The following is a 243,494-nucleotide window of genomic DNA, read 5'->3' as shown; positions in this document are numbered from 1 at the left end:
TACAAATAAAGATACATAGCGGGTTCCAGTAAATGTTCAACCAAGCCTCTTTCTTTACTCCTCACTAAGATATTAACAGTAGTGAAGGAGAAACTTCAAGAGTACTGTGCAACAATATATTCGAGAAATGGTGTAAATCAGATGTGGATACTTAAAAATTCCAAGGAACTTTATGAAAATTTGAAATCACAAGAATTTACCAAAATCAACAGCTTAAAAACTTTTAAACTTCATACACAACCATTCCCCACGATAAATTAAGCTGTATGCTTTCGGATATAAGTCAATGAGTAAGACAATGTATTTTGTCAAAGACAATTAATATTCTCTATGTTGCGAGCTTACAGCTATTAGCTCGTCTTATTTTGTTGTACAAGATGGAATTCCCATGGGTACCAATTGCGCCCCGTTATTAGCAGACCTTTTTTATATTCATATGAAGCAGAATTTGTCCAAAATCTTATACATGAAAAGGAGAGAACACTTGACGTGGCCTTCAACTCGACATTTAGATATATCGACGACGTATTGTCAATTAACAATGGTTATTTCCATTCTTATGTCGATACGATATATCCCAGTGAGCTTGAGATAAAAGATACCACAGAGTCTGACACATCTGTTTCATATTTGGATATTTTACTTGAAAAAGACGTTAATGGTAATCTAACAACCAAGCTTTCTGATAAACGTGATGACTTTAACTTTTCAATCGTCAACCTCCCTTACTTATGCAGCAATATACCTTCATCACCTGCATACGGGGTTTATATCTCTCACTTGATTCGATACGCAAGAGCATGATCTACGTATATACAATTTCTAAAACGAGGTAAATTACTGACAAACAAGTTGATGTAACAAGAATATCAGCAGTCTCGTTTAAAGTCATTATTTCCCAAGCTCTATGGTCGATACAATGACCTTGTCAGCAAATACAATTTATCACTGAGTCAAATACTGACTGACGTTTTTCATACTAATTGTTAGGCCATTATTTACACACTGAATTGTCGACGGATTTTTCCGTTATTTCCCGATCATGACAAGGAGCACACGGCGGGTGTGACCAGTCGGCAGGGGATGCTCACTCCTCCATGCACCTGATCCCACCTCTGATGTTTTGGAGGTACGTGTTTGCTCTGCTCCTATTTTGTAATGTTTAATGGACTTTTGAGCTTGAATACTGTTCGTTGTCTCCATATATTTCATTTAGAAAGTGTGGGTATAAAAAATGAATTTTATTAAGTATTCGATTGTTTTCTAGTGTACAGTCTCATAAATCCAATATGAAAGTGCAAATTATAGAGATTTTAAATGTCATAAGATTTGATCAAATTCGTTGTGCAAATGCTTCAATATTTTGTGTGACTACCAAGCGCTAATACAACAGCATGACAATACCTCAGAGAACTCCGAATAAGAGTTCTAATCATTTACAATGGGATCTTGCTTAGTTCTTCACAGAGAGCATTTTCCAATTCCTGTACATTTGTTGGAGGCACATCAGTCGTACACATCGCTGAAGGACATCCCCAGTTTGTTCTACTGGGTTTAAGTCTGGCAAACATGAAGGTCATTGCATTCGTTCAATTGTTTCATTAGAAATATATTGTTCAACAACTCGAGCCCTGTTTGGTATTGCGTTATTATCCATGAGATCAAAATCTTGACCAAAACTAGTAGCAGCTGTAAAAGGACAAACAATGTTGTGGAAAATCTCATCCTGTATTTAAGACCAGTTAACGGACCATTCCGAATGAAATACTGTTCCGTAATCTATCGGAACATAACCCACTCCAAACCATGACAGAAAGCGGTTGTGCTTAGCAACACAATAGTTATGGTACTGTTAATTCTTTTGGCGCCGCACACAGAGACGACCATATGGAAGTCCACACAAAACTTGGATTCATATGTGAACAGAATCGGTCTCGTAATTGCCAATGTTCATGGTTATTACTAACTCAAGACAAGCATTGCGAGATATTACAGTCAAACATGGACGGATATGCTGGCTTGTAAATATGCAAAGAGCCAGAGCCACTTAGGGCCCTTTTTAGCCCTGAGAATTTCTAAAAAATAGAAATTGCTCAGTTTTGGTTTTGAAATGCAGTATTTATAACTTGGATCCTTGACTGTGTATCTATTGAACATGACGTAATTTTCTCTCTAGTCAATGCATTATGACGTCATAAAATGCGTCATGTTTCCCATATTCAGTAAAAAAAAAACCCATAAAAATGGCCAAAAATTTAGGTATTATTTCAATATTTCATATAGAGCACAACCTCTGATCCAAAATATGCAATTACATAATGAACGATCGGTTTCTGAAGATCACAAAACATGTTTTAATTTTTGGATCGTGAGCTGTGCTCATATTCTAATTCTTTGCTGAAGGTAGTCAAATACGCATGTTTTCTGCAAAATTCAAGAACATTGCATTTTCTCAAAGCCTGTTTACCAGTACCTGAATTCTCAAAAAGAAATTTTATTATAGGAAATGAAAGCACTAAGTCTCTACTCTATTTTGATATATGAAATGGGACAGAAGGTGATAGTCAATTAATTGATATAAGGACAGGGCCATTTTATGCAAAAAATGAAACTAGCTCTTTGCTGCAGGTATCCTATTTCTTAACGTCTGAGTGGGTTTTTGCAACCCATGATCATTCCTATACTTTCTATTCAAGATTTCGGCAGACATGAACCGATGCGTTTTGCCAAGAGCAAATTTCACACTGCTGACGGGCTGTCGTACTTTTTGGCCTGTCACTTCAGTCTTTGTTGCACCCCCCCCTCTCCTGTGTTCTGGGACCTTTCCCTTTACCTCCTTGATACGCTTTGGCTGACGTTTAACTGTCGAACCAGTTGACGTTAAGCATACCCAATTGCAACATGCCTTTGGCACAACCGTTGTGCTGTACATCCATATGTCGCCTCTGCGGTATGCTGTCATTAGTTAAGGTCAGCAATTGTCAAATTTCAAAGTCTAAAGTAATTTTTAGCTCACCTGAGCTGAAAGCTCAAGTGAGCTTTTCGGATCACCCGTTGTCCGTCGTCCGTCCGTCTGTAAACTTTTCACATTTTCAATTTCTTCTCAAGAACCACTGGGCCAATTTTAGCCAAACCTGGTACAAAGAATCCTTGGGTTAGGGGAGTTTAAAATGTTAAAATGAAGGGCCAAGTCCCCTTCAAAGGGGAGATAATCAAGAAAAGACAAAAATTGGGTGGGGTGATTAAAAAATCTTTTTCTCAAGAACCACTGGGCCAGAAAAGCTGAAATTTATGTGGAAGCATCCTGGGAAAGTGTAGATTCTAATTGTTTAAATCATGACCCCTGGGGGTAGGGCGGGGCCACAATAGGGAATCCAAGTTTTACATTGAAATATGCAGAAAAAAAACTTTAAAAATCTTCTTCTCAAGAACGACTGGGCCAGAAAAGCTGAAAAAATATGTGGAAGCATCCTGGGGTAGTGTAGATTCTAATTGTTCAAATCATGACCCCTGGGGGTAGGGCGAGGTCACAATAAGTACTACGGGGGATTGGGGATCAGGTGAAAAACAGCAAGGCCAAAGTTACTCAGGTGAGCGTTGTGGCCCATGGGCCTCTTGTTGAAAATTAAAGTCTTGCACAAAATTTCTTTCACTTGACCTTTGACAGCGTTTCTCATTTTGGGAGGGGGATATTGTAAATGTGCACATGGTTTCGGTTACTCGGTAATCGAACCTGTGCAAATAAAAAGCAGTATGTACGACAGCCACATAAATATTATTCCTAAAAACAAAACTCTTGTATTAAAAAATAATTGTGGACTTAATTCCATGACCCGTTACTTTTTTGTTGAGTATACATTAATTTTTTTTTTTTTTATTTTTATTGATCTATCAATTTCAGTATTTACAGTGATTAATTATCATAACTGAATAAACAAAAGAAACTGACTTCTATCAGTTTACTCATAAGATCAATGGTACCCTGCTCAAAACCAGAACACTTGATCCATTGGACCAGTTTCAGAATTTTGGAAAGGTCACCCTTCCTTGTTTCTTTTCATAACCATGCACTTAGTTTGTCTGCTCAATACACAGGAACAGAGAAGATTTTCAAAGAATTGAAGCAATTTCACTATACATGTATGACCAATAAAGCCCCACCTTAACAAAATAACCATGACCAAGAGGCCTTAATTCAAAATTTTGGAAGAGGCACACTTGCTTATCATTTCTGTGCATTTAGTTTGTCTCCTAAATATACAGCTGAGAGAAGAAGACTTTAAAGAATATTACTTTACCTATATGATCTATAAAGCCCAACTCTTACATCAAAACTCCAAATCTAAGGACCAAGAATTTCACAGTTTGCTTTTGAGGTATCATTGCTTATTGGAAAAAAAATAAGCAAGCATTTAACGAATAAGTTGATTATACAAGGATATAAAGAATCTCGTTTACACACAATATTTTGCAAATTCTATGGTTGAAACAAGGGTTATGATTGCAACTACAATCTCTCGTTAAGTCCGTTACTTTTACATTGAATTGTCTACTGAATTCTCCAGTTTCCCGATAATGACAAAGAGCAAACAACGGATGTGACCGGACAATAGGGGATGCTCACTCATTTAAGGTACCTGGTCCCTCCTCTGTTTTCAGAGGTCCTTGTGGCTCTGCTAACAATTTTGTATTGTTTGCTTTGACTGTTCGCAATTCTCATATCTTATAAATGCTTAAAGTCTGACTGCTTGATGTCTAGGAGTAAATAAGACTTTCAAAAGTTACATTAAATTTGATAGTTTGAACCCCACCCCTCAGGTTCCAACAAATTCTATGTCGATATCGACAATATAACATCGATATTGTAATGCTATCGATCCTGATCATTACTATGGAATTGGAAATACTGGATAAATATTAAACTTAGTTTTATTTCGACACCGTTGCTATCGACAATATCACCGATATCGATACAGATCTGTAAAATTTATTTCCAAATTGAGGAAGAAACATATTTATAGAAGGTCGCAAGTATGATGTCAATGTGCATTCATTATTTGGTATAAATTAGCTGCAATAATGTAGCCCTCTCCGATTTTTTTTAACATGATATTCTCAGGAGAGGGCTACAATTCCACTGCATCTCCATAATGGTGCAAATTTATATTTTTGATACGGGCGTCTGCAGGCAAAATAAACTGTTTTTGCATTTAACTTACTTCCAATAAGAATTTTTATTCACTATCAACAACATAGCCCATTATACGCGAAAACCAAGTAAAGTAAATCTGCGTGTTTACCAGTCGTTCTCTTCAGCAGCCATGACAGTTCTCGCGTGATGTACTGAGACTTGCGCTTTATATTTAGAATCACTTGATAAAGTAAATGTCGGTGTTGATAAATGTTTGTGTTGTTTGGTATCACTAAACATCGATAAATAAAAGCATTCCATGTGATATTTTTTCATAAACCGTAATATTTATGCTTAAAATAAGGGAAATCCAATATAGATCCGCTCCCGTAGATCCAGAATTCTCATTGGTTGTTCCAAAATAAAATCGATCAAAGTCAGTAAACATGGCGGACAAATTCAAGTTATGATGTTGACATACACGAAAAATAACCGATCTACGAATTGTTCGTTATATTTTTGGACCAATTCATGTCTTGCATACCTACATTTTATGAGTTCTGTTAATGAAATACCCACTTTCTGATAATTTGAACCAAAAACTGTGCGGTAGTGAATTACTCCCGCACTTGCACCATTACGGAGATCCTAAGGAGTTGTAGCCGTCTCCCCCAAAAAAAATCGGAGAGGGTTACATTATTGCAGCTAGGTATAAATATCTAAATAAAATTAAGGATGACAAATAAAGGGCAAGGGTTGTTTTTATTTTTAAGGAGGTTGGGGTTAGGGTAAGGTTTTGTGTAAGGGTGAGCGTTGGTAAAAATATTATGGTTTGCGGAATCATAGTTCAATATCGGTACGAGATCGACATTAGGACAAACTTAATAATCAGAAAGAACGTACTCATAACTGTTGCATAAAGAAATACAGCCACAAGAATGATGTCGAAAATGATTTGATATCCATACGATATCGTCGATATCGACAATATCGATAGCAAGTACAATCTTCCTAAATTTAAAGTATTTAAACAAAGACATACATGCACAATGGCAAGGACAGCAGTTTGAAATGCTTGAGCAGACATGAATCGACATCGAAATGATATCGACACTATGAAAATGATAGCATTCAGGTAATATAACATTGAGGGAGGTAACCAACATCCATTGAATAATCATGATTCAATATCAATGCGATATCGTGGATACGTACAGTAAGAAAAACTTTGTAAATATTGAGTATTGTAACATACGAACAAGAAAAAAGAAATATTGTAGCAAACTATGAAAAAATAATCTGTCGATATCGTAACTACATCTTGTCTTTGGCATAACTCGGCTCAAAAGAGCCAGGAACATGAAATTCACAACTTTCCTCTCCTTTTACTCACAGATGCTATATACGAAAATTGATTAAAATTGATAAAAAGGTCACATAGAAAAAGCTGAATATGTTTAAATATAACATACGATGGACGACAATGACAACAGACGAAAACATATAGCAATAAGTCACCTGAGTAAATGAACAACCTCATCTGAAAATGTAATGTTAAAATGTGACAATGTTTGGATGAGATGATTGTCTCAAAGACTCTCTTAAAACATAACAAGGGGCACTTTCTATGATCCCTTTCCCTTGCCTAGTGTTGGTTTGTTACATTATTCAAAGATGGCGAAGAAAAAAACGCTTGAAACAACCCACTTGGCGGAACCCCTACAGTGAAAATGATAAGCCAGCCTCCCCCCCCCCCCCATTCTGCCACAAAAGTGCTTTCATACACACTTCAAAAATAATGGGATAATAGACGAATCCTAAATTTTCTTAAAAACTGAACAAGAAAAAAATAAAGTTTCTATCAGAATATTGGCAATGTCCAATCTAAAAGACCCTCCAAAAACTGAAAAGGAATACTCCCTATGATCCCTTAACTTTCCCTTGTGTTGGTTTCTTATGGTGTTCAAATATTGCGAAAAATAAATACTTCAAAAAGGGCTTTCAACCAAAGCACAACTAGGTGGTTCCCCTAAAGTCTTAATCTGAGATCGGCAAATGATAGCCCGATACGCCACCTCCTTTACCCTACTAAGGTATGATGCATATCCACTTTCAAAAAATAATAACTGATCTTTATCCGTGTTTCAATATTCAATGTAAATAAACGACAAAGTTGAACTGGCCCCCATCAAGTCCGAGAGAACCCGAAAGTTTCCAATGATCCTCAACCAGTATTAGTTTCTTCTAGGGGCCTAAGGTGATTTGAAAATGAAAGTTTGAATTACGCCCCCACCCATGGCACCACTTGGTGGTACCACTACAGCGACATTCTGATAGCGGGAAATGATAGTCCTAGGGGCCCTCTACCTTGCCCCAGTTATGATGTGGTACCACTACAGCAACATTCTGATAGCGGGGAATGATAGTCCAAGGGACCCTCTACCTTGCCCCAATAATGATTTGAAGCACACTTCAAAGATAAGGTGTATAATAGCTGACCTTTAACCCGTATATTAAAACACAAAGTGAAAAACAACAAAGTTCAGGTTAGCTTACTGGCCCTTTTTCTTCAACACGACACTTTGAAAACCTGGAAAGTGGTTCTCCCAAAGGTCCTTAACCTTTCACTAGTGTTACTCTGTTCTGGTAGCCAAAGATGATTTTAATACGAATGCTTCAAATACGTGCCCCACCCTTGGCACCACTTGGTGGTACCACTACAGCAACATTCTGATAGCGGGAAATGATAGTCCAAGGGACCCTTTACCTTGCCCCAATAATGATTTGAAGCACACTTCAAAGATAAGAGGTATAATAGCTGACCTTTAACCCGTATATTAAAACAAAAAGTGAAAAACAACAAAGTTCAGGTTAGCTAACTGGCCCCTTCCTTTCCTAGGGACACTTCCAAAACCTGGCAAGTGGTTCTCCCTAAGGTCCTTAACCTTACACTAGTGTTACTTTGTTCTAGTAGGCAAAGATGCATTCAAAATGAATGCTTGAAATACGTGCTCCACCCATGGCACCACTTGGTGGTACCACTACAGCCCCATTCTGATAGCGGGAAATGATAGTCGTAGGGGCCCTCTACCTTGCCCCAGTAATGATTTGAAGCACACTTCAAAGATAAGGGGTATAATAGCTGACCTTTAACCCGTATATTAAAACACAAAGTGAAAAACAACAAAGTTCAGGTTAGCTTACTGGCCCCTTCTTTTCCAAGGGACTTTTGGAAAACCTGGCAAGTGGTTCTCCCTAAGGTCCTTAACCTTTCACTAGTGTTACTTTGTTCTAGTAGGCAAAGATGCATTCAAAATGAATTCTTGAAATACGTGCCCCACTCATGGCACCACTAGGTGGTACCACTACAGCCCCATTCTGATAGCGGGAAATGATAGTCCTAGGGGCCCTCTACCTTGCCCCAGTAATGATTTGAAGCACACTTCAAAGAAAAGGGGTATAATAGCTGACCTTTAACCCGTATATTAAAACACAAATGAAAAACAACAAAGTTCAGGTTAGCTTACTGGCCCTTTTACTTCCCCGGGACCCTTCCAAAACCTGGCAAGTGGTTCTCCCTAAGGTCCTCAACCTTTCACTAGTGTTACTTTGTTCTAGTAGCCAAAGATGATTTTAATACGAATGCTTCAAATACGTGCCCCACCCATGGCACCACTTGGTGGTACCACTACAGCCCCATTCTGATAGCGGGAAATGATAGTCCTAGGGGCCCTCTACCTTGCCCCAGTAATGACTTGAAGCACACTTCAAAGATAAGAGGTATAATTGCTGACCTTTAACCCGTATATTAAAACAAAAAGTGAAAAACAACAAAGTTCAGGTTAGCTAACTGGCCCCTTCTTTTCCAAAGGACTTTTGGAAAACCTGGCAAGTGGTTCTCCCTAAAGTCCTTAACCTTTCACTAGTGTTACTTTGTTCTAATAGGCAAAGATGCATTCAAAATGAATGCTTGAAATACGTGCCCCACCCATGGCACCACTTGGTGGTACCACTACAGCCCCATTCTGATAGCGGGAATTGATAGTCCTAGGGGCCCTCTACCTTGCCCCAGTAATGATTTGAAGCACACTTCAAAGAAAAGGGGTATAATAGCTGACCTTTAACCCGTATATTAAAACACAAATGAAAAACAACAAAGTTCAGGTTAGCTTACTGGCCCTTTTTCTTTTTCAGGACCCTTCAGAAACCTGGCAAGTGGTTCTCCCTAAGGTCCTCAACCTTTCACTAGTGTTACTTTGTTCTAGTAGTCAAAGATGCTTTCAAAATGAATGCTTGAAATACGTCCCCCACCCATGGCACCACTTGGTGGTACCACTACAGCAACATTCTGATAGCGGGAAATGATAGTCCTAGGGGCCCTCTACCTTGTCCCAGTAATGATTTGAAGCACACTTCAAAGATAAGAGGTATAATAGCTGACCTTTAACCCGTATATTAAAACACAATGTGAAAAACAACAAAGTTCAGGTTAGCTTACTGGCCCTTTTTCCTCAACACGACCCTTCGAAAACCTGGCAAGTGGTTCTCCCTAAGGTCCTTAACCTTTCACTAGTGTTACTTTGTTCTAGTAGCCAAAGATGCTTTCAATATGAATGCTTCAAATACGTGCCCCACCCTTGGCACCACTTGGTGGTACCACTACAGCAACATTCTGATAGCGGGGAATGATAGTCCAAGGGACCCTCTACCTTGCCCCAATAATGATTTGAAGCACACTTCAAAGATAAGAGGTATAATAGCTGACCTTTAACCCGTATATTAAAACACAAAGTGAAAAACAACAAATTTCAGGTTAGCTTACTGGCCCCTTCCTTTCCTAGGGACACTTCCAAAACCTGGCAAGTGGTTCTCCCTAAGGTCCTTAACCTTTCACTAGTGTTACTTTGTTCTAGTAGTCAAAGATGCTTTCAAAATGAATGCTTGAAATACGTCCCCCACCCATGGCACCACTTGGTGGTACCACTACAGCAACATTCTGATAGCGGGAAATGATAGTCCTAGGGGCCCTCTACCTTGTTCCAGTAATGATTTGAAGCACACTTCAAAGATAAGGGGTATAGCATCTGACTTTTAATCCGTATATCAATAGACAATGTGAAAAACAACAAAGTTCAGGTTACCTAACTGGCCTTTTCTAGTCATTGGAACCTGTCAAAAAGTTGACAAAGGATACTCCCTAAGGCCCTTAACTTTTTTCCAGTTTAGTGTTAGTTTGTTCTAGTGGTCAATGATGGTTGAAAAATGAAAGCATGAAAGATGTTCCCCACCGTTGGCACCACTTGGTGGTGCCGTTACAGCCTCAAACCGATTGCGGGAAAATAGTCCTAGAAATCTTCTATCTTGCACAGTAATGATTTAAAGCACACTTATAAGATAAGAGGTATAATAGCTGCTTGTAATACGTAAGCCGCCCTTGGCACCACTTGGTGGTACCACTTCAGCCTAAATTTTATGGCCGTATATAATAGCCCTGTGGACCCTTTTACCTTGAGCCAGTAATTGTTCGAAGCACACTTCAAGGATTATAACTTAAAATAGATTAAATTACCTTCAAACCCTTATCAATGTAAATATTAGGAGTAAGCAAATTTCAGGTTAGCCTTTTGGCACCATCATGTTCCTGAGACCCGTAAAAGAGCCTAAAAGGGATTCTCCCGGAAGTACTTAACCTATCCAATGCTGTTTTATTCTTAAGCGGTCAAAGATGGTGACATTTTCTTCTTTTTGTTTGTTTGTTTGTTTGTTTGTTTGTTGTGAAACCGCAGAATTTTCCTTATGCAGGTGAGCTTAACTGCCTCCAAGTGTTTGAATTATTAATTAATAATTAAGTGTTGCATTAATTATCTAATTATTAATTATAAATTGTCGAAAATGAGGCATTAAACAGTATTGCGTCAGAGTACTCTCAGTCCTTTGATGAATTTCCTTAGTGGCTGCTAGCTTCTACGGGCTTAATGGCTGCTGTTATTGGCTGCTAGCTTCAGTCTAGTAGTAATGTCTACATAAAAAGACTTACTCTACTTAGCAATATAGCATGTTTTTCACTGATGCACAAAAATGTACAAAATACGCAAGTAAAATAATAATCATTTTATTTACAATATAAACGAGTAATTAATACAGTTCTTGATCGATTTTACCTAGAGAATAGAAAACTACGTGTTACAAGTTTAAAGTCTGAGCTGCATATAGTCTCAACGTTTACCCTTATTTTTCTTTCATTGTTATGAATCATTTAGTATCTGATAAGTACACTACATTATTTGCTACACCAATTGTTTGTATTCTAGCTGTGTTCTACTGTATTATTATGCTTATTAATATGTTCTATATGGGCCTTTACCAATTACTGTAATTGTGTTTGTGCCAATAAAATATTTGTATATTTGTATTTGTAGAGCTCTGAATGCTAAAATTTATTTTTCATTAAACTTTACTCACAATAAATTAAAGAAAAATATCAATGTAATGCAATCATGCCACAAACAGCTGACAAACACTGCACTTCGAAAGTTCGGTAGGCACACCTCCATCACCGAGATCGTTGTCTTAACAATGTAAGCTGTCGCCAGTGTCTCCGTGTCAACATCATAATAATATGCCTTACTGAAATCGTAGATTTTATGTTTCTGATCAAATTTTATACTTGATTTCAAGTTAACTGGTCCGGACAAGTGTCTCCATCCATCCCTTTCCGACCGAAATTCCTCCAACTTTTTATTATCAAACATCGGACGTGTTTCTTGTGTTTTTTTTTTTTCATCGAATATGGGTTCTCGTGAATACAAAAAATCCCAGACATCTACATCTACATCTACATAATACAGCGTTCCATCAAACCTGATGATTATACGCTGGCCCTGCGCAAACGGACCTCTAAATTATAATTTAAAAAGTATAAATAAACTAAGTGCCATAGAAAGTATAAATAAACTAAGTGTTATGGAAAACAATTTACATTGTGCATGAAAAAGGTGTATATCTATATCTATCTATCTATCTATCTATCTATCTATCTATCTATCTATCTATCTATATATATATATATATATATATATATATATATATATATATATATATATATATATATATATATATATATTTACATTGTGTTCTATTTAGCTCTATAAATATAAGAGCTATGGAACATAGCTTTGGACCAGAATTCTGAACTGGTCCAAAGAGGCTGCTGCCACGACTGAGTGTGGAAGAGAATTCCACAAAGTCACTGTATGGGGAAAGAAGCTAAATTCGTGTACTGTAGGTCTGAAAATGAAGAGGACTGGTATTACGTGTGATGGTTGTTGTCTGAGGTACTAGATAAAGGTTTTGTCTATAGCCACTAATTTGTGTGTAATCTTTTATAACATTATCAGTCTACATATTTTCCTTCTATGATCTAATGCTGGCCAATTTAGATGGTGTAACATGTTGGAGACACTACTTGTATTATGGTATTTATGTGTGACATATCGTGCAGCTCGTCTTTGTACATTTTCTAGTTTATCTTAAAGTTTTTTTGTATGTGGTGCCCAGACTGAAGAACAGTATTCAAGGTTAGACCTGACCATTGATTTATATGCCAAAGATTTTGTTTCTTCATTTTTTATCTGCAAATTTCTTTTTAAGAAACCCAATATCTTATTCGCTTTAGAAGTTATATTATAGATATGTGGTTCCCAGGACATGTTGTAGGATAATATTATGCCTAAATATTTTGCTGTCTTTATAGATTCTAGTGTGTGTCCTTTTAAATTATAATTATATTTTACTGGTGTGCGAGATCTGGTGATACTGAGTGAACTACATTTTTGAGGATGAAATTGCATTCCCCAGACATGTTCCCAATTAGCTAAGGAGTCGAGATCTTTTTGAAGGATTACACAGTCATTTTGATTATGAATGGGTCGATAAAGGATGCAGTCATCGGCAAAGAGCCTTGTTTTAGATGTAACAGATGATGGTAAATCATTTATAAAAATTAAAAATAGGAGGGGCCCAAGGACTGACATTGGACTGGATACCTCACCATCAAGGACAACCTGTTGTACTCTGTTGCTGAGAAAAGCAGAGACCCACCTCCAGGTGTTACCACGTATCCCATAATTATCCAACTTCCTCAGCAACTTCTGGTGAGGCACCTTATCAAATGCCTTTGAGAAATCCAGAATGATCAGATCAGTCTGAGTGTTTGAATGTAAATTTTCCAGTAATTCATGACTAAGAGTAAGTAGCTCGATTATATTCCATTGTCCGTCTCAAATGTATATATAAGTAATAAATATCAAGTTTAAAAACTTCACTGGGAAATGAAGTGGGTCGGTACGTGATCAAATCTTCTGAGAAGGCCTTCGGCCTTCACAGGATTTGATCACGTGACCGACCCACTTCATTTCCCGGAGAAGTTTTTAAACTTGATATTTATTTCTTAATTAATTATCTCGTTATAACGAGATAAATATCTGGTAATAAGTAGATGATTAGCTGGTTATTACGAAATAATTAATTCGTTATAATGAGATACTACCTCAAACATCTCTTCATCGAATTTAAACAACATACAACTAGTTAAAGGTATCGACGCAGTGGTTAGAGCGTCTGCTCTAGAGTCGCGGAGTAAGGAGTTGATCCTTACGTCGCGGGTTCGAATCCCACTGTGGGACGTGGAGACCGGTCCTTCGGATGAGACCGTATAAACCGAGGTCCCGTGTCGCAGTAGGTGCTGGCACGAAAAAGATCCTTCACTGCTCAATGGCCGTAAGTGCCGAGTATAGGACAAAATTTGCAGCTCTCCACCGGCAAGTGGTGGCGTCTCCATATGAGTGAAAAATTCTCGAGAGGGACGTTAAACAACATACAAACAAAAGGTATCCATAATTGACTTTCTTTTAAAATAAATTGAATCTTTAAAAATAGCCTTGATATACAGTATATTAAATATACGCGACACATACAAATACCACTAGAGAATCTGACGAGTTTTACAGTTTTTTTTAAAAGTTAATGATTCGGGTTCAGACACCATGATATGAAATATATCTTTAGAAAGTTCATTCTATAATTTACTGAGTCGAAAACATTCATTTCTATTTCAAAATTAGTTTGTAATGTATATAAATGTTCACAAAAATATTGTTGCTGTGGTAAATATCGACTCTAAAACGAGGTGAGGGGGGATCCTTCTCTTGAAAGAAAGATGGGGGAATTTGGCTCTGATGTGAGATTATCCCAGAAGGAAAATCCTATTCTTGGTCCAGTTTCCCAGGGAAAAGGTGGCTATTGGGAGAATCCTACTCTACAATACCGGTATTGTTGTACATGTAACCCTTGCCCGTTCGCCTGTCCATTTGTCATACTTTCTTCTTCCTCGAACTCCTCTTTTATTTTGAGTAGTAACCAATTAATCTTTAGGATTATGATAGGTGGTGTCCTGTTTATAAGCAATAAGGTTTTGGAATTTTACGCTGGGGTCCAAATGTGGGTCAAAAATGACTTTTTTCTACAAAAACCCAATTCCCAAAACTCCTCTTACATTTTACGCAGTAGCTTAATCATCTTTTGGAAGATTATTGCTGGTGTCCTATAGATATGCGATAAGATTTTGGAAATATTATTTTCTCTCCCAGAACTACTCTTACTTTTTTACGCAGTAATCCTATTTTGCACATGATGATTATTGGTGTAATGTAGATGAGCAATAAGGTTTCGGAATTTTCATTTTCAACTTGGGGGCCACATATATAGGGTCAAATACGACTCTTTTTTTCTTAAAAAAAAAACCCTGGTCCCTAGAACTCTTACATTTTACGCAGTAGCCAAATCATTTTGATTGATGGTGTCCTGCAGATATGTAATGAAATTTTTGAATTTTCATTTTCACAATGTGGGGGTCAAATGGGGCGAAAACGACGTTTTTTCTACAAAGAAACCTTTTTCTCTGAACTCCTCTTACATTTAACGCTGTAGCCATCTCATATTTTGCTAGATGATTGAGGTGTCTGCAGCTGTGCAATAAGGTTTCGGAATTTTCATTTTCACTCTGGAGGTCATACTTGGGTCGAAAAAACCGTTTTAAATTCCAGTTTGGGTCGAATTTTTCTCTTTTTTCTTTTCAGAAAAACATTTTTTTTCTGAAACTCCCTCTTTTAAATTCAGAATTTACTTTTTTCAATCTTTTAGTTTAGATTTGAATTTATTATTTGAAATACTAATAAAGGCCCATGGTCATATGCTCACCTGTGCGTTGTGTTTTCAATTTAATACATGTATACATATTGTGTAAATTATAGAAAAACTTCTGCTTCAAAGGTACAAGGGTGCTAGCGTACATTTAGAGGCAAACACTTACATGCAAGTGCGGGGGAATGCCGAAATATGGCTGAAATATTGCTGACTCGGCGTTAAACAATATCAATCAATCAATCTTACGTGCGAATATTACTGTCTTATGACAGCTTCTAGTAATTGCATGTTACTGTCTTTTCCATTATTCTTTTGTTAGAAACTCAATACCTCAATTTTCATGAAACCTTCAGATCTATAGATCATAGGGAAATCTAGATATTTTTTTTCTTTTGATGACATCAGTTTTTGTTCTGAGATTTCCGCAATTTTGTGATTTTGAGGGTTTTTTTGTCCGTGCGTTTTCCAAAAAAAGGCTCAAGATGGAAACGTTAGATTTTCAGCGATGATAGGGCAATATGTGTAGATGTGACATACGAATTTCATTTTCAACGGAGTACTGCACGCTTACACTCGCTTTGACCCGTAAAAGGTATATCGAGAATTTCAAAAGCTTTTTTGACGTTTTCCACAATACTTCTTATTGGTAGTTTGTTATGACATGTAGAATAAGAGTTGTTCAATATCAAAAGTTCTTTTGATTGGTATCAGAAAGAAGGGACCAGCCCTTAAAATAAGGGATCTAGAGGGGCCGATATTTTTTTCTCAAAATATAAAAAACTATTGAGATATTTTTGTAAAAAATTATAAAGGCAAAGTTGTTTGAAATAAGTTGCAGCTAGTGAGATAATTAAATATCGTGGAATGACGTCACTGTCAGCAAAACCGGAAGTAGTCAAAAATTGCTTATTTTTACAGATATTGGCATGGAATTGAACTATAAATATCATAGAGGACGTTCGACATTATCCATCGAGTATCGTCTCTTTCGACCCCTTACATAATGACATAAAATTGAATGATTTTACCTGAATTGGCGTCGCTTCTCGTGACCGAAAGTAGTAAAAAATTGCTTAATTTCAAGTGAATAAGCCTAAATCTTAAAGATAAAAATGTACTAATGACAGATCGACATCATTTTTCGTCGAATGACCTTCTTTATAACGAATAACTTCTGAAACAATTGTTAGCAAAGTAAATGTAAAGTGGTATCGAAAGTTGTTTTTATGTGGTTACGGCGTCAGATTGACATTACAACGTTTTAAGTGTGCTCTGTGGTAACAAAACATGATAATTTTAAAATCAAGTAACATGAGTTCCATTTAATCAAATGGAAGAAACTTCGCACATCAACAAAATAAATAGTTGTGTTGATCTTGAATTCTTGAATTTCTTGATTATAATTCTGTTGTGGGATAATTCATTACCGTCTTTGATTAGCACATATTTCAGCTTGTCTGTAGATTTGTTACCGTTATCAAAGCTATTCTCGTCATTAAGATGGTACTAAGCTGAATTGATTTTACGCCACTTTAGATTTTATGTATTGTATAAATCTAAAAGAACTGCGAACTCGAGTATTATTCTGCCGCCTACCTCCAAGTCTAATTTCAAAAAAGTTAATACATTTGAATGATTTTTCATATCTATATATATATTTATGTGAATTTTCATAAAACATAACTTATTTGGGAAACTAAAAGAGATAACTCTTTAATTTTGGTTAAAATTGTGTTTTTCACTGTAGAAATCAACGGAAAATGTTTTAAAAACACCCCCCCCCCCGTGAAATAAAAATTCCTTTTTATGGGTTTTATGAATTGTCACAAATTCATACCAAAGCTTTTGTTGTTTTTACAGGGGGGGGGGGGGGCATATGTTTTCAGACGAAAAATTGCAAAAACGGTCATTTTATTATCAATTTCAAAGGAGATTACGAATAAAATAAGGTCTTTTATCAATCTTTTATGTGGAATTTTACATAAGTTAAACATATAGAATGTTTTAAGGGTCATTTTTAGCTCTACTGGTCAGAGACCAGTAGAGCTTATGCGATAGTAAGGTGTCCGTCGTCCGTCCGTCTGTCTGTCTGTCCGTCTGTAAACATTTTTTCAAAACACTACTCCTCCTACAGTTTTGGTCTGATTTCAACATATCTTGGCACATAAGTAGACTACACTAAGATACATAATTCTATGTATCGGTTTTTGATTTCAGTGAACGGTGTTGCAATGGTTACTAAAAATAGAAATATTTGGGAAATACTTTCAAAATGCTGATCCTCCTACAGTTTTGGTTTGATTTTAGGAATGACTCTAATTCTTGGCCAAATTATTCGAGTATAACCTGGTTTGGGTCAGTTTACGCTTTATAATCCGCGAAGCGGATTATAAAACAGCGTAAACTGACCCAAACCAGGTTATACTCGAATAATTTGGCCAAGAATTAGAGTCATTCCTTATAATTTAATTTTAAAATCATTAAATAAATATGGGTGTAAAATTTCGTTGCTTTTTATTACTTCAAATTTGCCGCTCAATAATACAACCGTAGTAACGGAAGTAACGGAAGTGATGGGAAGCGAGGGGAGGTAAAAACTGATACATAGGCCTAGCAGCTTGTTTACATGTGGTAAGATCGAATTATTGTTTGAAGTTAAAGGTATATTTATTAAATCTGGAATTTTCCATGAATCCCGAGGACTGGAAATGAGAGGATTGTATGCATACAGATGATTCAGCTGGTTGTCAGGGGGGTGTGTCCCCATACCAAACCAGGTTATACAGAAATAATTTGTGTTCCTTTTTGGATATTAACCAATCAGAGGCTAGAATACAAACAAAATTAAATTATATCAATATAACTTGGCACACAAGTAGACTATTCTAAGATACATAATTTTTTATATTGGTTTTTGATTTCAATGAAGGGTGTTGCCATGGTTACTTAAAATAAAAATTTCTGTGAAAAACTTTCAAAACACTACTCCTCCTACAGTTTTGATCTGATTTCAGTATAACTTGACACACAAGTAGACTATAATAAGATACATAATTTTTTATATTGGTTTTTGATTTCAATGAAGGGTGTTGCCATGGTTACTAAAAATAGAAATTTCTGTGAAATACTTTCAAAACGCAACTCCTCCTACAGTTTTGATCTGATTTCAATATAACTTGACACACAAGTAGACTACATTAAGATACATAATTCTGTATATTGGTTTTTGATTTCAATGAAGGGTGTTGCCATGGTTACTAAAAATAGAAATGTTTACCCGATATGTTCATGTGTCGATAGCATGATTGTGACAAAGCCAGCATGCTACTCGCCGTTACGGACGACACATAAAATGTTGTTGTAGGGTGAGCCCTCTTGTTTGGCGACCCCACAGTTGATGATTGTAATTGCTTTGATACTGACTAATGTGGCCAATATCTGCCATGCAGTAAACTTTTGCATTGTGTTTTAATTCTGAATATTGCATAAGTAATGTTACAAATACAAGAAAAGGGCTTGTATTTTATATAATGGGTATCTATTGTGGTACTGTCTTTAATAACAAAGATTGTCACTGTCCGTGAACTTTTCGAACAACCCTCGTACAATGCATGTGTATGCTCTACGGAAGAAATGATAAGAAAGAGAGAGTTCCGAGTCCTCTTATCACTTCAATGTTGCGTAACTTACTACTTGTGGAGTGCCCTTTTATATAATGCAACAGAGACGCTCATTGTCTTGCTCTTGTATAGTGAAACCGCGTCTCCGGTTGTCTACTCGGGTGTTTGAATAAATTACTGTATTTAATAACTGTAATCAAAAAACAACATTCTCGAATCATTTTTCAAGGAATTATAAAAAATTGTCACTGCAAAATTTTTAAGTGGATTTTATAATGGTTTGATACGCTAGATCAAACCTCATTGTGAATTTTTGACGAATTTTATAGTGTGCCTTGAGCTGTCTTAAACCTCTGACGGTAAAAGTTATTTATAAATTGAAAAAAGAAAATAAAAGTCATTATTAATAACCAGAGATCATGTATTTTATATAGAGTTAAAAAATAAATCACACAATGAAATAAGGATTGTAGATTCTATGTAGGCAAATACGCTTTAATTTTTACTTTTGATAATTTTAGTTCATTGACCACCTTTGCATCAAGTCTATGGCAAACCAAGTCCGAAATATCTGCCGTTTTCCAGGCGTTTTTTACGATTTGATATTTGACGTGCCAGGAAAACATCAGAACCGGCGCCATTAAGAAAAGTGGAAATTTCTCCGCCCTCAACTGAACTCGATTTTCGACACTTGCAAATCGAATTAAATGTCAAACTCATCACTACGTCACCGTAGCTCAGTCGGTAGAGAGCTCACTCCGCGATCGGAAGGTCGTGTGTTCGAATCACGGCCGCGACTGTCTTAAGTCGATAAGAAATAGGTATTAGCTGTTCTTCCGCCAAGCGCTCGGAACTTTGAAATGAAAGTTGTGGGTCCTTCGGATGAGACCTAAAAACCGAGGCCCCGTGTCACGGCAGGCGTTTGCACGATAAAGAACCCTTACTGCTCAGTGGCCCTGAGTGCCGAGTAAGGTCTAAATTTGAAGCCCTGTATATGGTAACGTCCCTATATGAGTGAAAAATACTCGACCGGGACGTAAAACAACATACAATCATTCAATCAGTATACTAGGACAATATACTCTTTTGCGATATAAATATTTACACAGAAAGAAGCAAGACAATTCAGTCAAAACTGAAAGGCGGCTTTCAGTGACTTTTAAGTGGCCATTCAGTCACTGAATGGCAGGTACATTTCAGTGACCTTTTAGCCACAATTCAGGTACCTTTCAGTCACCATTTAGCGGACACATTTCAGTAATCTTTCAGTGACTTTCTGTCGTCTTTCCGTCGCAATTCAGTGACCTTTCCGTCGTCTTTCAGTGACCTTTCAGTTGTAATTCAACTACCTTTTCATCGGTTTTTTCATTAGTTTATCAGTAGTTATTCCTTAAATTTTTTTTTCGATAAAATTAATTATTCACATTTTTAAATGTGTTTTCTTATTGAATATAAAATTCAGATAAGTAGAACTGGTAATGATTAGACGTTCAATCGTTTTTAAATTGTTTACTAGAATGTTAAATTGTGATTATTAACTATAACATTTATGTCTAGATATAATTTTATAAACATTAAAGATTACAATTCAACTGTGGACTCATAAAATTCAAAATTATTTTCGAATTTCTAATTTGTTTCATCAAAATTGATCTTGAAAAAGACAATTATTCAAATGATGAAAAATAATATTCGTATCAGAATTTAATTAACAGGAATAGAATTGTCTTATTTTTTCTTTCTGTAAAATCTCTAAATCTGTTATGAATATTTTCACAAGCTTATTCAATTTTATGAGTTGTTTTTTAAATGAATAAACAGACAGTCAATCTGAAAAAAAATCGAGGATATCGGTCAAAATGCTTTTAAAATAAACAAGAAAAAAGTTTTCTTATTTTTTCAACTCTAAAATAGTTTTTTAAAATTATTTTTATATCCACCTATCACAGTGTATAATGCGGATAGTTTTCGTGGAAATATCTGGTTATGAAAGACGAGACAGAATTATTTATTTATGCTTTTTCTGGAAAAAAAACTTTAATACTGTAAATTTTGTTTCTTAATTGTTAAAATTGCATAATATTTTAGCTTCTAAAGGATATCGTTTAAAATTATTTTAAATAAACAGAATTAATTATTTATGCCTCTTGTGGAAGAACCTTTATATTGTAAATTTTGTTTTTTGATTTATAAAATAGTACGATAATTCAGCATGTTAAAAGATATCGTTTTAAGAATTTACAACGTTTTCCGAGATGAAGATCCATCTTGAATCATTTCTTTGGAGAAAAAAAAAACAAACAAAAAAAAAAACAGGTGCCCGTCGCCGATAATTGTCATCATCCCGATAGGAGATGTGTAATTAATTAGTCAGCCCCAAAAATCCGCGCAATTAACATAGAATATACAAAATGTATACAAGATATATACACATTGCCCAGCTCCTCGATACAACATGTGAACTGGGTGTCCCAATTCGATTTCCACAAATTTATTGATTTTAAATCACGAATAAGTCAACAAGACGCCGTGGCGTAATGGATAATGTCACGGACTATCAAGCGGGGGGCCTCGGTTCGATCTCGGCATGAATTTTTTTTTCTTATAATTCACTTTTCAATTTTTGTTTGTATTCGAAAATAGATTAATTTAATACCATTATAATAAGAGAAGGTGAAATAAAATTTCTAAGTTAAAAAATAAACCGATTATTCAATAAAAGGATACAACTGAAAGATGACTGAAAGGCCACTGAAATGTATCAGCTATTCAGTCGACTGAATGGTAACTGAAAGACCACGAAAAAGTCCACAGGAAAGGAACGTTTCAGTGACCTTTCAGTGGCCATTCAGTTACCATTCCGTCGACTGAATGGTGTAATTTCATCCTGTGTTAGCTTAAAAGATAATTAAAGGATAATAATGGGTCATTTCAAATCATATATTACGTTGTCAAGGAAGGAAATGGCAACCACCCTAACCCCAATTCCCCCTTCCCACTTTGACCAACTCCTTTCACGTTTTCTTTCCGGAATGTTTATTTCTTCCTTATTTGATTCCTTCAGAAAATGATATTGAAAGGGTATACTACCCCTCACGAGTAAGGTATTTTAAGTTACGTTATTCTGCCTCCCGTCATCTCCTGTAATAATTGTACACAGGTAAATAATGTAAGCTCCAGTAACACCATAACTATAACCACTATTAAGGTTTTTTATCTATTATCAATTCCTTACCTTCATAGATAATGCAGGTTTAAATGCCAGAGTAAGCTGTCGACTGTAAAAGTCAGTGCTTCTCACAAAAGTCCTATATTACCATTTAGAATTTTGATTACCCTTGTGGCCAAATCCTACCTCCGGGGATTGTGATTTGAAGAAAAAAACTTAAATCTACACTTTTCCAGTTTTATCTTGTCTAGCCTTGTGGTCCTTGAGAAGATTTTTAATAACCCCAACTAATTTTCACTCTTTCCTAATTGTCTCCCCTTTGAAGAGGGTCTGAGCCTTCCTTTAAATAAATTTGAATCCTCTTTACTCAAGGATACTCTGTACAAAGTTTGATTGAAATTGGTTCATTGGTTCTGGAGAAGAGCTTGAAAAAGACAAATTTTGATCAGAAAGGCTCACTCGAGCCTTCGGCTCATTTGAGCCTAAAAATATTTTTCATATATTCCTGTTTGTAACTTTGAAACCCTTTTGTAGTCCCATCCTACCTTCAGGGATCATGATTTGAACAAACCCGAATCTACACGTTCTGAGGATGGAGGATGCTTCTGTATTACTATGACTAATCATGGTTTTTGAGAAGAAAATTTTTATTTTTTTTTCAAATTTTTAATGATAATTCCCTGATATATATTCTTGTGTATTACTTTGTTCCCCTGTTGTGGCTCCAGCCTGCCCCTTAAGGTCATGATTTGAACAAACTTTAATCTACAATATGTAATGAAGTTTTGGCATAAAGAACGAGGACATAATTGATTGGAATTCGGAAAGAGTATGGGCGCACTTGAAAAGTGAAAATTGCAATTGATCTGTCACATGAAATTTTAGCATTCCTTTGATGTATCGGGTTCTTGTGAGATAGGAAAGGGAAGTATTTTCCCGATGTTATGTTTTGATTTGCTAAAAAAAATTGGCTAGATGAGTCATTTGGTGCAAGAAGTTTTAAACGCGTTTTTCTAAAACATTTGCTATCTCTGGGTCATCTCTCCACGATTTTAAAACGTTATTCGTGTGCATTATATTTTAAAGAAACGAGAAATGATTTGTTAAAAAAATGGAGCAGATCCAGAGACCATAAAAAATGAACTTGTCTAATATAAATCCACATTGTGTGTGTAGTGATTATAGCTCAGTAGTATGCGTTACCCGCCCAGTGCAAATGGAATCAGTTTTTTGGCTCGATAATCGCATGGAGCGTTTATTATTTTTTATGCAAACAATTAATTTCTTTTACCAGTTTAATGAAATATGTGGAGATAACGAACAGTATTCGAGCTCAAAAGTCCATTAAACATTACAAAATAGGAGCAGAGCAAACATGGACCTCTAAAAAATCAGAGGTGGGAGCAGGTGCCATGGAGGAGTAAGCATCCCCTGCCGACCGGTCACACCCGCCGTGTTCACCTTGTCATGATCTAGAAATAACGGAAAAATCCGTCGACAATTCAGTGTGTAAATAATGGCCTAACAATTAGTATGAAAAATGTCAGTCAGCATTTGACTCAATGATAAATTGTATTTGCTGACAAGGTCATTGTATCGACCAAAGAACTTACGAAATGATGACTAAACGAGACTGCTGATATTCTTGTTTCATCAACTTGTTTGTCAATAACTTACCTCATTTTAGAAATTGTTCATACGTAGAGCATGCTCTGGCATATCGAACTAGTGCTAATTGTAACGGGAACCGTTACAGATGTTCCCCAAACGGCTCCCCAATCCCTTATGATGCCCCATTCCCTACAAGCTTCAATAAATTAGACAATACTTTTGTAATATAGATGGACACTTCATTTTTGAGGGTATTTCATTGGAAAACTACTCCGATATATCCATATGGGTATTAGCCAATCAAATTTCAGCACAATTTCAGCACACAGCTTGCACATGTTTTCTACATTTTTCACATTAATTTTCTTATAGTGTCTCACAATACATACATTTCTGTTAAATATTAAAGAATCTCACTGAAAAAATAAGAGAGATGTAACCCTTTAAGTATTAGCCAATCAGAATTCAATATACGCGCATGCATGGCCTTGCATACAATTTTGATAGTATCATAATGTATGAGCTCTATGTGCCTATCCATGTCGTAAATTTCATCCTGTTTTGTTGAAAACCAAGGGAGTTATAGACATTTAAAGTTTCAACCAATCAGATTGCAGCACACCTGCATGCGCGTTTTTCAAGAAATTTCCTATATAACATGTTGTAGCACCTTATAATGTATACTATATATTCTAAAAATCAAAGTATTTTGTCAAAAAACAAGGAAATAAGTGAGATTTTTGTATCAGCCAATCAGAGAAGAGCGCACTGCATGCGCGTGAGTTCACGCTAATTTGACCGTGTTATCTTGTCTAGCTTACTAATATATCTTTATATTTTGAGTTTCAAAGCAATTCATCAAGAAATATAAAAGTTACGGCTTCATCATGTATATCAGTCATTTCACTCACTGCACGCGCGCGCACGTGCATGCATGTGCGCGCAAAATGACCTTCGTTCCGAACACCTACACAACATGCCTATTAACCCTAAAAAGGTTTCATGTCAATCGGATGAGTGGTTCTATGAGAACACTCCCGGACAAAAAAGTACCGGAGAAGAAAGTAGAAAAAAAAATAATAACTAGAATTTATTTTGCGAGCAATGAGAGGTCTTCCGTCCGATTTTGAAAATGAAAACGTAAATTGAAGCTTAAAAGTGATTAAAAAAAAATCAGACACACTGGAGATTTAACCCTTGTCGTCAGCGTGAAAATCCAACGCGCTAACCATTTCGCCATTTGGATTCCCGCTTCAAAGTGAAAATGACGAATATCTAGAGTTTGGATTTATCATTTCGAAAACAAATTATATATTTAGTATTTTGAAAAGACGCTCTCTTAACCCTACAAATATTACATGAAAAATATTGAAGTAGAAAAAATCGATTTTTTAAATTCGCTTCAGGTAGCGACCGGAAGTAACGACGACGCATGAAAAGGTCCCCTCTCCAATCTAAAAATCATGTTCTATTATCTCTAACAAGTCTCCAGTTCATATCTTTAGCCATTCTTGAAAACACTCACAGACAAAGTTTCATTTTAAAATAAAAAAAAAATCCATAACTCGGCACTGGAACCGAATTTACCAAAAAAAGAATTTCATATAAAACTCATATAAAGATCTTTTATCTCTGAAAATTTCAAAGAAATTCATTGAATAGTTCTCGAGAATTTGCGTGCAGAAGATTTTGTCTAAAAAAAGAGAATAATAAAAATTCTCTCGAGTTAGGATTTATCAATTTTAAAACAAATTATATATTTATCATTCTTAAAAGAGTCTCTATTCACCCTACTCATATCATAGAAAAATATTGAAAAGCAGAAAAGTTGAAAAATTCGACTTTTTTAATTCGCTTCCGGTAGCGACTGGAAGTACTGATGACGAAAATCAAGGTCGATTTGCATATCTAGAAGTCATGTTCTATAATCTCTAACAAGTCTCCAGTTCATATCTTTAGTTGTTCTTTAGATATCCCGCGGAAACTATTTCATTTTCAAATCAGAAAAATGTCCATAACTTGGAACCGGAAGCGAATTTTTCCAAAATTCTTTTAAATGTAACAATGCCATTAACTGGCGCGTTATCCCTGAAAGAATGATGAAAAACCACTGAATAGTTCTCGAGATATTGCTTGGACAAAATTTGTCTAAAAAAAAGAAAAGAATAATAATAATAACTAGATGCGTTTCTTGTTGCTAGGGCAACAAGTGGTCTTCCGACCGAAATTTTCTCCAGAACGCTATGCTATCTCACTTTATTTAATACTTTTTGGAAGGTATTTTTCGTTTGCGTTTATGTAACACAGTCTTTCAACATAGATCATGATTATTAAAGGATTTCTGTAGAATCTCTGTTAACAAAGCTTAAAAAAATAAGCAAAAACTATCATACATATCTTCACGGAGAAAAATATTATTTACAACTGAAAAAAGAGAGAAACAATCTCCCGCCCCAGCAGGATTCGAACCCGCATCAAATTTAACATTTTTGAATTTACTTCCGTTCGTGACCGAAAGTCCGAACGACGAAAAATAAAGGTCGATCACCATATTTCCATTTGATGCTCTAGTGAGTCAGTGAGTTTCAATTTCATATCTTTAGCCGTTCTCGAGAAAATTAACGGACAAAATTCCATTTAAAAAAAACAAATTTCCCCAAAAATAGCGAACGGAAGTGATTTTTCAAAAAATGAAAACCACATCTGGAGATATTCTCACGATGCATCTTCCCTGAAAAAATCTTTGGGATCCGTCTACTCACAGCTGAGATATCGGCCGTACTATGAAAAAAGAATAATAATAATAACTAGATGCGTTTCTTGTTGCTAGGGCAACAAGTGGTCTTCCGACCGAACTTTTCTCCAGAACGCTATGCTATCTCACTTCATTTAATACTTTATTGCAAGTATTTTTCGTTTGCGTGTATGTAACACAGTCTTTCAACATAGATCATAATTATTAAAGGATTTCTTAGAAATCTGTGTTAACAAAGCTTTAAAAAATAAGCAAGAACTATCATACATGTCTTCACGGAGAAAAATATTATTTACAACTGAAAAAAGAGAGAAACAATCTCCCGCTCCAGCAGGATTCGAACCCGCATCATACGAGAAAGTTTGGATCGGTCATATCTTTGCAATAAATGCATCAATCAAAATGATGAAACCATACATAGAATTCTTGGAAGACTTTCTATTAACCCTGTAAATATCAAAGAAAAATATTGAAAAACAAAAAAGTTGCAAATTTAACATTTTTCAATTCACTTCCGTTCGTGACCGGAAGTACGAATGACGAAAAATAAAGGTCGATCACCATATCTCCATTTGATGTTCTATCACGTCAGTGAGTTTCAATTTCATATCTTAAGCCGTTCTCGAGAAAATTAACGGACAAAATTCCATTTAAAAAATACAATTTTCCCCAAAATTCGCGAACGGAAGTGAATTTTAAAAAAGTGAGGGACACCCCTGGAGATATATTCATGATGCATCTTCCCTGCAAAAATCTTTCAAATTGAACCACGCATAGCTGAGATATGGCCTGTACTATGAAAAAAAGAATAATAATAATAATAGAAAACAGACGGAAAACAATAAGGTCTTCCGAAGGAAGTCGGAAGACCTTAATAATAATAGAAAACAGACGGAAAACAATAAGGTCTTCCGAAGGAAGTCGGAAGACCTTAACTAGATGAGATCTCGTTGCGAGCAACGAGTAGGCCTTCCGTCCGATTTTTCGATGAGATGAGATGTGATTTTAATTAAGTTTTCGTTAAAAGATAATGATATAAAGATTTCCCTCCTTAGATTTCATTCTTTTGATTTATATAATATAATCTTGAACAATATTGCTTTTCAAAATGTTTCCCCTTTTCGAGATATGAAGCGTAAAGGACTTAACATTCTGACCACCTATGGCCCCTACTTCCGCAATAGAGAATCAAAGTTTTACAACATATTGTTGCATATTGAAGAGTTACATATTAGTCTTTTGGCCCCTCTGAGCCCCTAATTTGAAGGGTTAGCCCCTTTTATTTGATATTAAATAAAAAGACTTGTGATTTTAAACATTTTTTGCTCAACAACTATTCAGAAGTTTCTTCTCGTTTTCGAGATATGTAGAATAGAAATATTTAGGGGCCAACCCTTCAAGTCCTTAATGGGTCCGTTTTGCAAATATTGAAAGGATATATATTGTTCAGAACATTATTCTGAACATCTTTTGTTCAATATTGCTTATCAAAATATCTCCCCTTTTTGAGGTATAAAGCGTCAAAGATTTAGCATTCTGGCCCCTTTTGGCCCCTTATTACATAATATATGATCTTAATTTTATAATATATAGTGGCAAATCGTTAAGAGGAGCATTTTTGCTTCAGTAATTGATAATAAAATATTGATAGTTAACGAGTTATAGATGAAAGATTTTGGCCCCTCTGACTCCCTAATTTGAGGGGTCAGCCCCTTTTTCTTGATATCAAATGAAAGGTCTTGTAATTTTGAAGACTTTTTGTTCAATACCTATTCAGAGATTTCTTTTCGTTGTGGAGATATGCCGAATGGAAACATTTAGGGGCCACCCCTCCAAGTCCTTAATGGGGCCGTTTGACAAAAATTGAAAGGGTGCATATTGTTTAGAACATTATTCTAAACATCTTTTGTTCAGTATTGCTTATCAAAATATTCCCCCTTTTTGAGATATAAAGCGTCAAAGATTTGGTATTCTGGCCCCTTTTGGCCCCTTATTATGCAGTATAGGATCAAAATTTTATAACATATATTTCCAAATCGTTAAGATAAACATTTTTGTTTCAGTAACTTATAACAAAATATTGATCGTTCAAGAGTTATACTTGAAAGACTTTGGGCCCCTCTGACTCCCTAATTTGAGGGGTCAGCCCCTTTTTCTTGATATCAAATGAAAGGTCTTGTAATTTTGAAGACTTTTTGTTCAATACCTATTCAGAGATTTCTTTTCGTTGTGGAGATATGCCGAATGGAAACATTTAGGGGCCACCCCTCCAAGTCCTTAATGGGGCCGTTTGACAAAAATTGAAAGGGTGCATATTGTTTAGAACATTATTCTAAACATCTTTTGTTCAGTATTGCTTATCAAAATATTCCCCCTTTTTGAGATATAAAGCGTCAAAGATTTGGTATTCTGGCCCCTTTTGGCCCCTTATTATGCAGTATAGGATCAAAATTTTATAACATATATTTCCAAATCGTTAAGATAAACATTTTTGTTTCAGTAACTTATAACAAAATATTGATCGTTCAAGAGTTATACTTGAAAGACTTTGGGCCCCTCTGACTCCCTAATTTGAGGGGTCAGCCCCTTTTTCTTGATATCAAATGAAAGGTCTTGTGATTTTGAAGACTTTTTGTTCAATACCTATTCAGAGATTTCTTTTCGTTGTGGAGATCTGCCGAATGGAAATATTTAGGGGCCACCCCTCCAAGTCCTTATTGGGGCCGTTTTACAAAAATTGAAAGGGTGAATATTGTTTAGAGCCTTAATCTGACCATCTTTTGTTCAGTATTGCTTATCAAAATATTCCCCCTTTTTGAGATATAAAGCGTCAAAGATTTGGCATTCTGGCCCTTTTTGGCCCCTTATTATGCAATATAGGATCAAAACTTTATAACATATGTTTCCAAATCGTTAAGATAAACATTTTTGTTTCTATAATCTTTCCTCTATCTTCACTGAAAATCTTAACTCAATATCTTAAGTCGTTTAGGAGGAGTTTCCAGGACAAGTCGACCCTCTGAAAATCAGAAAATCCTTAATATCTCAAGATAGGAAGTGACGTCATCAATGAAAAAATTTCCAATAAGGTTCAGATCAATACCTATCAGATCTAAAAGTTTCATGAAAATCGGCCAAGTCGTTTACGAGAAATCGCGTGCCCTCAAAATCGGTAAGAATAATAATAAGAAAAATAACTAGACGAGCTTGTTGCAAAGCAACAAATAAGTCTTCCGTCTAAATTTCAAGGAGATGAGATCGAGTTCGGGAGACATCTACGGTCATATGAGCAAGAATGAGCCATTTACCATTACTTCCGGTGTGACCGGAAGTGACGTCATTTTGACGACTTTTGATGATCTCCTTAGCTGCTACTTGTCATTTTGAACAACTTTGCTTCTATGATGCAATACAAATTCTCAATACATTTTGAGATATCAGGAAAACACTTTTGGCCCTCTAGCTCCCTAATTTTAGGGGCCAGCCCCTTATTGTTGATATCTTTTGAAAGATCGTATCATTCTACACAACATTTGCTCTATATGTTTTAACAAAATATTTACAGGTAAAAAGATATTGTAGAAAAAGTGATAGAAATTTTAAAAGTCCCGATAGGACTTTTTTCGGGCCATAGCGAACGACGAAGTGCGGCACTTCCCGGGAAAGAGAAATGCGCATGTCACATCTACACATGTTGCTCTATCATCGCCGAAAAATGTCACGTTTCTGTCTAGAAGCGCTTTTGAAAAACTGCTGGACAAAGTGACCCTCCGAAAATCACTAAATGGCGGAAAGTTCGGAACCGGAAGTGACGTCATCAAAACAAAAAAATATGTATCTAGATTTTTTTATGTTCTATCAGACCTGTAAGTTTCATGAAAATCGAGCGAGCCGTTTCCGAGAACTCGTGTGCACAAAATCGGTAAGAAAAAAAAAAACAATAATAATAATAACTAGAAACTCATTGCGAGCAATGAGAGGTCTTCCGTCGGATTCTGTAAATAAAAACAAAAATTCACGCTGAAAAAGTGATAAAAGAAATTCAGCGTGAAAATCCAAGAAAGCTAACCATTAACCATTCACTTTTTTGCATCACTTCCTGTCACGACCGGAAGTAACGGCGATACAAGATTTTCTCACGATTCAAATAAACTGATGACTGACTATCAGACCTGAAAGTTTTAAACTTCAGTCGTTTACTGTTGCCGAGCAATATTGTGAGAACAAATTCTCATTTTGAGGACAGGTAAACACTCGACCGGAAGTAAATTTTATAAAAATCTCTGCAAACTTTTTCAATCAAAAAGATGAAAACATACATAAAACTCCTAGTAGACTCTCTATTGACCCTGTAAATCCCAGAGAAATATCTTGAAAAACAAAAAGTTGCAAATTTAACATTTTTGAATTCACTTCCGTTTGTGACCGGAAAAATAATGGTCGATCACCATATCTACGTTTGATGCTCTATTACCTCAGAAAGTTTCATATTCATATCTTTAGCCATTCTCTGATGATACTGTTTACTTTCTTTTATTCTTTATGTATTCAACTTTTTATTTCATGTAATTCCATATACAGGCATGTCCATGTAATCTTTTTCTGCACTTCTATATACTTCTGCATCAGACCATTTGTCTACTACGAAAGGTTGGACACGATACATTATTTCGCGCGAAACGTCACGGGTAAATATTCGCACATTTCCTTTGGAATGTATTTTCTATTGAATGGTGATAGCTTCAATGAAATTTCAAAATGTATGTTCTTATAACCTGAATATTGAGCTTGAGAAAGTATATTTATCATATTGTACTTATTATATATCGTATGGATAAGTAACACTAAAGCAGTGATTTAGGTAAGATTTTCTACAAGTTTTATTTTCCTGATTACCCCCAAAGTGGACTATCCCGATTAGTTACACATTCATGAAAAGACTGGAATGTTTCGCCCAAAAACATGTCTCGTCCTGCGACGGTCAAGGAATCTGATACCATTTATGTTCAATAACAACATCTTTTAGAATAAAAATATTTATATCAACTTCATTAAACAATCTTTAAAAAAAAATGGTTTTCTTATTTTTGTCTTTTCTGTTCATTTAATATGACACAAGCCTGCATGGGGAAAAACAATTGCCACGTAATAATTACTATATATTGATTGCTTTAGTCAGGCAAGTTTCTTGAAAAGCTATTACTTATAACCATGGTTTAGGATCAGTTTTTCCGTGGTGTAAAACAAAAGGTTGTAGTTATCGTATTTCCACTTGTAGTCATGTCGTTTTTCTACTTTGAGATACAGACAAGAACAATTATAGTAGACGTTTGAGGAAACCCCGGATTAAAACTCTAGTTCGAAACAGAATTGTAACGTAATTGTGATGTGACAATCCAACAATTCCTTCACATTTCTTTGATCCTTATGGTACTTTCATTCAAACAAACGCTCGGCTGACTCCGTAAATTCTGACCTACTTATCGGAGTTTACGGAGACAGCCGCCATTTTGGACCCGCTTCAAATTTAGAAATGCAAATATCTAGAGTTTGGATTGATCAATTCTAAAATAAATTATATATTAAGCATTTTCAGAACAGCCTCTATTAACCATATTAAAATAAAAGAAAAATATAGAAAAACAAAAAAGTTTAAAAATTCGACTTTTTTAAATTCGCATCCGGTAACGACCGGAAGTACTGACGACGCACAAAAAAGTGATTCCCCTCATCTAGAAGACATAACCTATCATCTCTAACAAGTCTCCAGTTCATATCTTAAACCATTTTTGAAAAAAAGGGGGGACAAAATTTCATTTTAAAATCAGAAAACTGTCAATTACTTGGCACCGGAAGCGAGTTTTCCAAATTTTCCCTCTGATGAACAAAGTCCATTTGACGACGCATAATTCCTGAAAGTTTCATTTAAAACCACTTAATAGTTTTTGAGAAATCGCCTGCACAAAATTTTGGGGAAAAAAATAATAATAATAATAAGAAACAGTAGAATCACTATAAGGTCTTCCGTGAAGACGGAAGACCTTAATAAAAATAGTGGAAAAGAAACCTAAGAATAACAAGAAGGTCTTCCGCTGAAGACGGAAGACCTTAATAATAATAGGGAAAAAGAAACAGAACGAAAACAATAAGGTCTTCCGTTGGAAACGGAAGACCTTAAAAATAATAAGAAACAGTAGAATCACTATAAGGTCTTCCGTGAAGACGGAAGACCTTAATAATAATAAGAAACAGTAGAATCACTATAAGGTCTTCCGTGAAGACAGAAGACCTTAACTAGAAAGTCTGCTATTGCAAGCAATAGCATATGTCGCCCCGAACTGGCGTGTGTGTGTGTGTGTGTAAGGGGGAAGGTAGTAAAAATATTGTACAAAAACTTTTTTGACTTTACATTATTAGTTAACAGAATTTTATTTGAAAACTGCATGCAAAAATAAAGCATTACTCAAGAACAAAAATTATCAGAGAAAAACGACACTTATCAAAAACATGCTGCATACACTATAAGGAATGTCAAAAATTGTTGTTTTAATATATTTTATGATAGTTGTGCAAGTTCATTTTATTTCTTAAAATAAGGTAGCAATGCTCAATAAATGTATAACTTGTATAATAATACTGTTAAAAGAAAGAAATATTGTTGTCTTATAATTTCATAAAATATTATAAGTTAATTGGATTTTAAAATACGTTGCATCATGTCATGAAATTGACATCAGAAATCAAACGGAAATTTAAATTTCTGTTTCTAAATAGACATTTCACTTTTTCATCACTAAAGTAATACCCATTAGCTAAGTTTGGACAACATCAACTCATATCAGTCCTTTCAGTACTTTGATTAACAGAAACGTCTGATAGCATACAATGGTCACGTGACCGCGACTTTTCTTGAATCATTTGTTTCTTACCTGGCTTCAGCAACAAACCTTGAAAAAATAAAATATCCTATGCAACTAGAGTTGGTGATTTTTATTTTTGTAAAGTTTCATGAAGATTTTGAAAGCCATCTACGAGAACGCTCGAGTACAAAACTAAGGTGAACCAAAATACGATTTCGTTCCGGTGGCTGAAGAGATGGGCCTGCTCCAATTTTTTGGCGGAAAACAATTCGATCTCGTAGTAGGAATAAACCTTTAAAGTTTCCAAAAGATTGCTTGCGTAGGTACTGAAAAAATAGTAATTAAAGAATTTTCACTTTTCGTCCGTTTCCATGGCAACGGTAAGAATTTAGAAAAAATTGAATGTTGACGTCACACCTAGAGTTTCTAATCATAATTTCTGTAAAGTTTCATCAAGACTGTCCAAGCTACCTCTGAGAACATATGTGAGCATAATACATTTTTTCTATTTTGTTTCTATGGTAACTGTGTGCGGCTAATTCCAGGTTTTTGAAAAAATAGAAATCACTTTGACACAATGCAAGGAATCATCCATTAAAGTTTCAAAATGATTGCTTGAGCAGTTACTGAGAAAATCGAAGTTAAAGAATTTTCACTTTTCCTCTGTTTCCATGGCAACAATTGACAATTTGAAAATTTTAAATGCGAATCGCACAACTACAATTACTGATCATTATTTCTGTAAAGTTTCATGATGAATGTTTAAGAGATCAGTGAGAACACTCCCGGACAAAATTTGTCACTTTTCGTACGTTTCCATGGCAACGGTAACCATTTTGAAACTGAAAGTCTGCACTGCACAAGTAAAACTAGTGATCGTCTTTTGTGGAAAGTTTCAGGAAGATTGTCCCAGCCATCTGCGAGAAAATTCCCGGACAAGGTTTTTAGGCGTACAATAGCAATATGTCGCCCGACTTCGTTCAGGGCAACATAATAAGAAGAAGAAACAGAGTAAAAACAATATGTTCCCAAACTTCGTTTGGGGAACATAATTAACTGAGAGATATAAACCCCGTATGCAGGTGATAAGGGTATATTGCTGCATAAGTAAGGGAAGATGACAATTGAAAAGTTAAAGTCATCACGTTTATCATAAAGCTTGGTTGTTAGATTACCATTAACGTCTTTTTCTAATAAAATATCCAAATATGAAACAGATGTGTCAAACTCTGTGGTATCTTTTATCTCAAGCTCACCGGGATATATCGTGTCGACATAAGAATGGAAATAACCATTTTAATTGACAATACGTCGTCGATATATCTAAATGTCGAGTTGAAGGTCCTTAGTCCTTTTGCTATAAAGCCAGCACCAACATTAGCTGCTCGAACAAGGACCAATGGGGAAAAACACACCATAATACTGTATAATTACTTATATTTTTTGCCTTCTTTGATATCTTAAGACACAGTACCTCTTTGCCATGTTTAAATCACAGTCACACTTTAAAAAACAACTTATCAAGCAAGTGTCATTTTCACAATGACTACACCCATGACTACGTTTACGTCTCTGTGTATGGTTGAAAAGTCCCATCTCATTGATATTGTTACACTGTGGACTGAGAAAGATTCCCAACACTAACGACATTATCATTGCATCCATAGGGAAAGGCCGTCCCTAACTTTTAAATCCAAAATTCTTCTCGTTGTCTACGAAAGGTGTACTCAGTGATGGACTGTTTGTATGATAGTAATTCTCTCCTAGAATTCTAACTTTCATTGACAAAATTGAATAATCAGGTAAATTAAAGAGCTTGTAGAGAAGCTGCTGGCCTCCGTTGTATAATTGAAATCTGTGACACGATATTCTTTTATGAAGTGAACCCTTGGTTTCCCCAACATAAATAAGTCCACAAAGATTACATTATATTCCGTAGACAACATTAAAAGATTTGAAGTACTTCACGTACTGATTTAATAAAATTTTAAAGTAAATAAATTTTGGTTCAGTTGCACTGAGAGCGAAAGAAATTCTTCCAACTTACTGAAACTTTAATAGACACACGTACTTGTAATTCCATTAAATATACCCTATTATCTTATGTGTGTTTATTATTTATATGAATCATAACTATATTATCGTAACTATTTTGATAAGCGGACTTCAATATCACAATTTGTCAAGGTATTTTAAAATATTAACATTCAGTATAATTTTTTTTTTTAATGAAATCCATTGGAAATCTACAATATTCAATACACTATAACACGCATGAAACCTTAATTGTCACTGCGCGGTAGAATACACAGTAGGAACTATATGCATTTTTAATATTCTAGGAACACCAAAATGGATTTTGTTTTTGCTCAATTTAATTAAAATTATATACTCCATTAAATCATTGTAAAAATATGTAAAAAATACTGTACATTTCAAATTTACTTGTCATTTTCCCTCTCAATATTCATTTGCGTTATTTAACTTTCCACGTCACAACGGATCTTGCTTCTATTGGACTTTTGCGAGAAGCTCTGACTTTAACAATCGACAGTTTACTTTTACGCTAGGACAATATATGGAAACTCTTTTGCGATATAAATATTAAGCTTGACAGTTAATTAAACGATAATAATGGGCCATTTCAAAGCACATATTACGTTGTCTAGGAAGAGAACAGCAACAGCCCTTCCGTCAACCCCCTCCCTTCTCACATTGATCAACTCTTGCTTAGTTTTCCTTCCGGAATGTGGTTTTTTCCTTATTTGATTCCTTCAGACAATGAGATTGAAAGGAGATACAACCCCTCACGAATAAGGAAATTTATGTAATTCTGAATCCTATCATCTCTTAATTGCGTTGATTGCATACCGGTAAATTATGTTAATGCCCTTAAAACCATACCTATAACCATTATTAAGGCTTTCTTGTTTATTGACAATTCCGTACCTCCGTACATAAGACAGGTTTAAATGTCAAAGGTGGTAGGGGATAGTATTTTTTTAATGCCAAACATGTGCCGAGAGGCTACACATATACATGCGGTCAATAAAAATAAATACCTAGGGACAGTTTCCTGGGGGCTAATTAATTACACTTCATATGCCCAAAGCTCACAAATTATGACAACATATAAATCGCAATCTACCTATAAGAGTGCACAGGTACCAAAAATGCACTCGGGAACTCCCCAAATTCTGGCTTGTTTTTCCAAGATTTGGGCCTCAGTCGTACCCATACAGCCCACCCCCAGTCCCGAGCGAGGAGGATAAAATACCCAGTATGCTGTAAATCAATGCATGCCCTAATGAAAATTCACCCATTGATCTGGGACCATTCACCTTCCCTCTGAGATGAACACCTTCTTCTAAGTCCTACTGCTTTCCAGCTGAATTGCCTCTGCAACTGACCACGTGTCTTAGTTTCGCACTTACAACTCTGTATATGCTAAGAATCATACAATCTACCCAGAGTTATCGGTGCAGTTTTAGGACCGACGACATGCAAAGATAAGAATCGCTTAATGAAACACTTTCTATGCGCCTAATTTTGTAAAGTCTGTCCAGCTGTGGTCAACCGACCAAATTCTGGACATTTGATTAAACTAACGAATGTTTCGTACACATCAACAGGATCTCCTTCAGGAAGAAAAACAACTTGGATAATTTAACGTTCCAACACAGAAAGCTCGCATGAAAAACTTTTCTGAATAAGTATGAATTCTTCATTGTATTTTTCTCAATTTTCATGCATCAATCAAACACCGTGTGCATTTTGCAGGCCCTAATTGCCCAATTGACGTGACTGGTTCTAGTAGGAGTTTCCAATAGCAGGATATGTAATCTCTCGCGTGCTATACAATTCGTTTTCGGCAGTTTACATGCACGGAGTATTTGAATGGGTCGTATTCATATCATATAATATGCAGAGAGGAATTTATAGCTTACTTACTTCGTTATTTGTAGCAGGTATTTTAGGTAAGTGAACTTAACTTGGTGCATTGCTTTTTGCAGCTATCATATACAATCCGAGTCAATACTAGTAAATGTCTATATGTTCAAAGGTTGTTAATGTACTGAACGTACGTATTGGTAAGAAATCAATCTGTTGAATTATTCTTTCAAGTGTTTACTTGAAAGATATGAAACGTAATGGTGAAGAATATATATATGTGAAAATTTTACATTGTCTTTCTTGCAATGCTGAGAAAATTCTCTTATATTGAAAGCATTTCTTTTGTGACACTTCCAGTTTTCAATTTCCTGGTGGAGTATGACGAAATAAGAATTGCATTAATGCTGAAAAACATAAATTTCAATATATATATATATATATATATATATATATATATATATATATATATATATATATATATATATATATATATATATATATATATATATATATATATATATATATATATATATAATCATTATTAAAAGATATCAAAATGTGCAGCTCAATCTAGGACCTAAGATTTACATTTTTAAGGCCGTTTAAAGGTTTTAGGTCTTTGCTACCTTTTAAATTGAATTTGCTATCAAATTAGGTTGGTATTGTGAGATTTACAGATGTCAAACATCGAAATCAACGCGTTAACATTGTGAAGAATGGATCAAGTCAGTTTAAGAATTTTTTTATCAGTTGCTTGTTGATTGTATACTTGACCGACTAAAGACTAAATCCAATATTGCCCTATGAGGTGTAATTAAAGTAGCGGTAGGGATTTATTTTGCAAGTATTAAATTGCAATGATTACTTCCCTTGTGTACTTATACTGTTGGTATGACACGTTTAAAATGCAGTGATTAGTTTGTTTAGATTTTCAGGTCTAAACTTGGTAGTATAGATTCAAGTTTGTTCAAATCATGGGCCTTAAGATTGCTTTATATTCTATTGAAGTGTAAGTTAAATGCTCGATTTGTCTCATTACTTCAAGAGATAAGGAAAGGGCTATTGCAGAAAGTCTCATTTTGTTCTTTGGTGAACTCTTTTTATATGAAAAAAATCATCCCTTTGCTCACTGGGAATCGATTGATGATACAATCATTATGATGTTCTATTGAAATAATATCGCGAATGTACTCCTTTGATGGCTTCCTTGCAAAGTGGAAATGTGTTGTGTTGTAAGATAGAAAGAGTGATAAAAATATTTTATATTTATTTTTAGCTCACCTGAGCTGAAAGCTCTAAATGAATAAAATGAAATAAAATGACTAAGCCCAGAAACATGTTTACTTTGATAAAAGTTCTCTCCAGGTTCTTAATATATCAGTCATTCTATGATAAATGGATCAATTCAGAGTATAAAACATGAAAAAAAAATTTCAAATAGCAAAATGAACATCATAATTCTCTAAAGGATATGTCAGTGAACTTAAAAAACAAAGCAATGTCCACAAATCTGATATCGTTAACTTTTTACAACAATTTGAAGATACCATTGATTTTAAGGTAATGTTACGGAAGTTAATGCTTGATCAAGCCTTTTTTTTTTAAAATAAAGCTGAATTTGACCAATTTTTCGTTTCTGACGTTCAGTAAAGAACGCTAAAGTATGATTCATGAAGTCTCCCATGAATCCGAATTTAATTAAAATTTTAGGGAAAAATATCGTTACGAAAGTTAATTCCCATCAATAAAAGTTAAAAGTCTCTTCAATAGTTAAAAGCAAAGTTTGTTTTAGGATATTAAACAAAAGTATGAAGCAGTTCGCTCCCAAAATAATAATTTTTTTATACCTTTAATGCAAAAACTTTCCGGAGTTACCGTTACGGAAGTTAAATTTTAAGAGAGACAACTGATTTTGTCTGATTAATTTTGTTTTGTCGAAAATGTAATCGTCTAAAATAGCTAACTCGCAACTAGAATCAATGATATAAGGTCACTTTCAGATAAGTTTAATTAATAAGTTCTTTTTGAAATCTGCATTCCATGCGTGAAATTTAAAACAAAATTGTTACGGATGTTAATCGGTTTTAAGCGACATGCTATTATTTCGCATGAAAGGAGATCCATGCATTTCTTTGCGATAAGTGGTTTGATTTCTTTTTATATAGGATAAACAACTTTTTTAACATTCATTGCAATCTATTCGGAACGATTTTATACGGCTGAAAATTGCATCTTGGAATTTGTAAATAAAATGAAGCGACATTAGGATTTGTTGTGGAATAGGTTTTCAACATTCCATTATGTTCATATCAAAACTTTAACTGCATATATATCGGTAAATATTTACAAAACCATGTGTGTATGTTAAGTCTCGAAGTTGAAATTTGTAAGCGACATAAAAAATTCTTAATTGGTCATGTTTTTGTAGAATGACTGATATATGTTCAAAAGGCAATGTAGAAATTCAATATGTAATCATGCAGTGCTTAACAATTTTACAAAATCTTTTTTTTTCAATATTTGGAGAGCAAACACGCAATTAGCCTCTTAAAATGAAAATTTAAATTTCTTTTCTGACAGACATAAAAAATTGAGATAATATACATTTATACTTAATTTTCGATGCACAAGTTAAATTCGGTAATAAAAATTGAAGATATGTTTTAAAATCTGAGCGAATATAGATGTATATACTATACGGACCGAGTGAGAAACTTAATCGAATTTTACCAGTTTATTAAACCTCATTGTATTCTAGTTGTCCGAAATTTTTCAGACGTTAGAAAACACAAAGTGTGGATTTTGTTAACTTTAATATGATGGTGTTTACCCCCTTTCTTTGGTAAGAAAAAAAACAGTCGTCCAGAATATATAGTTTATATGTACAGTATAGAGTAAAACATTGTTTACTTATTTATCTTAAAATACATGTACATGTATGTATGAGGAGCAGCGACATGTATCTTCATCAAACTCTTTAAATAAAAGACCCTTATAAGAATCACAAGAAACGAAAAGTCTTACCTTTCTCAGCCATATTTTTTTTTTCTTCAAATTTTCAAATAAATGTTCTTGGACCTGGACCTAATTTATTGTTTATGAAATTAAAGTTTTGTGTTCTAGTTTTAATTTCTCCTTTGAAAAAAAAAGTTTGATAAGTCGGAAAACACCTGCATAGGCTTAACATTGGACTAAGCCATTGTAAACTATACTTTTGAATCAAATTTGAAGAAAAAGACTCTTTTGTAAATAAAACGCCTATTCGCGAAAAAAAATATTTAAAAATTTAGCCAAAAATTAGTTATAACTATGTGTCAAGTTCTCTAGACGCTCATCTGAGTAAATATGGTCCTTCTTGTTCATCAGCATATTCTTCCTCACATACATTCATGTGTAAAACTATGATTGCCGATTGTGGCCCAACCCCACCATCCCTCCCCTGGGGGTCATGATTTGAACAAACATGAATCTACACTACCGAAGGATGCTTCCGTATAAATATGACCAATCATGGCTTTGCTTTTCTTGAGATGAAGATTTTTAAAAGATTTTTAAAGATTTTTCCTATGTATTCCTATGTAAATGTTTGATCATCCATTGTGGCCCTGCCCTACTCCCCCCCCCCTCCCCCCGGGGGATTTAAACAACTTGAATCTACACAACCTGAGGATGATTTCATATAATTTTCATCTTTCCTGACCCAGTGGTTCTGGAGAAGATTTTAAAAGATTTTATTTATATGAATTTTCATAAAACATTACTTCTTTTGGAAAAGAAAGAGAGATAACTCTATAATTTTGGTGAAACTTGTGTTTTTCACTATAGAAATCAACGGAAAACGGAAAATATTTTTAAAACATCCCCCAGGTACATTGTAATATGGACTGTCATTTCACAAATTCATACCCAAGCTTTTTGTGTTTCACGGGGGGGGGGGGGGGGGGATATGTTTACAGACAAAAAACTACAAATATGCTTATTATTTTACACCAATTTCAAAGGGGTTAACAACTAAAATATTGTATTTTATTAATAATATATGTTTAATTTTATATGAGTAAAACATCAGAAAAGATTTAAGTAACATTTATTCATATCCAAGAATTTTAAAAAATGTGTTGATGCTTTAAAGCCCGATTTCATTGAAAAATATCGTCTACCCCCCTTATTTAAAGAGCTGGAATTAGGGGTAATTAAGTATCTAACACTGGTATAAAAATTATCAGTCCATAGCCATTGAACTGTTCTTTGCATTCAACAAAGATTTTACGACCAAATTGCCATTAGAATTGAATTAAATTGGTGTAAAATGTAGGCGGGAATCGAGAGTTAGCGTGCGTAGTTCTTCTGTTTTACCCTTCATCACCTCAAATTGTATTTGCCGAAGCCATTATTTTTTAAATAAAATAGATATTTGAAAAATTCCTTTTTATGGCGAAGGATATATTACTTTTTTAGCGTCTAAGTTTGCAGCAATATCGAAGGCTTTTTATAGGTTCATTAAAAGTTCAGAAAATGTTCAACTTCTGAAAAAAGATACTGAGTGACGCTCTCAGATTAAATGTTTTTCCAATGCATTCAGTTTAGATAGATAGATATAGTATTGAAAATGCCACACAGATACCCCGTGCTTTGGCATTTTCAAGAGTTATTATTCAAACATTCACGTTCCCATGTCCTTGTCCTATGCATGTATCAATTGTTCTGTAATTTCAATGATTAATTAGCTTTTGATCCTAAAGTCATTTAATGTAATACACGCGTATAAATATATGTCAAAAAGGTAGACACTAGTCGCTCTGCAAGATGGATCGGTTGCTGCTTGTTTAACATTTGACGACGATTTTGATGGGCAAAATTGTCACGCAGGAGTTTGGAGTCCAGTAGAAGACGAGGTTGCATGTTCGTTGTCTGTCCCTACAAAATGTTCTTTAAAAGCCTTTACATAAGAACTCTAAATTAATGCCACTTCAGTAGAGCAATTTATACAAATGAATGTAAGATCTAATTAATTGAATTACGTTAAAACAATACCCCTTTTTTCTCGAGAGAGGGAGTAAACATTCACTGCACAGGATTAATACAATAAATTAGTCACAAATCTCCTTTGTTGTTTGTATGATTTCATTTTCATCATGTACTAAAGTAGAACTTAGTTGTTTGTCAGAAATTATGTCAAGATCAAAGTTCTTACAGAAAAAAGGATTAATGATCGTGCTTTGAGCATCAGATCGGTTGTCAGGTCTTTTCAACACGGAAAAATACTACAACTTGTATACATCTTAAATTTTATTTACAAAATCTATTATATGTAAGGTTATACTGATGTAAAGATGAATTACATATTAAAATTGAATTGGTAAGAGTTTTTAAAAAGTAGTAAGACTTTTAAAATCTCAATATACACATAGCATTCGCCGTTTATAATTTTCAGAGTCCTGTCCACAGAACTAAAGCTTGCAGTTTAAGAGAAAACTATTCAAGCTTTGAATGACACAATATGAAATGTTCTTTTTGTCTGGAAATGTGTCCTTTCAATTTGCCATCATTATTTCAAAGCATTGATTAAGAAAAAAAAGCCTTAATCTTTGCTTCAGCTACATAATCAGTACATATTTAAGCAGAAAAAAAACTGGGAAAAATTGTATCCAAATACATCCTTTACGAAGGATTCCTGATCAAAAAGGATTTTTGCACTTTGAAAAAAGTTCTCTTGTGCATGTTACATTGTTCTTTCATTATCTCTAATTGTTTTTCAAAAGTAAATTATTAATTTTGCCTTTTCATTACTTGTAGTCTTTTGTATTTTTTTTTATTTAACTGGTTTATTTTTCCCTAACCCTGTGTTGTAAGAAATAGAGATTAAAATAATTTAAACAGACATAAGCTTTAAAAAAACTGAAAATCAAACAAGGAGGCTTAGATAACACTTAACATATCTTCATATATTTTCTTTAACAATTATTATAAGCTTTCATTTACGATACCTTGCATAGTAAAATATTTACACCTTTTCAGGTACATTCTGTTTGATAAAGTATATTTGATTTTCCAAGCAAACATCAATTGTTGCATAACATGCTACAAGAAACAAAGACTATCTGACAAAGAAAATATATGTACCTGTGTGGCTATTATTAATTTACCCCTTGAATGAAGATAGCCTGATACTATTGATTGGATCATGCTCCCACTGGTTCATCAGCTCACTATCAATTACTGAAATGTGACATAATAATCATAAAAACCTTCTTTAATTAATCACAAACAACTTTTTTTAGTAAATATTATAAGTCGTGGATTATGTAATTATTTGCTAAGATCAATTCTTGGGCAGAACTATTTTGCCATGCTTATGCAACCTATAACTATCCTAATTTTTTTGTGAACCTTTAGAGAAGTTGTTTTCTTAGATGTATGAGTTTTTTGCTTTGATTCTTTTGGGGAAAAATAAATTGTAATACAAACATTTTGACTGACTGGCTTCCAGTGACTTACATTCACTGCATTTTTTATAACTGTCTTTTTTACAATAAACAGTCTTGCTTAAGGAAACCAAATTGTAAGTAAACAAACATTGTTTACCTTTTCGATAAATCACAGTTTGCCACTAAGCAATATACACGACTCTTCTTATCAATTATATTGTTTTTTTTTAAATAATATTTGCAAGATGTCGTCCAAATGTCCAGCGAAAAACTCCTGATTAAGAAGCTGCTCACTGAGTACAAGGAACGTGGCATTATGGGAAGACCGGTAGAGCGTCATCATGAGATTCTTACGGTCAAGTTCGGACTGAGTCTTATACAGATTCTGGATCTGGACGAGAAAAATCAAGTATTAACCACCAACGCATGGGTAACTCACGTAAGTAAGCAATAAATAACCGTGTTTCCAAGGCAAAACTTAAAATGACTTTGGATTGGAGGGTGTATTGTCAACATACATACACTTATCATGACTTTTTTAGCTCTACTGTTCAGAGACCAGAAGAGCTTATGCGATAGTAAGGTGTCCGTCGTTCGTCCGTCTGTCTGTATTCAATTTTTCAAAACGCTACTCCTTCTGCAATTTTGGTCCGATTTCAATATAACTTGGCACACAAGTAGGCCACACTTAGATGCACAATCAAAAGCATGTTTTTGATTTTGATGAACGGTGTTACCATGGTTACTAAAAATAGAAATTTCTCTGAAACTCCTTTAAAACGTTACTCCAACAGTTTTGTTCTGATTTCAATATAACTTAGCACAAAGTAGACTACACTCAGATACATAATTCTGTGCTTGGGTTTTTATTTATTTTTTTGAGCAGTGTTGCCATGGTTTCTAAAAATAGAAATTTCTATGAAATACTTCCAAAAGGCTACTCCTCCATTGGGTTTTATCTGATTGCAATGAATCTTGCCACAAAGAGACTAAACAAGAACCATTATTCTATTTATTGCTGTTCAAGTGCAAATGCTACTTTTCTCTTCCTTTAACATAAATTCAAACCAGTAGAGCTTCAGTCTCATCAGAGACTTCTGGTTGTCTTAATCAAAGGAATAACGACAAAACGCCTACAGAGAGTGGTTGTGTTAAATACTTTTTTTGCTAATTTACTTGCAAATTCCATCAACACTTACTTTGAAATCTGAGGTGTAAATGAAAGTTGCTGTTACTCCTTCCCAGACGCCATGCGTTAAAAGAACACTTTATGTTCTTATTCGTTTCACTCAAACGAACATAAAACATTTATGAAATAAACACAAACTCGTGAGGTAGGATGTGAAGCGCTCTGAAAGTGCAGTTTAATCATCAATACACATAACATTCATTTTTTCTTTTTCTACAATATGTCCGCATGCATGCATCTCCAAATTCTACAAAATAGAGAATAAAAAATTTACTACAAAGTATAAATCTACAATATTCAAAACGTAGCAATGGGCGGGTGGGTGGGGCTTATAAGACTGCACGAAACAGAGCCTTCGAATGGCTTTCTCTATACAAAATTTCTTTCATGGTCACTAATAGCCCGTGCTATGAATATTTATGTCACCTGACTAGGGGACAATATTAACAGCCAATAGATGACGAGAATAAACAAACACTTGTTTGGGTAACATTAATAAATACGTTTATGTTCTTACTCGTTTCACTCAAACGAACATAAAACAATTATGAAATAAACACAAACTCGTGAGGTAGGATGTGAAGCGCTCTGAAAGTGCAGTTTAATTATTTCGAAGACAAAGAAGATAGGAATACGAATATACTAAATACCCAAATTTTTTGTGACTGAAAGTTTTTCGGTTTGGTTTTCTTTAACATATCCATCTTTAGCATTATCTGACCTCCACCGCCCATGCTTCTTAAACAGTCTATCACAAACACCTGAGGCGGCTGCAGAGGTGGCGTCACCTGATCTCAAACTGTGTACACCAAATTTACGCTTGTCTAAACCAATCATTTCAAGTGCGTCCAATATGATTTCCCTTGCCCTTGTATAAGAAATCGGACGATTATCCGATCTAAGTTTATAAGTATTGGATTTTTTTACAAAACGACAGAGATCTAAACAAGTATTGAGAAGAATGCATGTCAGCTTTTGACAATTTTAAGAACTTTTCCAACATATTTACAGGACATGTGTCACAAAATGTTCTAGCAATACAAACTTTATGACCAGTTTTTTAAACATCTGTTTTACTTTTAACGATGTTAATTTCTACACAGTTAGTCTGTATACAAATATCTGAATAACGGATGTTGACTATTTCTGAGAATCTCAAGAATCCTGCAAAACCTAATAGACACATACACAATGTTCTTAAATTATATAAATTTTTATCCTCTTCAATTGTAGAAACCAGAGTTTTCAAATGTTCAGGCGTCACTGGCTCTTTTTTAATCACTGGCCTTGATGTCTCCCTAATTGCCCCTTCCTTAATAGTTTTTACAAGAGCAGAGTCATAAGGATCTATATAACCTGCTAGGTTATGTATGGCATGTCAAATGTTGCAATATTCGATCTTTTCCATTTGTATTGTATAATTTTCTATTTGTATTGTATAATTTTCCATTTGTATTGTAAGAGTTTCCATTTGTATTCTATAATTTTTCATTTGTATTCTATAATTTTTCATTTGTATTCTATAATTTTTCATTTGCATTGTAAAATTTTTATTTATATTCTATATTTTTCATTTGTATTCAATAATTCTTCGTTAGTATTGTATAATTTTTTATTTGTATTGTATAATTTTTTATTTGCATTGTATAATTTTTATTTGTATTGTATAATTTTCAATTTGTATTCTTTAATTTTTCCTTTGTATTTTATAATTTTTATTTGTATTGTATAATTTTCCATTTGTATTGTATAATTTTCCATTTGTATTGTATAATTTCTCATTTGTATTTTAAAATTATAGAATACAAATGGAAATTTATAGAATACAAATGGAAAATTATACAATACAAATGGAAAATTATAGAATACAAATGGAAAATTATAGAATACAAATAAAAATTATACAATACAAATGAAATATTATACAACATAAATGAAAACTTATTGAATACAAATGGAAAATTATACAATGCAAATAAAAATTATACAATACAAATGAAATATTATAGAATACAAATAAAAATTTTACAATACAAATGAAAAATTATACAATACAAATGGAAAATTAAAGAATACAAATAAACATTATACAATACAAATGGAAAATTATAGAATATAAATGGAGAATTATAGAATATAAATGGAAAATTATACAATACAAATGGAAAAGATCGAATATTGCAACGTTTGACATGCCATAGTTATGAGCCCAACTGATGGCATATATAGCTGAATGTATTTTGCCAGACGATTTATATTGCTCTTCTAAATAGATGATATACAGAGCAATGTTATTTTCCGAAGCAGGAAGAGATTGAATCCGAGGATTAAAACTGCTGCACCATTTACAAAAGGTGTTAAAAGCGTACCTGTTCTGTTTTGCTGTATTCTGGCCTTAGATGTTATACAATATCGGGGTAGTTCAGACGCAAGTTCCGCTAGACGATGATCCTGTAATCCACAATTAAGTCCTGTCCATCTGCCCACTTTAAAAATATCTGCAAAATGTGTTTATTAAAGCAAAAAATTAGCATCTTCTAAAATTCAAATTACATATTGTATGGTGTATCATGACCTTCATCATCTGCAATACACCCTCTCTGATGTACCAGGACCACTTTTCGTCTGCAATACATCAATTACATATGCCACAGCTAGGCAACAATCATTGCTCGAGGTGTACCAGGGCCTAAACCATCTGCAATACACCATCACAAATTAAAAATTTGTAGCATCTAAGCTTACCGCAAGTATTCCAGAGCCAAAATATATAGAATCAACAGAGAAAGGACCGAACATAGAACTAACAAATTCGAAAAATTCTATAGTACATGTAACTTCCCAATCATCGTGATCAATCATTTTACTGAAAAAATCCGCTTTTTCATTTTCTGATCTCGGAACCCATTGAACATCAAGAGAAATTTTATTTTCGGCGCACATTTTGAAAATATTATATGCTAAAACTTGTAAGTGATACTTCATGCTACCGGAATGTACTATTTTCGCACAACTTTGATTATCGGTAAACCACTTTACTGTCACATTTTTTAGTTCTTTTTTGAAAGAAGCTAACGCTAATTCTATAGCCTTCAACTCTCTCCACGTAGAACTCATACTTTTCTCATGTTCTTCACACATCAAATGAAACACCTTAGAATTAACCTCGACTGTGTATTCGCTTGATGCTGAGCTACTTGCATCTGAATAAATGATTACATTTTTTCTTTTAATAGAATGTAGAAATCTTGTACAATCACAACGAATACATTCTATCCAAAATTTTAGTTCTTCAAGCACTTGATCTTGATACTTGAAAAATAACTTAGAATCCCATGATTCTTTCATAGCAATTTCCCTAGAAGAAAACCTTGTCATTATATTGCATATGTTACCCATTACTGGAGTCAACGAAATGATCTTCCCCACTACTTTTGCAAGTTCCCTCGCTGTTACGTCGGGAAAACGAATGATAGTTTTCTGCAGACAACAGATAGTATCGTCTTTTCTTCTGTCCGGAAGTGAAATAGAATATAAATTTGAATTCCATGTTAAACCTAACCATTCAATGACTTGAGTTGGTATAAAATGTGATTTTTCAACATTAACCACCAGACCAGTTTCTGACAATGTTTTCTGAATAAATTGAGAATCTAAAGCACATTGACTCTCGGTTGAAGCAAACGCCAGACCATCATCTAAATATAATACAATCATAATGCCATTTTTTCTCAAGAATTTAACAATGGGTCTTAAACATTTAGTAAAAATGAATGGAGCTGACGAAAGACCGAAAAGAAGAACTGTATAGCAGTAATACTTGTTATCCCACTGGAATCCTAAATAAGTTTGAAAATTCTCAGCTATATCTATGTGATGATATCCTGATTTCAGATCGAATTTGATACAATAAAAACCCTTTTCGAAATATTCTAATGCCGTCTTCCAGTCTTCAAACTTTAATTTTTCATACTTTACATATTTATTTAGCCTACTGAGATCAAGGATCAACCTCTTTTTGTTTTTATTTTCTGCGACGCTCAGTGGACTACACACAAATGGCTGAAAAGGAACTTCTAAAATACGTTTGTTTTTCATCAGCTCTGAAATTTCTGAAGTAACAAATTCAACATTGTTAATAGCAGACTTATTATTTCGAAAACACATAGAAGAAGGATTTGTAACAAAAGGAATTTCATAGCCAGATTCAATAACTTTCAAAATAAATGGATTTGTGCCAATTTCTTTCCATTTACCAACATTTCTTTTCAAACTGTGCTTTATCAATGAGATTTGTTTTGATTCATTTTTCTGAAGGCATTTCACCTGGCCAGCAAGAGTAGAATAGCATGTATAAGCTGTATACTTATCATTGACTTTGTGACTTGTTTTTGGGGCAGTTGGTTTTCCAGTGCCCGGTGGAAAAGCAGTTGAAGAAAACATCACTGGGCTGTGGTTGACGCCTTGCAGGTTTGCCACGAAAGGGCTGTTGATGGTATGTAAATGGTTGAAGTGCAGCAGTAGAAGAAGACCCAGAAGAAGTAAGTTGGGCTGCCGAGCCTGCTGCTGCCGCCGCTGGAGAGGTTCTGTAGTTACCATACGGGTGAAAACGCTTGTTCTGCGCTTGCTTTTGCTGCCTGAGAGCGCGGTTTTCAGCGCTTCTAATTTTCTTCTCATCGACAGAATTGTCGGCAATTTCTCTGGATTGGTACTCATTTACTGTTTTCCACCCTGCGGGAGAGGAATCGGCAATTCGAATGTGTTTCTGGCGCGTTTTCAGTTTTTTCCGCAATTCGTCTATAATAGACACTGACTCACTATCTTTATTTTCGAAAGCTCTAACTTACAGTTTTTCTAGACCCTCGAGAATTTCAGCATTAAAATCGTACTGAGCACGATTCCCTTCAGATTTAATCTTTAGAATAGAGTTTTCTTTCAGTTTCTTAGCAATGGACTCTGACTTTCTGCTTTAAGCTGACCTGAAAGGTTTTGAAATTGAGACTGCAAAACTCCCGTAACAAGCTTTACCACGTCCGAAATATCCAACGGGGGGTTGCCAGCAGTGTCCTTTGGAACTGTTACTTTCGTTGGTTTCTAACAAAATTTCGTCTCCAGAATCGCCCATGACAAATTATTGAGAAAGACGAAAAAGGTGTGTGGACTGCACGAAACAGAGTCTTCGAATGGCTTTCTCTATACAAAATTTCTTTCATGGTCAATAATAGCCCGTGCTATGAATATTTATGTCACCTGACTAGGTGACAATATTAACAGCCAATAGATGACGAGAATAAACAAACACAAACACGTGTTTGAGTAACATTAATAAATACTTACCCCTTAATAATAAAACTTCAAATGCTCTATTTTAATATAAGGTCAGTCTTATTTCTGCAATACATAAACAACGCGCCTTTTCAGAGATTTGAACAATTTCGGTGGATCTGATTTTGATATTTTTATTTGATTTGAAACATTTTCTTAAGTAATGAGGCTATTAGCTGCAGAACTGTAGCGTTATGGTTTTATATTTTAGTCTTTGGCCATACCGCTAAAGATTCCGTAATGTAAATTAAGTGCAATTTACGGCGCAAGATTTTCTGCGCACTTTGGGGATGTATTTCGTCACTTTCCAGCATTGGTCAATCAACGACCTTTCAACCCCTAATTCTAGACATATTTTATAACCAACCTGTATATTTTATCTACTTCCTAACGCTTTATAGTTATTGTTGCCACAGATCAATATCCGCCCCTCCACTTGACGGGTCCTTTTTCGTTGATATCGCTGTATTTTTACCTCCGACACCATCTTCATCTGTAGCTTGATGTCCATTGCCTCTTTGTAAAGGACGGTGATGAGATGGTAAAATGGCACAGGTCCCCTGGTGTCCACACTAGTATTCAATCTATTGTGCCACCCCTCCACATCGTTGTTGGTCCAGATGGCTGTCATAAAGACACTCCAGTGATGGATTTCATAGATGGTGCTACTGATCCATGTTCTGTAAACGTAGTCCATCAATGGAGCAAGGACCTTTTGGAGCACGGCCATCCAGACGGTGGAAGGCATCTTCCAAGTGTTCCGGCGGGAGGAAGGGCAAGGCAAGTAGCTGGCGGACGAACTTGAATACTTTGTACTGTTTGTTGTACGCTGTCTATAAGAGTTAATGAATAAATTTTGCCGATAAAGTCTGAAATGCTTGCACTAGACTTATTACTAACATTTTTAACAATACAATATTGCATGGCATGTTAAATCAAGTTCGTTAACTACGTACGTATAACTGTTTTTTTTTCTATCTTGATATCGAGATTGACATCAGTTTAATTTACTGCACGGGTATTAGTTAGTAAAATATTTTTTTTTTCTAAATTAACATTTCTTACCTGTAAGCCATGCTCCTGGACCTTCCTGAACACGGCTTGTGTCCAGTGAAAGGCACAACCCTGGATTGGCACGCGGGGGAAACGCTCCTTAAGCGCCTGCCAAAGCGCAGCCTCAAAGTCAGCTACAACCCCTCCAACGAGATGTGTTTAGGTAGCCTTCTGTCTATGAACCTAAAAACCTAAAGTATACAATATACATATACATGTATATAAATTGAAAATGAAATTGATTTGTTTGTTTGTATATTGTTTAACGTCCCTCTCGAGAATTTTTCACTCATATGGAGACGCCACCACTTGCCGGTGGAGAACTGCAAATTTTGTTCTATGCTCGGCACTTACGGCCATTGATCAGTGAGGGATCTTTATCGTGCCAATACCTACTGCGACACGGGACCTCGGTTTATACGGTCTCATCCGAAGGACCTGTCTCCATGCCCCACAGTGAGATTCGAACCCTTGACGTAAATGAAATTGAATATTAAAAAAAAATTAGAATAAAAGAAAAAATATACTTGGAGTTTCGAGAATAATAGAATGAAGAATGGTTGAGAAATATTTGAGAAAGAAAATAAAAAACGAAAATAATAATAACCTGGTAGCAGTCTCTTTACTCTTTCCGGACATAATGACAAACGCAAAGGGGGTCTGCTTTATGTGGCTACGAAGCCATGGATAGAGAAAAGTTGCTTCCAGGGATTGTTGAGGCATCGAAATGACCCATCCATATACCACGTCTTTGCCTTAGTTGAAGCTGTCTTTCTGTATAGAATATCAGATGTCGCTTTTCTCCCACTATTAATCCCTGGGCAGAGCGTTCCAAGAAATCCAGGTCGAGCTGCAATAATCGCAAATAACGTAATATCACTGCATGTGTGTAATTGGTTGACATTTTGTGTCAGAATTCTTTAGACTTAGTTGAAAAACACACCTCATCTTGAAGGTCAGAAGGATCCTGTGAACGATCCAACTGGCGTATACAGTTGGCCGTCCTGATGAGGTATCCAGGGTTCGGCCTGCTGTCAGGTGGTGCTTCCGGGTCGGCATGGGCCCGGATAGCAGCATTGACAATAATTGAAGAGCGCTGACCAAATATGGCATCTTTAGCATGCTGTCTGACCTGCCATAAAAAGAGTTTATTTTAATATTTTAATCGGTATTATTGCCTGGTCCTAATGTTTTGAAGCACATATAAAAGTTGTACCTCAGCTTGGATTTTGACTGCGATTTGGGATCCTGGATTTCCAGGGTGAACATGCAGTTTCTGTCCAGATATGTATGTGATGGCATCCTGGATGACAGTTTACAGTCTTTGACTTTTGGTACACCGCCATGACACATGGTCATTCTTTTGTTTCTGTAATGGATGAAATATTATTTAATCAAGAATGTTATGGGTTGGAACATTAAAAATTTTAATCGCCTTAGATGTAAATATTAAAACAATAATTAGAAGAACTAATTAATTTTTGAAAATATTTTTACCTTCATGGTGTAACTAAAACCGATGCTGTAAACCAGCTTTCGTTTTCTATGTTCCGTCCCGGAGGCTGCAATGAAGTATTCAACTGTCAGGTCATCGATGGTTATTGTGGCATCGTGGAGGGACTTGTCTTGCATTGTACGTTCCACTGTTTCAACGGGCACATCAAACGAACGATCAATGACGATATCCTGGAAAAAGTATCAAAAACATTCAAAACTCACATAAATAAATATCTATATTTATAAATTTTGTTAAAGCATTTTTCTTTTTATTATCAAATTTGAAAATCTTTAAAATTCACATACTGTTGATCTGTCCTGAGCGGTGTCCATAGAAGCCAAAGACACATGGAAGGTGGCTTCAGCTTGAGGCTCATATTCAGTACTGTCGTCTTGCTCCGCAGCTTCCGCTGGAAGTGCGGGCTGTGCTGGGGGTGGAGATGCAGGAATTTCGGGTTGTGCTGGGGCAGGAGATGCAGGCATTTCGGGATGTGCCGGGGGTGGAGAAGCAGGTTCCTCTGGAGTTGCCAGTTGTGCAAGGAGTGGAAAAGCAGGCTCGGCATTTTTACACTTAGGACACATCCATTCAAATTCTCCCTTGCCTTTTAGAAGATTTCTATATTTGGGTCTACTAATTCCTGAAAATTACAATGAAACATCATAAAGAAAAACAGTTGATTTCATTAATTTTTTTACCACAGTTATTTTTTGACAAGTTTTGTTATTATGAATTGAATAAATTTCTAACCAGTGTTGCATGTCCTATGTTGCCGCTTGTGACATTGGTCACACTGAACAGCCTCCTGTCGTGGGCGAACAATTTGGTTGCACTGATTACATTTGTCTGTAAATATATAAATAATATAAGAACAAAGCTGATCTATTTGTACGAAATTTCTATACGTTTGATTCATCCCGTGGAAGATAAAACCTCCCAGTATTTCAACCCCTTAAATTTGAGGTGAGACTATACGTTCCTCATAATCTGTTTTGAATACCTTTGTTGAAATGCATGAAAAATATTCAAAATTTTAATTACCTTCTGGTTTCTAATTAAACCAGTTTCTTATTGTCTTGAAAAATCGAAACAAAAGAATTGATATTGACAAATTAAGTGTTTTTCCCCAAAAGGATTACTAGTAGATAAGAAACACCATCCTCTGGTACACCATTACACCATTAATGCCTGGTAAGGTACCTAAAAAATTTTTAATGTTAAAATAGCAATACTCCAATGACAAAATCTTGGGAAAAATTATATGTTATTGAGGAACATATCGTCTGTCTTTAAGCCCATTCCGATTATTTTTCAAATTTCCCGTGCTTGGAAAAAATTAACATTGATTTTTATTTGACTTTTGGGCATCATCAAACTTTATATAAATACTTGATTAGTCAATGTGAAAAGAAATGGACATTACAGCTTCAGTACAATAGAGATTCTTTTCAAAGCAGCGGGCTTGGTTGGAATCTGCATGAGGTCGCCTAAATTGGGTTGTACATATGATGCAACGCACGTGTTAAATGAGCAGGCACATTGTTATTAGATGATAAACTCTCTTACACTAATATGCTACAGCAGTAAAAAAAATGTAATATACATTTTAAGTTTGGTATTGGAGCGGTCGTTACGGAAGTTAATTTTCATTATGATATAACAATGTTGAATAGGTTTTAATACAAAACAAACAAATTAAGACAGCAACGAGAAATTTAAACTCTTCAGTAAAGATAATAATTATATATACTATATTCTTTAACTTAAACATTTTTGTACCCGCAGAAATATAGCGAGACTGAGAGAGATAACAGTATAACTGTATTCATTAATAATTCCATGATCATTTGTTAATAATTCAATGATGTTAATTGAACGTTTCAGTTCGAATTAGAGAATTATTTAAATTCTTCATTGAATAAAAGGACTTTAACTTACAGAATTCCTAGAGGTTTGAGACTCTGAAAAACATTTATAATTAGGAGAAACTGTATTTTTGTTTTTGGTTAGCGAAAAACTTCCATGTAAATTGTAGGAGCATTCTAAATGTAAACACTATTTAATTAAATGATGCGTAAAGAGAAACTAAAAAAGAGGTTTTCATTATTGTGCAAAACTTTTTTAACATACCTCTCATTGCTGGTTTTCTTTTGGCGATGCAGAACAAGTGACACATTGAAGCCTGCGTGGAATACCTCACGATATACCCTCCTCATTATCTGACATCCCACACTATACCTTGTGTATTGGGATAGTGACACTTTTAAACCTTGTGCTGTTGGAACCTTTTACTACCCCCTCATTATCTGACACCTCACCTTATACATTGTGTACGGGGGGGGGGGGGGGGGGGCGGAGGCACATCGTTTTAGCCCCCTTTTGACAATTACACAATGACATTTGACATTTAAAATCGAAATTTTAATGAATGCTAGAATTGAATTATATATATATATATATATATATATATATATATATATATATATATATATATATATATATATATATATATATATATATATATATATAAAGAGGGAAATGTGTGATTGTGCTGTGATATTAATTTTTGTTTGTAAACTTGCCTGAAATGCTTTATTAAAAATTTAATTTCGTGCTATTCTTTCTCAGAAGTAATTGCGAGGGTGTTTTGCTAATGTTCTTTCAGGTTGGAATCTTTATTGAAACAGAATGGTCGATTGTGACAAATGTGGTTCTTTACTATATTTAATATTTTAAAAAAAAATCTCGTTCAAAAAAATATCTTTAAAATTTGGCTCTTTATTGTAATTTAGGACATGAATGTACTTTGAAACAAAGACAAATGACAAATTTTAAATATGTTTCGAAGCAAATGGATTTCCAAATTTGTTTGTTTGTTTGTTTGTTTGTTTTTTTTTTGTTTTTTTTTTTTTGTTTTTTACAAAAGTGAAAATGAAGATTGCATTTATTGTCTTTAAACTTAATGTCTTTATCATTTTTACAGAAATGGAAGGATATTTATATGACCTGGAATGAATCTGAATATGACAACATTACAAAGATCAGAGTGCCGAAGGGCAGCATTTGGGAACCCGACATAAAACTGTACAACTAGTAAGTTTTCATTGCTAAACTGCAATGATAACTTTTCTGGTAAAAATCTGGTAATGGTTATATAATGTTACAACTGATGTCAGATTTATCATTTCCCAGTTGATTCTAAATTCTGTATTCACAACATTTTCTAATATAGTAGTTATTTTGCCCCCGTAATCGAAGATTCGGGGGCACATAGTTTTTGCCCTAGCCTGTCCGTCTGTCTATCTGTTTGTCCGCAAAACTTTAACCTTGCCCATAACTTTTGTGTGGTTGGGGCTATGAGTTTCATATTTCACAGGTGTATTTCTTGTGACAAGACCCTTCCTTGGGTACCAACTTATTTGACCTTGCAGGTTGACCCACTTCTGCAAACTTTTATCAAACTTTAATCTTGGGCATAACTTTTGAACGTTTGGATCTAGGGCTTTCATACTTCTTAAGTATATTCCTTGTGTTAAGAATTTTCTTATTGTTGGCCTTTCGACCTTAACCTTTGACATTGATATACTTTTAAAAAACCTTAACCATAACCATAACTTTTGAACAGTTAGTGCTATGGCTATTATATTTTAAAGTTGTTTTTCTCGTGACAAGGCCATTTCTTGGATACGAATAATGTTGACTCTTTGACCTTGACCTTTGCTTAATTTTTAAAACCTCTAACCTAGGCCATAAATTTGGAATGGTAAGTTCTAGGACATTTATATTTTACAGATGTATTTCTTGAGACAAGTCCTTCCCATGGGTTCCAATGATTTTAATCATTTTAACTCGACCTTCGACTTTGACCTTCTTTTGAAACTTTAAACCTTGCATCCTTTTGAATAATTGGTGCTAGGGCTTTTATATTTCACATATTGCTTGTATTCCTTGTGACAAGGCCATTCCTTAATTTTGACTTTGACCTTGCATGTTGACTTACTTTTAAAAAACTTTAACGTTGGCCACAACTTTTGAATAGTTGGAGCTAGGACCTTCTTATTTCACATTTGTCTTCCTTATGAGAAAATCTTTCTTTGGGTACCATTATTTTTTATTTCTTGACCTGGACCTTGGAGTTCGACTTGCATTTGAGAAATTTAAACCTTCGCCATGACCTGCCATACGAGGGCATCAATGTTTCAAAACACATCCTGTTTTATACATGAAATGGACCAGAGCATTTGATTTGTCGATAACATTTCTTGTTTAAACTTGGTTTAGAACTGGATGTAAATGTGGACGCCATTATACGAAGTTAATTTGATTTCCAATTTTTAGCGCTGATGAGAGGATGGAGGAGAGAAGAGACGCAAATATGGTTATCGGAAGCGATGGAACTGTGCTATGGATTCCTCAAGCGATCTTCAAAAGTGTCTGTAAAATAGACATTATGTACTTCCCTTTTGATATGCAGACTTGTAAACTAAAATTCAGTACATGGAGTTATGATGGCGGACAAATTGATTTAAAGGAGCTGTACGGAGTCGAGACTGGTTTTGAATTGTCCGACTACGTGGAAAGCAACGAATGGAATGTGCTCGGATCTAGCGTCGAAAAAGACACCATCATTTACTCTTGTTGCCCGGATGCTCCTTACGTTGCCATTACTTTCAATATTCGGATAAAACGAAAACCTGCATTTTATAATTACATTTTGATTCTTCCTTGTATTCTTCTGTCGTCTCTAACGTTGGTGCTGTTCTGGCTGCCACCAGAGTCATCTGATAAAATGCAGTTTGGTATAAGCAATAATGTATTTCAAATGCACGCATCGATCCTTAAATTTCTTCTTGGTGCTTTCAATACTAACATGAGCTTTGTATATTCAAGTTCTCTTTCTCTTACACACGGCTTTTGAGCTTGAATACTGTTCGTTATCTCCATATATTTCATTCATACCAAGCATTTTTTAAATCTCGCGTTGAGCGTTGGCTTTTTTTTAAGAGAACATGAAATATATGGAGAAATAGAAAATCTTGTTTCATTTAAAATGGAAAGCTTATTTGATTAAATTTAGAATAAGACAATTGTTTTTTTTTCTCTCTCTCTTTTTTTTAACCAACAATCAATTTTCATAGTGATAACGTTTTTGTTATATTTTCATGAAAATTTAAAAAAGAACATGAAAATATAACAAAAACGTTATCACTATGAAAATTGATTGTTGGTTGAAAAAGAGAGAGAGAAAAAAAAACAATTGTCTTATTCTAAATTTAATCAAATAAGCTTTCCATTTTAAATGAAACAAGATTTTCTATCTTGTCTTCACTTCTTTTTCCTAGGTACATTCCTTGTTTGTATGTATGTTTACAGTAACTAATTTGTATTTCCTGATACACACAAAGATAATATTAAGCTATAAATTTCCATAGCGATAAAAAAATTAAATCATAAATTCTATTCTTCACTTTAAACAAATATTTAAATATATCGGTATGGTGTACTGGAGGAAGAACTATAAAAGAATTGGATTAAAAATGGATAGAAAATGCAAAAACGTAAAGTGCAACATTGAACTTGATGGATATCGAACTCGATCGCGTGTGTTTGTGAGGAGAAGTGCGATTACGTTAAAAATCTTTTTCGTTGAGGACCTGTGGTATGGGGGATGGAGTGGGGGTGTTACACCCATTTTAAGGAATAGTCATTTGCTGTATATTTAATTTGTATTTAATGTATATATATATTTTTTTCTCCAAAGATCGTTGTCCCTTCCCCAATTTTGTATTGAAATATACTTTGGAGTTAAACCCTCACACGCCATTGTGCTTTTTTGCTATACAAAAAAATGAGGATGATCAGAATGATCCCCTCTTAATGAAAGAGGTTTTTACGAAATTAAGGTCAGAAGACACGATCCTCAATGATATACAATTTTCCCCCAAGAATTTGTCATTAAAGATTGCTATGTGTTTTAACAAGTTTACTAAAACAATTAGGGTATCATATTAGACATTTGTGCAAGATATCAGAGGATCCTGTTTCCTATATAATCCTATGGGAAATCACTTGAATTGCTAATATAATAATTTCTGCATATATCTTTTTAGGGCATTTAGATAAAAAGTTTTGATATCGCAAGATAATGATTATCAATAATTTTTGTATATATTATGAAGAGATACAGAACAGAAATTTGAGGAACGTGTCGTCTGACCTTAAGGCAGGTTTTGTTAAAAATGTGTTTTCTGTTATTATTGTTGTTTATTTTCTTTTTCTTCTTCTTTTTTTTTTTTTTTTTTTTTTTTTTTTTTTTTTTTCTTGGTTTAAAAGTTTTCACTAGAATGCGATTTATGCAAGCCACAATTACAGTTTAGATGTTCAAATAATTTAATTGTTTTTTTTAATTTCATAGTCCAGAAAAATAACACTTTCTGATACACATAATAGCATTTATTCAAAGGGAAAAATTCAGCAAAAAATATACCTACAGTTTATTTTTGTGTTAACTTGATTTGTATGTCATTATCAGAAGAAGTGCGATTTTCTTCGCAAAAATTTAAGCTGGACTTTCGGTCAGTATTATGGGAATTGTTTTTAAGATACCCTACACAAGGAAAGAAGGGTCATTTTTTTCTTCAATTAAAAAAAAATAATTGCAAAGTTTGTCTCAGAACAATTTCATTCATTGTTTGTGCTTTGTTATCAGTGGTTGTGTCCTCTAAAGATTTTCAGTGAATTTACTTTGCATTTTTCACTATTCTGGAAGAAAATGTCAGGTATGTCTACATGGGAAAAATCATCTGCTCAACCCTTTTACTGTTGTATTCATACGTCTTGGTAACAGAGCTGATTTTTTTTTAAAAGAATATCATTTAAAAATCTATGTAATATTAAGTTAATACGGAACAAATAGAAATAACTTTGGTAAAGAGATGAGAATTTAAGACGAAAGTTAACAAAAACACACCTTTGAACTAATTAATTTGATTATCTTTACATTATTTTTATCTCCGCGCGCGATATCTGCATATAGGTCTAAAGCAGTTCTAGAAAAATAAATCGAAAAAAGGATAAAATCGAAAACAGGAAATTGGACGACACAGAGAACAATACTTTATTTGTGCAAAAGTGCATGTGTTACTATACATGTATATACTAAATAATGAAAGATGATATCATATCACTTGTATTATACCCAACTCAGATTTTTTTTTCACGGACAAAAATATAAATAACAAGAAACATTGTTGCAATGTGTTACGTTGTGCATACCTTGTAACTCCTTCATGAAATAGGATAAAATATGGATATTGTGAAAAATAACTACATATAAAATCCGAATAGAATAGAATCCGAAAAAAAATATCAGATATCATTTTAAAGATAAAATCTTTATTTCAAACTGAAATAAAATGAGAAATCAAAAGCCTGAAAGGCTTCAATGGCGTCAAACAAGAAAAACAATTTCAAAAGATCTTTTTGAATTTGAAGATAGCAATAAATCAAGTGAGTGACTCAGATATATAATAAAAAAATAGTTTTAAACAAAATATCACAATTACAGTCTGGGGCCTAATGTCATGGTCCGAATGGAGCAGGGCTCGAATTGACCAGACACCGTCGAACATGTTCATGCAAAATTCTTTTCAGTCAATTGAACAACTATGAACGATTTCATGAATTTATATAATATTTTTTGCAATTGCCAATGTCAAAGCGTTGTATTAGTGATCTTGCATCTTATTTACAACCATGACTCTGCTCTGTTACAAGTACGATCGAGTTACGATAGGGAAATGGAGGAAATGGAGAAATACAGTAATACTGGACAATATCATCGGTTTTTATGATAAAGTTGGTTAGAAGATTGTATAAGTAAAGCTACAGGGATTTATCACCCTATTTTGGGAAACGCCATTTTTAGGGAATTGGGAAAATAGTATCGGCTATTTGCTGAGATTGGGAATTTTTTTTTAAAAAAATCTTGCTGACGTCATGTATCCAGGTGAAAGTCATTAAACATTTCGACATGAACTCTAATTTTGGGCAACCAACCAGACAATTAAATATGATCCAATTTCATCATACCAGATCAATTATCAATAATCACTGATAATAGACTAATAAAACTAAATTTGCATGACTTCAATGAGTATAAAGTATTTATACAACTTAGGGTAGTACATGTATGTATGATATTCCAATTTAGGTGATTAAAATCTGTTTCTGGCGATTATAGACCTCCTGCAAAAAATATACACATTTTCTCAAAGTCCCCTTTAATATCTTAATATGCATTGAAAATACCTTTTTCTATCTGATATATATGCCTGCAGTTCTTGCCATACACTCGTAGATCAATTGAATAAGTGGAAATAATTTAATAAATCTATATTATTACACAATATTACCATTTTCAGAAAAACGGAGGAAATTCGGATTAAAAGTCGGCGATGTTTACTAACAGTGTTTTTAAACGTGTTAATGGTGCTTAGACACAGATTTGAACTTGATATTTTCTCAAATTTTCTGTTTACTATCACGACTTATATATTGCAATAGCATTTCACACGAAAATATAATTAAATACTTATTTTATCTGGAAATTATTGGAACTACTAATTCCGGGACGCGTTTGATTAACATATCTTTGCACTTACACAAATCTTAACTTTATCCTTAATATTTAAGAAAAGAAGCGATTTTGTTGTGGTATTAATGAAAAATAATACATCTATAATCCAGACAATTCGGAGTAGAAATGTTCGAAAGCAAAACCAACTCACCAGTATTGTCAGTCCGTGCTCTGTGATGTGTACAGAGTTTAACAAATTGAACACACCCGTGAAACGTAAACTGTTTTTGTAAACAGGGCACGAGCTCAGTTATTGTTAATGTTTACGATTCACCGGGTGTGTTCAATTGTTAAACTCTGCACACACCACTGAGCACGGACTTACAATACTGTGGGTGGGTTTTGCTTTCGAACATTTCTACTCTGATTTTCTGGATTATAGTTTTATTATTTATCATTAATACTACAACAAAATTGCCACTTTTCTTAAGTACATGTATTAAGAATAAAATTAAAGTATGTGAAAGCGCAAGGATGTGTCAATCCAACGCGTCCAGAAATTCGAAGTTTTAATAACTTCGAGATGAAATAAGATTTTTATCATATTTTAGTATGAAATCTATAGCAACATATATATACAGAAAATTTGAGAAAATATTAACTTCAAATCTGTGTCTAAGCACCTTTAAGACTGTAGTTTTTTCCTACATGAAATAAATAGAGGAAAATTGCAGACAATCTAACAATTTTACTGAGTTTTTTCCCAAGATAATTAAATATAAAATCATTGTTCACCAATTGGGAAAAAATACTGCCAAACTAGGAAAAATTGAACTCATTTTCAATTGGGAATGGGGCCCCTGAGAAGGTACTGATAAATCCCTGCAGCTAAGATTTAGATTTAAATCTTTTTAGTCTTGTTGTATTCGTGTATATGTAATTTTGTGATCATTTTACCGCCTGTTGTGTTCTGTTACACAGTTACCGAAATGTTATTCGTGTCATTCGACGCACCCTTTCTGTAGAAATTCATCCGCAACAACCACCACGTTTTTATTGAGTGAAAATAAAACATAATATCGTTGTTTTGCAATAGAATTAATTGTAGATATAGTTGATGCAATTTTATTTTCAAGCTATTATTCATTGTGAGCGTTTTCAAAGAAATTGGTTTATAGTAGGGATGTCAACGAATATTCGAACATTCGAATATTCATTCGATGAGTTGATATTCGAATATAAATTTAAGATTCGAATATTCGGTGTTTTACAGATTTCATAAAAAGAAGTACTGTGATTAATAAATTTTGATTAAATGAAAACCTTCTTGGAATGTCTAAAAGACGTTAAGAGTATACTTATCAAAATATATTCAATTGATCATTGAATGAGTGTCTGAATTCGTCAGTAATTACATGTAATATCGTAAAGGGCTTAATTTCAGAATAAATGTGTATATTACTTGAGTATCTCGGATTGTACATAATTATGAATTTTATATTCATTATCGGTAAATTAATTAATTGTCTAGGAAAAATGTCCATGGAAATATTTTTGTTTATATTTTAAAAATATTCTTTCAAAGATTATAATTATATCTCTTATTAGGCTGATAATTGTAATTAATTACACATATTGAAAGCGAAACAGTATATATACGACTATCCTGCCTTTGGTAAGAAGACTAGTTCCTCAGTTGGAGCTACTATTATTTATTAAATTATTAAATTTGTTAAAATCATATTTTTCTACATTTAAATCAATTATTTATTTCAAACATTGACATATATCAAATGGAATTCCTTATTGTACACCTGCACACAATTTTACTTCCAGTATAAGAATACCTACGCTAAACCTTTCATGAAAGTAGGATGATGCATATTTAAAATACATCAGATTTATTTATTTTATCGAATATTCGAATATATTCGAATACTTTCATCGAATATTCGAATATGAATTATTGACAAAATTGACATCCCTAGTTTATTATTGCTATTTTCTATTGCGGACGCGATAAAAATTCGGACATTGTGGTGATTGAACTCTTTTAGCCAGTGTGAAAATTCGACATGCTAACCATTATGCTATCAGGACCAATACAAAAAACAAATTATATACATGTACATAGCATTCTAAGAAGACTGTCTTTTTACATTACATAAATCACAAAAAAGTATTGAAAAACAAAAAAAAACAAAAACAAAAAAACAAAAACAAAAAAAAAAAAAAAGAAGAAGAAGAAGAAAGAGAGAAAAAAAACTTTTGAAATTCGCTTCTGCTGGCGACCGGAGGTACTGCAACACCAAAAATGTTAACGTTGCATATCCACAACTCATGATCTATCATACTTGATATGCCTCAACACCATCTCTTTAGCCATTCTAGAGTAGTTGAGAAAACAAAAATCCATTTAAAATCAGAAAACTGGCTATAACATTGAACCGAATTTTCTAGAATTCTCTTCTGATGCACAAAATTCATATTATTGCCTCTTATCCCGAAAGAATCACTGAAAACCACTGAATAGCTTTCGAGAAAACGCCTGCACAAAATATCGGAGGAAATAACAGTTAACTCGGAACTTTCTCAAGGACTCCGTGGCTGGCACTCTACGCAACTATGTAGTCGGTCTAAAATCGGCCCTGTGGCACAGACGTGGTAAAATGTCTTCTTGGTGCTTTCAATACTAACATGTGCTTTGTATGTATTTAAGTTCTCCTCCATACCATGTGTTTCTTTTTAACTCACATTAAGATGAGTTATTATAACTAGAAAATGAGATAAAGGTTGATGAAGATTTAACATGAGGTCAAACAATCTTGTTTTATTTTCAGGAATGAATATATTTGTCGCCTTTTTTGTGTTACTTCTTCTCCTCAACGAATCTATTCCTCCAGCATCAGATTCGATACCTCTTATCGGTACTGACACCAAAAACATAAATCAAATAAAATTTGGTTGCTATGTGTCTTGGTTGCCATGGTAAAAGTCGAAAATGTGTGAAAAATTGAGATTTTCAGCTACTTTGAATCTTTACTGAGCCTTAAAAAGACTAAGAAATTTAAACAAACCATTCTCACAGAAACATTACTCCTTGTTGCCCCTTATGCAATAAAGAAACTATTTAGAATATATCTCTGAATTAATGGTTATAATGGGTACATTTTGAATACAATAAAAATGCTGAAAAACACGTAATATTCTCTAATGATATTTGTTACATGATCAAACTCAATCAACAACACGAGAAAAAACAATAAGATTAGTTGATTTCATTTCAAGTAATAAGCTATTGGCAATATTATTCTAAAAATAACTTTCACGATTGCCATGGTAACACAGTAGCCATATAAAATTTGTTGCTGAGTTTCGATTCATACTGCTATCTTGAGGAAAAAAACAGGGAAATTCAAGACTGGCAAATATACATCGTTAGGACCTTGTTACAAAGGTAACATAAGAAAAATTGAGATCAATTGCTTCTTTCCAGTGTAACCATGAAAACAACGTACATGTACATAACGTACATATACCAATATTTACATATGCTGTGTTTTTCTACTAAGGCAACTGTGAAATTGATTTGAATGACATTTTCGTGTATACTCACGAGACGTTAATAAAAATGTAACGATATAGGGCAGCGAATAATTCAAATATTTAGTATATTTTTGGTGCTTTTGAACATGTAAAATGTAAATGGGACTCTGAACATATTCAAAATGCCATTTTTCAAACTTTATGGCTTGTTGCCATGGTAATAATGACACATAACAACTTTTTTTGGCCTGATTTGAGTTAACGGTATAAAAGACTTTTATCAAAGATAATTTGAAGAAATCCTGAGACCACAGCTCCTGTATAAAAAAAATTCAAGTCATTACAGAGAACGGCTCTTAATCATCATGCATTTTAAATTTTTTTTTATGGTGGTAAATTATCATTATGAATTCATTGTTTGTTTAAAAAAGTCAGAAAAACAAATGTATTTTATTCTAAATGTCTATCAAGCTTTCAATTTTAAATGAAACAAGGTTTCTACATGTAATAAAGTACGGATATTGTTCTAGCTAGATAGTTATATAGAAATATAATAATTGTTACAGTCATTGACCTTACATTTAATTTTAGATGTTTGGAATATTGATGTCTGTAAATAACTGATATGTTCTTTTCCCAGGAGCTTTATACTGTCTGAACATGGTTTTGATTACTCTATCCACCTTCTTATCCGTCGCCATAGTAAATCTCTACTTCCGGGGATCGAAGTCACGTGTCCCAAGACCTATTAAAAAGGTAAGTTTCGCTACTAATATATACTGCCGAACGCTAAATATTTACAGTGTTACATTTTTAATTTAACTTCAGATTAAAAATGTAACACTGTAAATATTTAGTGTTTGGTAGTTTAGTAGTAGTGCTAGTTGTTTTTGTTTCTCTGTTTCCTTTGTTTTTATGACTTCTTAACTTTTTTCTTTGTCCTAAGGAAGGGACAGGTCGTCCCGAAAATTTGACAATTTTTATTGTTCGTGTCGTTGGTCATTTTTAGTGCTTTATATAAATTTCCATCCGTGACATTTCTAAGCACATATTGATTTTCAGTAGTTATAAATGAAATATCTGGAGATAACGATCAGTATTCGAGCTCAAAAAGTCCATTAAACATTACAAAATAGGAGCAGAGCAAACACGGACCTCTAAGACGTCAGAGGTGGGATCAATTGCCATGGAGGAGTGAGCACCCCCTGCCGACTGGTCACACCCGCCGTGTGCTCCTTGTCATGGTCGGAAAATAACGGAAAAATCCGTCGACAATTCAGTGTGTAAATAATGGCCTAATAATTAGTATGAGAAAAGAAAAATGCGAAACGAAGACCTTAAACGAGACTGCTGATATTCTTGTTTGATCAACTTGTTTGTCAATAACTTACCTCGTTTTAGAAATTATTCATACGTAGAGCATGCTCTAGCCTATCAACTGAGAGATATAAACCCTGTATGCAGGTGATAGGGGTATATTGCTGCATACGTAAGGGAAGTTGACGATTGGAAAGTTAAGGTCATCACGTTTATCATGAAGCTTTGTTGTTAGATTACCATTAACGTCTTTTCTAAAAAAAAAAATATCCAAATATCAAAGAGATGTGTCAGACTCTGTGGTATTTTTTTTTTATCTCAAGCTAAACGGAAGATTGGTCTCTCATTGCAGGTTCAGAGTTATAGCTTCATTTTCAATCAATATTTAGACTGTCAAAATTAAATAAGGTATTTGGCTGGTGAAAACTACAGGTAGGCAGGGGAAAACATCTGGGATCCGCGTAATAACTTCTTGTTAACTTAATCTTATGACTGTCAAAAGTGGATAAGGTCTTAGCTTGTATTGTTTAGGAGTCTTAGCAGGTACATTGTTGGTTGAGAGAAACACATCGATAGAATACATGTATGTGTTTTTACATGTAAAATTAATCTTGTAACTGTCAAAAGTAAGTTGGAAAATAGTGTGCATTGTATATGATTCTAAAAGTTTATACTTACTATAGTTAGGTAAAAATTATCCGAATCAGTGTTAAATGTACCTTTTCAAAAATAGAAGAATGTCGTGTACTGTTTAGAAATATACTAGTAAGTTAATAGAATTTACAAAATATTTTGGGTGTCAAAAGCAGTGTTGGAAACGTCCTGTATTGCGTTGGGATATGCCTCGGAACCATGAGTTTGTGAGAAAGTAAAGCTTGGTAGAACTAAGATGTTAGATGTTCAGGTAGAAAACAAATCCTTTGAAGTCAAAAGAAGTGAGAAAGCAGTGTGTTTTCTTTCTTAACGTAGGTATATTTTAGTAGTAATATACGTATGATTATTTTATCAAATTAGAGGGAAAAAATTCTAACTTACAACTTGAGTCGATTAAAATTGTTTCGTAATTAAAACATGGAATTACATCTGAAGCAGCTGTTTAAAAATATTTATATCTGAATTCATATCTTGATATATTTCTAAATAAGTCATATACATAGAACTAGGGCTTTTACAGAGCCATATTTTCCCGCTTTTTCATTCTGCCCACTTTACAGCTTAAAGTCCTCGGATGGCATATTCCCCGAAATTCAGCCAATAACCTTTAGATATTCTTAATTGCAACTTTCGTTACTACTCATACTGCGGTTTTGATACATGAAACTGCGGGACTGTTATTCGCTATTATCGCATGGAATCCTGGTAGTAAAGGGGTTCTGTGAAGGTTGCAAAGAAAAAATTGCTTGACGGATGTACAGATTACAAGTAGAGCTTTATCAAAAACTTGGCCGTCTTTAGCAACAATCGTAAACAGTAAACTGGCATACACCTATCAGGCCGAATTATTCTTGAGAATTTCTTCATCAACATTTTACTGACATCCTACCATATGGAAGTTCAAACAGACGCTCGGTTTTCTCCGTAAACTTCGACTCCGCTGCTGGTCGGAGTTTACGGAGAAAGCTGATGGATTAGAAACGCAATGCAAAACAAAGAAAAAGAAAAATAAAGCAAAAAGCAATATAGAATATTTCTGTTTACAATGAAAATATAGACACGCCTTTTAGTAATTGCTATAAAAAAATGTTATTTAGATTTATTTATGGCCATTTTAAACTGTTCGTTTCGTCATTTAAAATCTTGAAAAATTGTTAAGTCGTACGAAAATTAGATCACCAGAAAATTTTCTCCCTTGCTTTGAACGACATTTAAACCAATGAAATAATTAGAAATTTTCACATCATATAATTTCTACCAATCACAAAAGAGAGGAAGTGCATAGTCCGAAGACTGTAAAATACTGTAAAATACTTCAACTCTGTATACCGTCTTCCAAGGAAGACGGTAATAATTCGAATATTCTCTGTTCTTACACGTTAGTCCATTGAGCTCGCTTTGCAAGCGCCGCTCGTTTCGCTCGCTATAATTACCCATCTTAATTATAAGTTACATAATTAGTATCAAAAAATTTAACTTTGGTGATTTCTTTTGAATGACATATAAGAGGGCTTTTATATTTGACAAGTGCATTACCTGTGTCAAATGTTTCCGAATGTGCTATGATATTTGACACCGTGACCTTGACCTTCAAGTCTGAGCTATTTTTCAAACGTTTCATCAGTGCTGCTAAACTTTGAAGGAGTGAAGTTAAGACATTCATATTTGACACGTGCATTACCTGTGTCAAGCATTTCCAGATGTACTATGATTTTTAATCCCATGACCTTGACCTTGAAATTTGACCTACTTTTCAAAAATGTTAACACTGCAATTAGCTTTTGATTGAGAGAAGATATGGCATTTACATTTGACATGTACATTACCTGTTTCAAAACCATTCCTACTGTATACTCTGGTTTTTGATTTTTTTTTTCACATGTGCATTACTTGTGACAAGACCTTTCGGATTTTGTTATGATATTTGACCTCATGACCTCGATCATGAAGTTTGACGTAGTTTTGAAAAGCTATAATCTTTGTCATAACTGTTATTAATTCAATCATTCATGTCTTTTTTGTATAGTGCACAGACCAGACAGGACACACAACAAAGACAGTAACAATATTCCATAAATAATGGCAACCCATCTACAAAGACACCGAAGGCGGGGGACCACAATTCTTTGAATTTGCTTGTTTACATTAATTTCACAAAAACCATGATACATGAAATGCATGGTGATGTAGCAATACTGGTCATTGTGATATCTTGTTTATTTCTTTCTTGCGGATATTGATGAAAATTTCAATAACCCAGTTAAATAGGATTTTAGAATAGAAAAATGGGTAAAATAGAATGTAAGAATGGGTTATTTATATTCTAAATAAAGTACATAGGATTCGCTCATGGTTTGAACTATTTTTTTTTAGGTAATGGTTGATTGTATAGCAAGAATAATGTGTATGCACGAACAAGCAAAGACAAAAAAGAAAAATGCACAAGAAAGCAGTGGAATCGTACAGGGATCTAACCGAAAGGATGGGAATGGAATATTCGACCAAGTCAATTATTCTGCAATGCAAGCCGAAAATAGCTGGAAAGAGCAACCAAACGGCCAAAATGGACAACAGGACAAAACTGAGATGTCTATCAGCTCGTCTGGATACTTTGATACTATGTCCAGTGACGTGAAAGAAATCAAAACATATCTTAAGAAGGTGATTGATAAAATCACCGACAAGGATGCAGAAGAGGAGATTGCTAGAGAATGGAGAATAGTTGCCCTTGTTCTGGATAGACTGTTCTTCTTTTTATACTTTTTCACTATAGTTATCTCCTTCTATTCAGTGTATAATCAATATTTTGATTCTACCGACAATTTTAATCGGAAGAATAATCACTAACATCATAATATAGTAATTTTTCATGGCATATATATGTTATATATTATATTGAGAATACACAATGTACTCGTGCAGGTCATATTATGCTTGATGTATGGAATTGAATACATATGTACAACATATAAAATGTTGTTAATAAACAAATTGAAAGCCTTTGAAAAAAACTAAGTTGTAATAAGAGCTGTAGTAAAAAAAAATACGATTGACAGCTTAGAAAATATGGTTTCTATACATACTAATTAAAAACAGTCTGTAGGATTCATTTTAAAGCAATAATCTGTTAACCCTTTAACCCCCAGAGACGCATTTGGACGCATTTTCAGCATCACAGATATTTAACTGTTGGCGTTTTCTAAATATTCGGGTTACAACAAAACAATTGATATTTTCTGAAACTAGAGAAAAAAACTAAACATTTTTTCTACTCAAAATTTTTCTGTGCGATGTTGAGAAATTATCATAAACTTGAATTGAATATTGCATATCATTGCAGGAAGTTGATAAATCTACGCATAAATGACTGATTTTGTGCTATCTTCTGTTGGCTTTATCTAAATTACAAACACAATAAAATAAAAAATGAATGCCATAACCTAAAAGCCTGGAATATGCCCTACATTTTTTATTCCGCACATTATAAGGTACATACATCCGTTACAGAGATACTTGTTGTTGAATGTTGGAACTTTTACGAGTAAAATACACAAAATGCACTATGACGTCATTTGACGTTTTACATGCACAATGAAATCGTTCATGAGCTCAGTGTAAAACAAACTGGCTCTTTTGATATATGGAACAGATTTATTTTTCTTAAAAATGAATTATTTGTAAAGAAGAGTTAGTGTTCGACACGTTTTGAGCCATAAACATGTAATAAAAGGAATTTTCCATAGCTTTGGGAGATATATTATATGCATCTAGTAATAGTCTTTCACCCAACACCCCAATTGCGTGCACCCATTGTATCAGAAATCCCTGTCGAATTTTGTGTCAGTCCTTCATGTAGTAGAAATAATTAATCAGATAATTAAATATCATCCTTACCATTTTCTTAATCTTCAGATTTATTATTGAAAAATGAAAAAAAATTATAAATCTTTTTTTAGTATTTGGTGTACTTGAAAGGAAAGGTGCATTTTTATTAGAGCGACAGGATAGATAACACAGTTATCCTTTTTTAATGATTAAAAGATGAAAAAAAACTGTCACAATGAAAAAATATATCAAAAGTACTACGTCGTACGCCGTAAACATAGCCAAACAAACAGCTGATTTTAATCAGATTGCTATATATATATAGAAATAATTTCTGAATAAACACACAAAAAACTCAGGTTTCTTTGTTCGTGTTAAATTCATTTTGCAGTGTTCACAGAGTTAAGAACAAGTCTATATCAAACTGGATAAAAATGGAAAACTTGGGATAAACTAACAAATTCTCCCTCATTGCCTAATCCTTTACAGATTAGTCGGGATTACAAGTATGTGTATTGAAGAAACTGAAAAGTTGAATCTTCTGATACAACAAAAATAAAACGGAGCGAGTATGTAAAATATTTGCCAGAACATCGCGCGAAAATAGGAAAATGCGCTTTTGAATATAAAAACCGCCATTTTACTATCTTCTAAAAGCTGTGGAAAAATGTTAATGAAAGTACAATCAGAAGTATTTGGAAACTATGCCTACGCTCTATAAATTTGGAAAAACATGTTTTTCACTATAGAAATCAACGGAAGATATTTTCAAAACATCTCCCTTTCCTTTTTACAGCAATTTTGAATTATTATTTAACAAATTCATACCAAAGCTCTTGTTGTTCCTGAGGGTGGGGGTGGGGGGTATGTTTACAGATAAATTACATGAGTTAAACATATGGAAAAAATGAAGGATCATTTATCCATGTCTTTGAGTACTTTAAAATCTGAGTACTATTTGAAAATCTCTTGATGTTTTAAAGCCTGATTTCAATGGATATACATCTTCTAGAAACCTTATAAAAAGAGTTGTGATTAAGAGCAATGAACAGTTTAAAACTGGGATTAATAATGTCATATTGTAATTTTTGAATTTAGCGGGTGGTAGTAAATACAATAAGAGGCTGGGCCACATCGCTCACCTGAGCTCATTGGCTAGGAAGAAGCAGTAATCAGTTCAGTATTGAAGGGGGGGGGGGTGCAAACTTTAATCTAAACTACCCCAGGATGCTTCCATATCATTATCACTAATCATGGCTTTGCTGTTCTTAAACAGAAGAATTTTAAAGATTTTTTTCTTATGTTTTCCACTGTCATGGTATCTCATTCTGTAGAGCTCTCTCTCTGTGATCGGAAGGTAAGGGGTTCGAGCCCCGGCCGCGACTGACCTAATTCGATAAAAAAAAAAATATAGGTAGCAACTGTTTCTTCGCCAAGCGCTCGGCACTTTGAAGTGAAATTTGCGGGTCCTTCAGATGAGACCTTAATGACCGAGGCCCATGTCACGGCAGGCGTAAGCACGATAAAGATCCCCTACTGCTCAATGGCCATGAGTGCCGAGTAAAGGTCTAAATTTGAAGCCATTCACCGGTATATGGTGAAGTCTCTATATGAGTGAAAAATTCTTGTACGGAACGTAAAACAACATACAATCAATCAATCCTATGTTTTCCTATGTAAAACTCTGATCTCTCATTGTGGCCCAACACTACCCACCCTAAATTTGAACAAATTTTATTTAATCTACACTACCAAAGGATACTTCTATAATAATATGATTAATCATGGCTTTGCTATTCTTGAGCAGATTTTTTTCAAGATGATTCCTATATTTTTCCTTATGCAAAACTTAATTGACCCTCTGTTGTGCCCCCATGATTTGAACAAACTTGATTCTACAATACCTAAGGTTGCTTCTTTATAAATATGACTAATAATGGCTTAGTGGTTCTTGAGAAGAAGATCTTAAAGATATTTCCTATGTAAAAGCATTTTATAGTAGAAAAGGATTTATCAAAAGAAAGTTTCAAAAATGTAATTAACTAAGCAGTAATTAATCAACAAAAGATTGCACTGAAGTCTAAGGGGACAAGTGGTTTTTCTTTTAAAAATAAATATTCAAATAAAAAGAATATTAATAAATACTGTGGTGGAAAGATGTATAAAACATTAGAAATAGAATGACAATTGAAAACGATTTTTTTTTTACCAGATAAGTTTTTTTATAATTGAATTTTTGAATAAAAACAGATGGAGATAACCCTTACCAAAATTCAAGGCCATAAATTAGGACACATCCCACCCTTATATGCTAATAGTAATAAATGGGAATTATGTATAAATATACTGAGTATTAAACACCTACATATCTGTCGTGTATTCAATTTCATTGAATCTGTTGATATTAGGGATGGAATACCTTAACTTTTTTATTGCTGATTCAGCATCCAACTTCTGCTAGCTTCTGAATGCCTGACTTTCCCAAAGCTTTGGCTTATATATACCCTTTGGTTTGGCTAGTCCATTCCAAGGGTTGCCAGGTCATTCCATTATTTCAGGTCTTCAATGCATTTTACTTGAATGCCCCTTAACCATTACACCTATATATTTCTATGTAAAACTCTGACCCACTGTTGTGGCCCTGCTCTATCCGTGGGGGTCTTGATTTGAACAGACTTGAATCTACACTACCTGAGGATACTTCTATTATAATATGACTAATCATGGCTTTGCTGTTCTACAGAAGAAGATTTTTAAAGACATTTCCTATTTATTCCTATGTAAAACTTCGACCCCCTCTTGCTGCCCTGCCCTACCCCGGGGGTCATGATATGTCTTTGAACAAATTTGAATTTACAGTATGTCATGAAGCTTTCACACAAGTTTCATCTTTTCTTGCCCAGTTGTTCTTGAGAAGAAGATATTTAAAAGAAGCCACCAAATTTTCACGAATTCTTAATCATCTCCCCTTGAAAGAGGGCACGACACTTCCTGTGAACAAACTTAAATGCACCCAAGGATGCTTTGTGGCAAGTTTGGTTGAAATTAGCCCAGTGGCTCTTGAGAAGAAGTCGAAAATGTGAAAAGTTTACGGACTACAGACGACAGACGGACGCCGGACACTCTTTGATCAGAAAAGCTCACTTGAGCCTTCAGCTCAAGTGAACTAAAAATTACAATATGACAAGTTGTAATATTGTAATTTTGTATTTACTTCCATCCGGTAAATTCAAAAATTACAATATGACAGTTATATAATTCAATGACTAGTGAACTCTTGTTTGCAATAAAAAAAAAATAATAATGGCAAAATTGTCATTTTTATTGAATAAAGGGGTGTAAAATATAGGCTGGAATCAAGAGTTAGTGTGCCTTGTTCTTTGCCATACTCTCTCCATGGCCTTCTTTTAAAACTTAATGATGAACTAGTGATATTGTATGTTTGAGTACATATCAGGGTCTTGTGAATTCTCAGATGCAGGTCTCTGGAACTAGGCAAGTAATTTTATTCAGTGATAAAACTCTACTTAAAGTAAATGGGGGACCATTTGATGTCAAAAACGACTGGGCATTAATATTGTTTTTTCTAGAACACATGAGTTTTCCAAAAAGAAAAAAAAATCGGGTATTTAAGGCGAGATCTTTTCTCGCATGATTCCGCGGACATCAAATCAACATTTAACAAATGAATTAGATACAATGTTCAGCAATATCCCTCCTCCTCTCCCTTCTACCAACGTTTAATATATGTCAATTTTTGTAACGTTGATATTTGTAATTTTAATGTGTACGATGGCGTTGAATATAATATACCCATGTTTTGTTAGAAAGTTCCCTTTTCAAAATTGCTATTTTTGAAACCATGGCAACACTGTCCATTGAAATAAAAATACTAAAATATTGAATTTTGTATCTTAGTGTTCTTTACATGTGTACCAAATTTTATTGAAGTCAGGCAAAAACTGTAGGAAGGAAAACGATTTGAAAATTGCTGAATATAGTATACCCATGTTTTGTTAGGAAGTCCCGTTCTCAAAATTGCTATTTTGTAACCATGGCAACACTGTTCATTGAAATAAAAAACTAAATTAAAGAATTGTGTATCTTAGTACACTTTAAAAGTGTACCAAATTTTATTGAAGTCAGGTAAAAACTGTAGGAGGGAAAGCGATTTGTAAATTGCTTATAATTACGACAATCAGACAGCTGTATATAAAGCCAAAGTCTAATACACGGACATTGTGTAATTGTATAAACTCTTTCCATCAAATAAAATTGACCAGTATAACTAAAAACTAATTGTTTGCATGCTTTGTTTTAATAGTATCACTAAATCCTCTGTTATGGAAACATTATTTGTAAATTTGTTTGTATTTCTGTGATGTGAAAGGGGGGGGGGGGAAACACATATTTTGGCAATTATGGGTCTCATTCGTTGCCATGGCAACCACGACGTCAATTTATTTTGCATAATAAAATACTTTAAGATTTTACCTTTCAGAAAATGTATAGGTTGCTTTATGTAAAAGTGACTAGAAAATGTTAAAATTTCGATTTGAAATTTTTTGGCACTTTTGCAGAAAAAATGCAAAATCTCTGGTAGTTAAAGGGTTAAACATGTCATGTTTTGAGAAATTTTCAAGTAACAAAGAATATACAGAAAAATATGGAAAGAAGAGGAATGGTAAAACTTTGTCTTCATATACAACGGGGTCCAGGAATGTGTTTAGCTTTAAATTTTATATTTTTTTTAAAAAATGATAGTGTGCTTGTGAAATTAACATATACTATAAGGCTTAATTGTTTTCAAGTCAGAACCCGAATTACAACTTGAATACTATTTTAAAAATACGACTTAGACGACATCATCCAGATACCCATTGGATCATATATTTATTCAATTTGTAGCAATTCAAAATGTCAGGGGCGGGGGAGGAATGGATATATAAATTCAATTCAACACATATTTACTTACTGAGATTTTTTCGTTACCGATTGTGTTTGAAGTGGATACAAAACCCTTGTAATATTAAGATTAACGTATATATACAATTTACATCTTACTAAAACACCATGAAAATCCGTGAAAATGTCAAGTACACATGCAGGTATCATTTCAAATTCGAAAGGGCTTTGTACAAGAAATTTTGATTACTCAATTCTACAAACAAAACAAAGAAAATATTACAATAACATATGATTCCTGAACAACAACGTAAAAGAGCGAAAGGTTTCAAACATTCGAAAACTTAGTATTTAGTCATACTCCTGTGCGCCCGAAATCATCATGTTTTTTTTATATGAAGAGGTTCCACCATTGAAATACTTGGACAGATTGGAATGAAGGAAGAAATGTATATTGGATTGCAATCATGCAGAACTTGAACATATTGATTGTATGACTGAAACACTTATGCACAATAACTAAGACTATGCATATACTTAACAACACTTCACTACATTCTTAATTCAAATACTGAGTATACAGCTAATTCGTTCTCATTATTTAATTTTTGATTTATTAATAAGCTAATAAGAAACCATTCAAGAATTTCTGACTTTCTGATGCAAAGTTACTAACATAAGTAACAAAATTTAACTTGGATAGAATGATATTGTCTACTTTTATAAGAATTGTGCAACATAGTAGTTTAAAGGTGCTTGGACACAGATTTGAAGTTAATATTTTCTCAAATTTTTTGTATAATTCCATGACTTATATGTTGCTATAGCATTTCATACTAAAATATTATAAAAATCTTATTTCATCTCGAAGTTATTGAAACTTCAAATTTCTGGACGCGTTTGATTGACACATCCTTGCACTTTCACAAATTTTAATTTTGTTCTTAATACTCAAGAAAAGTGGCAATTTTGTTGTGTATTTGTGTATTAATGAAAAATATTAAAACTATAATCCAGAAAATTCAGAGTAGAAATGTTCGAAAGCAAAACCCACTCACAGTATTGTCAGTCCGTGCTCAGTGGTGTGTGCAGACTTTAACAATTGAACACAACCGGTGAATTGAAAACATTAACAATAACAGAGCTCGTGCCCTGTTTACAAAAACAGTTTACGTTTCACGGGTGTATTCAATTTGTTAAACTCTGTACTCAACACTGAGCACGGGCTGACGATATTAGTGAGGGGGTTTGCTTTCGCACATTTCTACTCTGTATTTTCTGGATTAAAGATGTAATGTTTTTCATTAATACACAACAAAATCGCTTCTTATCTTAAATATTAAGATAAAATTTGTGAAAGTGCAAGGATGTGTTAATCAAACGCGTCCAGGAATTCGTAGTTCAAATAATTTCCAGATAAAATAAGTTTTTAATTATATTTTCGTGTGAAATGCTATTGCAATATATAAGTCGTGATATTATATAGAAAATTTGAGAAAATATTAACTTCAAATCTGTGTCCAAGCACCTTTAATAGCCAGGTAAAGGTACGTGGCATGTATACTTGCTGAACATGTCCGACAGATGCATCCTCTGTGGTTGTAATACCAAGGAAAGTTCAGAAACATTTCGGAGTTTGATGTCATGTATATGGGGGAGGGTGTATAAATTTGGTTAATAAATGGTGTTTCTCATTTGAAACACATTGTATGTGCATGAAATATATTGACCATGATATGAATTTGCCTGATAATGTGATATCCTTAGAAAAAAAATTACAATATAAACTCCTTTGCATCCTTTTCATAATGCCATGAAAAATTCACTGTTTCATAGGTGATGGGTAGAGACATTCTGAAAAAAGTTCTTTTTTCTATATAAATTATGATGTTTTGGAACCAAAATTACAAGTTGTCTTTCTTTGCTTCATTTTAAAAACACAAATTACAATTATGGGGTCCTGGATACCCTTTTATTATTTTAAAAATGTAGGAATTCAGGTAACACCCCCTTCTACTGTATACAGAGTTATATTCGACCAATATTATTTTCGCCCTTTCAAATTTGCAAACAATTTTGCCCGTTTTAAATTTGCCCTGATACAGTTGTGTTAAAGGGATGATACTGTCTTTTTTGAATTCGCCCGTTTTAAATTTGCCCATTTGTGACGAGGGTGAAAGGTGTGAAAATAAAACAAGGGTCAAAAATTTACCTGTATACAGTAAGTGCCTTTTATATGCACTACGGATGGCAATGGAATACAGAACTTCCAATCTGTAAACAGTAGCATGTATCAAACCATTTATTCCATTTAATCATATCAAGTTTGACATTTTTTGACACCCCCCTCTCTCTCTCACCCACACACCCACACCCACACACACACACCCACCCACCCATATATATATATATATATATATATATATATATATATATATATATATATATATATATATATATATATATATATATATATATATATATATATATATATATATATTCATGTCATCTCTATTCGTATACCCGGTATACATAAAAAAAACTAGAAATGACAGTTGAGATATTCTGTTCATGTTTAATCAGAACCTACATGAATTTTGTTGCAGTTACATTACGCAAGAAAGAATAAAGAAAGCCATGAAACATATCTGAGTTTTCAGAGACATAATTTTGTTACAAGTTCATTCTATTATGTCATCATCTTCAAAACTATTAATTTATTAACAATTTTTCCTTAAGTATTCATAATTTGATTCACAATTGCAGTGGATAGAGAGCCTAACATACGCGTTGAAAGCAGTTACAAACAAGAACAGTACTCAACATATTGTTTTAATTTTGAATATCATTCACGTAATTAAAGAAATGCTAGACAGACTGAACAATGTCATAATGAGTAAATAACACTTCAATTTATCCAAACGATCTCAGTTAATGTTAGTTTTTTTTATTAAATTGAATCTGAACTTACTCACACCGTCTTGGAACACTCTGTATCAACTTCCGTATCTCAGCTCGAAGAATTGCGGACCACTCTTCTTGGAGAGCCTGGAACATGGCATCAACTGTGTGAGGTGGGGCATCACTCTGATGTTGTTCTGCGTCAGAAAACCCCTGCTGACGTGAGACGTGTGGGGTCGAGCATTGTCATGTTGAAACTCAAAATGTACGCCCACTCTACGGCGGAAAGGAAGAACAACAGGCCGCAACACTTCGTCTCGGTAGCGGACACCAGTTTCTTTTTAAGTTAAAGTAGGCTTCAACATTTTCAGTTTACAATAGCTACATACAGCCTCGAGCAAACGCAACATGCCAAACATTAGGTAACAGTAACTATGCGTTCCCTTATAAATTTCCATCATATTATTTTTAAGTTTGTTTAGTAGAAAGTATTCAGCATTGTTAAAGGTCATACTGAGAGAGAAATTTTAAACATTAATTTTGTCTATAATTTATCTATATATTTCTTTTTTCTGTTAATTCTAACATTACCACAGTTTATAAGATTCACATTTCTATAAATACAGTAACCTGTACAGCTTGTCTGCCTCGTGATTTACTGGAAAAGTGTAGGCTCTGACCTGCTCATTCACAAACCCCCAGCTCGATGGGGTACAGAGGATATCATGCATTGGTTATCTGACCTTGGGTCATGGACAGAGGGTTATCGGGAAACAGCTAAACTAAATGGAATAGGTAGATTTTTCTGATAAATTTCAAACTTGGAATATAAATACAGTCAAAACTTGTTCTCTCGAACTTGATAGGACCAAGTAAAAACTTCAAAGATATATACACGACTGAAGAGATATCCAGATTGAAATACATAAGAAAAAAAAGCTGGGACTTCCAAGTGACGTATTTCAACATATCCATCGTATTTGAGATACTAAAGTTTTGACTACTTTTCAGTGACCTTGCTGGCAGTCAATTTATAGCCAAGTTTACTAACAAAGCCCTTACGTGTGATTATCTTGTTATGTATGTTTTATTATGATTTATGTTATATAGACAAGTACAAATTTATCAGAATCTAAAAAAGAAAATTACTGTGAGTCATATTTTTTAAAGAAAATGCCATGTTGATTTATACTTCTTACTTCAATGCATATATCATATTCTAATTGCTAGGTTCCACCAGGGATACAGAATACATTTCTGTGGAAATATTTGAAGAATGGTGCCCCCTTTTACAATGGGTTGCTGACAAGTAATCACAAGCCGGGAGATTTTGTTTTTAAATATTCATTGCTTTCAGTCTGGTGTATCTTGTCAATGATTGAATCCAGGCCCACCCGACAAATATTGCATGCCACTTTATTGTCTTCCAAAGAATAAGAGAGCACAGTATTGAAAAATATACATGAAAAATTGAACTTTGCTTGCTGGATATTATTTTACAATGAAGTATTTCCTCATCACTTTTTTTGTATTTTATATGCCATTTTAAATATGTATGCTTTTGTGGGTGTTGATTGGTCTTAGTGGATATTTGCCATTTTGCCTGTCCTTTTAGAGTTATTTTCAATTAGGTTTTTATCTCTGCTCTTTTAAGTGATAGGCTGGTCATTTTAACCAATATAACTTTTCAAAAGGAAAAACGTATCTCTCTTTACTAAATCTTATAATAAATCACTGAAGGTTGTGCTGTGACTTTCATCTTGTTAAATTAAAGTGTAGCAGGCATGCATAAATATGACTGAGAAATATTTTAAGGTAGGCTGAAGACACTTCCTAGGCCTCAGGTTTTCCAAAGTATTTAAGTTTAGAAAGTTGGGCATTGTCTTAACCTTGGTACAACTTCAGACATACCTGTAATAGGTAGTATCTAAAGATGATCTTTGGAAAATAGCCACGTCCCATGTTTTAAATTGGCTTGACAAAATTAGACGTTTAAGGTAATTGATTATATTGTTGATGAATTAAGCCATTGTAAGAAGGTACAGATTATCAATATCCCTAATGTATAATTTTTGTCGACAGATTTCATAATTAATTCAAACATCCAATTACGAGATCTCATGCATTCCCTGTTACAGTGTACCACTATGAATCATAATTGCATTGAGATTTCATTTTACATGATTATTTTTTAATTTTTTTACAAGGAGTCCTAGGAATGTTTGCACACAAACCTGCAGATATCCCCATGTAATGTATCTTTAAGCATAATCAATGGAATTGGGGGGGGGGGGGGGTCAATGAAATGAAGTTACAGAATAATGGGTAAAAACATTAACTTCAATGATACTTCATGATTAATACATGTACATGTATTTAAGGTATATATTTGTATAATTTTTGACACATCATATTTGCTGTTCTTGACCTTTTAATGAAGCTGTACATATATTGAGAAAAAAATCAAGATTTATTGACAGATTAATTAATTTGTTATTAAGATATTAGCTTATGCTTCTTTAAAGTCAGCATCGAAAAAATAATTTCATCGGTAGACATTTCCTGGAGACACAGACAGCATTGTGACATTTTGTAAGAAATTGATTTCATTACTGAGCAATAATTGAATTCTGAGCCTCTTTCATATCCCTCATCTCTTTAAGTGGCTTTGTTGAGTTGTTTTCTTTCTAGATGAAGAAAGACATAAACCAAGCTTCAATCTTTCATGGAACTATTTCTTTCACTATCAGCAGACAGGTGAATAAATCCTTAGACCTTGTCAATCTCTTTATTGGTGTAAAAATGGATTGGGTTGCTGCTTAAGACATGTATATTATAATGTCACAATAATTGCTTAAGAAGTTTACTCAGTCATATAGTACATTTGACCTTTCCATTTGAAGGCTAGTAGTAGATGATAGAATGGATTAATATCAAGAAAAAAGATACTTAAGCACTACAAAAGGTCCATGTTTGCAATCATTTGGAGTCTTATCTACACAACATGGGGTCATAGTTCTCTCAAATAGATGCTTTAGTGATGCTGTTGTTTTATTTAAGTTTCTCAAATTAGTTTCAAGATACAGAGTTTAGTTAAAAGGCTGCCAAAGTTATATCAATAGTGTTAATGTTTATCTAATAATGATAACCATCAAACCAAAGTGGTTGGATGTGTACCAAGTAATACATGTATTGCCTGTTGATAAACACTTGGTTTAGTATATCAAATGCTGCAATGTTTATACTTGTCTGACATTTCATCTCTTCTAAATTGTCTGTCAACAGGTTTCATACACTTAATTAAATTAATCTTTCATAGGGCAAAGAGCACACACATGGAGGATCAAAACAAACAATGTTTGATTGCTAAATGAATCTTGTTAAATAAAAATTTAATGTTATGAAAATTTTCCTTTTTTTCAGATGGAAGGCTCCTGCTAGCTGTAGACCATGCAAGCCTGCAATCAAGTTTGAATGTAACTAATGATCTACATATTAAAGCTATTTCCACTGCAATTCAGCAGTTGAAGGATTTAATATGAAGCTGCCTGCTTCTCTTTGGGAATAGAATGTGAAAGTTGATTCTTTTAAGATTTTTAAATTAATATTTATAGTTTAAAATTATCATCCATTGTAAAAAAAAAATTATCATCAGTTCTAGCTGATATCATTGATACATGTTTTTATTTTAAAAAATATGATAAAACTAAAACTATGTCTATAGGACATTTGTGCTCTGCCCAGGATTCATTAGTAATGCAACATATAAAGAAATGTAGCTTGCTTCTTTGTCTACGATAAGCGTGAATGAGGAATAGTGAGGTTAAGGTCACAGAGAAGGTTAAGGTCAGAATATATGACACAGTTGAATAGCTCTCAACAGTGCATATTTAAGAAATAAACAATGTTATTCAGTGAACATGGCGTTATGAATAGCAATTGCTCTGCTGGCATATTCCATGATGCGCGATAACGCATCATGGAAAATATGCCAGCAGAGCTATTGCTATTTATGTTGTCAAGAATATCAGAGGAAATCCTGGCTTACATAACGGTACGGCTGCTTGTTCCCAGTAAAGAAAAAAAAACATGACAATAAAATGAGTAGACCTGATTAATCAACCTTTTCTCCAATAAATCACAAATAATATATATGGTATTTCCTTCTCAACTACAGTTATCTGGATCCAGATACAGATCTGGTACAGTTGTGACGTCTTCGTTCAACGTATTGAAACCCTCTGAGAAAAATTAACAATTTAATAGTATGATGACAAAAGAGAATGCTTTTATATTAATTTTAACTTAAGAATGTTTTATTATGCTTTTTAAGTTCTTAAAATTCATTTTAAGAGCTGAAATTGTTCTTAAAATAGATGTACTATTACAAAAACTTCGTATCCTCTGAACGTGAAACACCCTTGCGTGAAGAGTTGTCGTTCTTTGCCAAAATATGCGTAAATATGATCAGAAAAATTAAAGATATAGCAGTTCTTTTTAATTTGTAAAAACATTTTATTATACAATTAAATATATTGACCAAAATTTATTTTTTAAAGATATATATCAACAATTTTAATCATTCTGAATTTTCCGGAGAATATTATTAAAAACTAAGATTTATTCCTTTTGCACAACATTTGATATATATACTTCTGAACGGGTTTAAGTAATGGAGTAGCCTGTTCTGTGTGAGTGTGAGAAACGAATTGCACTCATAGCTGAACAAGTTGCGTCTATAGGCCTATGAACGCAACTGATGAGTGTAGGTTTATAATGTTTGAAAACAGAGAGAATGCAAATATGATTGTATGAAATATATGAAAAACAATAAATAGTTAAGTCAAAGGTCATAGGGAAGGTCAAGGTAAAAAAAATTGGACAAAATTGATATGTTCTCCCCAATATGTATCAGTGCATGTGTTAAAAAAAAAAATCTTTTAACAGTTTCTAAATGCAGAATAAAGAAAAAAAAGGTCAAGGTCATATATTTTTGGATACAGTTGAATAGTTCTCATTTTTATGTGTCAGTATATATTTGTTTAGATAAAAATATCTTGAATAGTTTCTTTAAAACTGAGCTAAACACAAATTGAAGACATTTTAAAGTGAGGTCAAATTGAAAGGGAAAGTATAGGTCAAAGATATTTTATGCAGTTGAATAATTTTCACCAATGTGTATCAGCGTTTGAAGTTTGATAAAAATATCTTGACCAATGAATAGTTTCTTTGAAACATCAAAGCTGAATGCAAAGTGTAGCTGATGGGTGGACTGACGACAGACACGACAAACACTATATGTCCCGGCCATTTTCGTGGCGGGGCATAAAACCTGGCCTTTCAAAAAAAATAATTAAATCTGATTTCCTGATTTATATTGTGTGAAATTTAATACTTATCTATTAAATTGGATATCCCACCAGTTGTATCTAAAAAAAAAAAATCCATTGTATAACACAACCAAAGATAGTCAATATCATAAAATATTTTGAAATAAATGGCAGATGAAATTTGCATTTGTATACAACTTTCCAATATTCTGTTTAGTTAATAAGAAATATGAGTCCATGATTTCAGTAGATCTGTGCAATTATTAGATGGTTTTATGTTACAAGGATTAATGTGCATGCAGCATACTTGATAGAAAGTAAAAAAAGGTAACTGCATATAGTAGAATCATCTGCTATTGTTGAAAACTTTAGATTATTGTCAGTCATAGAAAAAACTCATGTACAATAATATCAATGTTTTCAAACATACCATAAAAGCTAGATATATTTTTAATGATTAAAGGATAGGTTTTATAAATTATGACAAAAACATAAATTGTTTGAAACTGAAAGTATTGAATTACAATTATTAGAGTAAATTAAAGTACAAGTTGAATTATTGCATTAATCATTTTTGCTTACAATTGCATTGAGAAAACACCCACTGCATGTTAGTCAAAATGAAATTCCAAGCATTTTTTTTTATAAAAATAATTGAATCCCATCATACTTCTCTCTTGGGGAAAAAGTGTTTTGATCTCAGGTTTTTCCTGTCTGTTAAATGCTAGAAGTTTTTAAAAAAATAGATCACAATTTAACCCAGAATATCAAGTTCAGTGACTGAACGGTAAAAGTTAATTGAGCTTTTTTTCTTTTTTCGTGATTTCATTTTGATGATACAATGTGTTGATTATGCTCTGTTATGTAATGTGCAAATTAACGTACTCGTCAGCTGTAAAATGGCATCTTCATAATGGGTGGTGTTCTCATAGAGCATGTAAATCTCTTATAATGCATATTTTTCAAAAGCTATTCTGAAAAACCCAGTAAAGCAAATGCTGAATCCAAGATAATCTTATGTATCTCTCTTTTCCCCCCTTAACTTTAAGTTTACCAACATAACCTTATCAAAGTTATGATTGGTAACATCGTATTTCCTTTATCAATTAACATTACCAGACTGTGTTGTTATTATCTATTTCAATCTACAAGTCTTTTGTCTAGTGTTAAGATTCCAGTAGCTTTTTTTTGCACAATCTAAATAATTGTAAATATTTTTCATGAAGTTTTTTTATCACCTTCATTGATATTTAATGTCATGTAAATTTTGACAGGCTTTGAATCCTGGTCCTCTCTTTTCCTTGTTTATGGGATCTACTTCTATCTGTTTGAGTACAATGAAATATTTTTGCCATTCCTTCATTCTACATTCCCAAAGAACACAGATATACCGATTAATCACATTGTAAGCTAAATCATAATTTTCAGATTCAAGCCTTTGCCATTTGTACTGGAGTATGCAAAATGCATGGAGGATTCTTAATCTGTGACGAGCACAATGATCCTTAGAGTTTCAAGAGTCTTATAATTAATTCCTGAAAATCAAAGTTTTCACCTTAAAATGAAGAAAACTCTTATCTCTTTTCACAAAAAATATTTTCCATTGACTTAGTCACCATTGTGACTTCTTATAATCCTGCTAGTTAACTTGAAATTAACCTTTGTAGCATCACGTCAGGTCTCCCTATATCTCTGTATCTTGTTGAAATAACAAGGTCAAGGTTTGTTTCCTTTTGATTTTAATTTTAGCCTATTTTAATATATATTTGATGTAGACCTTTCTTGGGAAGTGCTGATGTGAACAAAGAAGGTTGTATTTTTTAAACTCAAGAGCGTGTATACATTATAGGTTCACCCAATGTAAATAAATTTGTGATGAAGTCTTCCTTTGAAATGTGTACAAACACACATAAATACAAGAACGTAACATTGACTTCTTAAAACAATTAGACCACTATCTTAGTTTGACTTTTTCTTTTGAGTAGGACTTTCAAAATGAAATGACACAGAATATCAACATTTTCTCAGTTTTCATGTAACTTTAATAATAATCGGTTTTAAAAGAAGCAGTGTGCTGTAGAAAAAAAAACAGAGTGTATGCTGGGCTATCCATCAAAATAACATGTTCCTGATTCTGAAAAAGGTAAGCGTGTGTGGTTTTTTTCTGCAACATCAAGTGTTTGAATGGACGTTTTGGCTTAATTTCATATTCCTTCAACCATAGAAATCAAATTTGGAAACTCAAATTTTGGATAAATGTACAGTATAAATAGTTTAGAGGAAATGAAAATTAATACAAAAAATTGAATAAAGAAGATGGATATTTAACAAACTATGGAGATCTTCCTTTGTTTAGTTCATAGATATTACATACCATTCACACAATTTTTTCAAAACATAGGGTCTGGGCAAACCTGGATTAGATATTCCCCAATCAAAATATTGACAAGAAATATCTTATTCTCTCTCAAAATCATTTGAGCATTGAATTCTTATTTTTGGATGTCGTCGGTCCTATAACACACCTGGCCGTGCCGACAAATTGAATACCGCGCGTTGCTTATACATGTGTACATGATGTATATACATTCTCTAATTTTCTCTTTTCATAATTGTTTATTTCGCTAATCTTTATTATGAATTTGGCGCCTTTCAGAACTGGTGTGCTGAATAGGCGTAAGAGCCCTTTGTGAGTTGGAAAGTTAAATAATGCAAATGAAGATTGTGAGAGAGAAAAAAAAATGACAAATTAATTTTAAACGCACAGTTGTTGTATTTTACGTTAATCTAACAGGGTAGTTTTTTTTTATTAAAGTGAGTCAAAACACTATACATTTTGGTGTTCCTAGATATTGAAAAAACATATAGTTCCTACTGTGTATTCTACCGCGCGGTGACAATGTTTCGCGTGATTTATTAGAGATTTGAACGTCGTCGATTTGTAATGGATTTCATAAAGAAAATTACACTGAATGTATATATTTAAAGTTGAAATGTACTAACTTGAGACAGGAACATTTATTGATTTTAAGTCTAAACATACTTCCGTCATTAGGAATATAATTACAGATTTTTTTCCATTGTGTATTAAATTTTGAGGCAGATTAAGACTATTTTCGCAAATATATCCTTTGATGAAAAAAAAAGCAAAAAAATTTGGGGGAAAATGTTTAATTGTTAGCCTTTTTTCTGGTCTCTATGTGTAGTCAAAATCAATGCATGTACAAGTGTGAATTCAATAGGCTTTTAATTTCAAATTGTTGCATTCTAATTTTCATTTCTTTTGTTGTGAAAATGACTGGTATAACAACGTAGGCTGGTAATTTTGATTGCACCTAATTAAAATCTTAACCTCATCTCATGATCTTGCATATTGCATTGTATTACTTTATTCTGGGCTTTTCCTGGGTGTTTTAATTGCATTGGGTTGGTGTATGATTCTCTTCAGCATAAAACTACAAAGATTGAAGTTAAATACCCATATAATTCCTATAAAAAGATTTAAATTGTGTCTGTATAAACTATAGCTTAAGTTTAAAAAGCATTGATGAATGCTTCTTTAGTTTTGTAATCCCAATCTGAACTATTAATGTTATCTAAATGCTGAAAACACTATAAAGCAATAATATGCAACTTGAATAGATTTTGTAATGTAGCAGGTTTGAACATCGACCGAATAATTTGTCATGTACTTAGCAGTGCTAGCTTAGCATGATAAAGTTACATGACTAGAAGCTTTGTTCACAAGATGTGACCAAATGACGAGTCAACATTGCAAGACACTTAAGCTTTAAGATTTTAATATAACAACTCGTACACATTATCTTGACTGTCTAAAAAGAGTGATCAACATACGGTAGTTCAGAAGAAGAATGTTGCTTTATTTCACACAAGATCAATAGCTATACGTAGGTACATGTACCAGTGTACCATGTCTTAGTCTGTCTGTTTTGAAATAATTAAAAACGGTTGAAGCAGATTATAGTTAGAGAACACATCAGAATTGTGGAATTCTGGCTTATTTCTCTCTTGCATTTCTATATTTATCCAAGAGTCCATGTGTTTAATGTTGATAAAACTTTGATGAATACTTCTTTTGAAGTATGCAATATACTTAGGATGTGGCCTTGACATAAAAATACTGTCATATATTCTAATGTAAGTACACATACAAGAAAGTAACCATTAAGTGTGAATAACTTAGACCAGTTTCTTAGTTTGACTTAGAAGGAATCATATTTTTAATTTGAAAAAAGATAAAAAGAAACGAAAATAAGTGGGTATTTTGTCTCTACAACTTAACAATTGGAGTTTTACCTTTTTTCTTTTAGATAGAGAACAGTTTTACCTTTTTTCTTTTAAATAGAGGACAGTATGCACAAAATTTGTTTAATTTATACTATAGAATCCATACAGCATAAGCTTATCCATATATATGATAGATATTACCATTCTACACATTTTATCAAAAGATAAGGTCTGAACAGACCTGAACTTTTTGTTCTCTGTAATCAAACTATTGGCATGAAATATCCAATTTTCTCTCAAGAGTCATGTAACGTTTGAGTTTACAACACTATCTAACTAATTGATTAAGTGATTTAACGTCTAAACATATTCTTCTGGTTAGGAACATAATAATTGATTTCTCTATAAAAGTTTAATTTTGGGGGCAGGTAATATGACTTAATTACAGCATATACGAGTAGTCCTTTGATGAGGTTTTGATAAATTGTTTAATTAGCGACCTTTTTCTGGTCTGTTGTGTTTATGGTCAAAATCAATACAGGTTTTGAACCAAATGTGAATTCAATAGGTTTTTGATTTCAAATTGTTGCATTCTAATTTTCATGTCTTTTGTTGGGTAATTGACTGGTCTAACAATGTAGGCTGGTAATTTTCATTGCTCTTAACATCATCTTATGATCTTGCATCCTGCATTAATATTTGTATCACTTTACTTTAGGGTATTGCTGGGTATTTAAATTGCATTGAGTTGGTGTCCGTACAGGAAATTCCATAACTCTCTTCAGCTCAAAACCGTAGAAACTGAGTTTATATACCCACACTATTGCTATAATTGGATTTATGTCTTAGGGAAATTATTTAAAGTTGCATAGCTTATATTAAGTATTAAAAGAATATTGAAACAAGTTTCTGTAGTGTTGAATATCAGTTTGAATTAATGTAATCCGAATGCCAAAAAATGCTAAAGCAATACTTTTAAGATAAAGCATGCAGCTTGCAAGATGGTTTATATAATTCATTATGTAGCAATTTTAAGTTTTAAGTGGAGACCAATTTAAAAGGAGATTTATATAAAATGGTTATTTGTCCTATAATTAGCATTTAAATTTAGTTACATATCCAGCATCATTCAGTAGAAATTACCCTATTGCATACATTTGTTTGTTTGTTTATTGTTTAACGTCCCTCTCGAGAATTTTTCACTCATATGGAGACGCCACCACTTGCCGGTTGAGAGCTACAAATTTTGACCTATACTCGGCACTTAGGGCCATTGAGCAGTGAGGGGTCTTTTTCGTGCCAGCACCTACTGCGACACGGGACCTCGGTTTATACGGTCTCATCCAAAGGACCGGTCTCCACGTCCCACAGTGGGATTCGAACCCACGACGTAAGGATCAACTCCTTACTCTGCGACTCTAGAGCAAACGCTCTAACACTGCGCCACGCGGGCGACTATGACAAACATAAAGTGAGAAAGAAAGTCAATAACAGCTCAAGCCAAATGCAAACCACTCAAGATTTTAATAGTACAATATGCACATTTTTAAGTTTCTAAAGAGACTGAACAGCATTAAGTAGTTATAATGAAGAATGTTGAATCTTCTTTCATACAGAAAAGATCAATACCTTTACCCACAGGTATCATGTTTAAGTCAATAGTATTTTCTGAAACAACATGACGTTGAAGTAGAGTATGGTTAGAGTACACAGATTAGCTGAGGAAATTTAGCTTATTCCTTCAGCAGTTTTCTCTAAGTAATGAAGACATTTGATGGAAAGAGTGAGTGTCTAACAATAAACAATATTTATCAAGGTAACAAAGTACGAGATGCAAACATATTGTCATAGATTTAAAGATCTTAAAAGAATTCCTTCTTCATTTTTCTAAACAAAAGTGAGCAATTTTGGACAGAAAGTGTGTAATTTACAAGAAAACATTATATCTCGAAACTAACAAAGTATAAGATACAAACATGATACTGTTATTGGTTCAAGGGTCTTATGAAAATACTTCTCTTAAATACACAAGGTTGTTTCAATCTTTAAGTAATGCTTTGTTTATTCTCAGCTTCGTCTTACTGAATCGTTCTGTGAGATGAATAACACTAATTTCTTGGTACATAGAAGCAAAGAAAAGGAACCTGCCTCGTCAATTCTGTTGGATTGTATGCAAGAACACACCTAAATTTTGTTATCATAAATCATGCTTTTATAACATTGACATACATAAACTCAAGGGCACTTGTTCTGTCAGCTAATTGAATTGTACTAAAATGCTCACAAAAACAAAGTTTGTAGACAGCTTTGATGCCAGAATGGCTAGGGTGGAGTTTATAAGAATTACTATATCTTTCCCTATGTTCCATACTTTCATTGAAGTAATCATTTGAAAGTAGTACCTGGCAAATGACAAAGTAAAGGATTAGAAATTGAGTATACAAGTTTATACATGTATAAAAAAAAAATCCTTTCATAATGGATGGTGTGTCAATGCTCTGCAAATGTGTGTAAACTTGAATAATGTAATGTAATGTATATTAGAATTATTACATTTTATTGTAACATAGACTTTTATGGCAGTTCTTGACCCTGAAATGCACAAATCTTTTGTATCATCTGTAGAAAGTTAAGAAAACAAACTTGTGTTCTTTTTTTAACAAAAATAAAACTTTGTTAAGGTGTATGTCAACCCCCCCCCCCCCCCCCCCAAATGCACTGATGTGATTCATAGGGTTTGTGTTTACAATTTTTAAAATATTTCATTTCAAAAAAAGCACTTATATAAAACTTTTTAACTTGTTCAACAGTTGTTCAACTCTGAAATTCTTATGAATGATGATTTTCAGTGCCTATTGTGGATTGCAGGATTCTAGTATTGGATTCCAGTTTTCTCCGATGGGGAGAGTTTTACTCTCGCTTGGTATTCTCTGATAGGATGTAAATGACTTTCATTATTCTATCCACGGGAAAAATCTCTGTTATTGCTAATTTTATTGCTAAGCTCCTGATACGATTTTATTTGTCCGATTTCTTTCATCATACTTTAAGAATCTGGTTGTAAAGTGATGGGATGAAATGTTAGTTGACACTTTTGTTTATCAGTCTTTATACATGTAATTTCTCAGACTGAAAAAGTCAATGGCAAATTTGTTTATAAGTTAAAAATTTCAGAATGCATTTCGCTATCAAATCTTATATCACTACAATAGCTTAGATTTTGCAAATTGGATAAGAAGTAGTCATTATGAAAAATATTTTGTACAAATCTAAAAAAAAATTATTCGTCTTTCCTTAGTTCACACAGACAGTATCTCTCTATTATAAGTTTAAGAATAGCATATGACATCAAATTCCAACAAATTTCAAGCAGGGGACGTAAGTACAGCTTCCAGGGGTTCTCTTTGGTTTACATGTGATGTTTAAATGGTGATGAAGTGGATCAGGATTTTCTATAGAAAAAACTAAAATTTTAACTTCGCATTTCTTACATTTTAAAAAGAATGAGAAGGAAAAAAGCAAGCAAGGGTTACATATTTACTGTACAATGGGTTGAAATGTTACTGTAACAGAAAATCATGGTTCAAACTGAATAATTTTTTATGCTCTTTGCAGAGAATACACATATATTTTCAGGGAATAAAAACTTTGGACTGATATTTTAGGGACGTGGGCATGCGTTGTGTTAACCCCTTCATTCATTACTGCAAGGAGCGTGAAGTCATTTGCTATAGGCATTGAGATTTTGGAGTCTTTGGGATAAGAAAATCTCACCGCCATGACGTCAATCATTGTTCTAAAATTGGCACTACACTTAAAATCGATGTCGTTTATGTAAGATTAGTGAAATCTGACTGTGACTTTAAACATCAATTCATCAATCTTTTGTGAAATACTACCCATTATGTTCCATGTGCACTGAAGAAGAATACTTTTTAAAGACGATTATATGTTCTGCAACACGAAGGAAGTCTATTTTACAAGTTTTTCATTTTACAACTCTCGATTTTTGACAAATTACAAGCAACGTCACAGATATCATTTACATTAATTTGTTTTGATAGTTTTGACTAGTAAAAATTTAATACAAAATTTTCAAATTCTTTTGCCAGACTTGTTTGCTCAGTCAATACTCATTTTCACTTTGAATATTACTAGTTCATGAACTAAAACATTCACTTAAATACATACATTCTGTCAAAGAAAATTTTGTTAAATCGGTACGTTGTTTTGTGTTGTACTTGCTAGAGTTATTTCACATTTTAGATCAATATTAAAGCGACGCTTTATATTGATGACATAAACTTCCAATTTTTGTAATGTTACATTTCCCTCAAGCTGAAATGTATGATTTGGCGCCTTTGTCTCCAATATGTTCAATAATTGCCACTTTCAAGTCTGTGGAGTTGTCACTCAAATTCAATTTATTTACTATAATTGCATTCATTCGATTAATAATGATGTACAGGAAAGCATGTTACGTTTTTCATTAGGTTTTTATACCGACACCTTACAAGCACGCCCTCGCAGACAGTTCTGCCATTCTTATTTTTTGTAAATTCATTACATGAAATCTCAATTCTTGGTTTAATTCCTTTTGATGAAAAAGCTTTTTATAGAGGCTGAAATGTGTGGTATCCCAGTAATTAAATCTGTGATTATTCGATAATTTTCAGGAAATGAAATTGAAACGAGTTCTTTAATGGACAAATATTTTTTTTAGGAAAATTAATTGGTATTATATCAATCAGATTGCAACTGATAGAAGGAGATGTAATTTTATGCTGTTTATAGTTTAAATAACAGCAGTAGAAATTGTTTACGAAGATATGAACTACTAGTTTTTTTCAAATTATCTTTTAAGTATCTACCTTATAGCAAAATTACGCAATCCTGAGAGCTAAAACTTGGATTATTTTTCAATATGTGACGTCTTTTTTATAAAGTTTCTTTTTGTGACCAGTTACTTTAATTATTGTTAAGTTAAAATTAGATTTTTTAGGTTATGTAAACTTACTTTGAAAATACTGTACATTCTGTGTAATATTTATATTGTACCTCGGAGAGCATGTCTACGTAAACCATCAGAATGTAAAAATGAATTTCCAGAAACAACTTTTTAAAATTGATATTAATCTGAAATTTTATTTTTAGAAACATCAGAAATGATACCAACCTTGCATCCGGAAATCTTTGTATGTTTTTACCGTAGACATGCACCAAATTTATTTTGAAGAAGCTTCCTCTTTAAACCTTTGTAATTGAGTTGCAACCCAACCAATAACAGTTTTGCAGGCCATAAAAATAGTTTCATTTCCCTAGCAGAGTACGCTGAGATAATATACATTGTAACTGTGTGCAAGGCAAAAATCTTTTCTAGTCGCCAGTCATGTTGAAAATTTCATATCGATAGGCCAACCTGAAAGTTAGCCAGAAATATGTTGTTTAAAAACTGAGATTTATATGTCTTTATACTATCTAAGGCAAAAAATGACTAATAGTATGTTTAACATGTATAACTTTTAAATTTTAATTCGCCAGTCAAAAGACTTGTTTGCAGGATCCAATTGAACACTCATTTCGTCAAATTTTGCTGGGTCAAATTGTAAGAAAACTAGTACGACCAAATCGCACCATCATTTCATAAATCTTTGCTGGGGCAAAATATACAAAAAATTTAAGTCCGACATTTGTCTTCAAATTCATTTTTAGGTGGTAAGTTTTTATTTCTTCAGAACCCAATAATTTTGAACGGCAGAAGAATGAATTAAAAAACGAACATCTTACAATTGACTTTAACGCCCCATCTACTTGTACCTTTTTTAAGACTGTGTAGTTGCAGCTGAAAATTAAAGCTCTGATTTTGTGTGTGTTTGAAGTCAGAAATTGAGTTGTGCGAAATAAAATTTCTTTTTTAGGGAAATATATCCATCAGACAATTTGCCTCTGAATAGAAAAGCATTTGCTAAGTTTGGGTAAAACTACATGTACATGAATGTGCAGAAAGTTCAGAATTCAATCGATGATAAATTGAAAGGAAATTTGAGGGGAAGTACCTATCCTATTAAACCTAGTATTTCGCATCCAATGCAAAAATAATTGATCCATTTCAATATTTTCACAAAAGTTTGCAAAATTATTTGGCCATTAATTATTTTCATAAGTCTTGGCACTGACCTGTAAGAACGAAGGTATTTTGAACATTAACAGAACTGTCTTAAAAGGTTTTCCGTGAAAAATAACATTCAAACCACATGCAAAGCTTAAATCGATAATATGGTTTTAATGCCTTATTACTTATTATTATAGTATTAACATTCATCATCGGCGCGGGGCAATTCTTGTTTGTTGAGGTTCACTGTTGATGACCAAGATTAATATATTTTTCAGTATTTTCATCTTTTCCTATTGACTTACTCTAGGTTTCTGTGTATAGATTGGCAATCCCTTTATAAATAACACAAATAGATATTTGAATTCGATTTCAGCTGTATCTAACCTTTCATCTGCATGGCCTAGGACTCATGTTTCATGTCAATGCGGTAGTCCAATTAATTGAACGTTATGGCATTTTTTCATCATCACCATATGATCAATAAATTTGAATCCAATTATAAACCATTTCTACTTTGTTCTCCTTTTTTATCTGAATATCTTCGTTTTGTGTTTCAAAAGGATTACGTTCTTCTTTTGTGATTAACCACAGATAAGAACTGAAAGAATTCTGAATCTGTTGATTACCGTTTCAGAACGCAATGCAGTCTGCAGTTCTGTTGTTTCTACACAGATTCTATCTGAATCTTTCTTATGATTGCCTTGCTATTTTTCAACATGCAAGGTAGTCCTTAAGGAGCATTAATTTCTCACAAGATGGCTCAAAACTTTAAGCATAACCAAAACAATTATTTTAATTCTAAAAGACCTTTCCGAAACGTGCAAATCAAAATAAATGTTTTCGGATATTTTTCTCAAGTCCATCAAATGAATGCATTATCAATGAGTGTGAAAATATTCACTCTTAAACGTTGTAAAAGTACAATTTTCAATATCTAAAATAAGGATTTGTCCTTTATGTCAATATTTGTTTTAACGACTGGCAGATCTCTGACATTCTTAAATTGCATTAAGAAAGGATGTGCATTATTTGTTTACTACCAGGGGATTCACAATTTTTCACAGAGTTTTATTTTGTTTCGAAGTGTTCTTTAGGTGCTATTATTTTAAGCTACAAAACGTTAACAAACGTAATATGCATTACTTTTTATATGCAGCAGTATTCAAAAATGAAATAAATTTTCTGCAATTAACTGAAACATTCGACTTACATGCGCAGCTTGATTTACTATAACCTTTATAATTAAGATATATAAAAATGAAAAAGCAATTGTTACATCAGCACCGTTTATGTGTCGTTTTAGAAACACAATTTCATAAGGTTTTATAAGAGCTTCCATTTTTGACAGTGGCTATCCATTTTTCTCAGTTTGATGATCCAAGTCGTAGACAAGAGATTGAGTTTTGGTCAAAGTTTGCTGTCCTTCTATACATTGGGTTATTACCAAATTTTGTTGGTCGTGGTTTGATGTACATTTCTGGATATCCATGCTTATGTTCTTCAATTGTGCCACTTTAACTTTTTTTTTTGAAGCTATCACTTCCAAAAAGTCATTTCCAATTCGAAAACAGTAAGCATATTCTTTATTTTGTAATTGTATAGTGTATTTTATATATACATGTATATATATATTTTTAATATGACGTTCCAAACGTGAAAAATAGGGTAAGTAAAAACCAACGTTTTCTTATTGATGATATGTTTTATCTTCGTTGATTTTGTTTAGACATCTGCAATTAGGATTTACATGATCTCCATACAAAAACGAAATGTTTTAACAAACGATATCGGGTCTTCAGTAGGTATTGCATCTGAAAACTGTCAAAACTCTCTTTTTAACAGCTTACCAGCCTGTCTTATTATCTGCAAGCTTTCAAACTTACCGGTCGTCCGTTTGCACGTTATATTTCTGTTTTCGAAGGCAACAATTCGAACTGATTTACCCACCAAACCTGAGATATCTTGTGTAAACTTTTGCCCTTTGAAGCTGTCGAGGCTTTGATGTTACCAGTTCTCTTGGGGCGGTAGAGGGAGCTCTTGCTATCCTGTTTCTTGCCTCTGTAGAACTAATATTATACAAAGATGTGAAATTGACAAAGTTTTAGTACATCTTTACATGTTTGCTGTGAATGGAAATGTCGAACTGCATCAATAACGTGTTAACTGCATCCGGTTTCTTGTATTGGAAATGACATAATCTATGTAGGCGGATGCCTGTGTTACTGGCAGTGTCACACTTCTTCACAATGTTATCCCACTTATTGTATGTTAATTCAATTGCATTAATATCATAAATAAACATTATTTTTCTATCTTTCTACTTTTTAATTCATGCGTTTTATACTGGAAACAAAATTGAGTTAAAAATAAAGTTAATTTTCCCTCAACAATTCATTTTTCACCGTCGTCATTATTTTCTTTATCCTTAATTTTTTATAGCTTTGCTTGTAAAGAAGTTCTTTAAATGATATTCTTTTTCGTGATATTTGCCATTCCTCAAGAAAACGATATGCACATTAAAGAAAAAAAAGACGTTGACGCTCCAAGAAAAAAAAAAAACGTATCCATCAGCTATTGGTAATTTATTTGGCAGAGTTGAAGGATAACAATATTCTGCAAATTCGCCATTGTCATAACAAAAGTACATCAAAAGAGTTTCAAATTTTTTCCAAATATCAGGATTTCTGAAACAAGTACATCAATGAGTATGCTTCCTCTTATCAATACAGGCATACTTAAATGAATTTTATTTGGATTAAGTTTCAGAATTAATCCATTTACTTTCATTTTTGTTTTAGAAATTGTTTAGCCAGTCTTAAGAGTTATGGTAAAGGCTTACTGTCAATGGTTTTCTTTGTTGTGATTTGGCCGGTCGTACCATCACTTGTCTGTGACTTTCTCTTCTATTCAGTTCTGTTTTTCACCCCTTAGCACAACGTAGATAAAATTCGAAAAGAACTGAGTAAAGTACAACCTTAACGTTACAACGTGACCACTTTTGGAGTATTTTACAGGAAGTTCTGTTTTTAATTTTAAATTTTATCAAGGTTACTTTGTCTATAAATCATCATAGCAACACGCTTTACTGTTAATATGTTGTAAATTTACCTCCACTTAAATCCATATTTATTTCATTCATATTTAATTTTTTTAAAACTGATTTTTGAACGACATTGTTTGGGTGATATTCTTTTTACATTTATTATTTTTGTTGATGTGAAATGTACCTGTGAAATATATTGAGGTCACCTGAGTCACTAAGGTGACCTATTGCTATCCGTTTTTGACAGTCGTCGTGCATTAACTTTTGAAAGTTTTCAACTAGCTTCTTCTCTAGAACCGCTAAATCAATTTCAACCAAATTTGGCATAGCATCTATTGGTGAAGGGGAACAAAAATTATGAATTTCATGGTCCCTGTCCCCCTGGGGCCTGAGAGATGGGGCTAAAATCGATGCAATCTTTAAAATTCTTCTTCTTTACTCCTGGACATCAAGCGGTCAAACTGTTGGCATGATTGTAATAATCACTGGACCCTCTATCAAAATTTTGAAATTCATGGCCCAAGGGTGGTGAAAATGCATAAATTCTTTGAAAATCTTCTTCTCTGCTCCTGTGTATTGTTGAAACACTAGTGCATAGTTATGATGCCCAAGGATCCCTTTTACAAAATTGTGAAATTCATGGCCCCTGGGTCAGGGGTTCTGGTGTTAGGATTGGGATCTATTGATTGTATAGTGAAAATGCATTAATTCTTTGAAAATCTTCTTCTTTGCTCCAGGGTATTATTTAAACAAACTGAGTACATGGTTATGATAAGCAATGATGCCTTTTACAAAATTGTGAATTTCATGCCCCTTAGTCAGGGCTCTTGTTAGGGCGGGGCTCTATTGATTAAATAGTGAAAATGCATTAATTTTTTGAAAAAGTTTCTTCTCTGCTCCTGGGTATTATTTAAACAAACTAAGTGCGTGATTATGATAAGCAATGATGCCTTTTCCAAAATTGTGACATTCATGGCCCCAGGGTTGGTAGGGGGCTCTAATGATTATATAGTGAAAAGCATAATTTCTTTGAACATATTCTGTTCTGCTCCTGGTTAGAAAGCAAAGAAACTAAGTGTATAGTTATGATGAATAAGAGTGCTTCTTCCAGAATTATAAGTTTCATGGCCCCTAGGTCAGATGATCTGGTGTAAGGATGGGACTCTATTGATAATATAGTGAAAAGACATTATTTTTGTTAAATAATCCTGTCTGCTCCTTAGTGTTGAGCAGATAAACAAAGTGCATATATAGTTATGATGAACAATTGTGCTTCTTACAATTTTTTTAAAACCTGTGGTCACAGGTTTTTTTGTTTCTCGGGGGGGGGGGGGGGGGGGGCTATATTGATAAAATAGTGAACATTCTTTGAAAATCTTCAAATAAGTGCATAGTAATGATTATGAGGGTACCTCTACCAAATTTGTGAATTTCATGACCCTGGGACATGGGTTTCAGTGTTAGGGTAAGACTGTGTTGAATCTGTAGTGATAATGCATTAATTCTTTGAAAATCGTCTCTGCTCCTTGGCATATCGAGGGCAAACAGAATAAAATTTTTATAAGCAAGGATATTTTTACCTGATTTTTGAATATCAGGACCATTTGGTCAAGTGTTCTGGCCAGGGCTCTATTAATTTGTATTCTACTGAGAGAAGTCATTCCCCTTTGCCATTCACTTTTGATGATTAATCACTGTAAATAATGGATTTGAAAGTTAATAAGAGAATTATGCAAAAAAAAGTACTTTCATAGTTTTCATGATCAGGTAGACTTGTAAATCAAAAATAAATAAAAATGAGACAAAAATAACATCTTAATTTTTAATGAATGTTTTATTGATTAAGTTTTAGTCTCCAATGAGTATATGTATGACAAAACTTGCAATATTTTTTTAACTGTGATTTTGGTCAATATAATTTTAAACAAGAAATCATGTATGAAATAACTTGAAACAAGCATAGTTAAACACAGTTGTTACATGTTCGTGTTCATATATTCAAATTCGCTATAAAGAAGTATCTTTCGTTATCTTTTTCACCTTTGAAATATTTAAAACATAAATTTTTTTTCATGTAGAAACGCAGGGGATTAGCTATCTTCAATTAATATTGTAGGTTACAAGTATTAAAGTTGGTGTATATTACAAATTATACCACTATAACATGCACAATTGTAATCGGTTTTTTTTTATGTTTTTCTTCAAGATTTAAGTCATATTCTGATTAATTATATTAGTAAAAAGGTATTTACAATTCCTAAAAAGTTATAAAATTCTTCAATTAATATTTTTAAACTCAAATATTGATTTGAGTAATCGTGATTATATATTTTTCATTATCGGTGGTATTTTTCATACATTGATTTTTCGTTTTTGTTTTGTTTGTTTGTTTGGTTTTTTTTTTTTTTTTTTTTTTTTTTTTGCATTCATACCAAGATTGTAATTGATTGGAAGTTGTAAAATTTCAGCAATAAAACTAATAACATATTGTGGCATATAGAATTTAATCAATATCACCTGTCTGAGTGATCTATTGCTCTTTTTATTTGTGATATCAAATGTATGTGGTGAGTTATTTATGTCCTCTGAGAATTATTATGAGCGAAATTGAGACTTGTTTGCATATTATCTGTGTTTCTATAGGCACTTGGAGACTTAAATTGGGCTTCTCTTATCATTTGATAAATTAAAGGCACTAATTGTATTTTATTTGATGATTAATTAAATAGAAATCTCTTCTGTTTAGTGACACGATATTTGAATGAACATAGCTATAAGTGTCACGTGTTTGTGGTTGACTGTTGGTTCCATAGTTGGTTCCATAAAGGTGGTAAGGGGTCATGATAATTGTCAAAGTAAACAAGCACCAGAAGATTTCAGTTCGAGTAAGCTGATATCCGTTTTTTAGTCGAGATGAGCGGATATCAAGTATTCCATCAGAATAAGCTGGTGTTAAAATAAGCTGATATCAGTAGGTCTTGGTTTTAGTTGAGGAAGCCAAAGTAAGGTGTCCCGGGTTAAAGTTTTGGAGCAGATTTCTTTGATGTGCATGATTGATTCTTATAGTATGTTTCCTTGTACCAATCAGGTTTCAGATGCTTCATTTTCAGCCAAGAAATTACCAAGTTAAGGTTTTTGGAGCAGGTTCAAGTTTTTGGAGCAGTCGCATTCAATTCTCAAATAACTATAGGCTCTGTGTTGGCCAAACTTACGTGGGTAATAATCTAAGAATGCACATTACCAGACTTGGTTTGGATACTGGATCTTGCCTTTTCATGATGAATGACCACGTCAAAAGTTTTTAGGGCAGGTTCATTCTAACGTAACTATAGGCCCTTTGGTGACCAAACTTGCATCTAGGGATGGTCACTACCATAATTGCTTCTGATGCTAGATCTGACCTTTATTTTCCGGAAGAGTTGCCAGGTTAAAGTTTTTGGAGCAGGTTCATTCCCGAGTAAGTATAATGCCTACCTTGACTGGTCTTTCCTGCATGTTGCATCAGGGGTGCATATGTCAGTTGCTAGATTTGACCTTCATTTTTAGGATAAAAGACCAGGTTTACGTTTTTGGAACAGGTTCATTCCAGTGTAACTTCAAGCCCTATCTGGAACAAACTTTCATGGATGATGCACGCTATCAGACTTGTTTTGGATTCTGGTTATGACTTTCATTTTCTTGATGACGACCACTTTAAAGTTTTTGAAGCATGTTCATTCCAGCGTAATTTTAAGCCCTACTTAGAGCAAACTCGCATGGATGACGATTTGAATGCTAAATCTGACATACATTTTTCAGGTGAGTGGTCATTTTTAAACTCTTTAAAGCCTGTCAATTCCCAAGTATCCATAGGCCTTTTTGGTGACTAAACTTCCATGGATGATGTTTCTAGGGATGCACACTACCAGATTTGACTCAGATCCGAATTTTCATTACATTAATTATTTATGATTGAACAGAAAGTGTTTTGGAGCAAGTCTTTTCCCAGCAATTCTACAGATACCAAACTTGCATAAATGTTGCATCCAAAGATGCACATTACCAGATTTTTTTGTTTAGTGTGGGATTTTGCCTTACTTAAAGATAACATTTGTTGCGGAGATATATGTTATCTTTGACTACCTATGTAGAGCTAATACGATTGTTTACAAACAATAAATGTGCCTTTCAAAAAAAAACTTCTCATTAAGTTTGTCATTCTCAGACATCAAACCTCACACAAGAAAATATGTTCATGTTAATACTCCATGTGCGATATTACTATACGAACATAAGTCCGCATTCAATAAGATCGGCAATCTGTACCGTGATGGATTCTTGGACATCGTCTGTCATTGAGTGTGGCTATCTGAGCTCCGTATTGCAGAAAGTAATCAGTTCTAAGCGTAAAGAGATGAAAACCCGATAATGACTCGCTTTGTGGATAGAAATAGACAAAGCAGGCTCTCCCAAAACCACAAGGGAACTTAAATGATCTCAAATGTAACAAACATGCTTTTGCATTGATATGGTATATAATATAAATGAGAGACTTTGGTTTCCAAAGCACTTTGATTTTGTGAAAGGTTTCACGTTAATCTGCGAGCATTTCAAGTACAAGACTATTAAGTACTTTGATCGCGTTTAAGACATCCAAAGAGCTGTCAGAGTTACAAAAGTTGAAAAGTTGCAGCGGAGTACAAGTAAATAAGCATTAAAGTTGTGCACTGAAAACGCACCGTTTTGGAGATTAAATCTGTGGTTAAAAACCGAGTGATGCGACTTGCACTGTGTCCAGCTGTTTTCCTTGCGTCGTTTGGACCCAGTACCTTAATCCTTGCTCTGCCAGATTCTCACCTTCTCGTGAACTACTCTAAATCTTAATATGAACAATATCTGATTCATTTTCCCAGTGGGGTATTGATAAATTGTCGCTTCTTCTCCTCTTATTAAAGTAGACATTTTCTAGTGAAGAAGAACCATCTTTCTAATTTTATAGAAAACATTAATCAATTCTAGTTTGGAGAAGGTTCATTAAAGGTTTTAAGAGGAAAGGCGATTATCCTGTTGTTATTACATTAATAAAGCTAGGCCTTCCTCTCTAGAGGCATCAGAGAATAGAGTGTGATAATGACGCTTTTCGCGCTTTGTCATGTGGGTTCTATATCTTATGTTCGTTTACGTGGAAATGGTTCGCAGATGAGCTTCTTGAAGGGTGGTTGTAAATTGTGTGATAAATACTATAATAAACGTTCCGTTAATCCTGAAGTAATATGTAGGGATCAAAAGCATTAATTTTCCTTATATCCCCGCTTATTGTCAATGTAATATTTATGTTAATCAAAACTAATTGATTCCGATTTACAATGGGCTATCGATGAATATTTTCGTAGCAGACTTTTCAAATTATCAAGACCTATTATTTTTTTCTGATTAATGCATCTTCTAAACGCTTCATACGTTTTCTGGTACGGACCTATTACCCTTTCGCTGATTTCCACATAATAGTTCCTCATTTTCGACGTCCGACATATCTAAATTTTGAATTATTCCACCGAAAGTACAAAGCCTTCTTACTACTGAATTTTAGTTATAAAAATAACTGTGATCAAAGGTTGGAAATCGGCTTAAAATTCCTTTAAAATGACTTAAAACGTCAATTTGCTTACATCGTTTTCCAAATCATATTATAGAGATACACATATGACGGCTAAATGTATATTTACAACAGAATACATGCAAAGATACAAAGCTTATAATTAATTTATTCAATAAAAATTATTTTCATAATAATGAATGCATAAAGGCATGTGCAACATCATTTCTCTTTCATTTGCAAATTCGATCAAGGTTGTAAACCTACCGAGGATTGCGCAAAGTAACAACAAAGCATAAACAAGTTAGTCTTCACACGACAAGCATTTCTTAATTACTCGCCCCCTTTAAAGTCAAACACACTGTTGTTTTTTGCATGTGAAATGCACTTTATCCATGATTAAATCCCTTGAGGAACGTAACAGAAGTGCCATATTTTGCATATTGCATAGACGCATTTGCAGGAAGTGGAAGGAAGACTTCTTTGTAAATGCAAGATCCTTTTTTTCTTCAGACACAGACTAAAAAGTCGGATGAAGAACTCTTAATGCATTTAAAAAAAAAGAAAGTGAATGTTTTATGACACCGTTCGATGCAAGAGGTTTATAAAGATATGTAAAGAAATATGAAAACTTTTGTACTTTTCATTTTTAAGTTCTAAACACCCTTTTCAATAATTTAGGCTCTGTATTTTGTTTTGTGTCTAAACTACTCTACGTATCTTACTTATTAACATCTTTATTTTTTCTGTTACATGAATTAATTTAAAAAGAACCAAAATCGAATTTAATAATGCTTCCATTTTATCAAACAGAAAAGTATCTCTTACAAAACCCTAACGAATCTATGACGCAGCCGAAGTTGATGCCTCGAACGAGCTTCTCCAATTAAGCATATAATGAATACATAATCACAATATGCACAAAATATTACAAATGTTTTAGTGGTAACAATTAGTAACAATTTACATGAAATTAAAGAATGAGAAAATCGATGAAAAAAATCGGTGTATTGTGCATTATTAAATTATCAGAGTTTAAATTGGTTTTTCCAATATTTCACTTTTAATTTTCATGGAATATATGTTGAATTTAATTTTCTTGACACTTCCAAAGTCATTGGAACGAATTAAAATTATTTACTGTAATTGCTCTGAAACATTTTCCTGCAGCCAATTGTTATATTCATTAAGTATTAATGGCAATTAAGTTTCAATTTATAGCTGCTTATCAGCACAATAACCAAAAACATCTAAATATGTCCTAAACAATGGGTGCTTATTTCATTTCTATACATACTCTCTAGGAATCAGTAGCTGAGTTCGCTTTACACAAAACCAAATATCATTTTTTCATAGACAACAGAACCACGTGATTCCTTTATTAATTAAGTCATCAAAACAGGCTGATTCCTAAATGATTGGAATATAATAGCAGAGCCATCATTGTAATCGACAATATTGTCTTTTCACAGCTCAGTATAATCTTGGTTTTGGCGGTCCCGAAGGTCAGATTAGGTTAAAAGCAATCGAAAAGTTCAGTACTTGGTTAAGCCAATTGTGTACATGACATTTGAATGTACAGTCACGGCAAGTCTGGCTTGATTGAGAGATTAAAGGCAGAGATAATGGAATTGAGTTTCGTGTGTTGGTACCATGAGTACAGAATAGCGTGTTAAATGACGACGCAGTTTCGACAGACAGAAACAAACACGGTCTGATTTGTTCTCTCACTACTTAATACTTATCTTTTGTTCTTAATTGTCTCATCACATTCATTTTTTTTCTACATCCTCTCTCACTTTGGCGCAAAAACGAAAAAAAATCTTTCTTAACTGAAGATTGGTTTGAAAATTTGGATATCCAGACAGCAAATTACATGCACTTTTAGTGTGAATATGCGCCACTATAACGACGAGAGTAGAATAGACTTGAGTCCTCTCCATCAGGACGTCTAATTTGTCAAATTAGACACTCATTTCCAAATATAATGCAAAGCTGGTACACTCTGCAAAGATTCTCTGTGTAATTTTGTTAGCTCAGCCTTAAATGGAACTAGTAAAGTGGCCGCAAAATCTCAAACAATTCTAGAGTTTTTTCTTCATGCGCTACAGGTCCATTAATTCCTTCCTATACGCGGTAGCTTTCGACATTTGACAAATCGTTTATAAAACTGAAGGCAGCTCAAAATATCAAATTATTTCCTCCTCTGCTTTTTAAAATCTCTCACGATGATGGTTGCTCACTAATGAGTACCATTCACAACATTCCAGAGAGATGTTCCAGAAAAAATAAATTCAAGCTCGATTTCAGTCTTCTTTCATTTTTTCAGCATATCCTATCAAATATCTTCACCTTTTTTTGCTCGTCTAAAAGCTCAAGATGTTATACATTTTGTACAATCAATTTTTTTAATATATATTATTGTAAAATTTTGACCAAAAAAAAATCACATAATTCTCATTTTAAAAAAAAAGAAAAATCATATCATTTAGATAAATACTGTAAGTAAACTTTTGGGATTTTTTTTAAATTTTATATTTTTTATATTTAATTTTTTTTTTTTTTTTTGTGCTCGTATGTTTTTCTGTTTTTTTTTTTTTTTTTTTTTTTTTTTTTTTGGTTGTTGTTGTTGTTGTTTTTTTGTTTTTGTTTTTTTTTTTTTGGGGGGGGGTCTAATTAAAATAATAATGTCCATAGATAAAAAAAAAAAAAGAATAAGGACATTTACTTGTGGGTTTCTTAAGTGATGACACACTAAGTCACATACCCAACATTAAGAAACACACACAGACAGAGTTACTAAATGTTATAATATAAGCCGTTTACTCCAAGAGAGATCTAAAGTAACTTCGAGTATGTGCGTTGAAGTTTATTACTTATTAACGCAACACTCTTGTATCAATCGTAGTTTTATATTCTAGCTCAAAATAATCCACATTGCATACAATTACAAAATGTTTTGCACATTTTTTATCATCAATAATTCAAAAAAACTTTCGATCGATGTTTCGAACAAACGTTATCTTATGAATGTACCGTGGTCGATTAAAAATACTTTAAATAACAAAAAACAACAAATACCTCGTAATGATGCTAGAATGACAATATTAAATGAAATCGGCTATCAGAGAGCTCTATTTCGGTCAATTTCAACATCGCGCTGGACGAGGTATTCCGATATTTATTATGTTTTACGAGGTATTTTATTAAATGAAGTATACTAAGAGTAATGGAGAAATAGAATATCCAGTGATTGCACTGTCATCACAAGATTTTTCAAGCATTGAAAATCGCTTTGGGAGATTCACAGAAAGTGCGAGGTTAGTGACGTCATTACATCGCTTTGAAAAATAACACCGCACCAGCGTACTTTAACACTCAGGGGTCAAAAATATTTGATCGGTGCGCAATTGATTGTGATGAGTGTTTTAAATATCTTTCACCTGTCTGATAGTTATCTAGGATATTTTTCGATAATATTTATTTAATCTGGTCAAATCATTGCACTCTTCTTGTTGTTCATAGTTCGATTCGATAAATAGGGTATAGACAGATGCATTGCATTTTCATTTTTTTGTTATAATAAGTTTTGACAGTTGTGGATACTCAATTTTTTTTATTGGTTAAAAGGTTTAAATGAAACGTACTAAACTCTAACTTCCGGAGAATTTTTTTCTGATCCCGATGTTTTCGACTTGAGAAGAAAAAATAAACCTGATTTCTTCTGCAAAACTTCGGAAGTTCCTCGTTTTAATGAAAGAATACGAAAGATGGTTTTGAGAACCTCACAGTTATAATATGGGAAAATTATTCTATTGCTCCTGCCTCAACAAAAGGACACCACAAAGCATAGTATGCTTATTGCGCAATATCGTTCCAAGTACACAGTCTTTCAAAATGAGGCTACTGTTGAATACATCATCATGGCATTTTACTGTCTTAACCCTTCTCCTTTTCTTAGAATCTCAAGTTTGGGACTCATGTTAATCGAAATGCTTATGTGGTCTCATTTTTAGGTCTAAAATCAATGCAATTTTTCTTGAACGTCATCCTTTTAAAAAATGGGCTTCTTCTCAAAGAACCTTGCATCTATCAGCTATCACAAAGTACCTCATCTTGGCAATGTCAAGGTTTTCTGATATTTTTTATGCCCCCGTAATCGAAGATTCGGGGGCATATAGCTTTTGCCCTGTCCGTCCGTCTGTCTGTCTGTTTGTCCGCAAAAACTTTAACCTTGCCCATAACTTTTGATTGGTTGGAGCTATGGTTTTCATATTTCACATGTGACAAGACCTTTCTTTGGGTACCATCACATTTGACCTTTTGACCTTGACCTTGGAGTTTGACCCACTTTTGCAAAATTTTATGAGACTCTAACCTTGGCCATAACTTTTGAACGGTTGGAGCTAAGGCTTATAAACTCCACATGTGTATTCTTTGTGACAAGACCTTCCTTTGGGTACCAACATCTTTGACCTTGACCTTGGAGTTTGACCTACTGTTGAAAAAACTTTAACCTTGGCCATAACTTTTGAATAGTTTGTGCTAGGTCTTTCATACTTCATGTGTGTACTCCTTGTGACAATACCTTTCTTTGGATACCAACTTTGACCTTTTGACCTTGACCTTGGAGTTTGACCTACTTCAATTTTGAAAAATTTTAATCTGGCCATTACTTTTGAACAGTTAGAGACAGGGTTTTCATACTACACATATACATTTCTTGTGAAAAGACCTTCCTTTGGACACCAACCACTTTGACCCTTTGACCTTGACTTTGGAGTTTGACCTATTTTAAAAAACATTAACCTTGACCATAACTTTTGAACCGTTGGTGTTAGGGCTTTCATACTTCACATGTGTATTCCTTGTGACAAGACCTTCCTTTGGATACCAATAATTTTGGCATTGACCTTGACCTTGGAGTTTGACCTACTTTTGAAAATTTTAAACCTTGGCCATAACATTTGAACTTTTGGTTCTAGGGCTTTTACATTTCACGATCATGTGTATCACTTGTGACAAGACCTTCCCTTGGGCACCATTTGACCTTGACCTTGCCTTTTCACTTATTTTGAAAAAACTTAAACCTTCGCCATAACTTGTCTACGGTTTGTATTAGGGCTTTCATATTTCACAGGTATATTTCTCGAGACAAGACCTTTCTTTGGGTACCAACATTTTTGATTTCTTGAGCTGGAGTTTGACTTGCATTTGAGAAACTTTAACCTTCGCTTTAACCTAAGCTGCCATACGGGGCATCAGTGTTTCACAAACACATCTTGTTTCTTTTACACAAACCCTTGACAAAAATGGGACTGGAAACCTAAGCTATTATTTCATTTTTCAACAGTCTAGGACTGGAACCAATCAGAAAATAGCCTCTATAATAAGGTACGTTTTGTAAACAAATATGACTTTCTTAAAAATGGAGAGTTCCAATATGATAGAATAAAATATCTGATATTATTTTTTGGAAGATCCTTTTCCTTACAATCACAAAGATGGGTTTTGGCTTAAGCCACTTAATAACGATGGATTTGAAAGAGATATTATCATTGGTTGGTTTATAATTAAGCATTATGCCATGTGTAACCACGTGCACAAGCCCGACTTTTAAATAATAACCTTTGTTATGGGTGTTTGAAGACGATATTACAAAACCTTGACATTGTGAAGATGGAAGTATCTTTGACCTTGCTTTTTTGACACCAATTTTTTAGCTTGCATTTTTACCATTTCTGAAGCATGTTACTCTATGTGTATATTGAGATTTGCATATAAACCATCGCCACTTTGTTGACTCCGGATTAAAAAAACTTGCATATTAAGATGTTCATTTTTATTTCTTTTATTTGTTTTTGTTAAAGCTACATGCAGTTAGTAATATTGAGCATCAACTAAACTTTGCTTTGAAGTCGTAAAGTACTGTGGTATATATTTGTTAATAATCGACAATTATACCAATGATTTCCATTACTCTTAAAATAACTCTCTCCAAGTTGTGGATACGCCGTATTTTTGATTTTCCAGTTTATTCAGTCCCCGTCAAGCCGACAGCTGCAGGTGTTGACACACACAACGGCTTTCATGTCCTTCAACGCCTTTTCTTTTATCCAAACTCCATACTTTTGATATCTTTCCCTTTCTGTTTGAATATTGATGAGCTGTTATATCCAACTATTGTATAAATAAACGAAGTCAATATAAAAAAATACATTTCGTGTTTGAAAATCTTCTTTCTTTTAAGAGTTTATTAACAAAAGCGTTAGGTCAACAGTATCTATAACGTTGTCGGAATGATATCGATGTCTGTGTTGGTATATGCATGATGAAACCAAATTAATATTGACTTAACTGAAGTAAAACGTCAAAGGCGACATTACTAAGTGTTTCACATTATAAACTAATGGACATAGCCACATAAAAAATCCCTTGCTTCTTGTATATATATTTGAGCAGCAGGACATAGGCCTAAAATAATTTGTGATTCGACTCTTTATTCCTCATCGGTAAGTACAAGTGTAAACTGGTAAACTGAGAAAATATTCAAATAATGTCATATAGAATTCAGACATATGTGAAAATTTACAGTTTCAGACTTTCTTGAATTGGGCAAAGTTGAATTTTGACATTTTCTTTTAATTGTTGATCGACTGATTGCCTGTTGTTTTACGTCCCATTTCGAGAATTTTTCACTCATACAGAAACGTCACCATATACCGGTGAAAGGCTTCAAATAACCTTTACTCGACACTTAGGGCCATTGAGCAGAGATGATTCTTCATCGTGCCAACGCCTATCGTGACATGGTGCCTCGGTTTTTTTAAGGTCTCATTCAACGGACCGGCAACTTTCATTTCAAATTGCCAAAGTGCCGAGCGCTTGGCGAAGGAACAGTTGCTACGTATTTGTTATCGACTTTGATCTGTCGCGGCCGTGATTCGAATACATGACCTTCACGGAGCGAGCGCTCTACCGACTGAGCTACCGTAACGACCTTTTTGTGTTTGAAGAGGAAAGCAAAATGATCATAAAATATTTTGGAAGTAAGACGTTTTTATTTTTTACTTGAATTGATATTTTTTCGCACCTGGCACATAAAAAGAGAGTGGAACGGGAATAGATGATTTCAGCTTAAGATACTTTATTCAATTTTGGACCTTCGGATGATTTACATCCAAATTGTTACACCCCCTGGTCATGAATCTTCTGTCTGAAAAGAATAAAGTAATTATAGATGTAATATTTTGACTTAAAGAATCTGTTACCTTATTTCTCTGTTTTCAGGCAAAAAGCTGAGTTTAAGAAGAATTATATTCGCCAAAGACGGCTTAATTCTTAAGTTAAAAACGAAACTTAATTTGTTGTGATTGTATATATGAGGCAAAAAAAATATAAGACGATCCAAAGTGTGAGTATTATCCATGTTATAAACTCGACTTAATTGGTATTTAGATATGAAATGAATTTTCCATTTGAAAGACTAATTGAGTGTATGTTGTTTAACGTCCTATTCGAGAATATTTCACTCATAACTGCTTTAGGTGCGAAAATGTCTCAAGCTAAGATTTAACATTCTCATTGAAATTAAAGCGGAAGTTCAACTAGATCTGATAATAAAAGAAATATATTCAACCACTTTCATTGACGTTTTAAGGAAAAGTTGGAAATATTTTTTTTTAAGAAATCGTTTTGTTAAGTCTCTGGAAAACGTACAAGAGGGATGGTAAAAATACAAGGAAATTGGAAAACCGGTAGTTACAGAAAAAAATATAGCCAATAAATTGTTGGCAAAACCAATATTTATATAAAACTACATGACATTTAATCGACGAAATTGCCGAAAACTTGCAGAATTTATTGACAATGACGCAATATTAAACTGCTTCTCCTTTGGAAAGTTTTTAGGTATCGCAAGTTTTTGTGCTACATATTATAGCAAGCCATTACACATTGATGGCTGCATTGAGAAGACTACATCATTTTTTGGCTCTTTCCAATCCTCGTAAAACAGCAAGCAATCAAATCCTTTTTTATGTAAAAGATTGAAGACTTGAGTATATGGCATATGATGTATGAACTAGAATCTTCATGGTAACTATTATTTTTGTTTATTTTTACTGTGGTCGATATGGATATCTGTGACAGAAATACTTCCAAACCTGTTATAGCCACAATGTCCAAAGCCATCAGAAGCTTGTCCATTCTGATTACCGAGGATCACTAATTTTTCTCACTTGTCATAACAAATGCTCTCTCTACACTCTTCATTCCATAACCACATTTCTCAGGGCCATTATCACAAAATGCATTTATCGATGAAGCTCAAGTGGAAAAGAATTTCAACTTTCCCTAGACATAGAACCGCTGAATCGAGAGATATAATACATTTGCAATTTGCACGTTGGCATTGAATTTCAGATGTAATGTTATAGAGGAAATGAGCTTTCAGCGGTGATCCAAAATTTGTCAATTATACTCAGGGCATACTCATCGGTTAGTCATAATATAGTTCAAATGACGTTTTGTTTACATGGAAGCAGGGAAGAGCAAGGAGCTCCTTTATAAAGAATTTTCCTTTAAAAGTGTAAAATCGTAGTGTTGTCAAAAATCGTAATACTAGTATATCCAATTTCCTGTTTTGAATATACATTTATCAGATAGTGGAGGGGAAAATAAAGTAAGAAAAACAAACAGTCCTTTTCAAGATCCATGTTCATCAGTCATAAACAAGTACTTTATGAATTTAAACCCTCGAAACGCCAAATTGACTATGCTGTTTTAGATTGTAGATTGGTTTCCCTCTGATGAAATATAAGAATAACAAACCGTTATCAAGCTCAATAGCTAGTTCATTGGAACAATACAAATTGGGAACGGAGCAAACACATACCTCTAAAACATCAGAGGTGGGATCAGATGACATCTCCTGTCGACCGGTCACATCCGCCATATGCTCCTTGTCATTATCGGACAAACGGTAAAATCCGTTGACAATTCAATGTGGAAAATAATGGCAGTCAGTCAACATTCGACATAACGATATATTGTATTTGCTAACAAGGTCATTGTATCGACCATAGAAATGTTGGCTTTAAACGAGACTGTTGATATCCTTGTATCATTAACTTATTTGTCAATCGCTTGTCTCGTTTTAGAAATTGTTCGTACGTAGAACATAAATTATTACTTGCATGTTCGAATCAACTGTGAGATATAAACTTCATATGCAGGTGATAATGGTATAATGCTACTCAAATTAGGAAAGTTGACAACAACAACAAAAAAAAACGTCGAAGTTATCGCGTTTATCATCAAGTTATGTTGTTAGTTTGCCATTAATGTCTTTCTTTAGTAAGATATCCGATCTGAAACAGATGTGTCAGACTCTGTGGTGTCTTTTATTTCAGTTCAAAGGGATATTTCGAATCGACGTAGGAATGAAAATGAATGTTATAAATCAATAAAGCGTCGTCGATGCGTTTTCTAAATATCGAATTGAAGGCCACAGCAAGAGACTTCTTCATTTCCTGTTGAAGTTTTTGAATAAATTCTGCTTTATATGAATACAAAAAGGCTAATAACGGTATGCAATTAGTACCCATGGGAATTCAAACAGATTGCTGAAAGACTTCATCTCCAAAAACTACATATATATTATTGATCAAAAACTCAACTTTTTTTTTAAAATCAACTTCAGAGTACTTGTGTGTACAATCAAAATGTTTTTGACAAAATAATTTTGCAGGTGACCAATGACAAGGTATGTAAATTTACGAGTTTCAGTTTTATTATAAAAAAAAAGTTGTTTGTGATGTCAAAAAGCTTGGACTTTAATTTATAGTGGGAATGATTGTATAAATTGTTGAAAAGTCTAAGTTTTGATTCTTTTGATTTTTGGTAAAATTTTTGATTTCCAATTTTCTAAAAGTTCTTCGGAGTTTTAGTATCCACATCTGATAAACACCACTTCTCGAATATCACTTCTCGAATATGTTATACCATCACGGTAGCTCAGTTGTTAGAGCGCTCGCTCCGTGATCGGAAGGTCGTGTGTTCGAATCACGGCCGCGACTGACCTAAGTCGATAAAAATAGGTAGCAACTGTTCCTTCGCCAAGCGCTCGGAACTTCGAGGTGAAAGTTGCAGGTCCTTAGAAGAAACCTTAAAAACCGAGGCCCCGTGCCACGGTAGGCGTTGGCACGATAAAGAACCCTCACTGCTCATTGGCCCTGAGTGCAGAGTAAAGGCCTTAATTTGAAGCCTTTCACCGATATATGGTGACGTCTCTATATGAGTGAAAAATTCTCGAACGGGACGTAAAACAGCGTACAATCAATCAATCAATCGAATATGTTGTTGAAAGAGGCTGGTTAGAACATTTACTACAACCCACTATGTATCTTTGTAAAGAAATTTATGTTGTTTAGGAATCCAGTATAGGTGTGATAATTCAAATTCAAATTGATTGTTTGTTTTATAAAAATATTTAAGACTGGCATATGTTTTTAAAGAATTTCCTCCATAAAAAGGGAACTTTGAATATAAGTTGGATTACCACTTGCAGAATTAAATCAAAGATTCTCTAAAATACAATTATAATAATGAGCCTTACAAACAAAGACAATGTTGATGTCTATTAATTAGCTGAAAATACTCTATCCTGACATGCTTCTTTGCAATCAAGGATTTTTACTATCTCCATGGAAACTAGTTTATTAAAATAAATTTTCTAACCAAAATTTCATTTTTTTCCAGAAGAACCTTGGCATGATTTATTCATTGCAATTATATATATTAAGAAACAAGGACTTTTAACATAATCCCAATCAGAAGAATTAAAATTTTATTTAAAAGAAACAATGTTCGAAATTTGGAAAAGTTTAATCAATTTTTTTCTTAAAAGCAAGGAGGAAATATATTACGTCATAAACTTCTTGCACCGAAATTAAGAGCAAAGATAAAGTAGGCGATACATGTCACAATTACTACGGATGACTTGGAGCAGTTTATTGATTTGTTTTTTCTTTGCCCATTCGAGTCGATGAGACGTGACGATGTGGTTATTCAAAGGACAATTTAGAACAATTAAATAAAAACATTGTACACAGGCAGCATCTGCTTCATTTTCATAAAAGACATGACTTTTTCAATGACTAAAAATAGAAACAAGTCGACATCAGTTGGCAATGTCACCTAAACATCCGTTACACCATTCAGTAGGTGAATGGTCTACATATATTTCTCATTAAAATAAGGGCAAAATCGTGTTTTATATAAAAGGTTTCCTTTCAATGCGAGATTTATTTCCATTAAATTATTATTTAAGACAGCCTTCACATCTCTTCTCCGTATAAATGGTCAGGTACAATATTGGAACAAAATATTTTTCTTTCAAAAATTAAATCTTGTTAAATCATGTTAAAGCAAAGCAAGTCAAATGAAAAACTTTCTGAAAAGGTGGTTTCAAATTTACGTCCATATTGTAAATCGCTCACTATTAGAAAATCATTACATATGGTTTTTAATCCTCGTTTGATAGTAGTTTTTTTCTCAGTGGGGTCTGATTGCTTGTGTTTTTGCAAATGTGACACTTCTATCCTTGTGCAATAAATAAAAAAATCACCGGCAGAAACGGTAATGTATTATAGTTTAAGTATCCTACTCTTGTCCTTTCAGCAATGCATGTATGCCAACGAAGCCTTTAATCTGTACCAATCTTTCCGTAGTTCGCGTTTCCAATTCAGGATTTTTATTCTAAGACAGTATTAAAAACCTTAAGATGCACTGTTCGCAAGAAGACATCCTGGAAATACTGTAACGAATCGCATTATACATTTTATAGAAACCGGTAGATGTCACGGGAAACCTGTTGAGGATCGAATTTGCACCGTTTACTCTAGAAATAATGTAGAAGACGAAATTCATTTTTTTATCACATTGTCCTTTGTACTCTGAATGTCGATCAAAACTTTTTGAAAACACTGGTTTTAATCAAATGTTTATTTACTTTTTTGTTTATCTCTAAACGTTTTGCTCTTTATTTTCTTTATATATTGTATTTCAATTTTGTGTTTAAAGTGGCATATAGGCCCGATGGGCCGGGTGTTGATTGTTATTGTATACAGTTTGTAAACAAGAATTTAATTATGTACACATGTCACTATAAATAAATAGATTACTTACTAATTACTTACTTTTATGTGCAAAATATAAGAAAGTCTTTGGTAAGTTTAAAAAGAATTTTGAATTTTATGGTATTTGCGTTTGTGACTAAATGCATATGAAAACAGCTTTTTCCAAAAAATGTAAAATTCTTTTCTAGTAACTGTTCTTAGAGAGAATCCAATCAAAAATAATTTGTAATACAGCGCTCCAAAGGACATGTTAAGAAAAAGTACCTAGGTAAATGTACAACAAGTTATTGTGAAGCAATGCCCCTTGTGCTGTATTTCACTGTGTGTCTGTCCAAGAAACCGACTACGCACAGTTTTTAAACCTTCGTATACAATGAGCACAATCTTTTCGCAAGATAAGTCACTTTTCTCTGTCTTGCTGGTATGTGGAATTCACTGCTGTGTTTATTTATAAAAATATATAAATAATCAATGAAAGTTTAAAAAAAATATAAATAACGCAATATACCTTTAAATCAGTTTTCGAGTATAATAATGCAAAAGATATGAGGGGGAAAAATCAGATGAAAAAATCATCCAAATTGAAAGAATTAGTTTTATTTATTCCAGACCAGCCTGTAAGAAACTGACATTACATTAATAAATCTCCACAAATGTTTCCTTCATGAAAGGGGGAAGTCATGACGACATTTTGAAACAAATTTTCAAAAGTCTATCTCAACACTTGCAGTTGTATATCAATCATAGTATCTCTCATCCTCTCTCTTTGGTCCATTTCCAAGTCTCTTGATGTCTGTTTTCTCTGGAACTGCTTCCTATAAATTATTTCTAGTTGCTTTTAAATCATTCTCTATGAAGTCAGGTTACTCTGACTTCAGAACAAAGTCTTAATCTCATGAATATACGATAGGTCAGTGGCATGAACATCGTTGACCACGATTGAAATAATGGCTATCGCAACCAAGTATATACGTATTAATATTGTATATTTCGACCAAATTCCCTGGGTTCTCATATATGCCATCGTAAAGCAAGAGTACAAAAGGCAAGATTCTCTTAGATTTCGTAACAAAACTTTCTCAACATCTCAAGAAGTGAGGATTACACGCTCAATAGTTGATTCAGCTATATCTATAATACACTTAGGATACTTAAGTATTTATAACAGTAATTTGATTTCGTTACGTGTTTGTATATCAAGGCGATGGAAAGTTCGTCTCACGTGTAACGAACCTCTCCCTAAAGGGAAGCATTTCTCGTCGATGGGAGCATAAACGTACGATCTACCTCTCGGTAAAGCTAAACATTGGTCGCTAGCAAAAAAAAAAACCTCCATCACTTTGTCCAATGCTTGAGATTGCACCCATTTACATTTCATTTTACTATTACGTTAATCCCTAATTTAAACCTTGTTTCTTTATTCCTACGATGTAAAATCTCAGTAAGTGTTAATATACCTTAGTTATTAAAATTTTATAGAATTTATGGATATCTTCCATTTAAATATTGTACTTGCTTAAAAAAAAATATTGTGTTTATTAAAGGCAAAATCATGTAAGCTTTCATATAATTTTTAGAACAGAAGTTCAAAATACTTTTGAAGTGCAAATTTTCAAGTTCTTTAAAAATCACTGTGTTCCATTTTATTTAGAAATCTGAAGTATTAATGCATATTTATAGAACCGCTTCTAGTCTTCAAATGGGTAATGTACATGCTTTAATTGAATTTGAAAAGACGATATGCGAACAATTACGTGATGAAATGGAATGTTTAAATAACATTTCCGTCAAAAGTTTACATTTTCTCCTCTCCATCTGAAATCATCGACAGTTGCTTAGTATTTAAAATCCAATACAGACAGTGACAGCAAGCACGCAGGATCATCTGCAGGAAGAAAAAAAAAACTTGGATAATTTAACGTTCCAACATAGAAAGCTCGCATGACAAGCTTTTCTGAATAAGTATGTATTCTTTCATTGTATTTTTCTCAATTTTCACACATCAATCAAACACCGTTGTGCAATTTGCAGGCCCTCATCCATGAAGCTGAATGCCCAAAGGACGTGACTGGCTTTAGTAGGATTTACCAATAGCAGGATCTGTAATCCCTCGCGCGCTGCCCAGGCGATGATACACTGTTCATTTCATTTACGGCAATTCACGTGCACGGAGTATTTGGATGGGTCGTATTCATATCGTATAATATGCAGAGAGGATTCTGGACATTATTTACTTCGTTGGTTGTAGCAGGTATTTTAGGTGAGTGAATTTAACTTGGTGAATTGCTTTTTGCAACTGTCATATACTCATCCAGATCAATATTGTTACATATCTCTATGTTCAAAGGTTGTTAATGTACTGAACGTATTGGGAAGAAATCAATCTGTTGAATTATTCTTTCAAGTGTTTACTTGAAAGATATGAAACGTAATCGTAAATAATAGATAAGAGGAAAAAAATTACATCCTTTTACTTGTATAATGCTGGAAGAATTCTCTAATATTGAAAACATTTCTTTTGCGACACTTCGAATTCCATTATTCATTTCTCTGCATGGAGGAATATGACGAAGTAAAAATTAAATTAATGCTAAAAATTATGAATTTCAAATTAGTTGTTATTTAAACTCCCCAATAGTTATCAAATGTGCAGCTCAATCTAGGAACTAAGATGTACATTTGTAAAGCCATTGGGAGGTTTTTTAAAGATTGTATTTAACGGCAAATATTTAAATAACAGATTTTTGCTGCCTTTTTAATTGGATTTGTGATCAAAATAGGATGTGCTATTGTAAGATTTACAGATGTCAAACATCGAGATCAACGCGTAAACATTGTGAAGAATGGATCAATTCAGTTTTAGAAATTGTATATCAATTGCCTGTTGATTGTATACTTAACTCTTTTTATGACCGCTTAAGGACCTAAACTGGTAAATGCAATTCCTTACAATTTTCCGTGTAAATAATAATCTGTCATAAGTTCAAAACTTCTTCTCGAACACACCGCTGTCAATAACATTTAGCGTACAATAACTGTTTCTTTCACCTTTTAATCCAATATTGTCCTATTGGGTGTAATTAAAGTGGCGGTAGGGATTTATTTTGCAAGTATTAAATTGCAATGACTTCTTTCCTTGTGCAACAATAATGTAAGTATTACACGTTTAAAATGCAGTGATTAGTTTAGATTTTCTAAACTTGGCCCATAGGATTGCATTGTATTCCATTGAAGTGTAAGCTAATTCCTCGATTTGTCTCAGTAGCTTCCAGAGATAAGGAAACGGCTATTGCAGAAAGTCTCATTTTGTTCTTTGGTGAACTCTTTTTATTAAAAAATTCACCCCTCTGCTCACTGGGAATCGATTGATGATAATACCATTATGATGTTCTATTGAAATAATATCGCGAATATCGTCCTTTGATGGCTTCCTTACAAGTTCAAGTTCAAGTTCTTTATTTCTTTGCGTCATACGACACATCAGATTACATATATAAACATATATACAATATTGTAAAATATAACAATATGAGAGTGAGCGTAATCAATAAATAGCAAGTAAACTATGTAGGACGTGTTTTCTAACAGGCAACTGTAATTATGAAATACTTAAAAATTTACAAATGTTTCATTCTTCTAGTGGAAGCTTGATATAAATATTTTCCAAGGTTACAAAGTTCCTTTATATTTTGTACACTTAGAAGTTGAATTAATTTCCAAACACTGGATTTCTTATAATAATACTTTTTCAAATACTTAGATCTAAGGTCATGATAAAAAGGACATTGTAAAATAAAATGAAATTCGTCTTCGATAACATTCAAAGAGCACATTTTACATAATCTGTTTTTTCTAATTTCATTAACATATCTACCAGTTTCAACATTTAGATTATGTGCAGATAGTCTAATTCTAGCAATTTGTATTTTGTACATATAATTAATAGGTTTACGCAAGTAATATTGTATACCAAAATTATCAACCAAATGTTGGTATAGCGGGCTACGGGCATTGCTACAAATATTAGAAATCATAGTATGATTATTCACCTCAAGGAATCTTTGTTTTACTAACATGTAAGTATTATCATTGAAATCTGCATCAAATATATAGCCAAGTCCCAGTTTATGAAGTTCATTTTGAATATCTCTGATCCAACTATCATTATTCCTTACTCTTTCTTCCAAGCATGATTTTAGTAGAATATTTTGTGTCCCCTTTAGTTTCAAAAAATATTTTATAATTTTCAATTTTCTAGATTCCCTCATAGGCATTCTTCCAAGTTCGAAATACACAAGATTGTTACAGGCACTTTTTTTTAAACGAAGTAACTTTTTACAAAAGAGACTTTGTATTTTTTCTACATCTGGAGCTTTATGAAATCCCCACACCTCTGCTCCATAATTAAGAATACTACATACATACATTTCAAAAAGTGATATTTGAGTTTCGACATTAAAATCAAAGTTGCAGAATTTTTTGTTCAACGCATAAAATGCTTTTCTTCCCTGTTCAGCTACGTGCTTTTGAGTTATATTAAATTTACCATTATAATTGAAACACATTCCTAGATAACTGAATCTATCTACTATTTCAAGTTCTTTTCCATTGTAAACCCATTTTTCTTCATTTCGTAAACTTTTACCATTTCTAAAAACTAAAATTTTGGTTTTATCTGTATTAACTTCAAGACCCCATTTCTTATTATAAGTACTTAATTCATTCAATAATGTTTGAAGTGACATTGGTGAGTCTGCAATAAGTACCATATCATCTGCATACATCAATAAAAAAATGGAAATTAACTGCAGTTCAACATAAGGACAATTGTTTTCTAAAAAATGCATCTCACAATCATTAACATATAATGAAAACAATAGAGGTGATAAAACCTCCCCCTGCAGTAAGCCCACATTATTTTCAAAATACTCCGACAGCATACCATTGAACTTCACACATGATTTCACACTAGCATATAATGATTTAATAATATTGAACATTTTGCCTGTTATACCTTGTTTAACTAATTTACACCACATTTTAGCTCTATCAATTAGATCAAATGCTTTTCGATAATCTATAAAACAGCAATATAGTCGGCCACCCTTTTTCTGCAAAAATTTATTAACTAATGTTTGTAGTACAAATATTGCATCAACCGTACTATTTCCAGGTTTAAATCCAAACTGCGCGTCTGTAATAACATTATTCAAACTATCCCATTCTAGCAGCCTAGCATTTAAAATGGAAGTGAATAGCTTACCTAAACAACTAATTAAAGTAATGCCTCTATAATTATTTGCATCATTACGATCACCCTTTTTAAAAACTGGTATTATACAACCCTTAGACCATTCACTAGGAAAAAACCCTGAATTAAATATTGAGTTGAAAAGTTTTGTTATGATGGGTAATAATGAAAGTGGCGGTAGGGATTTATTTTGCAAGTATTAAATTGCAATGACTTCTTTCCTTGTGCAACAATAATGTAAGTATTACACGTTTAAAATGCAGTGATTAGTTTAGATTTTCTAAACTTGGCCCATAGGATTGCATTGTATTCCATTGAAGTGTAAGCTAATTCCTCGATTTGTCTCAGTAGCTTCCAGAGATAAGGAAACGGCTATTGCAGAAAGTCTCATTTTGTTCTTTGGTGAACTCTTTTTATTAAAAAATTCACCCCTCTGCTCACTGGGAATCGATTGATGATAATACCATTATGATGTTCTATTGAAATAATATCGCGAATATCGTCCTTTGATGGCTTCCTTACAAAGTGGAAATGTTTTGCAAGATAGAAGGGGTGACAAAAATATTTCATATTTATTTGTAAGGAGATAAATTGTTCTTGTACTCGTGGCTTTTTTAATCGTGGGTTTTTACTGTAACATGGATATTACCTGATTTACGACTTTGCATTTTTAGAAGAGTTCAATAATGGACATATCTGAAGAACTTGTTATAGTCATAACTATTTTTTGGCAAGATTTTAAAAAGATTTTTCTCACAAGTAGGCGATTTTAATTATCACGGAGTTTTTTTTCTTCTGAAAATGTGATTCAATAGTACAGTTAACAATGGGTGAGTGCAATTGAAAACCCATCCAGATGCGTTACGACCTGTTTTCAAACCCTTTTTTCAAAAGTAAGATAAAGGCTAGAATACAATATTTAATTTCATAAACAATAAATTCTGTCCAAAATTTCAATATGTAAGAATCTGAAAAAAAATAGTTAGAAAGGTAAGACGTTTTGTTTCTTGTAATTCGTACATGTATAAGGGTCTTTTATTTTAAGAATTTGATCGAAATAACTGCTCTTTGTATAATTTATGTTTAAGAAAGAAAATAAAGTCGAAGATAATGCGTTAACAAGTATTTTACTGCATACATATTAACTACTTATATTCTGGACAAATGTTTCTTCTTACCAAAGAAAGGGTATTGACGTCATCAAATTAAGGATAACAAAATTCACTCTTTGTGTGTTTATTTTCCTTATCTTCTTAAAAACTTCCGATAACTAGAATATAATCTTGTTAATTAAACTGGTAAAATTTGATCAAGTCTCTAGGACATATATCTACTTAGATTTTAAAACATATCTTCATATTCTATTCCCAACTTTAAGTTGAGCATCTAAAATATATAAGTAAGTTTCAGTTATATTATCTCAATCTGGGTTTTTTTTTGTCTATCATAGCGAAATTAAATTGCCACTCTTAATGATACGGTAATATCGAGCGGTTTGCTTTCCATAAATTGATAATAAAAATACTGAAAATATCATTTTGAATCGGTGAAATTGATAAGCATTGGCTACTTCTTGAATGTCTACATTGCGTTAAACATATATTGGCTAACTTAACAACCTGGAGAGAACTTTTATCAAAGTAAACATATGTCTGGGCTTAGTAATTTTTTTTCAATAACGCTCAAGAGAAAATAGTAAGTTTCTGTGTATTTAATTAAAGAAGAGAAAAAAAGCTTTTAAGCCAAATAACAAGGTGAATGTATGGTGAAGATTCGATTTACAGCGGATTCCAAGTCTTGGACTGTTTAAATTCTGTGTTACCCCTTCATCATCTTAGATTGTATTTTGCCGCAGCCCTTATCCTTTTAATAAGATAGGTGGAGATTTTTATCTGTTGGATGGCGAAGGATAGATTACGCTGTTTTTGATCACCTGAATTTGCATCAATACCTGTGGCTTTATACAGGTTCATTGAAAGTACAGAAAACGTTCAACTTCTCAAAAACTGTCACTGGGTTATGATCTCAGTTTAACTATGTTTCCATTCCTCTGCATTCTGTTTTCATAATGATAGATATAGCATTGAAAATGCTGCACAGATATAATGTGCTTTGGCATTTTCAAAGAGTGATTACAGTATTCAAACATTCATGTTCACATGTCCTTGTCCAATGCATGTATCAATTGTTCTGTAATTTCATTGATTAATTAAAGCTTTTGATCATGACGTCATTTAATGTAATATAACTCTATATGTCAAAACAGATAGACACTAGTCGCTCTACAAGATGGATTGGTTGCTGCTTGTTATACATTTGACGACGATTTTGACGTGGCAAAATTGTCACGCAGGAGGTAGGAGTCCGGCAGAAGACGAGGTTGCATGTTTGTTGTCTGTCCCAGCTGATTGTTCTTCAAAAGCCTTCAAATTAGGACTCTAAATTAATATAGCCATCACGCAGATTAATGTCACTTCAGTAGAGTAATTGATAGAAAAGAACAGTAAAATCTAGTTAATTAAATTAACTAAAAACAATACCCCTTTTTTCTCGAGAGAGGGAGTAAACATTCACTGCACAGGATTAATACGATTAATTAGTCACAAATCTCCTTTTGTTGTTTGCATGGTTTAATTTCATTTCACCATACTGAAGTATAACCTTAGTTGTATTTTCAGAAATTATGTCAACTTAGAAATGAAGTGTTTACAATGCAGTACATAGTAAATATATAATAGTATAATATATACTATATATTCATATAATAGTAAATAAATAGTTGTAGATATAAATAGATTTTAACAATTTTTTTTCTCCATTCAACAATCTCTGAAATTATTGTAGTGCATTAATTAGTTTTACTATAATATTGTCATTATAATTTACAGCTCGCCCAGAATGTTTATTTGAAGACCAACAATTCATTTCATAGCAGCGATTCATGGTTTCCAATGCATAGAATATTTTTGCTTAAAGTATGACGAATAGCTGTTTTTGATTAGAAATGCTACTCTTTTTATTAGTGCGCACTATACAGTTTATTTGAGGAGTAAGACAGCATCTAAGAATCTTATAAGTACTTGTGAAAATATTATTTTTTTTCGCGATGTTTTAATGGGCTGAATTTATTTATTTTATGGAAATGACATATTTAATATTGGAAGTACTGGTATGCTTCATCGATAAGAAAAGACATTGTGTATGATTTAAAATTCCAACGATTATATATATGTATACTTAACCCTTACAAAAGATTATTCATAAGGCATTATGACGTTATTTTCTCCTTTCACATACAATTCTTCTTTGCTAAAGACAGTGGTGAGGGTTAAAGCGTTTTCTATTTCTGCTACTAAAGATTTCTGCGACATCCATACATGTAAATGAATTATAGAGATGTCATTGCCCAATTCAAAACAAAACAAACATATATATATGAAAATATAGATGATTGACCGATTTCTGAGCTTGCATGAGGTTAATATCGAACAGTCATGGTTTAACCACAATCGATGTATATACAAACAGTCGATGTTTATGCATTTTTTTTTTTTTTTTGAGAAAGAGAACTCCCTTACTAAGTTTAAGCTAATTGTAAGAATTAAATTTGGAACAGCCTAGCAATACCAGTTTATATCACTTTAAAAGTATCTCGAAAATCTCCAAATGATTACATATATATTTATGTGGTATTTCTTTTCTTTAGATAAACTTCATGTGGAGCAAGAACTTAAAAAGTGATATAATTAACTAAATGAATTAATATAATATCAAAGTTCTCACAGAAAAAAAGGATAAATGAATGTGTTTTGAGCATCATATAGGTTGTAAGGTCTTTTATACAAAACAAAAACAAAACTACTACTAGTATACATTTTTAATTGTACAAAATCTATTAAATGTAAGATAATATTGAAAAAATATTACATAATAAGAATGGGTTTGTACGAGTTAAAAAAAAAGTAGTTACACTTTTAAAAGCCCAATATATACATAGTATACATCGTTAATAAATTTCAGAGTCCTGCACTCAGAACTAAAGCTTGCAACCTTTTCATTTATCGCTCTGTTTAGCAGAAAACTATTCAAACAAGTTCATAACTTTGAATGATTGATTGATTGAACTTTGTATGACATAATACCGAATTTTATTTTTCACCTGGAAAGGTGTCCTTTCAATTTATCATCTTTATCTTAAAAGCATTGGCTTAAAATTAAAAAAAAAACGAGCAACGCTTCAACTTATATAATCAGTACATATTTAGAAGAAAGAAAACTTAAAAAAAAAAAAAATAATATCCAAAAACATACGAAGGAATCCTGATCACAAAGCACTGGGAAAAAGTTCTCTTATGAATATTACATTTTCCTTTTAATATCTCCCATTGGTTTTTCAAAAGTAAATTATCAATTTGGCATGTTCATTACTCGTAGTCTCTTGTAATACTTTTTTAATTTAACCAATTTATTTATCCTTAACCCTGTGTCGTAAAAATAGAGATTTAAATAATGAAAATACATATATACATTAATAGATCTTCATGGATTTTTCTGTAATTTTTATTATGACCTTTCATTTACGATGCTCTGCATAGGAGAATATTCATACCTTTTCAGAATGGGTCACTGCAAAAAAAAAAAAAAAGATTTTAAAGTATTTTTGAAGTGATCTTTTTTAAAGAAACATCATTTGTTGGATTGATTGCATGTACCATTCGAGAATTTTTCAGTCATATGGAGAAGCCACCGTATGCCGGTGAAGAGCTTCAAATTTAGACCTATTTACGACACTTAGGGCAGTGAGGGTTTTTTATTGTGCCAAAGCCCTTTGTGACACGGGACCTCGGTTTTTAATCCGAAAGACCCGTGACTTTCACTTCTAGTGCCGGACGCTTGGCGAAGGAACAGTCACTACCTATGTTTACGTCCTAAACGTACGGCGAACGAGAATAGAACCCGGGCCTCCCGATCACGAAGCGAGCGCCCTACCACTAGGCTACCATTTGTTGGATAAAGTTTTACAAGAAGCAAATATAATCGGACAAGCGAAATCTATGTACCTGTGTGACTATAATTAATTTACCCCTTGAATGAAAGATAACCTGATAATATTGATTGGACCATGCTCCCACTGGTTCATCAGCTCACTATCAATTACTGAAATGTGACATAATGATCATAAAATCTTCTTTAATTAGTAATAAACAACCTGTTAGTAAATATTATAATTCCTGAATTATGTAATTATTTGCCAAAATCAATTCTAGGGCAGAATTATTTTGCCATGCTTATGCAATCTGTAACTATCCTAACCTTTTTACGAACCATTTAGAAGAGTTAGATATTTTCTTAGATGTACACATGAGTTTATTCCTTTGATTCTTTAGATGGAGAAACAAATAATGAGATTGTCATAAAAACATTTCGACTGACTTGCTTCCAATGACTTACATTCACTCTAATTTTTATAACTTTCTTCTGTACAATAAAAAGTCTTGCTAAAGGAGACCTTGTTCAAACAAACCAATTTGTATATAAACAAACATTGTTCACCTTCTTTGATAAATTACGGTTGGCCGCTATAAGCAAAATACATGACTCATGATATTAATGATATTGTATATTTAATATTTGCAAGATGTCGTCCAAATGTCCACCGAAAAACTCCTGATTAAGAAGCTGCTCACTGAGTACAAGGAACGTGGCATTATGGGAAGACCGGTAGAGCGTCATCATGAGATTCTTACGGTCAAGTTCGGACTGAGTCTGATACAGATTCTGGATCTAGATGAGAGAAATCAAGTACTCACCACCAACGTATGGGTCACTTACGTAAGTGTGCAACAAATATTTGTACGTGTTGCCAAGGCAAAAAAAAAAAACAACTTTGGATTGGAAGGGTATTATGACAACATAAACATACATTTATCATGACTGAACAAGTTTTTTCTTGATCAAAGGAATATCGACGAAATGCCTACAGAGAGTGGTTGTGTGAAACACATTTTGCAGATTTACTTATAAATTCCTTCAACACTTAGTTTGCTTTCAAAGGTGTAGAAGAAAGTAGCTGTACTCCTCCCAAGACTCCATGCGTTTTAAGAACACTACCTCTTGGTAATAAAGAGCTCTGTAAAATGCAGTATGAAGTTTTTGCAACATTATTGAAACCTTTAATTTCAAAAATGTTATTTCAACCTCTCTTTTTATGCTAATATTATGTCGGTTTTATTTTTGCAATACGTAAATTGTACGCCTTTCTAGTGATTTGAACAATTAGTGTAGAGCTGGTTTTTGATATTTTTATTATTTAAAACATTTTCCTTCCTTGAGCGATGAAGCTATTATCCATCGTGATCGCAGATTCAAATTCTTGGTCAATAAATACGTTTATTTTCCTGTTAATATTTCAATTTACACCCGTCCATTTCTAGAAAAACTATTGAATCGACAGTGTTCTAAATGTAGAATGTAGTGTTATGTCTCGAAATGGAGTTCCCTTACAAAAAATAACTAATATCGGAGCACCTCACTGGCTTTCTCAGTAACTATAAACCAGATACCTGATTATTGTGGTTACAATTTCAACATACTTAATGCTCGATATTAATAAGATTGCATCTCTAGCACAACAAGCCTCACTTAAATTTATCTGAGGGAGCAAATTACATGAACGGAGGCAATAAATTTTGATTTAGAAATATGAATGCAGACATTTATAAGAAATTCAAAAATACGAAACGCAATTGTCCAAGCTAATATTACACAACAAATACCCCCATACTATCCATAAAATATTATTGAATATAAAGCCGAACATTGTCAATTTTGTACTTGCAGCAACATGTGCACATTAATCAATTGGAAAACAGATGGCATACCCTGTTCAATTTCTTATTTAATTGCCTACTTAGCATATTTGACACTTCTGATGGATAGATAGCGTACCTTATACATGTAGATAGATATTGTGACACATCTGTGTAAAGAATGTTGCTAAACGTCTGAAAATATCATCTTTATCTCGATCCTCCTCTAAAACATTGTTCAAACCTATATCTTATCTTTAAATCATGCAGATTCGAACAAGCATCATCCATTTCATTTCTCTCTAATTGAATTTCTTCGACTTTTGCTGTAAACTATGTTGCTCGCGATCAAAAATAGCGCTTTGATCATGTTGTTGGGTTTCCACGTCTATCATTTTATTAGTGTCGAACTTCGAAAGAAGAGTATCATCAGACACTTTTTTGAAAACGTGCAGAACTAATTAAATCCCAAAAGATTTCAATTTAACACCACATTCAAGGGTTTATCAATAGAACTTCTTCGCCCTTTATTTAACTGTGTTGGACAATGTAGACATTCTGTATGGTAGTCTTATAACTCTTAGGATATTTGGGCGCGAAATGTTAAATATTTGAATAAGACATAGCAAAATATATTCAATTTAAGAACCAATTTGATATTATATATATATATATATATATACATGTATATATATATATATACATGTATATATATATATATATATATATATATATATATATATATATATATATATATATATATATATATATATATATATATATATATATATATATATATATTCCAATGGACATTCGGATTCATATTAAGGAAAAGCTGTAAAAGAAATTCTTAATGGACGAAAATTCTACTATAAAGAGCAGAATGTCTGACTTGAGAAGTGCCGTGTTATTGAATTGTGTTTGTGATCAAACATAAAAAAAATTATTAACTCCTCGCAACGAAGTTAGGGTGATATAGTAAGGCGCTTGTGTGTGTGTGTGTGTGTGTGTGTGTGTGTGTGTGAGAGTGTGTGTGCCTAATGGAAGTTACGCATCTAATAATTTATATGGGGATCGATGTGCTGTATTGCGGGATACTTGTTAAAAATTGAATTTTGTGCTATGCTTTCTCAGAAATACATGTAATTGCGAAAGTATTTTTGTAATGTTCTTTCAGGATGCAAGCTTTATTAAAACAGAAGGGTTGATTGTGACAAGAGAGTTTGTTTACCATTTAATATTTAGTTTAAAAATACCTCCTCCATCAAATAAATATGGTTTTTCATGTTAGTTTTGGGCATGCATTGATTGAGAAAAAAGATCATATCAAATATTAATTCAAAATGCCTCGATATTAGATGTTATGATGTCTTGATTTTCTTACAAAAAATGAAGAATTGCATGCATTGTCTCTAAACTTAACGTCTTTATCATTTTTACAGCAATGGAAGGATATTTATATGACCTGGAATCAATCTGAATATGACAACATTACGAAAATCAGAGTGCCTAAGGGAAGCATTTGGGAACCTGACATAAAATTGTACAACTAGTAAGTTTTCATGACGTAAACTGCAATCATAACTTTTTTTTGGAAAATCTTGTAATGGTTACATAATGTTATTACAGACTATCAGTTCTTTCTATTTCCAATGATTCTAAATTCTGCTCACAACATAATTTATCATAGTAGGCATTTTATATATGAAATGAACCAAGCATTTGATTTGTCGATTACATTTCCTGTTCAAACCTGGTTTGGAACTTGGTGTAAATGTGGTCGCCATTTACACGAAGTTAATTTGATTTCCAATTTTTAGCGCTGATGAGAGGATGGAGGAGAGGAGAGACGCCAATATGGTTATTGAAAGCGATGGAACTGTGCTATGGATTCCTCAAGCGATCTTCAAAAGTGTCTGTAAAATAGACATTATGTACTTCCCTTTTGATATGCAGACTTGTAAACTAAAATTCAGTACATGGAGTTATGATGGCGGACAAATTGATTTAAAGGAGCTGTACGGAGTCGAGACTGGTTTTGAATTGTCCGACTACGTGGAAAGCAACGAATGGAATGTACTCGGATCTGGCGTCGACAGAAACGTCATCACTTACGCATGCTGCCCGGATGCTCCTTACGTCGACATTACTTTCAATATTCGGATTAAACGAAAACCTGCATTTTATAATTACATTTTGATTCTTCCTTGTATTCTTCTGTCCTCTCTAACGTTGGTGCTGTTTTGGCTGCCACCAGAGTCACCTGCAAAAATGCAATTAGGTATAAGCAATAATATAGTGCAAATTCATATTTATATCGCTCCTTCAATTTCTCCTTGGTGTTTTGAATACTAACATGTTCTTTGTATATTTAAGCTCTCTTCCATACCAAGCATTTTGTTTTATCTCGCGTTGAGGGATGTTATTATGATTGATGAAGAAAATAATCTTGTTCTATTTCCAGGAATGAATATATTTGTCGCCTTTTTTGTGTTACTTCTTCTCCTCAACGAATCTACCCCTCCAGCGTCAGCTTCGATACCTTTAATCGGTACTGATAAGTTTACAACTCTTGTATCTTGTGAATTACCATGCATTTTATATTTTCATTATAATATGGCAAACATTTATCACTTTGAATTGCTTGCTGGTAAAATAAGACAAAAAACCAATTAAGTGTTTCATTCTAAATTTCTATCAAATAAGCTTTCCACTGAAATGAAACAAGATTTTTAATGTAATAAAGCATGCATTTTGTTCTAGAGAGTTATATGCATTGATAATAAATGTTACAATCATTGACCTTACATTTATTTTTTATAGATTTTGAATATTGATGTCTGTTAATATTTGATATGATTTTTTTCACAGGAGCTTACTACTGTCTGAACATGATTATGATTACTCTATCCACTTTCTTATCCGTCGTCATTGTAAATCTTTACTTCCGGGGGTCAAAGTCACGTGTCCCAAGGCCTATAAAAACGGTAAGTTTCGCGCTCTCCTAAAACTACACTTTTTTTTTTATCTGAGCATCTTTTTTGTCAAAAAAAATTAATGCACGTATGTATGCTTGTAAATTTTGCTCTACAGTCATAAATGAGTGAAAATTGAATACGAAAATGAGTATGTAGAAAAATAATTATTACAAGTGGATACAAATATTCTGTTTTTAAGATTGTTGGACATTTCTAAGTTTAGATTGATTTGCAATAGTTATAGACTGAAGATTGGTCTCTCATTGACCGATAGCTACTGCAGGTTCAATAATTATACACAAGCATACAAATGAGGCTGTTTGCTAGACTCATAAAATCGCAACCCATATTACAGAATAATACAAATTGCTTGCCCAGACTCATAAACTGGTCGGGTCACTTCCATTACTTCTAGACACCACAAAGCTTCAGATTGTGGTAATTGACCTTTTGATTCGTACTGATTTTGGCATGCTTATTTGGTTATACATATGTATATGGAAGTTGTTTATAATAATATGCCCTTCCCTAGCAAAACAAGCACTATTGTAAACTTATGCTCTATACCTCATGCGCGCGCTGATTACTCAAATTTAATAACTTGAATTTCACAGCATTTCAGTAGCTAGATTTTATTTTCTATGGAAAAAAAGTTTTGCCATGAAAAATCGAAAACTGACTCGGGTTAATTAAATGTACTATGAAAAAAATTAAAGAAATTTTAATTAAAATAGTAAATCATGACTAACCTTTATAAACTGAATTAAAATTTATTGATAAATTGTATTTGTTTGGCTTGCATGTACTTTTCAATAAGAGAAATATCAAATTTTCCACTCATTGTTTGTTTCATTCTTTTGGATGAGCAAAATGGCAGTTGATGAAAATTTCAATATAAACCCAGCTCAATAAGTAAAATATATTAAACATAAAAATGGTTTATCTTAATTTTAAAATTTTAAGTACATAGCAATTCCTCATGGTTTGGATTATTTTTTACGGTTTTCAGATAATGGTTGATTACATAGCAAGAATAATGTGTATGCACGAACAAGTAAAGACAAAAAAGAAAAGTGGACAAGAAAGCAATGGAATTGTAAGGGGAGGCAACCGAAGGGATAAGAATGGAAAGTACGACAAAGTCGGATATTATGAAATGCAAGCCGAAAATAGCTGGAAAGAACAACCAAATGGCTTACTGAATAACGAACACGCAAATTTCTGTGAACAGGACAAAACTGAGATGTCTACTAGCTTGTCTGGACACTTTGATACTATGTCCAGTGACGTGAAAGAAATCAAAACATATCTTAAGAAGATGATTGATAAAATCACCGACAAGGATGCAAAAGAGGTGATAGCTAGAGAATGGAGAATAGTTGCCCTTGTTCTGGATAGACTGTTCTTCTTTTTGTACTTTTTTGCTATCGTGATCTCCGTCTGTGCAGTGTTTAAGAATGCATTTTTTGATACAACCGACTATTCTAATCTGAAGCATAATCACTGATTTATTAACATGCTGACTTTTCATGATATGCTGTTTTACATGAAGTTGATTCGTCCAACTATCAAAATATGATGTGTATTATCTTCATAATTTATACATTTCGTCCAACAGATTGTGTTAATATGATTCTCATTAACTTTTTACCAAGGAAGAGTATTTTCAAAATACATGTATGTGAACTGTAGTAAAAAAAATCAGAAAGTTTGACAGTATCCAGTTTCAGTATGAATTATTTTCAAGACATGCCAAAAAAGTTTAGGTTTTCAATTGCAAGCTAAAACAATTCTTTAAGAGAATTCAATAATAGTTCACTAAACTTTCGCTGAGCATGACCAAAGCGTTCTACTTTTGTATAGAGAATCAGAAAAGACTAAATGTAACCTTTACTGTAATGACAGATATAGTCTTTTTAAGAGGATTGTACATCTGTCTGTAAATATTTTCTGTAATAGATGTGTACTGCTATTAGCAGATGTTCATAACAGCTCTTCCATGCAGTGTTCACACACTAAATAATTTGTTTTTGTTTAGCACCGAGTGTTAGATGCATTTTAATAAACGCAAGACATTTTCAATGCAATAATTACATGAATCGTTTTATACGCATGCTAGTAATTGTATAATTATTAGTGAGTCCGAATTTAATAGCACTAAACACATTAATCAAGAGCCATTATATTTTTTGTTCAGTACATGTTATGTGTTATATTGAGAATACATAATGTACATGTGCACTCATGTTATGGTTGATATATGAAATTGAATACAACATAAAAAAAATGTTGTTAATAAACAATATGAATCACTATTTCTTTATCATTTCTAGATAAATTGCCTTTGAGAAACTAAGTTGCAATGAGAGCTGTAGATGAAGTATAGTTGACAGCTTAGAATATATGACTTCTAAACATGCTTATTAAAAATATTCAGCAAGATTCGTTTTTAAGAAATAATCTGCTAAGCATACCGTGTTTTGAGGATTTTTCAAGGTGAATGAAATATGAAGATAACGAAGAGTAATCAAACTCAAAAATCCATTGAAACAATTCAAACCGTGAGCAGAGCAAACATGGACCTCTAAAAACATCAGAGGTGGGATCAGGTGCCATGGAGGAGTAAGCATCCCCTGGCAACCGGCCAAACCCGACGTGTACTCCTTGTCATGAACAGGCAAACTAAAAATTCCGTAGACAATTCAGAGTGAAAATAATTACTATACTTTACTTTACTATAGTAAATAAAAGTTTCCCCTCTAGTGATTCAATGTATTTTTACTATGGATTTCAGTTTGTTGTATTTTATGTTCAATAGTTCATACATGCATATTAAAATCTTTACATACATGCAGTTCATAAATGCATATAAAAGTATCAAAGTATTTACTTTGCAATATGGAAAGTCAAATTTAATGTTACGGTTCCCCATTTATTCCCGTTACTATGGGAAATAATTTCTGTGAAAATACACAGTACAAGTTAAACAATACTCCCTGCAACATATTGGACTATAAAACGACAAATTATATGTTTTATTCATTGTATGCTTTATTTATCATCAATTGTATATTTACCATGTTCATCATTGGGACGAGGTCGGTAATTAGCGTTACCCCGAAATTCCTCGACATCTTACATTCCCAAGTCACGCTTTAACTGTTTACGATTGCTTTTGTTTATGTTTACGAAGTTCATCAGCAATTTATTTATATAGAGAAAATGCAACAAAACTAAAGTTAATTATTTATTTGTATGTGGCGAGTATTGTCGTGGCAATATTCGTGGGTCGCCGAACAAATCAACACAACATTGGCAGACCCACTTGAGCATCAACAACAAATCAATCAATCATCAATCAAATTCAGCAATTATATAAAATGGACCATCCCGGGTAATCCGCGGACAGTTACTTAATCTTTACTACATACACAACCTACAATAATCATCTCAATACAAAATGCAGTTATTATAAAAGTTATCAAACCCAGTCACAAACAATACAGTTCCCATCAGCACAAAATTTTGACTCAGTGTTAACCATTATTCAACTTATTTCACATTAATAATACTTAGTTTAGATATCAGTTGACTTTAGTGTGCGCATACGCCAAATGGCTGCAAACAAGTCAAAGTTTGCAGTCACCCCACAAGGGAGCACCAAGTCAACTGACCCACGACAATACTCTACCCTCTTAGTTATTTCCTTCTGGATAGACTGTTCCTAATTTTAGCTGGAAGTATTCTAGACCCCCCTGAATTGTGTTAAGAAATACAGAATTTCCCAGGTCAGAAAGGTGAACACCATCTTTTAACAAAAAGGGAGGTATATCACGCAGGAGTTCTGGATATTTTATATAACAACCTCCCAAACTAAGGACATGCTTAGCGATAGCTCTATTGAAACGAACACGGGCTCTTTCCATTGCCTGATCATTTTGGGAGTACCTCCATTCTAACCTAGGAAGGACTTGAGACCATATATATAAATTTGGAATTTGGGAAGTGATGTACCAAGGCTTTCAAGTCATTTTTTGATTCATGTATTAGTTTACACAGATTTTTATCCCTCCTACCTAAATCATTTCCTCCACAATGAATCAGAATAAACTGTGGTTGCATTTCTATTCGCTTCAAACAAAACAATTTCATTTTTAAGTCAGTAATCTTTAGCCCAGAGTATCCTTGCCACCATATTCTCAGTCCTATTCTTTCCAGCCCTAGATTCAAGCCTCCTGGTCGGTTACGTGCTGCCGCAAATGCCCTCCGTATTATTGAAGAGCTTACACACCAAACTTGATATCTTTCTGTAATACTTAGTGGAGCTAAAATAGTGTCGATTTATATGTTAGAGGATTAACCCCTTATATTTACTATCTCAATATGCCATTAACAAATAATCCATTGCATATCAAACTTATTCTTTAACAAATTGAATTTACACCCATGAAATGTTTTTCATGACTTGCACACTGATAAACCTTTAGAAGAGTTTAACAAGTGGACATCGAATGTAAGACTTATACACTTGAGACTTCCATCTGCCTGCCTCCCTTATTATCTCTGAAGAACAACCCAATTCATATGCAGCAGTGGCTGCCCCTATTCTAAAGGAATGTGCTTTAAATTTCCCCCCAACCCCTATAACTTTTAAAGCTTTTTCCAGAATTGCAGTAAACTGATATCTAGTGATAGGCTTTCCCCCAAAATGACAAAACAATGGCCCTTTGATTTTGGGTCTAACAGCCAAATATTTAGACATGCATCCCACAGGACATATATTGTTGCCCACCCTTTGAATTCTTAGTGTAACACCTTTTCCATGTTGATCAGACTTTGATCGATGAATATTCAAGAGTAATGTCCTCTGGTCAGGTTCAATTTTGATATCAGAAACCTGAACAATGCTATGTACATCATTTCCTGTTGACAAAGCAAATTCTCCCACCCGTAGAAACCAAAAAAAAGGCTAATGTAAATGCCGCATTAAAAAGGTTTGATTCATAAGTATTATAACATACTGTGGGCACAACTTGCACATTTTTTGATAATAATGTGGGTGTAATGGGTAATCTTGTGTCTCGAGGGCTCTTAATCCTTTTCATACCTTCCAATAGCTTTATTACAATAAAATATTTTGTTTCATCCTGAAGATTCTTTAACTTACACTGAAAACTGATGGCAGCAACATATGACCTAGCTGTTGAATATGAATAGCCTGAACATGACAAGAATGCCACAAACTGCACTATATGATTTAATGATGGTGGCCAGATTTGTTCATAATTAAAAGAGTAACGAAACTTTTGAAATGATTCTAATCCAGTACCGTACGACAATTTTGTATTTGTGGACAAAGATGCCTCCAGTAATTTTTCTACTTCAAGCTGTAGATCATTCTCACAAATTCCTCTGGTATACTTTGTGGTGTCTCTTTTGCACTCGGTGCAAGGTCCCTGAAATGCCTCCACTGTTTACGAGAAATTGCATCTGCTATACTATTGAAAATACCTGGTATATGCTTAGCTTTAAAAATAACATTGTAATTCATTAATTTTAAAACAAAATATCTTACTAAATCCATTGTCCTTTTTGATTTGGAGGTTTGCTTATTAATAACACTAACCAGTGCAATGTTATCAATATGAAACAAAACTTTCTTGTTTTGAAGGCAATTTCCCCATATTTCTATTGATAATACAACAGGCACTAATTCTAAAAAAGTTATATCTCTCATTATATCTTGATCTTTCCTTTGCTCAGGCCATGCTAGAAAAGTCCAATTACCTTTAAAGTATGCACCACATCCCAAATTATTAGCACCTGCACTATCAGTAAAAAATTCTAAGACATTGGAATTTGTCCACTCAGACTCGGGAAAATATGATACACCATTAAAATTTTGTAAGAACTTTAACCACATCTCCAAGTCGCTTTTCGTGCCTGTTGAAATTCTAATAAAGTGATGAGGTTTAGACGCACCACTCATTGCATCATAAAATCTCCTATTAAATGCCCTGCTTGACCTAATTGCCCTACCAAAAAAATTAAGCATCCCTACTAAAGACTGTAAATCTCGAAGGGTAACCTTCTTTTTTCCTAACATGCCTTTAACCATATCTGTCAACATGATAACTTTGGTTTGTGGTATTCTTATAACCATTTCAATAGTGTCAATTTCTAATCCTAAATATGTAATTCTTGTAGTAGGGCCTGCAGTTTTATCCTCAGCTAATGGGACACCAATGTCAGTCGTAATACTTTTGAAATTTTCCATAAGCCGAATACACTCTGACGTTCCCCCTTTTCCAGCAAAAGTAAAGTCATTTAAGTAGTGATCTAAAGTTTCTAAACCAGTTTGAAATTTTGTTAACCAATGAAGGAATGTTGCAAATGTCTCCCATATCTTACAACTTATTGCACAGCCCATTGGTAAACATTTGTCTATGTAATAAAGCCCATCTACCGAGAACCCTCACAAATCAAAATCACCTGGATATATTGGTATTAATCTAAAAGCACTCTTAACATCAACTTTCGCTAAAAGAGCCCCTTTCCCTAACCCACAAATCATGTCTACCACCTTGTCAAATGACGAATAATTTACTGTACATAGCTCTGGATCAATGAAATCATTTTTACTATTTGATTCTGGGTATGACAAATGAGTAATCATTCTCCAACCCCCATCAGATTTTGGAATAATACCAACTGGTGACAAATGAAGATTTGATATAGGAAGTTGACTAAATGGTCCTAATACCCGACCTAACCCTATTTCATTTTGTATTTTTTCCATCAACTCGACGTGGTGATGCTGCGCTGATAGCAAGTTTTTAGAAGACACATGAACCCTTTGCCCCGAGTACTGGAGTTTAAAACCATTTAAAAATCCATCCTTTAAAAATTGGGTTGTATTTTGATCTGGATAATCGTTTAAATATTTCAATAATTGATCCACTTTAATAGGTGTTTTTCCTAGGTCCCATATTTTTCTGTGGTCTATATTGTTGGGGTCTTGTACTACTACTGGCACCTGGGGCTCGAAAGGGGGGTTGAAATCTGGGTATTCCAGGGGAAGGAAAGTGACCACTATGCTGGTTATAACCCGGATACGATTCCCCTTTTAGCGATTGAAATTGAGCTATATTTACTTGTTTCAAAGGACATGCGGAGATGGGGTGACCATTGTTACATTTAATGCACATATACAGATACCCACATCCCTGTTTGTTACAGAAGCCCCTGTAGTTGAAGTTAAAACATTTGTTGTGCAATATTTGCCCAGGTGAGGATTGGGTTGAGATGGCCTGTGGCGATGGGGCATGCATGAACATAAGCCAAAGTTCAGGATCTATAGCTGCCCAGGAAATTGATGGGTTAACACTTCGTCTTAATCTGAACTGTTCATCATACTTTTTCCATCCCATACCCATCCCTCTTGCAGCCCCTAACCTAATGTCGTGCATGTATTTAAACAGACCCTGCACTTCATCTTGATGGGCTGAAGCATAAATGCTACTATAAATCAAAAAAGCATCAGTCCATTTTTCAATCGTGTTAATATTAATTTTAGCTTTTGAACTTTCTTTGGTAACAAGCTCTCCTTTTTCATTGAAGTAAATTTTCTTCTCAGATGCCTCAGTAATAGATGTATTGTCCAAAAATAAACTTATATCAACATATTTAGAATTGACAATTTTATCTTTGATGTTCTGAGAAACATTGAACGACAACAAATTGTTGACAGACTCAACCATGTACGGTGCTTCATAATCAAGCACCACATTGTCACTCAGACTACCTGATGTCTCTGCGGTACTAGTTAGGCCATCCTGCAGAGTTTTTGTTGCTGTACTTTGTGGTTCAGCCTGGGGCAGATCTCTGGGCTTTTCCTTACTAGCTGTGCGCTTTCTCTTTGAAGTGCCTCTTGTCGAAGTCTGTGCAGTGGTTAATGCATCTTCACCTGCCGTCCTTCCTGTTCCACTCAGGCTCAGGATGGGGGTTTACTGACCTTGGATTCCCTTCAGTAGCACCAACCCTCACTGTTGTATTGCGTTTTCTTTTTGGCATTTCTCATGCAACATAAAAACTTACCAATTTATCACAAATTTAAACAGAATATATCCATATTTCTCGGATATGGATTGCGTCACCCAATTTCATACATTTCAATAACTAAATATTTCCAGAAATAAAATTAATCATAACTTCCGTGATATTCTTGATAAAAGATTACAAAATCAGTCAATTTTATATAATTTTTGAGGCACCTATTTTATCACGCTACCATATGCATGTGCTTATGCAGCAGACGACAATCCAAGACCATCCTTCATTTAAATATCAAAATTATTTTCAATAGATGATAAACTTGCATGAAATGTTATATAAAGTTGCAATATCAGTTACAATAACAATTTTTTTCCAGTCGATTACTTGTATTTTTACCAATTTATGCTCTTGATAGATCTGCGTCTGTTCACCATTCAGCAACCAGATTTAAAAGGGAGCCCAAACCCGATGTTAATAATGGAATCTCTGTACATCATTCATCAAACCCGACTTCTTTTCTCATAAAATAAATACATCTATTTTTGATAATTAAATAAATGCTAATATTTACATTTCCAATACATTTTCCTTAAGATTCTTTGCAATTTAGAAAACTGTTCATTTTCTCATGAACTACCATGGATGAGCATGAATATATCCATTGTTACTTCATACTACCGTACTTGACGTAAAAGCTATAGTGCAAACTGTTTTGCTTTAAAAATGACAGTTGAATTGTGGCAACTCATCAGAAAAATAATGTAAATATAAGGAATGAATTTAATTTTTGAAGATTCATGAGGTACATGAACTACCACGCTTCACGCCGGCATATTTATCATGAAGCGCTAACGCGCTTCATGAAATATGCCGGCGTGAAGCGTCGTAGTTCATGTCCTCATGAATCTTCAAAAATTAAATTCATTTCTTAAAAGTCCCAAATGTATCCATCAGTAATTATCCGCGCCCTAGGGTGCGTGTTTTCTTTCGTCGATCCGATCATCATGGCAGCATATCAAAGCTTCTTTGCTCTGAAAAAGATGGCGGGTATTTTCTCTTTGTTGTGACGTCACGACAATCGAGCCCGATGCCTATATAAGCCAGCGCAGACCGATCGACTAGTCAGTTTGCAAGTTTGTAACTTCGGCCTTACAACTCGTATCGCCAGCATGTCTGGGAGCGAGAGCCGCTGGATAATTACTATTGAACATTAATTAATTAGTGGGAGCTGATGAATTTTGGGATAATATTTTATTTTTACTTTTAATAATTATATTGAATTGTTCTGTGTGAGAAAATTAGTGGGAGATGAAATAACTATCCCATAACTATCAATTGTATTGTGAAGGGACTCTCAGTATTTTGGGAAATACTTTTATACTTTTGTAAATTTATTTGTAATTCCCTAAAACTTAATTCTCCCATTTGAGAATATTTTATTCCCATTTCTAATTGGGAGAGCAATAATATTTCTACGGGAGCAAGAAATAGGGATAATCATTCAAAGAGATTAAATGCAACAAGTAATAATAAATTTTTATGAAAATGAGTACCGAAAAGAAACGTCGTATCGACGTCGAATTACATTCTTGCCGCGCGGTGATAGAAGATACCGAATGCTAAGTCTAATTTAATATTTTAAAAACTATTGCAAATATCCGAATGGAATTTTAAGACAAAAATCAAAATAGATTGAGGTATTAGTATAGCAGTTGTGATATTACTTCTAAATCAACCCTCGTGTAAGAATAAACGATTTACATGTATTTCAATAAAAGTTAATATGTCAGAGGATTGTCCAAAGTGCGTGGACAATGACGATTTGGCAAACAGAATGGTCCAAGATATATTTATTGTACACCAAAATATTTGTAATGAAAATCCAGGTCACAATATTTTGGTTTTGATTGTTTGAAATTAACATATTTGTAAAATTCGAGGTCTTAAAAGGTCGCAGATAGTGCGCATGTCCCAGGTTCAAAATGCCATAAATTTTTAGATAAAGTTATTAAATTAAAATGATTATTTTCTTTATAAAACAAGTCAATAAAAATAAAGCGACTGTCGTCATTTTCTGATATCTTTACTATCGCTTATTTGACAGATGATGAAATTATTGAAGATAAATTCGGAAGCAATATGTTTCAAAACTGACAGAAAAAGCGTCGTCGGTCATCCAAATGGCACAGCGTCCATTCATAAAATTATCTTATAAAAAGGTTGAAACGACACTAAAAACAAAATAATTTTTCACAGAACTAGGAATTATTAGTTCATTGATTTGAAATTGGAATATACAAATTTTCAACGGTATGTACAATTTGGGAGACACTAATCATAATTATTTGATGAAAATAGGATAGCTTTATTCATGACGTTATTATAAATCTAGCGTAACCTCGGACTGAGCAGTGCAGGCTGTGTATACGAAGTGTTTATACTAATGACGCTCGTAAGTTATCGTTAATTGTTTTGAATTTTCAAATTTTACTCAATTATGGTCTCTCTATAGATATTACCACAAACACTAATTGGTAGTGTGGCATAATGAAGAAAAAAAAGGTAAATTCACGAACATGTAATAAAAATTCAAAATCCATATTTTTGACGTAATCATGAAACTAGCTTTACGTAGATTAGGCCATGAGGCTTGCATGTACAAAGTATTTATACAAATAAAGTTTGTAAATTAGTGTGTATTGTTTTAATCAAAGCATGGTCTATATCGAAATATTATCTTACACGTTCGACAATGTGGTCATTAAGAAGAAAATTATAGCATTTGTCTACGAAATTTATGAACAACCCTTCTCTCTCTCTCTCAGATATACCCATTGGATCACACATTCAATTTTTTAGCAATTTCATAATGAATCTAGACATACTCATATGCACCCGAAAATATGTTCCTTATATGAAGAGGCTCCACCCTATAGAAATACCTGAAATAGATTAGAATGAAGGTAGAGATATAGACATTTTAGGATCAGGAAATGATATCAATTTTTTCGAGGGAAAGCAAACGGCTGAAAATATTTGAAGATGTAACGTAGGGATGGTGTTTATCTACTGTATGGTGTTTCTAAAGGAACGAGAGACAACCCTAAAATATGGATGTCATTCTTATACAGATGTATTTCTGAGATATTAACCTATCATACATGGTGAACACATTTATATTTAGAACTATACTAGTATTTGAAAAATTAATTAATATTTTGGGAACTAACTGAAGGACGCCGGTTTATCCAAAAGTAATTGAACAACTGCTATAAAATCTTAAATAATTGGAAGTCATTAGAATTTTGTATACTAATACCTCTATCTATTTGACTGTTGCTTAAAAATATTCAAGTATAATGATACTTTCTAAGATATAAAGAAAAACGCAAAGTATGATAAGTCTATCGCCGCACGACAACTATGTTACCAATGTTTTTATGACGTGACTTTTCGGGACGTTTTTATGACGTGACTTTTCGGGACTCGCTTTCAGGATATCCTAAAATTTATTAAATCTCTCATAAGTGTTTTGTTTTGATTTGAGTAGATCTTTTAGCTTCAGGTTGAAAAGTAAAATGTAAGAATGGCTGACCCTCTACACAATTTTTTTCTTGCTTGTATCTTTCTATTTACAAAGTCTGTCTATAAAGTTTATTTTTCCCTCATTTGATGGAAAGGTATCTGAAGTCGTCTTGCTATTTAGTCAGGTATCAGCCTTTTCAGCATTTCAACAGAGAAAGAAGAAAGAGAGTGGTCGATCACGTCACTTACACTTGAATCCAGAACAACTATGCACAGTGGAATAATTACATGTATGAAATAAACTTATGACAGTACAAAGAACTTTAATAAAACAATTCAATACAAGATGCTTTATAACAAGAATTCAAGTAAGATTATTAAAAAGCACAGAAATTAAGACGCATGTGAGATATTTCAAAGATTTGCCGATAATTGAAAATGGGTGCCGAGAGATATCCTTAACGTTGTTGTCGTGTGGTGATAGACGTATCCTCACTTTGTGTTTATTTTCATATTTTGAAGAGTATTAAATACGTGTTAATGATATTTTTAGGAATCAGTCAAAATGAAAAGAGGAATAAGTATATAGAATTTTGGTGATGACTTTCTATAATTACATGTATTATAGATTAGGTAACACTAGTGACATTCCTTTTTGATCAACCCTCTAAATGATATTTTGCATGTTTATTTTTACCTCATAATTATGATACGTTTTAATGCCTAGAAAAAAAACCTTGCACCATTTCCATAACCACTTGGGTACATTTTCATTTTTGAAAAATAGCACAAGGAAATATATGTATATAAGTTTTTCTGTCCTACATGTACAGTCCTTTTGTTTGTTTTTTTCCCAGCCTGACAGATTTAAGATTCATCATTATTTTTTCTTCCAAGCATCCTGAGACGCAAAGATACTTTAACAATAACTAAACATGGAGTCATCACGTTGCAAATTAAAGTTTCATTTTTTGTTTAAAAACTTATTCATTCAAAAATTGTTCTTAGAGTTTTTTGTAGACTGTAACTGTCTGATCTTGGCAATTTGAAGTCAAGTAAAGAGTAAGACAAAAATAAAGTGGGAGTTATCTTTCTTTAGACATTTTTGAAAGACATAAAAATCTGCTAAGAAATCTGATCAACTCCGTCATACATGTAACTAATCACTGGGGTATCCGTTTTAAAGAAAATGAGCGTGTTTGGCGTGTGATCTGCAGGAAACATGTGTACGAAATATTTATAGTTTAAAAATGTCCTCGATTTGGTCGGATGACCACAGCTGGTCAGACTTTACAAAGTTACAACACACAGGACAATGTTATATTTAGTTTGAAATACCTTGTCAAATCTTAATAGTTCGATAACATAGTAACGCTTCACATGAATAATAAACACCTGTAAGATAATAGGATATAGTTAAATGCAATGACATGTGTATATGAAAGTTTCACTAGGATGGAAGAACTGCTTTCGCTCTTTGTGCAACGGAACCAAAAGAACGAGGGCGCTTTTGATTGGCATTCGGCAGGAATCTGGGCGCACTTGAAAAGTGAAAATTTCATTGATCTGTCACATGAAATTTTAGCATTCTTTTGATGTATCGGGTTCCTGTGAAATAGGAAAGGGACATATTTTCCCGATATTGTATTTTGATTTGCGAAAAAAGAACTTCAAAATTGGCTAGATGAGTCATTTGGTACAAAATGTTACATTTTTAAACACGTTTTTCTAAAAATTTGCTATCTCTGGGGTATCTCTCCATGATTTTGAAACGTTATTTGTGTGCATTTTAATCCAAAGAAACTAACAAACATTTGTAAAAAATGGAGAGAAGACCCAGAGACGATAAAAAATGAATTTTCCCCCCAAAAAAATTCCAATGTGTAAATGCGGCGCTTCATTCTCGCTTTAAAAACCATTCAGTGTGTGTAGCGGTGATAGCTCAGTAGTATGCGTAGTGTGTCCAATGCATTGCAAAAGATATATTTTTGGTTCGATCCTCGCATGGAGCGTTCATATTTTTTTTTAGTACAAACAATCAATTCTTTTGTCGGTTTAATTTTATGTACTGATTTATTTTCAAATAGACAAATTCTGGTTCTGTTGCACCGAAAGCGAAAGCAATTCTTCCAACCTACTGATACTTTAATATATACACGTAATTGCATTTAACCAGACCCTATATCGTGTATATGTGTTTATTATCTATGTGAAGCGTTACTAAGTTTTACATGTAGTAATTATTAAGATGAGGGGACTGATATATTAAATTTGACAAAGTTTTCAAACTAAATGTAACATTTTCCCATGTGCGTAACTTTGTAAAGTATGTCCAGCTGTGGTCAACAGACCATATCGTAGACATTTAAACTATAAATGTTTCGTACGCCTTATTCCTGCAGATCACACGCCAAACACGCCCATCTTCTTTATCTATTTTAAAGTTTTTTTTGGATTCCAGTGCAATGGACAGGTAACGCATACTACTGAGCTTTCATTGTTACACTAACAATATGGATTAAAAAAAATAAAGCACTGCATTTTCAAAATGAGATTTCTTGGGGAAAAGTTCATTTTTATGGTCTCTGGGTCTTCTCTCCATTCAGTACAAATGTTTTCTTGTTTCATAGTTTAAATGCACACAAATAACGTTTTAAAACTATGGATTGATGACACAGAGATATTTTTTAACGTATTTAAAATCTAACAGTTTGTACCAAATGAACCATTTAGCCTCTTTTCAAGTAATTTTTAGCAAATAAAAACACAATATCAGAAAATATTGAATGCCAAAAGTATGCAGGGAGACTGCACGGAGGCCGTGACATCATAATTCACTCTAATGCCCGCTGAACAAGGTGTGGCTAAAACCCTGCACACCCAATGAATATGTCAGTCACACTATTTAGCTTTGATAAACCGATTTAACTTGAATGAGTGAAATCCAATTATTCTATTCATTTCTTTTGGTCTTTTATTGCTCAGTATTTGTAGCTATGAAAACATCTTACAATACGTTGTTCTTCAAAGTGGAGGTACTGACGTGATTTTACACTGTATGCTTTTCCACAGGAAGTTGACAGTGCTATTTTTGGGCAGCATATTCCATTCTAGTTTGTAGTATCTGACGTTTTCCAGGCTTTTTCACGATTTTGATATTTTACATGCCAGGAAAACGTCAGAACCGGCGCCTTTACGAAAACTGGAAATTTCACCGTCTCCAACAGGAGCTAATTTTCGAAACTTGCGAACTGAATTAAATGCCGAACTTACAATTTATCAGTAACACAATGCTTCTAGAACTCACCAATATCGATAAAAAGAAGATATCAGTTCACATTTCGATACAGGTCTTGCAAAATTTTAAAATGCAAGAAATGAAAAGTAAACTCGACGGTCTGTTTTCACCAGACTGTATATTTCATAAACAAACCATAAAAACGATGTAGGTGAGTATTAAAGGCATTGTACTATTAAAAAGTTGTGAATTCAGCTATTAATTCGGTTCCCAAGTATCGAAAATCAACCCAAGAATGCCGCCTCCAGTTTTTGAGGCGGCGAATTTCCAGTTTTTAGCTCACCTGAGCCGAAGGCTCAAGTGAGCTTTTCTGATCACATTTTGTCTGTAGTCCGTCCGTCCGTCTGTCTGTCCGTCCGTCTGTTCGTCTGTAAACTTTTCACATTTTCGATTTCTTCTCCAGAACCACTGGGCCAATTTCAACCAAACTTGCCACAAAGTATCCTTGGGTAAAGGGGATTCAAGTTTATTCAAATGAAGGGCCACGCCTTCTTCCAATGGGAGATAATTAAGAATTCGTGAAAAATTAATGGCATCATTAAAAGATCTTCTTCTCAAGAACCACTGTGCTTGAAAATATGAAACTTATGTGGAAGCATCCTCAGGTAGTGTACATTCAAGTTTGTTCAAATCATGATCCCCGGGGACCGGTGGGGGCCACAATGGGCGATCAAAGTTTTACATAGGAATATATTGGAAAAATCTTTTAAAATCTTCTTCTCAAGAACAGCAAAACCATGATTGGTCATATTTACATGGAAGCATCCTCAGATAGTGTACATTCAAATTTGTACAAATCGTGACCCCCAGGGATAGGGTGGGGCCACAATGGGCGATCAAAGTTTTACGTAGGAACACATAGTAAAAATCTTTTTTTAAAAAACTTTTAAAATATGAATTCTGTTCAATTAGATATTCGTTCTTTAAACTTTTTTTTGGTGAAAGCTACTGCTGTAAATAAATGAATATTGTGTAAGTATTTTATTTGAAGTTTATCCATTGTTGTTCAATGTATTCTTCCAATTTTTTGTGGTATATATATATATATATATATATATATATATATATATATATATATATATATATATATATATATATAAAAAAAAATTATATACAGCTTCGTTGATTCTATTGTCATACAGAGAATGAAATAAAACTTTCCTATTGTAGTTTCAATTTTAGCTTGATAGGTATTTCCGAGGCTGCATTTCATTCCGGAAATTTTTGAAATTTTTAATTTTTCATTTCCGACATATCATAGTTTTCATCTCCGACATTTTTCAGGTAGTACTTTTTGGCAATGAAAGCAAGATTCAAGACTTCACTTATAAAAAATTTTAAAGAATAAATCATGAATAAATCTTTGTAATCCGAATAAAGAGTTTTGCCTACCTATCAATGAAGCGAAAATTAAAGATTAATGAAGCGAAAATTAAAGATTTTTTTTTCGTTCCCTGAGCACTTGTAAGTTTTGTGAACATTCGCTCATTTCCTTTTCAAATGTTCAGTTTAAGTTTGAAATCGGATATGTTAGGATGGAAATTATAAGGCATATTTTGAAAATATGGTTTGAAATAAAGTCTTTAAAAATTCCATTTCCACCTACTTGGTTAACATTAAATTGCCAGAACGGTACACTGCAAAAATTCCGGAAGTGAAAAAAAAATAATGTCCGAAATGAAAATAAAAATTGTCGATAATGAAATCAAAAAATGTTGGAAATGCTACGTAAAATTCCGGAAATGAAATGCCGCCGAACACAAATCTTGTAAAAAAACAGATTATCGTCAATGAGTAGGACCTCTGAACTATGATCACCGTTTTATTAATAATTGCAGAGAAGAATTTTGCATATGATGATTTCTCTGTCGTCCAATGTCTATTGTCTAATATGATAAAAACAAAAAGTTACTTTTTGGTATTTATTGTGAAAAATTAATATTGTCGTCGGTGAAATAAATAATTCAATTTTTTTCAATAAAATTAAATGATATTTCAAGCATTTATTACAAAGTCCATTAGAAATATACATATCAGATTGCAGAGAGTATAAGTACCAACATAAAATCTATCTCTATTCTTTTTCATGTAGATATTACTGATATGAGCGACTCGTAAAATATTTTTCACATGAATCTCATTAATCGCACTTTTTATATAGTTAAAACAACCTTTAAATCAACTGCCTATTAGCAAAACATCACTTTTACTTGATGACGCGCTTAAAATACATTGCAAGTATATCAAACAGTTTCCACTGATTTAAACACAATAGTCAGTATATGCACACGTCTGTCTGAGAATAAATAAATAAAACATCATTTGGATTTTACATACGAAACATTTCCTCAAAATTTGAATGAAAACATCGGTTTTAAGTAATGTGTTATTCGGCCAAAAAAATGAATTATAGGTTTTACTACAGAAAAAATATTTTTCCTTATTTGTGCAAGAATGTGCAACTTGACAACTCATCTAAATGATTTAGTCTCTAAGTTACGATACAGTACAATTTACAGGGTAAAAAAATAATACAGCAGCTATAATTTTTTCTAAATTTCCTACTGAAATGAGTACACGAATTGAAAAAAAGAAAAAAAATGAAAGATGTACAAGTGAATAGAAATTAAAACATAGTTTTTTACTTTATAACATTTATTCAATGGTTCGTTTTTTCTTTGTAAAAAAAAGGAATACAGAGACAATTAGCAAAGTAAAAACGTTTTAACATTTGACTGAAATACTGGCTGAATACAGACAAATGATTGGGAAGCAAATATTTTTGAAATACAATCCTAAACATCAGTATTGCATCGTGATTGAAGCTTTCCTTCATTTATTCCTCTTCTTCGATGTCACTGTCAAATATTATAGGCAACACAACCATTAACGAAACAATTATTGTAGTAATGTAAATGATAAAGAAAATTCGATCAAATATTAACGCCAGAGCTTTCCATTCTTTCGCTATTTTTTCTTTCCTGTCTTTTTCCTCTAGTCTCTCTTTATAAATTTTTATAAAGTTTCTTATTTCATTGACTTTCGTATGGATCACGGACAACTCTGCACTAGATTCCTTTTGAACTGTGATTAAAGTTTCACTGGAGCCTTTCCAATCGTTTGTAAACCTACTCCCATCACCATTCACACCCATATAACGCCGAGAAGTGTTGGGGCATGTCACGTGAACTTCCTCCAGGAAAGGCGCAACGAGTGTGTCCATACATAAAATCCGGGCTACGTATGAGAACATCACCTGTAAAATATGTCACTGAAACAATAAGAACATCAGCTGTAAAATATGTCACTGATGAAATACAACAAAGGCATCGTTCAGTGACATCCCAAGTGCTCCGTTCTTCAAACAACAATTAAACATACAGCCTAAATAAACAGGCTTATATGTGCATTATACGCATTAACAATATTTAATTTTATTCCAAATTGCATCTCCCTTCTAACTCTGCAAACTGACCACATCTTGCTACTAACTGAAAAACTCTAGATTCAAGATGATAATAAAATCTATACCTGACTATCAGAGTTCTGCTATTGCTCTCAAGATACTGCTGAATTTAAATGTGAACTTTGAGAATTTGTTCCAAAAAATAAACCATTTACTCTGGCCTAGCATTCTTGTTCTCTCAATTCACATGCAAAGGAAACAGATACAGTAATACAGGGACGGACGATTTTGCTTAGTTATAAACCTAATTCTTTATATCCTGTAACGGTACATATTTTCGTTTTGTATATATTGTCGTCGGCGACAATATGTACCTACCCTCACTGCACATATTGTCCTCCACCGGTACATATTGTCGCCGGCTGAAAAGTAACACATGTACATACTGTCGCTGGCGACATTATGTGCCTCGCCCTCACTGTACATATTGTCACCCAACAGATATTGTTGCTTAAAGATTTCTTTTGTTGCTTTTTGGTAAGTGAATGTAATTGGTGAGTGAATCACATTGACGTGTCTCATATGTTTTTTCATGCAGCGTGATTGTGACGGTACATTTTGTCGTCCCGTTCATATTGTCGCCGACGACAATGTGTACCTATCCTCACTGCGCATACTGTCGTCCATCAGAATATGTCCCATGACAATGCACAGCAATGCTCCATATAAATATGGCCAGAGAAACGAAAAACTTCAACAATGGTCATATACACTATTACACTTAATTTGATCGCCGAAATATAATGGCTGGGGCGCCGGTGCTAAAATAAGATCAGAAAAGCTCACTTGAAAAGCTCACTTGAACTTCCTGTTTAGGTGATTTAAAAATGTCAACCCCAACACAATTATATCGGCACACATCCTCGCAATGCCAGGGGACCTGAGTCAACATGTTGCCGTTAGCAACGGCAACGTGTTGACTCAGGACCACTGGCATTGCGAGGATGATCGGCACATGATTGTATATAAGAATAATACAAAAACTAATTTCCAAATAACCATTACTACTGAACAAAAAAAACCCTAATATATGTATTCAATCTCCAAGTATATATTACAGAAAAAAATAAGCTGATTTATCAGATATCTCAAGAATTACTGTATCTTGACATATCATAGTGATGTACATCAATCCTGGACACAATTTTCTGACCAAAAAGTTTTCCCTACAGCATTGCGAGTAATGCTGTCTGCCTCCCTCTGTACGTGTGTGTGTTTGTCAATCTTTTCTTTCTCAAGTAAATATTCGTCAAAACAATATATCGACGACAATATATGCCGATCTTGACTGTACATTTTGTCGTCCATTATGCAGGAGGAAAATAAAGCTCATCTCGGTACATATTGTCGCCAGCGACAATATGTACCGATGGACGACAATATGTGCAGTGAGGGTAGGTACATATTGTCGCCGACGACAATATGTACAAAACGACAATATGTACCGTCACATATTAAGTTCACAATGTATTCAACTCACAATTTTTCATACAAATTCATAGAATGGAACCTTTTTCGTTGACTTTCAACAAATGGTCCTTTCTCGAGCCACTAGACAAGTAGCTATAGTCATCTAGTTAAGAAGTAATCAAAACGGTAGTCACATTCTCAAATTTGACATAAATCTTCGAGCCCATGGGGTTCATTGAAATCTCTGGCAACTTTGTAAAATTCATTTCGTAGGGCTGAAAAGTCCTATTCAGTTTGGTCATTTAGACTTAATTAAAGAGGTCAAGAAGTCTCTTTTTATAAGGCAAGAATGAATAAAACAAGATAGTAAATTATGCAAGGATGTCTCTATTGCTAGTAAACTATTGCTAATGAATAAAGTTGATGAGGTATGTGACTTACTTCTGATGTCGAAAGAAAGTATACAAAGTATACTGCAGGTAATCCCAGTAAAAATAATTAAATACTGTTAGAAATGATTTTTTTTTAAAATAGTAAAAGAAAACAAAATATGTTTCATCATTCTGGAAGAAAATACAAGGTATGTGTTTTATATACTGTAGCTTTTAGGCGCTAGTGTACTTGCACCAAGTAAGTGATCACATCGAAATACTAACAATCAAGTTTTTTGTTGCCTGAGCTATCTACTTTACTGACATTTCTAGAACATGCTTGTCTTGATGATTATGTTGACAAACCTTTTTAAGTGTCTTTGGAAGATGAACCGGGTACCTCGTTCCCGAGACGGACATGTTTACAACAAACACACATAGGAATGAAGACATTGTTATCAACACCATGTTTACACAGTAATAAGTACCTGTAAAAGAAAGGAAGCCATATTACTGATTCGAACACCAATTTACATCTTTCAAAAAAAACTCATGACTACATCTTGAACTTCGGCGTTGTTTTTGACCAATCACTGATTGGGTTGTGGTTTAAGCCCCACCATACCTGATTTTCCTCAGAATGCAAATGGAATAAAGTTGACATTTTTCTACTTAGTCAAGTTAAGATGAAGGAAGAAAATAGATGCACATAACTATTTTAACAGTTTTTCATAATTCTTCATGGATAATTTTTATTTTATATAACCAAAATATAATTTTTTAAAGAAAAATTTCAAATTATTTGAAATATGTACATAAAAATTTTAGCTCCATTTTCAGTAACGACAATTGGTGCAAATTATAGAAAAAATAACTAAAACCTTTGATCAAAAATGCAGGCAGAACAATGCATTCAAATATTTCTATTGAATTTCTTCACTATCATACCAAATCTTAAAATTTATACCAAGAAAGATATCAAACGTGCAAATAAAACTTTGATGTTAAAATAGCCTAAGGCTTACCACACAATTTGTGAAAACTGTTAAACTACTCTAGAGGTTGAAATTAGCAGAGAACCATGAAACATGGCAACAACATTCCTGGCAAATTTGTAAAAAGGTGTAACAACGTGCATATTACGTTCACGCCAGTCGTGTTCTGACTCATAAAACCATTTTGCACATGTGATTAGCGTGATTAGATGTCGATAGAAGTCTTGAGGCATGTCTCATTTCTTTCAAAATGGTTTCATGAATAATGGCCACTACAAATAAAGTTCACGCCGCTTCCTTCGTTGATGTAATGCGTTCCTGGGCGGTGAACTTTTGCGACACTATATTGCCAAAAACGTGGAGGGTTTCTGAACCTCTATTGCCCCTACGACATTTTGTGGACAACATCTAATCTTACCTAGAACTGGGGAGGTTTCAGATGGTGGTATATTACGTTGGAAGATGGACAACAGAACGAAGTATGCCATGAATATACTCATTCCTGTGGATAAAAGACAAGACAAATGAGACAAAGACGAATATGTGCTTACCTATAACCGGGAAGGATCTGGCAGCAGGCGGCAGACTGGCCTCGAAGATTATCAGTAAGAGAAAGAACGCCATGAAAGTGTTCATGCCTAGAAGGGAAAGGAAATGGTGTTAGTGAAACGAGCCTAGTGTATTTCCCAACCCATTTACAAAAGTCTGCTTCCCAAAGAGGTCTAACCCAGCGTTCACTATAATTATTATTTTATTATTGGGATTTCCTAGTAGCGAAGGATTTGCAAACCATCTAAAAAATAAATCAAAGAAGTTAAATGCCTACATGCATTCTAAGAAAACTATTCTTTTATGATATTTTATGAAGAATGAAAAACTACTACTTTTGAAGTTTCCCGTGCAAATGTAAATACTCATACAAATACATGTGTATTTAAGCAAATACAATGAAATGTGGATCATAATAGCACAAAAGAAATAATGATATTTGAAGAGTAACGTCTTTTCATGGTTTTAAACATACAAAAATGTACTTATGTGTGAAACAATGGACTAAAACTTTTCACTCACAACAATATTTGATCTATTCTCAATATTAATAAATTTCAAATCTACGCGCAATGTATTTCTCTAAAGAATCTTTTCAAGAAGTCGTTCTTCTTTCTATATGAACGATTTAGTTTTTATATCCTTACCAAGAGTAAGTTTGGCGGGGGACTCTGCCGGAATCCAGAACAAAATAAGTGTCAGAGAGGTCAACAAAACACACGGTAAAATAAGCGTGTAAGCATAGAACGTAGCCTTCCGGCGAATAGTTAACCAGAACTTTAAGTCTATAAATGGTTCCGGACAACAGGTGTACATTTCAACGTTTTTCTTTCCCCAAGTTTTTATAACGTGCCAGACGTTACTCTTTTGGAAATTGCTTAAATCCCATGCTACGTCGTCTTTGAAGAATAAATCGAGTTGTAGCCCATCGTAGGTCCAAGAGCCGAATTTTAAGTGACATCTCTGCTTATCAAAAGGGAAGGCTTTGACATCTATGTCACATGAACTCTTAAACACGGCCTGAGGAATCCATACCACGTGTCCAGTGTGTTCCACGATACAGAGTGAGTCTCTTCTCTCATGCAAACGTTCATCGGCACTGAAAATAAATAGAATACGACGAATAAGTCTCATAAGAACTACTGGCAGCTTTCCTTCAGCCCTTTCAAAATGTTCGAAAAACATTTCAACTTGACAAAAAGCTCTTTTTAAACACAGACTACAAACTGACAATCATAAAAATGAATATTAATTGTTCCCCTAAGCTACACAATATTTTGGTTTCTAGTATTTATCGAGTGTTAGCACGATTACTTTAAAAATGGGCAAATCCTTAAATCACTTTGGAAGAACTCAAAGACCAAAGTGTTTTTTTTTCCTTTTGCTATTTTCCCCTTACTTTTGTTTCAACTAAATATATTGCTAAAAGAAAGTGTAAAGTATTCTGCTAATTAAGTCACAAAAATGCTTGAACCGTTTATTCCTAACAGAAGCCATACAGAAAACAGAATCACTTTAGCATTTCTTTCAATTTTATCTATGTCTTCTAATGCTAGACAAGTTCACCACAGCTAGTTTTTGCTAAATTTGTATAAATCAAATAAAACACTTTCATAGAGATGAATGATGTCATTTATTTTAATGACGGTATAAATGTAAACAATTTAACACACAAGAAGGGGATCAGATTCACAAGCCTGAAAGAAAACATCACAAGAAAAAAATAGCAAAAAGATGGCACATCAAAACAAAATGGGCCTTGGATGGCACAGATGAGATCTGCATGTCACATCTTGCATGTAGTGACTTGCATATCACATCTTGTGGCCCATTTTGTATTGATGTGCCATCTTTTTGCTATTTTTTTCTTGTGATGTTTTCTTTGTATTGTTTTATAGGTACTTTTTTCTAGTCGTTTTTTGGGGGATCAGACATTATTATATTTTTCGTAACTTACAATCAGAGCTTGTGAGTCTGATCCCCTTCTTGTGTGTTAAATTGTTTACATTTATACCGTCATTTAAATAAATGACATAATTCATCTCTATGAAAGTGTTTTATTTGATTTATACAAATTTAGCAAAAACTAGCTGCGGTGACCTTGCCTAGCATTAGAAGACATAAAACAACAATTATTAGAATAAAAATTATATTTATGTATTTAATGCAGGGATTTATGTAGAGGATTCCATAAGAATTAAATGCTTGTAAAGTTCCTTTATTGTAAAAATTCTTAGATCCACGCCTTGGCCAATGTATTAATTAATTACGCCTAGCCAAGGATGGTATAAGGTCACGTGGTCAGCTTAGCGAGTCAGTTGTATTTTGATACCCGCAAGCTGACCACCGTTTATCCTTATGGAATCCTCTACATAAATCCCCGCATTAAATACATAAATACAATTATTATTCTAATAATTGTTGTTTTTCGAGATTGGACACATTCCTGAAATTATGATAAATAAAATATATAAAATGAAAGATACAAGTTCAAATTTACATGAAATCTGACATTAATAAACTTTCATTGTGTTAATAATAGGGGTGCACACAACGTATTTTTTGATATTTGAGTGACTACGATTATTTTACTACTGACAAATCATCAAACTAGAACGTAAAAATGGAACCTACTGAAGGAAAAAATAACTTCATAAACGCTTGAATGATCTAATTATATGTAAACCCAAGGGCAAAATATATCTACCAAATCAGAGAAATGAAATTTGATATCAATAGACAAAAAAAGCGAAATTCATGCGTCTGTTTTTGGTTTTCAGACATAAGATGTTATGAATATGGAGACAAAAATCCTCATGATCCTTTCAATTTCGACCATACTTGTGCTGAGTTATCAGTCTCAGAGAATCGTTATAAAACGCACAAAACTGATAAACATTGCCTCTTTTCTGACTTTTTCCGCAAATATCTAATTCTAACAATGTTCCATGCCTTTCGGTTTCATCGAGAGCAGACACTAATGAACTATTTCTGGAGAAAATCATTTTATTGTCGATGTTTAATCGTGGAATCCAAGTCTAAACGCAATGTCGTTTTGTGTGATCACGTCTCGTCCTAATGGTTGGACAGAACGACTGCGGGTTGAAAATCGCCGGAACACTCACGGATATTAGACGCATATAAGAACATTCACTCTTTTATTGATGAAAGCTAATTCTTTTATTGCAGGGCTTTGAAAATGTTCCCACCAGAGTGAATTTTATGGTACCATGTAGAATTGGGGTATCAACTTTGATCGGGCCAGCTTAAGACGCATATATTATGTATTAAACACCGGCCGTGTAAAAAGAGGAAAAATGAATCATTGAAATGGACCAGATGTTATAAAGCATTTGCAACCCCATGAAGTTTTAATGCCACGATTTACTTTATACATCTTATAGTGCACACGAATGATATGATAATCAATGTACAGGCTCTTAAGGGGAGACAAAGAAGTCTTATAAGAATAATAATATAATGTGGTAAATTTTGAATTTACTAGGTAGAAGTAAATGCAAAATTAAATTCTGCATTTATCTTCAACTAGTAAATTCAAAAGTAAGAACTAATTAAATGTTATCAAACAATTTTTTATACTTATGCAGCATCAGTTGGGGACATATATTATTTCAAATTGATTCTTTAAGCATATTTTCAAATGAATTGTCGTATCTTGCATCATGTTATATGTTCTCCACAAAGAAAAGGTCAGGATACCTAAAAATTAATAGTAATGAAGACCTGTTATCATTTCGTTTTCTTACAAATTGTAGAGTCTTAAGTCAGGGGTCCATATTTCTGTAGCAGGGATGTTGATTTTTGTCACTCCGTGAAATTCTGTGACATTCCATCTGAGATGAACATCTGTCCAGTTCTGAAAAATGTACATTCTTTCTAAGAAAACTTTAAAAATACATTTGTACAAGAAACCAAAACCAATGCACATATGTCTATGTAAATGTAATAGAATTGAAATTTTGTATTAAGTTCATTGATATTTCCAAAATCACTTTAAATCTTTCATAAACAATATTTTCATGAAGATATAAAGGATGAATATATAGTATGGCAATTTACATTTTTAAAATAAGATAGATGAACAATTCTCTAAAGAATGCAATTCTTAAACGATGAATGCTTATAATGATGCATCGTGTATCTGTCGTATTAGATACTCATAAACAGCTGTAGATAACAGCACCTGTTTGTTTCTAACAACACACCACTGCTATAAGAGTTAATGTAAAATGTAATGCATTTTCCCCAGCAAACCAATTAATGATTTTCCCCAATTCTACTTACTTATATTTATCATCTTATGACTGGAAAACAAGGGCAGTATAGTAAGATACAAAACTGATAATACCATTTGAAACCAAATAATTGTGACTTAGATATGATTGACATAAAGATCCGCGTCTTTCAGATCACAATATCCCAAGGTATCTAATAATAAGTTCAAATTACTGGAAATACTTGACCAAATGCAGGAATTTTTACAATGTATTTAAGTCTTCTTGGCATTTCGACAATCCATGGATGTCTTGACGAGTATTATTTATCGTTTCTGACAGGAAACATTTATAAGAATAAGAAATGAAGTGAACTAGCGTGTATCTTGGGGGCAGTGTGAGAAAGACATGGAAGGTCAATATCTAGAAATCACGAGATAACTTAGACTCCTACAACCTCCCGAAAGGAGAGTCCAGGGGGTCATTATCTGAAGGTAATAACCATGTGACATCCCAAAGACACTTTACATATTCTGTATATATTTCTTTTCATGACATGGTGCCGAACCTTTCGTCATTTACATTTTTAGCTCTAAAGCTCAGAAAACCTTCTGACCTAACGTGCTTCTGTGAACAAATTAAATGCACATTTTGGAAACAAATGTACATGTATAACAATTAAACAAAGAAGCAAACAAAACATATCATTGCAATTTTATTATAATTTTCATATTCATGATTGATATTTTACTTTCCAGTATTTAGTTGCTCCTCTTCTTGCACGAATGAAAGCCTGAAGCAACTGTGTAAGCCATAAATAAAGTTTTCACGAAAACGTTTTCGGAATTTAGCACCATTCCCGCTGGAGTGACATCCATACTGACATTTGTTTTAAGTCATTGACATGTGACATGTTTTCTGGGCAGAGACAGGTCTTTTTTCGACCCCAAATGTTATAAGTTGGGTTTGAATCAGGACTGTTTTCCGGTCATGGAACTGTAGAAGCTGCCTTGGATTTGAAAAACTTTTCCTTTTTTTAGCTATAGCACGGTGCTATATACATATAGCACCGTGCTATTAAATTATATAAACAAAAACCACTCCTAACTTCTGTCAGTATCTTCCTTCTGCTCAAAATAGAGCTCCTCAAACGTTAAGAATTTTGACATTTCTGCGACCGGGAAACAGTCCTGATTTAAACCCAGTTTAAAACAATCGGTTGGAATAAAAAAGATCTTCAATGGTCAAAACATATACCAACGACTAAAAGGATATGTGGATGACACTCAAGCCGGAATGGTGGGTAATTCCCAGAACGTTGTGTGAAATCGTTATTCTGATTTCAAAGTATACCTAGTCGCATTCGACTGTTATTCGCGCAAAAGCGGGGAACTAAAAAAAATAAAATAAAATATCAATCTTGAATATAAAAATTAAATGTACACGTCTTTGTTTGTTACATTACATTTCTTCCAAAGATGTGCAGTTAATTTGTTTGAATAAAAAGTTTTTTCGAGTTAAATATGTCATAAATGGGAAAATACACACCTTTCAAAATTATAGAATAAATACGTTTTTCTTCCTTTTTTAAAAAAAAAAAAAAAAAAGAAATAGGTTATTACTAAATAAAAAAATGACGTACTTTTATTAACCTTTCTATGTTTCAGAACCAGACATAGATCTTGGTTTATCATCTATCAAATTCATTATCTGCCTAAAAAAACCGTCTGCTCTCAACAGAAGCTTCAAAACAGTATGATATGACACGTTTACTTAGAGGAAAATTATCATTGGTTTAACTATCTATTTAGTGTTTTGGTTCCACCGTGACTGTTATACAATGTACACGACAACCTTGCGTGGGACTGCTTAATTTCTGCGTTGACTTTAACAGTACAAATATTGATCATTCCCTGTCAAAGTTAGCGGTGAGGCCCATGGAACCCCATCGCTTTCACTAGGGTCTCTAAGGTATTGCAGACTCTCACTTTTTCTCTCTCCGTAATCTCTTTGAGATGGAACAAGGCTCATCTTTTTGGTATTAGCACATTTATGCTGATACATATTTGATGTGTAAAAGTGTCATGCGCTATCCGAATAAATGTCATAATTGGTTTAGCAAATACCGTGGCGTAATCTCATAGGATGAAATACGATATATAATTCGCCAATTGGTGTTTCTGGGGGCCTGGAGATTTTGTTTATGCTTGTAATTAATCTAGATCGAGGAGTTTTAATAAATAAACCAAAATGATTAAGTTAGTGCACAATATATGCGAATAATTCATGTGAAAGTTTGATTTCGCGAAAGTGAGAAAAACCAGATGGTGATTTAGTGACTGGTTTAACATGACACTGTCGATTTCGCAAACATTCTCACTCTTACCATTGAAGAAAATAAGAATAGCAAGCTTCCAGATGGACCATTTATGGCAGTAAATGTACATATATAAGTCTTTTTTATGGCCAATGTACAAGACTTTTTAAGGAGTATAAACTCACTATCATGACCTATCATAACATAACAGAGAAACATATTCCCAAATTCAAAGTGTGAAACGGGAACTGGGAAAACGATTATCTTAATAATACAAAGCCAAAACTTAAACTACATCGAAACAAATGAATCCCATAAGGAAAAAAGCAAATCAGTCTGGTCGGGGACAAAATAGCACCTCTGCAGAAACAAACAGGTCAATAAACCTACAGGAAAGGAAGATTTAAGGGAATTTGGTGCAATAACAAACCCGAAGCAAAGTGTTGCAGTCATAAAAAATACTCAAAGACTAATTAAAGATTCTATTAGAGAAAGCTCGTAGAAAGTCTCGAAGGAATTGCAATGGAGGCTTTTTTTTAAAATAGATGAACCCTCTCAACTTCAAATGAAATCTGAATAATATCAAGCATGTGACATCAAGAGAGACATTTAAAAACAAAATGGAAACACAGAATTTCAGATTTGCTGAATGTTTTCTGTAAAATTTACAGCATCATTTGTAAAACAACAATTGCGAATGAACTACCAATTTGAAAAATTTGAAGCTAACAGGAATGATTTTTGTAGGATAAGAAAAATTAATGAAAACAAAAAAACAGTGAAATATTTTGGTTGAATTGAAAAGAACCAATTGTCAAACCTTCACAAAGATAAGGATGTATTTAAAGAATGGGATTTCAACACAATTTCATTCTCAAAGCAATTCGTTGTTCTTTTGGAGAACTAGGAAATGGTCCTGTCATTTTGTTAATTTGAAATCCAGACTTAAACCTGAAATGATTCTGCTTCAGCTATACGTAAAAGAAATGCTTTCTTTTCTATGTTGACGTTGATAGTTATCGTAGGACCCGCAAAATATGTTAAATACACTTTTTGTATTAGCTGGTGTGATATGATAAGCTAATGATGGTCAGTTCTGTGTTTTTGAATCTCATTTTAATGTTTCTGGAAGAAAAATTTACAGAGAAGAACGAGAAGACATGACGAAAAAAGAAAAAAAATGAGCTAAAATATGTTTACTTATATATATAATTCTGGTCATGAAATTGTAACTTACATAATTTGTCCATACATTCAGCGTTAAAATTTGTTTCTTTTCATCCAAGCTCATAATCTGGATCAATTGGAGACCAAATCTGAGATGAATGATGTCGGAAAAATTCTTGACTGGTCTTCCAAATTTTCCCCTCTCTGCATATTTCCGGAGAAGGTGTTTGATCAGTCGATCTTCGTAAGAAAACTCAGTACTACTTGTGTGGCCGGTTCCTGAAATAGAGTTAAAAATAGTTTACATCAAAGTAAGATTTTCCCAGAAAAACTCTTTAATTACACAATTTTCATATGTTTCAAATATAAAATAGACACAACTGACCCTATTGATATGATAGGGCAAGATTTTTTTTTCAACAATACTTAATCATTTTTAATCTGAGTCAGAAGAAGTTTAAGATAAAGTATATTTCAATCTTTATCTATTGGAGTTATATTTTCTAGACACTATATTCATCGTTATGCTTCATATGATACTCAGTGATGCAAATTCATTTTTTGTATAATCCTTACCTATTATAACTTTAAAGTTAAAAGATGAGTTTACAATCAGGGGTATTTCATATGTTCTTTTCAGTATCAGTTCAACCCATCATTGTTAGTTCAATCCCATAAACTAAACATTCAAGACATCAACTTCGATTTGAATTGCATACTCCTACTGAGAAAAGCAGTTTAGATTACAGACTGTCATTATTTTTAGATTTAGTATCAATTTTTTTTTATCATAAGCACTAACTTGTCCTGTTAAATGCTTACCAATACTTTGATTACGTTTGTAACATTTGGTACTTACATATGAAAGATAAATTCCTTTTTGCTTGTTTTAAAATAAACGGATGTAGTTTAACAAATCAGAAAATGGGAGAAAGTTGGTTTTTGGTTTAGTTAATGATATTTTTTATAAACAAAATTTATTGCAGTACTTCAACAATATCTTAATCATACGCTGAATAGAAATTGATTATTCAAACACGTTTTTTTTTCAATAATAAGAATGTATATAATTTATCCAAGAAAAGACAACCAGAAATTTGTAGTTTAATTTGCATATTTCTATAATAAATTTCAAATTAGCCGCTTATTGCATTTTTTAGTCATCAGAGTCACTTAGCTGACCAAATTTTATCAATTGTTGTCTGTCAAATTTGTAACTTCTTCTCCAGAAACAATGAACCAATTTCAGCCAAGGTTTCAACAAAGCATCCTTTAGTTAATAGTTTTCAAGCAATGAAATGAATTGCTTGACCTTCTTCCCAGAGGAGATGATAAAGAAATAGTGCAAAAAGAATTTGGTCATTTTTAAAAAGAAATCTTCTAGAGTACGGTGGGATTTGTCAAATGTATGTGAAAACATCTTCGGTTAAGTGTATTTTCAAGTCTTGTTCAAAACATCGTCCCTTTTGCAAGGATAGGGGGAAAAGGGCGTCCTAAGTTTTACAAAGAAAAGAAATGAAAAAAATCTTTTAAAACATTAAATACTTCTTGATGCCAAATTCATATAATTAACGGTAGTGAAGATTTTACTATCCTTGGTGCTTGGATAAGGCTACAAAAAGGATCCAAGAAAGCTCATGTTGATTTATACCGGTATTAAAGATCTTAAACAACTTCATTTTTCTTTAATATAAATGTTTGCTTTATTATGTCATTGCCCAGAAAGAGAGTTCAAATTTAGTAAGAAAATGAGCACAAAAAGTTTTGAAAGACTTTTCTTCAACAGGTGCAAAATTTAAAAAAAAATGTCGATATGATATACAAGCCTACCCAGGTATATTTTAATTTATTCATATCATGACCTCCGAAACAGTACGGAAGCCCATTTAGGACCTATCAAAAATATTTTTGAATTCGATATGACGAATCGTCGAATTTGTTATAACGAATTTAATTCATTATAACTGTTTCTTTGAATTCGTTATAATGATTTTAATCTGTTATAACTAATTTGTTGAATTCGTTATAACGAATTCAAAAATTTGTTTTAACGAATTAAATTTGCTATAACGAATTCTGAAACTTGTTATAACGAATTAAATTCGTCAAAACGAATTCTTTAATTTGTTATAACTAATTAAATTCGTTAAAACGAATTTGACAAATCGTTATATCGGATTCATATATATTTTCTATAGGCCCTGATTGTTGAATTTGATTTAACGAATTTAATTCGTTAAAACAAATTTTTGAATTATTAACGGATTAAATTCGTTATCACAAATTCTACAATTCGAAAATATTTTTGATAGGTCCTAAATGGGCTTCCGTAGAACATGGATGTGGCCACTTAATTAAGTCCAAAGTTTTACAAAACAAATTGGCGAGAAACGTGATTAAATATTGTCTTCTTAAGAACCACCAGACCAGAAACTGCAAGCTTATTTGCAAATAACTTTAATTGTAGATTCAAGTTTGGTCAGATAATGGCCCCTTGGACTTGTATTAGATCTCAAAGAGATTATGGCTCCTGATCCCACCTCTGATGTTCTAAAGGTCCGTGTTTGCTCTGAATTTGTATCGTTTCAATGGACTTCTGACATTGATTAGTGTTCGTTATCTTCATATTTCATTAAGGGTCCTTCGGATGAGACCTTAAAAACCGAGGCCCCGTGTCACTGCAGGCGTTGGAACGATAAAGATCCCTCATTGCTCAATGGCCCTGAGTGCCGAGTAAAGGTCAAAATTTGAAGCCCTTCACCGGTATTTGGTGACGTCTCTATATGAGTGAAAAATTCTCGAATGGAACGTAAAACAACATACAATCATATTTCATTTACAAAGAAATGCGTGGAAGAACTCTTTTAAAAACTCTTCTTAACAAGCATCCTGATTAACATGTGATAGAGTTAGGCATATGTGGTGAGACAATCCTTAATACTGTATTAGAAACAAGAGGCCCATGGGCCACAACGTTCACCTGAGTAACTTCGGTCCAGCTGTTCTTCACAAGATTTCCCCCTTCATACCTACTGTGGCTCCAACCTACTCCAGGGGGTCATGATTTGAACAATTTAGAATCTACACTTCCCCAGGATGCTTCCACATAAGTTTCAGCTTTTCTGGCCAAGTGGTTCTTGAGAAGAAGATTTTTAAAGCTTTTTTCTAAATATTTCAATGTAAAACTTGGATTCCCTATTGTGGCCCCGCCCTACCCGCGGGGATCATCATTTGAACAATTTAGAATCTATACTTTCCCAGGATGCATCCACATAAGTTTCAGCTTTTTGCTGGCCCAGTGGTTCTTGAGAAGATTTTTTAATGACCTACCCAATTTTGTCTTTTCTTGATTATCTCCCCTTGTAAGGGGGCTTGGCCCTTCATTTTAAAAATTTAAACTCCTCTTAACCCAAGGATGCTTTGTACCAGCTTTGGTTAAAATTGGCACAGTGGTTCTTGAGAAGAAGTTGAAAATGTGAAAAATTTACAAACGTACGGAAACGGACAACGGGTGATCAGAAATGCTTACTTGAGCATTCAGCTCAGGTGAGCTAAAAAGTATAAAGAATTTTCCCCAAAAATAATGCTTTAATTTTTTTAATTATTAAGGAAACGTCCTAGAGTATAGTGTAAATTAAAATTTGTCAAAGTATTCCACTGGGGACGAACGATAATGGCTCATGAAAAAAAAAATTGCTTACTTACACTTAGGACCTAAGACCGTACAATGAGAACAGACTTAATATGAACTCTAACAGCACTGCTTACACTTAGAAAAGATTACATGAGCATCTTACATCAACAGTTTTTGTATTCGTAAGTAATCTGCCACTTTAATAGTTAATAAGTTACTTTGTTTTTGGATATACAGTTTGTTATCATAAAAGCAGATTGTCACCTTGAGTTCCGGGCGCTAACGTTATTAAGATTAGGAGAATGTATAAAAAAAAAAAAAAAAAGAACATCTCTATCAATATATAGTAAGGGATTATGTACCCAGTACATAATTACAAGGTTCCTCAACCTTTTTAGATTATGTATTGGTAAAATTATCAAATAGATTAAAATGTTTATTTACATAACAGTAAACAAATTTATGTGCATTTATGTACACTTGATATAGCTATACCGTGTACGATTATTAACGTTTATCCTGAATATAACGTATATATATCCAGAAAACATCTGCTAATAGAATATTTACATCTTATTTACCGATTATAGCTAAATGATCAAACAAGAAAATGTTATTGTTTTTGTCTAATGTTCCATATAACACTTTTAAACAAACAAAAAACTAACTATAAGACTTTCATTCCTTTTCTTTTCTCCATTCTCAAGCCCTGTACTAATTACTCAAATTTGGAAAGCTACCAAAAACCTACTAGTATATTATGCTTCCGTGACAGTAGGTAAGTAATTTATTTTTCATGGAGTAGAACTGTGCTGTGTATTTGTGAAGAAAAATCAATCGAGATGTTGACGTTTGCTTCGATCAACACCTTAATGGTCATTAAACAAAATAAACATATCGCGAGAAAATATGAACAGCCGCCCGGCCAGTTTCAGCTATTGTCCTATGATTCTGTTAGATCGATGTAAAAAGCTTGCTTAATTCAATTTACTTTATATTTTTTGGAGGTGATTTCGTATCCTTTATATCAGTGATATAGAGTGCGCTACATTAGTAAATTGCAAAAAAGATACCAAAGTCTGCAGATATCCTGTCTTATGTCTGTCGCAGAAAATAAACAAATACGGCTTAGGAATTTTATCGGATATATTTCTTCTCCTGGTTTTTAATGAGACGGAAGGATGTTATAGTTGATTGATTCCTGCAAAAAGAGGCTTTATTTTTTGGGAGGTTTGATCGTGTCTTGCTGCCTACCTTAATATTATCATTGTCTGACACTTCAGATTGTAACAGATTATTCGAGATTGTGCGAAATATCCGAAACTTTGGTGAAAATTGGAGTTGATGTATATTTTCACGTTCCTCGATGATTGGTTAGATGTTATGCTACGAGCATCTAATCTTAGATAACTTGGTCAGGACAAGCCGTGGTATTTCGCAAGACCTATATATCACTCTCGCCAAATTTCCAATACTTGATAGGGCATTGGCAATCTCCGTGGCTGAAATATCTATGGTTCATGATTCGATGTGAATTTTGATGGATTATGAACTTATGGTGTTTGTGTATTCTGGTTGCATTGGCCTTATGTATTTTTAACAAGATCAAAATCGGATACTTCTCTACCAATTGCTACATCAATCAGAAATATTCTGTAAAACTAGATTCTAAAACAAAAAAACTCAAATTTTAATAAACTTTTCTGAAAGAACATATTCTCCCTAAAATGTCGAATTGAAAATTTTATTTGATGAATAACAGGAAGCAAACCCCTTTCTAATAATGTACTTTTAATGCCCAAACAGAATCCTGCCGCCTCATACCAGGACTATAATATCACGAAGCAACATGAAATCTCTCAACATCTATATGGTCATAATCAAACAAGTTCACGGGGAAGAAATCTTGAAGTCAAACACTTTGACACTATGTTCGGAGCAAAAAATACAGTTATTAATCTCACTTTAAAAAGAAAAAAATCAATTATGCATAGAAGATGATGAAAACACAATTTCGGCCGGAAACGTAAAATGGGAAAAGAACTGGTCCTTCAGCCCATTTGCTTTTTTGTCCCAGTTTAAACGCGTATCCACTGTCATTAAAATAAACGAGGAACTCCAGTCTCATTTTATGGTAAAACCATTGGGTCCGATTTTTATCGCTGAAGTAATTTTTGCGCCTCATTGTTAAAATTCAATTTGTGTCTGTTTTATTATCTTACGCTTCACACTTAGTTTAACAAGTAAATTCTCTGGGGAAAGCTGAAAGTGTTTAAAAGCTTGCATCGTGGGAGTATAAACAAAAGAAACGTCCCAAGTGGGAGTAATTTTGCCATAACTTGTGAGATATCTTTTGTGTTTATAGTTAATTCTTAAAGATGCATGCAATTAAAAAATATTTCATTATTTTGTACATTTTTAAGTGTGGAATCCACAGCATATATTTTTCTTTGGCATATAACACCGCAAATGACAACTGTACTAATGTACTAACTTCAATATGCATATCAGTTTTTTTTTTTATATAGAACTCTCTCTCTCTCTCTCTCTCTAACATTTTCGTATTTCTTTTTTATTTTATTTAACGAAAAATAGACTTGAGGATCAAAAGTTGGATACAACTGACTAAGAAAACATTGTTATGATTTTCTAAGACAAAAACAAAGCCCAATAAATATATATGTGCAGATTTTTATGATACCTGTGCTTACTGAACCAGAACCAAGAGGGCAACTGCAATGGAGTCCGAGTTGAATGATGAAAATTAACACCTTTTCAAAAATATTTGTAAGTCTATTTATTTTCGATTTTTAAAGAAGATATAACTTCCTGTTTCATATTTAGATGATTTTCTGATTGTAGACGTTATTGACCAACTAACAACTAAAGTATATGACAAACGGGACGACTTCAGTTTTTCCATCTCAACTTCTCTTATTCATGTAACAAACTTCCACCATCAACTGTATATTGTGTTTACGTCTCCCAACTGATTCTGTATACAAGAGCATGGTCTGAGTACGAGCAATTAACCGAGGCTAGCTATTGGCGTATTAGTTGGTGTTACAGGGATTTTAACTCAGCATTATGCAAATTCTATGGACGTTCTAATGATCGACCTCGTTTGCAAATACAACTATCGTTAGGTGTATTTTGACTGATCTGTTTCATGAAATATGGAGATAACGAACAGTATTCAAGTTAATAGTCCATTTAAACAATACAAATCGGGAGCAGAGCAAACATCACCGACCTCCAAAAACATCAGAGGTGGGTTCAGGTGCCATGGAGGAGAAAGCCTTCTCATGATCGGGTAAACGGGAAAATCCGTAGAAAATCTGGTGTGTAAATAATGGCCTAACAATTAGTATGAAAAACGTCAGTCTCATTTGACCTACCAATTTTTTGACCTTTGTTTTCATACACATTTTGACTACGTACTACCTCAATTTACCTGATCAATACAGAGGGCTCACGGCGGGGTGATCGATCGGCAGGGGATGCTTACTTCTCCTAGGCACCTGATCCCATATCTGGTGTTTCCGGGGGGGGGGAGAGGGGGGTCCAAGTTTCACACTGTATAAAATTTGCATTGTTTAAGGGATTTATGAGATCAATCACTGTTCGTTATCTTCACCTTTTTCATTACATCAATATAAAATGTATCCCAAATTTCAATTACAAATAAAAGATTTTTTGAGACAAAATTATGATGAGACGGGATGGATATTCTAAAAAAAAAATTTATCAGTTTGGGTGTGCAAAGAGGATCAAGAAGGTGCGTTGCCATTGATCGGCGAAATGATATCGTGTCTGTAGCACATTTACTCCCTATCTCACTATAAAGAGGAAGCATCTGTATTTGTTTAGTGCGATTTAATTACACAATAATTTTAATGCATGTGTATGATATTTTATTGCATGAAATAAATAAATCCTCTTCATGAAAGAAATCAATTTGTTTTTTCAATAAGGTCTTTCATCCTATAGGGTGATGGAGTTTTCTGTGTCAGAAATGTTCAAAGATGAATGACTGTGCAAGATTAGACTGTTCTCTCCAACTGGAGCCTGGTATATCTTGATATGGCATCTAGTGACATTTATTATCAGCGAATTCCAAATATATCTATTTTTTTTTTTTTCAATTTGAGAGGATAATTCGATATTGCATGTGCTGTGTGTATTAAATGTTTGATGGATAAAAAGTCCATATTACTTTATTCCCAGGTCTTCCGAATGGGAAACAACTGAACAACAGTGAAAATCTTAATATATATACACAGTACAAACAATATTTTGTAAATCATCCTTCATAAGTTTCAAAGATAAACCTCTGGTGTGTGTCAGTTATCAACATAAATCTTAAGTGATTTACGAGTTATCTTTCAGCTTATTTCAGCTTATTCTAAGCCGAGCTCTTAACTTACACATTAGCACTTTCTGAATAATATCAAGCGAACCACTCGAAAAACAAATAAATATGCCATGAGTTGTGATTAAAGTTGGGTTTAAGCTGGGTTTAAATACATTTCAAGAGTTTTACACAAATTGATGTAATTTTATGTAAAACAAATGCTGATCCTATTTATCAATGTTTTTCAAACTCCGATCAAGGTCGAGTTCACCACAAAAACCATGACGAGTGTACCTGCGCCTGTATCATTTTCCTCATATATTTTAAAATAAAATTTCTAATTAATGAGAAAGATTTTTCAAAATGGTTTCATCCTTGTGAGATAACTTCTTGCTTTTTTTTTAACATGGATGGCTCAAAATTATTTTTATCAATGATACAGTGTATCTCTAAAAGATTAGGGTTGTCCACATTAAAATTGCATAGTTTACAGACAGATAGAATTAAAGACGTGATAAAATATTTATTCTAAGATCTTAATCAATTTGTAGACACATACATGTATTCTACATACATGTAAATATATAGATATCATATCTGCACTAGAATAAAGATTCCAAAAACATTTGTAATATGCTTTCCTTATGACATAAAAATCTGCATAGATGTAATCTTCAAAAGACTTGACCAAAGGAGTTATTTGCTCATTCTAAAATTCTTTCATTAAAAAAATTCTCTGTTCTACATATATGTATATGCATAGATGTAGAATCAATTTACACCTGAATATTACAAATCAATTGTTAACAAGATATTCACCTTTTTGAACAAAACATGGAGGTCTATGGCCCATATGTATATAAACAGGTTGAATTTGAAGACAAACATCACTCTTCAATACACCTTAAAAGGACAAAAAAAGACGCTCCCGGGAAGTACAAAATATGCCTTTCTGTCATGATCTTTGCTCCTTTATGTTTCTGCTGCGCATTTTCATCTCGATGCAATTCAAATTTGATAAAAAAAAAAAACATAAACCATATACTCTCAAACTTCCCGGGTTTTTTAAAATCTTTTTTGGACCATGTAATTGTCTACTGATGATCTATTGCTCAAAAACATGCATATTTTCAAGTTCATAAAGATGATCCTTAGAGTTTTAACAGGACGCGCAATTCATGACGACACAAAAAGGCGAAAGAAAGTAGACATATTATTATCATCTAGTAATTAATAATAATTGATCTTGATTTTAAGAGTATATAAATGATAAAGGAAAATCATTTTTTTTTCTTACTGCATACGCGGATCTACGAGGGGTCGTTCAATAGATAATGCAATAGGTCATCTAAAAGTTAGAAAGGTACGTTATACATATTCTAAAGATTTTCAATCCCTCAAAGCATTCCCTGTTATCCTTTACACATGTATTAAGGTCAAGATCTAGTAAATGAAGAGTGCCTACAGGTTTTCCAAATTTGAGACACAAATTCCTTTAATAATCAATTACAATTATAGCTTAATAAATTAAGGTGTATCGGGACATAACTTTTAGATAAAATCAACAAAAAAACATTTTTTAAACTGCCCTTTTCAATGAAAAATAGAGAAAATCAGGTATAAAAATGAGAGTTTTCTCCATCTCAGACAAAGAAAATGTATCAATATTGCCTACAGTCTCTCAGAAAACGGTTTTTCATATCTTCTTGACCTCTTTTTTAAAATGATATTAAATTGAATATACGTATCGGGGTTCCTTTTGACATGATTACAAATTGAATTCCAAGAAAATGCGCCATTTTCTGCATAATTCTGTTAATGCCTAAAAAGTACGGGGAAAAGTAAGTTTAAATCAATAAGGACGTCATAATGAATCTAGCACCAACAAGACAGTCTAAACTCATTTACTAGATTTTGACCTTAAGTCTTTGTATACCCTTGACCAGAAAACCTCAGCATACCCATCTTTAGGGATGCCCCAAAGACACCGATGAATATCACTTTCCATGACATATCTAATATTGTACAATCTTCCTTTGATTGTTTTCATGCATTTTTGGAATAAAAATATCTCACAATGGCTGAGATCTAGCGAATATGGAGGATGGCGAAGCTCTGTAAACTTTCTTTTCTTCAGAATTTTATTTATTTCTCTGTGCTTATTTGCAGCAGCGTTGCAAGGTGCAGGAAAATTACCCTGGGTGCGGTATTTGGACTTCCTTTGTAGGAAATCTGTCTACCTTTCTTCAGCGCAATTTGAACATAAAAGTTACCATTGATGGTCCTTTCTTTGGGTGTATGTACATGTTTTACTGGACCTCTTGAAAAAATGAAAACTAATGAAACATGCTTGGAGCCCTTGTTTCTCTTTACAATAATAAGGATGATAGCTTTTTCTTTGATTCCATATCTTATTATTAATCTTCCTTTTTGGCTATAAAAATGGGACCCATGTTTCGTCATCCATCACGCAAATTTCACAAGTCTTCAATTTTGTTAAAATATTTGTTTATAAATAGACCGTTGACACATTTCATTTTATTTTTCTCTCAGACAATGTTAAGAAAATAAGGCACATATCTGATAGAAATATTACTATATTCATTTCTGTTTTCAGAATTCTATTAAATGTTATTACGATGAAATGTTTAGTGTTCTAGCAATGTTTTTGGACTGACATTTTCAGATATCATGTTGCATATAGCATCGATAACGTTTGGTGTCCTATAAATTTCAATCGACCAGTTTGACTTTCATATTTTAACTCTCCTTTTTTACTTTTGAATTTCTGAATCAATCTGAAAACTATACAGCGTTAAAGACTTTTCTTTCCACATATAAAAATCATATCTTTAATATGAGTTCTTCGGCGATTTATGTAAAGCAGCACAGTTTTCACATCCGCTCTCATTTTCATCTTCTTGGCAGAAATCATTTTAAACAGTTTTCAACTCAGTGTAGTAACCATGCATACTTTAAAAGTGAATTTCTTTGCGAGGACAATAGTAAAAATCATGGGGTTTTCTGTGATTAAGGGCTCTTTAATTGAACGTTTCAACTGTGAAAAAGTGAAAATAAATAGATTTATTATTACTATGATATACTGTTTGTTGCATTATTATTGAACGACCCTCGTAGTCACTTGATTTTGCGGGGATTAATTTACATAATAAGGTAACTAAAAATGACCTTGCCCCTCCCCCCTCCGGAAAATTCAGACCCCTTGGTAGGAAGACAAAAAAATAATTCATACATATATGAAGCTTAAGAAGTGAAGGAAAGCCCCCCCCCCCCCCGCACACACACACACACTGGCACTCACAACTACACTCGCGCACACGAAAGAGTTTTTCACGTTCGGGTTAGGAGTTAACATTTTGTTTTTGTTTCTCCCTTTTTCCTTTCCTTTCTTTCTTCCTTTTATCCATTTTTTTTTTTTTTTGGTCAACAAATTTCTGGGTTGATTTTTTTTGGCACCCCCTGAAAAAAATCCTGGATCAACACCTGTACTACGATATACCCCATGAGGTGAGGAACGTCTATTCAAATTATATCTATTAATACAAGCGAGAGAGAAACTATGGGTTTTATTTATTTTTGTCTTGTACTTTAGCACCTAACCAGCAACCGAACTATAATTAATCCCAACATTCAATCATGGGTGCTACATTAAGAACATCACACAAATGTTTATTATTGAAAACCTTTATTGCGTATACAGATTTAACACTGATTCCATTTAACTCCACCAATGCGTTGTTAATATCGAGTAGAAATAAATTAAACAAAGTTTGTTGAAGGTACAAAAATCTAACATAAAATGTTTATTTGCGTCACACCTCAACATAAAGAGTTTCTATAGAGTGTTGAATGGTGATCATGCGGGCTTTGCAGCAGAGAGGCCCTGTTAATATCAGTAATAATTTACCCTTAAGACTTGCTGAAACCCAGCCTTTGATTGAATATGTTCATGCAATCTCGCCATTGATCTTTTCGAGTTCTTTAATAAGTTTGACTGTAATTGGCAAAGACCAACCAAAATCGCCTCAATAAGAAAACCTCGATAGAGAGCGCCACGGACTCTCCTGCAGCGGAAGGCATCAATATTACAGACCATCAAAGAAAACTGTCTTGTGTCGAATTGCACAACCTGTTGTTTCAAAATAGACCTGACAGTTTGAAGTCGAGTAATTAAATGCCACTAACTTTCTTCCAGAAAATATTACCAGTTAATTGCTACGAATGATATTTATTTCTAGTGATACAAGAACTTTGTCATTCTATTTCTATGACTTTATAATGGTAATTTTTTTTAAATGATTTCAATCGATTGCTTACTACCAAGACTTCAGGTAAAATTGAAATGTTGGTTTCAAAACTCAAATAAGCTTCCCAAACTTAAATGTAATAGCCTTATGGACTTATTTGAAAAAAGGTTGTTTTTTTTTTCATTTACATTTCATCACTGATGCACCTTTACGGTACCATATATGTACTATATATTAATGGTATGTCACATTATTTCTTGTATGTACCTTATCACATACAAAAAATTAACCAAACACTTCTGATATAAATAAGTCAGTTTGCTAATAGGATAATCTATTAAGAACAATTGGACATGTTCTGTTGCATATTCTTTAAAAAGGCTTTAACATTTTTTTGTTAGACACGCCAGAAAAGTTAAATGCAATAAATGCAATTAAACAGCATGTAAGCAATGAAAAACTTGATGGATACCTTTGTATACATACACTGATAATTCTTTGATTTGCATTGCTTTTGTAGGAAAAATCAAAATTTTTAATTTTCTTTTCTCATATTTCTTTAAAATTGCTTATACACTTTGAATTTGTCTTACATGAATATAGCCTGTAAAGAAAAAAAAAAAAAGAAAAAAGGTTTTGTCATACCGTTTTCACTATTGCACTTGTGTCAATTCAAGTTATAGTATTACAAGTTGCAGGTTTACAAGAAAACTGCTAAATTTTCATCTTCCAATCTGCATATCTCATTACATTATATTCGACATGAAAATCAAGTATTGAAAATGATAATTGTAAACGTGATCCGAAAAGAAAATGCTTTTAAACTTGCAGATTATATATTGAGGAGAGAAAATATGAGCGTATAGAAAATTCAATTGAAAGATAATTGACACTTTCTTATTTTATTACAAGTATTTCTATATAGAAGTACAGGGAGGCCTGGGGACAAAGCATTTCTGAATTAGGTTTAAACCAGTCCATTGGGACGTCAAACCGTTAACTGCTTTAAGCTTTCCTTGCAAGTCTTAGAAGGAAACTTGGTCAGACAGGAAACCATTAAATTAATTTCCTTGTTGTCATTGCATAGCAATACACATTTGTCAAACAAATCCAAAAAATAAAGAAAGAAGGAGAAAGCGTTCACAAGCTTTGGTGCATTTCTGGTTTTGAAAACGGAAGGAGATTTTGAAAAACCATTTTAAAAAAGTATATCAAACTCATCTTTGATTGAAAGATTTATCTCATAACCTTCTAAAACTAAGCACAATTAGTTACAAATTCAGATAAAGTAAAATACGAATAACATCGTGGAAAGCTAAAACATTGAAGTAATCTACCTTGCTTGAAATGTAGAAATCTCAACAAAGGTTACAAATCACGGGTCTTCCTTTTCCAATGCGGTAATAAACCAAATGCTTGTCTCATAACATAAAACCAAAAAATAGAGAAGTTAAACAGCTACTTCTTCACTCACCTCTGCTTTTGAAGACTGTGATCAGAAAACTCCAACACAGAAAGGTCCGTAAAATTATAACTGACCATTTTACATCCATTCTCTGCACTGGGTTTTATCTCCTCCAAATTTCTGCAAAATGTCAAAACCCTTAATGTAATTATACATTTTTATTTCAAAAACAGATCAAACATCTAGATCCTAGACGAGCTATAAATTGAATTGATGCGTGGTTCGGTCTTTACGCTTTGAGGTAGTCAGGCCTGCTATCCTTCGATTCGATTCTGTTTTATTTAGATCCCATTGATTGTCATAACTTACCGCTTTAATACCAATGCTTGCATGATCTAAATGGCACCATTATTCTGGTTATCAAAAGCAAACACAGCTCCCAAAGTGGACAGTGCAAGAGAGCGGCATTTTTTTCTCACAGAGACGTGCGAGAAGCTCTTTTCATCAATTGTAACTTGCATCTTCGGCAGTGTTTAATTGAAATATTTACCAGCAATTCTCTCAAATATATATATACGAGGATTGATCCAGAATTAATGTCACAACTGCTACAAAATCTTTAATAGTCAAAGTTTTCAACAAATCTTTATATATTAATACCTCTATCTATTCCTGGCTTTTGCTGTAAAATTTCATTCAGATATGCAATACTTTATAAAATATTTGAATGAACACAACGTTGGGTCTCGTCTATCGCCGCACGTCAAGAATGTGCGGACGTCGTTATGACGTTTCGCTTCGACAATCATTTTGAATCTGATTAAACATAAGATTTACGCAAAAAGGATTGAATTAAGGAATAACATTTGGACAAAGTACAAATAATTTTAATACTAAACCTCAAAACAAGACGGTATGTAACAAAATGGCAGTAAAGATTATTTTAAAGAAGTACGTTAGAGGTTAAAAAGACATGCGGATGAACTGAAAATGAGTGCCGAAAGGTAACATTACAACGACGTCGGTAACGTTCTTGCCATGTGGCGATAGACAAAACCTTACTTGTATTTATCTTAATATTTTAAAAAGTATTTTATATAATCGAATGAAATTTTAAGGCAAAAATCAAAATAGATAGGGGTGTCAGCATGTCTAATTTTGTTGCTAACATTTGATTCTTAAGGATTTTATAACAGTTGTAACATTGCTTTGGGATCAACCCTCGTATAAATATATATAAGAGCCAAACCAAGTCATACAATCTTACAAAAATTGGCAGTCTAATGTACTTAATTTATCATAAGATAATAAACGTTTTGTGATTATGAAAATTGACTTTGCTAATTAATGTTGTGTTCAGAATTAACAATTACACAAGATGAAAAAAGTGGAGCCAAAATAGTACAATAAGGATTAGGATATGCATTCTGTGTTAGATACATGTTATTATATTAGATTAGAAATGATTCGATCATCAAAAACTGAAATGAAAATTTTATTTCTTTGGAAACATCAATTTATATCTTATACTTTAAAAAAAATGAGCCAACTGGATAGCTACAGCAATCGAAAAAAATAACGTGAATGAATATATTTATCTGTAATCGACTTCAAAATCATAACAACAGTCCCTCATTGCATGGTTATTATACAAAGCTACAAAAACAATGCTTAAAGCTACTGTTTGTTGAATTCATGATTGGCAAGAAAATACAATGTAATGTTTTGGCAGATAACTCCCTATAGACATGGTAACAATTTCCTGCTGAATTCTGGAGGCCTGTGCAAGACTTGATAATACGATCGTAAAAAATCTACACACAACTGATGAAAAGCGAGTGCATAATTCAACTGTAGACCGGTTCATTGTTCTATTGCCGGAGCTGGGACTCCTTTGCCACATTAAATTAGGATTTATTATTCAATACTTTGATAATTTATTTGCAAGATAGATAGCTGTATTATTTTTCTGTCAGACAGTATATGAAAATAACTTATCTAATGTTTATTTATCATTGAGTACTTCTGTCCGCTGTCATTTAAGCCATTGTATCTTTAAAATGTATTTTTTTTAAATACAAAATCTTTCAAAAACTGTAATTTTCAAAAACCAACACATAAAAAAATTTAAAGTTAATTATACAATAACATGAAAACCTATTTCGAACGAAACAGAAATAGACGTAGTTTGAGAAATGGTTAAGTGTTCACCTACAAAATTCCCAAAATCAAAACATTTTTTTAAAATTTCTATAAATCATCACTAAAAATAAGCACAATTGATGCTAACAGTTACTGCAGAAAGTTTAACTAGTTTTAGGCACGTGTCTGAAGTTAACGATTTTAGCATCCAGCCACCTTTTCATCTATGCAAACACCATTTAGTTTTCTGCAAATAAGCTGAAGCGTAAGCATTCAGATCAACCAATATACACTCAATTTAATCCTCCTGAGATTCAATAAGGTAAAGATTGTTTTAAGCACAGGTAACCGTTAAAATTACTGTCCATTTCGAAATGTTTGCATTTTGAAGAGAAAAGGAGGCAGGGTTTATGCTACAGATATTGAATCCGCGAATAACACATTTCTCAAGTAAGTGTTATTGATTTTTAAAAAAAAAAAAAAAATACACACGTATTTATGCCTGTATGAAACGTATATATATAATATATCATGAATCAATTAAACGTTAAAAAATACATTTGAGAAGTTTACATTTTTTTGCTTACATGTTAGAAAGTAACATGAATTTGTTTCTGTAAAATTACTTTAAATTAATTAAAATCCATTTGACTTGCAACTTCAAAAACATTTAACTCATACTCGAGCAGCATTTAGAAATGGAAATTTTGATGCTTTTTTATATTTTAAAATTAAAACTGAAGCTGGGATCTAAATTTGGGGGATATAAATTTCACATACTAGTATGATATCCTGTTCATTCCTTTATCAACATCCAGTCATTGAATTCCAGTTTAGAATCTACTATCAGTTAAATGATTAAAAACATTAAGCAAACAAAATTCTTTCTACAATAAAGTATCTATATCTAGAAGCAATAACTATGCAGCATTAGATATGTAATGAGTATTCATAGCGTTTAAATGATACAAAAAAATAAATAATTCATAATATCATGTTTTCATTTTTTCATAATATCATGTTTTCATACTGTCAGCTCACATTGAAAACATTTATTTTTAATGATCAGTGACTCTGATTGGATAGAAATAATTGTTTCATGGCATCCTTGTCTACAAGGATGAGGATATTTTGCGGATAATCTTCCAACAGACGAAATCCGTTTTCCGAATATAATTTAAAAAATTGTATTGCATGCAGACGATCTGGTAATGCAACACTCACAATGATGGTGTTATACACATGAATTATTCAATATTTACAACAAAACCATATTATTGCCTTCTATGAGTAAGCGAGGTTTTTAAGTGAGCTACACTGATACATTTTCTTTACACTTGCCTTTCCAAAAAAACCAAGCTGGGAATCACAATCTATATGAAAAAAAGCCAGTTTGGAACGTCGTACTTTCTGACTTCCAGTGTATCCAAGTAAATCTATCGAACGTCACCGAACTTGTAATAATTATTCTGAGAGACCACAAAGATTTGATAGTTATAGTGCCTTCGTGTCTCAAATGCTATGCCTCGGCGCATGGTCTTTCTCTCGCATGGGTTATTTCAATCATGAATTTGATATCCAAAACATCACAATAGAGTAATCTTCCCTACTCATACATCCTGAAAATCAATGCTGTGAAGACACAAGTGGTAATAAAAGTAAATCTAAATTAAATAATTCAATGAATTCGGGTGACAAGCACCCCCCACAGACGTGTAAGAGTCTCGTTTTTCTTGAAATGGACTTCTTCAAATTCTAAGATCAAAATGATTAATGTAATGGGAACAACCAGAGCTAGTCTATAGGATGTTAATGTGTTAACTATGTTTTGTTAGAAGATTTTAACTATAGAAGTTTTTTCCCTCTTTATTATGCTATGTTAAGATTTAAAATAAAATAACTATTGCATCTTAATAATCCTTACACAATTCACAATAAACTTTACACAATGCAATTAATTATGGACCACAGGTTATACCGTATAGCGGATTTCTTTAGCGGGTATAAATTTTGGCGTTTTGCTTGCTCATAGGTATGTCAATAACTTTGGCGGAACTTTCTTTTGCAGACACAGAGTTCCATGAAAAATGATAAAGATAAGCCCTTTTTGTGTCTTTTATCTTTAAATATTCTACCGAAATCATCAGTTTCGATGTTATACAAAGAATACTCTCGTCTTTAGCTGTGTAGCCATTCGTAAATCTATTTACCATGGACGCATGGATGCTCAATATTTCACTGAATTATCTTTAAAACAAAACTTCTTTTCAGGATAAAGTTCATTAAATGCTCTTAATTTTAGAAATTGAAATCGTTTCAAAGGCTTAAATAAGACGCTACAAAATAATTAAGATAAGCGTGTTAAAAAGTTGCTCTAGCAGGAATCGATCATTTTCCCCTATGTTCGAAGGTAACTGCTTCCCTTGTCTCATACGAATTTCGAACTAAACGTTACTTGAAAGAATCATTAACGAATGTTAAAAGCAAGCTTGGTCAATAAAATGTTCTCCAGTTTTCACAGCAGAACAGCATGATAGTCTTCAATGAATGCAAAAAACATCTTTAAATCTTTTAAATTTTGTTCCTTTGAGTTTCAATAAGAACATGGATAAACTCCTAAGCATGGTGTATTTATATCTTTTTTCCTTAAGTGGGAATGTGCATTTGCCCCATTTTATATTTAAGTTTTTTTTAACTGTTCGATCCATGCTTAGTCGATATTCTACGCTTACCAATGGCATTAGACATCTATCTTACGTGTACAAACCTTAGGCAAATTATTGGCCAAATACTGAAGATTGCCGAAAAGGATAACTTCAAATCCAAAGAGAAAGAGCAGAGAGAGATAATTACTACTGCATATTAACAGCAATAAAACTAAAAAAAACCAAATGGTTTAAGAAATTTGATTCCTTCAAAATTTAGCTCATTAGATATTGAACAATTTCGACTTTTCCTAGAATATCATCTGCGGTAAAAAAAAATATATATTGTATTTGTATGACTAGATATCACAAAACCAGACCTCGCATGGATAGAGGAAATTGATCGAATGTTATCTAATTTTATATCGTTTTTACCACTGATATAATCAAGCCCCATCAACACTGGAAAATTCTGTTTGAACTTCTCTTCACTGAGATGAAGAGACTTTCAGAAAGTAGGGGGTAACGAAGTCAAACAATAGCAGACCACTAAAAGACCCTGTCTCCGAACAATTAATTTGTGAACGCAACGAGGGTAGCAAAAGTGCATTCGATCCTCCCACAACCACCTTTAGGGGTTATCAGAGATCGGAGTTAATCTATGTTTACTAAAACCTTTTCTTTGTATGTATTGTTTATTGGTTACCAAAGATCAAAGATGATGTCCTATCATTACAGAAAATCTCCCTTTTCTTCTTTAACTCGATACTTCACGGACCCAGGCGCCGAATTCAATTTTCATTTCCCCACTTTTACCTTAATTATTGATGAAATATGCAAGGAGAACTAAGAAGCTAGTTTGAACCCTGTGTCCATTTCGACGTCTTGATTATTCACTTCCAAATAAAAGTCAGAAACAGAAAAGTCACACTTACCAAAGTTGGAGAAAAGCTATCCATAGAGAAGAAAACAATGCAATTCCTCATGAAAAATCGAAGTTTTGAGTGCTTATTTGAACCCCATTCACACATCCCATGGCTTACGAGTTTAAAAAATATTTACTGTCTCAATGAAAAGTCGAAGAAGCATCAATAAAGCTTACATAGGCACGGTTGCTGCATGCTGCCCAAGTTTATATGAGGTAAGAGTTTGAAGTCAGTCATGATAGTGCAAAGATACTGAAAATCAATTGTTTACACACCATCGATTTGTATTTCTATATATATACTGTTATTTAACTGTTTACTTGTAATCAAGATACTTTGAGTCAACCTCTTTTTCACAATGGCAGCATTAAAGCCGTGGCATTAGCGATAGTGGCATACATGCAAATGACCAAGCAAAAATCCAGACCGTCTGAGAGATGTGCTGTACACATTATTTGCTGTGAAAACATGGTAATTAAATGTAGTGCTCAATTCCCAGTCGTCCAAACCATAACAAAGATGGATTACACGGCTAACACACAAATTAGCTTTTATTATGTACAAAGATAGAATTTACCAACAAATAAGTATATTTTACAGGATTTTCCCTGCTTTGGGGTACTTTGCAAATTACTCTTAGATCAAAGCGCAAATACGTTTGCAGGTCGACGTCATGGAAAAGTAAGCTCTCTCTCTCTCTCTCTCTCTCTCTCTCTCTCTCTCTATGTTTCTGATTTTTTTATTACATTTGCAACATTTATCGTTATCAAAATATGAATTGTGTTTTTTGAAATGAAAAATCACAGTTGCTTGAGAACATTTCACATTAGCTTTACAGCAGATGTTACGGTAAATTGAGTGTGGATTAATTAAAAGTAATATGCAGATGTTCTGGATTCAGTGTACAAAAACAATGCTATTCTAATTATAGGAAATATGTAGACAATGTTTTATCTGAAACAGAGTACACAGAAAATCGAGTTAATTTTTCCTGTGGAGATTTGACACAAAAAGACAATAGAAAGCTATTTTACTGTATTGCTACTTCTACTTGACCAAGAAACTCTTCTGCACTGTCTGAGGGGTGATTGAAAAGGAAGGATTAGAGCCAAGCTACACTTCCTATGACGTAAAATCCTAAATACAGTTTAAGTGTAACATATCACATCACATAAAATTTCAGATACACTAGAAATAGTGAAATCTGATACATGTACCTTATATGATATAAAATACAAATTCAAGCAGTTTAGCCTAACATCTCATATGACAAAAAATATCAAACAGTAAAGTGCGACATCTCATATGAAATAAATACCAAGCAGTTATGGTTGACATCTTATATGATAGGCCCTTAGAAGACTGAATACAGCTTATAATTATTATTATATCATGCATTTGCAAGCGAATGTGAATCCAGGATCAAAACCACTTTTGATATTGAATTACAGAATACACAGAGAACACAACAAAGTGAAACTTACTAATTTTGCATTAGGTTGCAAGCCGACCTCTTTCTGTTTTTCATACAAATGAGATACAGTATAGGACACATGTATACGTTTCCATCAGTCGCAAATTAGCCAGCTTGCACCTATGCATTCTTTGCACTAAATGTATCTAATGATATCGGAGGAAATTAATGAAATTGAGAAAATTCGGAAATTGTGGAAATTCGTGTCTTTCATGTATCTTTATGTATTTTTTCACTTAAAAAAATCATTTTAAAGCAGTTAATTTGTCATCATCTTTTATTGCGAACGTTGTTCTGAAATGCTAGTAAGGATACTTGTACTTGACCTACTTTGCATTTAGCAAAATTACAAATAAACATTACTCTTTCTGTAGTAGCTTCTTTTTTATCGATTTGATGTACATAAAAGAGGTGTTCTGAAATGAATTTTTTCAAACCTCGCTCTTACTCTCTTCCAAAATATCAGAGGTTCTAAAACTGAAGTCTTTTAGATTTCGCTTTTAAAAGTATAGTTTGAGAGAGAAAAAGAAGAAGCTTATTTTAACAATTATTGTGTGCCTATAATGCTATAATGTGGTTTAAAATGAATATCACATAAAGTGAAAATATACTCTATTGAAACATTTGAACCCTGTTTCATTCATATTTAAAATTTTTCGTTGTTATGGACGGTTTTAAATAACTTTATACAAAATACAGAGTAAAAACATTCTGAACACATTCACAAACAACTCTTCAACATGTTGTTATTGTGTTAGTTATATTTACTTTAGTCTTGCTTTTTCGTTTGGTTATAACGAACTAATGAGATAATAAACATCTAATGGCGTAGAGTATCATTTAAAAGCAAGCTTTATTAGTTTGGCAATTACCATTCATCAATCGACTCTTCAGTCTTTTATTAAATGGAAGTTTAAATGAGATGCTATGAAATGATTCTTATGTATAAAGTGTTAACTGCATGGCCAGTTGATTTTCAAGCAATAAATGACCATTTCAACTCAAATTATTTTTCTTCATTGAAAAACAAGAGAATTTCTTTTTGAAAAGACAATAGGATGAATAGACATTTTTCAAAGCGTTTTTTTTTAAATATTCTATTAAAATTCTTATTAAAAAAAGTAATGTAATAATGAAAAAGGTGAGGATAAAGAACAGTGATCGATCTCCAAAAGATCCACAATCAATACAAATCTGTGAACAGAGTATAAAACATGGACCCCCAGAAACTCCGGAGGTGAAATCATGTGCCTAGGAGGAGTAAACATCCACTGTCGACCGGGTCACGCCCGCCATGAACCCTATGAATTGATCAGGGAGACGGAATATTCAGTAGTCAAATTTAGGGGGAAAAACCCAAAGGCCTAACAGGTATGAAACACGTCAGCCAAAATAGACCCAATGGTAGGTTATACCGGTATTTGCTAACAAGGCCATTATAACGACCACAGAATTTAAGAATTGGTGACTTTAAATAAACGAGGTTGATGAAATCCCTGTTACATCAACTTATCTGTCAGTAGCATGCCTTGGTTAAGAATTGATCGTACTCAGAGCATGCTCCTGAGTATCGAATGAGTTACGAGACGAAACCACCATATACAGGTGATAGCGGAATAATGCTACATAATGGAATGTTGACGATGGAAAAGTGAGGTCATCTTGTTTGTCATACAGTTTAGTTGTTAGTTTGCCCTTATCGTCTATAATCAGTAAAACATCCAAATATGAAACAGATGTGGCAGACTCTGTGGTGTCTTTGATTTCGAGTTCACTGGGATATATCGAATCGACATATGAATGGAAGTAACTATTGTTAACGTCGTCGATATATCTGAATGTGGAGTAGAAGGCCACAGCAAGTGTTTCCTTCTTGTCATGTAGAAGTTTATGAATGAATTCTGCTTCATAGGAACATAAAAACAGGTCGGCTAATGAAGGAGCACAATTCTGCCATCGGAATTCCAACAGTTTGCAGACCTGGTGACTGGTCTACAAAGACTTCATAAATGTTTTCAATGAGGAACTCCAGCTTCCTTTTAATATCAACTTCAGAGAACTTGTTTGTAGAATCAGAGTGATTTTTATGAATACATGTATACAGAACAAAGCTAGAACATAATTTTAAAATATGAAATATTTAAGAAAATATAAACATGAGACTAGTAATGATAACCTTTATTGCTATTTGTCCAATGACTCAACATCTGTAAGAGCACTAAATAATTCAATGGTTACGTCTGGATAACTTGTGAAAAATTCCATCCACCAGTAAAAACACCATACAGATTTTTGTCTTTTTAAGCTTTGTTTAATATACTAAAGAAATATTCAGCCATTAATAGTTGTTCTTCCGTTGTTTGATTCTCTTATTTAAAGACTCAAATTTATGATAAATAATTAATTAAGAAATATAAAACATTAAAATAACCAAGTTACAAGCTTTCGAATGAACTCATTTTTTCCACAGGAGGAAGCACAATCAAATCTCAGTATAGTTTCTAGTATTGACTCTATTGCAAATTATTTTCAGTTGGTTAAATATTTAGCAAATCAAGCTATATTGCACCTAGTTTCCTATACTTAATAAATATTTGTGTTCTTCAAATCACCCCCCCCCCCAAAAAAAAAAGAAAATGGAATTCTTATGGGGACATTAGATCTATTAATTTTGAAATTAGTTTTTTTTTTCAGTATATAAACAATGAAATACTTTCCTCTATTTTTTTCACCAAACTTGTTAAATAGAGGGTGAGTGTCATTCACACAAAAGTATTAATGATGTCCGATTGTAATTAAGCGACTATTGTTTTGAAATCGGAAACTAATCCATAATATCGGCTACCCCCTTTTTAAAATGAAGCTGTAAATGATCATAGTTCTCGGTGATTGCACTTTTCACAGAAAGGTTTGCACGTAAAAACTTTATAATTTTTTGCTAAAGATATGCTTGAACGTGTTTGTACACATAACACTTAAAGAGACCTTTCATCATCTGTTTAATACATAGATATAATTAATAAGTTCCACAGCATGCATTAATGCTTGCATAATAACTATAGTACATTTTATACAAGGATAGATCTTTGCCTTTTTTTTCTTCAACTCTGCCTTCAACTCCTCTTTCGCAACAGTCATTCTCATCTATTTTAATTAAAGTTATGTCTATTATCTAATGACCATATACTTAAATGTTCCATAGCTGTCATTGTTAAATGGAATTATTCTTCAAATAATTTCTTTGATACAAGTATAAATATATGGGATGTTTGCAGGCAAGTAAATTATTTTTTGAAATCAGACTTGCTGATCTTATTTCAGGTTTTGCTTGAACTTTTTTTTAATTTACATGTTCACTGACATTTCTCTGCATGACACTAGTATGCTAAATTTAACCCAATATACCACAATGACAAATAAAATTAAAGACTAATATAAGAAAAAAAAAACTTGAAAAAACCTTGATGCATTTGTAACTGATTTAATACCCCTTATCCCATTTATCATTATTCTCATCAGTTGCATTATTTGTGAAAATTTGATAAGTTAGCATTGGTGCAGAATTCTAGTTGGTATCGGCCATCAAACTTATCTTCCCTGCATGGTTACTGCACATTCAATGTGCGCAAAACATACATATATTGTAGAATATTTCTGTTGTTTAAACAATTTTTCTTTTGATGTACTCTATGTTTATATAGGCCATGTTTAACTTAGTTCAGCATTAATTAAAAATTATTTACTTGCAGTCTGGTAATTTATTTTCCAAAAAGGTTTCTTTGCAATGGCACCATTTCGATGTTGGAAATCACATTCAAGCCAAAATCATTTATTGAAAGCAAACATTTTTATTGTGATCGACCAAACAATGCAGTTTTTTCTCAACCAGTAAATGAATCCACAATAAACAGAAATTAAACATATCATTGATCATTGCACCGTGTATGTTTAATATATTAAATCACAGACCAGTGGGACGAACATTAATATTTCTTTCTTTACACTTGAAATGCAGTTGAGATGAAAGAAACCATTAATTAATGAGCAAATTGCCCACATCGAGTGATAAACGTTATATTAAAAGTAATTTGTAGAAAAAATATTGATACTCACTTATATTGAGATGATCTCAAAGCTAGGTCATTTTCTTGCAATCAAGGTAGGATTTAATTTGGAGAAAAATCCAATAATCCTTTTTTTCGGAAAGCAATGCTGGTAAGCCATAAAGAAGCGAGCACTAATTTACTTATATAACTTCCCTCACAAATACTCTCTCAAAGTCATGTATATTTAAACATTATTTCTTCCAACATGAACGTCATACGTGTAGGAACCTCGCCTGCCGGAGGTTATACCTTGTGTCTAATCTCACATGATTTGCTTAAATTGCCATCACACCATACTGTTTTATATATTTCTTGCCAAACAATAAACTCTGGTGCAAATTTAAGATAATACTATAACCGTTTTTTCAACGCTTGAACTGTTGATAACATGAGATGAGTATGAAAAACGATTACTATTAAATCGCTATCCCCGATTTTTGTGGTTTATTCCGTAACACTGATAATATTTTTCCCTTGAAATAGCTAATACATTTCAAAGAAACTGATAAATCAGCTGATAGTTGGTGATTCATTTAACAAGAGTCTTGCTTTCAGGAATATTTGATGTGAAATCTTCCCCCACCAGGGGAGAGATTCAATTACTTTAAAATCGCTCTGTTTCAAATGTATTACTGTTATAATTGGAAAACAATTATTCGAAGTATTATTTCTTTATCTTTTTTGCAATTGGTTTCTTTAAACTCAATTTACATTTCAAAAAATTGAATAAGTTTTGTCAGGATAAATACTGTTGAAGAAATATTCTTTACTATTCTATTTACTTTTGTCTTTATAAAATTCAAAATCCTCACAAAATTGAAAACGTTCCGACATATAACCAAAAAAACGAAAGAAAATAAGATAATCTAAAACAAATTATTGTTGCCTAGCACAGAAGAGTTTTTTTTTTATTTTCTTTCAACAACTTGAACAATGGCTGTTGGAACATCCTCGGTCTAAAATTACTAGTAGGTACTTCTTTTGATGGAATGTTTAAAAACATGATTCTCTGAAATTTTTCTAGTATTAACTTTACATTCTTTATAATTCATAAATATGAACTTTTGACACACTAAACTTACTAACATTGGAAGAAAATGTCCCTTTTCTAACATTGATATTTTCGTTGTTAAGTTTTAAACACAAAGTCAATATACAATATATGATAATGATTTCCAATTCAATACCTTTGAAAAGGCACGTAATATTTTTTTAAGAAAAGGAGACATTCTTCACATTACTTCGTACAAACTTGAAGAAGGAATAATTTGTTGTATATATAAACTGGGATAGATATATAGTCAAATCTTTCATTTTATGAAGTTTTAATACATATAACAACCCATTCCTTAAAATTATCTCCGGAAGTATTTTCTATTATTTAGTATCTTGATACCAAGCAAGTGGATATCGAAACAATATAAAAGATTTCAATCTCTTTTGTTTTAAAGGGCACAAAATGACCATGAACATAAAGATCATATTCTAAATTTACCGTTCATTAAACCTTATTACATTTTTATTAGACAAACTACATGTTTTATTGTCTGCTAAGTGTATAGTTCCAAAGAGCTACCGATGTATGTAAGCATGTGGATTGTATTCCGTCTTTCTTTTTCTGCTCCTCCTAGTAAATTCATTATTTGCAATGGTAAATACATGAAGGGACTTACAACAATAAGGGGTTTTCATAAGCTTTGAAAAAATAGAAAGAGAAAAAATATCTGGTTTTTGCCGCCCAGTTTTCCAACTGAAAAGTAATTAGTATACAGTGGAAGCCTAAGCAGGACACGCATGTCGTGAGGCGCGGGAGTGCAGCTGTCTGATTTTATTCTGGGTTCATTAGACCCCAAGGATAAAGCATATCAACAAACGCAGATGTAATTCCCTTGAATTAATTTTGCTTTCCATACTAATAAATTTCAATGGGCTTTGATCGCTATACCGATTCACAACAAAAACATCGGAAGATGGCGGTAGGAGTAAAGTCAGCTTTGGAAACGCGATTGAAGACTACGTTCTTTCAGTCGAGTTCCCCTATGGATGAATAATGCAAGACATGCCGCGAATTACGGTGATTAAACATATGTACCATTTTTAACCAAACTTATTCTTAAGTTCAAGTTTTAGTAGATATTTTTAGTTCAGAAGAGTTGTCGTAATTCTTCTCCAGACAATTTCTTTTTATAGATTCAATAAGCAGTTGTTCCAAGGTCGCATAAATTCATACATCAAAAATACATAATGTTGCATTTTAATTCCACTTCGTTTGTGAAAATCAATATTTCCTTTATACGAATTCCCCAACAGAAATGATTATGTACTTTACGCTTTTTGTATGAAACTTTTGGCTTTAGTTTTGACAGGTAAACATTGTAGATTACAATTTATAAAGAACACATTTTTCTGTTCTGTGGAAAAGTAAACTTAAAATCCCAGCCGTATCAGTGACTTGTAGTCTACTAAAATATCTTCTGAATAATAATACTTCAAGCTACTTTAGTTTAGCACTTAGTAATGTTTAATCAATTACATCATGGTTAAAGATTGGGTCAGGTTCTTTTGAAACTGTTCAATAACTGAGCACCCGCTCAGAAGTCAAAATCTGATACAATAGTAGATGATCGTGAATTTATGATAATCGTTTAAGTATACTGCTTGTTATGTTAATTGCAAAAGCAGCAAAGTGGGAGTAAAAAGAGTGAATAAAATTCCCAAAGATTTATACATAAACTTTCAGCTCTTTATTCCATTCAAGATAGAAATATCTCTGAAGAAGGATTTGTTTGATACAAAATTGAAAAGGTTATTTAAGAAACAAACACATCAATAATACTTTATATCCATCTACAACAGCTCTTAGCTACTCTTTCTTTTATTTAAACTATATTTCATTCAGTTTATACAAAATACAATAAATAGGATTAAACAGAAGGCAAAAGACCCTATTTGAACCCTTTGAAAAGTAACTTAGGCAAAATAAGATGAGAATGAAACGGCTCAAATTAAGGAAATCGTAGTATTATTAACGGTTGGAAATACTGTCATCGAAGAAAAGTGATTCTGAGAAAGTGAAAAAAAAATTGCATTGTGAGAACCACTGGAATGTATGACGTCTTTAAAATCAAATAGATATAAACAAATTTGAACTCAAGGGTTCTGAATGGTTAAAAAATTTTACTGAATAAAGCATGAAAAAGGTGAAGATAACGAACAGTGATCGATCTAAAAAAAAAAATCTACAAACAATACAAATTTGTAAACAAGGCATAAAACACAGACCCCCGGAATTTTCAGAAGAGGGATCAGTTGCCTAGGCGGAGAAAGCATCCCCTGTCGACCAGTCACACACGCCGTGAGCCCAATTTATTGATCAGGTAGACGGAACATTCCGTAGTTCAATTAAGTATAAATACAAAGGCCTAACAATTAGTATGAAACACGTCAACCAAAATACCACTCAATGATAGGTTATACTTGTTCACAAGGTCATTATAACGACCATAGAATTTACGAAACGATGACTTTAAATGATGTTGTTGAAATTCCTGTAAGATCAACCTATCTTCAGTAGCCAGGCTCGATTTAAAAATTGATTGTACTTAGATCATGCTCTTGAGTATCGAATAAGTTTGGAGCCGAAAACCTCGCATGAAGGTGAAGCGGAATGTTACTACATAAAGGAAAGTTGACGATGGAAGAGCTAAAGACATCTCGTTTGTCACACAATTTTGTTGTTAGTTGGTCTTGATCGTCTTTGGTCAGTAAAACATCAAAATATAAAACAGATGTGGCAGACTCTACGGTGTCTTTGATTTCAAGTTCACTGAGATATCGAGTCGACATATGAATGGAAGTAACTATTGTTAATTGATAACTCGTCATCGATATATCTATTGCAATTCCAACAGTTTGTTGGAAGACTTCTATAGTTTATTTCTTTTATATTCTCGAGCAAACATCGAGGCAATTCGACTAAAGTTGCTTATTAATTGATGTTTTATGAATGCTTTGTTATGAAAATTATAAAATTTTGGAAACTAAAGATAAAATAAATAACTAAATTTGAAATTGAAATCTTAGACGACAAAAACAGATTTCTGAATTTACTCTTCAAGAGAAAATGGAGGTACCGGAAATTTTATTTTTATTATTATCTTGTATCTCAAATTTCGAATGAAATCTTTTGCAAACACAGACTAAATAAGTTAATTAAAATGTGTTTACCTAAAAAAAACTTTACAAAATACATGACTCTTTTTAACGCCTCTTTATTTAATCATCAGGGGAAGGGGGAAGGGTGCTGAAACAAGTATGTACTTGATAAGTTCCTAGTTAAACGTTTGACATTTGCTTTGAAAATGTAAACACGATGAAACACGTATTGTTTCCTGCAAACAAAAAAAATGTTAATTTCCGATATCTGACGTGTCAATAACGTACTCTAGCAGAAAAATTGGTTAAATAACTGTATTTAACTATGTTTCAATTTATCACTTAGCATTGTTTATTCATAAACAATAACACTTTTAAACAATTAGAAATAAAGCAGTTTCCACTAGCAGTAAAGTGGTTGATATTAAATGTATATTATTTATTGTTACATCCCTGTAAAATGCACTTTACTTCCATCAATAATGAATTTATCCCAATATTTGTTTCACTGAATTTCAGAAACTCCATTCATCTAATAATATCTGATCGAGTTTGTAAAATTATCGTTTATCTTTTATATTAGATTATTATAGATTATGTAAATATAGTAGCATGTGTCCTTTAGTTTACACAAATGCTTTGTTGTGATTTGTTGTGTCCTTTCTTTCTTTGAGTATTTATTTATTTATTTATTCGTTTATTTATTTATTCTTGCTATTTTAAGGAGGATGGTACTGAGTTATGGGGATACATACATTGTATATTACACGTGGCTATATATAGTAATGTCACCTGTTAACTTCCCCTTGATCTTAAGTACAGTCAAAACCAGTAACATTACTTGTTTCAATTAAATGCAATCGATTAAATATTTTTTTCTTCATTTATTCATAATATTGAATTACTTTCAACATTTCGCTGACAATTTTTCAGAAACTCATGCAACAGTATCCTGCAGTATTGAGTATTGACAAATCGAAAGAGGACATTGCAGAAGAAAAATGTCAGAGATGTAGGGGAAGATATTAATGACAATATGAACTCTGTGACAGTGTATCATCTTCAATATCGAACACATAAATCTAAGAATCTTTCATGCTAAAGATTTTATTCGTATTTTGAGATGAAGAATATTAATATTCAACAAGAATCAAAGACCAGAGACTCACGAAACGGTTGCTATAAAAGATTCATTAACCGAAATGTTGTCAATTTTGGTGCAGGATATGCTGATATTGAACCAATAAGTTAACAAGTAAACCGACCATTTACATTACATCGCTGTTTTTGAAAACAGTTTTGCAGAAAAAAAACTTCTTTCTTAATTCTTTTCTAATTTGAAACTTAAAAACATGATACAAAGAAAAACGGATAAAGGATATCAATAAATTTTATTTTTAAAGAATGTTAGTATCAAAGCTGTGAGGATAGAATATTTCTTCTTTCTTTGTCTTGAACACCAGTAGCATAAGAAAAGTTCTAGTTTGATTTCCCATGCATGCAATCATCTAAGAATCATATGCTTGAATGTCAACATAGTTCGGATTCAAAGAATAGAAGGCATACTTAAATAAGGTATTCTTGAATATGTTAATAAGGACCAATGGAAGCATAATATCGGGTAGTGCTAAACTGTAAAGAAGGATAAGCCTTGTTTGATGCTAGTTATAACAATTCTCCTCACTGCTGATTAGGTTATGAATAACATCAAGCTCTGACAAGGTTATACATTCATAATTTTATGACGAGATCTTATTTTGTTTGAGAGTATGACTGAGACAGTCTGAACTTGTTTCATAACAGATTCCCATTAAGCATAGCAAGCGAGGAATATAATTGTAAGTTTTAGCTCTTGCAGAGATATCACTTTGCCTATCTTTATATTTTAAAAAAAAATAGATTATTTGGTGTATGTATTCTTGTTTCCTGATAAAATGACTTTTCTTTATAATATTTTTACATAGATATGTAGTTATTGATCCGCTTTAAATGCACACCCTAAAATCTAATATCTTGAGACAAGACTAATTTAACTTACTCATGAGATAGAGTTTGCAAAACAAATTAAAACTTAATTTTCAACTTCTCACAAAATAGCAATCATTTTTCTGTCAACATTTTTGTATAAGTTTGTGAAATGCATAGAAAATAACAAAAAAATCTCTATCCTACGAAGCAAAGCTAATGTGTATTAAAGATGGTTACCTATTATCAGGAACCTTTCTAATTTTTATGCCCCCTTAATGTGAGATTCAGGAAAATAATTAACGGTCTGTCCATCTGTTTGTTTTCTATTAATCTCCGCAAAAACTTTAGCATTGCTCATAACTTCTAACGGTTGGTACTAGGTCTTCTATATTTTACAAGCGTTTTTCTTCTGATAAGACATTTCTTTGGGTATAGACATTTATGACCTTGAACTTCGAATTTTATCTATTTTTGTAAAACTTTAAGCAACATTAAGCTTGGCCAAAATTTCTAAATGGTTGGTGCTTGGGCTTTCATATTTCACATGTGTATTCCTTGCGGGACGAAAAAACTTTCTTTGGGTACCACTACTTCTTACCTTTTGACCTTGACATTAGAGTTTGGCACATTTATTAAAAACTTTAATCTTACTCATAACTTTTGAACGGTTGGTGCTAGGCTTTCATAATCAGTATGTGTACTTTTTGAGACAAGAACTTCATTTTATACTATTTTTTAATCTCATGAACTAGACCTTGGAGTTTGACCTACTTTTGAAAAACTTCCATCTTGGCCAAGAGCTATCATACGGGTACATCAGCATTTCACAAACACATGTCGTTTTTTTAACAATTCAAGAAAACGGTTTTTGTGCGCCCTTTATTTGGTCTTTTATTGAATATTTTGAATATTCCAAACAACCAAAATGAATTTGAATTACCATATTTATATTGGATTCCGAAACTTCATAAAAATCCCTACAAACAAAGATACATAGCGGGTTCCAGTAAATGTTCAACCAAGCCTCTTTCTTTACTCCTCACTAAGATATTAACAGTGGTGAAGGAGAAACTTCAAGAGTACTGTGCAACAATATATTCGAGAAGTGGTGTAAATCAGATGTGGATACTTAAAAATTCCAAGGAACTTTTGGAAAATTTGAAATCGAAAGATTTTACCAAAATCAACAGCTTAAAAACTTATGACTTTTCTACTTTATACACAACCATTCCCCACGATAAATTAAAGTCCAGGCTTTTTGATATCATTGACAGCTGCTTTTTCAATAAAAATGGAACTCGTAAACGCAAGTACTCTGAAGTTGACATTAAAAAGATGCTTGAGTTTCTGATTGACAATATCTATGTGGTTTTTGGAGAACAGGTCTTCCAACAATCTATTGGAATTCCCATGGGTGCCAATTGCGCCCCGTTATTAGCAGACCTTTTTTTGTATTCATATGAAGCAGAATTTGTCCAAAAACTTGTACGTGAAAAGAAGAAAACACTTGCTGTGGCCTTCAACTCGACATTTAGATATATCGACGATGTATTGTCAATTAACAATGGCTATTTTCATTCTTATGTCGATACGATATATCCTGGTGAGCTTGAGATAAAAGATACCACAGAGTCTGACACATCTGTTTCATATTTGGATATTTTACTTGAAAAAGACGTTAATGGTAATCTAACAACCAAGCTTTATGATAAACGTGATGACTTTAACTTTTCAATTGTCAACTTTCCTTACTTATGCAGCAATATACCTTCATCACCTGCATACGGGGTATATATCTCTCAGTTGATTCGATACGCAAGAGCATGCTCTACGTATGAACAATTTCTAAAGCGAGGTAAATTATTGACAAACAAGTTGATGAAACAAGAATATCGGCTGTCTCGTTTAAAGTCATCATTTCGTAAGTTCTATGGTCGATACAATGACCTTGTCAGCAAATACAATTTATCATTGAGTCAAATGCTGACTGACGTTTTTCATACTAATTGTTAGGCCATTATTTACACACTGAATTGTCGACGGATTTTCCGTTATTTCCCGATCATGACAAGGAGCACACGGCGGGTGTGACCGGTCGGCAGGGGATGCTCACTCCTCCATGGCACCTGATCCCACCTCTGATGTTTGGAGGTCCGTGTTTGCTCTGCTCCTATTTTGTATTGTTTAATGGACTTTTGAGCTTGAATACTGTTCGTTATCTCCATATATTTCATACATGTACTTATCTAGCAGTGCATCAAAAATTGTCAAAGGGGAGAAGAGTAAGACAATAATGGACAAGAATCAGATGATTTGCCAGACTGAAATAGGAAATGAAACAGGAACAGATCAGTGTAAGTCTGTAAAGGGTATAAATGTTTTAATGTTAAAGCACTCTCTGGGAGTATCGAATCTTGGCTTAAACAACATTGATTAGAGGTAACATTGATGGATTTAATGATCATAAAAAATGTCATTTTAGCAATTTTTTCTCCCTGTGAAGGGGTTTATTGTCCCGACCAATGAATAATTGATGATGATAAAATGTATATCATTTTTCAATTTAGAGCAATACGTTATGGTCAATTGAGTTTACTAACCAAAGAATTGTACCAGCGATGGACTTGGAAGCAAACTTCCTGTAAAACAATGAATAATGCACATCTCACAATGAATTGAGTCACTCTTAGTTATCTATAAATTCTCTCTCTCTCTCTCTCTCTCTCTCTCTCTCTCTCTCTCTCTCTCTCTCTCGTGTCTTGGTGTGTTCCCTTATTGTCATCCTTTTTATAATTCTTAAGAACATTTCTTTTGTTTTTAAATAATGAACTAAAATTATACTTATATGCGAAAAGATAGATATAAGAAGTAGTTCAAAATAAGAAAAGAAATCAAATTCTTCCATGGAACGAGGAACAATGATGAGCAAAACAGTTGCAAGTAAGATTAATAATTCTCATGAATATTCATTACCTCAAACCCTTTGCTGTGACAATTCAATAGAATTGAATCCAGAGCTTTATTACACCAGAAAGACAAAATTATAAAATACAATACGACTCTGTATTATACTTCCAAAATAGCAATTCGACATTATATTAAATTACAAAATAAAAATTGTATCGAATTACATAACATTGTTTCAAAATAGAAAAACAACAATGCGATCTGTATCAAATTACAAAAAACAACAACTCGACATTTATTTTTTTTTTTCATTTATTTATTTATTTTGTATTTCGAAGCAGAATTTATTCAAAACTTTTATATGAAACGAATAAGTTTCTTGCTGTGGCTTTCACAGGTTGACATTTATGGACATGTATAGACTATGTTTTATCAATTAGCAATATTCACTTTCATTTTCATTCCTATGTTGATTTGTAATATCCAATTGAACTCGAAATAAAAGGCACCACAGAGTTTGAAACATCTGTTTCATATATTGATGTTACTTGAAAAAAAATCATTGATGGCAAACTAACAACTAAACATTTTGATAATGTGATGAACTGAACGTTTTAGCTCATCTGAGTCTTCTCAAGAACCACTGAGCCAATTTTAATTAAAGTTGGCACAAAGCATCGTTGGGAAAAGGGAATGCTAACTTTTTTTCAAATGAAGGGCCAAGTCTCCTTCCAAGGGGAGATAATCAAGAAAAGGCAAAATTAGGGTGAGGTCCCAAAAAATCTTCTTCTTAAGAACCACTGGGCAAGATAAGGTAAAACTTATGTTGATATTTTCTCTGGAAGTTTGTGGTTTCTAATTTGTTCAACTCATGACCCCGGGATAAGGGTCGGCCACAATAGGGGATGAAAGTTTTACATGAAAATATATAAGAAAAATCTTGAAAAATCTTCCTCTCAAGAATTACCGAGCCAGGAAAGATGAAACTCATATGGAAGGTTCCTCGGGAAGTGTAGATTCTAAATTATCTAACTCATGAATGGGGCCAAATAGAGGATGAATGTTTTACAATGAAATATTTAAGAAAAATCTTCCTCTCAAGAACTACTGAGCCAGAAAAGATGAAACACATATGGAAGGTTCCTGAGGAAGTGTGGATTCTAAATTGTTCAACTCATTACCCCGGGGTTAGGATGGGGCCAAATGGAGGATGAAAGTTTTACAATGAATTTTCTCTTAAGACGAAATTCTTCAAAATCATATGTCAGTTTTGAATATTTTTAATAATCCCAACAACCAAAATGAATTTGAATTACAATATCTATACTGGATTCCGAAACTTCATAAAAATCCTTACAAACAAAGATACATAGTAAATGTTCTACCAAACCTCTTTCTTTACTCCTCACTAAGATAATAATAAAATTGAAGGAGAAACTTCAAGAGTACTGTGCAACAATATATTTGAGAAGTGGTGTAAATCAAATATGGATACTTAAAAATCCCAAGGAACTCTTGGAACATTCGAAATCACAAAATTTTACCAAAATCAACAACATAAAAACTTACGTCTTTTCAACTTTATATACAACCATTCCCCACGATAAATTAAAGTCCAGGCTTTCTGACATCGCTGCTTTCTCAATAAAAATGGAACTCGTAAATTTACTTACATTGTCATTGGTCATTTGCAAAAATACTTTGTTAAAAACAATCTGATTGTACACACAAGTACTCTGAAGTTGACATTAAAAAAATGCTTGAGTTTCTGATATCAATATCTATGTGGTTTTTGGAGACCAGGTATTCCAACAATCTATTGGCCTCCGTTATTAGCAGACCTATTTTTGTATTCATATGAAGCAGAATTCGTTCAAAATCTTTAATGTGAAAAAAGAAAACACTTGCTGCGGCCTTCAACTCGACATTTATATATATCGACGACGAATTGTCAATTAACAATGGTTATTTCCATTCTTATGTCGACACGATATATCCCGGTGAGCTTGAGATAAAAGATACAACAGACACGTCTGTTTTCATACTTGGATATTTTATCAGGAAAAAGACTTTAATGGTAATCTAACAACAAAAGCTTTATGATAAACGTGATGACTTTAACTTTTCAATCGGCAACTTTCCTTACTTATGCAGCAATATACCCTTATCACCTGCATACGGAGTTTATATCTCTCAGTTGATTCGATACGCCAGAGCATGAACAATTTCTAAAACGAGGTAAGTTATTGACAAACAAGTTGATGAAACAATAATATTAGCATTCTCGTTTACGTTCAGCATTTCGTAAGTTCTATGGTCGATACAATGACCTTGTCAGCAAATACAATTTATCATTGAGTCTAATGCTGACTGACGTTTTTCATACTAATTGTTAGACCATTATTTACACACTGAATTGTCGACGGATTTTCCGTTATTTCCCGATCATGACAAGGAGCACACGGCGGGTGTGACCGGCAGGGGCTGCTCACTCCTCCATGGCACCTGATCCCACCTCTGTTGTCTTAGAGGTCCGTGTTTGCTCTGCTCCTATTTTGTAATGTTTAATGGACTTTTGAGCTCGAATACTGTTCGTTATCTCCAAATATTTCATTATATAAAAATTTAAAAAAAAAAAAAATCTTCTCAAGAACCACTGGACCAGAAAAAAATGAAACTTTTGTGAAGGTTTCCTGAGGATGGGGCCACACTAGGGGATCAAAGTTCACATGAAACTGAATTTTTAAAAAAATATCAAGAAACACAATAGAAATTAATTTACAAACATTCCTAAATTGTGTGAATTTATTTTTTTGAATTATAGGTCCTGGGTTAGAGCTAGCTAAATTTAGGATCAAACTTTACATATTGCATGTTTACGGGAAAAGAATTTTCTTTTCCATAACTGCAAGGCCATGTTTGTCATATTGATATTGGGACATCTCCATGGTGTGTGGATACAGAGACCCCTTAGAGCTGGTGGAGTCATAACAAAGGGTCACAATTTTTCAGGGAAATATAAAAATCTTTTTAAAATCTGATGAAGAACAGCAGGGCCAATGTAACTCAGGTGAGCGTTGTGGTCCATGACCCATGGATCTCTTGTTTATTGTCAACTTCCCTCATTTATGTAGTAATATACAATATACAATTATCACCTGCATATGGTTTATGTTTCCCAGTTGATCCAATACGCAAAAGTGTGTTCTACATAGGATCATTTTCTAAAACGAGGACAGGCTACTGTCAAAAAAGTTTTTGATGTCAACAATCAACAATCTTGTTAAAAGTCAACATTTCGCAAATCTATAAAATGACCTTAATTGCTAATGTAATCTATCGTTAGATGGTATGTTGAATAAATTTTTTCATATAAATTATCCGTTTACCCGATTATGACGAGGAGCACACGGCGGATTTAATCAGTTACTGCTTACTTGTCCGTGGCACCTGATCCGACCTCTGTTTTCAGAAGTCCTTGTTTGCCTGGCTCACAAATTGTATTGTTTAATTGGACTTTTGAGCATGATAACTGTTCGTCATAATCAAATTTTATTGAAATAACTCGAAATTGTATCAAAAATACAAAACAACAAGACATCGTATTAAAAAAAATAATAATACGACATTTATAAAATTACAAAATAACAAAACGATATTGTGAAAAAATACAAAATATCATATACAACTTTGTATCAAATTGCAGAATACATGTAACATAACAACATTGTATCAAGATACAAAAGTAAACGAACGACATGTAGAATGACGCGTTTATTACATACACATACATTATATATATATATATATATATATATATATATATATATATATATATATATATATATATATATATATATATATATATATATGCAGTATTTAGTTAGTTTTGTGTATGTGTGAAACAAGTAAGGGATTTTTCTACTATACAACGAGAGATAACTTGTTCTTTGTGTTTCAATTTGTCAAAGTTACAAGTACTTGTCCAAACAGAAAATAAAAAATGTCCAGAGATATGGAAAGTCATGCTTTTACCAATTTTTCTTTATTTAAAAAACTAATTTCTATAAGGTATAAGGGTGTTCCAAAAGTAAAGTTACTACTTAATAATCTTGAATAATAATAATAATAATCTTGAATAATACAGTATGCCATTTTTTTTAACTAAAACCTCTATTTTGAGTGTTGTTTAACAATTCTGTTCAGATATAAATGATATCTTTTTCTATTAAATGTTAAGGGGGACATATGTCTGAAAAGTCTTTGTATGAAATATTGGAAACTTTGAATTTTTTCGATTGTCACTTACTTATAAATTTTAGGTTATAAAAATTTTACATTTATATGCTAATGTTCATGCTGCAGAGCTTGCAAGAAAAGACTGCTCTGGTTAGAAATTTGAAGACAGCATCAATATCACATTTATTTCAATCATTGGTCTTATATCTTTAAAATTATAGCAAATATGCTAGATTCCGTACAAAAATTATTTTCAAGCACAAGGTAAGAATCTTTCGATTTTCTTTGTAATATTTTTACAATTTTCTAATATATTATAGAGCATTGGGGGAGGGGGGATGTTTAAAACTTTTATTATTAGTATAACCAGTTTCGGTATAAAACAAAGCAAACCTTTACAAAAATAAAAGATTGCATCGTTTTAATCAGAGATGTTTTAACAATTCCTTTTCGGACCTCATATGTTCCATTTTCAAGTATTCCTCTAGGAGTTGTAAAACTTTTGATATTTTGATAACAAATATTTCGTTTAAGAGCAACCTCAGTGGATACAGCTTTAATACTAAAACGGGTGAATATTAGACTTGTAAAATTTCAAAACTTTGTTGATGGAATTGAATGTAGACTATGCGAACTGATTTATATTAATGAAACAAACGGTTCGCTCAAACAAGAGAATGTCGGGACATAGGTTTGAAATAAATAATCGGAGGCATCAAAAGCTTTGTTAACATTTCAATTCGCCAGACCATTCTATGAGGGGTAAAATTTTCGAAAAAATATATCATACAACTAATAGTCCCATTATAAACTCTCCATTCCGTAGACAATGAGAAGAATACTGGATCAGGAAACTGAGCAGTGCATTTCCGAATGATTGTAACGGCCACATAAATAATGTAAAGATTCTTTCAAGCCCTCAGTGTGCCATTATGAATGTGACTGGACTTTTTAACAATACACCTAGACGTAGGCGTGTCATGGTTATCGATCATACAATAGACCAAATATATACGATATGGTTTCTTTCGATTCACCTTTTCCTTACGTCAATAAACAATGAGGTCTTAATCACATTAGCACTAAACTTTACTTTTTTGAATGGACTATTTAAAGAAGCTAAAGCAAATCAATACGTGAATTCTTCAACTGCAGTGTTTGTTGATTAATGATGTTGCCCAACACAGGTTCTTTATAAACCGCCACGTGTGTCCAGAGATAATAATTCCGATTCAGCCCTTGGTTTCCTTAAACTTAACTTTGCCAACAAAGGAAGATGCATTGAACATTAGTTACATTCTTATTCATAAAAAGTTCAGTCTTGCATTCCACCATATTTCAAGGTGAAGTCTACACCCTGCATTTCTACAGATATTCCCAAACTGTTACTTCCAAATTTTCCAATTATAAGCAAATCTTACATTGGGTAGATATTTAACATCTAAAACAAAACCCTGTTAAGTGTTCTTGCTCTTCTTCTTCTTTCAACTATGGCCCCACTGGAGACGTCATTACTGGTGGTGCTAATATAGTTGAAAATAACCACCTAAAGCAATCATTTAAAAATATTATCAATACAGAGAGCCCTGATCTCTTAATTGGCGACAGAAGTCCATTTCTTTTATGAATTCTGTCGAAGATTATGCCAAACGTTGGGCGAAATATAGAGAGATAGATTTGAACATTTTGCCGGTCCGAATGGGTTAAGTGATTTAGAAATGTATTAAAGAATCGTGTTAGAAAGTTAAAAAGCAATTTGCAAACCTTCTATCCTTCCGTTTTCACTAAATCGGAGGTGATAAAAGAATTAGAAGACTACATAAACAATATGTTATGATACCAACAGACAAGGCTTGTAACAATATCGGTTTTTTGTAAGTCTCATTATTATAGCTGTATTTTAGAAGAACTTATTTTTCATTCTACATCTGGAAATCCAACTTACACTCACAATTCACTTTCTATGGATGAAATTCTTCAAAATCACATTGTAACACTTTTAACATCCCAGTCAAAAGAGGTGAGTTTGATCTACCCTATCTATAGAGATGTACTGGATTTCTAAACTTCATAAAAATCCTTACATACAATAATACATTTCCGGGTCCAGCAAATGCTCTACCAAGCCCCTATCTTTACTTCTCACAAAAAACATTAACTGCTGTACTGAAGAAACTTCAGCATATTCGAGAAGTGGTGTAAATCAAAAGTAGATTCTCAAACACTCCAAAGAACTTTTAGAAAATTTCAAATCACGATTTTTTTTTCAAAAGTCAGTAACATCAAAATGTATGACTTTTCTACACTTTATACAACCATTCCTCATGATAGATTAAAAACTAGGCTTTCTGATAACATAGACAACTGGTTTTTCAACAAAAATGGAACTCTGACATTTTCATATCTTGTGATTGGTCATCAACAAAATTACTTTGTTCAAAATCACTCTGATTCTACGTACAAGTAGTCTGAAGTTGATATTAAAAGGATGCTGGAGTTGGCAGCATCTATGTAGTCTTTGGGGACCAGGTCTTCAACTGATTGTAATTCCGAGCTGCACCAATTGTGCTCCTTTATTAGTCGACCTGTTTTTATATTTCTATGAAGCAGAATTTATTAAAAAAAAAAAAAGAAGAAAACACTTGCTGTGGCTTTCAACTCCACATTCAGATATATAGACGTTGTATTATCAATTGAGTTACTTTCATTCTTATCTGGACTCGATATATCCCAATGAACTAGAATTAAAGAGAGCTAAGTGTCTGTCACATCTGTTTCATATTTGGATGTTTTACTGACTGTAGACGATAAGAGCACTATAACTAACAACTAAACTTTATGACAAACGAGATGACTTCAGTTTTTCCATCGTCAACTTCCTTATCTATGTATTGATATTCCGCTGTCACCTGGATATGATGTTTATGTCTCCCAACTTATTCAATACCCAAATGTATGCTCTGAGTATGATCAATTCTTTCACCAAGGCAATTAAGTAATATAATTCAAAATCTTACCTCTAAATAATTTACTCCAGTACCCTTGAACATTTTCTACAAAGAGGTTATATATATGAAAAAAGGTGCTTTTTGTCTATTTGTTCATCAAAAACAGGAGTTAATTAACAAAGTCATTGTATCCATAATTATTGAATGGACATGTGGTCAATCAGACCAATAAAAAATGCAAGCTAAAGCCAACACAGTAAGAATCCAACCATACGAATTAATTTGGTGTGAATTGAGCAATATTCCATGTCCTTCTAAGTTGTATTCGTGTGCAATTATCTTCAAAGTACAAAAATGGAAAGCTGTCAATGTGACAGCAAACCAGGTTTTCTTTGTGTGAACAGTACTGGTATTTCTCACATTTTTATTTGCAAGAGTTGACTCTCTTTGTCGTGAATGACCCATATCTCTTTCTATATCCTTAGTAAGTTACCTGTAAAAATTTTAAATATTTAAACGTGTTTTGATAATTTTATACCATTATTGATAAAGTATGGGGCGACAAAGAAAACATAATGCAAATACACATATAAATTTTATTTATCAGATACTACCCCATAAAGTTGGTAATGTTATACAGGAAAAAAGCACCTTATGTCAGTTGACCCTAGATTGACCCCGGAAGAGAAATAACTCTTGTAAATGAGAATGTCGTCTATATAAAAACTTTTTATTTTGAAAAATGTAGGAGGTGACAGCCCAACAAAATCAATGTACCCTGTTAGGATATTTTGCATGTAGAAATGACTAAGTTCAACAAATGGCATTTTCCCCATAACTGATCAAAAATCAAAATCCAAGTACCATGCGCATCTCTGATTTATGTGCAATTGATATGCAGAATAAAAAAGTTTCTGTCTTGAAACTGTACGAAGAGTTTACCGGACAAATGGAGTTTTTCATGCCAACACATCACAAAAATTCAAAGAACATAAAAAATACGAAAAATTGATAATAGTACATAGATATCTACAAATGTAGATAAAGAACATTAATATGAACATGCAAAATGTGACGGTTGTCTTGCTGAAAGAAAAATTCAAAATGTGATTGCGTCTTCCCCATACGAGTGTATACGAGTATATACATAATACGAGTTTTGATTGTAAATTACTTCCGTATCATTATTGAATAACAATGTGTTTCATTTATAATATAATTTTATCATAAATGAATGCAGATTTATCAACTAATGCAACATTATTTCATTAAGTGGATTTTATATCAGGGCTACATGTATGTATAGTTATATTAGCTAGGTTTTCGAGCTGAAACTTGTTGCAGTGCATACAATGCTTTGGACATAAACTTTTTTTTTTAAATTTTATATCTAAATGTTTCCTTACCTTGACGAAAGAAAAATATTTGGGATTATATAATTTATATCCTGTTTCAATAGTATCTCCTTTGGCATTGCTTAGTCCATCATCAGCCTGAATTAAAGAGTTTTTGCCCTGAATTTTCATGTGTTTGATAGCAAATGTTTCTGCCTTTACCCAAATATAAATTTAAAAAGGAAATAAGTTTAACGAAATCAGATCTAAATGTACCTCCATTTATTCAAGTTATATAACAAGTTTCAGCTTCCTAAAATTCATTTCATATGAACATTGTTTTTTCTTCCCATTTGTTTCTTTTTTTTTCCTTTTCATCATAAACCTCTTTTTTTATCTTCATGCGATTTTAATGATTCTTTTGTTAAAGTGCATTTTACTCAAAATTCAATACGAAGGTGAACGCATACCATAATTTGAAAAAGAATAGATTATATCATTATCAATGCACTTAATTCAAAACTCGTCTTACTTGCATGAACTTTAGAAGATAAATTGAATGGCTGTGCATTGATGAGTGTTTTTAAATGAGCAATTTTTCTGCTTATGTACTTATTCAATTTCATCTAAATCAATAGAAACTATTGAACTTTTTTTCTTAAAGCTATATATGGTGTATCTGAGCTAAAAAATAAAAATACTAGACTGAGTGTAGATGAACATATTTTTTATTTACGCTCAAATTAAAATTTTCACCGATTTTGAACTTGAATAACCCCACGTTTCTATAGTTAAACTGACTTTAAACTGTGTCTGATATTTAAATGAGGAGTCGGTAAATAAATCGGGTATTGTTTAAATTTTTAATATCTAGGAAACGCGATCGATTTAAATTGTGTAATTTACAGGAAAGTCCTATCTTTATATAAAGTAATAAATTAAATAGAAAGATCTTTTTAATTTTAGTTTGTCTGAACTTATCAAAAACACGCCATATATGACTTTAATGAAATTATGATAACCTATACATGTATTTTATTGCGAATTTCATTTCTAAGATTCCCATGTTCTCGGCATTTTAACTTTGTCACCGAATTCTTCCACTAACGTATTTTCTGAAAAAATTCAGCTGTGTGGAGAAATAACAAAAACAAACAGTCAAAAAGTGAAAAATATTTATTAACATCTGTGACCAACTATACATTGATGATCCATTAATAATTTAATAATAAATAATAATGTATTTCAACCACATTTAAATTGTTCACACTCTCATATCACATTTCTGCATAGAAAACATAACATTCCTTTACAAACATATAGGTTTTATTTACAGGTAGCAAAGTTTTGCTACAGAGGTGAGGGACTTAAGTGAAGAACAAAGCAATAAAGATATCATTCTTATTGCATTTTTTTACAATTTCATACATGATAAAACAAAGTAGATCACATGTCATCAAATTATATTTATGTGCATGCATACATGATAAAGTATTTCTCATATCAGTTTCATGGAACCAGAATTTACCAGTGTTTTCTTGTTACCTAAAAGATCCTCTCAGTTTCGATTCTTCCGTACAATGCATTAATCTTTCATTTCATCTTACTTGTGAACAAATGGACAAAATATTGTATGTGTTTGTAAGTAAATTTTTTTAAATGAATAAATAAAGAGAAAGTTTGACGACAATAAATAACTTAGGGTTCACATTTAATAAACATGTATATTCCATTATTGCTGTAAGAATTCAGAAGTGGCATACTTTTATTTGCATTCTTGTACATGTAAAATAAAAGATTCCAAGTTATTTGATTTAATGTTTAAATAGAAGTGAAAAGCAAGCATAACTGACTAATTATAAATAAAATAAGTGTGAACATACGTATTAATTGTGTAAAATCAACACAAAAAAAAAGACAAATCAGAGCAAAATTTAAAAAAGAAAAGAAAATGATCTATTGGTTTTTTGTGAAAAGAGTGATTTTTTTTCAATTGATTCCATAGAAAATGACAATGATCATTGTTATGTTTATAATGAGATAACATAGGAAGAACAAGCGATCTGTAACACAACAGATAACCCTCCACTCTCTAACGTGTTTCTCTTTTCTCTCTGCCTTCTCTTTTTTATCCCTATGAAATTCCAGAATTTCACGTATTTTCCGAAGGTCCGTTGCTAGGCTTGATTTGAGTATATTAAGCCTGTCGTTTTCGTTGCTATCGGGAGAAGTATGGCAATTGTTTTGTTCAAAGATGTTCTGAACGCCCGAATTTTGCTGCAACCCCGTGTTTTGCATAGAAGGGGGTTTGGGCATTGTAAATGTTCGTTCCTCTTTTCCATCATTCAGGAGACGGACCTGAGAACACACTACTTTCTGAGATGTATCTGTCTGTTGTTCTTCGACAAGCTGATGCCGGATAAAAAATACTCGGGCAACAATGTCGATCATAAGCTGATACAAAGAAAAACAAATACCAATAGTCACGATGATGAATTATAAAATATTGTCAACTATATCTCAAACTTAAAAAACGGATATATTTCACATATATACTAACCGTTCGAAGCCAAGCAGGTGCGCGATTGATTCGAACACCTCGGAAGAACATGTTTGTCACTATAACAGCCAGAATTGTGGACAGGGTGATCATTATCATGCTCAAACAGAAGTAAGTTCCTGTGAGTATTTCAAAATAAAACTGTAAAAAGTTTTTTTTCAATCAGGATCAAAATAAATTGCTTGTTAGAAAAAATTGCTAAAAAATGTTTATTAGCATAAATGATAAATTCTTGCTCTTTTTGTGAATCGCAAAAAAATGTTGTACAACTTGCCCTTTCTGATTCTTACCAATCAAAGGAACACTCTCTGCGGCTTTTGGAGTTGATTCCGCCAGCAATAGTAACAAGACGAAAAAGGCGACAAAAACATTCATTCCTGTACAAAAATAATAAAATTTTCATTATTACCTTTCTTTTATTAGATAGTGTACTTGTACTACATATGTTTGTCTGCAATTTTCAGTAATGATTTTCATAAAAGGTCAACACAAATGTAATGCCCTGTTCACACGGAGAGTTTAATTCGCAGTAAATTAATGCAAAGTAAAATGATGCGAATTAAACTAATGCGAATTAAATTGCGTTCACACGAAAGCTAATGCGAAGTAAACTAATGCGAATTATAATTTTATTTCTACAAAAAGGCTATTCAGTGAGGCTATTATGACGCCATTTACAAATCACGTCATATTGTGCAGAGCAGATATACATTCTACAAATGTCATAGTCTCTGTACACATTTTAGTGATTAACATAATTTTCCTTTGTTTTCCACTCAAAAATAGCACAAGTAGCTATATTTGACCATCGACATGTGGCCTATGACTTAATTCCACCCTTACGCATGTGTCAAAATTTAATTCGAATTAGCTTCGCTTAGCGTTCACAGGGAGCTAATGCGAAGTAATTTAATGCGCAGTAAACTAATTCGAATTAAACTAATTCGTATTAAATTCTTCGTGTGAACGCGGATCAAATTTAATATGCAGTAACTTACGTTTAATTCGAATTAAACTCTCCGTGTGAACAGGGCATAAAGTTTATATGTATTATTCTTTGATATATATCAAATCAATTTTTTTAAAAAATCTTAAAGAAATACAAGCAGCATTTCATACCAAGAACTAATTTTGCAGGTGATTCAGGTGGAACCCAGAATATCACTAACGTCAGAAGGGACAACAGAGCACATGGTAGAATTAAAATGAACGTATAAAAAGCGACCTTTCTCTTGATCGTTATGTAAAAGGTAAGATCTGGAAAGGGTTGATTAGGGCAACATTCATAGAAGAAATTTGTTTTGTTAGCATAATTTGCGATAATGTCCCATTCCGTGGCACTAAGATAGTCTGTTACAGACATCTGATGAACATCCTGAAAGAAGTCGAGGTCCAGTTGAGTTCCATCGTATGTCCAAAAACCAAATTTCATTTTGCATGTCTGAGAGTCAAAAGGGAAATAAGTTGTACTGAATGGGCAGTTGCTACGGAGAATAGCTTGCGGCATCCACATGACTGAGCCATCATGTTCTACCACAACGAGAGCATCCCGTTTTTCTTTTAATCTAGGGTCCGCACTGCAAAAAATAGATGAAAATATTTTTCAATTGTAATTGATGATTTTCAAGATGAAATGGCGGGGGAAAAAAGTTATTTTTAAACTTGTAAAATTTTCATTAATAAATTGCTTAATCACATTAAATATTCGGAAAAAGCTTTTATTGGATTTTTTCCAAAAAAAATTTAGATGTGAAATTGAGATTCTTCAAACTATAAGAAGTATAAATATTGATTTGTGCTTAATTCCTTTTTCTCCTCTCGTTTGAATAATAACCACTCGGGAAATTTAAAGTGAAAACGAATCCTTTTATGTTTTGGAAATTGAATATTATAGTGATGAATCCTTAATGATATAATTTTGGCGTTTTTTGAAAAAAAAGATTACGTAACATACAAATTGTAAAGTTTTAGATCCGGTATCCAGACTTGTTCGGAGGGAACGCGAATCTTTTTAATTCCCTCGTGTTCATCTGGGTCCCATGTTAGCAATGCATCTTTCCAGGTCTAAAAGTGAGGAATAAAAAATTTGAAAATCAATTGGCTTTAGAGTAAAATCATTAGATTCATTGTAAAATCAAAACAAATTGCATTACAAAAAATTAAGATTAATGTGAGATTTGCATTGTACTGGAACATACACAATAATCATTTTTGAAGTTCTTTGATATAGACAGAAAACAATTCAGCAATGCTCTATAAATAACTAATCCAGTAGACAGCTGAATTGTACTTACGAAGGTTTCCCAAACATTTGTCTCGAAAACTTGATTTTTTTCGTCCACTTTTAGAATTTGGATCAAAGAAAGACCAAATCTAATGGTGATGATCTCGGAGGTGTTAACGACAGGTCTGCCATAGCGTCCAAAGGTGGCGTAACGGTCAAGGAGAAACTTTATTAGTTGTTTCTCTTTGGACACTATATTATATGAATCGCCATCCGCTGGAACTGTGGAGACTGAAACGGGAAAAAAAAAACTTTTTTGAGTTTCAATGCCAAAATCGTTATTATCTTCAAACCTTTACTTTGCCAAATGAAGATAATTGTGACACCATATTATTTGTTGCACAACACAGAAGTCGCAAGTAGCCTCTTCTATTCAGTTCTTTTTTTTATCCTCTCCCATGATGTAGTCAAAATTTTTATGTCTGGTAATAAAATAATGTTCCAATTAGGTAAAGGACAATGTCATAAAGGTATCCTAGACAATACTATAAATGTGTAGTTATTCTTGAATTTCTTCGATACAAGGTCATGGATACAAATATAAAATAGGGCAGATATCATCGGTGTATTTTCATTGAGATAACTTTTTAGAGTTCTATAGTATTGGCTTACCACGATACTGATTCTTCATATGGACCAAATTAAAGGAAAGCAAACTCATTGCCTTTGCTATGTTGTACTTAAGAGAGTTAGAATAAACATGACAGTGAAATGAAATATTGTTATAAATTCGAACTATTGGTGGTAATTGAAATCGGTAACAGGGAAATCAATCGTTATTTGGTACTTTGTTTAATTTATTTCTGATTGACAGATCCTTATTGTGTAACTGCTCTACTATTGCAAACAAAAATCACATTGATTAAGACATTATTATTATTATGTGACGCATGACCTGTTTTCATATATGATGTTATATTTCATATTTTATTAATCTTTTTTTTTTTTTAGAATTGTTTCATTATCTTACACACACGAAATATCGTTCAAGGTCTAGAGACAGCCAAAAATTTAAAAATATTTTCTTCTCCCTTTAGACTTTGGTCAAATATTATAATATATGAGTCAAGAACAACTCTTCATGTATGTAAAAGATCAAAATGATTCTGGCTTCAATAAATACATGTATTGCTATTTCCAAGATTCATAGCAAATGAATAAATAAAGAAATATCCGATTTCCAAGTTTGAATGGGTAAGAGATAGGCTTTGCTTAAATATAACATTTTTGATATGAAGGTTTTTCAAAATTTATATTGATACGTCTTATAAATATACACGTATGCCAGGAGTCAATATGTGGATCCTCTTATAAAATCCATAAAGGATCTTCATTGAATAAAACAGTGACTGCCACAAACTTGTTTTGTATGCATAACGATGAATGCTTCAAAGATCCGACTAACTTTTTCTTAAGCTCTCTGTTATTTATATTCAATGCGCATTTTCTTACTCTTCCTATCGAAATGTCACCGCTAAATCTGAAAAAAAAAATCTTGCCAAGATTGACTTTTGTTTTAGCTATGTTTATTTTGTAAAAGTTAAATCAATCAGCCTATAGCTAGCTTGGTAGATCGTGTTTTCACAATCCCATCCAATTCAAACTTCAACCCTTCTAAATGTAAAGTGCAACAACATTTTACTCGAAACCCTACAACTCTTAATGACTGATCAGAATTTTTATTTTTTATTAACCGGATGCTCTTAGAATATATCTCAAGCAACTCCTTTCCATGAAAACCAATCAAGTTTATCCTTAAGTAACCCCATCAAACTATACCATTCTCGAGTTGGTCAGCGAGGACGCGAGGGATAACGCTGCTTAAGTGGTTATGACGGCAGAAGTGAGAAATCCCATTCATCATAATTCCAATACCAAGGTTTATACGAATGCTATATGCCCTTCAGGGATCTGGTAAACTCAGTTTTCTTACCTTTTAATTCCAGAGGGACGTTTTAAATAAACCAATAGTAATTTGCTTGATACTGATACTACGTAAAAAAATTAGTATGGATGCCACTGCAAGCAAAAGGTATTTCGATCCAGGTTTTCTATTCACATGTACATATAGGTCTATACTTAAACCATATTAAACATAACAACTTTGCTTAAATACGACAAAAATGACTCGACGTAACATTTTTTTTCACACACACGCCCAAAAGAATTACCCATATAGACAGAAAGCAATTCTCTTTAGAAAAAGAGAGTAATCATTTATCCATAAAATATGAAGATAAATCATATCACATCCATAAAATGTGAAAGAACATGAGAGTGATTCCAGCCCATAAAATGTCCATGACCAAAAAGCGATTCTGTTGGCATAGAATCCCACATCTGAAGGTTGAGAGTGTGATTCTTAATCCATAAAATATCGCAGAACGAGAGAATGATCCCATGCCCATAAAATGTAACAGATCGAGAAAATGATTCTTTGCCCATAAAATGTCACAGACCAAACAGCGATTCTATAAGTATGAAATCCCACATCTGAAGGTTTTGAGTGTGATTCTCAGTCTATGAAATATCGAGACCGACAGAATGATTCCATGCCCATAAAAATGTAACAGATTGAGAAAATGATTCTTTGTCCATAAAATGCCAGACAAAAGTGATTCTATGCGCATAAAATCCAACAGCTGAGGGTTGAGAGTGTGTTTCGATGGAGAAAGTGATTCTTTGCCAATGCCAATAAAATACAACACATTGAAAGAGTTGGCCTCTGTTATAATGTCAACAGTTGATAGAGTGATTCCGTGTACATAAGATTTCGTGGACCAAGAGACTGATTCTCTGCCCCCCAGAAAACAATGAAGACCGAGAAAGTAATTCCCTATCCCTGAAATATCACACAGTCTGATGGTTCTCTATTTATAAATAATCATAGACTATAAGGAATGATTTTCTGCAGCCAAAAATGTCAAAGACCAGCCCAAGAGTTGAATTTAACTACAAAGATCATAGTGGAATCCAGTAAATGTTCTACCAAGCCTATTTCTTTACTCCTCGCTAAAATATTCCTGAGAAACTTCAGGAGTACTGTTCAACAATATATTCGAGAAGTGGTGTAAATCAGACGTGGATGCTCAAAAACTCCAAGGAACATTTAGAAGATTTGAAATCACAAAATTTTACCAATATCAATGATATCAAAACGTACTAGTTTTCAACACTTTATACAACTATTCCCCGCGCGCTATTTTCAAAAAAGGAACTTGTAATTTTACTTGCTTTGTCAAACGTCATTTGCAAAATATTTTGTTAAAAAACATTACGATTGTATACACAAGCACTGAAGAAACTTAAAAAGATGCTTGAGTTTCTGACTGACAATATCTATGTAGTTTTTTAAGAGTTCAGGTCTTCCAACAATCTGTCGGAATTTCCATGAGTATTAATCGCGCCCCGTTATTTGCAACCTATTTCTGTATTCATATGAAGCAGAAATTATTCAAAAACTTCTACATGAAGAAAAGAAGTCTCTTGCTGTTGTCTTCAGTTCAACATTTAGATATATCGACAACGTTTTCTCAATTAACAATTTTCATTTTCATTCCTACTTTAATTTGATATATCCCTCTGAACTCGAAATAAAAGATACCACAGAGTCTGACACATCTGTTTTATATTTGGATATATTACTAGAAAAAGACCTTAATGGTAATCCAACAACAAAACTTTACGATAAACTGAAGACATCGTCAACTTCCCTTATTTATGTAGCAATATACCCTTATCACCTACATATGGAGTTTATGTCTCCCAGTTGATTTGTTACGCAAGAACATGATTTCTAATTTCTAAATCGAGGCAAGCTATTGACAAACAAGTTGATGAAACAAGGATATCAACAGTCTCGATTAAAGTCAACATTTCACAAAATCTATGGTCGATACAATGACCTAGTCAGCAAATACATAGATATTTGATTTCAATAAAATGAATACTACTTCGCATATGAAACAGAGAACCCAACAATACACTGATAAGACTGACCAGTCGCATTGAATGGTTGTTTACGAGTACGACATTCGTAGTACTAAGCAGCAACACTTGGTCAGTCAGAGCTCATTAGTGGCTTCTCTGTTCATATGCAAAGTATTATTCATTTCATTGAAATCAAACATCCAATCGATAAGAAATATAGTGGTCAACTTTTGAAACTTTAGCATGCTCGACCAAACAAAGTGGCACGTTGTTATTGGAATGATAGTATCTTAACTGTGGTTCTTAACTTTAAAGTTATTAGATCAATTGTGTAATGTTCTTCTATAAAATGTGACAGACAGGCAGTGATTTTAACCGTAAAATATCTAAGACTTAGAATGTAAATCTCTACAAATTAAATACATCAGAGCAAAAGAATAATTCTTTACATATAAAATGCATTAGACCAAAAAGCGATGTTTTCAGTCCAATTAAAGGAAAAAAATATATTTTCCATAACTGTTTCAGATTGAGCAAGAGTGATTCAATATATCTGACCTAAAAAAGTTATTCTTAACATAAAATGTTCAAGTTTAGAGAGTTATTCATTATCCAAATAAAATGTTTCAGACTGAATTATTTACCATTACTATATCCGACCAAAAAAGTAACGATTCTTTATCCATTAAAAAAGAATAAAACTGAGATAATGATTCCCTACCTATAATCTATAGAATGTATTAAGCTTTGAGTACGATTTTCTATTCATAAAGTATTTCTGTCCAAGAAAGTGATACTCACCTATAAATGTAAGTTTTTTAGGACTTTTTACAACAAAATCAGGAGCTGCTTGCATCCAAATCTGTCAGTCTGTCAGTCACATCGACAGAGTTAAGTTAAAGAGGGCTTAGCGTGTGTTTATAACAACGTAGGAATTATTTAATAACATTGTTTTGGCGTGTACAGCCATATTGTTAAATGCAGCCATACGCTGAGTAAAACTCTAACAACTCTAATATCGGTATGCTTATGTTTAGATTCCCATATTGCAAGAAATTTTGGAAATGATTGTCTTTTAGTTATATTTTGAGACCAACGGATTGGTTTTTTTTTTTTTCGAGGTTAGAATTAAAATTGAATTACGAAATTATATCCCATCCGGAATTAGTACGCTGCTATACGATTACTTGAAACGTTATGAAGTGGATTGAGTATTTGAAGAAGTAACACCGTATAAGGTTGACTTAATTAAATCTTCTGAATTAGAAATAACCACTCAAATTTTGAAATAAATGACTCAAAGTATAAGAATTATTTTAAAGAGTATGATATATACAGCATAACATTGTCATTGCGTTTTTCAATGTGATATTTTTTAATATTATCTTTCGGCGGTTTTCTAAAAACAATACATAAAATGACTAGAAAGAGAACCTTGGCTTTTTGAACTATGACTCACTCATTCCGATAGCAAACCAAAATATTACAGATAATTATCTCACTGTTGTTTTTCGACCATCATATTATTTTCTACTCATGATGGCTGGTTCCATATTGATACAATTCATTAAGTTTAATGAACCCCGAATAGGAATGCGATTGCTGCGCTCCAGTGCGACAATTTACCGTACTGAATTTATTCTGATGATACCGAACCATGAAGGCAAATATAAATAAAACATCGTGTGACAAAATACCTATGTATATGAGATGGGATTCTGTGGTTCATTTACCATCTGCAATTTACAGGTTCAGGTTTCATTTCAAATAACCCTGATGTAAGTCTGATCGTTATAAATGATCATCTACAATCGTTATATCATATTGTATGTACGATTTATTACAATTTTTAAATACATAGCATTCGTTTCGGCACATTTATTCTGCAAATTGATGACAACATCCGATTTATAGTCATGGCCTGATCAAATCATACATTGTGTTGAGGACCAACAACACCCAACTATTAAAACCAAATGGAAAACTTGCCTCAGTATACACAGGTAATTGAGAGATACCATCTGCTGTATAAAAACAAATAAAAACCATCTTTCCGAAACATATTAAACTAATTGCACTACAATGATAATCAGAGATAGATTAAGAGTGGAGAGATATGAACCATTCCTAACATTAACATTTGCAAAACAATTTTTTCGGCAATATGTCTATTTAAAACATTGCTATGTCAGTTTGTTTGTTCTTAATAATTAACTTATTTGAATCAAACTTCAAATATGTTATAAAGATCTTATTAATACGTGAAATAATTTGAGATCCACATTTATACCCCACAAAGTATTGTTTTGTAGAGTCACAAGAGTTTACATTCACTTAAAACAACAACAAATTTTATTCACACTTCAAATTCTTATTACTGAGATGGATAATATATTTGCAATATATTTCAGGTAAATACACTGTATAAGGCAAATATTCTCTTTATTGTGTTCATATCTTATTGAGCATAAATAGGTAAGACAAATCAAACAAAAGAATTCCGGTAATGAAAGAAAAGTAAAAGTCAGAATATGATTTAAAGGTTGAAGACAACTACAGTGAAAAGGAAAGGGGTCTTCCCAACATAAAAATATTCCATTTGATTTATTTAAATGAGTCTGAATGCCACATTGACAATCCAAAACCCAAGACCCAGAGTTATACCACGCAATAACTTTCACGGAGAAGGAAATTGTTTCTCTTGTGAATCAACAAGAATCGAGATATATTGCTAAAGAGAGCATTAATTTTCTTTTTTGTCAATTTCCTGAGTGTAACTTTTGTTATTAGATAGTTTCCTCAGCATTGAAGAATTATCTAGTTATTAACTTTTTACATCTTTCGAGCAGTTAGGAAATTTTATTTAAAAAAAAAAAGAATTGTAGAACAAACACTTACATTAAAAAAAACATGTGCAATATTTAATAACAACTCCTTTTAAGTATCAAGGTTAGAGGGTCATTGTCAATTTTTCTTCGTGCATATCTTGAATACTGCCATTACATATACTGAATGGATACAAATATAAAGTCCAAAGTAAACCCAATTGGGAAAAGGGTATATAAAGTTCAGTATTTTTATTGTTTATTGTATTATTCTGGATTTATTGTAAAATTATTCTGGATTTGCCCTTATTTACATACAAGCATAAAAAAACAAAATATAAACTAAATTCGGATCTAACGAAATGCTAAAAAGTGTATATAATCCCTACGATAGTTATATTAGCGCTCCATGAAGAAATTATGGTGTAAGAAAAGTAGATTGTTTTTACGAAAACTGACAGAAAAGGGCCAGAGAGTAGTCTGTAATGGGTCTCTCGTGAAAAGAGGGTTTATCTCAATGCCTTTTATTTTCTTTTTGATGAATTTGAGGTTCCTTTGCGAGTCACATGCGACGGGCATAGGGAAAGAATTCATGAATATTTCAACACTTTCACAAAGAGCGTTTCTGTAGATAAATTAAGAATGATACATTACGTCATGCAGAGCGTTTATTTACAATGTCATTTTCAGTGTAGTGGGTCACTTAAAACAGATTTTTTTTTTCATTGTAAATTTTATTACTTTGCATAACTTATGTCACTGATTGCAGTCGATTTTTAAATTTTATATAATTCTTCGATTTCTATATTGTGCTAATATGAAAAAAAACGGTATGACATACTGTATATATATATTTCATGAGTTAGAAGTAACTTTTTTTTATATCTTCCCCATCCTATTCTCCATTTTGGAAAATTTTAAAGTTTTAAATGTTTATCTTGGAATAAAATATCCAAAAATGTCTTTCAGGAGCTGTTGAAAAATTACTTTGATATACATGATACATAGAGCGTACAGAAAATGTTTCTTTGTGAGAAATATTGCTTAATTTATTAATTTTTTTTTTTGAGGAAGTACATTTGCAGGGTTTCTTTGTGGTAATAACATCCCTTCTTTAATTTTTAAAGTTACTAGTAATCTGTGTAAATTGATATGATTTTATAATTTGGAATTTTTATTATTTGTTACGTCATTGCTTTTATATTAAATTTGACTACAAAGTATACTCCTTCTACCTGATCAATACATTGGGCTCAAGGCGTCTGTGACAGGTCGACAGGGGATGCTTACTCCTCCTAGGCCTCTGATCCCACCTTTGTGTTTTTGCCTTGTTCGTTTTCTGTTGTTTGTTTGTTAATTACTCTCAAACCATACAATGGTACATGAGGTACATGAACACATTTACATATATACAGAATACAAGGTCAAGTAAGGAAGAGTAGTATAAAATAAAAGAATATTGCTGAAAACATGCCAATATCTTTTTAACAAACAAAGACAGCTTTATCAGTAAGTCTACATCTGTGGTGGACATACATGTAAGGTTTCAAATTTATAAGTAATAGTATTTACATTAGAAAAATATTTCTTATCAACAAGTTTCATACGTTATGAAGAAAAAAATATACACTCCATTACATAATGGAATTTCTCCACTGTATGTATGAGATTGATCACTGCTCGTCATCTTCACCTTTTACATCGAGTTATCGAACTATGGGAATATAAATTATTTATCTGTGTAGCCTTCGTTACATTTAACTGCATTTTTTAAAAAAAAAAATTTAAAGTGGTAAGAACATTATCTTTTCTCTTGCTTGAATCTTTTATGAATTTTTTTTCCACGAGATTCCCAGTTGATATGCCTGTCATGGACTGACTCCATTTCTTCTGCAATATCCCAATATAAGTCCATCACTGTTGAGACTTAATGTTCACTTTAACTTATTTTCCACTAGAAATCATTAACCCCATGGTATGTCAATAAAGCCGACTTGGTAATTCGTTCCTTTTGTAAGGCGTCAAATTGGTATTTGTCGTCCCTTATTACGATGTAGAGGGGGGATAGAGTAATCTTATTTACCCAGTATAAATCTCGCCCCACTCCTTATAGGACCGTGAACGCTGATTGCTTTATGAATCAATTTGAAGTCGGCATTACATGAGCGCTTAGAAGATATGTCTGTTAATTATGTATTTATAAAAGCGTTTGTGTACGGAGGATAGCCATTTACTGTTACAACATACATGCCAATTCATTAAAAGCATAGAATTTATTTTCATAAAATATTTTTCTTCCATTTGCATAAGTTTGAAAGCAATTGCAAGTATGAGAATATTTGTACCTCACATATAAAAGCATTTGATTTGTTAGCACTTACTTAGTTTTGTTGAAAATATACAACTGTTTTTTTTAAATGACAATAAAAGTGGCCTAAAATTAGCAATCTATTAAATACTATCAGAATAAAGTAATGACAATACAGGGCAGACAATTATACAAAAATGGGACCTTTTTTACCACGACCATCTTCTTTGAGAATATTGCATATAACTCGTACTTTTTTCCAGTGCGAAGCAAATGGTCGTCTAAATGGTGTAAACATGGAATTTTCACGAAATCCATTCCGATACAGCGAATTTAATGAGACAAGAAGAAGTCCCAAGACAGTTATACATTAAATCAATATTTGTTGTAATTCATAGGTAGATGACATCTGCTTTGATTAGGATCCCAGCATTTTAACATGCAATCGTTTTCTTCATTAGTAATTGATTTTTTTTTTCTTTCCCTCAACAAAATGGAAATTTTACTTGGATAAATGGGGACCTCCACTAATGCAGGAACAGCAACTCTTTATTAAAGCTCTTCAATTATCAACGAAAACGATATCAGTCCTTGATTTCATTGCCATTACTTATGTTCATTAGGTTTTGTCAATATCCCTTTTACTGGTTTCCTGTGTTGGAAAAATTTATTACTTACCAATAAATTTGGTCGATTTATATCTGTTCACGTGAGGAGATTGCTTATGTAACCAAATGTTTTGCTGGCATTCTAAACTGGATCATGTTCTAAAGTATGAGAGCATTAACCTTTTGGTCTAAGGTTTTGTGGACTTATTGTTTTGTTCTATTGACAAAAGGGTAACTTATTGACGATCTGAATGCATTTGTACTCGTGCATATTATGTTTACGAAAACATCTCACAATATATAGATTTAATATGGTATATTATGTTTTCGTATCATGTGATCGATTTATGTGTATCTGCTTCGTATAAAGTTAAATATTAACAAATTTTTTTCTATATTAGATATTTTCTTGTTCTCTTGTGACTTTCTATTTCTTATTTTCAAACCAAAATAGATCAACTGAAATAAAAATTATGAAATTAATTACATTTCAAAAAATGAATCTGAAAATATGTAATGAAGCAGAAAATCTTAAAATTCCATTAAAAATTGTATCACATAAGACATTTCATACAACATGTTACAACTAAACATGCAAAGGGGTCAATTCGGACGGAAACATTGACTGGCTATTAATACCGTATAAATGTCCTCATTAAATCGTCAGTGGCGGACGAAGACACCACCGTTATAGAGAGGGTAAAAGCGATACTGCTGATGAGAAACTCAGTAAATTAACGTTCTGTTCCATTTCTTCTATCAAGCAAAGGGCTGCATCAAAAATAGATCAAAAGTGTATCCTATACGATTCATATTACCAATGCTATGATGAGCCAGAGTTCCTAAAAACAATGAATATTAAAAGTTTAAATATTATAGTAGTTTTTATTGATGTTACTGAATTGTCGTCTTATTTGTCATTTACCGTGACTATATCGGTTACATTATGTTTTTAAGAAGTCAAAAAATATCCTTACTCTCACTGAACTCCTTTCTATCCAATGTACCAACAGAACGTTTTATACTTTCTTTATTTTTATAAAAATCTCAATATTGTCTAATTCCTCCAGACTATATCTTATCAAGCGAGTTTATCAGAGGATTTAATAGTATTTTTTTGTATACGTGTACTCTTTTACAGACCGTTTCTTCTTTTTAATAATAGAAGGTTTTTATGTAGTATTTTTAAAAAATCGATCACCAATTGAACTATTTCCGTAGACCAGCTCTAATTCGGTAAGGTTCCTCACAAGACATGGTAGTGACTTCTTTTTTGTCTTCAATTGATCAATTGAACTCAAGTAATCCTATACCCTCAACACATAAAAATGCGTCTAGATTTTTTTTCAATGTTGATTTGTTGCCGAGAAATTCGAAATAATCAGGTTTTAAGGTATTGCTTTTTGGCGTCTTATTGGGAATTGATAGCCGGAAATTAAGAAGGATGAACGCAGGAAAACTAGTGTTAAAGTGTCATCTGGTAATGACAGATACCAGAAAGAGTTTGCTATAGAATTCACACATTATTTAAAGAGTCTGTGTTTTTTATCAGACAGGAATACTGGTTGCCAAGCTTGACATAAAAGACAGAAAAAAACGTATTGAATATTACAGGGAAAATATGTGCTTGCAATGCTTTAAGTCTTACTGTTAACCTCATAAAGCCTCTCAAAAGCTCAGATTGACATATTAATCCATGACAAAAAAATCTTATTCACGGAGTCCTGGGGTCAAATGTATATCTTTACACTTTTACCGTATTCATTCTTAAAATCAGAGTAATCTTGACTATATATTTCTTTACGTGCTCTTCATCGAAAAAGCAGCATATTATGTTTTAAACTGAAATACCGTAATATCAAACACAAAGATTGGTTGGAAAAAGTTGATCCTTTTTATGTAAACCATTGCTATGCATAACATAGTATTTAACCCAATTTATGGTTATAGTAATTAGTTCTTTTTGTTGATTTGAAATTAAATATGCACAGAATAGAAATAAATTTCCTTTTCAAATGAATTCCATTTCGGCACAAATTTATCTGTTTATCAACGCATGAATAAGTTCAAGAAAGAAAAAACTCTTTTTGCTTGCGTTTCAATATGCCAACATGGAACACAAACCTCTATCATTTCTTTTATTCTCATTAAAATTGTTGTCGGATTATTATCTTTTATTATGATTAAGATACGAATTTATGATATTCTACTCAATGTGTTCGCCACTTAATGTACATGTATTTTGCTGTAATAAGGATAAATTTCAAATCTCTCCGCAACTTGCATGAAATCTTCATATGTGTCTGCAAATAGGTTTCTTTTCGTTCTTTGACCCAAGCATAACTATCATCAAAAATGGCATTCAAAAGTCCGAACAAGGACATTGTTGTGTGAATTATTATGTGTAAAATACTGATTGTACATTATAAATCTGTTACTATGTGGGTGGACAATTTTTCAAATCAAAATATCAAAATAATTCAAAATCTTGTTTTCCCACTGCTACTTTTAATTTTAAAATTTTACACACATAAAAGATATAGAAATCTTGACTCTACGTTTCACTGAAATGTGTTTTTATTAATCCATTCTGTTTAGATTTCATAAGAAGTATATATAAAGGTTTTCAAAAAGCAGTATTATATATTTTTGTATTTTGTTGGTTATTGTCATCTAATCAAAAATTGAATTTGCCTTAAATTTAAATACAAACATAGCACATAGCAAATAGAATCTGTAAGGTATAATCATTTAAATAGAAGTTTAGAAGCCACTTTGGTGTGACTACAAACATATGAGAAAAGATTCTGTTTGATAAAATTAATTTAATTTCAATAATTAAATCTTAAAAGGATTTGCTATATCATTGAATTCACATCACAAGAATTATTCGACTTAACCTTATATTCTTACATTGACTATAATTCATCCAGCACACAGTTTTTAAAAATACATGGTTTATTTAAAGCCAGATTTAACTATTGCATTTTTGTATGCAAAGAAAGGTGTCATAATGCAAATTACCATTGACAGGACAGCATTGAAATATTCAGCGAGTTTAAACATCTTTTATCGATGATGAATCAACATATAATGTTGCTTCATGGATTTAATTCTGACTAAGTATAAACTAGAAAATATTAAAAAATACCAGTATTGTATTTGAAAGGTTTGGTCTTATACATATTCATAACCTACTGTATCACTTGCATGGACTATCTTTTCATATTAAGGACAGATGATACAAACAAAAAAAAATGGATGCCTGGATTGGTATACATTTTTGGGCTTATTTTTGTTGCAAATGATGCAAATAATGAATTTCTTAAATATTAAGAAATTGTAAACCTTCTATGATGTTCAAAATTCTACCTTCCTGCAACCATCCTTATTAATCTATACAAATATTTTTCACATCAAATCCCGTTATTGTGAAACTTTGAATGAAAAATAAAAAACTACGCGGTAAAACTTGTTCATTTTACTCATATAAACATGACTCAAGTTGTTATTTTCAAATATTTTGACAAAAATTTGTTTGTATCATTTGTTCTTAATGAGAGGGAAAGGACTGTGTCTTTAACTTTAACAGTGTCTTTAACTTCTCCGCTAATAAGATCAAAGTTTTAAAGGAAATCATGATAAACACAAGTGTTGCACAACCAATGTTATTGTGATCGAGTAACAAACTACCTTGCTGAGCCAGAGAGCTCTTTCTGACATTCACTATTCAGAATATTGATATATCCACTTGGAGCAGTGATCACAGGCAGCAGTTCTGTTTGAAGAATGTCATAAAGTCAAATTTATGAAGTGCGATTCTTAACATCTGAAGTAGGCCATTAAACTGTCTCTCTTAGAGTTTTTTGAGACGCTACTCCGCTTCTACGGCTCAAAATTACAGCACCGGACATCACAAATTTGTCATTTTTCAGTTATACTATACTATGCAATACTATAATAACTCTGCATAGTCAATAATTAAGATATCAAATAAAAGTTATTGTTAAGTCAAAGTTTTATAGCTTCTTTATAAGGAAAATATATGCAAATCAATAAAACTTCAGGTAAGTAATAAAATTGGCTTACCTGCAAGAAGCAAGAGGACTGTTAAAAGAGCTCCCTGGAATCCTACATCCTTACTACAACTTTCCATTGTGTAGTCTTCATGAATATGTTGCTAGATGGATTCATATGATTTCGGACAAACAATGCGTCTCTCGCTTATGAACTTTATAATCAAGACAGCAAATCTGAATGCTCTTATTAGCGGTCAATATATAAATAAATTACTAATTGCCTACAGTAGGCTACCGGTTAATAGTTTCCGATGCTGGGTACATTTTTCCAAAACAAACAACTGAGATTTTGAAGCTTCGCTCTTTAAATAAGCTTAGAGCAATCAGAACCTTTGAATTTTTTTCTTAATGAATGACGTATGACATGCATTATCCAATAAAATTGGAGATATGCGGTCCGCCTCTACTTGTCTATTCCACTCACACTTAGGTCTCAGGTTTTTAGATTTGGAACGTATGAAATATACTCCCGTTTCTAGCTTTCTGTATTGATTCCTACACAGTTGGAAAGAAGCCCCGCGATGTCACCAGACTTAGCTTTTTTTGTTTTTCTTTCCTCTCGATGGTTCCAGCGCAAATCAGTTGCAGCCAAAAGAAGTTAAAAGCACCCAAACGTTGTCGCCAGCCAAGTCACCTTTCCTATGCAGTGTATCAGTTAATTACATAAGTATCGATATAACAATAAAATAAAAGCACATATATTCGATGTATTATTTTGGTTTTTGATATTGTTTTTCTCTGCAACACGTCGAAGAAACTGCTAATGGATTTCTAATTTGTAACACGTCTGTACCTCCAAGAATCAATGAAATTTAAAGTCCTTTCTGGAATAACACTGAATGGTATTTACCTTACATTAGAACGCCTGCTCTTTCTCTACGTAATTTTTATGTTTGAATTAACATCATCTTCGAGGTTCGGATACTTCTTAGTTTTAAATGAGGATTGTCAATACACTGCTTGTCTCTACCAACAGCCTTAAAAATCAATCTGCTTTATTCTATCAAGGCTATTAGCTGTAGAAGATTCGCTGAAACTTCCTGTCTCATGTATTCACACATTGATACTTGGTGGATTTCAAAGGGAATTTACAACGGTAAGCAGACAAAATTGTTTCAGTCTTTTAAGGTGTTGTTAAATGCTTGTCATTTTCCATGCCAAGAAAAATCGAATTATTCCAATGTCAAATATTACCCATCGTACATACATCCTGGCCTGTTCTTGTGAGGTACAAAAACAAACAATGCACCAACCAATTAAAAGAATGCTTTCTTATTTGCAGATCGTTTCAAATTGTTGATATTTGATTTGGGCAAAACCTTGTACAATTAATATACCCGGGTCGACTTCGCTAAAAAAAATCTATACAAAAAGTCATTTCATCTCCAGCAGGATACCAAGTGTTTTTGTAAGTAACAATAATAAATTTTGGAATCGTAGAGACTGAACAATAGGACTGCAAAATTGAATATTTTTGTTAGCAATTTCTACTGCTTTGTGGCACCAAATAAGCTTGTATTGTATCAATTGAGCCAGGACTGTCCAAGTGACTGCCTACATTAAATGGCTTTATTTCGCGGTTGGATTCGGAAATATCTGACGATCATATCCCATCGATTTCTTTATTTTTAATTTCACCTCCTAATAATGTTTACAAATACTCTCAGCTACAACTGTTTCTAATTGGTCGGTGTATATAGTGTTATAAAGATTATCCTTTTACAGCTGGAAATGATGTCATCAGCGCCAATTAGACTGTGCCTTTTAGTGGGGTATACGTAAAGAAAGGTCTTCTAGCAAAAGAGTATATTTAAGTGGGGAACCATCAAGAAATTAAAAAAGAATAACAGAATTAGTAAATTGTGATATTGGAAGATAAAAAAAACATTAAAACCTGCAATTGTAAACGTAAGGTTGTTTAAAGTGACTTTTATATAAAAGATTGAAACAAAATGTTGAATATTCGATATAAATCATTACTCGGTACACCTTTAGAAAAGATGCACCGTAAAAACTAGAGTGCAAGTTGTTGAGATTTTTAGAAAAGGTAGTATTTTCTACAAATTAATGAATGATTTTTTTTTTGTGCATGTACTGATTATCTTTAAACATTTTATTTATTTAAAGTCGCAGCTTCTTTAAAAAATATATCCACAAATACTTGAAACAGTTTCAACATGGTATTTCAAATGGCAAGTATTATACATTATGAATAGTCCATGTTCATCAATTTTTTTTTTTTTTTTTTGTTTTTGTTTTTGTTTTTTTTTTGTTATCAGATTAACTCATCACTTTATTAATCATAATATACAAATGTTCTCATCTCTTCAAATACTAGTACCTATATATTCTCATAATAACTTAATTGATTTAAACCCATTTACCTAAAGCACTAGATGCGTCTACGACAACTAAGGGGGAAAATATATACAACAGTTTCAATTTAAATAAAATCACACTCAAGTTGAGTGTAATAATTATCTTCATCAGATGAAAGATTGTAGAAAAGAAAATGTATTCAAAACTAATAAAGTTCCTTTAGCAAGTGAAAGAAGAATTCAGCTAACTTGTAACATTTGGAGAAGAAATAATATAAATGTTCATACATTACCATCCAACTTGCTGTATTTGTCACTATATGACTGTTATACGATATCCAATAAAATCTCTTTACAAATTAGTAAATTTGGAATTTTTTGTTTTAAAAACAAAATGGAGTTACATTTACATACTACTTTTACTTTTATTCCTACGTACATTGTATTATTATCACAAATGTGGAACTAATTAAAAGTATACTGTTGCGATGATTCAGACACTGACAAGATACGAAAGGAAAAATTGCTTGAACACACATTTCTCTTAGAGCTCTTAAAACTTGTATGTTTTAAGCATTATGTGAATATGAATTTCCTTTTTTATCCAAGAATATCAGCATTTCTTTGGCTTTTGTACATTTGTCTGGTAACACATACACATTTGCAGCATTCATGTGTATTTTACTCCCATGTGAGCTCCGAACTCTTAAAAGGTAACCACGTTCATGACAAAATACGAAAATATTTTTTTTTTGCCTTTATTCCGAAAATATTTTAACATAAAATGCTTTATTTTTTAATATAAGGAATAATAGTTGGAACATTTCAGATACACAATACACAGTGCTTGTGAGCAGTTATGTTAATTTTTTCTGCAATTATTGCAACTATTGTTCCCAGAGTAAATGAACAAAGAAAACATTCTACTGTCTGTCTATATCTATATGAAATATAAAGATAACGAACATTAATCAACATCAAAAGTCCATTGAAACAATGCAAATCGGGAAAAGAGCAAACACAGATCTCTAAAAACATCAGAGGTGGGATCAGGTGCCATTAAAGAATAAGCATCCCTGTCGACCAGTCACACCCGCCTTGTGCTCATTCATGGTCGGGCAAACGGAAAAATCCGCAGACAATTCATTGTTTAATTAATGTCCTAACAATTAGTATGAAAAACGTCGGTCAGTATTCGACTTAATAGATTAATTTGCTAATAAGGTCATTGTATCGATCATAGAACTTGCAAAATGATGACTTTAAACGAGAGTTTATATTCTTGTCCCATCAACTTGTTTGTCGATAGCTTGCTTTGTTTTAGAAATTGTTGGTACGTGGAGTATGCTCTTGCGTATGGAATTAACTGGGAGATATAAACCCCATATGCAGGTGATAAGGGTATATTGCTACATAAGGTAAGTTGACGATAGAAAAGTTGAAGTCATTAGATTTATCATGAAGTTCTGTTGTTTGGTTACCATCAACGTCTTGAGTTAGACTCTATGGTAGCTATTATTTCAAGTTCACTGGGATACATCGAGTTGACATATGGATGGAAGTATTGTGAATTGATAATAAGTAGTCGATATATCCAAATGTCCAGTTGGAGGCCACGGCAAATGTCTTCTTCTCATGTATAAGATTTTCAATAAAGTCTGCTTCATATGAATACAAAAATAGGTCTGCTATTAACGGGGCATAATTGGTACCCATGGAAATTCCGACGGATTGCTGGAAGACCTGATCTCCAAAAACTATACATATATATATAGTCAATCAGAAACTCAAGAATCTTTGTAATATCTACTTCAGAGCACTTGTGTGTACAGTCAGAATGTTTTTAACACAATACTTTTGCAAATAACCAATGACAAGGTTGATAAATTTTCGAGTACGATTTTTATTGAAAAAAGTAGCTGTCTATGATGCCTGGACTTAAATTTATCGCGGGGATTGGTTATACAAAGTATTGAAAAATCATACGTTTTGTTGTTATGAGTTTGGTAAAAGTTTGTGATTTCAAATTTCCTAAAGTTCCTTGGAGTTTTCAAGTATCCACTTCAGATTTACACCACTTTTCAGATATATAGTTGTACAGTACATTTTTTCCACATAGCTATCTCCCCCGAATCTGTAGTTTAGAGTAGGACTTCCCTCCTAGGGGAAATCTCACACTAGAGCCAAATTCTCCCCCTTTCTTTTTCAGTGTGGAATTTCTCCTACCAGGTATTTTATCAATGATAAAATCATATCGATAATATTTTGGCTAATCTTAAATATGAACTTCAACTGAATTTTTAATGGAAATTTGATATTTTTTTACTCAAGAATTGTTGAAATCTAGTAAGAAATCTTTAAATATATAGTTCAAATCATTGAGCCTAATCCCAAAATTTTAAGAAATTGTAAAATACCGTAAGACTCGATGTCTCAACACCTCTATCGACGCAGTAGTACCTGTTTGTTCACGAATTTTAAAATTTAGAACATGCCATCCTTATAGAAAATTAATTTGTTTGCCCTGTACCGGCTTGGTATTTTATCTATAGATCGGTGCTTTTTACAAATAGTGTGTGAGAAAGTTCTTAAATCTATATTGCATTTTTGATAGTTTAGACTGGTTCCACATACCATTTGGTGAGTATGTTCCGTCTACCTGATCAATACACAGGGCTCACGGCGGGTGTGATCGGTCAATAAGGGATGCTTACTCCTCCTAGGCACCAAATCCCATCTCTGGAATTTCCGGAGGTCCGTGTTTTATGCCCTGTTCACAAATTTGTATTGTTTGTAGATTTTTTTTTTTGGATTGATCACTGTTCGTTATCTTTACCTTTTTCGTTAAAATAAAAATCCTACAGTTAAAATTTATCCAACCAATTACATTGAACTATAATATTTTTTTTTTTAGAAACCAGTTTGACCAGATGAAAGAATAAGACTAAATTAATGCTTTCAGAGAATTGTTTGGGCAGTAACTGAGGGAAATGGAATTTAAAATTTCAATTCTCACAATTCTTATGTTTCAATACAACTGATGGCCAATTTGAAAATTTTTTAAGTTGATTTTTTTTTCTGAAGTGTGTTTTTGTGTAATTCTTCGGTGATGGAGGATGTGAGGGGAATTTTCAAATAGAAAAGTCTTTTTTTTATTATTCGGAATGCTTTCATTAGGAAACTTTCATAGTCAGACATTATCAAAACCTTGAACCTTATGCAAGTGCGACAAATTAAACATAAATACACGCCTTCAATCTCAGCTTCTGGTTGAAAATAATTAAGTTTCTCTTTTAATGACGCCAGACAGACATCATAATAATAAAGAATATGTCATAATTAACTTTTCAAGACCATAAAAAGTCTGATTTTTTCCTAGAATACCGGAGAGATAATAGAATCTAGAAACGTTAACATTAGTGCATTACCCTAAATAAACTGGAGGGTTAATTGTCGCCTCTACACACTCTGAAAGGAATAGTTATATACATAAGTTAATTCAATAAACTAATTACATTGGCAATTAACATGTCAGAAAGCTTATCATTGTATGATTCCAGTCTTTCTTACTCACAGCTTACATGGTATTCATCAATTGGACATCGTCCCAGACATTCACACAATTAAGACATTGTTAGGTAAATGGTTACAGATAGTCAGATATCACATTGTTATTAGAATTTATACCCTCATTCAAAATAATTCTCTTAGTCTCTGACACCATCAGTAATTGGGTAGCTAAAACTTTGGTAAAACACCTTCCGCCGACCTGAAATGATTCCCTTAAAGGATGGTGTTTATAAATGCAAATACAGCAAGTTATTGCATTTTTACTTGACACTAATGTGTCCATAATTTGTTGCTATCAACAAATATTTCAGGAAAAAGGCGATTGAGAAATATGCGAAAAAAATATCTCGGTAAAAGAATATATTTACACTGTGTTTCAATAAATGATTTCAAAACGGAGAGAATATGATAAGTATTAGATAAAGTCTTTAACAAACGTCATACCATTGAATTTTCAAAATTTTGCAAGATAGCCCACGTAGAACATATAGTATCACACCATAAAAAGTTAAAAATTAAAAAAAAAAAATGGCTCCGGAATGCTTTCAAAAATGATAAAAGAGCAATTATTAAAACTCGTCGCCAAGAACTATAGGGTAACAGAAATTATATTTGAAATTAAAATTTTACAAATTTAATCTCTAGAGTATCTGTCTGAAAACTATGTTGGATATCATAAGCGCTGCAATGACTACGATTTAAGCCCTGAAATGGTATTAAATTTAATTTTTTATTAAAACTTTGTAGACGGTTAATCTTTAAATGGTTTACTAATTTTGGAAATTAAAGGCACTACAGTAGTCCTTAAGAAGGCGACATCAAACCTCTACAGTTGATGAAGGAGTGGGATTGAAACTGGCCTGCAGACATGTTAGCTTCTTTCTGTAACTGGAAAAGAAAAATTTCCAATTACAAGTCCATCAATTAACCTTTTTTGTGCAAAAAGTTGAAGACAATCATTTATTTCTTTAAAAAATATTAAAGGGAGCTCTCCAGAATGAAACATTACAGACTAGTAACAAAAGACATATACCTCTCTCATGCAGAGCTTAGGTGCCCTTTGACATGACTTATTCGTCTGTTTGTCTGTCTGTCAGTATGTATGTCTATCACAAAAGTTTTTACCTTTTCATAACTTTGCATGAGAGAAGACAGAGCTTTCATATTTATATGTACATTACCTGTGGCGAAACTATTTCGAATGTTTTATAATTTTTTACCTTTTTATCGTGAATTTGACCAAAAAAATTAATCTTGCTTATTGCTTTTGCATCTGAAGGGACTGTGCTTTCATAATTTACATGCTCATTAAATGTGACAAGACCTTACTTGTTGATACAAAAGCTTAGGAAACTATATATGTAAAATGTGAAGATAACAAACAGTGATCATTCTCATGAATCCAGTGAAGAAAACGAATCGTGAACAGGAAAAACACGGAACCCTGGGAACATCAGAGGTGGGATCAGGTGCCTAGGAAGAGTGAACATCCCCTGTCGACCAGTCGCACCTGCTGTGAGCCCTATGTATTGATCATGTCATGTCAGACAAAATACGACCAAATGATTAAATGGTTGCTTTTACAAATAAGGTCATTGTAACGACCAGAAAATTTGCCTAAAGCTGACTTTAAACGTCACTATAAACATTTTAACATGAAAGTGCAACCTTTTAAGTGTAATTTTATTGTTGCTGAAACCCTTCATTTGGTTTGTTGACAAGTAATTAAAATTCTGCTTTTGAAATGAAATTTTGCATTTTAGAAAGCATCTCTAAAAAGGAAAATATCAATTTCAACCACTTCATTTTAATAAAATTTCAGTATTTCAAGCACCACGTTGACAGTTCTTTAATGATGTCCTCAAAACTGAGGTAAAATCATAAATAATTGATATTGGTGAGCAACAATGGTCGTAATTTGGTGTTTTTAGCATTTTTCATGTGTGAAGAACTTAGCTTAGAAAACAGATCGTTAATATAACAAGAACAGACAAGGTTTCCGTGAACTTCATTAATTATTTACAGAAATCATTTATGATATACTTGATTTCTCGAGAAAGTCATGTACAGCAGACAAATCAACGGTCTCTATACATTTCTAATAGGATTTCGTTTTTATACCCCCCGTTTGAAAAGCAGGGGGTATATGCATGAAAAGGTGGGTTTGTCCGTCCGTCTGTCCTTCCGTAACACTTGGGGATACTCATATCTTATCCGCTATGTCGCTGAATAAAATTGAATGAGACTTTCACAGAATCTTTTTACATAATGCCATTGTGCATCTCCTATTTTACATTTCGATGGACTTATATTTGGGATTTCCCATGGCAAAACATGGACACTGCCATTCTTTCAATAACACTATGGTACCCATATCTGATCCACAACTCCTCCTACATATTATACCAATGAATTGTTATATTCCCCGCTTAAATCAAAGTACTCAGGAGTACAGAGAGCCGGGCTTATTTACAAAGCTGATTTTATTTTATTATTTTTTTTTTACATGAGCCATACCTGTACATTGTATTAACAGCTAAATAATGAGCTCTGCAGACATTGGAAGAATATGTACAAACAATAATAATAATAATAATAATAATAATAATAATAATAAGGGTTCAATGACATCTTATTTGAAAATAATTGTTAAAAATCTTATGAAAAATTTATTTTAAAATATCAAAATAAATGATAAACCAATTATTTTTTGGGACCTAAAACCACAGTCCGAATTTATCAGGGTCAGAGTTAACATGGCACCGCCAAATGTATCTGGTTCCCTCTCCTGCTTTTCTCCGTCTTTGTAGAGAACTAGGCTACGACAACATTGACTATAAAAAAAACATTACGCAGATGAACTATGGTGTTTGACTTTGGACTGAAGTTTTCAAAGTCATTACTACTGATGTTTATTTGTAAAGATAAAACTTCGTTTCATTTTTGTTGCTTTATTTAGCATTTGTATTATCTCAAAAGTGGTTGAGAGTAAGTACTATATTTTTACACGTAACTTTAATTTGGCGACTATGGGGTCAACACTTCCTGCATTGAACAGGCTGACAATAGCCGGCAATTGCTCTTTGAGCAATACGCCCGGCTAAAAATAGGAGATAAATAGTAATAGTCCAAGGGGTTTCATCCGCACGTTCGTTATATCTGGGGGTACCAATCTCTTATCGGTAACTCCTACACCACCGAATGAAATTAATGAAACTTTCAAAATTGTTATTACATAGCGGCATTGTGCATCTACTATTTTACGTTTTGATCATACACTTATTTTGGGTTTCTCATGGCAAAACATGGACACCACCATTCTTTCTATAATACTGGGGTACCTGTCTCCTATCCTTAACCCCACCAAATAAATTGTAATGAGTCTTTCACATAATCGTTATTTCATAGTGTCATTGTGCACCTCCTATTTTACATTTCGATGGACAGATATTTGGATTTTCTCAAACATGGACTCTGTCATTCTTTCTGTAAGATTGCGGTTACCAATTTCTTATCCACAACTGAATAAACTTTAATGAAACTTTCACATTAGCTTAACTTCATAGTGCAATTGTGTAGGTCCTATTTTTTGTTCTGATTGGACAAATATTTGGGGTTTTTGCTAAAAAAAAAAAATGGATTTTGGCATGATACTCATATGGGAGGCGGGGGTGTCGTTTTGTGATCTCAGTGCTCACAGTGCCTCTAGTTTTTTTTTTTTTTTTCAGATGTCCGTTCTTCTGGGAAGCCATAGTTTGGCCGTTAGTACATTGTGATATATTCTAACGCAACTCCTACTATGCTGAAAAGAGAAGTGCCCATAAGAAATCTACGGAACATAAATTCATTGCAACGGATATACCGTATAATTAAAAATTATTTTGATAGTGTTAAACAGTGCAAACTTACTAGAAATCAACCATCATCATAGAATTAAATCTTAAATAATTTACTAATGTTCGAAAACAAAATCAATGAAACACAAAAATTCAGTAAAGCAGTTTTCGCTGATGTCGTAATATTGATGCTTAATGATCAAAAATGACAAAATGAATGCAGCACTTGGTTGTGTCTATTGACAACACTGATGAGCAGTCTCAGTGGATTTTTGCGTTTTATTTGATCTAATGCGAACCTGCTACTTTTAGAAAACGTTAAGTTGTAAAAACAGCAAGATGTTACAAGTACAACAAAACCACCCTTTTACTGACCAACCAAATTTACAAGATACTTGCATTTATTTTTTTTTTTTAGATATTCGAATTGAAGTTCTAATATTGTTCGTAGTACAATGTTACACTGTAGGATCAGGCATAATTAAACAAACTTAAATAAAATTATCAAAAAGTCTCTAATGAGACTTAAGCTCTACTGTTTAGTTCTTATAATAAAGGCAGAGAAATAGAACATGGACTTATTTTTCACTTTTTTATTTACATAAATATGTATTCTGATGACATTCTTCTGAATGGAATTCGGGTAAAAACAGTAGGAGGAGTAGCGTTTTGGAACAAAAAAAGAAATATTTCTATTTTCAGGCATCACATCAACACTATTCATCATCAAAAACAATATATAGAGAATTATGTACTTTAGTCCAGTCTACTTAAGTACCATTTACTAATGACATCAGACTAAATGTAGGAGAAGAACCATTTAGAAAAAAGTGTGTCCAGACAGACAGACGGACGGACGACGGATACGTTACTTTCTCATAAGTTCTGCCATTCGATCAGTGGGGCTAAAATTCATTAACCGAAAATAACTTTAATTTCAAGAACAGAGATAATTATAAGAATATGCTTTAAATTTATTGAAATGTCAAATTGTTTTACTAAAAATTTTGTTGCCAATATACATCATAGAAATTAAAGATTATATTAAAGAGTTATGTAAGATTGATATTATTGTAGCAATAAATAGTGTTTTGTTCAGATAAAATAATCACTTCTTGGAGTATTTATAGTACAATATATCTGATTGCACCCCTTTGACTTGGCGACAAATATAATATGTTCTGTAATAGAATTCTCTCGAAATAGAAATGATACTAACCGAATATTTCAATAAGTGGAAAGAAAGAGGCGAATTTGCATTATTTCATACGTGATTAATAAAGTGTAATTGTTCGAAGAAAAATCGTCTAAGTATACAACAACATGTGTTTTTGTTCATAAAAAGACGCCCGCAGATTACAAAAATAAACAATATTCGTCTTAAGTCTCTTGATGTTATGATATTTATTTTAGCAAATTGATTTTGAGTATTCCACCATGCAATAAATCCCACGGGCATGCATACAAATTTAAAACAAAATGCGTTTCCATGTTATGAAAATTTATATACTATACTCATGTGTCATTTTTGGCACGTTAGGCGTTGAAGAATGATCATTTTACTCTTACGAGATCGTACATCTTCATTCTTACAAATTAATATTGCAAAGGAATATTAAAACAGTTCAACAGTATGACACCAAGTTTGCACTTCAGAGGAAAATGAAAAAAGTGTTAAAATGTTTTTCAAAAAAGACCTTACTACGCATTTAAATAAGACATTAATACGCTTTTCAAAAAGCTGTAATTACGCAAAGTGTAAGGTGTTATAGCTTGAAAAAAGCGTAATAACGCAAAAAAAAGGCGTTTAAAAGAATAGTTTTCAAAAGTGTTTTTCAATATCTGGCCAACTTAGCCCCACCCCGGGGGCTGAATCCTACAACCTCGGGACAAAAATGAATTTCACAATTTGGCATAGGGTTTATTGCTCAGGCCATCTTTAAAAAATTGTTTGTTTGCACTCTCCCCACCGATGGGCTAAAAATGATATGACTCAAAACTTTTTTTAACCCACGAAAAACGATTTTAAATTCTTTTCTCCCAGAATTTCTCATCTCGTCAACAGGTATGTTGAAATTTTCTGGGGGAAAAAATTCCCACCTACCTATCGACCCAAGTTCTTTACCCTGAGTCGGGAGAGGGTAAACAAACAATCTTTTAAAGATGGCCTAATATAAGAGTTTGCAGCTAAATATCAAAGAAAAAAAAAGGTTTTTTCAAATTTGTAATATATTTTCAATGTTTATCCAACTTAGCCCATGGATTTCAAAGTTTTGGTGGAAGACTAATTGATTATTGTACCCATGGAAATAGTTTGCCTGCTTTCTTTCCAAGAGGAAAGAAAAATATTTTCAAATGTGAAATTGATCAGCTAAGCCCCACCCTGGGTCTAAATCCTGCATGGACCCAGGTGTCATGATTTTCAAAGGCAAAAGGGCTGATTTATTATTATAAACCAAGTTATTCAAACATACATGTATGCAGAAAATTACATATATTGATAAAAGTTACATGTAAATCAATGATGAATAGAATGTCAACCACATATATCATTTGATAAAATTCATACAATTTATATCTCATGCTGCTGTATAAAATAAAGCGCGAGTTCTATAATTATCTTTGCAAGTGGTTACAATTATGTTTGTCTTCTTCTTAATGCATCTTTCTTATTTATCCACGATTTGTCTAGATATTGAAAAGATCTTAAAAATAGAACACAACGTTAAAAAATCAACAACCTTAAAAGCATCTGCATGTGCAAGAATTAGATCACAAAAGAGAAGAAAATTCTATAGAACAGAAGAGAGTGCCCCTCGAGTTGAATTATTGATGATCTTCAATTTTTTTGTGATACACTGTACAGATCTTTCAGAAGGAGAGAGTACTATCAAATACCAGATGAATTATGGGTGTATTATAGATATTTTTTTTTAATTGAATCTCATGTCAAACTATCATAATATTAAATAATTCAGTAGACATCTTCAGTGTATGTAATTATCGGTTTCAAGTGTGTATAAAAAATTCCATGTATTTCTTGTTACAAAATCACTACATACCATACAGTTACATGTAATTAGTTTCTGGGTTGTAAGAGAACATACCACTATGCAATATTTACGGACAAAAAAATCATAAAGACGAAGGTACATGTAGCTCAGAATGAAAAATGAAAAGAAAATCACATTTTTTTCATGGAGAACAGTTCTAGTCTGTATATATATTCCACAGTATATAAACGGTTTTACTGAAGTGATTTTATAGAATGTTTTCATATCCGAATTTCCATTAGAATCCCAAATATAATGATGTTTCATGAAACAATATAAAATAAATTCTAGTGTAAAACAATTAACATGATTTGCCAAAATTGTCGAATAGAAAGTATTTGACAAAAATCTCAGTTCAAATTGGTTTTTAAACGTTAAAAAAGAATCACAAAAAGAAACTTTTTTTTGTTCCTTTGTTTTCCTCAAATTCATAAAAAGAGAAATAAGCCTAAACGTTTGTAAAATGTCATCTTTTCTTTCTTTCTTTCAAAACTTTCTCAAAGAACTTTCACTGTCATTTTGGCTGTAAAAGAAACCAATACAAATATCTCTTTCAAGACAGTTTGAAGACAGAAAAGCAGTGGAATCATGCAAAATACAAATTTGCTTAAAAAGTAAAACAAAGAAAGATTAATTCAGTGAAAGCATTGAGCTTTGGGAAGTTTTAATCAAATTTTCTTCTTGACGTGTCTACTCGTTCTGTAGTAACTGTACACCATAGAGACCTTCTAAAAACCTAATATAACCTACAACTCTCAATAACCATGTTTCCTGGAAAAAGAAATGTTTGCTCTTAACGAACCAAATTCAGTAATGGAATTCCTCTTTCTACATTCACAGCCCATATACTACTGATGAATGAAACAAATAGACAAGTGGCGTGTTTCTGACACCAATCTGCTATAGATGCACTTGGATCACAATCTTATATTATCAATTGATGCGTATCTTTGGCGGCAGTGTCAGCTTTAGGTTGCAGTCTGACAAGTCCAGCTTTTGAGTTCTGGTATTGCTCGCTTTCAGTTCCGTGTTGCAATCGATCGCATAACACAAAATGATCAGTTGGTCATTAATTAATAACTATCTCGCTATTGGTATAGGTTCCAAAGGGATTTGGCCATCTTTGAAGTACATGTATCCGGACTCTGCAAGGTTCGTTAAGATCTCGGAGAAAAAAATGTTCCCCTACAAAGGGAGGTAAACAAGTCAATAATTCACGGATTCGGTTGATAGTTTGTTTGATATGGTACTTATTTCTGTTCATTTCCTCGTGCCATCACGAGATAGAAAAAAAGGTATACAAAGTGGACCACCAAAGCTCAAGCATGCAATTTTAATTTTCTAAATTTTTTAGGGTACTGATGTTTATCAGATTCCATAAAAACCGTGAGAAATAAAGTACACAACGATTACAGGTTTGGTGTTGAAAAAAATCTTTTCTCCCAAAAAAGTTTATTCATTGAAATTTTCTTAGAATTTAAGCAAATGTAATAATCATGTTTCATTTGCTGTTCAAACTAATTTTTTTATTGCATCACTGAGAGTCATTCTATTCTTTTCAGACCAAATGACATATGAATTATTATGAAAATTTTCTCCTTTTAAAATAAATAATTCAGGTGAAACGCCTATATGTCTTTATTACAATAGAAAATGGTCTGTTGTAATGAGTCAGTGTAACTGAACACGTTATGTGACTGCATGCTCTACCACCAATGGAGAATGAACATGATAGTCTATAAATTGGATGTGGTGCATACATTATTTATGAAAAGTTCATGTATGAAGTAATTTATGATTATATTTACTTTGAAAGTGATTTTATGTATGCTTTAACATCAAGAATCAACAGAAAATAAAATGAATGTAGCATGTATATTTTATGAGTTATTTGTGTTCATATAATGATGGTCTCTGTCGCAAAAAAGTACTCATTTATGAGATATGCTGTGTTGCGTTAATAAGTACCATTATGAGTGTAGTCTTAAATGAAGCTTACACCCAAATCGCACCTACGCAGAAACAACACACACGATGCACTAATTAAAAGGAATTGTTAAATTTGCTGGAAGCACATGCATGTTCTGTTATTCTTGTTTTTCGGTCGATCTGTCCCAAGATAATAAATTCAGACCTCGTCTGATATTTCTGGTACGTGAATTCTGTACAATTCAGAATTTATTTGTATACTATATCTTTTTTTGTATTTGTACCAAGCAAGATCTTGTTATAATTTTTATTGTGCAGCTAGTGGCTTTGCATGTCTTTACCCAAAGTTAATGTGCATACATAATACTTTAATACTTAACCAATACTAAGCCTTGCAGTGTTTACCTTAATAGCAAGTCATTAACACCATCCACCAACGCGCAATCGACACTTCAATATCCCTGTGTTATATGGTTAAAAAAATTGTTTTTCCTTTAGTAGTAATATATATAATACATGTATATATGTATAATATATAAATAATAATAAAATATTAAATTATAATTATTGACTTTAAAAGTTCATGTCATCTGTATTTTCACAAAACGATCAGTACGTACAATAGATACTATGATTCAAAGATACACTGTATTCTTAAGGAAATTTATTAGATATTAAAACGAGGAATTTTTTTTAAAATAAAACATGATTTGTTCAAAGGTAACAACTCTCAAATATTGAATACTTTTTTCCAAAAAGTTTCAAAATTTGCTTCCTGGTGATATTTTTGAATTCGCAATATTTGGAGAGAAAAAAATCAAAATTCATTTTCTATTACAAAATCAAAATATAGTTCACTTTTCGTCACTTTTCAGTGAAATAAGTGGATTGCAATACCTAAAATAGCTTTTACATACTGACTCATTCAACATCCCCATAATGTGGCATAGTAAAATGACGCTTTATATACATGTGCCCTTTTCTAGCCATGGAATTCGGTATCCAGTTTCCAAAAGTTAGGTCTTAATCACGCAGATGAAAACGACCAATCACACTTAAAACAGCGCTCGTCTCCATGGTACAATAAAAGTAGGGATTAATGTCCCTATCGAAGTGAAAACTCAATTAGCAGGGTGTCAGTATATGTCGTTTAGACTGTAGGCTTGATGTATAAATATAAAATGGAAATCCTCTTTAAATAGCGTGGTTATCCTTTGCCTCATAAAGTATTTCCATGTACAATATGTATAAGACTATATTGAGCGTACAGCCAAATGAAACATAATCTAGATACAGTTCGCTGTTATACTGTCTCTAAGATGTACATGTAATTTTATACTCATAATTTATGAATTTGAAATACTGAAAACGTTGTAAAATGCAAGTCAATAGCCGATTTTTTTTTCTTCAAATTATATATATATGCCTCAAACAAAATAAATCAAACTAGAGTTAGTGAGAGCACTGAGCTCTCAAAATGATACCCCAAAGATACTTCCATATGGGTATAATGGCAAAGTGCAATTCTTAGCAGTATGTAGATGAGATTCTGTGATAATGCCATTGAATTTCATCCAGGGGTTTAGAAGATACGCTTCCTTTGTACAGTATAATGGCAAAGTACATGTTTTGCTATGCATGGCCGTAGGAACCGGGGGGGGGGGGCACGGGGGGCCGTGTCCCCCCAATAATTTTGCCGATATATAGTATACTATAGAAAACATAGCTACTATATGTTTGTGCCCCCTCAATAAAAACGTCTGATGACCTTTTTTTTTTTTTCTTTTCTTTTTTTTTTTTTTTTTTGCTTGTCAAGGAATTTTTGGTAGTTGATAGTGCCCCCTCAACTGAAAACTGAAAATGTATGAAAATGTATAGCTGTGCCCCCCCAAACTGAAATTGCTTCCTACGGACCTGCTATGGGAAACCCCAAACCCCAAATATCTGTCTGATCAAAACATAAAATAGGAGGTGCATAATGGGACTATGTATTGAAGAGTCAGAAAGTCTCATTAAATTTTATTCAGTGGTATAGGAGGAGTTGCAGATAATGTTAAATGTTAAAAAAGAATGGCAAAGTCCATATTTAGCTTTGGGAAACCCCAAATAATCGCTCTGATGGAAACGTAATGTAAGAGGTACGAAATGGCATTCTATAATAAAGAAAAATTCATTAAATTGCATTCAGGGTGTAAAAGGAGTTGCGGATAAGTGATGGCTATCCCGAGTGTACCAAGAATGGCAAAGTTATATATATATATATATATATATATATATATATATATATATATATATATATATATATATATATATATATATATATATATATATATATATATATATATATATATATATATGGGTTTCCCATAGCAAAACATATAAACACTTCCATTCTTTTAATAATGCCTTTGTGCACCTCTTAAATTACGTTTTGATCGGATTCATATGTGGGATTTCCCATAGCAAAAGTCGGACTTTGCTATTATCCTCTGTTCAATGGGGGTACCCATTATGATAACACACCCGAATGTAATTCAAAGGAACTATCACAAACTTTGCCTTTATACTCATTTGGGAATAAAGATATCGGTTTGTGACCTCAGTGCTAACAGTACCTCTGGTTTGTTTTATTTTCTTTATTTTTTTTTTTTTGAAAGGTGGAAATGGTGTCTCAAAAACCTCACCTTAGATGGTTTGTGACATAAATTTGACCTTTCTAATTAGAATTTTCCTTTGATACAAATTGTCTACCAGACTGACAAATCATAATCTTCTCTTCCATGACCCTAAACTTTCTTTAGTCAAAAGGACTGTCTAGTTAAATATTTTCCTCGATCACAGATAATATGATCAAGCTCAAAGAAAGGGTTGTCAGAGGAGTAAGAATTCGTTAATTATGGAGAGCTTTATCAGATATGACTCTATATTAACTTGATTAAAGAAAATGCCACTCTCGCTAAATTTTCTGTTAAGTAGTAAGTTGCCATTGACATTTTCTTATATAATTTTGGTTAACTTTTTTCCACTCAGGACTGACAATTAACCGAATGACAAAGGGAAAAAAATTACTTCACCAAGGGGTATCCGACTAGGTTGAAAAAACGCTCCAGAAATTGTCAGTAATAATGAAGAAAATATTCTTTAGAAATTGCCATTGATGACATCCCATTCATTTGTTTTTGGGGTTTTTTTTATTTGGATGCTTTAAGGACCCTCTCTACACTTTACCCTAATATATGAGTACTTTTCTGTAGTTAGACTGACCCATCATTTGACATAAAATAGAATAAATTGTAATCTGCACTGTATGACATAGTTTAAAATAAATCCAAGATTTCTAAACATTATATTAGACCAAGATAGAGTAGTTGAAAGCTTTATTTGCATGTATTTTCTCCATCTACCGGTAAGTAAGAAAAAGCTACTTTTTTATCATTACCGCTTTATTGTCTTTGAAGCTTTTTCCTGGATTAAAAAAAGACACACTCCTACATTAAAAATGAATTAGTTAATTTCAAAACATCCTCCTTTACGCTATATTAAATTTTCAAAGTCTTAAAAAAACATTTTTCATCAGTGTATACACGGTCCTTCAATTCAAAGTATACAACACTATACTTATATCAATTTCACATCATGTAATGAATCATTTTCTAATTTAGATCACCAGAACTAGGGCATCCCAGATATCAGTTGTACTAGATTTGTTATTATTTGTCCTTCAATATTAATTTAATATTAATTATATGAACTGCAAAAATCTGTTCATTAATGTCATTGAATGTCAACCAATAATCAACAGATCTGATAAAATACTGTACACTAATTTACAAAATACAGATCATGTTGTGATCATAAATGCTAACGAAAAATACGGCAAATAACCTTATGAAAACCATGCTCCAGACATTCTATTTGGTATGCCTTTGTAATACCCTTCCTTTGACCTTATGTGACTAATGGCAAAGAAAAAAATCTTATAAGCTGTGATATCTTACAACAATAACAAAAGTGAAATATGTTTCTCAGACCTTTGCATGTCATTTTTTTTCCTTCTCTCTCAGATTTCGATGCGAGGACCAAGTGCAAATGATTATTTTATCTAATTTCATATCAAAACACATTTTTCTTTAAACATCGATTTTTGCAGTGATAAATTGGAAAAGATGGAGAAAATTCTCCTTTTGTGATTCTTGCGTCGGAGCAATTTTTTTTTCCTTGGCTAAAAGCCTGGCGACTATAGCTATAATATTTATGTATTCCTTGCCTTGCTGCATACTATATGATCGAATCCCCATGTATTTATCTAGAAATGCAAAATGCACTCAGCATTTCAGATGAGTTAAAAGACCAGAAGTAAGAGGCTGAAGAAAACCAACTGTTTATGGCTTTCTTTTCGTGGTCGTTGATTGATATTTATAACACTGTAAAATGACTTTGTAATATGTGTTATGAAAGGGTAAATTGACTGATTTGCTTCTACTTTTTAATAAGAGTGCTCATTTTAATATATTTCAATATATTGATCTGATTTTTGGAGTTAAATTATCTTTCACAGTTTGCAGAATACCTGTAATATGCAGTTTTTCTGTGGATACTTGGACATTTACAATGAAGAGGCTGCTTGAGAAAAAGTCATACTTTACTATGCCTCACTAGATATTCTAACATTTATGACTCCGTCTGTAAACTACATTCGTTAAAACAGTTCTTATTTGGGAAAAGTCGGTCACTCCAAGCTAACCGTAAACAGACTCTGAAATGAATGTCGAAAAAGGGAAAATGTGTTTTCAGTATCTAATTAACTAAATGTTAATTCGCTCAAAATTACTAATTATATAATGAATGGCGTTCAACTGCAACGTAAACCGGGACATATTCTCTAGAAACCTTTGCGCGAGGTTTGTGCACCAAAAGTGGCCATTATTTTTTCTTCCTTACCATTAATCATAAACCTCAATAATGAGATGTCATAAAGCTGGCCGAACTGTGTCCCTCAATTTCCAGTCTCTGTATCCGAACGGAATTTTATTCTTGATAAATATTCTCCACGAATTTCGGTATTGATGAAAGAGATAGGAAAAGGCATAAGTTCCATTACATCTGCCCATCACGTATCAGTACTCCTTTTTCTGTGAACGTTTATGATTGTTTTTATACAGCATAAAATTAACTTGGGTTCAAGGTTGTGAATTTTTTCCCCCGGATATTATTGAAAGTTGATGACTTCGGCAACACATGCAAACTGAACACGCCATCTAAGAAAGTAAAACAACAATGTAGACAGATAAAAATATTAATAAGATTTTGGTTTAAACCAAAGTTTCACAATATTTATAGGACAAATTCAATGAATTGGAAGATTTGCATTTCATATACATAAAATACCCAAGAAAAGTGTTGTTCTATAGCTATTGATGGCAATATTTTTTTTTAATTACGAAGAAAGATACAGTAGCGGCATCTTGAACTTAATTTAAAGTGAATATTGGTACTTAGATTGTTCTGGAAAATAAGTAAAAATGAATTAAAATTTCATTCCATTAGATATCAAATTGCTGAGGACATTAAAATGCTCAAAATGAGCGCCCTATATAGTCTAGTTTAATGCTTGCACGGATTCAAACATATCGTATTCGGGGTGGCTTTATGTTTGTCTTTCTGTCCTTTCCTTAATACAAAGAGAGTTTTGGCTACGCATGCATGCGCAAATATTGAGCGGAACTGTGGTTTGTGCATGGTCGAGTTGGAGTATACGACCCTTGCATAACAATATTTGAGATTAAAAGAAAAACTCACAAAATTTGTATTTAAGAGAACTCGGATTCAGATTTAGATAAATTGATGACATTTTATCAGTTAACAACATTTATTTCCATTCCTACATTGATTCGATTTATCCCATTGAACTCGAAATATAAAATACAACAGAGTCTGAAACATCCGTTTCATATTTGGATGTTTATCTAGAGAAAGACATTGATGACAAACTGACAACTTAATGACAAACGTGATTTCAAGTTTTCTATCGTCAACTTCCTTTACTTATATGTAGCAATATACCATTATCACCTGCATATGGAGTGTATGTCTTGATGATTCGACACACAGGAGCTTGTTCTAAGAACGAACAATTTCTAAAGCGAGGCAGGCTACTTTCAAATAAGTTAATGATACAAGGATATAAACAATCGTTTTTAGTCAACATTACGTTCTATGGTCAATACAAAGACCTTGTTTTCAAATATAATCTGTCGTTAGGTCGAATGTTGACTAACGTTTTTCATAAGAAATTGTTAGTTCGATCATTATTTTCACACCGAATTGTCTACGGATTTTTCGTTTATCTTATCATGACAAGGAGCATACAGCTGGCGTGACCGGTCAGCAGGGGATGATCACTCGTCCATGGCACCTGATCCCACCTCTGTTTTCAGAGGCCCCGTGTTGTTTCTGCTCATAATTGGTATTGTTTAAATGGATTTTTGAGAATTAATGATCACTGTTCGTTATCTTCACATTTCATCTACGCTCGGTACTTCATTTTCTCCATTTCTCTACTGAGAAATGAAGATTCTTTATTGTGCCAACGCCAACCGTGTCACGGAACCTATGTTTTTAGGGTCATATTCGAAAGACCGGTGACTTTCACTTCTAATGACTGGCGCTCGAGGAAGGAACAGCCACTACCTGTGTTATACGTTTTAGGTTTGACGCAGCGCCAGGAGCGAGAATCGAACCCAGACCTCCCGATCACGAAGCGAGTGCAAAATGCTGAAACTGTGTTTATTCTAAGGATACAGAACACACGAAAAAAATAATGCATGGATTGTTATTCATTTTTTGACTGATTTTGAATGGAAATGTCAAACATATAGATATCTAAAATATAAAGAAATAATTGCAAAATTTCTTTGGTGTTCAAATATGATACTTTGTGCCATTTTCTATATAAAACTATACGAATTTTTGGCACACATTCTATGATCACACTATTACAAACTAACAAAACTTACACACTAACTTTGGAAAATAATTCAAATTGTTGATATGAATATAAATGTAATGCTAATAGATATATTGATGATTTCTGAAAAAAGGTTTCTGTTATTTATCCTTAAAGCTATAAATTAGTCTTCTTTTGGAAAATTATCGTTAAAGCAATTTTTTTTAAGTGTGAACAGAGTGCAGACGAACCTAAACAGAGAAAAAACGACGCCACTATTGGTCAAAAGTAACTTTAAAAGTGAATTTCAATTGTAATATTTGGAATTAATATGATACATGTATTTCTTTCAAATTTTCTTTCGATCTGGGGGCATATGAAAGATTTCTCATTCTCGTCCTTTGGAGTTGATATGTATTCTAGGAAGAGATAAAAGATTGTGAAAGCATTTCCAAAAAAAATCTGCGATAGCCTGGATAATGTGAATTGCAATCAAATGTACGACGTGGCCTCGTATTTAGTTTCCACAGAGCTTGGAGGTAACTGCACGTTGGAGAAAACAAAGTCAGTAGAAAAAAAGGAAAGATGGAATTCATTACGGTCAAATTGAATTATTTACTTAATCACGCGCGTTGAAATCAAAGTGAATTTTCAATAGTATTATTCTTATCCTCAAGAAGATAGCTTGGTAAATAATATTATATACATGTAAGTCGGAAAGAATGCATCCAACAAACTTTGTTTTCTCAATCATTCTTGCGATATACATGTAGCTTACAAGTGGCCACTAGGAGGTCAAGCTTAAGGTGGCAATACAACCTTAGGAAACATAAAATTGCATGTTAATCGTTTGAAATCAATGCCTAGGTATAAGTTACCAGACTGAAAGGATGATATTTCAGTTCAAGTCTACACCGTATGTCTGGTTGTGATAAGAATTTAGTGCACACTAAATATTCCTTTTAAATGTACTCCTAAACGAGGCAATAATGACTATGCAGCCCTTCCAAAACCGTCCGAGTACTACAGCGATTTCTCAAAATTCTTCTTAATATCTCAAAAGATACATAAAGGCATGTGGCCAATAAAACGAAGAAAGAGCAAGAACTAAACACTAAGTAGTTACATCTCAAAATTCCTACTTTTGACATGCACAAATGTAGTTTTGGTAATTTGTACAAGATTACATTTTAACATTAATGTGACCCAAAGGGAAAGACTTTGTTCTACCAACATGGATGGAGTATATGTATTACTAACATCAACAATTCATTAGCAACATCAATGGAGTCTTATCCAGTGACAGAAATCAACCATTCTACAAAAAAAACGTACGAGTATTCTGAATTATTTTTTTTAACTGCTTTCACAGAAGATACTAAAACTGACACTGTAGTCAAACAATTT

At 32.9% G+C, this 243,494-nt stretch overlaps 4 protein-coding genes and 2 pseudogenes across 9 annotated transcripts; 3 read left to right on the top strand and 3 right to left on the bottom strand.

Annotated features, from left to right (window-relative positions):
• The first annotated feature begins 37,090 nt into the window (after positions 1-37,090).
• LOC133184303 (neuronal acetylcholine receptor subunit alpha-10-like) lies at positions 37,091-69,820 on the top strand. Of its 2 annotated transcripts, XM_061319316.1 has the most exons (7): positions 37,091-37,326; positions 43,917-44,110; positions 55,717-55,826; positions 57,072-57,532; positions 64,152-64,238; positions 65,498-65,613; positions 69,202-69,820. In XM_061319316.1, the coding sequence occupies exons 1-7, from the start codon at positions 37,230-37,232 to the stop codon at positions 69,673-69,675; spliced, it is 1,539 nt and encodes a 512-aa protein (XP_061175300.1). In that variant the 5' UTR covers positions 37,091-37,229; the 3' UTR covers positions 69,676-69,820. The 2 variants fall into 2 exon arrangements, with proteins under 2 accessions (XP_061175300.1, XP_061175301.1); XM_061319317.1 differs by lacking the exon at positions 64,152-64,238.
• Positions 50,562-52,142, bottom strand: LOC133184472 (uncharacterized; annotated as a pseudogene).
• A 7,690-nt stretch (positions 69,821-77,510) lies between the features above and the next one.
• On the top strand, positions 77,511-97,131 carry LOC133184528 (bifunctional apoptosis regulator-like; annotated as a pseudogene).
• Positions 97,132-116,719: 19,588 nt separating this feature from the next.
• LOC133184304 (neuronal acetylcholine receptor subunit alpha-10-like) lies at positions 116,720-132,263 on the top strand. 2 transcript variants are annotated; one of them, XM_061319319.1, is made up of 8 exons: positions 116,720-116,872; positions 116,942-117,170; positions 125,800-125,993; positions 128,413-128,522; positions 128,791-129,251; positions 129,435-129,521; positions 129,842-129,957; positions 130,958-132,263. In XM_061319319.1, exons 2-8 carry the CDS (start codon positions 117,116-117,118, stop codon positions 131,453-131,455), a joined length of 1,521 nt encoding a protein of 506 aa, XP_061175303.1. In that variant the 5' UTR covers positions 116,720-116,872; positions 116,942-117,115; the 3' UTR covers positions 131,456-132,263. The 2 variants fall into 2 exon arrangements, with proteins under 2 accessions (XP_061175303.1, XP_061175302.1); XM_061319318.1 differs by lacking the exon at positions 116,720-116,872 and adding an exon at positions 122,428-122,517 and having other exon boundaries at positions 117,090-117,170.
• Positions 132,264-146,751: 14,488 nt separating this feature from the next.
• On the bottom strand, positions 146,752-184,656 carry LOC133184302 (neuronal acetylcholine receptor subunit alpha-5-like). 4 transcript variants are annotated; one of them, XM_061319315.1, is made up of 9 exons: positions 184,298-184,656; positions 173,067-173,177; positions 159,407-159,615; positions 155,385-155,494; positions 152,265-152,716; positions 151,620-151,706; positions 151,487-151,570; positions 150,440-150,561; positions 146,752-148,082 (listed from the first exon to the last, which is right to left on the bottom strand). In XM_061319315.1, the coding sequence occupies exons 2-9, from the start codon at positions 173,143-173,145 to the stop codon at positions 147,663-147,665; spliced, it is 1,563 nt and encodes a 520-aa protein (XP_061175299.1). In that variant the 5' UTR covers positions 173,146-173,177; positions 184,298-184,656; the 3' UTR covers positions 146,752-147,662. The 4 variants fall into 4 exon arrangements, with proteins under 4 accessions (XP_061175299.1, XP_061175298.1, XP_061175295.1 ...); XM_061319314.1 differs by lacking the exon at positions 151,620-151,706; XM_061319311.1 differs by lacking the exon at positions 151,487-151,570 and having other exon boundaries at positions 184,298-184,653.
• Positions 184,657-203,002: 18,346 nt separating this feature from the next.
• LOC133184685 (neuronal acetylcholine receptor subunit alpha-4-like) lies at positions 203,003-220,979 on the bottom strand. Its single transcript, XM_061319763.1, has 7 exons — positions 220,446-220,979; positions 206,696-206,916; positions 206,356-206,465; positions 205,521-205,978; positions 204,692-204,778; positions 204,402-204,520; positions 203,003-204,295 (listed from the first exon to the last, which is right to left on the bottom strand). The coding sequence occupies exons 1-7, from the start codon at positions 220,510-220,512 to the stop codon at positions 203,831-203,833; spliced, it is 1,527 nt and encodes a 508-aa protein (XP_061175747.1). The 5' UTR covers positions 220,513-220,979; the 3' UTR covers positions 203,003-203,830.
• Positions 220,980-243,494: the final 22,515 nt, after the last annotated feature.

This window comes from Saccostrea echinata, unplaced genomic scaffold (assembly GCF_033153115.1).
Source record: "Saccostrea echinata isolate AGI-Se365-2 ecotype Australia unplaced genomic scaffold, CSIRO_AGI_Sech_v1 ptg000010l, whole genome shotgun sequence".
Taxonomy (NCBI): Eukaryota; Metazoa; Mollusca; class Bivalvia; order Ostreida; family Ostreidae; genus Saccostrea; species Saccostrea echinata.
Note: the sequence above shows the minus strand (reverse complement) of the source record. Positions and strands in the feature narration are given on the sequence as shown.

What these genes read in the sequence shown, in the direction of transcription:
- LOC133184303 (XM_061319316.1), top strand. Translation starts at nt 37,230, where the DNA reads ATGCACGGAGTATTTGAATGGGTCGTATTCATATCATATAATATGCAG. An exon ending in ATTTGTAGCAGGTATTTTAG is followed by an intron (nt 37,327 to 43,916) that starts GTAAGTGAACTT and finishes AATATTTGCAAG; the next exon opens with ATGTCGTCCAAATGTCCAGC. An exon ending in TCCCAAGACCTATTAAAAAG is followed by an intron (nt 65,614 to 69,201) that starts GTAAGTTTCGCT and finishes ATTTTTTTTTAG; the next exon opens with GTAATGGTTGATTGTATAGC.
- LOC133184304 (XM_061319318.1), top strand. Translation starts at nt 122,451, where the DNA reads ATGGATTGGTTGCTGCTTGTTATACATTTGACGACGATTTTGACGTGG. An exon ending in ACCTGCAAAAATGCAATTAG is followed by an intron (nt 129,252 to 129,434) that starts GTATAAGCAATA and finishes TTCTATTTCCAG; the next exon opens with GAATGAATATATTTGTCGCC. An exon ending in AGCTTCGATACCTTTAATCG is followed by an intron (nt 129,522 to 129,841) that starts GTACTGATAAGT and finishes TTTTTTTCACAG; the next exon opens with GAGCTTACTACTGTCTGAAC.
- LOC133184302 (XM_061319315.1), bottom strand. Translation starts at nt 173,145, where the DNA reads ATGGATGTAAAATGGTCAGTTATAATTTTACGGACCTTTCTGTGTTGG. An exon ending in TGAATGTATGGACAAATTAT is followed by an intron (nt 155,495 to 159,406) that starts GTAAGTTACAAT and finishes TACATTTTTCAG; the next exon opens with AACTGGACAGATGTTCATCT. An exon ending in CCCCGCCAAACTTACTCTTG is followed by an intron (nt 151,707 to 152,264) that starts GTAAGGATATAA and finishes TTTCCCTTCTAG; the next exon opens with GCATGAACACTTTCATGGCG.
- LOC133184685 (XM_061319763.1), bottom strand. Translation starts at nt 220,512, where the DNA reads ATGGAAAGTTGTAGTAAGGATGTAGGATTCCAGGGAGCTCTTTTAACA. An exon ending in CAAATGTTTGGGAAACCTTC is followed by an intron (nt 206,466 to 206,695) that starts GTAAGTACAATT and finishes CCTCACTTTTAG; the next exon opens with ACCTGGAAAGATGCATTGCT. An exon ending in CACCTGCTTGGCTTCGAACG is followed by an intron (nt 204,296 to 204,401) that starts GTTAGTATATAT and finishes TCTTTGTATCAG; the next exon opens with CTTATGATCGACATTGTTGC.